A 221,083-nucleotide genomic window follows, 5' to 3' on the forward strand; every position below is an offset into this window, starting at 1 on the left:
AAATAAATAAAAAATAAAAATACCAAAACTAGCCAGGCATAGTGGCACACACCTGTAGTCCCAGTTACAAGGGAGGCTGAGGCAGAACTGCTTGAGCCTGGGAGGCAAAGAGGTCGCAGTGAGCTGAGATGGTATGATGACACTGCACTCCAGCCTCGGCGACAGTGCTAGACTCCGTCTCAAATAAATAAATAAGAAAATGTTATGAACCAAATTTGACAACAGAGGTATCTGTCTATCCTTTGAAAAGAACGAAGAGGCCTCCGGTTACTAGAGCATGAAATAAGAGAGCCGCCTAGTGGTCAAAGTGGTGCACAAATTTGCCCCGAGCACCAGAGAAACGTGATTTTACCGTTTTATTAACGTAAGTGAAAAAGTAAAAAATAGAAACACTGTAGTAAAAAACAAAAAGGTAAATACATTGAAGAAAGACCTATTTTCCAAATTTATCTTTACTCTTTCTAAAACCATGATGTTGACTGTAGGTAATACTGGTACTCATTTATTTAAAGTTCTCCGTATATATCGCACATCCATACATTCCCTCAATGCTTATTATTTTGTCCTTTTAAACCAGAAAGATGTGCCACAAATCTCACAGAATAACTAAATAAATTTCCTGCAGTTAAATTGCTTTCCAGCACATAGAGTGACTCAAATGTACTAAGAAGCCTGGTTAATAGAGGTTAAATGAGAATGCACTTTAAGATAAAAATAAGACTATTTTGGTATCATAATAGCATTAAATTAAATATTGGTATTTCAGAAACAGAAAAAACTGATAAGACTCTCTTCCTGATGCAAAAGGCTGACAGTTTAGTAAGGAAATTAAGTAGCTTAATAAAGTGTAAAGTAGAAATAGAGTAAGATACGGTTGGGAAGGTACATGGCTACTATATGGTAGACAATTTGGAATTTCAGGTTGAGGAGCTTGAACCCGGTAACCTGGTAAGAGCATCAAGAAAGATGACTGGCAGCAAAGTATAACATTGCTTGGAGAAGGGTGAAACTATATACATATAAAAAAGGAAGACCAAGGTCACAGTGGGATTTTGAAACTCAGCTAAGAAAGGGCAGTGGGAGTTAAGAGAAAGAGATAGATGTAATCATTTTTACTTACTTTTTTTAAAGTTTACTTTTCTAAAAGTGAGATGTGACTTCTAGATGGCATCACCAAATATTATGGATAAGCCAGTTAAATTAACTTACCTATTTAAAAAAAAAAAAAAAATTTTTTTTCTTTTTTTTTTTTTGAGACAGAGTCTTGCTCTGTCACCCAGGCTGGAGTGCAATGGCACTATCTTGGCTCACTGCTACCTCTGCCTCCCGGGTTTAAGTGACTCTCCTGCTTCAGCCTCTGGAGCTGGGATTACAGGTGCATGCCACCTTGCCTGACTAATTTTTGTATTTTTAGTAGAGACGTGGTTTCACTGTGTTGGCCAGGCTGGTCTTGAACTCCTGACCTCAGGTGATCCACCCACCTCAGCCTTCCAAAGTGCTGGGATTACAGGCATGAGCCACTGTGCCTGGCTAGTAAAATGTTTCTTTTTTAAAAAAAAAAACAGTAGTTCTGAAGTTCTGCATGACATCCAAAGAGAATAATGCATTTCCTTAATTACTTTTTTCCTTAGGAATTTAAGCATATTTTCCATGACATTTTATATAAAAGATTGATTAGTTCAATCATCATTGGAAAAGTTAGTAAACAAAGGAAAACTTCCCTTTTATCTGTCCCATTTATCACAATTTCAAAAATAATTAAACATACAAATAAGGGACACTTGTTTCCTTGAATAGAAAATAGTTTCAAAGTTTTGTCACCTTCTTTTCTAGTTAAGTAGACAGGAATTGAAGAGCTCCAGGGTTGGGAAGTTAAGCTAGTTGAGGACAGCACTGGGCAAGAGAAGGGAGCTATCTTGGAAGATGACATATCTACAATTGATACAATTCCCTCACCATCTTTCCACTGCCCATTTCGGGACAGGTTGTTCCTTTCAAGGCTGCTCTTCATACTCATTTTTAAAGTGCAGGCACAGGGCCACTTCATTAAAATTTCCTAGTACAAATACTGTGCGCAATAAGTTGGTCTCATAACGCATTCATTCAAAAAGATAAAACTGAATTTCTGTGTGACTTACCCAGGAAGGCTTGGTTCTTGAGACGTTTCTGCAGAGACCATAGGTGAAAGTTGTCTACCTATATTTTTGGAATCAAAAATTTGAATCTATGATGTAATAACAAGACAGAATATATCAAAATTTTTACATTTTTAAAACTTATAAAGGGAAGACCCTTTGTCAGCTGCACATTTCCTGAAATTTTTCATTTCTCTCCCTTTCCAAATTAGAACCCTGAAGTTAACAGTCTTTTTCTCTCCAATCCTCATCTTAATGGTTCACTGGGTCCTACTGATTCTCTTTAACACAGACCCAATCTGCTCCTTCTTCTCTGCCGTCACTGACTCAACCTTGGTTTAAGGCTTTCATTATCTCTCACCGAGTCCAAACTCTTCTGTGTATTTATTTCTTTTTTGTTTATTTTTTTAATGGAGACAGGGTCATGCCATGTTGGCCAGGTTGGTGTTGAACTCTTGGCCTCAAGCAATCATCCTGCCTTGGCCTCCCAAAGTGTTAGGATTATAGGCGTGAGTCACCGTGCCTGGCCAGGTATATGTATTTCTATGTTTCTCCCTTCCTCTCAGTTCATTCTATATATTACCAACTGAGTTATCTATTTTGGAAACCCATTGTTTAAATTCTTCTGTGACTTCTAGGATAAGTTCAGACACTAAGAATAGCATGCTAACACTTCTGCAATAGCTGTGTGTGTAGCCATCTCTCTCCATCCTTCCATGTAACATCTCAAATCCTACTCTCACTGAATGTCCTCATCCCCTTGAAAAAACTTTACCCTCTCAGGCAGAGAGTCATTGCTCATCTCTTAATTCCTACTCACATTTTGACAGTCATCAAAGTTACCAAAAAGTTACCTGATTCAGCAAGACTGGATTAAGTATCGTTGCCATGTACTCTCATGACATCCTGGGCTTTCACTTCCATAACACTTGAATTTGTACTATCATTTTTTTTCCAAATCTACTGTGAGCAACTTGAGAGCAGGGCTGTTCATCTTCTAGAAGAGCACTTGCCACACACTGGTTGCTCAAAAAAGTGTTTTTGATGCCCCTTGAAAATGGGACTTACTAGTCACAATGGAAATTGCATTTTATTTGTAGTTTCTCTCATGTCCCCAGTGCAATCCCTCCCGTTCTAATCTATCCTGCATACTTGTCAGTCCAAACTTCATCATATTGCTTCTATCAAGGTCTTTCCTTCCTCATTAACTTTGTTCTCCATATTGTCTATGACAGCAGCCCAAACACTTGGTTCTGGCTTTCAAAAGTTGTATCAGTTTGGATCTACTTTGTCTGCTTTATTTCCAGTCCATGTCCTCCCTTACTTCTGGCCACTTCAAATATTGTCTTCATTTTTTCTATTGAAGTCTCATCCATCCTTTCGATTCCCTGTTCAACAATAATTTCCTCAACTGAAGTCTTCTTTGACTCTTCAAACACATATTGAGCATATAATACCACTTATTTGGGCACTTACATGTTATCTTAATTGGATGCAATAATTTCCTAGGTAGGCATGGAGGAGATAAGGCCAATCCAGGAAACTGTTGAGTAAGGGAAGGCAGGGATCATATTATACTTTTTGGTATTTCACAGTGCAGCAATGACTCAATTTTGAAAAAGTAATAATAAATCATATCAATAAAATAAAAGCTACTAGAATATAAAGTTGGCCTTTGATCTGAAAGACACTGTAGAATAAAGAGGAAGATTAATCACTAGTTTATTAGCTCTTTTGCAGAGAAGGATGTTAACCAGGTAGATAGGTGTAAGTGAAAATATTTTACTTGTGGCAAGTCATTATTAAAAGGTTCAGCAGGTTATTATTACACATTTTTCCCAGGTCATTACATTTTCTCTAAGGACATTTAGGTATAATTTTGGATATTACATAGTGGGTTCTGTAGAAAACTGCAGTGATACCCTGTAACATACCAGATTGTAAGGTTATGCATATGCATATGAGTTCAAAGGTTTGGATACCCCAAATCTCTTCTATCCCTAAAATAAAGTATTATTTAAGGTGACAACAGAACTAACGGGAGTAGGTCATGTTTTCCACAAGCAAAAGTTCCCTTGGCATATAGGTAAAAGCAGCCCAGTACCCTTTTAAAGATGGTTGTCCCATGGATTGATACAAGATCCTGCTCCAGGACGCTTAGCTAACACAATGAATTAATCTGGAGACAAACAATGTGTGCCCTGACAAACTCAGATTCTGCTTTAACAAGGCCTTCTAAAGATACAAAGATCCAACCAGAAAGATCATTTGATGATGTGAAGCACAAACACAATATTAGGCCAATAGAAATAGCTGTTTTGGTACCTGCTAGCTTTTCTGCACCCTTCAATTACTCCAGGGATATTCTTCGTTACTCTTAACTACTGAACTATTTTTATTTTTATTTTTGAGTTTCTCTTGCCACAAGGAGAGCTTGAAACCTGCAGTTCAAAGCAAAACGTAAAATGCGTTAGAATCTCATCACTTGACAGTTCAGTGACTGGGCAAAGTACTTAATTTCTCTTTCAATTTCTTCATTCATAAAAGGGGATAGTAACACATATTTTGCAGGATTGTTGTGGGAATTATCAACAATGCATGTAAAATAACTAACACAGTGCCTGGCATATAATAGGTGGTCAGAAAATAAGCAACTTTTTTTTTTTTTTTTTTTTTTTTGAGACGGAGTCTTACTCTGTTGCCCAGGCTGGAGTGCAGTGGTGCGATCTCAGCTCACTGCAACCTCCGCCTCCCCGGTTCAAGTGATTCTCCTGCCTCAGCCTCCAGAGTAGCTGGGACTACAGGTGTGTGCCAGCATGCCCGGCTAATTCTGTGCATTTTTAGTAGAGATGGGGTTTCACCGTGTTAGCCAGGATGGAATAGCAACTATTATACTAAATTTAGTTGATTTTTAAAAATCACGCTGAGTTATGAAAGTCATATTAGATAGAACATTTACTATTCTAATGCAAACTACCTAATTATCATACTAACAATAATTTCTGGTGACTTCATAAAATAAAAAAACACAATTACTATTGTCATTAATATGATCTTTAATAAACGGAATAATGCACCATTTTACAGCAAGCCTTTTTAAACCTAAAGAACTGCCTTAAAATCTCCTTCTCCAATGTCTCTGTATCAATACAATCTTTTTATTTAGGTTTATATATATCAAAGCATTTACTTACACTTATTCATAGAAAACTCTTTAGTGGCTTAATGTCAGCTTTCATAGTGGCATCCATAGATAATACAAAAGAAGAGTGATTTGCTTTATTTTATACTCACACTGATCCATCAAACACAACTTATACAGCATAGCAAGGTTTCAGACAGCTTATACAAAAGCAAAATAACTGAAATTATTCATAAATTCATATATGACAGTCTATCTGTAATGTAAGAGCAAAACACACCAACAAAAGATACCCGTTAACAAGAAAGAGGGTTCTGAGGAAGTGTGAATATTTTCTAGCCTTTCTTTTTCCAGAAAAGCATCCTCAGAAATGAATACTCTGTAGCTTATGTTTCTCCTGTCCATTCAGAAAAAGCATGGCAGCTACACATCTCCTTGTTTCAGCTATTACAACACCCTAAGAGTTAGTGTATTTTACAATTATCCATGTATCTTTATTTGAAAAATTATCAACAGAAAACTGAGGATGATTCCAGCTTACATAAACACTGATACAATATAATCTCTATGGAACAAAATGACAAGGCATACAAAAATTGCTTAAATAAATAAATGTGGCCAGAAAATGAAAATCCACAGAAGTCAAGCAATTCAATGTTAAACTGGGACCTATCCATCTTTGAATTGCATCTTTTAGTATTTTTTTCTTACTTTTAAGCTTCTTTAAAAATATGTTTCCTTTACATACTTGAGAGGATTGGTAATAAGGTGAAGAGCCTGAGACAAGAGACTGCTTATGGATGACTTTCTAGGATTTTAAGTATATAGCACATCAATTTAGAGCTTGAACTTGTCTGATTCAAAGAAAAATTGTTTGACTCTGACAATGTGATAAATATTATAGGTTATTTTCTCAAAACCATTCAAGTTATTACTAAAGTTATAAAATACTTAGTTCACTTTTAGAAGAACGCTTCATAACCCTAAATTGTCTCTGGAGAAAATCCTATCTGAGAGGAACTACTTTACTAAGTTATCTTATTAAAAACAAACAAAATGAAACAATTTGTCCCATATCATGTATGGTCATTTGACCAAAGAACAGAAATGTAAATCGTTTTAAGTCAGTGCTTCAGCGCTATAGGCCTAAGTTTGTTGCAACATGTAGACAATTAGTTGAGTCATTCCCTCTGTTCAGTACTTACAGAACTGGGTAACTTTTTATGATTAATAAAATCTGATATTTTATGTGAAAAAGTCAAATAAAGTGAAACATTAAATGAGCTGTGCAACAAACAGTTTAAATATTCAACTGGATCTAATTGCTTATTTGCTACCAATTGAACTTTTTCAGTGTATAAAGGGATGAAAGGGGCCCTGAGTTTTTAAGTAATATGACGTCTATAGAATCAATCTTAAAACATGAAGATTGTTACCAATAACTGCAAAGATATGAAAAAAAAACTCACGAAGATGTTTCTGAAATCTAAAGGTATAAATAAAATGTATAAAACCAACATGTTGCCTTTTAAAACTGAAAAACAAATCAAGTTGTAGTTTCAAATACACCAATTTGCTTAAAAATTCAATCATAAACTGGACACCCTAGGGATGTGATTTGGTTCTGAAGATTCCTTCTCTCTTACCCAGATTTTAAAATGGGTTTCAAGTTGTTTTAAAAATGAAAGTGTATGTTCACAATGTTTAATAGTAACACTACAAATATCACAATAATAAGAGAATTGAAATTTTTAAGATATGATTTATTTTGAGCATAGTTTTAATATACAGCATAAATTCTTCTGAAGTACTTTCAAATGTATCTGCCATGAGATAAATTTCTAAGTTTTTCTTTATATGCACACTCAAATCAGTCACCTAAAAGTTAAATGAAAGTTGTTATAGTCCAGTCTATGTTGCAAAATAATAAGTATTTCAAAAGTGGTCTACAAAAATGTCCATAGATATACCTGATTAATGTAAGGTTTGATTTTGAAAGTTAATCTTGCATTTAGCGTTTAATATTTGATACAAAGAAATATGTAAAATGTTGTGGCTCAATCATAAAATTAAGCTTGCTGCAATATAAGTTAAAAAATTTTAATGGCAAAATGATATACAATTCTGTATGCATGGCTTTTTAGTTATAACTAGTGAGAATATAAAATCATAAAATTCCACAATAGAAAATGTTAGATAATTCAAAAATTAAGAGCTGATTTGCTGGTAGTCTGATGGTTGAATTCATTTTCAAATAGAAACATCTTAACTCTCAATTCAATCAAACTATCAAACTGTTACTTAACTGGAGTCATGAATTTGAATATAAAAGAAAATATAATTTTATGTTCTTAAAAATAAAGTCATTACAATAGGACTGAGGAGAAAGATCTAAAGCCATTTTGTCTGAAGAATTGAGGCTTCAGCGTTCATTGAGAGGCCTGAAGCATACTGAAGACTAAGAATACTGGGGATGATGACCAACTGGTCTCTTTTGGGTCCTACTGGGTAAAAGAAAAGAATTTAAGAGCGAAGAGGAGAGAGACAGAATAGATATGAAGAAAATTTTCCTGATACAGACAACCAATCAGATAACTGAGGTGTAGAGTTAAGTCAGACATAAACTATGAGGTGATTTAAGGAAAGTAATGGGAAGGCGCACTTAAATGCTCTGTGATTTCCTCTTCTCTTGTATGTTAATCTGGAAATTTGTAGAGAAGCCTTCTCTTGATAACAAATTTGATGTAACTAGCTCAAACAGTGATTTGCCAGATTTACTTAATCAAGGAATATATTTAGGAGGTAATCATGCAAGGTAGCTTTGGGTAAAGTTTGCACAGTTCATAATGTAAAAGTTAAAATGCAACCTTATGTGCTGAAAAGTAAATTGCCAGTAAACAGTGTATTTGAAACACCGCATTCTGAACATCTCTTGGGGTTTATGTGAGAGGTTACACAATTTCTAGAATGACTGGTCTAGATAACCAATATGTATGTACAGATTCTAACTTTAAGAAGTTAGCTGGGAAGACAAAGCAATATATGAAGCAATCTGTGAATAGTTACATAATAAATAACCTGCACATAACAGGTAGTAAGTTCAACATAACTTTGTAAAATGCTGTATAGAAATATATTCTCAAATTCTAGGAGTTAATGATCTCCAATAAAATATTCATGTCCATAAATATGAAAAAGGGAATAAAAAGTTCATTGAAATATTTTTCCATTTTAAATGATTTTCAGGAGAGACTTAAAGAGACTGGGAAATTTCAGTCTAACAGCTACAGCCTATTAATTCCATTTGGCTGTAGAAGTCAAATTTGAAAATAATTTAAATAAAAATACTTGCCAATTTTTGTGATAATTCCCACTGAAGCCCACACTTACTTGAGTGTTCCTTTCTCTCTTTAAATAGTTTACATTCAGAACCGATGCACATTTTCTGGAAAAACTGGATACATGTAAAGAAGTTATACTAAACTGTTTTATAAAAAGGACATTATCCTTGTATCCTTCCTATATCCTACTCAATTAGTTCTATGGATTGGTAAATTCTCTAAATTTATTAAAAGCAGAAGTCTTGAAGATGGATTCAAAGGATTGATGAGATTGAAATTTTGTGTTAAATTAATTCCCCCAAGTCTACTATGGAATCAATTTAGACAAAAGTCGCTGTTCCCAAAAGCTATCTTAACTTTTTCCTTGAAATTTACTTTACCTTTCGTTCTGCAATATAAGAATGTTATGAGTGAAGTGAAATGATTTTAGATTCATTATGGGAGATAGAGGATTGAGTTTTGTCTTGAATTAGCAATTATTTCTCAAGCAACAATCAGCATAGATTATGTCTACATACCTTATATTTACCTAACTTCTCAAATCATTAAAGTATGTGGTTTGGCTTATATACAAATAACAATTATGCCAGAGTACAGTGACTAAATTTTTAAAATAAACCTTAGCCCATTACACATCCTGCCATATGGCATGTAGGCAGTGTGGTATGGATGAAAGAATGTGGAGAGAGGTAGACCCAGACTGAAATCCCACCTTTGTCTGTTACTAGATGTGGATCTTGGGCATATTACTTAGTTTCTCTTAGCTGCAGTTTCCTCATCTGTAAAATGGGAATGTTAATTATAATGCTCATATGGTTGCTCTGAGGTTTACAATAACTAGTATATGTATACTTCAGCATTCAGTATGCGCCTTTTTGTAACTTCCGACACTGGTAACAGTTGTTGTTTTTTTTTTCTTTTTTGCCAATTATGCATTTAGAAAGATTTAACAATTTATAATTAAATCTTTTTTGTCCAAACGTAATTCAAATCAAGTTCTTTCAATGACCTAATTCTGGAATACAGTTAGGATTTTGTTAAGGGAACTAATATCAGACTTTACCTATTATGATGCTTTTAAGGTTACATTATCATCTAGTGAAATAAATTTTAATATTTTTAGTTGAATAATCTTTTATTAAAAAGGACCCACTTTTGTACATGTAAAATTTTGTGATGGCAGTTAAATGTCAACTTTAAGAAACATTTATTATCAGATGAATATTAGCAAGTAATTAAGTCATTTAAAATAATTTTGCTTGCTTGTATCTCACAGATTTTAAGTCTGATGTATAATTTAAAATTTATTAAAATAATATATACTTTCCACTTTTCCTACTTTTCAAGAGTCTACTAAGAAAAACTGGTGAAAGGAAATTATTTGTTTTAAACATGCTTAAATGAAATAGTAAACTATTCAGTTATTTTAATCTGGCATATTAATTTTTTAAGGCATTTTGTTATCATTTTCCAAATAGTAGAAAATGTTGGAAAACCTACAATCAACTGGCCTAAATACAAATACAGCAGAACGTAAGATAATTATTTTGGAAGGAAAAGATCAGTTAGGCCTCAAATGGTCATTTATCCTCAATGCTTCAAGAAGGAATATAATTTATTTTGATTCAAAGTTGTCCTACAAATATTTGAAAAGAATATCCTAAAATGCACATGAAAGATATTTAAGGTCAAGAGAACTAAGTGAAAATGTACTGAGAAAGATATAAATAATTTGTTAATAGAAGAATAATAACTGTGAAAAAAAGTATATGCCAGAAGACTGAAAATCGGTTACGGATCTGAATCAAGATAAGGGCCAATAAAACACAAAATGTGGAAATGGGCACTAATAAAATAATCTTAATTCTAAGAATCCAGAACTGTGCTCAGCAATCCAGCTGAATAAATGGTAGGTGTAGTAACAACTAACTTATAAGATGACGGCACATGGCAAATGAGAAGGCTTATATACAAGTAAATCACAAGTATTTTGGACAGAAAATTGGGAAATTTAGGCTGTTTTTAGCTAAGTGATGAGATAGAGGAATATAGTGAAAAATATAGTTCAGGAGATAAAAACCTAAATCAGAAATTTGGTGATTTGTGTTTTCCTCTTAACCTTTTAATCCCTGGAAATATCTTAGAACTTAACTATATGACATTTACTAACTACTCTAATAATTTAAAAAAAAATTTTTTTAAGTGAAATCATTGTTTGCAAATTGATGGAAAATAATTTGTGTTTAGAAAAAAGTCCCTTGACAGAAAGTGCTTTATTAAAAAAAACATGTAGAGGTTGTTTTAGAGAAGATTATAAGTAATGAAAGAAACAAGAGAAGCTTTAAAAAACAATGATTTCAAGTCAAAATAATAAATGTTGCTCACATATCAAAGATAATGTGAAAAACTGGCAAAAGGAAAAATTATGAAAACAGAATTAAAAAAGATAACACATAATTCTGAAAAGAGAAGTTTAGTCTCAGTCTGCTCAAAAAAGGTAGGTTTGACAGAAGCCCTTCCTTCCATAGGGATTTGGCATGCCACTTGAATGATTTTTCCACACAGTGTTTTAGGTCATGGGAAGAGGAATGATTTTCAGATAAAGTCACCAGTCTTTGCTTAGGAACAGAGTAAATGATACTATAGATTCAGAACTATAAATTACTTCTGAAGTTATAATAAACAGTAAGTGTAATTTTATGAGTCAAGGATGACCTATTCAGAGAATGAAGGCTATAACACTATTTTGTCTTAACCACTTATTTACCTACTTAAAAATTTCATAAGTATAGCTCTATAAGCTTACCAATAAAAATGTATTTCTTAAATAAATGAACATGGAACATGAGCATACACAGAAAAATAAAATAAAATGGGAAATGGCTAATATTTGATGTCCTGTATTTTGTTCTATTCTCTCTTATGAACTCCCAAAACCAGAAGCAAATATGTTTATTAAAATGCCTGGAAGAAAATATTTAGGATTTGGAAGGTTAAAAGCAATGGCATTTAAAATCAGGTTTTGGTAGTTCCTTCTTTAGAGCCCTTTGAGACAATATTTCTGCATTCTCCTCGACAAGGAGGGAGAAAGTGAGAAATCAGGTAGCTGCTTCTCCTGTGCAAAATTCACTGTCATAGAACTGACTTACAAAAGTACGGGAGATGGGGCAGAAAAAATGCTTATATTATGGAAGAATATGTGCCCTATTAGGAAGAGAGCTTACAAGAAAGCTTACTTGTGGCCTATAAACTATTGCACATTCAAACAAAACGCAAGAGAAAAGATGTCCAACAGATAATGTTCAGGAACACATCAACATAAAAAACTAGCTTGTGCCCAGAAAAAAAACATGGATACCAGACACCACTGTAGTCAAACCTGTCTTAATTTGCTTCTGTTTTAATGACCTTAAGAAACTGGTCCAAACTGATTATCAGCAATACGTTGTTTTTGCTTTTTTTCTTAAAAAAATATTTTGAGACCACTTTTGATACACACACATATAACTCTGTGGTCGTAACAGACAAATATAACTTTAGCGAGACTAAACAAAAGTGCAAAACTTAAAAAACAAAATTTAAAAATATGGAAGCATAAGCTAAATTTTTCTGCATAGCTGAAATCTATTTAAAGCAAGTCCTTGTTGCAGGGGTGGGAGGGGGTGGTGACAGGAGGATAAAGCAGTTTTTTTTTTTTTTAAAACGTCTTCTGCATGTTTAAATGATGCAAAAAATAATTTCACTCCATAGGCTTGAAAACATTTCACAGACAGTTCATTCCTATATCTTTAGACACCATGGTTGTGGCAGTGCCTCCTTCTGCAAGGTAAACAGCAGTGCTGGATTTGGAATGAACTGCCCTGTTACTGCCATTGTTGTTGACTTCACAGTCCAGTGATTCAGTGGAGATGACCCAGGTGGAGGGGCGCCACCGCTTAAGAGAATAGGGAGTTTTCACACGTTTCTTGATCTTTTCACCTGATCCTGATTTGCCATCTTGTGTTGACTCACCTACTGAAAATAAAAGTGCAGAAAAATGAACTATATTACAAACTTAAGAAATAAAGGATGAGGGATGTAACTCAAGAAAAGGTCAAACCAATGTCTGAGGAGGGTGCTAATGAACATTTCTTGAAATTCATAATGCTAGGCAATGTTTTTCTAGGCAAAGCTTAACCAACTTACTTTTGAGGCTCTTTAAGCTAAATGTTTTAATAACTGATTGACTTATTCTATAGGACAAGGAAAAACATAAAAAACAAAAATGGAAGAAAATTTAAAGCTCTCAGCTGTATTCTTAAATCTTCTGGTTATAGTAAAGTGTACAATCATTGTATTTAATGCTGAAGGTGGATCAATGTTGTTTTTTTGTTTTGTTTTGTTTTGTTTTTGGGTAGCTCAGGCTGGAGTGCAGTGGTATGATCTTGACTCACTGCAACCTCCACCTCCTGGGCTCAAGCGACTCTTGTGCCTCAGCCTCTCAAGTAGCTGCGACTATGGGTACATACCACCATGCCTGGTTAATTTTTTGTATTTTAGTAGATACAGGGGGATTTCGCCATATTGCCGAGGGTGGTCTTGAACTCCCAAGCCCAGGCAATCCACCTGCCTCAGCTTCCCTAAGTGCTGGGATTACAGGTGTGAGCCATCATGCCTGGCCTGGATCAAATTTTAAAGGCACCTGGCATACAATATTTTTCAGAAGAATGACAGAAATATTAGAGTACAAATATTCTAGTTATTTCCTCTTCCTATGTCTGATGTCTGATTCACTCAGAGCCCTGCAATAAGGGTCTGTCAACTGGTTATAATATAAGCCACTTAAGCAAGTGGCTAAATTTTACTGATTGTTTTTTGAGATCTGTATCCTTCTTTCAGCCCATTTTGTAGCCCTTGACAATCATAAAGCATAACTTTTTTTCATAAATGCCTTAGTCTAAAAGAGAAAACGGCTAGGTATGGTGGCTCATGCCTGTAATCCCAGCACTGTGGGAGGCTGAGATGGGTGGATCACCTGAGGCCAGGCATTCAAGACCAGCCTGGACAACATGGCAAAACCCCGCCTTTACTAAAATACAAAAATTAGCAGGGCATGGGGGTGCATGCCTGTAATCCCAGCTACTTGGGAGGCTGAGGCAGGAGACTCGCTTGAACCTAGGAGGTGGAGGCTGCAGTGAGCTGAGATCATGCTGGGAGGCTGAGGCAGGAGAACTGCTTGAACCCAGGAGGTGGAGGTTGCAGTAAGCTGAGATCATGCCATTGCACTTCAGCCTGGAAGACAGAGCAAGACTCTGTCTCAAAAAAATAATAATAATAAAATAAAATAAAAATCATTTTGTATAACAATAACTGTTACAGATTTTGGTGAGTTCTCCTGTTTTGTGTTGCAATCCCTTTAGGGCAAGAAACCAAGTATCAGTTTAAGTTATTTGTTTAAGATGCTATGGGGCTCATAGTATCATAGTAAAGTATGGAGTTCCAGTTACTTGGGAGGCTGAGGTGGGAGGATGACCTGAGCCCAGGAGGTTGAGGCTGCAGTGAGCCATGATCTTGCCACTGCACTCCAGCCTGGGCAACAGTGAGACCCTGTCCTGTCTCAAAAAAAAAAAAAAAAAAGTATAGGTATGTGAGAGATTCAACACATACCTCTTGAAAAAGATAATACTAAGAAACTAGGAAGAATCTTACAGTTTTTTTTTTTGTTTTTCAGAGTCTCACTCTCTCATCCAGGCTGAAGTATAGTGGTGTAATTATGTCTCACTATACCCTTGAACACCTAGGCTCAAGTGATCTTCCTGTCTCAGCCTCCCAAGTAGCTAGGACTACAGGCATGCATCACCACACCCAACTAATTTTTAAATTTTTTTGTAGAGATGCGGTTTTGCTATGTTGCCCAGGCTAGTCTTGAACTCCTGGCCTCAAGTGATCCACCCACCTCAGTCTTCCAAATCACTGGGATTATAGGTGTGAGCCACTGTGCCCAGCTACAGTTTCTTTATAGTAATTTTTCCGAAATTTCTATGGACCTTTAAGATTTATTAAGGTTAGTTTGATAAAATCTAAATGCAGACATAATTGATATTAATATGTGCAATAAACTGTTTCAAGGGTTATACTGGCATAAAATTACTTGGAGCTCTTGAACTAGTATTTACTTCATTTCAACTTTTCTGTTTTTTTTTTTTTGAGATGGAGTTTCGCTCTTGTTACCCAGGCTGGAGTGCAATGGCGCAATCTCAGCTCACCGCAACCTCCGCCTCCTGGGTTCAGGCAATTCTCCTGCCTCAGCCTCCTGAGTAGCTGGGATTACGGGCACGCGCCACTATGCCCAGCTAATTTTTTGTATTTTTAGTAGAGATGGGGTTTCACCATGTTGACCAGGATGGTCTCAATCTCTTGACCTCGTGATCCCCTGCCTCGGCCTCCCAAAGTGCTGGGATTACAGGCTTGAGCCACCGCGCCCGGCCAATTTCAACTTTTCATAGCAAGTATGTGAGTTGCATTATAAAGCAGCAGCCACATAAAGCACATATTAAATTGGTAATTATTCTGACTATTGTGATACTGACTTTTCAATTATCAATGACAAAAAATATTACTTTTTTCTTTACAATAGTTTAATTACCTTTGAGGCCCAACTAAATGGCTTCTTTTATTTTATTTCACTTTTGAGATGGAGTTTCGCTCTCTTACCCAGGCTACAGTGAAGTGTCATGATCGCAGCTGGGATTACAGGCACACGCCACCATGCTAGGCTAATTTTTGCATTTTTGTAGAGATGGGGTTTCACCATGTTGGCCAGGCTGGTCTTGAACTCCTGACCTCAAGTAATCTGCCCGCCTTGGTCTCCCAAAGTGCTGGCATTACAGGCATGAGCTATTGTACCTGGATTAATTTTTGTATTTTTTAGTAGAGATGGGGTTTTGCCATGTTGGCCATGCTGGTCTTGAACTCCTGACCTCAGGTAATCCACCTGCTTCAGCCTCCCAAAGTGCTAGGATTACAGATATGAGCCACTTCGCCCAGCCTCAAATGGCTTATTTACAAAAGTGGTAAAGGTAAATAATCACTAGTTGAAATATATCTATTGAGTTGATTCTAAGTAGTTATTTAAATGGCCCCAAGAGACACACAGGAGAGATTATATGATCCCTCCACTTACTCTGTATACTGCCGCCATCCAGGACATTTGTGGCTGAAAGATCCAGAGAATTAGGCCTCTGTGCTCTTCTAGGCTTTGATGGCCCAGAATCTGCTACTGTGCTTGGAACACCCTGTGTAAGAACATCTTGTTCTGAACATGGATTGCTGTTGTTGTTATTGGAATTAGTTCGGCCACCTTCTAGTGGCCGTTCCCTCCTGTCCACAAGACGATCCAGAACACCTTCATCATGGCCAGCTTGTTGCTCTCGTCTCAGTAAAGGCTCATGCTCATCAGGACTGGAATTAATATTCAGCCGAGTATCCTCACTGATAAACTGATTCTGCAGCATTTCTTGGGCCCTATGTGTCACTATGTTGGTTGTTTGGCCAGATGGTACTGTCCCATTGGCATATTGGGTTGTAGCAGCATGGGAGTTAACACTGTGGTTTCTACCTGCCACACCATTCATAGTGACTGTCACCACATGAGGTTCTGCTGCATTGATTGTATTCATCTTTGCAACTCCAGTTTCTACTTGTTTCAAGTTTGATTTGTGCTTGCTGCCAAATTTTAACCGGGGTTCCTTTGTTGAATTTTTGGTGTTTAAAGGCAAACTAGTAGGTCTCTTGGGAAGGTTCTGTTGCTTGGGGAGAGGATAGATCTGAGTAGGCAGAACATCAGGAATTAAACATGCTTGGCCATTTGCAGCCTGTGTGAAGTCCTGCTGTCCAGTTGCTTCTACTGCAAGTTTTATGAGTGGGTAAAGCAAGCTAGAACTAGTACTGCTCAGTGGGTCTGGCCCACTGAACTGTTTAAGAGAGTGCTCCATCAGATTCTCATCAGAGCTTTCCTTGAGGTTCTTATCAACTTCTTTTGGGTCTAGTTTGTTGGTCTCCAAGTCTTCTTCTGTCAGCTGTAAGCAGACAGGGGTTGGCCCAATAGATTGTGCAACATTTGTGGCATGTAGATTTGTTTCATCTGGGTATGGCATCTCAGATATAGTGGTCATGCCAGTACTTGGAGTGAGGCCTGTGGTGTTTGTGGTTGTTGTGTTGGTGGAGAGGCTGGTGACGCTTGTTTCAGGGCTGGGGATTCGAGCTTGTGCTTGCTGTCGTTCATAGTTAATTGAATTTCGGTTCTTTTCCCCTATAGTCAAAGGTGTGCTGGACATAGAATGCTCAGAGGAAATATTCTTCACAATGCTGTCAGTGTGATGGATAGAGTCTTCAATGTATGAGGAGGAAGAATAATCTGGATAAGGACCAATTTTTGGCACACGCCTATTATGTGACAGGTTGCTTAAAGAAAGAAAAAAAAGTATCACATTGAGAACAGACATTTATGACAAACTGTCTCTCCAAGTTTAACACCTCTGATTTTAAAGTCTGAGCTGTTTTTCATTTTCTCCCAAACATATATTTTTCTAAAGGTTAGTTAAAAAGTCTAATCAAATAATCAAGTATCAATTAATAACTTGATAAGTGTCAGTTTTAGATGAATTAAGCCTACTGAAAAATTTATGTGAATCAGATATGATTTTTATAAATGTCCATTATTTTGGTTTATAAGAGTTAATTTAAAAATCTTTACGAACTGTATATTCGTACAACCAGACATTATGTTTTATGAGAGGAAGAACCATGGCATATGTTTCTTTTTTACTTCCATAATTCTAGATACATAGTACCTACTCAAAAGGTATGTTGTCAATTACGTTCCAATGGCCAAATGGTAAAAAGAATATAAGCTTTTAGGTTGTTCCAAAGGCCTCCATTAAGAGGCATGCCCTAGCAATGGCACATGTCTTTCTGGGGTAGTCTGAGCCATTTCAGCAAAAGTCCTTGAGCCTAAGGTATAAGGAAGAATGTGATGTTCAAATAAAGGATCAAAGAGTCAGAACTGCTCTCTAATTATCATGGGTTTTTCACTGTCATTGTCATTCCTTGGGAGTGACAGTTATTTATAAAGGAGATTACAGGAGGAAAAGAAGAAAAAGTTATTAAACAGTACAAGAAAAGGAAGCTAAGGAGACATGGAGGGTAAGATTCAGTAAAATAAAATGTAGAGTTAGAGAAACTATGGGAAATTGTTAGTAAAGACTGGAGATGAGAAGTTGCATGGAGAAGGTCGAGCTGAATGACACGGTAGGCAAAAAAATGGCCAAATCAAGGTGGGGCATCAAGGGTTTCTTTTCTTACCATTAAAGAAAAGTTTGAAAGCATTCAAAGTAAAAGCTTTAGCTGCCTTTTGAGAAAGGTATAAACAGCATACTAGAGGACATGGGAAATACAGAGATGAGGGGAGATGAAAGCAGAAGACTGTCCTCAGGTATGTCTAAAGTGAGAAAACTTATGATTAGAATTGCCAGTGTCTACCTTCCCTGACTTGCTAATATATAAGGTATAAGAGTTTATATCTGAAACTAATTTAACCTATACAAAAGTAGTACAAACCACATTTTTGACCTATGGCTAATATAAATAGCTTTCACAAATTAGAACAACAGAAAATAGGCCAGGCACAGTGGCTCACGCCAGCACTTTAAGAGGCCAAGGCGGGCGGATCACCAGAGGTCAGAAGCTCGCGATCAGCCTGGCTAACATGGTGAAATCCCATCTCTACTAAATATACAAAATTAGTTGGGCCTGTAATTAGGTGGCTCATGCCTGTAATCCTAGCTACTGGGGAGGTTGAGGCAGGAGAATCTCTTAAACCCGGGAGGGGGAGGTTGCAGTGAGCCAGGATTGCGCCACTGCACTCCAGCCTGAGTGACAAGAGTGAGACTCAGTTTCCACCCCCACAAAAAAGTTTCAAGAATCAAGTGTATTTTTATTGCAATTTTCACCAGTATCGCTTTCCTGGATGCCTTTCTGAAAGTTTTAAGCATGTATTAGACAAAATGACAAAGTCATAGAAAGGCTTTTTTCCCCCCAAACATGGAACAAAGAAATACAGACGTAGAAAGTTCCAAATTGTAGGGATTTTTTAAAAGTCTCTTTATTTACAAGCAAAATTCATAGTTCTAATAAAGGAAATGTCTTGTAAAATAATATTTATGATAGAATAGAAAGACCTTTGAATTGCTTTCATGTAGTAGTAGTGTATTCTATAAGAAAGAGCATTAGATAGGAAGTCTAGAAACTGTAGCATCAGTGACAGTGGTTAGATAGGCAAGTTCACAGTTCTATTGACTTAAGAAAAAAAACAGAGGAGTAAGGAATAATAACAACAAAGGATAAATGAGACAATTTATATAGAAGTGCTTATGAACTTTTGGTTATTAAAACATTTTACCTTTATTATTGCAGGAAAGTTGGACCATAGAGAAATACTAACTTCTTTCACTGTACTTTTACATATAAAAAATGCAGATTTCATTTTGTACTTATACCAAACAAAAATGTTCAGTAAAGAATAGGAATATTGAAAGACAAATGATAACTTTAGATTGTATGAGGTAATCATTGAACCATTAGGCTGGTTTAACAGTATTTGTTTTCTATTCTTTGTTGGGTCTCAGTTTCTAATACTGACTGATAGATGGCACATGCCTTAGGGTCTTACCGTTCATTCTGCATAGCAGTAGACATTGGATTGACTGTTGGGCTCACAGATTTGTTTCTTTCCCAAATCATCATAAGTTCAGCCATCCTTTCCTCAGCACACTGTGCAGTAAGCCGAGCCTCTGCATCCTGGTCCCAACAGTCTTCGATTGTCTCCTTGAGTGACCTCACTGCCTGTAAGACAAAGTACATGTCAAATGGTGTGTCTTTAAAAAAAAGTATGAGCTTTTCAGTTCACAACATGAGGTAAAAGAAAATCAATTTCCCTAACCAGTATGTTACATATAATAACATATTTTAGGCTTCAAGGATTTGTAAAAGAACACATTCTCAAAAGCCGAGGAACAAGTAAGCAAGCAAGATTTAATTTAACTCCCTGAAGAATTATTCACAAGAGTAAGCAACAATAAGTCGCAGATGTTTTTTCAAGGCCACAGGTTTATGTCATTGTTGTTAATTCACAGTTCTGTTATTTCAATCAATAGCCACTAATTCCGCCTCGAAAATAAGTTTTGAGTTTGATGGAATTTGGGGCATTTGGCTATCTTCTATCTCTAGGTGAGCTTTTCTCCTTTTCTCTCAGTTAAGAGTGCTTGGCTAGGGGCAGTGGCTCACACCTATAATCCTAGCACTTTGGGAGGCTGAGGCAAGCCGATCACCTGAGGTCAGGAGTTTGAGACCAGTTTGGCCAACATGGTGAAACCCCATCTCTAATAAAAACATAAAAAAATTAGCCAGCATGGTGGTGTGCACCTGTAGTCCCAGCTACTTGGGAGGCTGAGGTTGGAGAATTGCTTAAACCCAGAAGGCAGAGGTTGCAGTGAGCCAAGATTGTGCCACTGCACTCCAGCCTGGGTGACAGAGTGAGACTTCTGCCTTAAAAGAGAGAAAAAAAAAAAGAGTGTCTCATTCCAACCTTAAAATTTACAGACATGTCTTCTTTAAACTAGTTCTACAACAGTAGTATCAAAAGCAGTCCCATTCTGTAGTATTCCTATACATTAGCAATGAACAATAGTCTCCCTTTTGGGGAAAGCTAGCTTTAACTCCCTTTTTAAAAACAGACTTTGGATACTTTGGTAGACTGTCATCTATACTGTCATCTATAATCCCTTCAGACTTGTTTTAATTAAGCTTTAAGCTTTGTGCCTGCTCTGATACTTACATTTCCTGTACCTTTACTTTCAAAAAGACGGTTTTGGGCTAGGGTTGCCAGATGTAGCAAATAAAATATAAGATACTCACTTCAACTTGAATTTCAGATAAACAACAAATAATATTTCAGTATAAGTATAACCCATATAATTTTTAATCTAGGCATTTTATCTGAGAAGCATATTTTATGCTAAAATTCTTCTTAGCAATCTTGGCAACATTTTTAAAGTTTCCTAATAACCTGTATTCTGCAACAAACAAATCTGGACCCTAAACCACAGGAAATTTAATAATGTTCTTTCCAGGTGTATGCTCATACCTACACAACGGCTTTTGGGAATAAAGGTTTTTTAAAGCTCCCACATATACTAGAGAACCTAGAAAGCCAAGCATATGTACAAAGCAGGAGACATGATCAGAAAAGACCTGAGAACACCATAGCTTTTTTAACTGGTGGTCTTTAGGCTCAGCACTACCCAGGAGATGAAGGATGAGGAAGAGTTGTTAAAAGGCCTAGGTAAGTGGAAAAGGAGGACTCCAAAACAGAGTAAATCTACAAAGACCTGATGAGTATTTTCTTTATTCTATTTATTTTCTTTTCTGACTATCATAATATTCAAAATGTCTAGTTTTAAACAATAAATTACAAGGCACACAAAGAAACAAAAAATATGGCCCATTCATAGGAAAAAAAGAAATTAACAGAAAAGATCTCCGAGAAAGTACAGACATTAAAATTATGAGACAAAGACTTTAAATGAACTACCTTAAATTAAATATTTAATTAAGGGAACCATGGACAAAGAACTAAAGGACATTAGGTAAACAGTATCTCAGTAAGTGGAGACTAGCAATAAAGAGATAGAAATTATTAAAAGGGACCAAAAAGACACTTTGGAGCTGAAAAATCAAAAAGTAAAATTAAAATATTCACTAGATTGGTTCAACAGCAGATATAAGCAGAGAGAAGAAAGAAACAGTAAACTTGAAGATAGGGAGAATAAAATTACCCAGACTGAGGAGCAGAAACCAAAAGAATAAAGAAAAATGAACAAAGTCTAAAAGACTTTTGAGACACCATGAGTCATACCAAATATACATAATATGAGTCACAAAATCAGAGGAGAAAGAAAGAGAAAGGAAGAATATTGAAAGTCATAATGGCTCAAAACTTCCCAAACTTATTTTATTTCAATTAATTAATTTATTTATTTTTTGAGACAGGGTCTTCTCCTGTCTTCCAGGCTGGAGTGCAGTGGCACAATCTCAGCTCACTGCAACCTCTGCCTTCTGGGTTCAAGTGATTTTCCTGCCTCAGCCTACCAAGCAGCTGGGATTACAGGTACCTGCCACCATGCCTGGCTAATTTTTGTATTTTTAGTAGAGATGGGTTTCGCCATGTTGACCAGACTGGTCTTGAACTACTGACCTTGGGTGATCCACCTGCCTCAGCCTCCCAAAGTACTGGGATTATAGGCATGAGCCACCACACCTGGCCAAAACTCCCCAAATTTAGTAAAATAAATAAATCTAGGCTAGGCATGATGGCTAACACCTGTAATCCCAGCAGTTTGAGAGGCTTAGGCAGATCACTTGAGATCAGGAGTTTGAGGGCAATCTGGCCAATATGGTAAAACCCTGTCTCTGCTAAAAACAAAAAAATTAGCTAGGCATGGGGTCAGGCATCGGTAATTCCAGCTACTTGGGAGGCTGAGGCAGGAGAATTGCTTGAACCTGGGAAGTGGAGATTGCAGTGAGCCAAGAGCCGAGATCATGCCACTGCACTCCAGCCTGGGTGACAGAGTGAGACTTAGACTCAAAAAAATGAAAAACAAGAAATGAATCTACATATCCAATATCCAAAAAACTTGATGAATTCTAAGTAGGATAAACTCAGAGTTTCATATTGAGACACATTACTATTAAACTGTCAAAAGCCAAAGATGAAGAGAGAATCTCGACAGCTAGAGAAGAGATCTGAAACATACATGAGATCTTCAATAAGATTAACAGCCAATTTCTTATCAGAAAACATGGAAGCCAGAGGCAGAGGTATAACATACTTAAAATGCTGAAAAAAAAAAACAAAACAAAAAACTGTTAACCAAGAATTCTATAGCAAGGAAAATTATCCTAAACTAATGAGGTAGAAATTAAGGTATTTCCAGATAAACAAAAACTGAGATTGGGTATGGTGGCTCACGCCTGTAATCCCAGTACTTTGGGAGGCTGAGGCAGGTGGATCACCCAAGGTCAGTAGTTCAAGACCAGCCTGGTCAACATGGCGAAACCCCATCTCTACTAAAAATACAAAAATTAGCCAGGCATGGTGACAGGTATCTGTAATCCCAGCTGCTTGGCAGGCTGAAGCAGGAAAATCACCTGAACCCAGGAGGCAGAGGTTGCAGTGAGCCAAGATCATGCCACTGCACTCCAGCCAGGGCAACAGAGCAAGGCTCTGTCTCAAAAAAAAAAAAAAGCTGATATTCCCTACAAGAAATGTTAAAGGGAGTCCATCAAAGGACATCAGACAATAAGTAGAAGCCAAAAGCCTACTTAGGTAGATATAAAAGCCACTATTATTATATTTTTGGTTTGCAACTCCTTTTTAAAAACAAAAAAACAGGGTCTCATTCTGTTGCCGAGGCTGTAGTGCAGTTGCATGATCACAGGTCACAGCCTTACTCCTGGACCTAAGCAGTCCTCCTACATCAGCCTCCTGAGTAGCTGGGACTGCAGACAAAAGCACCACTGTGCCTGGCTAAGGCACCACTGTGCCAAAATGATCCTTCTGCCTCGGTCTCCCCAAGTGCTGGGATTACAGGTAAAAGCCATCACATCTAGCCTCCTCCTTTTTTCTTATTTAAGAGAGAAAAGCATAAAATAATAATTATAAATCTAGGCTGGGCATGGTGGCTCATGCCTGTAATCCCAGCACTTTAGGAGGCTAAGGTGGGAAGACTGATCGAGGCCAGGAGGTCAAGACAAGCCTGGGCAACATAGCAAGATTTCATTTCTACAAAAAATTTTAAAAATCAGTTGAATGGCTTCTTCTCCGATAAAACACCAAATGGCGGATGATGCTGGTGCAAAAAGAAGAAAAAATTAAAAAAAAAAATCAGCTGGATGGGCTGGGTGTAGTGACTCACGCCTGTAATCCCAGCACTTTGGGAGGCTGAGGCAGGTGGATCACCTGAGGTCACGAGTTCAAGACCAGCCTGACCGATATGGTGAAACCCCACCTCTACTAAAAATACAAAAATTTGCCAGGTGTGGTGATGGGCACCTGTAGTCCCAGCTACTCAGGAGGGAGACAGGAGAATTGCTTGAACCCAGGAGTGGAGGTTGCAGTGATCTGAGATCACGACACTAGACTCCAGCCTGGGTGACAGAGTGAGACTCTGTCTCAAAAAAAAAAAAATTAGCTGGATGTGGTTGTGCACACCTGTGATCCCAGTTACTCAGGAGGCTAAGGTGGGAGGATCACTATTTAGCCTGGGAGGTCAAGGCTATAGTAAGCTATGATGGCAGGACTATACTCTAGTCTGGGTGATACAGTGAGACCCTGTACTCCCATCACCACCCCCTAAAAAGAATATCTAAAATTAAAAAGACTGGCAATACCAAGTGTTTGTAAAAATGTAGAGAAACTGGAACTCTCAGGCACTGCTGGCCAGAATGTAAAATGGCACAACTACTTTAGAAAACCAGCAGGGTTTCTTTTTTCTTTTTTTTTTTTGAGACAGAGTCTCACTCTGTTGTCCAGGCTGGAGTGGCACGATCTCAGCTCACTGCAGCCTCTGCCTCCTGAGTTCAAATGATTCTCAAGCCTCAGCCTCCCAAGTAGCTGAGATTACAGGCATGCACCACCACACCCGGCTAATTTTTGTATTTCTAGTAGAGACAGGGTTTCACCATGTTGGTCAGGCTGGTCTTGAACTCCTGACCTCAGGTGATCCACTGGTCTCAGCCTCCCAAAGTGCTGGGATTACAGGCGTGAGCCACTGCATCTGGCCATGAAAATTGGCAGTTTCTTAAAAAGTTAAACATATACCTACCACATGATCCAACCATTCTACTCTTAAGTATTTACCTAAGTAAATGAAACCATATGTTTATATAAAGACTTGTATATGAATATTCATAGCGACTTTATTTATAACAATTGAAACTGGAAATAAGCCAAATATGTATCACCAGTGGATGGACAAACATATTATATGCATACAATGAAATACTACTCAGCAATTAAATGAAATAAACTATGGATACACATAAGAACATGAATAAATCTCAAAATAATTAAGCTAAAAGAAGACAGAAAAATAGTACGTTTATATGATTCCATTTACATAAAATTCTAGAAAATGTAAACTCATCTCTAGTGACAGAAAGCAAATCACTGGTTGCCTGGGGACTCATGGGGGACAGAGAAAGGTGAGAAGAGATTACAAAGGGCACGAGAAATCTTCTGGGGGTAATTGACATGTTCACAATCATGACTGTGATAATGGTTTTATAGGTGTATACATATGTCAAAACATACTAAATGTATGCTTTAATATGTGCAGTTTGTAAATTATAGCTCTTTAAATGTAAAAAATTTGAGAATAAATCAGAATGGAAAACATAAATATTTATGCAAAATCTGATGTCCGCTTTGAAAGGGGACTCTAACTCTAGAAACAGATAAATAATGATACCTTCATGCTTTTGTAAATGAGTTAAAGGGAGTGGTAGTATTAACACTGATAAGGAAAGACAAGTAGGGGGAAAAAAAAAGAATAGAAAAGATAAACAAGGAACTTTTGCAATCTTTCTTACCCAAAGGAAGGAAAATCCAAGTTGGGTCTCGTGGGTGGGTCATAAAATCAGCTCAGTGGTTTAAAACAAACAACTCTACCAATATCTCAAAACTGAAATGCTCTAGACTAGAACAGAAAACACTAAGATGATATAGGGCAGGTAGTAAGGTAGTAAGGTTAAGTATTATGCTATGTAATGATGTAAACTTTACTTTTTTTTTGAGACGGGGTCTCACTATCTTGCCCAGGCTGGAGTGCAGTGGTTATTCACAGGTAAGATCATAGTACTACAGTCTTACATTCCTAGGCTGAAGCAATCCTCTTCCATCAGCCTCCTATGTAGCTTGGACTACAAGTCACTACTACACCTGACTGAAGTTGTATTTCTTAATGTAGGTTGTGTCAGACAAAAAAGTTTTATTTTATTTAAAATGCTGAATCACAGAAGAAGTTTGTAGATTTTGTGCAAAAGAGAAAATGGAAAAACTAAAAATATGTGAAAAACACTGGTAATTTCTTCTAAAATGTACTATATATTCCTTAAAAAGAAAAGACTAGAGGGCAAACATGAACTGAGGAAGAGTTGCCACTTTTTTTTTTTAAGATGGAGTCTCATTCTGTTGCTCAGGCTGTAGTGCAGTGGGACAATCTCGGCTCACTGCAACCTCCACCTCCCAGGTTCAAGCGATTCTCCTGCCTCAGTCTCCTGAGTAGCTGAGATTACAGACATCCGCTACCATATCCAGCTAAGTTTTTGTATTTTTACTAGAGATGGGGTTTCACCATGTCCAGGCTGGTCTCAAACTCCTGACCTCAAGCAATTCACTCACCTTGGCCTCCCAAAGAGCTGGAATTACAGGCATGAGCCATGTACTGGCCTTTTTTTTTTTTTTTGAGATGAAGTCTCCCTCTGTTACCCAGGCTGGAATGCAGTGGCACCATCTCCACTCACTGTAACCTTCACCTCCTGGGTTCAAGCGATTCTCCTGCCTCAGTCTCCTGAATAGCTGGGATTATAGGTGTGTGCTGCCACACTCGGCTAATTTTTGTGTTTTTAGTAGAGACAGGGTTTCACCATGTTGGTCAGGCTGGTCTCAAACTCCTGACCTCAAGTGAGCCACCTGCCTCAGCCTCCCAAAATGCTGGGATTACAGGTGTGAGCCACCGTGCCTTGCTAAGTTGCCACCTTTTATGTAAAAATATATTAAGATAAAACTATTGATTAAAAGAGGTTATACAAAACTAACACTAAGGAATAAAGAAAAGCCAGACAAGTGATTTTAACAGGGGAAAGAAAGAATTCAAGACAGACTAAGAAATGGAGTATAAATGTTTGGAAAAGAAGCTAGGGGCTCATAACTATAATCCCAGCACTTTAGGAGTTTGAGGCTACAGTGAGCTACTACTATCCCCCTGCACTATAGTATGGGTGACAAAAACAAAAAAAACTGTGAAAGAATGGAAAACACGGAGAATGGTAGTACAGTTAAACAAATTATAGCTGAACATATTATGTAGGAAGAAAAAAGCTACTTTAAAATAAACGTGGCCTATAATTTTTTGTTTTACCAGTTTAAAATATTTTAATATAAAACAAAAGGCTTAAACTGTGGCGGGGGTGGCCAGGCATGTTGGCTCATGACTACAATCCCGGCACTCTGGGAGGCCAAGCTAGGAGGATTGCTTGTAGCCAGGAGTTTAAGACCAGTCTTGGCAACATAGTGAGACTCTTGTCTCTACAAAACACAAATAAACAAAAAACCAAAACTGGCCAGGTGCAGTGGCTCATGCCTGTAATTGCAGCACTTTGGGAGGCCAAGGCAGCAGGATCACGAGTTCAGGAGTTCGAGATCAGTCTGGACAACATAGTGAAACTCCATCTCTACTAAAAATATAAAAATTAGCCGAGTGTGGTTACTCGCACCTGTAGTTCCAGCTACTCGGGTGGGTGAGGCAGAAGAACTGCTTGAACCTGGCAGGCAAAGGTTGCAGTGAGCTGAGATTGCGCCACTGTACTCTAGCCTGGGTGAGAGAGTGAGACTCTGTCTCAAAAGAACAAACAAACAAACAAACAAACAACTGTGTGTATGTGATTGTTAAAGCACTTCATTTTTACTGTAAATTCTGAAACATATAAGAAGAAAAAGTCATTTATGAAATGAAGAAAAAAGGGAAAAAAACAAAGAAAAAAAAGAAAAAGTCATTTATGAACCCAATATTCAGAGATAACTAGGGTTTAACATTTTCATGTATTCCTTTAGACTATTTTCTATGCTTTCATTTTTATTAGGAAACTGTTCTTCCCCCCTTTATTGACTAATCTATGTTTGAGTCCCTGGCAGTTTATAAAATAAAACTAGTTTTTATATTCATTAATATTTGAAAGATTTTGAGTTTTACTACTAAAAGAATGTTTTTTAATCTCAATGCAACCATGAAAGCAATAATGCCTTCTTTAAACATTGCTGCATTTCTGTCTTTTTATAAACTATGTACTTGCTACCTAACTCTAGTATTGGACTGTCACTGCAGAGAAGCAGTTTATTGACTATAGCACATTAGAATTAAATGAATTCACTGGAAGTGAACCAAATATTATGAATCCTTTACTTGGCAACCTACTCCATACTGGAAATAAAAAGTTTTCAGGTAAATATGCATATGATGCATATCCCATAACAATAGGGTTGCCAAGAGGTATTTCAAAATAATAGTTCCCATTTTCACTGGTGAAATAAAACAATTTAAGGAAGATGAGGTTGTATTTTACTAGAATAAAATTTTGCGAACAGATTTTCTTTTAGGAATACTCTATTGTGAGGCTGGCACCTCTGATGAATTCTAGTATTCAGCCTCTCACCTGCTGTCAGGGACCTCTTAAAGATCTGTCTCAGTTCCCATAGCAGGGACTGTAGTTTGGAAGCAATTTTGGACATATGTGCTTGACAACATGCTCTTCAATTGCCACATACTCAAAGAAGATTTCAATCTGACTCAAACAGAAGCCAAACTTGAAAGTAACCTACTGACAAAGATAAACAATGAAGACAGTGCTCATTCTAAATCTGTATGGAAACATATAATGTCTCTCTAGCCTTTCTTTGACATGACATCACTCCACTTAAGTCAGGATCCAAAATGGAAATACTATTCTAGTCCTAACAAGACAATCTAAAATTGAAATGTGAAAATATATAGTAAAATCATTTAAGTTGCTTATTTTTTCACTTTTTGTTCTTTATAGCCAAGAAAATTAATTTGTTAAAAATAACACCTTCAGAATGAATCACTCTTATTACATATTGAAAATAAGAACCGATTGCTATGGAAAAGGCAAATAAGAGTTTCTGGAAATATAAATATGATTGTGGAAGCTAAAACTTTAATTAATAGATAACTGGTATAAGAATAGTAAAAACTAAACGAGTCATTTGAAGGTAAAGCTGGGTAAATCTTGAAAAATGTAGTAGGGGAGGCCAGGAGTGCTGGCTCAAGCCTGTAATCCCAGTACTTTGGGAGGCTGGGTTGGGTGGATCACTTGAGATCAGGAGTTTAAGACCAGCCCGGCCAACATGGTGAAACCTCATCTCTACTAAAAATACAAATTACTTGTGAGGCTAAGGCATGAGACTTGCTTGAACCTGGGAGGCAGGGGTTGCAGTGAGCTGAGATCCTGCCACTGCACTCCAGCCTAGGCAACAGAGCAAGACAATGTCTCCAAAAAAAAAAAAAAAGGAAAGAAAAGGGGAAAAAAGTGGAAAACACTGATTCCTAGAATGTCAGGTAGTACGATATTTGTCTAGTGGGAATTCCAGAAGGAGGAATTGAAAGTTTAAGAAATAATTTAAAAAATAATACCAGGCCAGGCATGATGGCTCATGCCTGTAATCTTAGCACTTTGAGAAGGTGAGGTAGGAGGACTGCTTGAATTCAGGAGTTTGAGACCAGCGTGGAAACACAGCAAGACCCTGTCTCTACAAAAACTAAAAAAAGCCAGGCACAGTGGTATGCATATGAAGTCTCGGCTACTCAGGAGGCTAAAGAAGGAGAATAGCTTAAGCCAAGGAGTTCAAGGCTGCAGTGAGCCATGATCACACCACTATACTCCAGCCAGAGCAATAGAGCGAGACCCTGTCTCAAAAAAAGAAAAGAGAGAGAGAGAAAAAAAAAGAAAATTCCTCTGAATTTTCAAACTGAAAACCTATCCAGTGCCAAGCCAAAATGTGTGAAAAGATCCATGCCTACATACATCAAGGTGAAATTTCACAATTCTAGTGATAAAGTCTTAAAAGCTTATAGAGAAAAAAAATTAAGAGGATAAAACAAAAATATAACAAAAAAATGCAATGGATTGATTCAGGATGGCACTGAAATTCTCAATAGACTGGAGACTAGAGCCTAGAGCACATGGAGATTGTAGGCTAGAGAATGATGGAGTAGTAGTTTCAAAGTTGTGAGCAAAACAATTTTGATACTGAAACTATTATCCAGACAAATTATTACTTGAGTGTGAGGGCAAGATAAAAACATTTTTAAACATGCAAGGATGCATAATGTTTACCACCATATACATACTAATACATATTACTTAAGGAGGAACTTCATCAAAGAAACAATCATTTAAAGAAAGAGAATGACATAAGATTTTTAATGCTGCTTCTGTGTAGAACCTAAGAAAAAGAAAGATGACAGGAAATCAAAAAGAAATCATTTGATGATGACTTTTTCTTTTTTGAGACAGAGTCTCCTCCTGTCGTCAGGCACCAGGCTGGAGTGCAGTGGCACGATCTTGGCTCACTGCAACCTCTGCCTCCTGGGTTCAAGCAATTCTCCTGCTTCAGTCTCCGAAGTAGCTGGAACTACAGGTGCATGCCACCATGACCAGCTAATTTTTGTATTTTTTTAGTAGAGACAGGGTTTCACCATGTTGGCCAGGATGGTCTCAATCTCTTGACCTCGTGATCCGCCCGCCTCGGCCTCCCAAAGTGCTGGAATTACAGGCGTGAGGCACCGCGCCCAGCCAATTTTTTTTTTTTTTGAGACATAATCTCGCTCTGTTGCCCAGGCTGGAGTGCAGTGGTGCAATCTCAGCTCACTGCAACCTCCACATTCCGGTTCAAACGATTCTCCTGCCTCAGTCTCCTGAGTAGCTGGGATTACAGGCGCCTACCACCATGTCTTGCTAATTTTTATATTTTTAGTAGAGATGGGGTTTCATCATGTTGGTCAGGCTAGTCTTGAACTCCTGACCTAGTGATCCGCCCACCTCAGCCTCCCAAAGTGTTGGGATTACAGGTGCGAGCCAACGCGCCCAGACTTTTTTTCTTTTTTTTTAGATGAGGTCTCGTTCTGCCACCCAGGCTGGAGTGCAGTGGGGTGATCTCAGCTCACTGCAACCTCCATCTCCTGGATTCAAGCAATTCTGCCTCAGCCTCCTGAGCAGCTAGGACTTGATTACATTTTTTTAAAGAGACAGGGTCTTGCTCAGGCTGGAGGGCAGTGGTGTGATCATAAGATCCCTGAAGCCTCAAACTCCTGGGCTCAAGTGATGGATGATAACTTGAAATATTCTCCCCAAAGCAGTAGGGGAGATTTTAGTAACTAATGTAGAATTTTTATTCCTTATAAATCCAAGCACAATACTTTGTTGTGCAGTGAATGCTTTTATAATCATAATTCTACAAATTTCTCATTATTTTATTTAAATATTAGATAAATTTACAGACAAAACATATATCATTTAATAATTGAATATTACAAACTGGGAGACAGTAAATGAGAGATAACTTAAGAATAGATAAGAGTATTTGAAGTTGTAATGGTAATCTTTGGAAGAGAAAAAAAAGATTACTAAAGGGAGTTACTTATGGAGAGTGATAGTAGAAAGAGGTAGTTTTTTCCCTTTTAATACAATAATTATGATATATCATCCAATAGAATGATTATATGATTTTATCAATAGAATACTGACCAAATGGAGAGAAACATAAACATCTAGAGGTACTGACATTAAAAAAAGTCTTTAAGAAATAAACTTCAGAAATGATAGTGGATAATTAGATGTCCTATTTATGTTAAAATATTATATGAGTGTATATACGTGAATTTGTAAGATGTTTTCAGTGATGTAACAACAACTTACTCAAATGGCAGGGGCCTCTGAAGGTATTTCATTGCTGTGAATTATATTTTTAACAAGCAGAATTCATAGGCTGCACCTTGGTTTTCTTCAGGTCTAGCCTAAATTTTCAATAGCCACTGATAATGTATGCCTGTACTACTTAAAATTTTTGGTATTATTCTCAAGAGAATAAGAAGAAATTTCAATGATGACTAAAATATTAATATGTTAATTAATCCAGCTGTTACTCAATCTGGCAAACTTAAGAAACATTAGTTATTCTCTATAAATAGTATTTTATGCTTGGAGAAAAACAAAACGGAACCAAAAACTGTGACTTTTTTCATATTGAAAAATTTGAAAATGTATAGCATCATAAAAATCAAGTTGGATTTCTGGCATTAGGCAACTCCAAAAACAATTAACATTATCTATTTTTGCCTCAAACAACATTAAAACATATTCAGTCAGAAGTCTTCTCTTTAATAATTTAGTTTTTTCTTACCAGGCTATTTTCTTTCCAGGCTTCTGGGAACTTGGGTCTCTGTTTTTCTCTAGACACAAGAACCTGCATATCCTCGAAAGTGGGATGGTTTCCAACCTCTGTCTGAAAAGCCATCTGGTACTCTGGGATGGATTCCCCTGTGTATTTGTAGAAAAGAATGACAGAATAAAATTTCCAGTTACCATAAATGATAGAATAACAGGGGTATTTCTGATACTAAGTAAGCAAAAAAACTGTGTCACAATCTTTTTATTTTTTTGACCCCTTCAGGCAAATTTGGAAATCCTAAAGAGACCTCGTTGTAGTTTTAATAATTATTATTATTTTTTTTTTTGAGACAGTCTCACTCTTGTCTCCCAGACTGGAGTGCAGTGGCTTGATCTCGGCTCACCACAACCTCCAACTCCCGGGTTCAAGCGATTCTCCTGCCTCAGCCTCCAGAGTAGCTGGGATTACAGGCATGCACCACCATGCCCAGCTAATTTTTTATTTTTTCTTAGTCGAAATGGGTTCCTCCATGTTGGTCAGGTTGGTCTCCAGTTCCCAACCTCAGGTGATCTGCCTGCCTCAGCCTCCCAAAGTGCTGAGATTGATTACAGGCATGAGCCACTGCGCCCAGCCAATTTTTTTTTTTTTTTTTTCCAAAGACAGAGTCTCACTCTGTTCCCCAAGCTGGAGTGCAGTAGCACAATCTTGGCTCACTGCAACTTCCACCTACTGGGTTCAAGTGATTCTCCTGCCTCAACCTACTGAGCAGCTGGGATTACAAACACACACTACCACACTGGCTAATTTTTGTATTTTAGTAGAGATGCGGTTTCACCATGTTGGCCAGCCTGGTCTCGAACTGACCTCAGGTGATCCACCAGCCTTGGCTTCCCAAAGTGCTGGGATTACAGGCGTGAGCCACCATGCCCAGCCTAATGCATTATTAATAAATGCTTTGCTTAGAATAGTCTCAAATATTTGTTGATAAATCAAATGGTAGTTTCAATGATGGATAGGTATTTTTAAATGGTTTCTGGTATTACTAAATTCAGGGAAAAAAGACTATTACGTTTATAAGGCATACATAATACTTGAAAACAGGCCTGAACACTGATCCCATAGAGGGTGGTGAAGATGAGGAAAAAGTCCAGGACCTAGTACAACAAATATGCCTATAGAACCAAATATAAATGGGTGGGTTGAATACATCATTGGTTCTATTACAGTCCAGCCAGACTGTATCAAATGTCACAAAAATATTTATAATAATGGTCATTTGAAATAAAAAAATCAATATACTTTAAACAATTTTTTTTTTAAGAGGCTGGGCGTGGTGGCTCACACCTGTAATCCCAGCATTTTGGGAGGCCGAGGCAGGTAGATCACAAGGTTAGGAGTTGGAAACCAGCCTGACCAACAGGGTGAAACCCCGTCTCTACTAAAAATACAAAAATTAGCTGGGTGTGGTGGCAAATACCTATAATCCCAGCTACTCAGGAGGCTGAGGCAGGAGAATTGCTTGAACCCGGGAGGTGAAGGTTGCAGTGAGCCGAAATTGCGCTACTGCACTCTAGCCTAGGCAACAGAGCAAGACTTCATCCAAAAAAACGAAGGAAGGAAAGAAGGAAAGAAGGAAGGAAGGAAGGAAGCAAGGGAGGGAGGGAGGGAGGGAGGGAGGAAGGAAGGAAGGAAGGAAGGAAGGAAGGAAGGAAGGAAGGAAGGAAGGAAGGAAACAGGGTCTTACTTTGTAGCCCAGGATGGAGTGCAGTGGCATGATCATAGCTCACTGTAACTTGAACTCCTTCAATCAAGTAGCCTCTCTAGTAGCTAGGACTATAGGAGTGTGCGACCATGCCCAGCTAATTAAAAAAAAATATTTCTGTAGCGATATAAGGTCTTGCCATGTGGCCCAGGCTGGTCTCATACTTCTGCCTGCTGGTGGTGTGAGCCACTATGCCCAGCCCTAAAAATTCCTTTTAACTAACAGGTACTATTTAGGATCATGGACTTTATTAACTATTTTGTTCACTGTTTAATAACCCTATTCGTTGCCAATAAGCACAATCTACTGTAATATCAGTCTTTCGATCTTTACAAAATACGATAATAAAATGAAGTTTATGTATATAACATATTGAACCACATAGAAAACCTCTGGAACCAACGATGAGAAAACCCATGGTCTAGTAGAAATCATGGCAAAGAACACAGAACGAGAGACTCTTCCTGTCTCTTTATCCCTCCTCCCACCCTATTAAAATGACAGGATAAATTACAAGGAAAAACACCAACAGAGGAGGATAAGGCATTTAGGTTCTAATCTTGGCTTCATCTCGACCTTGGAAAAGTCATTTAACAATTCGTGTTTTACACTTCCTGTAGGCAAAATGGCAATATCTGCCACCTTCCTTATATCACTCACATGGAGATAATACAAAGTCATAATGACCCAGATGGAAATCGCATTATAAATAAGTTTATGTTTCATTTAAGTTTCTATTTGAATACTCAAAACAATCCATAAATACTTGCCCTCCACCAATATTAAAATAAGATTTACAAAGATTAATTCTATTATCTACATAGCATTGCCCAAGTTTATTGTAATATGCTACCTTATGTATAAATACAAGTGATTTTCACATACTGTAAACATTTAAGCAGATACTTAGTGTTGATCAATAACATCAACATTGAACTTGAGAGAGAAAGGATTTAATCATGCCAGTTAGTATATCACTTTCTTCCTTGAAACCCGATATGATAAAACCTTATCCTATACCATCTGTGAACTGTAAGATGTTTATTAATATATCTGATCTGTCTCTGAGACACACACACAACACATACACATACCTTCCAAGTGTTATTTATTGTTTTTTCAAATGCTGGTTTAGTAGAATAACTAAAAATTCACTACTCTTTTAAAAAATTAGACCCAAAGTATAATTTTAAAACTTGCTAAAGGAAATTGAAGTACAATCTTTTATGAATGCAATGGTTAAGAATTACCAAATAAATTTCCACTAAATCTTCACAGTTGAAAATCTAATTGTTCAACAGAAACTTATTTACCACTAATTTAGTTTTAGGTATTGGAGACACAAAAGTGAATGTTAATGACAAACATCTTCATCATGGAAGATGTTAACCTTATTGGATTTCCTTAAAACCTTACTGAATTTCCTTACTATCACTGGATTTCTCAAGGGAAATTTTATAATCTCACTTTCTTCAGAACTACCCAAAATATCTTATAGTAATATCTGGCGCTATCAGATACCATTCCTTGCTTCTCACTTTATTTGCCACTTGCTAACTAAGTCTCTACCAGTTAGACTTTTTCTTTTAGCTCCCTTCTCAAATTACACTTATTCTTTCTTCCTTTTTCTTTCTGGAGTACATGAGCTATGACGGCACCACTGCACTCCAGCCTGGGCAAGAGTGAGACCCTGTCTCTTAAAAAAAAAAAAAAAAAAAAGTACTTGTGATACTAATGCAATTACTGCTATTTTCAGAAAAATGCCTCAATTGAATCTCTGTACTTTTAATTAACTAGAAAATGCACTTTTTTTTTTTGAGACAGAGTTTTGCTTTGTCGCCAGGCACCAGGCTGGAGTGCAGTGGCGCAATCTCGGCTCACTGCAATCTCCTCCTCCTGGGTTCAAGCAATTCTCCTGCCTCAGGCTCCCGAGTAGCTGGGACTACAAGTACCCGCCACCACGTCCAGCTAATTTTTGTATTTTTTAGTAGAGATGGGGTTTCACCATGTTGGCCAGGATGGTCTCGATCTCTTGACCTTGTGATCCGCCTGCCTTGGCCTCCCAAAGTGCTGGGATTACAGCCGTGAGCCACTGCGCCCGGCTGAAAATACACTTCTAAATAATAACTGATTGACCTGTTAATCTAAATAATCACTGATTTATTTCATTATATTTTTGAATTACAAACTAATGTTTGGCCTGGTGCAGTGGCTCACTCCTGTAATCCCAGCACTTTTGGAGGCTGAACTGGACGGATCACTTGAGCCCAGGAGTTTGAGACCAACCTAAGCAACATTGTGAAACCTTGTCTCTACAAAAAATACAAAAATTAACCAGGCTTGGTGGCACATGCCCGTAGTCCCAGCTACTTGGGAGGCTGGGGAAGGAGTATCACCTAAGCCTGGGGAGGTCAAGGCTGCAGTGAGCTGTGATCACACCACTGCACTCCAGCCTAGGTGACAGAGTGAGGCTCTGTCTCTTAAAAAAAAAATTAAAAGTATACACACATACACACACACACACACACACACAGATATATGTATCTGTATATTTAATTTAAAAACATCAATAATGGAGTTGAATTGTTTTGCTTTAAAGACATTAAGCATTAAACATTACTTTATAGTACTATTAATCTTTTTAAATAGCTCCATTTCATAAATTTGTCCAATGCTGGTTCCTTTTTCTATGCTTTTAGTGGTGTTATTCCTAAAAGAAAGAGACCACACAGATCAAATCATCTGTACGGCCTCTAGAAGAATGCAACACCAGATTTATAGTTAAAGTTTTTAGATGACAATATAATGATACAATCCCTAAGAAGGGGAGAAAAACTATAAATTCATTTGGCTATTTCAAGTAAGCCTCAAACAAACATTCAATTAAATGGGTATTCTTTTTTTTTTCTTTGAGACAGAGTCTTGCTCTGTTGCCCAGGCTGGAGTGCAGTGGGGCAATGTCGGCTCACTGCAACCCCCGCCTCCCGGGTTCAAGTGATTCTTTTGCCTCAGACTCCCAAGTAGCTGGGACCACCACACCCAGCTAATTTTTGTATTATTAGTAGAGACAGGGTTTCACCATATTGGCCAGGTTGGTCTCAAACTCCTGACTTCATGATCTGCCTGCCATGGCCTTCCAAAGTATGGGAATTACAGGCGTGAGCCACCACCACACCCAGCGTTTTTTTTTTTTGGAGACAGAGTTTCACTCTTGTTGTCAAGGCTGGAGTACAAAGGCACCATCTTGGCTCACTGCAACCTCCGCCTTCTGGGTTTCAGTGATTCTCCTGTCTCAGACTCCCAAGTATCTGGGATTACAGATGCATGCCACCATGCCTGGCTAATTTTTTTTTTTTTTTATCTTTGTAAAGACAGGGTTTCATCATATTGGTCAGCCTGGTCCCAAACTCCTGAACTCAAGTGATTTGCCAGCCTCAGCCTCCCAAAGTGCCGGGATTACACGCATGAGCCACCATGCCCAGCCAATGAGTATTCTTTCATTGAAAGGAAGGGGAGGGGAGAGGAGGGGAGGGGAGGAGAAAGGGAGCATAAAGAAAGGAAAAAGAAAAAGTATTTACAAATAATTCATTGCTTCTAATTCCTTACAGGGTCAACTCAGTAAACATGGTAAATATAGCTTGTCTCCAACACTCAGATGGTACATAAGAAAAATGTTGAATGCTAAAGCAATCAGAGACCAAACGAAATAAGAGTTCAATAAGCTATTACTGGCAATCAATTAAACTGCACTCAGATGAAAACATGGAACACTCTAAAAAAAATTTCCTGATTTGCATCCTTCTGCTAATAATGTTTCTAAACACTAGATGTCAATGAACTAGAGGTTTAAATGAAAGTAAAAAGATTCTTACATAAAAGTTGAATTATGTACTACAGGTAGAGAAAGAAGATATAACTGTTTCACTTCAAAACATATGAACTTTTGACAGTAGTTTTTACCTGGGAAGAGGTCTGTACATCTCATAAATATCTCCCAATAGATTAGTCCAAGAGCATACATGTCTACTTGTTTCAAAGCTGATTCACAGTCCCTCAAGTTCACAGCTCCTTCTAGCACTTCTGGTGCCATATATCTGATAGTGCCAACCTGATAAATTAGAGTGATATTTTTTAGAGAGAGAATGTAGCACATTCTGAAGAACAGACATTAGACCAGGAGTTACATGTAAATCTTAGTCATGTCAATGTTATTGGACCCTAACCACATCACCAAACCTTTCTATAACTTATTTTTTACCTATAAAATGCCCTTCCTGAATAATTAAACTGTGGTAAATCAATTTTAGTGAATATTATTCATTATTCAAAAAGAATGAGCTAGACTTTCCTACGTATATCAACATAAATAATCTGTAAGATACACTGAGAGAATTACAAAACAATATGTATGCCACCTAATATTTTTTAAAATTCACAAAAATACAGCTGGGCGCAGTGACTCACACCTGTAATCCCAACAGTTTGGGAGGCTGGGTAGGGTGGATCACCTGAGGCCAGGAGTTCAACACCAGCCTGACTAACGTGGTGAAACCTCGTCTCTACTAAAAATACAAAAATTAGCTGGGCGTGGTGGCACATGCCTGTAATCCTAGCTACTCGGGAGACTGAGGCAGGAGAATTGCTTAACCAGGGAGGCAGAGGTTGTGGTGAGCCAAAATTGTGCCACTGCACTCCAGCCTGGGCAAGAAGAGCTCAACTCCATCTCAAAAAAAAAAAAAAAAAAATCACAAAAATACATATATGTTGTACATAGACATGTATATATGAATAGAGAGAACAAAATTGAAAAGGATATATTCCACATTGTAATGGTGATTATCAAAAGATGGACGATCTTATCTTAAACTTGGTAACTTTACTACTGTTCAAAAATCACTTCCTACAAATTTGTTCCTAATGCTTGTAAAAATGACTTGGAATGGCAGTGAGTTCCAAAATAAACTGATGAACTTTACAAAGGCCTTTAGGTGATGTATTTTATATTTCCTAATTTTGTAATTCCTAGTATTCTATAATTGGCAGTATATGAGAATAATTGTCCTGGGTCTCGCTCTGTCACTCAGGCTGGAGTACAGTGGCATGATCTCGGCTCACTGCAACCTCCACCTCCCAGGTTCAAGCAATTCTCCTGCCTCAGTCTCCCGAGTAGCTGGGATTACAGGTGCATGCCACTGCACCCAGCTAATTTTTGTATTTTTAGTAGAGATGGGGTTTTACCATGTTGGTCAGGCTAGTCTTGAATTCCTGATCTCAGATGATCCACCCGCCTGGGCCTCCCAAAGTGCTGGGATTACAGGCATGAGCTACCATGCCTAGCCGGTAGATGTTTTAATTAAATTCATTATTATTTCAAGATACATCAGTGTGATACCTGTTGTATACACTCACCTCACTTATGGCTGCATTATCTTCTTCCCCTGGGCGCACCAGTCTATTTCCAGTTAGCCTCATGGACAATCCAAAGTCACTAATAACACAGGTTCCATCATTTTTCACTAGAACATTTCTGCTGTTTAAATCTCGATGGGAAATTGCAGGTTTATAATGATCTGTTTGGATAATTTCAAATATTTATTAATGACTAAAAAGCATTATTGAACATGAAATGAACATGCAGGTAATAGGAACTACATAAATATAAAAGTAGTGTTATTTTTCTGCCCATTAATTTTCTAATAAAAAAGACAAATCAAAATTTAAACTCACACTCATCACTATTTTCTAACGTATTTTATAATATAAGTCCTATCACATGTATAGTTAATTAAACATTAAACTAAAACTAACAAACATGCTGCCACTTCAAATTCTAACACACACCTGTTTTTTTTCTCTTCATTTATAGCATAGGGCTGCAAAAAGAGGCAATACAGAAAGGAATATTTGGTATAAACACCAAAAAAACAAGAAGGTCAGATTGTCTAAAATAAGTATCAGTGAAAAACTAATGGAGCTCCAAAATTTTAATGTAAACCTTAAACTGCTCTCTTACAGCTTAACAGATCAAACCTGGGACAGCACATTCCAATTCTATTCTGAGGTTTAGCCATATCTCTAAGCCCACTTCAGCTTTTCAAATCTAACCAGAAATAGTTTTATAATGGTTTGGAAGAACAAGCAGAGGAATTAGTATCTCTCACCAAGATATGAAAACTTGTTTTTCTAATTTTACAGAAGCAAAGTAGTGTTATGCTCCTTCTATTACTTTTTTAATCCTTCTCATAGGACTACAGGCTCCATGAAGGCAGAAAGAGAACATATTTTACCAGAATTTAAAAGGCTTGGCACAGGATAGACACACAGTAAATGCTTGCTGACTGAAAGAATGAATCTAACCTAAGCCTCTCACCAAATATAATTACATTATATTTTTCCTTTCTATAAGGAAATCTTATATAAACCTTATATTAAATAAAACCATAGCTCTGAAACTGAAAAAAAAATTTATAGCACAATTTCTGAAATTTGAAATATCTGCCTAGGTATACAGAAAAACAGAGCAATCAGAACAAAGTCAATACATTAACGAGCATTCAAATGCAATTTCACCAATAATGAAACTATAGATAATAATAATGATCCTTGATATAAAAAAATTAAGCAACAGTACAATTTGAAGAAAAAATAGGAATTACCAAGTTTCTTCACCTAAGAATTTCTTTTTCATTTTCTCCCTTACCCACTTCCTATTCTCCAGTCTTCTACAGCTTGTATTAACTTGGCTCCTACTCAATTCCTCCAAGAACTGCATTTCTTACTCTGGATAAAGCTACAACATAAGTATATGTGGTACAATCTTGAGCTAATATTTATCTAGGAAAACTTATGGAAACATTGGAATATTATTTACATACTAATACCAAATCAATGAGGACTATAGACTGCCCTTTTGAGACAAGTTTTCCCTTTGAAACTCTCCTCTGTACTCATTTAAATCTTTATTTGGGTGTGGAGGGAGGTGGAACATACAATAATTCTGCCCTGGGCAAAGCACTGAAGTAGGCAAATATCTTAAAGGAAAGCACAACAAGATATTAGTTATATATATATATTTTAAACTTGAACAAAAATAGTCAATCTATGAATTTTTTTTTTCTTTTTTGAGAGAGAGTCTCTCTGTCACCCAGGCTGGAATGCAGTGGTGTGATCTCATCTCACTGCAACCTCCACCTCCTGGGTTCAAGTGATTCTGCTGCCTTAGCCTCTGGAGTGGCTGGGACTACAGGCACATGCTACCACCCCTGGCTAATTTTTTGTATTTTTAGTAGAGACAGGGTTTCACTATGTTAGCCAGGATGGTCTTGATCCACCTGCCGCAGCCTCCCAAAGTGCTGGGATTATAGGTGTGAGCCAATCTTTGGATATTTATACATACATATTACCAGTGCTATGCCCCTGCCCTCCCAAAGACCTTAAAAACTATACACAAACTACTTAACAGTAATTTTCTGGTGAAGTCTGAGTTGTCTATACCTATTTTTTTTGGTCAGATACTTCTTTGGTAATAAGCATGCATTGCTATTATAATATGGAAAAAATTCATAGGGAGATCTTATTACAAATAAATAAATGGGTTTAATTTTTCCTTATTCTGAAGCAAAAGATAGCTGAATAAGTAGTAACAGTGTAATTTCTTACTACCAAATTTCTACAACAAAGTTATATCTGACGATGCTGGGAAGAACAGAATTCAGTGAAAGAACACTTCAAGTAAAAATAGTATAGCACAGGCATATAGATGATCTCCTACTTACAGATGGTTTGATTTATGATTTCTCAACTTTACAGTGGTCTGAAAGCAGTACACAATCAGTAGAAACCATACTTCATTCCTTTTTTTCACTTTCAGAACAGTATTCAATAAATCACATGAGATATTCAATCCTTTATTATAAAGTAGACTTTGTGTTGGATGATTTGGCCAACTATAGGCTAATATAAGTGTTCTGAGCATATTTAAGATAGTTAAGGCTAAGCTATAATGTTCAGTAGGATAAATGCATTTTCAACTTACAATATTTCTAACTTATTATCTTTTTTTTCTTTCTTTTTTTTGAGACAGAGTCTTGCTCTTGTCACCCAGGCTGGAGTGCAGTGGCATGATCTCGGCTCACTGCAACCTCCTCCTCCAGGGTTCAAGTGATTCTTCTGCCTCAGCCTCCCGAGTAGATGGGATTACAGGCACCTGCCACCACTCCTAGCTAATTTTTGTATATTTAGTAGAGATGGGGTTTCGCCATGTTGGCCAGGCTGGTCTCGAACTCCTGACTTCGTGATCTGCCCACCTCAGCCTCCCAAAGTGCTGGGACTACAGGCGTGAGCCATTGCGCATGGCCTTTTTCTCTTTTCTTTCTTCCATTTTTTTTTAAAAACAGGGTCTCGTTCTGTTGCTCAGGCTGGAGTGCAGGGGCATTATCTTGGCTCACTGCAGCCTTGACCTCCTGGGCTCAGGCAATTCTCCCACCTCAGCCTCTTAAATAGCTGGGACTAAAGGTACACACCACGACATTGGGCTAATTTTTTATTTCTGTAGAGGTGAGGTCTCACTATGTTGCCGAGGCTGGTCTCAAACTCCTGGGCTCAGGACTTTGATCCTCCTGTCTTGGCCTTCTAAAGTGCTGGGATTAGAGGCATGAACCACTGTGCCCAGCCACCTTATAATTAGTTCACTGGGATATAATCCCATTGTAAGTCAAGGAACATCTATACTTGGGAATATTTTTTAAATAATCAGGTAAAAACCATAAATTCTGGGCAGGCGCAGTGGCTCACACCTGTAACCTCAGCACTTTGAGAAGCCAAGACAGATGGATCACCTGAGGTCAGGAGTTTGAGATTAGCCTGACCAACATGGTGAATCCCCATCTCTTCTAAAAATACAATTAGCCCGGCATGGTAGTGGGCATCTGTAATCACAGCTAGTTGGGAGGCTGAGGCAGGAGCATCGCTTGAACCCAGGAGGTGGAGGTTGCAGTGACCTGAGATTGTGCCATTGCACTCCAGCCTGGGTGACACAGCAAGACTCTGTCTCAAAAAAAAAAAAAAAAAAAAACATAAATTCAAATAGCTACTATATTTATATGCAATAACAGCAACTATGTACTTAGTTTTTAAAAAGGTAACTATTACCCTTATTTAGTGGTAACATTAGCTAATGTTTCAGAGTAACAGCGCTGTTTAAATAAAACTTAATATCTGATGGCAATCATTCTTTTCAGCCTACATTTGACTTGAAACCTTGCTAAATTATGCAAGCCTTAAAAAGGAAGATTAGGATGGTATTTTAAGTTCTGTGCTAAGCCAGCTTTTTAAAGGCATTATAATATTTAAGAGCTAAGTGGACACAGTCCAATGGTTAATGTGCTAAAGCACTAAAGAAAGTGCATCAAGTTGCTGACACAGGCAATACTTTGGACAATTCTGTATTCAGGAAAAGCAAGATGTCAAGATAAATGAACGGATAAATTATTCAGGAGAAATTATTTATACATGAAGCATCAGCTACAAAAGATGATCCATGCTAATATACAATGGAACAAAGATCTAAGAAACTGATATATTAAAGTTCCCTTCACGAAAGAGGTCAGAGAGACTAAAAAAAAAAAATGTCAGGGCTACAGTATGACAAGAAAATGTAGCAAGGGATGAGGGGAGAAGAAAGCACAAAGACAGAATTATCATAGCAAAAGTAACTTAGGGGTGTCTATGAGGTGAGGTATATATTGAAACTAAGTGAGAAAGCAAATGTATTAAAGAAATGCGGCCGGGCGCGGTGGCTCACGCCTATAATCCCAGCACTTTGAGAGGCCAAGGCGGTTGGATCACGAGGTCAAGAGATCAAGACCATCCTGGTCAACATGGTGAAACCCTGTCTCTACTAAAAATACAAAAATTAGCTGGGCATGGTGGCGCGCGCCTGTAGTCCCAGCTACTCAGGAGGCTGAGGCAGGAGAATGCTTGAACCCAGGAGGCGGAGGTTGCGGTGAGCCAAGATCACACCATTGCACTCCAGCCTGGGTAACAAGAGTGAAACTCCGTCTCAAAAAAAAAAAAAGAAATGCTCTGAACAACTAGCAAAAATATGCATGAAAGCTGAGGAAGACCACAGTTATGACAAGGAATATAACCACATAGCTCTGAAACATGAGCAAAGACTGATACCCACAGTGTATTCTTCTCTTCCTGCCTAGTAACAGAACCCAATGTTATTTGAGGCAGCAATGCAAGCAGGAAACAACAACAACATCAACAGCTATATTCTCAGTCTCTTGGAGCTAAGTGTGGACTAGGTTCTGGGAAACAAACAAGCATAGAAGTGGGACTTCTGGAGACAGATAGGGGTAATTCCTTTTACCTTCTCTTACTTTTCCCTGCTGATTGGCATGATGGACGTTGAAGTGACTTTGAAAATGAAAGCTGAGGCCAGGCGTGGTGGTTCATGCCTGTAATCCCAACACTTTGGGAGGCTGAGGCGGGCAGATCATGAGGTCAGGAGTTCGAGACCAGCCTGATCAACATGGTAAAACCCAGTTTCTACTAAAAAAAAACAAAGAAAAACAAAAAAATTAGCTGGGAGTGGTGGCACACGCCTGTAATCCCAGCTACTCAGGAGGCTGAGGCAGGAGGATTGCTTGAATACAGGAGGTGGAGACTGCAGTGAGTCGAGATTGTGCCACTGCATTCCAGCCTGGGCGTCAGAGTGAGACTCTGTCTTGCAGTGGGGGGAAGGGAATGAAAGCCGGCCAGGTGCGGTGGCTCACACCTGTAATCCCAGCACTTTGGGAGGCTGAGTTGGGCAGACTACCTGAGGTCAGGAGTTCGAGACCAGCCTGGCCAACATGGTGAAACCACGTCTCTACTAAAAATACAAATAATTAGCCAGGCGTGGTGGCAGGTGCCTGTAATCCTAGCTACTTAGGAGGCTGAGGCAGGAGAATAGCTGGAACCTGGGATATGAAGGTTGCAGTGAGCTGAGATGGCACCACTGCACTGCAGCCTGGGCAACAGAGGGAGACTCCACCTTAAAAAAAAAAAAAAGAAGAAGAAAGAAAATGAAAGCCTAAAGGATGGTGGAGAAGAAACATGGGAGCCTCAGGCCCTGATAATACTTTAATGATGACAAGCCAATCCTAGGCTGTCCTTTTCTATATTCTTATAAGAGGAAAAAAAGTTCTTTCTTATTGAAGCCACTGTTATTACCCCCCACCCCTGATCCATTTAGCCAAACCTAATTTTAGCTAACAGAAGCACTGATATTAAAAGATACAATTGGGTTTTATACTAAAGACCAACCCATGGAATAAAGATCTATGTTATGTTAAAATTAAAGAAGTAATAATGGTGCTTACTTTGGCAGCACATATACTAAAATTGGAACAACACAGAAATTAACAGGGATGGCCCTGACACAAAGATAATGTGCAAATTCATGAAGTGTTCCATATTTTTAAGATAGTTGGAAAGAATAAACAATACCTAGTATTTGATAGCACAACAGGGTTACAATAGTCAAAATAATTTAATTGTACATTTATAAATAACTTAAAGAATATTATTGGATTATTTTAACAAAAAGGAGAAATGACTCAGAGGATGGATACCCTGTTTTCCATGATGTGATTTTTAACACATTACATGTTTGTATCAAAATCTCATGGGGCCCGGCACAGTGGCTAACACCTGTAATCCCAGCATTTTGGGAGGCTGAGATGGGAGGACTACTTGAACCCAGAGGTTCGAGACCAGCCTGGGCAACATAGGGAGACCATATCTCTATAAAAAAAATAAAAATAAAATTAGCCAGGCATGGTGGTTCATGCCTGCAGTCCAGCTACCCAGGAGGCTGAGGTGGGAGGATCACTAGAGCCTACGAGGTAAAGGCTGCAGTGAGCCAAGATCACCCCACTACAGTCCAGCCTGGGCTGGACTCAAAACAAACTCCCTCAAAAACAAACCAGAAAAACCTCGGCGGGGCACAGTGGCTCATGCCTGTAATCCCAGCACGTTGAGAGGCCAAGACAGGTGGATCACTTGAGGTAAGGAGTTCAAGATCAGCCTGGCCAACATGGTGGAAACCCCATCTCTACTAAAAATACAAAAACTAGCGCGGCATGATGGTGTATGCCTATAATCCCAGCTACTTGGGAGGCTGAGGCAGGGGAATTGCTTAAATCTGGGAGGTGGAGGTTGTAGTGAGCCGAGATCGCATCACTGCACTCCAGCCTGGGCAACAGAGGGAGACTCCGTCTCAAAAAAAAGACAACTCATATACCTCATAAATATATACACTACTATGTACCCACAAAAATTAAAAACATTAATGACACATTATAGTTCACATAAGCAAAATAAATACAAGGAAAATATAATATAGCCTAGCTAAGAGGTTCTTATCCTAAGGTCCATAAATGGGCTTCAAAATGTCTGAAAATGCCCTGGAATCAAAAGAACATTTTAAAAATTTTTCTCTTATTTATGTATTTACATTTTTGTGAGACAGAGTTTCACTCTTGTGAGTTCTCCTGCCTCAGCCTCCTGAGCAGCTGGGATTACAGGTGCTGCCACCATGCCCGGCTAATTTTTTTGGTATTTTTAGTAGAGACGGAGGTTTCACCATGTTGGTCAGGCTGGTCTTGACCTCCTGACCTCAGGTGATCCACCCTCCTTGGCCTTCCAAACTGCTGGGATTACAGGTGTGAGCCACCGTGCCTGGCCTTATTTATTTTTCAGATACAGTCTTGCTCTGTTGCCCAGGCTGGAGTGCAGTGGTGAGATCTTGGCTCACTGCAACCGCCCTGTCCCAGGCTCAAACAATCTTTTCACCTTAACCTACTGAGGTGCGTGCTACTATGCCTGGCTAATTTTTTATATTTTTTTGTAGAGACAGGGTTTCACCATGTTAGTCTCAAACTCTTGGGCTCAAGCAATCTGCCAGTCTCAGCCTCCCAAAGTGTTGGGATTTCAGGTGTGAGCCATGGTACCTGGTCTCTTTTATTTTAAACTCGGGGGTACATGTGCAAGTTTGTTATCTGCAATTATAGTGTGATGCTGAGGTTGGGGTACAAGTGATCCTGTTACCCAGGTAATGAGCACAATACCCAAGAGTCAGTTTTTCAGCCCTTACCATTCTCCCTCTCGCCCCATTCTAGTAGTCCCTAGTTTCTATTGCTGTCATCTTCATGTCCATAAGAACTTGAGGTCTACTTCCCACTTACAAAGTGAGAACATGTGGTATTTGGTTTTCTGTTACTGCTTAGCATAATCTACTCCAGCTCCATCCATGTTGCTGCAAAGGACATGATTTCATTCTTTTTTTGGCTGCGTAGTATTTGATGGTGTATGTGAACACATTTTGTTTATCCACTCCACTGTTGATGGGCACCTAGGTTGATTCCATATCTTTGCTATTGTGAATAGTGCTGTGAAAAACAGAGAAGTACCTGTGTCTTTCTGGTAGAATTATTTGTATTCTTTTCGATATATACTCAGTAATAGGATTGCTGGGTCAAATGGTAGTTCTGTTTTAAGTTCTTTGAGAAATCTCCAAACTGCTTTCCAAAGTGGCTGAACTAATTTATACTCCCACCAACAATGTGTAAGTGTTCCCCTTTCTCCACAGCCTCAACAGCATCTGTTGTTTTTTGTTAGCATTCTGACTGGTGTAAGATAGCATATAATTGTGGTTTTGATTTGCATTTCTCTGATGATTAGTGATACGGAGCATTTTTTCATATCATACAAGTTGGCTGCTTGTATGCCTTCTTCTGGGAAGTGTCTATTCATGTCATTTGCCCACTTTTCAATGTGGCTATTTGCTTTTTGCTTGATCAATTGTTTACATTCCTTATACATTCTGGATATTAGACCTTGGTTGGATGTGCAGTTTGCAAATATATTCTCTCATTTGTAGGTTGTTTACTCCATAGGTTGTATGCTCGCATGTATATCTTGGAGGAAGAATGTTCAGAGCATGAAGAGGAATTCATTTTTTTTTTTTTTTTTGAGACAGTGTCTCACTCTGTTGCCCAGGCTGAAGTGCACTGGCATGATCATAGCTCACTGCAATCTAGAATTCCTGGGCTCAAGCGATTCTCCCACCTCAGCCTCCTGAGTATCTGGGACCACAGGTGTGTGCCAGTACCCCCAGCTAATTAAAAATTTTTTTTGTAAAACAAATAAAGGGTATTCAATTAGGAAAGGAGGAAGTCAAATTGTCTCTATTTGCAGATGACATGATTGTATATTTAGAAGACCCCATGGTTCAGCCCCAATCTCCTGAAACTGATAAACAACTTCAGCAAAGTCTCAGGATACAAAATCAATGTGCAGAAATCACAAGCATTCCTATACACCAATAACAGACTTAAAGAGAGCGAAATCAAGAACGAACTGCCATTCACAATTGCTACGAAGAGAATAAAATACCTAGAAACACAACTAACAAAGGATGTAAAGGACCTCTTCAAGGAGAACTACAAACCACTGCTCAAGGAAATGAGAGAGGACACAAACAGATGGAAAAACATTCCATGCTCATGGTTAGGAAGAATCAATATTGTGAAAATGGCCATACCGCTCAAAGTAATTTATAGATTCAACACTATCCCCATCAAGCTACCTATGACCCTCTTCACAGAACTGGAAAAAAACACCTTAAACTTCATATGGAACCAAAAGAGAGCCTGCATAGCCAAGTCAATTCTAAGCAAAAAGAACAAAGCTGGAGGCATCACGCTACCTGACTTCAAACTATACTACAAGGCTACAGTAATCAAAATTGCATGGTACTGGTACCAAAACAGAGATACAGACCAATGGAACAGAACAGAGGCCTCAGAGGCAATGCCACTCATCTACAACCATTTGATCTTTGACAAAACTCACAGAAACAAGCAATAGGGAAAGGATTCCCTGTTTAATAAATGGTGTTGGGAAAACTGGCTAGCAATGTGCAGAAAGCAGAAACTGGACCCCTTCCTGACACCTACACTAAAATTAACTACAGGTGGATTAAAGACTTAAACATAAGACCTAACAGCATAAAAACCCTAGAAGAAAACCTAGGCAAAACCATTCAGGACACAGGCATAGGTAAGGACTTCATGACTAAAACACCAAAAGCATTGTCAACAAAAGCCAAAATAGACAAATGGTATCTAATTAAACTCCAGAGCTTCTGCACAGCAAAAGAAACAATCATTAGAGTGAATCAGCAACCAACAGAATGGGAAAAAAATTTTGCAAACTACCCATCTGACAAGGGCTAATATCAGAATCTACAAAAAACTTAAATAAGTTTAACAAACAAACCCATTCAAAAGTGGGTGAAGGATATGAACAGACACTTTCCAAAAGAAGACATACATTAGGCCAACAAACATATGAAAAAATGCTCATCATCACAGGCCATTAGAGAAATGCAAATCAAAACCACATTGAAATACCATCTCATGCCAGTTTGAATGGCAATCATTAAAAAACCTGGAGACAACAGATGCTAGAAGAGGATGTGGAGAAATAAGAACACTTTTACACTGTTGGTGGGAGTGTAAATTAGTTCAACCATTGTGGAAGACAGTGTGGCGATTCCTCAAGGACCTTGAAATAGAAATTCCATTTGACCCAGCAATCCCATTACTGGGTATATATCCAAAGGATTATAAATCATTCTATTATAAAGACACATGCACACATATGTTCACTGCAGCACTGTTTACAATAGCAAAGACCTGGAACCAACCCAAATGCCCATCGATGACAGACTGGACAGGGAAAATGTGGCACATATACACCATGGAATACTATGCAGCCATAAAAAACGATGAGTTCGTGTCCTTTGCAGGGACATGGATGAAGCTGGAAACCATCATTCTCAACAAACTGACACAAGAACCTTCACCTCCCAGGCTCAAGTAATCCTCCCACCTCAGCCTCCCAAGTATCTGGGACTATAGGTGCATGCCACCACGTCCAGCTAATGTTTGTATTTTGTAGATACAGAGTTTCACCATGTTACCTAGGCTGGTCTCAAACTCCTGAGCTCAAGTGATCCACCTGCCTTGGTCTCCCAAAGTGCTAAGGTTACAGGCACGGGCCATTGCACCCAGGCTGCTAATACTGCAACTGAAGTAGCTGCTTGTTCTTAAAAATGATTTTATGAAACTTTCCTGCAAACAAGTACGTCATAGACAAATTATGTCTGCACAACTCTTAGAGTTGTTTAAAGTAACCTAATAGAAAGATAATGACTAAGGCCCATTCCTTATTTCCAGCTTTGTAAGTCCCGGGCTGCCTATGACACCTGGACTGATGCCCCTGGGTCCCCTAGATCCCATGGCAACAATGAAAAAAGGGCAGGCCAGGACAAGCATGAGGAATAAACAGTCTTTACTGGGCTCAGACTAGGAGTCTTTGGGCCAAGAGGACCTTGGTATATTTGTCAGTTTTATTCTCCATGTTCTTTTTCGCCTTTTCCCATAGCCTCATGAACTGTTTTTCTTCTGGTAATAGATCTTCTGGTAATAGACTTTCCTCTTCTCCTCCAGGGTGGCCATCATTGTCTGGTATTTCCCGTCAGCCTTGTAAGCCCAGTGCTCCAAGTAGGCAATCTTTCTTCAAGGCTTCAGACATACAACCTTGAGGGTGGCAGAAACCACCATCTGCTTTTCCTTGTCATACAGCAGTGAGATTCCATCAAACACCCTGAGGTAGTCCAGGGCAGCCTGGCCTTCCTTGGTCTTGTTGGGGAGCATACCGCATGTGGTCGGCCAAAAGATGTGGGTAGGGGCTCATACATGGTAGGGTACTTGAGAAGGGTTGCTATTTGTCTGCTTGCAGAGGAAGGCTAGGTACTTTAATTTGTTTCTGTAGAAACTGCCAGAAATGTTGATGTCCTCACAGCACATGATCACTACTTTCTCTGCTGGATCCTGATAGCCTCCAGGTAGCCCAGGAGTTGGACTCAGCTACCAAGCACTAGGACTGCCCCTCTGCCATCTTGGCAGCTGCGTGGGAAAACTCTGTTACATTTCAAATGTATTTCATGTTGAATCTTTCAAACAACTGGCTAACAATAAATATCCAATAATATAAATGATACTTTTACTTTGAAGATATAATTAAAATTTCCTGTTGTAAATTTTGAACCCACATGAGTGTGAATTTCGTCTATTGACTCTCTTACCTCCTCGTGGTAATTCTGTGTGAAGATAGGCCAGTCCTCTAGTCACAGAATGAGCAAGACGGCAAGAGCTTACCCAGTCACTTGTATGGAGACTCAAATACTTGCATAAAGATCCCTATGTAGAGGGAAAAACAGAAAAAAAGGTAGAATTCAAAACAGAAAAAAAGGTAGAATTAACTTACTTTAACATGAAGAGGTAAGTTAGCATCCTTATAAAGAACTTGCAAATAGGCTAGGATTCCATGAAGATCTAACGAACTATGACATTTCAGAATCTTGAAAGAGTTAATATGACATTTCTGGGTGTTGAGAGAAGAGGAGAGGATGAGAAGAAGGGGAATTTAAACATTATAAATTTTTTTTTTCTTGAGACAGAGTCTCACTCTGTCACCAAGGCTGGAGTGCAGTGGCACAATCTTGGCTCACTATAACTTCCACCCCCCCCGGTTCAAGTAATTCTCCTGCCTTAGCCTCCCAAGTAGCTGGGACTACAGGCATGCACCACCAGGCCCGGCTAATTTTTGTATTTTTAGTAGAGACGAGGTTTCACTCTTGGCTAGGCTGGTCTCTTAACTCCTGACCTTGTGATCCGCCCGCCACAGCCTCCCAAAGTGCTGGGATTACAGGTGTGAGCCAACACAACCAGCCTAAACATTATCAATTTTTATGTCTCTAATATGAAAAATTATGAATGATTATTTCCTTTTAAAAACTCTTTGATAAAATTAAGACAGAAAACGTGTATCATTCACCAGTACAAATATAAATCATATGGTTCCTAAGCAGAAAACAAAAGGCTTTTGTAAATATATCTATGTATGTATTGGTGCTGCTCAAAGTGCTTATCTACAAACTATTACCAGTTGCTGATGAGAAAAGGAGTTTGCATCAAAATGAATGTCAATCAAAGTACTGCTTCCTTCATCAAAAAACTTATCAAAAAAATTAAATATAAAAGAGAGTAACAAAGAAAGAGGAGAAAGCTGAATAAACAGTATAATTAGTAATATAATTCATTCACATTGTGGTGTGAGATCCTTATTCCATTGCAGACTATTAATAATCCAGCTTGTGAGTCAGTAATGCTCTCTCCATCAATACAGTACTCCTCTCTGAAGTCTGATTAACAACTAATATAAAAATCAATTTTTTATTTTGAGACAACGTCTTGCTCTGTTGCCCAGGCTGGAGTGCAGTGGTACAATCTTGGCTCACTGCAATCTCCACCTTCCAAGTTCAAGCACGTCTTGTGCCTCAGACACCTTAAGTAGCTGGGATTACAGATGTGTGCCATCACATCTGGCTAATTTTTGTATTTTTAGTAAAGACAGTATTTTGCCATGTTGGCCAGGCTGGTCTTGAACTCCTGGCCTCAAGTGATCCACCTGCCTTAGCCTCCCAAAGTGCTGGGATTACAAGCATGAGCCACCACACCTGGCCTCAGTTTAATTTTTATGAGGTACTTACATTGGGATAATACTCCATTACAAGCAAATATTCCATGCGTCCATCTGCAGTGACTCTCTCATCTCCAACTATAAAGCGGGCAATGTTGTCATGTTCCATCAAAGGCACTCTGTAAATATTCTTTTCATTGATAAAATTCTGACGGTTTGCAAAGGAAAACACTTTTACAGCAACCAGACGCTCATCCAAGGAGCCTTTATATACTGCTCCATATCGACCTCGGCCAATCAGCTATAAGTGTTTTAAAGAAAGCAAGGTATTCCCATGTGCATGTTCAAAGAGTAAGCAAAAAAAAAAAAAAAAAAAAAAGAAGAAGAAAAAAAAGAAAGGTATTAATTACTATTATAATCGAACAATCAAATTTACTAAACAATAAAGCACAAATTTATATGGAATGCCACAGCTCTCTGCTGCTTACAGTTTATTCCATTATCAAGAAATCAATAAATTTTGTTCTAGAATGGCTGATGAAGCTTCTACCAGACCCAGCCTCCCCCTAGATAACATTTATAAATGCCGGACAAAATTAAAAAAAAAAAAAAGTTCTAAAGGCAGACAGATCTTGAGAGTCATTAAGGCTTTGAGAAAAAAGTGGCATGGGGTGAGCTACACTTTTTTTTTTTTTTTTTGAGACTAACTCTCACTCTGTCACCCAGGCTGGAGTGCAATGGTGCAATCTCGGCTCACTGCAACCTCTGCCTCCCAGGTTCAGGCGATTCTCCTGCCTCAGCCTCCCAAGTAGTTGGGATTACAGGTACATGCCACAGTGCCCAGCTAATTTTTGTATTTTTAGTAGAGATGGGGTTTCACCATCTTGGCCAGGCTGCTCTGGGACTCCTGACCTCGTGATCCACCCATCTCGGCCTCCCAAAGTGTTGGGATTATAGGCATGAGCCTCCGCCCAGCCTGAGCTACCCATTTTTATGGCTTTTAGCCTGAGAGCAGGCTGAAATTAGCACTGTGCAGTGGAATTAAACTTGCTAAAGAAAACTGTTTCTAGGCTGGGTGTGGTAGCTCACACCTGTAATCTCAGCACTTTGGGAAGCTGAGATGAGAGAGGTCAGGAGTTCATGACCAGCCTGGCCAACATGGCAAAACCCTGTCTCTACTAAAAATACAAAAATTAGCCAGGTGTGTGGCACGCACCTGTAATTCCAGTTACTCAGGAGGCTGAGGCAGGAAAATCACTTGAACCCAGGAAGCGGAGGTTGCAGTGAGCTGAGACCGCACCACTGCACTCTAGCCTGGGTAAAAGAGCAAGACTCTGCCTCGATTAAAAAAAAGAAAAGAAAAGAAAACTGTTCTGGCATTGGGAAACTCAGGACATATTGGTAAAGCCACAGTTGCTGGCAAGTGAGGGGAGAACCCTAGAAAGGAGAAAGTCAGAGAGAGGGAAACTCAATAAAAGTACAAGACAGTCTCCAGCTAAAGATAAAATAACTGAACTGAGATTTGAGCTTCTGCCGCAGACAAGTTTGTGATATGTGTCCAACCAAGTTAAATGCTTACTAAAACAAAAAAAACTCGACACACTTTAGAAGAGTCCAGTGTCTCCACAAAACAACATTCACAATATCCAGAAAACAAAAAAATTACTGAACACACAAAGAACCAGAAAATGTAACCCATTCTCATCATTTTTGACTTCTAGGGATTGCTTTAGCTTTTTATTGAAACAGGTTAGGGATTTACCATCATTTATTTAAGGATGTATGTTGTATCTCATACACTATTTCCAAGTTAAAATTATACAAAGTGTCCTTTAAAAAGGTTGTATCGATATATAGTTAATTCAGCAATTTTTGGGAGTGTTTCTATGACTTAATCATGGTTAAACTTCCATGGGTTAATTAGTATTTCTTTCAACCTTGTAAACTGGCCATTTTACTGTACATTTCTTAGCCACACTTACTTCTTTTGTGAATTGGCAGTTAATATCTTTTGTCTATTTTTTTGGAGACGGGGGTCTCTGTCGCCCAAGCTCACTACAACCTCCACATCCTAGGTTCAAGTGATCCTTCAACCTCTCAGTCTCCTGAGTAGCTGGGATTACAGGCATGTGCCACCACACCCAGCTAATTTTTTAATTTTTTACCAAATACACGGAGTTTCGCCATGTTGCCCATGGCTTGTCTTGAACTCCTGGGCTCAAGCAATCCACCCACTTTGGCCTCCCAAAAATTCTGGGATTAAAGGCATGAGTCACCACACCCAGCCTTTTAGTCCATTTGCTATAGAATGTTTCTTTCCTCTTGATTTATATCAGTTCTTTATCAAGTTTTCCCTTGCATGTTGAATTTTTTTTTTCAAATTTGGCTTTTATCTTTGTTTATGGTATGTCTCTCCCAAAACAGAAAGTTCTTACAATTTTTTTATATAGTCAAATCTATCATATCTATTATTTAATAGTCTCTGGTTTGGGGATCATAGTTTTCAAGTCACTCTTAATAAAGATCATAAAAACACTTATCATAGCAACACTTTTAATGTAGCTTCTGCGATATCACCAAATGAAACATAAATTCTATATATAAGAAGAGCCTTATGTATCTACAAAAACATGTAATATATGCATACAAGGAGTATTTATTTGTTGTCTACTATGGATTCCTTGGTGTCACACTGTTTTCAAAATTTCATGACTTTATTCTCATACCCTGTACAAATCTGGACTCAAGGTCAACCCCTTTCTAGATATATTTTCTTTTTCTCTTTTAAGATGGAGTCTTGCTCTGTCACCTAGGCTGGGACTACAGGCATGTGCCACCACTCCCAGCTAATTTTTGTATTTTAGTAGAGATGGGGTTTTGCTACATTGGCCAGGCTGGTCTTGAACTCCTGACCTCAAGTGATCCACCTATCTAGGCCTCCCAAAGTGATGGGATTATAGGAGTGAGCCACTACGCCTGGCCATATTTTCTTTAACCCCCTTTTCATCATTTTCTTGTCCACTGTACTTTTCTTCATAGCATTTACTACTACTTGCAATTATATTATACATTCCTTTACCTGTTTGTAGACCCCCCAACTCAAATATAAGCCCTAGGAGGCATACCTGTATTGTTCACCTATATTCCCAGTGCCTAGAATAGACCTTGACAAAAAACTGTTATTTAATAAGTAAGGGTTAAATAAATGAATGAATGTCTTAATGAGTGAATGAAATCACTGTTCCAGGTCTAGTATAAGAGCAGAAACAAGAGTCCATAATCTAACAGCAAACTTACCTCCAACAGTTTCAGATTATCTAGGTCAAGAGAGGGTTCAGATGCTGTTGCCTCCATCATGTTCATACTGTGAAGACCTTGTTTACGGTCTCCTATAGGAACAGGAAAAAGGTTATTAATATATGGTTTCCTTTTTATTTTGAGACAGAGTCTCATTCTGTTGCCAGGTGCCAGGCTGGAGTGCAGTGGTGCAATCTCGGCTCACTGCAAGCTCCGCCTCCCGGGTTCAAGCAATTCTCCTGCCTCGGCCTCCCAAGTAGCTGGGACTACAGGCGCACACCACCACATCCAGCTAATTTTTGTATTTTTTAGTAGAGATGGGGTTTCACCATGTTGGCCAGGATGGTCTCGAACCTGACCTCGTGATCCACCCGCCTCAGCCTCCCAAAGTGCTGGGATTACAGGCATGAGCCACCGTGCCCAGCCTAATATATGGTTTTTTAAAAATGATTATCTTTTTATGCTTTTTACAATATTATAGTTAAAAAGAAGAGCTGCAGAAAGATTGGCAGCAAGATTTACGCCTAATCTCAATAGGAATAAAGCTATTTACTAAACTTGCTAACATCTATAAATGCAGATGAATGCAGAATAGCACGAAGGCCAAATTCTGGGAGACACTTCCATGATGACTTAATTTAAAAGTTTAAAACCTTAAGTAATATTACAAAAACTTTAAAGAAGACTATATAGAAGTTATTCAAATGAATGAATGAATGAATGAATGCTGATTTCCTAAACAGTCCATCAAACCTAAAGCTTATTAAAACCAACTGAACATTTGATGATACTGAGGAATTACTGCTATTTTTTCAGATGTGAAAATGGTACTATGAATATATATTCTTAAAGCCATTATATTATAGAGATAATATTTATAGATATATGATATCTAATTAACTACTTATAGATATATGATATCTGTGATTTGCTTCAAAATAATCCAGTGGCATGGAAAGGGGTAGTGACTGATAATTTAGATGAAAACGATACTGTCCATATGTGATAATTATTTAGGCTGGGTGTATTCTGCATAACTTTGAGACTATTTTTTTTTAACATAGGGAATTTAAAAGGAGAAAATAAACTCTGATTAAATTGCATGTTTAATAAACGATAGGACAGAAAGTGGTGATTTTTACCTGTCAACATTCGGTATCCAAAGCATAAGGCAACTATCAAAACAGCTAACACAGAGACTGATGCCAAAGCAATGATTATTGTCTCATCTCGGTTAAATGAATGAGGTGGACCTAAAAGAAAACAAATTTTGAAATGTTATCATTTTTTTTTTAAAGTATTTTGTTAACTACTGACAGATTGCCCTTTAGAAAGGCTGTATCAATATATAATCAAATCAGTAATGTTTTTGGATCAAAGAAAATGAAAGAAAAAATTAGTAATAAATTTGTGATAATTGCAAATTATATAATCATACAGACTATTCCATATAGATCTGGAACACTGAAACACCAAGTAGGTGTGCTCCTAATTATTGAAATATCAGCTATGCCATGGAATAGCATAGACAGGATGGTATAATATTAAGAGTCTTAGAATCTAATGGTTTTACAATCACAATTGGTTTTAAATCCTCAATTTCCTCATTTATAAAAATAGTACTCTGTATTTCCCAAGTTAGCTGTGAGGTTTAGATGGCAGTCTAAGTACTTAGCACAATGTCAAGAATATGTTTTCTGACTGGGCACGGTGGCTCATGCCTATAATCCCAACACTTTGGGAGGCTGCTGCAGGAAGATCACTTGAGACCAGGAGGTCAAGACCAGGCTGGACAACATAGCAAAACCCCAGGCATTAAAACAAACAAACAAACCAAATTAGTCAGACATGGTGGCATGCACTTGTAGTCCCAGCTACTCAGGGGGCTATGGCAGGAGGATTGCTTGTGCCCAGGAGTTTGAGGCTGCAGTGAGCCATGATGGTACCACTGCACTCCAGCTTGAGTGATGTAGTAAGACCATGTCTCTTAGAAAAACTTTAAAGTTTTTTTAAAAGAATATGTTATCTATGCAATAAATGGTAGTTATGTTTATCAATATTGTTTTTATTATTAATAAAAATATCATGTGTTTACAGGCAGTTAAATCTGAATTGGACTTCAAGCTCAGTTCTTCCACTTAATATATGACCTTAGGAAAGTTTCTTCAATTATCTGGGCCCAAGTTTACTTATTTGCAGAATGGAATGGGAACACACATAAGTAAATCACAGGGCTATGATGAACACTTAAACATTTTATGTGTTAAGTTCCATTCTGTGGGTCATATCATATCTAGAGCAAATATCCTTTAGGATGGATGGCCACAAACTACAGCATATCCAAAAGAGAGCAAGTACAACTGTGAAGGTATGAGACCTCTGAACTGTGATGGGTAGAAATAACTAAAAGCATTTGATGAAGAAAAAAAAAAGAAAACTTGGGATGATATGATAGCTGTCTTCATACCAAAAAATGGACTTGATTTGGACCAAGAAAAAATAACCAGTTCCAATTAGTGTATCTTTAAGGATAACAATCTTTAGTTCAGCATACAGAAAAACATGGCTTATAAATAGACCTGTCTAAAACAGAATGAATTACCGTATGAAAGAGCTGTTCATTCTTTTACTAGATGTAGTCATGCAAGGTTTGGTAATACTGATCAGAGGCTGTGCTTGATGACTGCCAGTATCTTCGTTCATTCTTTATATTCAATCAAAATCAAGCATGTTGTACTCAAATTAGAAGCTTCTGTGGCAAAGTAAGATGCCTCTATGGCAAAGAGTTCCTCTGATGGACATTCCCGTTCTAATGAATTTATTTATCTCAATCAAATTAAGTACAAGTTGCTTATTAAAATGTCGAAACTATATTTCTGTAGAAAGATCTGTTGAAACAATACTGAAATACTCTTAATTTGCAGGCCATTTATTAGATTTTCTTTTTTCCTTCCCTCCTTTCCTCCTTCCTACCCTCCCTCCCTTCCTCCCTCCCTCCCTTCCTTTTTTTCCCTTCCTTCCGTCCTTTCTTCTTTCCTTTTTCTTTAACAGAGTCTTGCTCTGTCACCCAGGCTGGAGTGCAGTGGCACAATCTTGGCTCACTGCAAATTCCACCTCCCAGGCTCAAGCAATTCTCATGCCTCAGACTTCTGAGTAGCTGGGATTACAGGCATGCACCACCACACCTGGCTAATTTTTTGTATTTTTAGTAGAGATGGGGTTTCACCATGTTAGCCAGGCTGGTCTTCAACTCCTGGCCTCAAGTTGATCTGCCCACCATGGTGTCCCAAAGTGCTGGGATTACAGGCATGAGCCATGTTGCCTGGCCCATTTATAAGATATTAATAGATTATAACATATTGATCATTTTCTACCTCCTTTTAACATACAAAGTAAGTTACAGGCAGAAAAGCTACATATAAAACTCATTTTACCACAGTGAGATATTATTTCACACACATTAGCACAGCTACAATGTTAAAAAAGAAGAAAATCAAAAGCACTGGCAAGGATGTGGATAAATTAGAACTCTTGTACATTGCTGGTGGAAAATAAAGTGGTAAAAATACAGTAGAAAAAAGTTTACAAGTTCCTTAAAAAGTTAAACACGGAATCACCAGAAGACCCAGCAATTTCACTCCTAGGCATATATCCAAAAGAACTGAAAATAAGTGTTCAAACGAAAACTTCACACGCAGGTTCACAGCATCACTATTCACAATAGCCAAAAGTGGAAATAACACAAATGTTCATAAACTGATGAATGGATAAACAAAATGTGGTATATTCAATAAAAAGGAGTTACAAAAGGTTGAATACTCTATGATTTCACTGAAATAAAATACCCAGAATAGGCCAAATTCATAAAGACAGAAAGCAGGTTAGTATCTGTCAAGGACTGGGAGAGCAGGAAATAGGGAGTGACTGCTTATTAGATACTGGATTTCACTTATGGGGTGATGAAAACGTTTTTAAATTAGATAGAGGTAATAGTTGCACAACACTGTGAATGTGTTGAGTGGTACATTTTAATATGACTAATTCTAAGTTATATAAATTTTACTTCAATTAAGAAAAAAAACTAAGGTTGGATGTGGTGGCTCACACTTGTAATCGCAGCACTCTGGGAGGCCAAGGCAGGCGGATCACAAGGTCAGGAGTTCGAGACCAGCCTGGCCAACATGCTGAAACCCTGTAGCTACTAAAAATACAAAACTTAACTGGGCGTGGTGGCATTTGCCGGTAATCCCAGCTACCCAGGGGGTTGAGGCAGGAGAATCACTTGAACCCAGGAGGCGGAGGTTGCAGTGAGCTGAGATTGTGTCACTGCACTACAGCCTGGGCGACAGAGCAAGACTCTCATCTCCAAACACACACACACACACACACACACACACAACAAACACTAACTCATTTTAGAATTTGCTAAACCTAAAAGAGAAACTATTTTCAACACATAAACATATGCAAACATACACACATATATAAAACTAAATAATTTATAGATTCATGACTATATACAGATATTTTATGTCCTTACAGTTTTTGTTTTCCAGAAAGTCATATAGTTGGAATGATACAGTATATAATCTTTTCAGACTGGCTTCTTTCACTTAGCAATATGTACTTTATATTCCTCCATGTTTTTTTGTGGCTTAGCAGTTCATTTCCTTTTATCACTGAGTATTATCCATGTTATAGATGTACTGTAGGTTACCTATTCACCTACTGAAGGAAATCTTGGTTGCTTCCAAGTTTGGGCAATTATGAATAATTATTCGTAATTATAAATATCTGTGTAAACTTTTGTGGGACGTAAGTTTTCAATTCATTCAGGAACATAATTGCTGGATCAAACGATAAGCCTATGTTTAGTTTGTAAATAACTATCAAACTGTCTTCCAATGTGGCTGTACCATTTTGCATCCCCAGCAGCAATGAATGAGAATTCCTGTGTTCTGCATTCTCACCATCATTTTACGTTGTGTTTTGGATTTTAGTCTTTCAAATAGGTTTGTACTGGTATCTCATTATAGTTTTAAGTTGTAATTTATAATGACCTATGATGACAAGTATCTTTTCATATAATTATTTGTCATCTATCTATCTTCTTTGGTGAGGTATCCATTTTGCATCCCCAGCAGCAATGAATGAGAATTCCTGTGTTCTGCATTCTCATCAGCATTTTACATTGTATTTTGGACTTTAGTCTTTCAAATAGGTTTGTACTGGTATCTCATTATAGTTTTAAGTTGTAATTTATAATGACCTATGATGACAAGTATCTTTTCATATAATTATTTGTTATCTGTCGATCTTCTTTGGTAAGGTATCTGTTCAGATCTTTTACCCACTTTTGAACTGGACTGTTTGTTTTCTTATTAGTAAGTTTTAACAGTACTTTGTATATTTTGGATACAAATCATTTATCAGCTTTGTGTTTTGCAAATATTTTCTTCTAGTGTGGCCTTTCACTCTCTTGGTAATAAGATAATGCTGGCATCATAAAATGAATTAGGAAGTGTTCTCTGTGCTTCCATTTTCTGAAAGAGATTATAGAAAAATGATGTTTGTTTATTTATTTATTTAAGATAGAGTCTCACTCTATACCCAGGATGGAGTGCAGTGGCGTAATTTCGGCTGACTGCAACCTCTGCCTCCTGAGTTCAAGGGATTCTCCTGCCTCAGCCTCTGGAGTAGCTGGGATTACAGGTGTTTGCCATCACACCTGGCTAATTTTTGTGTTTTAGTAAAGACAGGTTTTCACCATGTCAGCCAGGCTGGTCTCCAACTCCTGACCTCAGTGATCCACCCACCTCAGCCTCCCAAAGTGCTGGGATTACAGGTGTGAGCCACCACACCTGGTCATGATGTTTCTTTAAATGTTTGCTAGAATTCAACAGTGAAACAATCTGAGCCTGGTGCTTTCTATTTTGGAAAATTATTAATTTTATTATATAATTACTATATATTATTATATATATATACATATATATACCTATTCAGATTACATATACGCTTATTGAGATTATGTATTTCTCCTTGTGTGAATTTTAGTAGATGTGTTTTTCAAGGAATCGATCCATTACACTTCAATTCTCAAATCTATGGACACAGAATAATTCGTATTATTACTTTACTATCATTTTAATGTCCATGGGATTGTAGTCATGACCCCTTTTCCCTTTGTGATTATTAATGACTTGCTTCTCTTTTCTTTTTGGTAGCCAAGGCTAGAGATTTATTAACTTTATTGATCTTTTTGGAGAACCAGCTTTGGGGTATGTTGCTTTTTCTCTATAATTTCCTGTTCTTAATTTCATTGACTTTGTCTCTAATTTGCTCCTCTTTTACTAAGGTTAAGCTTAGTAAAGCCCAATTTGTTTTGTTAAATAAAAGGATATATACAATTAAATCTAATTTCACCTAGTTAGCACTGAAAAAAACCTTTACCACAAAATTTTACCACTAGTATGGCAGACAACAAATGCTTAGATTTTTCATATAACAAGGTTGTTCCTTGTTCCTTTTCATTGTCTTGTTATTAAGATAATGCTGACATCATAAAATGAGTTAGGAAGTGTTTCCTCTGCTTCCATTTTCTGAAAGAGATTATAGAAAACTGTTATTTCTTTTTTCTTTTCTTTTCTTTTTTTTTTTTTTTTGAGACAGTCTTACTCTGTTGCCCAGGCTGGAGTGCAGTGGCGTTATCTCGGCTCACTGCCAACCTCCACCTCCCGGGTTCAAGTGATTCTCCTGCCTCAGCTGCCTGAGTAACTGGGATTACAGGTATGCACCACTACACACAGCTAATTTTTGTATTTTTAGTAGAAATGGGTTTTCACCACATTGGTCAGGCTGGTCTCAAACTGCTGACCTCATGACCCTCCCACCTCAGCCTCCCAAAGTGCTGGGATTACAGGTGTGAGCTACCGCACCTGGACTGACTATGTTTTACTATAAAATGCTTACGCACAGAAAAACTAAAAGATTAACAAAGATTTTGGGTGATTTTTAAAATATTTTGTAAACTTTCTATAATAAATATGCATTATATCTAAGTAGAAAAAAAAATGCCATCATTTTAAAAGAACTCACTTATGTTGGACTTAGTGGCTCATGCCTGGAATCCCAGCACTTTGGGAGGCCGAGGCAGGTGGATCACAAGGGTAGGAGTTCAAGATCAGCCTGAGCAATATGGTGAAACCCCAACTCTACTAAAATACAAAAATTAGCTGGGCATGGTGGCAAGGGCCTGTAGTCTCAGGTACTCAAAAGGCTGAGGCAGAAGAATTGCTTGAACCTGGGAGGCAGAGGTTGCAATGAGCCAAGATCAAGCTACTACATTCCAGCCTGGGTGACAAAGCAAGACCCTGTCTCAAAAAAAAAAAAAAAACCAGAAGAATTCATTTCTTGCTCTTTAGGAGTTCATGATGGAGTACCAGTTTTTATGTATGAAGTATTAATATTTCCTTTGTTAACTGGGTACAGAATATTCCTGCTTTGATATCAATGAGGAAATATCCTCCGATATCTTTTTTGGATCCCAGCTGTTATGAAGGTCTAAGAGTTAAAAAATTCTGGCATATTATACATAAGATTTACCACAGAAACAAAAATTCTACTTAAACTTAATATTAAACAAAATGCATAATAAAATGATGACAATTTTCAACCATTTTCCTTTGTCTACAAAAATCTAAACATATCACAGGCATCTTAATGATTTCATATATATTTCATATTATAACCACTGAAAACTAGTTTGTATTAAATGGCGAAGAGGTTTACCCAAAAGATAAGCTATTATCCTTTTATCTCTCCTTATTCTCGAATATTAAAAGATAAGAATAATAAAGCAGGTGCATAATAATTCAAATATACTGACTATATACATCTTGGAAGAATTATCAACATAAGGATAGTCCAATGATTTCTTTAGAATTAACTAAAGAAGCAAACAAGGAAAGGGAACAAACCATTTAAACGACGTTCTTAAGTACAGTTAAACTGTTCTGCATAGTGTGGGTTGTTGAAAAACAGACAGCTGGTCCAATCGTAGTGGTTTATCAAAACTTACTAACATTGGTGTCACTAAAGTTGGTACGCAACTCCCAACTACTAAATTTGACTGGCTAAAAAAAAAAAGAGAGAGAGAGAGAGAGAAAGAAAGAAATAAAAAGCCACAGAGGCAGACAGATCAGCCTGGTAAGAACCCAAAAGGTCTGGGATGTTCTTTATAAGCAGCAGCTTGAAGCTAACCTTCAGAGCCAACAATAAAATTGCGAACAGATTCTATAAGGTATAAATGCAGTTGTCAATCAAAGAATGCATCTCACATGTGTATGTCTGTTCAGCAATACCTACATAGTGGATGATTTTGTTAATGACACCTCCAGATTACAAAGTATTGGCTAGTCTAAAAAATATATGATCAACTCAGCAATCCTATTACTGGATACATATCCAAAAAATAAAAATTAACTGTTCTACCAAAAAGACACACACACTTATATGTTCATCACAGCACTATTCACAATAGTTAATTCCAACAAATGGAATGAACCCAGGTGCCCATCAACTGCAGACTGGATAAAGAAAATGTGTTACATATACTCCATGGAATACTACACAGCCATAAATAAGCACAAAATCATGTCCTTTGCAGCAATGTGGATGCAGCTGGAGGACATTATCTTAAATGAACTAATGCAGGAATAGAAAATCAAATACTATCAAATAAGTGGTAGCTAATCACTGGGTACACTTGAACAAAAATATGGAAACAACAGATGCTGGGGGCTACTAGATGGGGGAAAAATAAAAGGGATGAGGGCTGAAAAAAACTACCTATTGGGTAATGTGCTCACTGCCTGGGTGATGGAATTATTCATACCCTACACCTCAGCATCAACACAATACATCCATTTAATAAACCTGCACATATACCCACTGCATCCAAAATAAAAGTTGAAATTAAAAATACATATACACACAACCAGGTAGTTTTTTTTTTTTTTTTCTGAAAAAGATCCATATTTTATTCCACAAAATTAACAAATATGGCACTATCTCTAAAATAAGTAATAGGGCCAAATTCTTTGTGGGTGATACCCATAAAAAAACAGAGGCCAACATTCTAAATGAAAAAGTTCCCTTACTTTGCAGTAGAATTCAACAGTTCTGCACTCATTTCATTTCTTCTACTGACAATAAGAAAACCTCATATAGTTACGATGAGAATACTAGTCTTAAAAACAGTAGTTGAACCATAAGAGATAAAGGTTGTAAGGGGTGTGATTTAAACATGCCTTATAGCATACATTAGGTTGGTGCAAAAGTAATTGCGGTTTTTGCCATTACTTTTAGTTATGTTTAATGGCAAAACAGCAATTACTTCTGCACCAACCTAATAGGTGCTGGTTTTATCTGGCATAAGAAACAAGACAGGCCGGGCACGGTGTCTCACACCTGTAATCCCAGCACTTTGGGAGGCCGAGGCAGGTGGATCATGCGGTCAAGAGATCGAGACCAACCTGGCCAACATGGTGAAACCCTGTCTCTACTAAAAATACAAAAATTAGCTGGGCATGGTGGTGCATGCCTGTAGTCCCAGCTACTTGGGAGGCTGAGGCAGGAGAATTGCTTGAAACCGGGACGCAGAGGTTGCAGTGAGCTGAGGTCATGCCACTACACTCCAGCCTGGCGACAGAGCAAGACTGTCTCAAAAAAAAACAAAAAAAAAAAAAAAAAAAATAGAAACAAGACAGCCTTCAGTGATATCTTCTATACATGCCAGGTGTAGACAAACCATGTAAAATACTACTAGGATAGAAATGTGAGATACTATATACATTCTACATATGAACTAATTGAAGACATTCTTTAGGAAACTAGTGAAACAGTCAAGTACTGATTATCTAAAGCAGGGGACTCTAGTCTTTTGGTTTCCTTGGGCCACACTGGAAGAAGAAGAATTGCCTTGGGCCACACATAAAATACACTAACACTACAATAGCTGATGAGCTAAAAAAAAAAAAAAAAAAAAAAAAACACCAAAAAAATCTTGCAATGTCTTAAGAAAGTTTATGAATTTGTGTTGGGTTGCATTCAAAGCTGTCCTGGGCTGCATGCGGCCCACAGGTCAAAGGCTGGACAAGCTTGAAACAATGGTGAAGAGCTAGTACTTAAAAGCTTTGAATAATCTTTGAAATTGATCACAGGGAGTAAGGCAAATGAGTACCTTGCAATTAAATATATTTTTTTTAATGTGAATCATTTTTCATGAAATGCTCTTAGGAATACAAAGCATTGGCAGGGTGCGGTGGCTCACGTCTCTAATCCCAGCACTTTGGGAGGCCAAGGCGGCCAGATCACAAGGTCAGTAGTTCAAGACCAGCCTGACCAGAATGGTGAAACCTTGTCTCTACTAAAAACACAAAAATTAGCTGGGCATGGTGGCATGTGCCTGTAATCCCAGCTACTTAGGAGGCTGAGGCAGGAGAATTGCTTGAAGCCGGGAGGTGGACGTTGAAGTAGGCCAAGATCACGCCACTGCATTCTAGCCTGGTGACAGAGCAAGATTCTGTCTCAAAAAAAAAAAAAATACAAAGCATCTTTCCTGCTCCCCTAAACATACTAAACACCTACAAGACTAGAGTTACCATTTTGAATATCAATTAGTCTAGGGTGATATTCTCAGGGCCTGTTAGAAATTCTCAGATCACTAGGGTTCTTTAAAGTTATTTTGTCTGATTTCCAAGTTTTCCAGCTCATTCTTTGTCTATTGTTTTTAATGTTCTCAATGCGTTTGTCTTAGTGTTTTTTAGAATCTAGCATGGGGTTTAAAAACGAAAGGCCTAATGCTGTAAATGAATGTAAAGTTACAGAAAACAGACTTAAAACCCTAAGGGACTTCCCTAAAAAACATATGAGCTTTCATACAAAGATTTTATAGCATCCACCTTACCTGCTTGTAGGATTTTTAGTCTTCTTTTCTGGTTCTTGACTATGTACCAGACATATAGAAATCTAGATAAGTAAGATATTACACCTCACTCCTCTAAATCTCCGTAAACTGTTTTAGAAACCTCAGGCCAGGCACAGTGGCTCACACCTGTAGTCCCAACACTTTCAGAGGCCTAGGCAAGCGGGTTGCTTGAGCCCAGGAGTTTGAGACCAGTCTGTGCAACATGGGAAAACCCTGTCTCTACAAAAAGAAGTAAAATACAAAAATTAGCTGGGTGTGGTGATGTGTGCATGTAGTCCCAACTACTCAGGAGGGCTGAGGTGGGAGAATCACTTGAGCTCAGGATGTTGACGCTGCAGTGAGCCAAGATTGTGCCACTGCACTCCAGCCTAGGCAACAGAGTAAAACTCCATCTCAAAAAAAAAAAAGAAAGAAAGAAAAAAAGAGAAATCTCAGTGCCATCCTTGATTTCTTTGTTCATAGGTTTGGGGGAGAAATGTGTATTTCAAAAGAATTTTGTGGTACTGGGACACCACAAAATTGAAGAATGAAGAATAAACACACAAGATTAAGAATGGCACAAAAAATAAGAGATTTGTTTTAACCGTCTACATAGTGCTATGGACTGAATATTTATGTCCCCTACGAATTCATATGTTGAAGCCTAAATCCCCAATGTGACAGTATATGGAGGTGGAACCTTTGGAAGGGAATTATATAATGAGGGTAGAGCCCTCATGAATGGGTTTAGGGTCCTTATTTAAAAAAAAAAAAAAAAAGGCCTGGTGTGGTGGCTCATGTCTGTAATCCCAGCTGGAGGCCAAGAAAGGTGGATCATTTCAGGACTTGATGTCAGGAGTTTGAGACCAGCCTGACCAACATGGCGAAACTGTGTCGATACTAAAAATACAAAAAATTAGCTGGGCATGGTAGCTTGTGTCTGTAATCCCAGCTACTCAGGAGGCTGAGACAGGAGAATCACTTGAATCCAAGAGGCGGAGGTTTTAGTAAGCTGAGATCATACCACTGCCCTCCAGCTAGGGCAGTAAGACTCTTGTCTCAAAAAAAAAAATTCTTTTTAATTAAAAAATTTAAAAAAGGAAACACAGGATCTATCTTTCTGTTCTCTGCCATGTGAGGCTACGATGAAAAGACAACCATCTGCAACCATCTGCAGGCACTACCAAGGACACGGACTTCCCAGACTCTAGAACTAAGCACCCAGTCTATGCTACTTTGTTACAACCACCCAAACTGACTGAGACACCTAGGTAGGAAAATTTGTCCTAAGGCATTACATCAAATACAGCAACCATGATGGACAGTGATTTAAGTTCAAAATTTAACTAACTATAATTTACCATTATCATAAACAACCAGTTGTTAGGAAATAAGTAGTCTATTATTGATAATATTACACTCCCCAAATATTTCAGGTAACAGTGGTAAAGTAGTTTAGTGAAAATAGCTCATAAGTTTTAGTCCCACTTTAGCCACTGTGGACAAATTATGTAATTTTTCTGGGTTCTTATTTCTTTCCATAAAATAAAGTGGTTATAGAATGCCAGCACCACCTGTAGCTTGCCAAGCTCTAGCCAAAGGAGAATAAGTAAGGAGGTCTCTATACCGTGGCTCATAAAAGGCACAATGTCCACAAATCAACTGGAAGTAAAGCATCCAGTAAGCAAATGGCTACAAAAGCTGCTCATATGAGCCCAAGCACAGTGCTCACACCTATAATCCCAGCTACAAAGGAGGCTGAGTTGAGACACTGCAGTGAGCTATGATTTCGCCGCTACACTCCAGCCTAGAAGAGAGTAAAACCCTGTTTCAAAAAAAAAAAAAAAAAAAAAAAAGGGGCTGCTCATAAGAGAGTGCCCTCTACAGGATAGGTGAAGAAACTTTGTAATTACAAACCTATTATAATGTGTGGCACTCTGTATTAAGTCCTAATCAGAAGTCCCCTGAACTTCTGATTGGCAAACTTTTCTTTCAGCATCTGAGATGAGAAATTGTTCAGGACTTCAAAATAGATTGGCATATCTAGAGTACCGCTATTGGTGCTTTGACAAATAGCTATCTCTTTTGTTGAGCAGGCCTATCTGGCTGGCCTTTTTGAAGACACTAACCTGTATGTTACCCATGCCAAATGTGCAACAATCATGCCAAAAGATATCCAACTAGCACACTGCATTTGTAAGAAAGCATCCTTAAGAATGCCGGGTACAGTGGCTCACACCTGTAATCCCAGCACTTTGGGAGGCTGAGGCAGGCAGATCACGAGGTCAAGAGACCGAGACCATCCTGGCCAACATGGTGAAACCCCATCTCTACTAAAAATACAAAAATTAGCTGAGTGTGGTGGCACGTGCCTGTAAGCTCAGTTACTCGGGAGGCTGAGGCAGGACAACTGCTTAAACCCAGAAGGCGGAGGCTGCAGTGAGCCGAGATCACGCCATTGCACTCCATCCTGGATGACAGAGCAAAAAAGAAAAAAAAAAAAGCATCCTTAAGAATCTATGACAGAAAACTTTCATTGGAAAAAATTATCTTCTTCCTGTTATTGATGGTTCTGAACATTATTTTTTCCCCATAAGGTCAAAAGCCACCTAAGTATAAGATTGTGAGTGAAAAAATAGGGAACAGAAATTAGGTATTGGTAGTTTTTTCATTTTTATTTGCATGTGGATTTTCAATATAAATGCAGGATATATAGCATTAATGCAGGTCAAAACATTTCAGTGAATAAGTTTTAGCAGTTCAACTTCATAATTATTTAATTTGTTCTTTGATTGTTTTTGTTTTTTAGACAGGGTCTCAACTTTGTTTCTCAGGCTGAAGGGCAGTGGTATGACTATGGCTCACTGCAGCCTCAACCTCCCAGGCTCAAGTGATCCTCTCACCTCAGTCTTCCAAGCATCTGAGACTACAGTCATGAGCCAACATGGCTAATTTTTATTTTTGGTAGAGACAGTGTTTTGCGCCATGTTGCTCAGGTTGGTCTCAAACTCCTAGGCTCAAGCAATCTGTTTGCCCTCGCCTCCCAAAGTGCTGGAATTACAGGCATAAACCACACACCTAGCCATAACAATTATAAATAAACCTGTTAAATTTTTCTGGACAATGCCTGCATTTTTTTGGGAAAATAAGTAAATTTCTTATTGACAGCAACTATATTATGTTTGCAGCATTTTAATCATACAATAGGTTTCATCTGTTCACTACACTTTTTTGAGTTGTCCTACATTCAAGTACATGGTTTTTTTTGTTTGTTTTGTTTTTTGAGACGGAGTCTCACTCTGTCGCCAGGCTGGAGTGCAGTGGTGTGATCTCAGCTCACTGCAATCTCTGCCTCCCGGGTTCCACTGATTCCCTTGCCTCAGCCTCCGGAGTAGCTGGGACTATAGGCATGCACCACCACTCTTGGCTAATTTTTTGTATTTTAGTAGAGACGGGGTTTCACCATGTTGGCCAGGATGGTCTCCGTCTCCTGACCTCGTGTTCTACCCGTCTCAGCCTCCCAAAGTGCTGGGATTACAGGCGAGAGCTACGGCACCTGGCAAGGACATGTTTTCAATGCGGTCTTTTTGCTGTTCCTGTTATTAAAATACATTAAATGATAAAACAAAAATAAGTGACCTCATAAGTGACTTTTAAGGTCCTTCTACTTCCAAAACTTTGTATTATGAGTCTTCTCATACAGTTTTTTGAAGGCTCAGCATTCTTTGCTTTTATTCTCAAATTTATAAAAGAAAATACAACAAAAGTTTTACATTAAATAATCATTAATTCAAAATCTGAAACATGGATTATTAATTCACATATTGGAGAGGATTAAAAAAACAGATTTTAAACATGTTATAGTGCTGGGAAGGGAAGAGGGTGACCTCTTTAAATGATACAGAAGGAGGGAGGGAAGCGCTGGGTTGAGAAACGTGGGTCCCTGGCTAGGCCTCCACCCCCACAGACGTAAAGACAGGCACTCCCGCTTTCCCTCCCAAATGTTGCATTTCCAAGACCACCCTGGCCCACCACGCCACCATCCTGGGCCTGTAAAAACCCAAGACCCTAGCAGGCAGACACACAGGCAGGCCAGATGTCAAGAGGAGCACATTGGCAGAAGACGCAAGCTGCTGGTTGTCGAGAGGGACACTCCAGCAGAAGAGCACACCAACAGGCACCAGAAGAGCACAGCGCAGGCACCGGCAGGCCATCGACCAAACGATGCAGAGTTTGGCTGGGGCAGACGGAGGAGACTCTGGCCACCAAGCGGCCCAACTCCAGGGGAAGACTATATTCCTTCTGGCTGCCCCATCTGCTGAGAGCTACTTCTACTAATAAACCTTGCATTCATTGTCCAAGCCCACATGTGATCTGATTCTTCCAGTATACCAAGACAGGAAACGCTGGGATACAGAAATCCCTCTGTCCTCGTGATAAGGAAGAGGGTCTAATTGAGCTAACACAAGCCACCTATAGATGGCAAACCAAAAGAGCACCCTGTAATACATGCCCACTGGGACTTCAGGAGCTGTAAACATTCACCCCTAGACACTGCTGTGGTGTCAGAGCCCCACAGCCTGCCTGTCTGTATGCTCCCCTAGAGGTTTAAGTAGTGGGGCACTGAAGAAATGAGCCACATCCCACATCACATGCTCTGCGAGGAGGACAAGGGAACTTTTCCCGTTTCATTATAAACCGTATGACTGGTTATATTTCAAATAAAAACTTTGCAAGTCTATGTCACATAGTCTAAAAATATGAGATCCCTGAAAAACTGCCAGGAAAAATATTTCAATATGGGTATTCACATGTATGTGCAACAAAAGAGGTCTTTAACCAGAAAACTCCTATTTTTTATTGTCTGTTTCTCAAAAAAAAAAAAAAAACTCCCGTTTTATAGTGGGTCACACACTTTGAGATAGACTGCAAAAACAGCAGTAATCAAGATAAATTCCTCTGCCTCATCAGAGTGAATCTCTCTCTCATGTTATTATACGAGTTCCACTTAATCATCATATAACATATACTACATATATGTTATACCTGAATTGCCTTGTTCTCCTACCTCTAATAAACGCTCTTTTTCTCCCTATTAGTTTTCTCAGTAAAATACTTAGCCAAATGTAAACACTGCTATATATGCCTGTGTGCAATAGCTGGGCTTATACAAGCAAGGACTTCCTGAATGCAGAACAGACAGGGAACCTCTGTCTGTCTCACTGGAGCCTGGGATGTTTCTGTTTACAAATCCTGGAGCCAGGCCGGTGCCACTAATGGAGGCGTTCTGTCTGTTTCCTTGCTACACTCAGCCTTTGTCTGGGTCTGTGTCAAAGAAAGAACAACATTGTTACATGTGCAGCAAGCAGCAAAGAGAAGCTTAAATATAACACACCAGTGGTTATGTCAGCTCCTTAATCTTTTACCACTCTGTAGAAAGGCAAATTGGGGATTAGTTTTTGTAGTTTTCAAGCAATGTATTTTTCATACAAGTAGAGAAAAACATTTAAATCCAAAACAATGTGATCAGAGTTAAATGAATTCCTTAGCAAAATAATCCAAATTGTTAAAATATTGTTTCTGTACTATAATTCATTATGGAGCTCAATATTTTGAACACATGTTTTTATAGGAAATAAACAATGTTGATTTATTTTAATTAATATGTCTGGAATGGCAGTAATCATAATCAGACTAATGTTTATATTTAATGCCCTAAAAACAAATTGAGAGGGGGCAGATTTCTTGTTTTAATTTTTCAAACAAGTAGTTAATACTGAATATGAAAGATTGGTTTATACGTAACTTGTTAATTATTTTGAATAGATCTAGCTTGGAAGAAAAAGTAAAAAATAACAACAAAAAAGAAAAATAGCCCATACTTTGCTAATTGAGTTAAGGCATTTGATGACTCAAACGATGAGTGAATTATGAAAGAAACAGTGAAAAACTGAAGGAGAGAGATAAATATTAGAAAAGACAGGAAAAAATGGTTAAGACATTCAGTGCCTCTCCTCCTTAACTTTTAGCTTTGTAAGTATTTACAATTTTAATTTCTTTAGAATGTATTTTAAATAGCTGTTTTATAATTAGGAGAGATAATTTCAGCAATTTGTTTATTTTATTAAAGAATGAATTAAAACGGTTAATTATATTTGATTGGAATAAAATCCTTAAATAAAAAATGGAAAGATCAAATTTAATAAACTAGGAATTTTTAAAATATGAGAACAATAGAAGAATTAATTTGCAGACCGTTGTATATTAAAACATTTATTAAAGTATAAAGAAAATACCATTAAATATGCTCTTGAAGTATTTTTGGTATAATTCTAGTTTAATTACCTCTATTGTACTAAGATTGTACTTTTTAGTTATGATAGAACAATGTCTGTTACTCTATACGACTTTAAAAAGAAATTATTTGATAATACTTAAAAAACACCAATAACCTAATTGAGTAAGAAACATCCATGTAAGCCTAAGTTACCAACAGAAAACCTAGTCACTATAATATTCATTATTTAAAACAAATTAAAAATAAAATTTACAATACAGAAAATTCACAAGACTCACAATATAGAACCAAACCAAAGAATGTCACTCAAAGATCGCTAGTCAATTTTCCTAACAGCTCCACAAAATGACAATTCTAAATTCAGAATCCATATTCAAGACCTCTGTTTTCAGAAAATGACCATGAACTAATAATTTGACTATCAAAGTGAAAGCTATGCCTTCCAGTTATTTACTGACTGAACAAAACATGAATCGCATCATGCAGGCAACTCCCTCAATCCATTTCATGGTCTTTTCATTATCATAGCAACCTTTGCTCTCTTATAAGGAAAACAAGATAGATACTCGGAGAAAAATGAATAGCTTTTTTTCCTATTAAATTTTTTGCTGGTCTGTTTCCTAGTTTTTTTCCCTTGCTCTAGCTTTCCCATTTCCCACAATGATTTCCCTTTTTTTTTGAGACAAAGTTTTGCTCTTGTCGCCCAGGCTGGAGTGCAATGGTATAATCTCTACTCACTACAATCTCCACCTCCAGGGTTCAAGTGATTTCTCCTGCCTCAGACTCCTGAGTAGCTGGGATTATAGGTGCCCACTACCAGGCCCAGCTAATTTTTGTATTTTTAGTAGAGACACGTTTTCGCTATGTTGGCCAGGCTGGTCTCAAACTCCTAGCCTCAAGTGAACCTGTCTCAGCATCCCAAAGTGCTGGGATTACAAGCATGAGCCACTGTGCCTGGCCTGATTTCTATTTTTTAAAGCTTTTTTAAAGTTATAATATATAGGCCAGGCACGGTGGCTGACTCCCGTAATCCCAACACTTTGGGAAGCCGAGGTGGGGGGATCACGAGGTCAAGAGATCGAGACCATCCTGGCCTACATGGTGAAACCCTGTGACTACTAAAAATACAACAATCAGCCGGGCGTGGTGGCAGGTGCCTGCAGTCCCAGCTACTCAGGAGGCAGAGACAGGAGAATTGCTTGAATCAGGGAGACAGAGGTTGTAGTGAGCTGAGATCGTGCCACTGCACTCCAGCCTGGGCGACAGAGCAAGACTCTGTCTTAGAAAAAAAAAAAAAAGAGATGCACCTAGTGTAGGAACAAAATAGACAGAAAAGCTTGGGAATAAAGAAGTAGGATGGGCTCAGAGCGGTGGCTCACGACTGTAATCTCAGTACTTTGGGAGCCAAAAGTGGGAGGATCACTTAAGCCCATTAGTTCAAGACCAGACTAGGCAACCTACCACGACCCCATCTCTACAAAAAATTAAAAGATTAGCCGGACATAGCAGCACACACATGTAGTTCCAGCTACTCAGCAGGCTGAGGTGGGAAGATTGCTTGAGCCTGGGAGGCTGAGGCTACAGTGAGTCATAATCATTCTATTGCACTCCAGCCTGGGTGACAGTGTTTCCAAAAGCAAAAAAAAAAAAAAAAAAAAAGAGTGGAGGGAAATATATCTTAAGCATAAACTGGACAAGGCTTTATGAAACTAATGCTATTCAGAAAATGATCTTTAATCCATTTCCAAAACCACCAAAATCTTTGATTCATCTTTTCGAGTTCCCACAATTGTTCTCTTGTCCCCAAAATACCTATTGTAATTTTTTTTAACAATCTGACAAAAGACTCCTGCTAAACATGCACATCTGGTCTTCTGTGAAAAGATATTAAAAAGAATTTTAGGGCTGGGTGTGGTGGCTCATGCCTGTAATCCCAGCACTTTGGGAGGCTGAGGTGGGCAGATCACGAGGTCAGGACTCCAAGACCAGCCTGGCCAATATGGCGAAACCCCATTTCTACTAAAAATATAAAAATTATCAGCCATGGTAGTGCTCGCCTGTAGTCCCAGCTACTTGAGAGGCTAGGGCAGAAGAATTGCTTGAACCCAGGAGACGAAGGTTGCAGTGAGCCGAGATCATGTGCACCCCAGCCTGGGCAACAGAGAAAGACTCCATCTCAAAAAAGAAAAAGAATTTGTTTCCCTCAGATTGTTATTGATTATTCTCAAGCCTCTCCATAATCATTTGCACAGTCCCAGCATGGTGCCTCATGCCTGTAATCCCAGAACTTTGGGAGGCCATGGTAGGCGGATCGTTTGAGCCCAGGAGTTCCAGGCCAGTCTGGCCAACATGGTGAGACCCCATCTCTACCCAAAATACAAAAATTAGCCAGGCATGGTTGTGCGTGCCTGTAGACCCAGCTACTCAGGTAGGAGAATCAATTGAACCTGGGAAGTTGAGGTTGCATTGAGTGAAAATTGTGCCACTGCACTCCAGCCTGGACAACAGAGTAAGACTCTTGTCTCAAAAAAAAAAAAAAAAGAAAAGAAAAAACAACATTGCTCAGTTTCTATAAACGATACTCTTTATATAATGACAGTAAGGAAGTAACAGAGTATCAAGGGCACTGATGACCCTAAGGGGAGTTTAGATAATTGTTGTTGCTACTTTATCTCTAAAACAGGCACTTCTTTTCCCTAATCCTACTTTCTCCTTACCCTTCTTTTTCTTTTACGTTCTTTCTCCCTGTACATATTTTTGTCTGCAAATGAGTTTCAGAAGCACTGACATGCCCTGCTTAGAAGCACTGGAGAAATTCTGGCATATGCAGGAAGTTCTATTTTTAATCCAATTCTATCTTGTTTTTAAAACAAAAACAGACAAACAAAAATTACATAACCCATCTCTACATAGTAAAAGCTACTAGAGTGAGAAAAGTATTTTTGATTTATTCCATTGTGGGTATATTTTGGATGTCCTTTTTGCACACAAAAAACTTTTCATTTTCAAAGATGTGATGAATGCATACCATACACAAAAAAGTGGTACTAAATGTATAGGTACCAATATGTACGTGTGTATGTGTGTGTGTGTGTATATATACCTGTGTGTATGTGTGTGTGGATATATATGTTTATATACATATATGTATATATATACACACACATACACACACGTATATATGTATATGTATACACACACACATACACGTACATATTGGCACCTATATATTTATATATATACTATATATATATACTATACACCTATATATACACACACACACCCCTCTATATCTTTGAGTAGCTATATATTTAGTACTATTGCTTGTGTGTGTGTGTACACATCTTTTGACTTTAGAAGGTAACTCTCTTTGTTTCCTAAAATTGTCCCTTCCCTATAATGAAAATGTATCCACCTTCTTGCCATAGCCTCATGATAGATAGAGTGTACCGCCTTGCTCCTCGACTTTGAATCTGGCCACTTAACTTGATCGACCAATGAGAAGCTGACAAATATAAAGTGAGCAGAAATCTAAAAAAGGCTTGGATACTTGGGTTTGCACTCCTTGTAAGCAGGTAATCCAATACTGATAGGAACTTGTCCTGAGTAAATGTTGCCCATTGATCCTGGGTCCCAGACAAAAAGATATGAATTGATCCTGAAGTCTACAACTGAATCCTGCCTAGATCAACCAAATCCAGCTGATCTACAGACATATGATTATGAAAATAAATGTTTGTTGTTAAAACCACTGAGCTTAGGGATGGCTTGCTGATGAAGTATCATCAGTAACAGCTGACCAATACATTAGTATGCCTACTACTGCCCATGTAATATCTTACATGGGTATGTGTGAATATATACAACTTTCAGTTTTCTAAAAATTGTGTCCATGTTTTTAATCACAATTGTAGACATAATTTCATCTAAACAAAGGAGTCTATAAATAATGAGCAGAATCCCGCTACTAACTACAGAATGAACTTTTTACACTGGAAAAAGTAATCATGTTTGTTTATTTAAAACATAGCACTTCAGTTGTTTTGTGTAGTAAGATATGTAATATTCCTAAAGATCAACATTTATTTATCATTTGTGAGATGTATAAACTTTAAAATACAACTTTAAATCTACTTCTATCTTTAGTACCTTGTCTTAGTCTAATTATATTCTAACTTTCTCTCCAGGTTAAATCATAGGAATTCCATCTATTGTGACTTAAATCCTGAGGTGTTCTTAATTACCACTGCCTTTACTTTTGCAATTATCCTGAGGTATTCTTAATTACCACTGGTTTTACTTTTGTAATTATCTTATTCCTTTCTTTTTGTTCCCTTAGCTACGTGGTCTTCTGCTTTTTCATATCTCCATTTATGAAAAACAGTACATAAAATGGTATTAAAAAGTAACAAGGACTGGGCGCGGTGGCTCACGCCTGTAATCCCAGCACTTTGGGGGGCCAAGGAGGGTGGATGGCCCGTGATCAGGTGTTCGAGACCAACCTGGCCAACATGGTGAAACCCCATCTCTACTGAAAATACAAAAAACTGGCCGGGCGCGGTGGCTCACGCCTGTAATCCTAGCACTTTGGGAGGCCAAGGCGGGTGGATCATGAGGTCAAGAGATTGAGATCATTCTGGCCAACATGGTGAAACCCTGTCTCTACCAAATATACAAAAATTAGCTGTGTGGTGGCGCACACTTGTAGTCCCAGCTACTCAGGAGGGGCTGCAGAGGCTGCGGTGAGGCGAGATCGTTCCACTACATTCCAGCCTGGTGACAGAGCAAGACTCCATCTCAAAAAAAAAAAAAAAAAAAAAAAAGAAAAGAAAAGAAAGAAAAGAAAATACAAAAACTTAGCTGGGCGTGATGGTGGCCGCCTGTAATCCCAGCTACTCAGGAGCCAAGATTGTGCCATTGCATTCCAGCCTGGACAACAAGAGCGAAACTCCATCTCACAAAAAAAAAAAAGTAACAAAAAGATACCTTATGATTCCACTTATATGAGGTACCTAAAGTAATCAGATTCATCAGATAGAAAGTCGAATGGTAATTGCCAAGGGTTAGGAGTAGGGGAGATTGGTGAGTTGTTTAATGGCTATAGAGTTTCAGTTTTGCAAGACAAAGAGGTCTGGAGGTTGGTTACACAACAATGTGAATGTACATAATGCTATTAAACCATGCACTTAAAGATTACTATGACAGTAAATTTTGTATTTTTTAAAATGGTTAATCTCTGGGCATGCTGGCTCATACCTGTAATCCCAGCACTTGGGGAGGTAGAGGCAGAAGGATTTCTTGAAGCGCGGAGTTTGAGACCATCCTGGGGAACACAGCAAGACCCTGTCTCTACAAAACTTCAGAAAAATTCTAGCTACTAGGGAGGCTGAAGTGGGAGGATCACTTGAGCCCAGAAGTTTGAGGCTGCTGTGAGCTATGATCATGCCACTGCACTCCAGCCTGAGAGACAGAGTGAGACCCTGACTCTCTTTTTTTTTTTTTAAAGGTTAAGATAGTAAATTTTACATTTTTAAAAAAAGGTTTAAGGATAGTTCTCACCTTTTTCAAAAGATGATGCTTTATTTTTAAAATATTGAGAACAAACATAAAAATACCTGAACTTAGTCACACAATTTTGAGTATTTATAAAATGCTTTATAATACTGTCAGCACTTATGTCTTAATATTGTAATTATTGGCATAAGTACAATATTCCAATCTACTTATATCCCTTCCCCACATATCCACCCTTACACCCTCAACAGGAGTTCATGGGTGGGGGTAAAAAGAAGATAAGAAACAAAATCCTATTCACCTCTTTATTGTCAACATTTGCACACCGGCTTGCATGCATAGTGTGTATTCAATACCTGTTTAATGAATGAATGCATGAATAAATACATGATGAGGAACACTAAGGACAAGATTATACTGGAAATAGGTTGAGCGTAGTGGCATGCAGAGGCTTATGCAGGTAATGCCAGTGCTTTGGAAGGGTGAGGCGGGCCAATCACCCGAGGAAAAAAGTTCAAGAATAGCCTCACCAACATAGTGAAACCCTATCTCTACTAAAATTACAAAAATTAGCCAGGTGTTGGTGGTGCATGCCTATAGTCCTAGCTACTCGGGAGGCTGAGGCAGGAGAATTGCCTGAATCTGGGAGGTGGAGGTTACAGTGAGCGAAGATCATGCCACTGAACTCCAGCCTAGGCAACAGAGCAAGACTCCATCTCAAAAAAATAAATAAACAATAAGATTATACTGAAAATTAAAAAGACTAGAATAGTGAGGGGCGGAATCATATCAGTTACTCCTGGTCGGGAAGACTGACCAGTGGTTATATAACCAGTTGGGAATACTATTTTAAGATTAAAAAAGATGTCCTATATTTATTTATTTACAGGACCATACTTTTCTTTCAAGCACAATAAAACATCTTTCAACCTCTTTATTACATGCAACTGAATTTTCCTGGTGTAAATGCTACTTTCTGGTGTAGAACCAGAAAGTTCTACCCAGAAAGTCAGATCTTGATATGTTCTGCCCTCAAGATATTTCTGAAGTTTAAACATTTTTCATTTTTTAATTTTTTAAATAGGTAATACATTGACACGAATATTTCAAGATAAAAAGTAAAGAGTCTTCACACCCCCATATCCCAACAACCCAACTTCCCCCATACACACAGACTCATACATACGCAATTACTGTCTAGATTCTGTGGCTTATTCTTTCAGAATTTCTTTATGGATATAGAAGCAAGTATGAAAATACACAATACTTAACAATATACCATGGGGGTCCTTCTATAATTAGTCCAGAGACAGCCTTTAAAATCTTTTTAAAGCTTCATAATGTTCCATTATACCATAATCTTCTAACCTGTACTCTATTGATGTACATTAGTTCTTTCCACTTTTGCTGTAAATACAATGAATATTTTTGTTTATAATCATTTCAAAAATATGTGTATTTATATGTGTAGGATAAATTCTCAGAAATGAAAATACCGGGTTTGGAATTTAGATAGCCTAACTCCAAAAGAGCAGAATGATTAAAAATTCTAAAAATGGATACAGTTCTAATATCTTCTGGATGTATTCTCTTGGTTTTTCTTCCCATTAAATGGACTAAGGAAAGGAAAGTATAATATGCAATGCGTTCCAACAAACACATAAATGAACTAAAACCATCATAGCACTTGTGGTATCAAACATACTTCTGGGAGGTCTCTGTGATTATCCACAATATTTGTTTCACCTAGTCTGAAATCACATGGTCCTGTGACATTAACAAACAATTTTAACACCCTGAGAAACCACATCATTACCACAAACTGTGTTATAGCTAATCACTTCTTATTTATTACTCTGGCATAATTTTTAGAAATGGATAATTTAAAAATCATTCTAATAAAACCATTAAATGCCCTATGTGCTTGGACTCTCAAATACCTGGGCAGCTGAGTTAACTCAGGCTATTTGTTCTATTATAAGCCACGTAGAACAGCAAAAAGATTGATTCATTTGTTGATTGATTTAGAGGAAATTACATAAAAGTTCTTGAGAAATGTTGCTCAGATATGTTGAAGCTGCCAAAGAATTTTCTAAAGACCTCATGCTGCTGCCCCTAGGAGAGAGTACATGCCCGATTTTAATACCCTGCAAACCATGTCATCACCATACACTGTGTTACAGCTAATCATTTCTTATTTATTACTATGGCATAATTTTTTAAAATGGATAATGTTTAAGTCATTTTAGAAAAATACAACTGTTTTAATGCCTTGAGTGCTTAGACTCTCAAATATTTGGGCAGCTGAGTTAACTCAGAATTGGGGTGGTGGGGAAAAGGGAAGTCCATGACAATATCCTAAGGATCTTTTTTTTTTTTTTTTTTTGTTTTTGAGACAGAGTCTTGCTCTGTCACCCAGGCTAGAATGCAGTTGTGTGATCTTGGCTCACTACAACTTCCGCCTCCCCGGGTCAAGCAATTCTCCTGTCTCAGCCTCCTGAGGAGCTGGGATTACAGGCACCCATAACCACGCATGGCTCATTTTTGTATTTTTAGTAGAGACAAGGTTTCATCATGTTGGCCAGGTGATCCGCCCACCTTGGCCTCCCAAAGTGCTGGGATTACAGGCATGAGCCACTGCACCTGATCTCCTAAAGATGTTTGTATGTGTGCTTAGAAAGACATCACCACAGTCCATGGACTAGAAACACTAAAATGTGCCTAAAGGAAGGCACGAAGGAGCAGGCGGCAAAGAAAGATCAGCGAGCTAAAGGGCAGGCACAGATAAACTGTGAGTGTTTCTTGAAAAAACAAATAATGACAGAGACACAGGAAATTTTGGACTAGAGTAGAAATATCCTCTATATTCATCTTTTTTAAAAAAAACTCCACTCCACTTACTGCCTTCTCTGTAAACCTCATTCTCCCAGAGAGTTAGCTGAGAAAAAAATACTTTAATAAGATATGGCAGACTGCCCCTTAACATCCATTCAGCCTTCATTCTATTATAGTGTCCCTTCCTGAAGTGCAAAGGTTAAAAAGCAAAAACCCTGCATTTTCTAGACTCTCTTGCAGTTAGGATTCCAGATTTAATGTAGCATCAGCCAACTCAATGTACTTATAAAAATTTGGAAGGCAGAAGTGAGATGGATTTGCTCTGTGTTTCTTTTTTGTTTTTTTTGAGTCTCACTCTGTCGCCCAGGCTGGAATGCAGTGGTACGATGTTGGCTCACTGCAACCTCTGCCTCCCAGGTTCAAGTGATTCTCCTGCCTCAGCCTCCCGAGTAGCTGGGACTACAGGTTTGTTTAACCACGCCCGGCTAATTTTTTGTAGTTTTAGTAGATACGGGGTTTCACCGTGTTAGCCAGGATGGTCTAGATCTCCTGATCTCATGAGTTGCCCACCTAGGCCTCCTAAAGGGATTATAGGTGTAAGCCACTTCGCCCACACTGTTCTGCATTTCTAAAAGCAAACATGGCTTGTTACCTTTTCTCTGGGGGTGCATTAGTTTCCAGTAGCTGGTATAACAAATTTGTCATAAACTTGCTGACTTAAAAAAACAAAAATTTATCCTTTCATAGTTCTAGAAAACAGAAATATAAAGTAAAGTTTCCTGGGTCAAATCAAGATGGTGGTAGGACTACAGCTGCCTCTGAGGCTCTAGGGGAAAGTCTATTATTTTCCTCTGCCAGCTTTCCTTGGACTTCCTAGCTCTCCTTAGATTGTCGTGGCATTACTCCAATCTCTGTCTCCATGGTCACACTGTCTTCTCCTCTTCTGTGTCAAATATCTCTCTGCCTATGTCACCCAGGGAGGATTACTTCAGGCCAAATGTTCACAACCAGCCTAGCAACAGCAAGATCCTATCTCTAAAATAAAATTTTAAAATTAGCCAGGCATGGGGTCATGTGCCTATAATCCTAGCTACCCAGGAGGCCGAGGTGGGAGGATCACTTGAGCCCAGGAGTTCAAGATTACAGTGAGCTATGATCATACCATTGCATTCCAGTCTGAAAAACAAAGGAAGACCCTGTCTCTTAAAAAAAAAAAAATTAAAAATAGCATTATTATCATATGATTCAGCAATTCTATTCCTTGGTATACATCCCAAAGAACTGAAACCAGGGTCTCAAAGAAGTATTTGTATACCCACATTCATTGGAGCTTTACTCATAATAGCCAAGAGGTAGAAGTAACCCAAGTGTCCATGATGGATGAATAAATGTAGTATCTACATAAAATGGAATATTATCCAGACTTAAAAAAAAAAGAAAGAAGGAAAATGCTAACATATGCTTTGTAGCATGTGTAGCATCTTGTGATGGATGAACCTTGATGACATTATGCTAAATGAAAGGAGCTAGCTGCAAAAAGACAAATATGATATGATTCTACTTATATGATGTACTTAGAGTAGCCAAATTCATACAGACAGAAAGTAGAGGGTGCTTGGAGGTCCTGAGGAGAAGGGATAATAGTGAGTTGTTATGTAATGGGTAAGAGTTCTGGAGATAAGATTGTATGACAATATGAACTATACAGATTGTATGACAATATGAACTATACTGAACTGTACACTTAAAAATGGTAAGATGGTAAATTTTACACTTTATTTTAGCTGTGGGGTATTTTACCACAGCTAAAATTTTTGCAAAATAATTTCTTATAACTGGTATATACACTACATGCAGCTGTCTTGGCCAAAGACAGAAAACTACTCTGAAAAATAATTAGGAATAAATTTAACAAAGAAGTGTAAGACTTGAACACTGAGTAAACTATAAAACATTGTTGCAAGAAATGAACAAAGGTCTACATAAATAGAAAAATATCTCATGTTTATTAATTAAGAGACTATTGTTAATATAGCAATACTCCCCAAACTGCCTATCAAAATCCCAGTTGTCTTTTTGCAGATATGGGAAACTGATCACGATTCATAAGGAAATGCAAGGAACCCAGAACACCCATAATAATCTTGAAAAAGAACAAGCTGGGTGCTATGGCTCATGCCTATAACCCCAGCACTTTGGGAGACCAAGGAGGGCGGATCATCCAAGGTCAGATCAGCCATGGCCAACATGGTGAAACCCTGTATATATTAAAAATACAAAATTTAGCCGGGCATGGTAGTGCAAGCCTGTAATCCCAGCTACTTGGAAGGCTGAGACAGGAGAATCAATCGCTTGAATCCGGGAGGTGGAGGTTGCAGTAAGCTGAGATCACACCACTGCACTCTAATCTGGGTGACAAGAGTGAAATTGTCTCTCAAAAAAAAAAGAAAGAAAGACAGAAAGAAAGAAAGCAAAAGAAGAACAAAGTTGGAGAGCTCAGCTTTCTCTGTTTTAAAACTAATTACAAAGCAATAGTTTTCAAGACAGTGTGGTCCTGGGTTAAGGATCAATTAATCCTTGACATACTGATCAATGGAAGAGAATTAAGAGTTCAGAAATAAACCCTTACACGTAGGATCAACTGATTTTTGACAAGGGTGCCAAGACAATTCAATTGGAAAAAACAGTATTTTTAACAAATGATACTGGAAAACTGGATATCAAACAAAAGAATAAAGTTGTACTCCCTACCTCATGCCATATACAAAACTTAACTCAAAATGATCACAGACCTCAATATAAGAGCTATAAAACCCAAGAAGAAAATACAGCAGTAAACCTTTGTGACTGTATTAGAAAACGGTTTCAGGTCAGGCGCAGTGGCTCACACCTGTAATCCTAGCACTTTGGGAGGACAAGGCAGGCAGATTACCTGAGGTCAGGAGTTCGAGACAGCTTGGCCAACATGGTAAAACCCCATCTCTGCAATGGTGTGATCTGGGCTCACCGCAACTTCTGCCTTGCAGGTTCAAGCAACTCTCCTGTCTCAGCCTCCCAAGTAACTGGGATTACAGGTACACACCGCCACACTCAGCTAATTTTTTTGTATTTTAGTAGATATAGGATTTCACCATGTTGCCCAGGCTGGTCTCAAACTCCTGACCTTGTGATCTGCCTGCCTTGGACTTCCAAAGTGCTAGCATTACAGGTGTGAGCTACCACGCCCAGCCTATTTAACATTATTTTAAAGATGCTTGTCACTCAAATCATGGCTAGTTTCATGTCGGTTTTGAATGTATTTGAAATGTTTTCATGTATCTATGACTCTATTATACTACGTTTGTATCTGAAACCACTGAATGATCATTAGATGGATAATTGGTTTTTTGCATATAAAACATGCAGAAAATGCTCAGTAATCAAAGAGCACATTATCAGAAAATGAGACACAGTTAAGGCAGGAAGAGAGGGATACACATGGAATTGGAAATCCTAAAAAGAAAAGAAAAATTACAGTTGTTGAAATAAAGACATGGAAATAATTTCATGATCTACATCCAATTCTGTCCAGTATTTCAGAAGATATTTATTTTTTAAACACTGGTCAATTCCACCATATATGCTTGGGACTTACATTTCACAGATAAAAAGTTCTTCAGTGAAAGCCAGGTAAGTCACAAGGTTTTGCCTTGTTCATCAGGAAACTAAGTAATGTAAAATTTTAAGAAGCCCAACATAAAAAAGGACTACTTTTTGAGAGGAGAGGAGCAAGGTAGGTAGGTAGATACAGGATAGTGGTTGACATTCAGAAGTGCAGAGCTAGCAAAACTTCAGAATGAAACTATCTGATGAACAAAAAATAAGGTATAAATAGAATCTTGTTACTATTGCATTAGATAATTACTATTTTCCTAAATGATGCAAACTTTTATTTTTCTTGTCCTGTGCCTTCTACACTATTTTTTTAATTATTTATTTTTGTAGGTACATAGTAGGTATACATATTTATAGGGTACATGAGATGTTACACTAGTAATTTTTAAAAGTATAAAAATGTGGCTGGGCACAATGGATAACGCCTGTAATCCTAGCACTTTGGAAGGTTGAGGCAGGTAGATCACCTGAGGTCAAGAGTTCGAGACTGGCTTAGCCAACATAGTGAAACCCCATCTCTACTAAAAATACAAAAAGAAAAAAAATTAGCCAGGTATGGTGGCAGGAGCCTGTAATCCCAGCTACTTGAGAGGCTGAGGCAGAAGAATTGCTTGAGCCTGGGAGGCAGAGGTTGCAGTGAGCCAAGTTCGCACCACTGCTCTCCAGCCTGGGTGACAGAGTGAGACTTTGTCTCAAAAAAAAGTATAAAAATGTAATATACATTGTTTTGCTTCCTGAAGTAATAAAGACATTCAGACATTCTCATTTCCTATTTTCTGTATATTTAATCACTTTAATGCTATCACAGAAACAGTAAAAAGTGAAAAATTTTTCACAATAGCTAATAACCCACCTATGGCCCTATGCCAACATCTGCTTCTTTGAATACAGGCTTTGTTTTCTAGCTTGGTGTGAGATAAAGACATATGCTGCCAGACTCTGGAAATTTAAATTTCTAATCTTAAGAACACAGAATGAATTAGAATGTGATTTCTTTTTCTTTTTACTGTTTTTGAGACAGTCTCGCTCTGTTGCCCAGGCTGGAGTACAGTGGCACAATCTTGGCTCACTGCAACGTCTGCCTCCCAGGTTCAAGGGATTCTTCTGCCTCAGCTTTCCTGAGTAGTTGGGACTACAGTTGTACGCCACCATGCCTGGCTAATTTTTGTATTTTTAGTAGAGACATAGTTTCACCATATTGGTCAGGCTGGTCTCCAACTCCTGACCTTGTGATCCACCCGCCTCAGCCTCCCAAAGTGCTGGGATTACAGGCATAAGCCACTGCGCCCAGCCAAAAATGTGATTTTTTAAACCCAGCTTCAGATGCAATTCAATCTTTGTTTCTCATCAAGTTGATCCAACTATCAATTTAACAAATAATATAAACAAAAGGATCCTACATCTATATACTGACTTTCACCATCAACACTGAATAGAATGAATTAGATTGACTTAATTTAAAAAAGCACACACAAAATTGTGCCTGCTTTTCTATCGACTTAACTATCCTGTTTACTTTAGAGTTAGGGAGGTTAATTATACCAATTCCAGAAATCTTATCAAGAAATTGTTCTAAAATAAGTTTCTAAACTTTGTAATAATTATACAATTCTTTCAAACTCTGGGAATTTGTAAACAAAAGAAGATGAATTAAGGGTGTAAGAAAGTAAAAGAATACTATAGATATAAACTTACTTACTTAAAGACTGGTTTTCTTTTTAAACAGAGTAGATACTTGAAAGACTCAGGCCGGGTGTGGTTTGTTATTTAATATTTTTTTCAAATAATCTCATTTTAAAAATATGTATTTTTTAATTAATTAATTTATTTATTACTTATTTTTGAGACAGAGGCTCAATCTGTCGCCCAGGCTGGAATGCAGTGGCTTAGTGTTGGCTCATTGCAAACCTCCACCTCGTGGGTTCAAGTGTTTCTCCTACCTCAGCCTCCTGAGTAGTTGGGATTACAGGTACCGGCCATCACACCTGGCTAATTTTTGTATTTTTGTAGAGGCAAGGTTTCACCATGTTGGTCAGACTGGTTTCAAACCCCTTACCTCAGGTGATCTGCCTGCCTTGGCCTTCCAAAGTGCTGGGATTGCAGGCATGAGCCACCATGCCCAGCCAAAAATATGCATTTTAACGAGAAACATCTCATCATTACTATAAATGAAAAGCCTTGTAATTATAGTCACTGTGGAGACAAAGGGGCATTAAAAAAGTCCCTCTCAAAAAGAACTTCAGAGTCTATTAGAAGAGACAGACAAAAAGACAACTACTACATATATGTTAATTCAGGTGTGATGCTTGCAACTGATCTGCAAAAAGTTCAGAAAACATAATGAAGTATATATTATCTATTTGGGGAAGAATGATAGAGCAAATACAGCAAAATGTCAACAATTGGTGAATGTGGGTAAAGTGTATATGGGAGTTCTCTGTACTATTTTTGTAACTTCTTAAATAACTTTGAAATAATGTCAAATTTAAAAGTTTTAACACATTCTCTGTTCGGGGCCCAAAATATGAACACTTGACACTTACTGTCTACCAATATAATGATAAGTAAAAACTTAAAGGAAGATAAACTGTAAGTCATCTCTGTCAGAGAAACACAGCTACTTCAATTACCATTCTTCTCAAGTAGCAGGGCTACTCATTAGGATAGAAGGGGTTATTTTTTACTAAACTACCTAAATATTAAGATAATATCTTTAAAAAGTTTATGGAAGTGATAGCACTATTAAAATATAGAATACTATGCAGGCCGGATAAGGTGGCTCATGCCTGTGATCCCAGCACTTTGGAAGGCCAAGGAGGGTGGATCACCTGAGGTCAGGAGTTCAAGACCAGCCTGGCCAACATGGCAAAACTCCATCTCTACTAAATATGCAAAAATTAGCTGTGCGTGGTGGCATCTGCCTATAATCCCAGCTAGTTGAGAGGCTGAGACACAAGATTCACTCGAACCCAGGAGGCAGAGGTTGCAGTGAGCCAAGTTTGCACCACTGCACTCCAGCCTGGGCAACAAGTTAAGATTATGTCTCAAACAAATGAACAAACAAACAAACAAAAAACTATGCAAAAGCAAGGTTTTATCAGCCATCACAAAAATGTGATATGTGAAGTATAGAGATAATTTTTCAATGAACACTCTTCTCACAAGATTTAATAATGAATATTTTATTTTAACATTTTAATTAAGGTATAATTTACATACCATAAAATGAACACGTAACTTTACTGAATGATATTAAAAGTATTTCATTAGGAAGTGCCAAGGGTCACAGATTTTGTAATCAACAAAAAAATCTTATAATACATATTAAATTACCATTTAAAATATAACTTCTATTATCTCTACGATATCAGCAGAAACTGACAAAGGGAGGAAAAGACTGATTATAGATTATTTTAAATCATTTTTCTCAAAACCAGGATTATAGGTGTGAGCCACCACGCCTAGCCATCCACTTCTTTCTTTGCTAGGTTTGCACAGTTAGTTATTTTATTTTATTTATTTTGAGACTTATTTATTTATTTAGACATGGTGTCTCACTCTGTTGCCTAGGCTGAAGTGCAATGGTGTGATCTCTGCTCACTACAACCTCCACCTCCCAGGTTCAAGTGTTCTCATGCCTCAGCCTCCGGAGTAGCTGGGATTACAGGCACCCACCATCAAGCCCAGTTAATTTTTTGTGTTTTTAGCAGAGATGGGGTTTCTCCATGTTGGTCAGGCTGTCTCAAACTCCTAACCTCAAGTGATCTACCTGACTTGGCCTCCCAAAGTGCTGGATTACAGGCGTGAGCCACCACGCCTGGCCAGTTTTTTAATAATTTAAAAATGTGTTTTTGATAAAATTTTTATGTTAAATATTCAGTAACTGGAATTTTTAATAATTTTTTTTTTTTTGGAGACAGGTTCTCGCTCTGTACCCTAAACTGGAGTGCAGTGGCACAATCTTGGCCATTAGCAACTTCTACCTCCCAGGCTCAAGCGATCCTCCCCATCTCAGCCTCCCAAGTAGCTGGGATCACAGGTGCGTGCCACTGTGCCTGGCTAATTTTTGTATTTTTAGTAGAGATAGGGTTTCACCATGTTGCCCAGACTGGTTTCAAACTGCTAGGCTCAAGTAATCCACCTGTCTTTGCCTCCCACATGAGCCACCATGCTCTGCATTAAGGAAAAAGTATAAAGAAGAAAAAAATCTCACTATCACCAAGTAATAAATTCTATTTATTATTATATGGCCATGAGCAAAAGTTCTGTTTCTGAATTTTATAATATTTTTTTGAGAAGGAGTTTTGCTCTTGTTGCCCAGGCTGGAGTGCAACGGCACAATCTTGGCTCACCAGAACCTCCGCCTCCTGGATTCAAGAGATTCTCCTGCCTCAGCCTCCCAAGTAGCTGGGATTACAGGCCTGCACTACCACGCCTGGCTAATTTTGTATTTTTAGTAGAGATGGGGTTTCTCCACGTTGGTCAGGCTGGTCACAAACTCCTGACCTCAGGTGATCCGCCCACCTCAGTGTCCCAAAGTGCTGGGATTAAGGGAGTAAGCCACTGCGCCTGTCTTATATTTTAATTTCTTTCTTTAAATTTCAACAAATAAAACTATTTTTATTTTTGTTAAACACCTAGCATTTGTGGACTAAATCTCTGACAGTCCATATAACAGTAGTTATTTTTCTTGAGGTTAATGTAAAAGCCAAAATCGATCTTGTTTGCCAACTTTAACTTCACTCAATTTTTTTGTTTGAAGAACAAAAAATATAAATTGAGTTAATGCTTCCCAATTAGAGCACTTTACTTAAACACTTTCCTTTTTTATTGCAATAGCATTACTGATTCTTGGTTGGCAATAATCCTACTTTGGGGTCATAGTAAACTAAACTAAGACCTAGGTAACAATCTGAAAAGCAATGCAGCTGTAAAGATCTTTGAGGATAATGTATGAACAAATTCACTTACCCTCTTTTTTTTTGAGACGTGAGACGGAGTCTCTGTCACCCAGGCTGGAGTGCAGTAAGGATTCTCAGCTCACTGCAATCTCCACCTACTGGGTTCAGGCGATTCTTCTGCCACAGCTTCCCAGGTGGCTGGGATTACAGGTGTGCACCACCACGCCCGACTAATTTTTGTATTTTTAGTAGAGACGGGGTTTCACCATGTTGGCCAGGCTAGTGTTGAACTCCTGACCTCAGGTGATCCACCCACATTGGCCTCCTGAAGTACTGGGATTATAGGCATGAGCACCTGGCCACTTTCCCTCTTTTATTTAGCTAGAGGTACAAGTGAAAATTAGAGACCTTGTTTTGTTTGTGAAATATAAATGTATCCAATTCAATACAATCTCCTAATAGAAGCTAATGGCCTTCAGTAGGTAGAAACTATAGTTATAAAGAAAATTTCATATTGCTTTCAGTTTAGTGCTTCATCAACACATCAAAGGAAATAATCCAAAACTGATGATCCCAGAGTATGGTCTGATAAAATCTGTTGACTAAGAAAATTCTTGAGATGTGCTATATTTTACGTTTTTAAACTTTAAGAATTGTTTAAATTTTTTTTTTTTTTTTTTTTTGAGATGGAGTCTCGCTCTTGTTACCCAGGCTGGAGTGCAATGGCACGATCTTGGCTCACTGTAACCTCCGTCTCCTGGGTTCAGGCAATTCTCCTGCCTCAGCCTCCCAAGTAGCTGGGACTACAGGCGCACGCCACCATGCTCAGCTAATTTCTGTATTTTTAGTAGAGACGGGGTTTCACTTTGTTGACCAGGATGGTCTCGATCTCTTGACCTCGTGATCCACCCGCCTCGGCCTCCCAAAGTGCTGGGATTATAGGCATGAGCCACTGTGCCCGGCCTTGTTTAAATTTTTATTTGGAAATAATTTATGACTTCCACATCAGTTGCAAGAATGGTACAAAGAATACACTATACGCTTTCACCCAGATTCACCTACTGATACCATTTTATTCTGCTTGTTTTTGTTATCTCTCTTTACACACACACACAGACACACACACACACGTTTTTTGAACCATTACACAGTATAATCATGGTCCTTTATTCTTAAACACTTTTTAGATTATTTCCTAAGAATATGGTTATTCTCTTATAAAACCACAGTATTGTTAATAGCTTCAGCACATTTAACATTGAAACATTGTTGTCTAGTCATCCTTTTTGTCAATTGACTCAACAATGTCTTTTATCTCATTGTTCTCATTCAGTATAAGACAGGCACTGCCTAGTTGTCCAGTCTTTTTAGCTTCCTTTGACCTAGACCTTTTCCACATCCTGTCTTACATGACATTCACATTTTTGAAGAATATGATCCCCCTCTTTGTAACAGAACATTCCTAATTTGGGGTTTGTGTGATGTTACCTCATGACTGAATTCAGGTTATGCATTCTTGACTGGAATACAGTTCTAAATTAGTTATGTGGCCTTCTCCAGGTATCATGGATTTCCAAGTGCCCTTCATTAATGATGTTAATTTTTATTACCTGGTCAAGGTGTCCATTTTTCCCATTTTATAATTACTAATTTTTCCCTTGAGATATGTGGGAGGCATGCAAATATCCTGGCTCCTCATTGAAACTGCCCCTAGATTTAGGATCCTTTGATGAGTTTGCCTGATCCAATCCTTAACACAATGGTTGAAGAATAATAAGCTGCCAATTCCAGCATTCCTACATTTACCAGTTGGCACTTGACATTCTATGCATGATTCATTTTCCTTACAGTAGTTCACAATTCATTAATGTACTTAATTGTTTTAGCACTCAAAATGACCCAGATTTAGTCAGTGGAGTTCCTTCCAGCTGGCTCCTGTGTCCTATGACAAGTCTCCATCAGATTTTTAGGAACTTCTTTCCTTCCTTTCTTTGCTTTTTGTTTTTGAGACAGGGTCTCACTCTTTTGCCCAGGCTGGAGTACAGTGGCCTGATCACAGCTCATTGCAGCCTTGACTTCCCAAGTTCAAGTGATCCTCCCACCTCAACCTCCCAAGTAGGTGGAACTACAGGCATGTGCCACATCTGGCTACTTTTTAATTTTTTTTGAGATGGGGTCTATGTTGCCCAGGCTGGTCTCAAACTCCTAGGCTCAAGCAATCCTCTTGCCTTGGTCTCCCACAAAGTGCTGGGATTACAGGCTCTTTCCTTACTTTCCTACAAAAATGATAAAACATTATAAGATGTCCCAGGCTTATCTTACACCTATCCTGCTCCAGTCTTGGAATAAATCATTTTTCCAAGAAGTCTTGGTTCCTTTTTAGTGGAGAATGGTATTAGAGACTAAGATGTGGGCATCATGCATGGTCACCGCTACTGGGGTACTACTGTTTCGTATCCTTTTCAATATGAAATACATGCATTTGCCATGTGTATATAAATACATTTATACATTTATCTGTATACACACATGTACACAGCCACATATACATGCATGTAACACATACATACACATATTTTTTTAAGTATAAGTCCATACTGATACCTTGAATTGCAATCTATTTGCATGGATTTTTCTTCTGTCTCCCCATTCGATAATTGTGTATCCCTATTTCTTCTGTAAGAACCCTGACTTCCAAGTACATCAACTCATTTTCTTTTTCTTTTTTTTGAGATGAAGTCTTGCTCTGTCACCAGACTGGAGTGCAGTGGCACAATCTCGGCTCACTGCAACCTCCACTTCACGGGTTCAAGAGATTCTCCTGCCTCAGCCTCCTGACTAGCTAGGATTATAGGCGCAACTAATTTTTGTATTTTTTATAGAGACAAGGTTTCACCATGTTGGCCAGGATGATAAGTCACAATCTCTTGACCTTTTGATCTGCCCACCTCAGCCTCCCAAAGTGCTGAGATTACAGTTCAGGCCGCGCTCGGCTTGAACTCATTTTCTCAATCCTATAATGCATCTACAATGGTTTCAGAATTTGCCCACACTACTAGTTCAGTATTTGTTTGTAATTCTCCCTCATCCTTTATATTGCATCTTGCATAAAAGAGTACATATAGTCAAATACTGTGTTTATAAACTAATCACTTGGATTAGTTATTTTTTCTTTAGTTTTTTTTCCTTATCTTTCAAGAATTTTGTTATCAGTGTAGTTATTGTAGTAATATGAAAAATAATTGGGTTCATTTATTTCAATTTGGTTACAGCTTGAGGTATTTTTCTCCTTTCCATTCTTAGGTACTTAATGTTTTTGCTTATGTAGAATATTTACACAATACCAATAGTAAAAATTACATACAAAAAGCTACACTCAGAGAACTGTCACTCCTTTTTTTTTTTTTTTTTTTGATGGAGTCTCTCTCTCTTACCAGGTTAGAGTGTAGTGGCATGATCTCGGCTCACTGCAATCTCCACCTCCCAGTTTCAAGCAATTTTCCTGCCTCAGCCTCCCAAGTAGCTGGGGCTACAGGTGCGTACCACCACACCCTGCTAATTTTTGTATTTTTAGTAGAGACAGGGTTTCACCATGCTGGCCAGGATGGTATTGATCTCTTGACCTCGTCATTCACCTGCCTTGGCCTCCCAAAATACTGGGATTACAGGTGTGAGCCACTACACCCCACCATCACTCTTTTCCATATCCTTTCTGTCCCATTCCTTGGATCCCTTATAAGTAACCAAGTTCATTATTTTATTTATTCATTCTTTGTTTCTTTTTGTTTGTTTGTTTGTTTTTTTGAGACAGAGTTTCACTCTTGTTACCCAGGCTGGAGTGCAATGGCACGATCTCGGCTCACGGCAACCTCCGCCTCCTGGGTTCAGGCAATTCTCCTGCCTCAGCCTCCTGAGTAGCTGGGATTACAGGCGTGCGCCACCATGCCCAGCTAATTTTTGTATTTTTAGTAGAGACGGGGTTTCACCATGTTGACCAGGACGGTCTCGATCTCTTGACCTCGTGATCCACCCGCCTCGGCCTCCCAAAGTGCTGGGATTACAGGCGTGCGCCACCGCGCCCGGCCCCCTTTGTTTCTTCTTGTAAAGATAAGGTCAAGAGTAGATACGCTTTTTTATTTTCCTTCCAGTTTTATAAAACAGAGCCTATTATACATACTTTTTGTATCTAATATTACCTGTGAAAATCACTCTAGGTTAGTTCCTAGAGATCTTATTTTTTTATTATAGCTGTATAGTTGGTACTCCATTCATGTATGTACCACAGTATATTTCAACTAATATCCTATTCTTGGACATTTACTTCCTAATATTGTGAAGTTAAAAATAATACTGCAGGCCAGGCATGCTGGCTCATGCCTGTAATCCCAACACTTTGGGAGGCTGAGGTGGGTGGATCATGAGGTCAAGAGATCAAGACCATCCTGGCCAACATGGTGAAACCCTGTCTCTACTAAAAATACAAAAATTAGCTGGGCATGGTGGCGCATGCTTGTAATCCCAGCTACTTGGGAGGCTGAGGCAGGAGAATTGCTTGAGCCAGGGAGTCAGAGGTTGCAGTGAACCGAGATCGTGCCACTGCACTTCAGCTTGGGCAACAAAAGCAAAGCTCCGTCTCAAAAAAAAAAAAAAAATACTGCAATAAACAACTCGATGTCTATGTATATTCATAACATTGAAGATGTATTTCCAGATAAAGTCCTAGAAATGTGAAAAGAGTAAGCACACATGTAATTGTCTTAACCAAATTTCCCTCCATGTAGGTTGGAAACTACCATATTTTATACTATTTTGAGACAGAGTGTCGCTCTGTCACCTAGGATAGAGGGCAGTGGAACAATCACTGCAGCCTCAACTTCCCAGGCTCAAGCAATCCTCCAACCTCAGCCTTCCAAAGGGCTGGAACTACACATGAGCGCCACTATGCCTGGCTAATTTATTTATTGTGTTGGTAGAGATGGGGTCTCACTATCTTGCCCAAGCTGGTCTTGAATTCCTGGGCTCAAGTGATCCTCCTGCTCTGGCCTCCTAAAATGCTGAGATTACAGGCATGAGCCACCATGCGTGGCCAGTACTATATTTTACCAAAGTTATGTAGTAATATATTGATGCCTTGGAAGTCCTGGTGCATCTCTTTTGGATTTCAGGTGTTTGCTAGATGTAATCTTATGATGCTGAAACTCTCCCTCTCACTCCTACCAACCTTATTATTATTATTATTATTTTGAGTTTCGCTCTTATTGCCCAGGCTGGAGTGCAATGGTGCAATCTCAGCTGACTGTAACCTCTGCCTCCTGGGCTCAAGCAATTCTCCTGTCTCAGCTTCCCAAGTAGCTGGGATTACAAGCACCTGCCACCATGCCTAGCTAACTTTTTTCTACTTTTAGTAGAGATGTGGTTTCACCATGTTGGCCAGGCTGGTCTCAAACTCCTGACCTCAGGTGATCCACCTGCCTTGGCCTCTCAAAATGCTGGGATTACAGGCATGAGCCACCACATCCAGACTCAAACTTGTATGTTTTTTATGTTTGTTTTATATCTTGCAAATTTTTGGAGAAAGGAAATACAAAGAAAAGTTAGTTACTTTACTTACTAAGTGGTGTTGTGTCAGGAGGTGGAAAATTCTCAGTAAAGTTGACATTACATAAATCTGTGCTACAACAGCAGAAACGGTATGTTCCATTTTGAATTGAGGGAGGAGTGGTAGTTACTACACATTCTTCATAGTGACACTCTTGGGGATCTCCAATGTGAGACCAACATCCTATAAATCAATATTAATATTAAAAAGTTAGTAGGCAATATGAGAAAGAAAACTAAAAGAAAAACAGCAAACTAAGAAGTAATTTCAATGAATGTGAGAGTACATAGAAGCTAGGAAACAGTTTTGCAAATCAACAGGAAACATTCTTAAGAAACAGAAAAACGGTAAAGGATACAAAAGACATTTCATGGGAAGAAAAAGGCCACCAACAAAATGTTTAACTGCATGATTAATCTAAGAATTATTAAAGCAAGAGTAAGGTTTCATTTTTGTCTATAGCAAGTAAATTGTTCTAGGCTTAAAAAATAATATGGCCAGGCACAGTGGCTCACACCTAGAATTCCAGCACTTTGGGAAGCCAAAGCAGGAGGATCACTTAAGCCCAGGAATTTGAGACCAGCCTGGGCAACATAGGAATACCACATCTCTAGAAACATTTAAAAATTAGCTGGGCATGGTGGTGCTTGCCTGTGGTCCTACCAACTTGGGAGGATTGCCTAAGCCCAAGAGGTCAAGGTTTCAGTAAGCCATGAATGTGCCACTGCACTCTATCCTGAGCAACAGAGTGCTACTGTCTGAAAAATAAAATAACAAATACATAAATAATATATATAAGAAAAAGGATTCAGTAACACAGACACCTTAATACAGTGTTGGAGGGAATATAAATGAATAGTACTTTTAGAAAGCCACATGGAAATTTTTATACAATTTTTAAAATATTCATATATTTTATAACCTAATAAATATCAAGGGATCTCTTTCAAGGAAACAATCATATACAATCAAAGAATTATATTCAAAGTTGTTCACTGAACAACTGTGTTTCACTATGCATTACAGTGAAAACATGAAAATAACATAATGTCTACCAATAGAATAATCTGTAAGTAAACTGTGATACATGTGTACAATTATATGTTGTGCAAAAGTTAAAAAGGTTTTCAGAGATTCTTTAAAGACATGGAACAAAGGTTTATAATTAAGTTAGAAAAAAATGGATATGAAATTGTTTATACAATACATTCCTAATTTTTTTAAAAAGTACACACACATAATAACATAAAGGCACATAAAAAATACACCTGAAGAAGACAAACTAATACAGTAAAAATATATATATTTTTTGAGATGGAGTCTTGCTCACTTGCCAGGTTGGAGTACAGTGGTGCAATCTCGGGTCACTGCAACCTCCGCCTCCGGGTTCAAGCAATTCTTCCACCTCAGCCTCCTGAGTAGCTGGGTTTACAGGTGCATGCCACCACATCCAGCTAATTTTTGTATTTTTAGTAGAGACGGGGTTTCACTATGTTGGCCAGGATGGTCTCTATCTCTTGACCTCGTGATCCGTTCACCTTAGCCTCCCAAAGTGCTGGGATTACAGGTGTGAGCCACCGCGCCCGGCCAGTAAAAATATTTTTAAAAGAGTATATCATTGTAGACTTTTGTTTTCTTTATAGTTTTCTATATATTCCACAATTCATAGAATGGGCATGTACAACATTTTAAGAAGAAAGGTGTTTTTAAAATAATCTAAAAATAAATAGCCTTTCATAAATTTGGGCCTTGTGGATATATATATATAAATACACACATTTTTTTGTTTGTTTTGAGATGGAGTCTCGCTCTGCTGCCCAAGCCGGAGTGCAGTAGTGCCATCTCAGATCACTGCAACCTCTGCCTTCCAAGTTTGGTGATTCTCCTGCCTCAGCCTCCCGAGTAGCTGGGACCACAGGTGCACTAATTTTTGTATTTAGTAGAGACAAGGTTTCACCATGTTAGCCAGTGCCTGCCTCTGCCTCCCAAGGTGCTGGGATTACAGGCATGAGCCACTGTGACTGGCCTTATATATAAACTTTTAAATTCACTGTTTTTCTGAACAGGGTTTTAACATACTCCCATGTCCATTTTAGATAAACATCAATTGTATAAAACACAAAGTCATTTTAGGTAAGGAAAGTATCACTTGCCTTGTTTTACAAGATTGATGTCCCCTTTTGATTTCTCCCAAAGGCCATAGCAGGTGCTACCTTTTGAGCATAATATTGTTCCATTTTCATGAGAGATTCGACTCTCACCTATCCCAAGGTCTTGCTGATATGGATCTTTAAATGCACATAGCCGTTCTTGATTCTGCGAAGCTAAAATAAAGGAAATTAAGGAATTACAAATTATTTAATCTTTCCAAAATATTATTATATAAAATCTTAGCCTTATTTGAATGACTTTATAAATTTCCCTATTATTTGACCTGAAATCTTTAAATAAATTTGTAATTTTATATTCAATGACTTTCTTCTGTTCATGAATTCATTTGAAATTTTAAAACGCGTTCCCAAAAGCACCCCCTCCTACTCAAATTATTCTCACCACTCTTTCTTCTGTTAAATAATTTTGGTGTCCAAATAAGGAAATATTATCAAAGAAAATATCTATGTTCAAAATTATCAAGCCTTCAAAACAAACAAACCTAGAAGGCTGAATAATTTTGGAAATTGCATAGTACTGACTTTTATCATATTTTATAGTCAGTTATACAAAGTTACATACATTATTAGGTATGGTAAACTAATTATACAAAGAGTAACTGAATGGGTACATGATTTTTTTTTTTTTTTTTTTTTTTTGAGACTGAGTCTCGCTCTGTCACTAAGGCTGGAGTGCAGTGGCACAATCTCGGCTCACTGCAACCTCCATCTCCCAGGTTCAAGTGATTATCCTGCCTCAGCCTTCTGAATAGACTACAGGCGCCCACCATGCCTGGCTAATTTTTGTATTTTTTGTAGAGATGGGGTTTCATCATGTTGGCCAGAATCAGTCTCGATCTGCTGACCTCATGATCCCCCAACTGCCCCTGCCTCGGCCTCCGAAAGTGCTGGAATTATAGAGGTGAGCCACTGCACCCAGTCTCTTTTTAGGGTTATATATATGTTCTAAAACTAGATTGTGGTAATCATTGCACAAGTCTGTACACATTTGCAAAAAAAAAACTGTTCACTTAAAATGAGTGAACTTTAGGTATAAATTATACTTCAATAAAGTTTAAAAACTAGGCTATGTGGTGTCAATTTTTTTTTTTTTTTGAGACGAAGTTTTGCTCTTGTTGCCCAGGCTGGAGTGCAATGGCAAAAATCCCTGCTCACCACAACCTCTGCCTTCCGGACCCAAGCAATTCTCCTGCCTCAGCCTCACGAGTAGCTAGGACTGTAGGGGCATGCCATCATGCCCGACTAATTTTTTGTATTTTTAGTAGATATGGGGTTTCACTGTGTTAGACATGATGGTCTCAATCTCCTGGCCTTGTGATCTGCCCACCTAGGCCTCCCAAAGGGCTGGGATTACAGATGTGAGCCACTGCACCCAGGTGATTTGCATTTCTCTAATGATCAGTGATATCGAGCTGTTTTTTTCATATGATGTGGCCATATGTATGTCTTCTATTGAAAAGTATCTATTCATGTCCTTTGCCCACTTTTTTTTTCCTTTTTTTTGGAGATAGAGTCTCACTCCGTCACCAGGCGCCAGGCTGGAGTGCAGTGGGCGACCTCCGTTCACTGCAACCTCCGCCTCTTGGGTTCAAGCAATTATCCTGCCTTAGCCTCCCGAGTAGCTGGGACTACAGGCGTGCACCACCACGCCCAGTTAATTTTTTTGTATTTTTAGTAGAGACAGGGTTTCACCATGTTGGCCAGGATGGTCTCGATCTCTTGACCTCATGATCCGCCCACCTCGGCCTCCCAAAGTGCTGGGATTACGGGCGTGAGCCACCACGCCCGGCCTTTGCACACTTTTTAATGGGGTTGTTTTCTTCTTGAAAATTTGTTTAAGCTCCTTCTAGAGGCTGGATATTACACCTTGGTCAGATGCATAGTTTGCAAAAATTTACTCCCATTCTGTAGGTTGTCTGTTTACCCTGTTAATAGTTCGTTTTGCCATGCAGAAGCTCTTAAGTTTAATTCGATCCCATTTGTCAATTTTTGCTTTTGTTGCAATTGCTTTTGGTGTCATCATAAAACCTTTCCCTGTTCCTATGTCCAGTATGGTATTGTCTAGGTTGTTTTCCAGAGTTTGCATTGTTTTGGGGCCATTATCCTTAGCAAACTAATAGGAACAGAAAACCAAATACCACATGTTCTCACTTATAAAAGGGAGCTAAAAGATGATAACACATGGACACATAGAGGGGAACCCCATACACTGGGGCCACCAAAGGGTGGGAGGAGGGAGAGGATCAGGAAAAATAACTAATGCATACTAGGCTTAATATCTGGGTGACAAAACAATCTGTACAACGAACACCCACGACAAGTTTACCTATATAACAAACCTGCACATTTACCCCTGAACTTAAAAGTTAAATTTAAAGAAAATTCTTAATAAGGTTCCATTTTTCATGATGTATAATTTCTATTATTTTTATTTAACAGGTATACAGCTACATTGATAAATCATTTTTGCCAAAGTTGTACAAAATTACAGATGTTTGCCAAACAACTAAAATTAGGTAAAAAGAGGAGTGTGAGGGTTGTGGAAGTGAGTTGCCAAATAGCTGACAAAAAGTTTGCTAAACAAGTATCCAAAAAACTATAACCTTAGAAAAGAAGAGAGTCCACTCAATCAAAAAGGAAGGCTTAAAGGAGAAAAATAAAAAGGGTTTTGAGCAAAGAGACAGTATAAAAACAACTTTATATTTGGCAGCAAGACATCTTACTTTCTCACTCCAACATTTTGAGAACAGCCTACACTTTTTCTATCTTCAAGATATTGCATGCAAGGTAAGTCCATAAATGTAAAACTCTAGAAACTGTACACAATTATGAAGAACAGTTTTTCAAATTAACTCTATAAAAACTTTTTAGAACCTAGTGATAACCAGTTTGTACACAGGGAAGATTTGGCAGGCATACAAATTGTAATTATAAATAAGTCTGCTTATAGGCAGAAACAAGTTGAAACCCCAAATGTATAAGAAAATTGGTTTAGAGAATGCAAAAAATACACATGTCAAATAAAAAGAAAGCCAGCTTTTTGAATAAAGATAAATGTGCACATGAAAGAAACAATCACCACTGGTTATCGTCTACTCTAAACATCTGTTAAACTCAGAGATACATACAGGATAAAGAGGAAAATCTGACAGAATAGATCAGAGGCCAAATTCTAACTGTGCACACTAACAAAGAATAAAGAGCATTAAGCATTCAATTAAAAAAAAAATTTTTTTTTCTTTTTTTTTTTGAGACAGGGTCTTACTCTATCGCCCAGCTTGAGTGCAATGGCACAAACTTGGCTCACTGCAACCTCCACCTCCTGGGCTCAAGTGATCCTTCCACCTCAGTCTCTTGAGTAGCTGAGACCACAGGTACATGCCATCAAGCCTGGCTAATTTTTATAATTTTGTAGACACAGGGTCTCGCTATATTGCCCAGGCTGGTCACAGACTCCTGGACTCAAGCGATCCTCTTGCGTTGGCCTCCCAAAGTGCTGGGATTGCAGGCAACTCTGTCCAGCTCAATATTTTTAAAAATTAGTATTACAGATACGGCAAATAAATGCTTTAAACAAAAAGTATTATTATGGCCGGGTGCGGTGGCTCATGCCTGTAATCCCAGCACTTTGAGAGGCTGAGATAGGCAGATCACCTGAGGTCAGGAGTTCGAGACCAGCCTGACCAACTTGAAGAAACCCTGTTTCTACTAAAAACACAAAATTAGCCAGGAGTGGTGGCACATGCCTGTAATCCTAGCTACTAGGGAGGCTGAGGCAGGAGAATTGCTTGAATCCAGGAGGCAGAGGTTGCGGTGAGCCGAGATCGCGCCATTGCACTCCAGCCTGGGCAACAACAGCAAAATTCCGTCTCAAAAAAATAATAAGAAGGTATCCTCATACAGAATTATCCATGTGTTACCATATCATCTAAACTGAAGGTGTCAATCATTTACTTCAAAAACAAGTCAAGGCCAGGAGCGGTGGCTCACGCCTATAATCCCACCACTTTGGGAGGCTGAGGCAGGTAGATCACCTGAGGTCAAGAGTTCAAGACCAGCCTGGCCAACATGGAGAAACCCCATCTCTACTAAAAACTATAAAAATTAGCTGGGTGTGGTGGCAGGTGCTTGTAATGTCAGCTACTTGGGAGGCTGAGGCAGGAGAATTGCTTGAACCTGGCAGGTGGAGGCTGCATGCAGTGAGCCGAGATCATGCCACTGCACTCCAGCCTGGGTGACAAAGCAAAACTCCATCTCAAAAAACAAAAACAAAAACAAAAAAGTCAGATTTGCAACCTATGTCTTTCTTGTCCTTTGAGTAGAAGTGTCTCATTCTATTATTTGATGTTAGGGGAAAAAATGAAAGTATGACACAGGAAAATTAGCATAGGTTTCCAAAAACTTTAATGGCTTATCTATAGTACTTTATCTCTCTATCTCTTTCTCTGTATATAACCCTTGCTACAAATAATATAACATATCTTTATATTATTGCTTGCTAAAAATAATGTATCTTTATGTCATTTTTCTGTTTCTTCTATTCTAAAAAAAGTTATTATAAGTATATATTGATGAAGAAATCACTGAAAATAGATAATAGTCATGAAAAACTATTATGTCATGTTCATGATAAATGAGCTATACTCATTTATCATGAACATAAGGCTGGGAGCGGTGGCTCATGCCTATACTTTGGGAGGCCAAGGCAGGTGGATCATGAGGTCAGGAGTTCGAGACTAGCCTGGCCAACATAGTGAAACCTTGTCTCTGCTAAAAATAAAAAAATTAGCTGGGCATGGTGGCGCGTGCCTGTAGTCTCAGCTACTCAGGAGGCTGAGGCAGGAGAATTGCTTGAACCCGGGAGGCAGAGGTTGCAGTGAGCTGAGATCGCATCATTGCACTCCAGCCTGGGGACAGAGCGAGACTCTGTCGAAAGAAAGGAAGGAAGGAAGGAAGGGAGGGAGGGAGGGAAGGGAAAGAAAGAAAGGGAGGGAAGGAAGAGAAGGAAAGAGAAAAAAAGAAAGAAAGAAAGAAAGAAAAAAGAAAAGTGCCGTATAGGCTGGGCATAGTGGCTCACACCTGTAATCCCAGCACTTTGGGAGGCCGAGGTAGGTAGATCACCTGAGGTCAGGAGCTTGAAACCAGCCTGATCAATATGGTGAAATCCCATCTCTACTAAAAACACAAAAATTAGCTGAGTGTGGTGGCAGGTGCCTGTAGTCCCAGCTAGTCCAGAGGCTGAGGCAGGAGAATTGCTTGTACCCAGGAGAGGGAGGTTGCAGTGAGCGGAGATCATGCCACTGCCCTCCAGCCTAGGTGACAGAGTGAGACTCCCTCTTAAAAAAAAAAAAAAAAAGAAAAAGAAAAAAAAAGGAAAGTGCTATATAAATAGAACCAATAATAGTGTCCTTTGTGATGAGATCTCAAACAAGTAATTAGCAATACTACTCTTAATTTTAAAATAAAAAGTACACAAAAGAACATACCATGAAAATAATACAGCAAATAGTTGGGCCCAAAAACACTTAAAAATAAAATGAATCATTTTGGGCCAAAAATCACTTTAAAATAAAACTAATCATTCCCCACAAACAAAACACTCTCCACTTCTAAATGGAGTTCATTATAATAGATTTTTACTGAGGAAGGCAGATTTCAAGTAAGACAAAATCACAGCATTGTTTCTCACTCAAAATAGCACTAACCTCTTTCATGTGATCAATAACTATCACGACAAGCTTCCATATATGACATCAGCACTATCCAATATAATTTTCTGTGAAAATGGAAATATTCTATAATCTACATTGTCCAATACAGTAGCCAGTAGTTGTATTTTTTATTTTTTTGGATGGAGATGGGGTCTGGCTATGTTGCCCAGGCTGGTCTCAATCTCTTGGGCTCAATCAATCCTCCTGCCTTGGCCTCCCAAAGTGCTAGGATTAAGGTGTGAACCATCACTCTCAGTCACCTTATTTGGATATTACGCACTTGAAATATGACTAGTGACTAAGGAACTGAATTTTTAATATTGTTTTAATTTAAATTAATTGAAATTGAAATTTAAATTGCCAGTGACTGAATTGTGTTTCCCTCAAATTCACGTATTGAAACCTAACCCACAATGTGATGTTATTTGGAGATGGAGCCTCTGGAAGTAATTAGGTTTCAAGAACGTCATGAGATAGGATTAGTACCCTGTAAGAATAAACACCGCAGAGCTTGCTTCCTCTCTCTATGCTATGTGAGGACACAGAGAGAAGGTGGCCATCTGCAAGCCAGGAATAGAGCCCTCACCAGGGATCCAAATCATCTAGCACCTTGATCTTGGACTTCTCAGCTTCCAGAGGTGTGAAAAAATAAATTGCTGTTGTCTCAAGACATCGAGTCTATTGTATTTTGTTGTGGCAGTCCAGACCAACTAATATAACCACATCTGTCTCTAGTGCTATTTTAGATAGCGCAGCTCTATATAGTTTATATAAATATACTAGGCACTGTATATAAACAAAATAGTCAAATTGTAATCGTGTTTTGGTTTTGTCCACTAAAGCACAACTGTAAATTGGTCTGATAATCCCTACTTCTCCAAAAAGACTTTCTTTTCATAGCCTCAGAGCAAGTACTATAAATGAATGCTCAAAAACCTAACAAGTTATTAGATAACAAGTAACTAGATAAGAAGTTACTAGGTAAGTTACTTGGTTATGAACTATAACCAAAAATCATACACCAGGCCTCTTGCCTTCTCCCCCAATTTACTTCCAGCAAGTAGCCTTTTCTTACATAAATGGGAATTTAAAACTTTAGTATTCCAGTAGTATCTGGATATCTAAATTCTACATATTCAGGGACAGACGCAGTGGCTCACCCCAGTAATCCCAGAACTTTGAGAGGCCAAGGTCGGCAATTTGCTTGAGCTCAAGAGTTTGAGACCAGCCTAGGCAGCATGGCAAGACCCTCTCTCTACCAAAAATACAAAAAATCAGCCAGGTGTGGTGGTGTGTGCTTGCAATCCCAGCTACTTGGGAGGCTGAGATAGGAGGATCACTTGAGCCCGGGAGGTGGTAACTGCAGTGAGCTGAGTTCATGCCACTGTATTCCAGCTGACGGAGACCCTATCTCAAAAACAAAAATTTTTTTTAATTTTTTTACTTATTCAGAAATAAGAAAATAACAAAGTAAGTAGTGGTCCCAGTCTTACAGTAACATTTTACTCATCTTCTTGATAACATCTATTCCTAAAAATTTTTTTATTTTTAATTTTTGTGGGTACATAGTAGGTATATATGAGATACATGAAATTTCTGATACAGCCATGCAATGCTTTAACAATCACATCAGGGTAAATGGCATATGCATCCCCTTAAGCATTTATCTTTTATGTTATGAACAATCCAATTATACTCCTAGATTTTTTAATGTACAATAAGTTATTGTTGACTGTAGTCACCTTGTTGTGCTATCAAATATTAGATCTTATTCATTCCATCTAATTATATTTTTGTACTCGTTAACCATCCCCACTTCTGCCCTGTCTTCATTCCCTCTGCCACTACTCTTCTCAGCCTCTGGTAACCATCTTTCTATTCTATTTCCATTAGTTTGTTTTAATTTTGAGCTCCCACAAACAAGTAAGAATATGCAAAGTCTGTCTTTATGTGCCTGGCTCACTTAACATAATGTCCTCCAATCCATGTTGTTGCAAATGACAGAATTTCATTCTTTGTTATGGCTGAATAGTATCCACTGTGTATATGTACCACATTTTCTTTATTCATTCACCTGTTGACGGACACTTAGGTTGCTTCCAAATCTTGACTATTGTGAACATTGCTGAAGCAAACAGGGCAGTGCAAATATCTCTTTGATATACTGAATTCCTTTCTTTTGGGTATATACCTAGCATTACTAAAAATTATTATTAGAAGTAACAGAATTTTAAATAATGGGCAGAATTTCTGGAAATAAACAGATTATAAAAACTAAAAAAACAATGACACTACATGTTAAGCTGCAACAATAAGATCCACAATTTGACCACGTCACTTCCTTGCTTGAAACCTTTTAGTGATTTCCTACCACTTCAGGAAAATTTTCAAAATCCTTTAGATGTTGTACAAGGACCCACATAATCTAGAAACTGCAAATCCCTCCAGTCTTATCCAAATAGCACACATAAAGTGCCATTCTCTTTTTCATCTTAAGGCCTTCATGCATCTGTTCTCTTTACCTGGAATGCCTCATTTATTTACCTCCTGTTCCTTTTTTTCTTCTTTTTTGAGAAGGCGTTTCACTCTTGTTGCCCAGGCTGGAGTGCAATGGCACAATCTCAGCTCACCGCAACCTCCATCTCGAGGGTTCAAGTGATTCTCCTGCCTCAGTCTCCCACGTAGCTGGCACTAGAGGCATGTGCCACCACGCCCAGCTAATTTTTTGAATTTTTAGTAGAGACAAGGTTTAACCGTGTTAGCCAGGATGGTCTCAATCTCCTGATCTCATGATTCCACCCACTTCAACCTCCCAAAGTGCTGAGATTACAGGTGTGAACCACCGTGCCCGGATTCTTCCTGTTCCTCTTAAACATTTCTCTGAGAATCCTACTCTAATCACCCCTGACCACTGAGGCGGGATTCTCTATCATAAACTTCCATAACATTCTATACTTATTCACACAATCCCCATATTTCTTACTACTTGTAATGTGCTTAGCTTATTTATTAAAGTATAAGCTAAATAAGAGCAGGGGCTGAGTCCTTGTTCACCAATGTGTCTTTAGCACATGGCATTATACTTGGCATTCAATAAGTATTTACTGAATAAGTAAATGATTGCTGTGCTTCGTTCCCCCTTTGGCACTAACAAGAAGAACTATTAGAACCAATTATTTAAGAGACAGAGTCTTGCTATGTTGCCCAGGCTGGACTTGAACTCCTGGGCTCAAGTGATCCTCCTGCCTTGGTCTCTGGAACAGTTGGGATGACAGGCACAAGACACAATGCCTGGCTACTAGAACCAATCTCTGCTTTAAAAAAAAAAAAAAAAAAAAAAAAAACAAAAATACAGAGCATGCCATCAAATGAAATCATGTATCACACAAAAACTCATACAATAGTGGTTTGTTTATAATATATAAACAACTGTTCATATATTGGTGAACAGATCAACAAAATGTGATATCCACCTAAGTAACTATTCAGCAATAAAAGGAATAGATTACTGATATACATAACAATATGGATAATATCAAAAACATTGTGCAAAGCAAAAGACATCACACACAACTGCATATAGATTCCATTCATATGAAATCCTAGAAAATACAAAGTAATCTCTAGCAGATCAGTCCTTGCCTGGTGCTAAGGGCAAGGGGAAAACAGAATACAAAGAGGCATAAGGAACCTTTGGGGGATGATAAAAATGTACTATATGCTGAGTATGATGGGGAGTTTCATGACTACATACAATTATAAAAACTCATCAAAACTGTACATTTTAAATATATGCAGTTTATACCTCAATGAAGTCCTTTTTTTTTTTTTTTTTTTTTGAGACGGAGTTTCGCTCTTGTTACCCAGGCTGGAGTGCAATGGCGCGATCTCGGCTCACCGCAACCTCCGCCTCCTAGGTTCAGGCAATTCTCCTGCCTCACCCTCCTGAGTAGCTGGGATTACAGGCACGCGCCACCATGCCCAGCTAATTTTTTGTATTTTTAGTAGAGACGGGGTTTCACCATGTTGACCAGGATGGTCTCGATCTCTTGACCTCGTGATCCACCCGCCTCGGCCTCCCTTTTTTTTTTTTTTTGAGATGGAATCTGGCTCTGTCTCCCAGGCTGGAGTGCAGTGGCAGTGGCGCCATCTCGGCTCACTGCAATCTCTGCCTCCTGGGTTCAAGCAGTTCTCTTACCTCAGCCTCCCAAGTAGCTGGGACTACAGGCGCACACTGCCACGCCTGGCTACTTTTTTTGTATTAATTTAGTAGAGATAGGGTTTCACTGTGTTGCCTAGGCTGGTCGCGAACTCCTGAGTTCAGGCAATCCACCCCACTCGGCCTCCCAAAGTGCTAGGATTGCAGGCATTAGCCACCGCGCCTGGCCATAAAGTCCATTTTTTAAAAGGCAAGACACAATTAGAGCTGAACAAGGTAACATATAGTTCAGGGAATTTAAATATTTTTCATTCATATTATTAAAAGGCATTACTGAGTCACAGAATCCTGGGCTTAATCTATAATTGAAAAGTAGGATCTATGGATGAATATAAATTTTCCCTTCAGTTTTGTTGATAGAAATATTTTAAGACCTTCACTGTCATTTTATATCTAAAAATACAAAAGTCACATAACACCCATTTTTCAGTAGTTGTAATATATTTATCTGTACTGGAGAAGTCTAAATGCCTTATCTTTACCCTGGAATGAAGTTCAGGGACTAATTCTGGGCATGCTTGTGTGTTTGGCTTCTGTTTATCTAAGTGTCAAAATGAACTATCTAAAATAAAAAACACAGGAACCTTACAGTAATGGGGCAAATAACTAAATAACTGAAGCAACAGTATTCCTTTCCCAAAAGACAAACTTCTCAGGACAAATACAACTGAAATTTCAGAGTATCATAAATTCTGTTGTGAAATATATGAAAAACAGAGTATCTTAATCTAACATAACTGTCCCTATAAAATTTGGTGTAAACTCAAATTTCTAAATTCAATTATAATAAATCGAGAGTCTCGTATTTTTCCAATGTTACGGTGAAATCTTTTGTAAAGCAAATAATCCTTTCAAAAATGAAATATTTATCCCTTAATTTATATATTCCTATATCCAGAAAACAACAGATTAAACTGTCATTCTGCTGAGCATTCTCATGATATCAGAAAAAGATCATAGTAGAAAAAAAGATATAAAATCTTCATAATGTACCTGTCAGGATGTCCTGAAATTTGATGTTGTATTGGAGATCACTGAGACCAAATTCAGCACATAGTCGTACTCAAGGCTATAATGTACTTTTCTTTTCTTTTTCTTTCTTTTTTGAGACGGAGTCTCGCTCTGTCACCCAGGCTGGAGTGCAGTGGCACAATCTCGGCTCACTGCAACCTTTACCTTCCTGGTTCAAGCAATTCCTTTGCCTCAGCCTCCTGCGTAGCTGGGATTACAGGCACATGCCACCATGCCTGGCTAATTTTTTTGTATTTAGTAGAGATGGGTATTCACCATGTTGGCCAGATTGGTCTCGAACTCCTGATCTCAGGCAATCTGCCCACCTCAGCCTCCCAAAGTGCTGGTATTACATGCGTGAGCCACTGCGCCCGGCCTCAAGGCTATAATGTATTACAGTAAAATAATACAAACCAAAATCAGCAACAGGAAAAGACATACGAATTAAAGTCAGGAGAAAACCAGGTTTAAACTTTCAACAGTCTTTTCCCCACGGAGTTACATCGGGTGCATTTAATTCCTCCAGAAGTGAAATGATGTTTAACCAAGGAAGCTCATTAGAGACTCAGTGTCCCAAGTTTTTATTCGGGGGTTGGTCACATAGGCATACTTAGCCTAGCAGGTATCAAAATTCCCAGAAGAAAGGGAGGCATTCAATAGAAACCATATTGTTTCCATATTGTTTGCACAAACACTTTAGGCATAGTAAACAACTCTTAGCAGTTTGGGAATGGTGGGAACACTCCCCAAATCTAAATTCCTAGATGCCAGCTAAGGGCCAAGTTGCAAGCAGGCCGTTCTAAGGATAGCAGTCTCAAGCCTGTTTTTGTTTGTTTGTTTGTTTCATTTTTGTTTTTGAGATGGAGTTTCGCTCTTGTTGCCCAGGCTGGAGTGCAATAGCACAATCTCAGCTCACTGTAACCTCTACGTCCCGGGTTCAAGCGACTCTCCTGCCTCAGCCTCCTAAGAAGCTGGGATTAGAGGCATACATCACCATGCCTGGCTAATGTTGTATTTTTAGCAGAGACGGGGTTTCTCCATGTTGGTCAGGCTGGTCTCCAACTTCTGACCTCAGGCAATCCGCCCGCCTTAGCTTCCCAAAGTGCTGGGATTACAGGCATGAGCCACCACACCTGGCCCAGGCCTGTTAACTCTTTTTTGTACAGACACCTAAAGAGAAAGGTAGCCAAAACTGATTAAAACAAACACACACACACCCACACACCCACACACACAGATACCTCCCCCAATTCTAAGCTGACAAAATATATCTGGTAATCCAAGCTCTCTAAAAACAGCAATAAGATATATTGTTCTCCCCTAATTTAGAGCAACAGTTAAACCGCAGAAAAGCAGATAAGCCAGGTTCAAGCCTCTAAGAGGCTTATATATACCCTGGAGTCTACATAAAAATCAGTCATTAAACAGTCAAATACTTATTAAGTGCCTGTTATGTGCCAGGCAGTATTCCAAACCAGGAAACATGTTAAGAGTAAGACAGTGCCCACCTACCCTCAAGGTGTTTATATTCTAATGATGTAAATACACAAGTCATAAACCTATAAACAAATAAATAAGAATTCCATGAGATGGCTTTGGATGACTCTATTTTTCAACCCATGTTGCAATGGGTGGCCATCCTCATTAGCTACTCTTAAAAGAGATCTAAATTTTGAATATCCTAGAAATATTCTTAACCTACATAATTTTCTATAACCTTCCTGGAGAGTATCATAAAATAACAATTTTAAATAAAGCTGTTCCTAAGACCCCAAATTCTCTTTCAAATTTTTATATTAAAAAAAGAACAAATATATAAATATATATAAGTGTACTTTCTGGAGCATATTTATAATAGTAAACACTGGTAATCAGTTCTCTCTTTTTGTGTGTGTGAGACAGGGTCTTGCTCTGTCACCCAAGTTGGAGTGCAATGGTGCAGTAGCGGCTCACTGCAGCCTCGAACTCATGGGCTCAAGGGATCCTCTCAGCTCAGCCTCTGGAGTAACTGGTACTACAGGCACATGCCACCATGACTGTCGTTTTATAAACACATTTTGTAGATAATGGGGTCTCGCCATGTTACACAAACTGGTTCAAGCAATCCTCCCACCTCGGCCTCTCCAAGTGTTGGGATTACAGGCGTGAGCCACTGCACCCAGCCAGTAATCAGCTCTCTACCAATGTATTTAGGTTATCAAAATCATAATATACCCCAAAATAAAATACTACACAGCCATGAAAAATTGTTTAGATTTGATTTGTTGACATGGTGGCAAAATCTACTATATGTAAATTTTTTTTAATTATTTATTTTTTTATTTATCTTGAGACAGTCTTGCTCTGTCACCAGGCTGGAGTACAGAGGCACGATCTCAGCTCACTGAAACTTCCATCTCCCAGATTCAAGCGATTCCCCTGCCTCAGCCTCCTGAGTAGCTGGGAGTACAGGCACACGTCACCACGCCCAGCTAATTTTTTCGTATTTTTAGTAGAGACGGGGTTTCACTATGTTGGCCAGGCTGATTTCGAACTCCTGACCTCGTGATCCGACTGCCTTGGCCTCTCCCAGAGTGCTGGGATTAGAGCCGTGAGCCACCGTGCCTGGCCAATCTACGATATATTTTTAAAGGGAAAAGACACCAGCATAATGTAACTCCATTTTTAAAAACGTATGGCTAGGTGCAGCGGCTCATGCCTGTAATCCCAGCACTTCAGGAGGCCAAGGTGGGTGAATCCTGAGATCAAAGTTCGAGATCACCCTGGCCAACATGGTGAAACCCCATCTCTACTAAAAATACAAAAATTAGCAAGGCATAGTGGTGCATGCCTGTGGTCCCAGCTACTCGGGAGGCTGAGGCAGAAGAACTGCTTGAACCTGGGAGGTAGAGGCTGAAGTGAGCTGTGATCGCCCGACTGCACTCCAGACTAGGTGACAGGGTGAGACTCTGTCTTAAACAAATAAATAAATAAATACAAATAAAAATAAATAAATAAATATATGTTGATGCAACAGAGCTAGTATGTACATACTCACTACTCTTTAAAACATGTCTAGGCCAAGTGCAGTGGCTCTCACCTGTAATCCTAGCACTTTGGGAAGCCGAGGTGGTGGATCATCTGAGGTCAGGAGTTCGAGACCAGCCTGACAAACATGGTGAAACCCCACCTCTACCAAAAATACAAAATTAGCTGGGCGTGGTGGCACACGCCTGTAATCCCAGCTACTCAGGAGACTGAGGCAGGAAAATTGCTTGGGTTTGGGAGGTGGAGGTTGCAGTGAGCCGAGATTGGCACTCCAGCCTGGGCAACAAGAGCAAAACTCTGTCTCAATAAATAAATAAAGTCTAATTCACTAAGAAGATTATTTGATTTTGTTATTGAATATTAAAAAAATAAGACATACTACTTCCAAATGTAGAGTTAGTTCTAGAGGAAAAGAAGTAAATTAAACCATATCATCCAAAATTACACAGAACAGTTAAGAACATCTATAGTGTTCTACAAATCACTGGTGATCTCCACAAAACATTTCAACACAAAAGTGTTTCACATATAGAACACACCTAACTAAAGTCTTAAAAAATCTTGATGTAACTACATACACCAACACTAACACAAAAAACAACCCAGGCAAGTATATGGAGCAATTGGAACTCTCATATTTTGGTGGTGGAAATGCAAAACAGTATAGGCACTCTGGAAAAAAGTTGGGCAGTTTCTTAACAAAGGCAAACATATACTTACCTTGCACCCCAGTAATTTTCACTTAAATACTACAAGAAACAAATACATACCTTCACACCAATACCAGTATATAAGATATTCATTCATAGCAGCATTGCTCACAAAAGCATAAACACTATTCAGCAATAAAAAGAAATAAACTTGACACAAAAGACTACACAATATATGACTACATACATATATGAAATATTAGAGACAAATACAAAAATGTCTAATTTAGTATGATCGTCATTTGCTTTTGTTTTTAAAGACGGAAAAGTGCTGGATGCAGTAGCTCACGCCTGTAATCTCAACACTTTGAGAGGCCAAGGTAGGAAGATTGCTCAAGGCCAGGAGTTCAAGATCAGTCAGGACAACACAATGAGAACCCATCTCTACAAAAAATTTTAAAATTAGCCAGGTGTGGGGGTGCATGCCTGTAGTCACAGCTAAAATGGATGGAGCAAGAATATGGCTTAAGCTCAGAGATTCAAGGCTGCAGTGAGTTAGGATCATAACTGAACTCCAGCCTGGATGACGGAGCAAGACTGTCTCTTTAAAAAAAAAAAAAAAAGATGAAAAAGTGTAACATATGCTCCTAAACAAATAGCTAATTCTATATTAGTTAACTTGTATTAATTAATAAATTAATTTCATATATATCAAATACTAAAGATGAAACCAAAGGGACAGAAAATACATCAACCGTTGCTTGGAGTGAGGGGTGGGAGCAGGAGCAATGGCAAACAGACAAGAGGGAAGACTGGGGGGATAATAAGAATGTTTTTATTGATTGTGGTGGTGGTTACATAACTGTGTACATTTGCCAAAAGTTAACCAGCTGGAAACATAAAAGAATAAATTTTATTTTGTATTAATCAAACTTTAACAGGAAATTACAATAGTACCTGCACTAGGATGGCTAAATGAAAACAACAAATAGCAAGTGTTGCTGTGGGCATAGAAAAATTAGAATCTTCAATATTGCTGGTGGCATTATAAACCGGTACAACCACCTTGAAAAAAGGTATTAAAGTTTCTCAAAAGGTTAAACAGAGTTGTCATATGACCCAGCAACTACTTTCCTAGATATATGTATAATCAATAGAATTGAAAACAAGTCTACATAAAAACTTTATACAGGGCTGGGCGTGTTGGCTTATGCCTGTAATCCCAGCATTTTGAAAGGCCAAGGCGGACAGATCACTTGAGGTCAGGAGTTGGAAACCAGCCTGGTCCACATGGCAAAACCCTGTCTCTACAAAAAAATACAAAAATTAGCCAGGTGTGGTTGTATGTGCCTACAGTCCCAGCTACTCAGGAGGCTGACATGGGAGGATCACTTGAGCCTGGGAGGCGAAGGTTGCAGTGAGCTGAGATTGTGCCACTGCATGCCAGCCTAGGGGACAGAGAGAGATCCTGTCTCAAATAAATAAATGAATAAAATTATGTACTTATATGGAATCTCAAAACAATCCCAAGAAAGAAGAACAAAGCTGGAAGCCTCATTCTTTCTGATTTGAAAACATATTACAAACATACAGTAATCAAAACAGCATGGTAGTGGCATAAAGACAGACATATAGAACAGAATAGGGTCCAGAAATAAACTCTTGCATATATGGTCAAATGATCTTCAATAAGCATGCCAAGACTACACAATGAAGAAAGGATAGTCTCTTCAATAAATGGTGCTGGGAAAACTGGATATCCACATTCCAAAAAAAAAAAAAAAAAAAAAAAAGCTGGACCCTTACACTATAAACAAAAATTAACTAAAAATGCAAAATACATTAAAGAAGTAAGCATAAGACTTGAAACTATAAAACTGCTAGAAGAGGCTGGACATGGTGGCTCATGCCTGTAATCTCAGCATTTTAGGAGGCTGAGGTGGGCAGATTGCTCAGGAATTTGAGACCAGCCTGGGCAACACGGCAAAACCCTGTCTATTATCAAAAATTACAAAAATCAGCCAGGCATGGTGGTACGTGCCTATAGTCCCAGCTACTCAGGAGGCTGAGATGGGAAGATTGCTTAAACAATCACTGTCGAGGTGGCAGTGAGCCATGACTGCACCATGCACTCCAGCCTGGGTGACAGAGTGAGACCCTGTCTCAAAGCAAAACAAAAACAAACAAACAAAAAAAACCTGCTATAAGAAAACACAGCAGGAAAACTTAATGACACTAGGATTTTGTCAATTATTTCACACATAGGACACCAAAAGCACAGGCAACAAAACCAAAATAGACAAAGAGACTACATCGAACTTCTATACAGAAAAGAAAACAATCAACAGAGTGAAAACCTAAGGAATGGAAAAAATTATTTATAACTCAAGTATCTGATAAGGAGTTAATATTCAAAATATATAAAGAATTCCTCCACTTTGGTAACCAAAACCCTGAAATAACCTGATTTAAAAATGGGCAAAGGACTTCAACAGACATTTCTCCAAAGATATACACAGTGGCCAACAAGCATATGAAAAGATGCTCAACATCATTAATTATCAGGGAACTGCAAATACAAACAAAAGATAATACCTCACTCCCGACTGGATGGTCACTGTCTGAAAAACAGGACTGGGCACAGTGGCTCATGCCTATAATCCCATCACTGTGGGAGGCCAGAGTGAGAGGATCACTTGAACCTAGTTGTTTGAGACCAGCCTAGGCAACACAGTGAGACTCCAATCACTAGAAAAAAACCAATTGGGTGCAGTGGCACACATCTATAATCTCAGCTACTTGGAGGCTGAGGCAGAAGGACTGCTTGAGCCCAGGAATTTGAGGCTGCAGTGAGCTATGACTGTACTATGGCACTCCAGCCTGGATGGCAGAGTGAGACAAAAAGGCACAGGGGCTCATGCCTGTAATCCCAACACTTTGGGAGGCTGAGGTTGGGTGGATCACTTGAGGACAGGAGTTCTACACCAGCCTGGCCAACATGGCGAAACCCCATCTCTACCTCCCCCCCAAAAAAAATAGCCATGCATGGTGTTGCATGCCTGTAATCCCAGCTACTTGGGAGGCTAATGCAGAGAATCGCTTGAACCTGGGAGGTGGAGGTTGCAGTGAGCCGAGATCGCACCACTGCACTCTAGCCTGGGTGACAAAGCAAGACTCCATCTTGAGAAAAAGAGAGGCCGGGCACGGTGCACTTTGGGAGGCCGAAGTGGGTGGATCACAAGGTCAAGAGATCAAGACCATCCTGGCCAACATGGTGAAACCCCGTTTCTACTGATACAAAAATTAGCTGGGCATGGTGGCACGTGCCTGTAGTCCCAGCTACTCAGGAGGCTGAAGCAGAATTGCTTGAACCCAGGAGGCAGAGGTTGCAGTGAGCCAAGATCGTGCCACTGCACTCCAGCCTGGTGCCTGGCGACAAAGTGGGACTCTGTCTCAAAAAAAAAAAAAGAAAAGAAAAGAAAAGAAAGAGAGAGAGAGAAAAAGAAATGCAGAAAATAAGTGTTGGTGAATTGGTGAAGTATATATGTAAAAGAATTGGAAACAGAATCTTGAAAAGCTATTTGCACACCCATTGTGTTAGTAAGCTTGGACTACTGAATACCACAGACTAGTGGGTATAAACCTATCTGGGAAGTCCAAGATTGGGGTGCTATTCCTCATTTCCCAGTGAGGGCTTTCTTCGTGGCTCACAGATGGCCATGTTGTTGCTGTGTCTTCTCATAGTACAGAAGAGATCTGGTGTCTTCCTCTTCTTATAAAGGAACCAGCTCTACTGGATTAGGCCCCAGCCTTATGATCTCATTTAACCTTTATCATCACCTCCTTACAGGTCTTATCTACAAACCCAGTGACATTGGGAGTTACGGTTTCAATATATGAATTTGAGAAGAAGACATTTCAGTCCACAGTGTACATGTTCACTGCAGTATTATTCACAATAGGCAAGTGGTAGAAGCAACTTATAATGTGCATCAACAGATAATGAATAAACAAAATGTATTCTATATATACAACAGAATACTATTCAGTCTTTTAAAAAGAAGTAAATCCTGTCACATGCTGCAACAGGAATGAACCTTGAGGACGTTATGCTAAGATAAATAAGCCAGTCACAAAAGACCAAATAATGCATATTTATATAAAGCATCGAAAGCAGTCAAACTCACAGAAACAGAAAGAAAAATGGTGGTTAGCTGCCAGGAGCTGGAGGGAGGGTGAATTAGGAAGTTGTGTTTGGTGGATGTAGACTTTCAGCCATCCAGGATAGAGGGATTCTGGACATCTGACACTAACTGTGCATGCTGTTGACAATACTGTACTATATACTTGAAAATTGTTGGGAAAGTGAATTTTGTTATATGATTTGCCATAGTTTAAAAAAAAAGAAAGGAAGTACTGATATATGCTAAAACATGGATGAACCATGAAGTTAATCACAAAACACTACAATTTATAGATTTCAATTTATATAAGACACCCAAAATAGGTGAAGATATTTAAACCGAAAGTAAACTAGTACTTACCTACAGCTGGGATAGGGGAGGTATATGTGGAGAAGAATTGGGAATAACTGCTAATGAGTACAAGATTTCTTGCTGGGGGACCATATGACACATATGAGCTACAAAGTCACAGATCATTGAAATTTGAGGATGATAATTCCTTTAGATTCATTTACCCTTTGTAACTAACAGGTTAACCCAGGTAAATTATATGATTCCCTCAAGAAAACATTTCCATTATCCCACTTTCAGTGTATTTTATAATTTTTAAATGAAGTAAATTAGTGACAACTCAACCTTAATGTTTTGAATTTCAAAAAGATATTTATTGCACTCTTATGTTGATCCCTGCTTTCCCTTCAAAGTAGAAGAGGGAAAATAAGGAAAGAAAAGTTTGAAAGACTAGTATTAAGAATATTTTCTTACTCCTGGCACTTTGGGAGGCTGAGGTGGGTGTGGATTACCTGAGCTCAGGAGTTCAAGACCAGCCTGGGCAACATGGCGAAACCCCGTCTCTACTAAAATACAAAATAGTTAGTTGAGTGTGGCGGCGTGCGCCTGTAGTCCCAGCTATTTGGGAGCCTGAGGCAGGAGAACTGCTTAAACTCAGGAGGCAGAGGATGCAAGAGAGCTGAGATCACACCACTGCACTTCAGCCTGGGTGACAGAGTGAGACCCTGTCTCTAAAAAAAAAAGAATATTTTCTATGTGGGAAAGCAAATAAATACTAATCAATGTGTATTTAATATCTTAATAAAATACACCACCATTTCATGATTAAAACACTTAACAAACTAGGAGTAGAATTGACCGTTCTCAATGTGATAAAATCATCTATGAAAAACTTACAAGTAACATCATACTTAATGGTGAAAAACTGAAAACTTTTCCTTCAAATTTCAGGAACAAGACAAAAATGTTGGCTTCCCCACATGTATCCAAACATGTACTGGAGATTCTTCTAGCCAGGGAAAGTAGGCAAAAAGTAAAAATAAAGAGGAAAGAAAAAGAACAATAAAATAAAAGACATACAGATTAGAAAGGAAGAAGTAAAGTCATCTCTGTTTGAAGATGGCATCATCTTGCATTCTGCAATGTTGTTGAAATTAAATTAGTTCTAGTAATTTTTTGTAGGTTCCTTAGGATTTGTTTATATACAAATGTATTTGTACATATGTGTACATACATAAATATATATAAAAACATAAATATAAACATATACAAATATATATTTGTATATATTTAAATATATATCGTATATAGGAACCTACAAAATCCAAATTTGCTTGTATATAAGCAAATCCTAAGGAACCTACAAAAAAATTACTAGTTAATAAAAATTCAACAACATTGCAGAATACATCAATATATAAAAATCAATTGTATTTTTGTATACTAGCAATGAGCAATCCAAATGTGAAATTAAGAAAATTATCCCATTTATAATAGCATCAAAAGAACAAAACTATTAGGAAAAAATTTAACAAAAGAAGTGCAAGATTTACACAATGAAAACTGCAAAACATCAATGGAAAAATGTAAAATTATCTAAACAAATGAAGAGATATCCCATGCTCATTAATTATAAGACTTAATATTTACAGTTAATATGGCAATACTCCCCAAATTTATCTACATATTCAATACAATCTCTTTCAAACACCAGCTGCCTTTCTAGTAGAAATTGACAAGCTGCTACTTTATATGGAAATACAAGGGACCCAGAATAGCCAAAACCATCTTGAAACAAAAGAACAAAGTCAGAGGATTCACAATTCCTGATTTCAAAACGTAGTACAAAGCAACAAATCAAGACTGTAGCACAGTATAGTACTGATATAAAGACAGACATGCACATCAATGGAATGAAATTCAGAGTTGAGATAAACCCTTATATATACGGTGAACTGATTTTTGACAAGGGTGCCAAGGCAATTCAATGGGGAAAAAATACCTTTTTCAATAAATAATGCTGTGATAACTGGATATCCATGTATAAAAGAATAAAGTTGGATCCCCTACCTTGTATCATAAACAAAAATTAACTGCAAATGGATCAGAAACACTAAACATAATAGGTAAAACTACAAAACTGTCAGAAGAAAACATAGGTGTAGATCCTTTATGATCTTAGATTAGGCAATAACTTCTTAGCCATGACACCAAAAAGGACAACAAAAGGAAAAATAGAATGTCAACAAAATTTAAAACTTCTGTTCTTCAAAACACACCATAAAGAAAGTGAAGACATCCTTTCACAGACAGACCCACCAAAGCTCTGACTCTGAAGGAAAAAGAAAAAAAAGAAAAGAAAGTGAAGACAAGTCACAGAATGGGGGAAAAATTTACAAGTCACACACCTAGCAAGGCACTAGTATCCAGAATACAAAAATAAGTCTTTTTTTTTTTTTTTTTTTTTAAGACAGTTTCCCTCTTGTGCAATGACATGATCTCAGCTCACCACAACCTCTGCCCCCTGGGTTCAAGCCATTCTCCTGTCTCAGCCTCCCGAGTAGCTGGGATTACAGGCATGTGCCACCATACCCAGCTAATTTTGTATTTTTAGTAGAGATGGGGTTTCTCCATGTTGGTCAAGTGCAAACTCCTGACCTCATGTGATCTGCCCGCCTTGGCCTCCCAAAGTGCTGAGATTACAGGCATGAGCCACCGTGCCTGGCAATAAAAAGAACTCTTACACCTTAATCACTTGACCAAGCAATTTCACTCTTAGATATATGCAAGAGATATAAAAACATATATCCATGAAAAAAACTACTCATAATGGCATTATTCACAATAGCTAAAAGGTGGAAACAACCACATGTTCATCAACTGATGAAAGGATAAACAAAGTGTACTATATCCATAACAGAATATTATTGGGCAATAAAAGGAAATGAAGTGTGGGATATATGTTACAATATGGATGAACCCTGAAAACATTATGCTGAGTGGCAAGGCACGGTGGCTCATGCCTGTAATTACAGCACTTTGGGAAGCCGAGGCAGGTAGATCACCTGAGGTCAGAAGTTCAAGACCAGCCTGGCCAACATTGTGAAATCCTGTCTCTACTAAAAATACAAAATAATCAGCCGGGCGTGGTGGCACATGCCTTTAAATCCAGCTACTCAGGAGGCTGAGGCAGGAGAATTGCTTGAACCCAGGAGGCAGAGGTTGCAATAGGCCAAGATTGCGCCACTGCACTCCAGCCTGAGTGACAGAGGGAGACTCAGTCTCAAAAAAAAAAAAATTATGCTGAGTGAAAGAAGCCAGACACCAAAGACTATATATTATACGATATGATTCAACTTATAGGATATGTCTAGAATAGGCAAATTTGAGACAGAAAGCAGACTACTGTTTGTCAGAGGCTTGGGGAAGGAAGAATTACTGCTAATGGATATGGGACTTCTTAGTGGTGTAAGAAAAATATTCTAAAATTGATTGTGGTGACATTTGTACAACTCTGTGAATATGCTAAAAAGCAGTGAATTCCGCATTTAATGGCTGAATTATATGCTATGTAGATTATATCCCAATAAAGCTGTTATAAAAAAGAATATGTATATATGAATGAAAACCATTTTATAAAATAACATAAAACAGGTTAAAATTTATTGCAACAACTGAAAATATAAGAAGAGATACAAATGATCAGGTTGGAAATTCTAAAGAGGTAAATTTAGAGTATTTAAGGAAGCCCCAAAATAAATGCTAATTGACTAAAGAGAAAAATTTTCCATTTGAATAAAATGGGAAAGCATGGAAATAAGGAAAAAAAGACATATGAGTGGAAAACAATTCCTACTGCAAGGCGAAATATTTTGCAAAGGCCTAGTAAAGAATTCTAAAGTCATGTTTCTTGGAAAACTTCCAAGTTTAATAAAGTCAATTTGGGCTGAGGTTATTTTCAGTACCACTGGAAAAACTGTACAAAAAGAATACACCATTTTCTAGGAATAGGACCACATATATAAGTTAGAATTACAAAATATTACTTAGAACTAGAAGTCAAATTTTCCATAATAAAGCAGGAATTCATCCTACATGTAACATCTGACAGATGATCTACTTAGAGGTTTTCAGGGGTGGCAAGCTCACTAATTCAAAAGATAGGCCATCCATTGTTTCCATTTTAAAAGCTTAAAAGCAAATTAGATGTCTTTGTCAAGATAAAACAGAGTTTTTTTTCGGTTTTTGGGTTTTTGTTCTTTTGAGACAGAGTCTCACTCTATTGCTCAGGCTGCGCAGTGGCACAATCAGTGCTCACTGCAGCCTCAACCACCTGGGCTCAGGTGATCCTCCCACCTCAGGACCCCAAGTAGCTGAGACCACAGGCGCACACTATCATGCCTGACTAATTTTTCTGTATTTTGTTCATACAGATGGGGTTTCACCATGTTGCCCAGGCTGGTCTCTCACTCTTGGGCTCAAGGGATTCACCTGCTTCAGCCTCCCAAAGTGCTGGGATTACAGGCGTGAGCCACTGTGCCTGGCCAAGATAAAACTAAGTTTTCATGAAAATGGCCAATTTAATTATCAGTATTACCAGTGATGTACCATTTTTATAGTTAACTTAGTGTAGAAAGAAATGTAGTGTAAGAAACGCTTTTTTTGAGTCATGACCAAGTGCAAACATATAAACATAAAACTAAAACAAAAATTTCATGGAACAAAACTTAAGACAGTCATGTGGGGCTTAATGACAGAAATATGTTCTGAGAAATTTGTTCTTAGGTGACTTCATTGTATGAATATCACAGAGTGTACTTACACAAACCTAGATGATATAGCCTACTACATACCTAGGCTATATGGTGTAACATTACTCCTAGGCTATAAGTTAGTTGAATAGCTACTATACTGAATACTGTAGCCTGTTATAACACAATAGTATCAAGTGTATCTAAACATAGAAAAAGTACAGCAAAAATACAGTATGAAAAGATAAAATATGATATGTCTGTATAAGCAACTTACCATGAATGGAGCTTATAGGACTAGAAGTTGCTCTAGGTCCGTGTGTGAGCAGTAAGTGAATGTGAAGGCCTAGGACAGTAATGTATCCTATTGTAAACTTTATAAACACTATACTTAGACAACATTAGTTTTATTTTTTAAATTTTTCTAAAAATAAACAAATAAATAAATAAATCAAAGGCTGGGTGCAGTGGCTTATGCCTGTAATCCCAGCACTTTGGGGGGCCAAGGCGGGTGCATCACCTGAGGTCAGGAGTTCAAGACCAGCCTGACCAACATGGAGAAACCCTGTCTCTACTAAAAATACAAAATTAGCCGGGCACAGTGGCGCATGGCTGTAGTCCCAGCTACCTAGGAGACTGAGGCAGGAGAATCGCTTGACCCCAGGAGGCAGAAGTTGCAGTGAGCCAAAATTGTGCCATTGCACTCCAGCTTGGGTAACAAAAATGAAACTCTATCTCAAAAAAAAAAATTTTTTTTTTTCTTTTCTCAGTAATAAATTAGCCTTAGATTACTCTAACTTTTTTTACTTGTGATTTTTAACTTTTTTAACATTTTTACTCTTGTAATAAAACACTTAGCTTAAAACACAAACATACTGTACAACTATACAAAAATATTTCCTTTCTTTCTTTTTTTTTTTCTTGCTCTATCCCCCAGGCTGGAGTGCAGTGGCATGATCTCAGCTCACTGCAACCTCCACCTCAAAGGTTCAAGCGATTCTCTTGCCTCAGCCTCCCCCAAATAGCTGGGATTACAGCTGACTGCCACCACGTCTGGTTAATTTTTGTATTTAGAGATGTGGTTCACCATGTTGGCCAGGGTGGTCTCAAACTCCTAACCACAGGTGATCCACCCGCCTCAGTCACCTGAAGTGTTGAGATTATAGGCATGAGCCACAGTGCCTAGCCTCTTTTTTGAGACAGGATCTGGCTCTGTTGCCCAGAGTGGAGTGCAGCGACATGATCTCGGCTCACTGCAACCTCTGTCTCCTGGGTTTAAGCGATTCTCCTGCCTTACCCACCCAAGTAGCTGGGACTACAGGTGCGCACAACTACACCTAGCTAATTTTTTGTTTTTTGTTTTCAATAGAGACAGTTTCACTATGTTGGCCAGGCTGATCTCGAACTCCTGACCTCAGGTGATCTGCCTGCCTTGGCCTCCCAAAGTGCTGGAAATACAGGTGTGAGCCACCGCACCCAGCCTACCCAACTTATTTTTGAATTTTTTTGTAGAGAAGGGGGCTCACCATGTTGCCCAGGCTGATCTGGAACTCCCAAGCTCAAACAAGCTGCCTACCTCAGCCTCCCAAATTGCTGGGATTACAGGTGTAAAAAATATTTTCTTTCCTTATATCTCTATTCTGTAAGCTTTTTTCTATTTAAAAATTTTTAAGCTTTTTTTGTGAAAAACTAAGACAAACATACACATTAACCTGGGTCTCACAGGGTCAGACTCATCAATATCACTAACATCTACTTCCACATTTTGTCCACTGGAAGGTTTTCAGGGACAGTAACATTCATGGAACTGTCATCTCTATGATAACAATGCCTTCTTTTACGACATCTTCTTCTTTAAAACCTGTCTGAGGCTGTTTTGTAGTAACTTTTTTATTTATAAGTAGAAGGAGTATAACAATCTAAAATAATGATTAAGAAGTCTTAATGTAGTAAACACACAAACCAGTAACATATTCATTTATCATCATTATCAAATATTATGTACTGGAAAAAATTTCATGTGCTATACTTTTACATGACTCGCTATACAGCCACTAGGTTCCACTTTTATACCATCTAACTGCCAATTTCCAAAGAAAAAGTATATTACTAATAGCGCTGTGTAGATTAATTTTATGTGTCAACTTAACTGGATGCTCAGATGCCTGGTAAAATACTATTTCTGGGTGTGTCTAAGAGGTATTTCTGGAAGAGTATTTCAATCAATAGACTAAGTTAAAAAGTTTCCCCCCACATCATGTGGATGGGCATCATCCAATCTGTTGAGGGCTTGAATAGAACAAAAAAGTAGAGGAAGGGTATATTTGCTATTACTTCTTGAGCTAAATCATCAATCTTCTGCCCTTAAACATCAGAGCTAAGGACTTCAGGGCCTAGACCAGTGCCCACCTGGTTCTCAGGACTCCACCCTTGGATTGGGAGTTACAACACTGGTTTCCTGGGTTCTGAGGCCTTTGGACTCAGACCAAATTACATCAGCAGCTTTCTTAGTTCTCTGGCAGCTTGCAGATGGCATATCATGGGACCTCTTGGCCTCCAAAATCATGTGAACTAATTCCCATAATAAATCTCTTCTTACATAAGAGGACTTCAAAAAATTTGTGGAAAAATGAAATTAAAAGATAAAAATAGGCCAGGTGTGGTGGCTCACACCTGTAATCTTAGCACTTTGAGAGGCTGAGGCAGGCAGATTGCTTGAGCTCCAAGAGTTTGAGATCTGCCTGGGCAACAGGCAAAACCCCATCTCTACAAAAAATACAAAAATTAGCCAGGTGTAATGATGTGCAGCATCTGTAGTCCCAGCTATTGTGGCAGGTGGGGTGAGGGGGATGTCTGAGTGAGAGGACTGCTGGGCCCAGGAGGTCAAGGCTGCAATGAGTCATGACCATGCCACTGCACTGCAACCTGAGACAGGACAGAGCAAGGTCCTGTCTCAAAAAAATAAAATATATAAATTTTATTTCTCAACATAAGCTGCATCAAGATCAAGACACTTTTATAAGTGATGATACAAGCCATCCCTAAAGAATTGAAGGTCCTGGGAATTTAACCATGTCAATGTAATATTTTTTATATTATTAACTGAAGAAAAATGGACGCTCTTTAAAGATTTTTTTAAGATTAGGAAACAGCTGGCTGCAGTGTCTCATACCTGTAATCCCAATACTTTGGGAGGCTGAGATGGGAGGATTACTTGAGTCCAGGAGTTTGAGCCTAGCCTGGGCAACATAGTGAGACCTCATCTCTACAAAAAGTAAACAAAATTAGCTGGGCATGGTGGTGCACCTGTAGTCCTAGCTACTTGGGAGGCTGAGGTAGGAGGCTTGCTTGAGCCCTAGAGGTCAAGGCTATAGTGAGCCAAGAATGTGCCAGCCACTGCACTCCAGCCTGTGTGACAGAGTGAGATGCCTTCTCAAAAAAATAAAAGGAGAAAAGATTTCGAAACAAAAAGAAGTCAGAAGGAGCCAAATCAGGACTATAGGGTAAATGCCTAATGATTTTCCACTGAAACTCTTGAAAAATTGCCCTTGTTTGATGACAGGAATGAGCAGGAGTATTGCCATGGTGGAGAAGGACTTTCTAGCAAAGCTCTCCCTAGTGTTTTTCTGCTAAAGCTTTGACTAACTTTCTCAAAATATTCTCATAATAAGAAGATGTTATCATTCTTTGGTCCTACAGAAAATCAACAAGGAAAATGTCTGAGACCCCAAAAAACTGTTGCCATGACCTTTGCTCTTGACTGGTCCACTTTCGGTTTGACTGGACCACTTCCACCTCTTGGTAGCCACTGCTTTTATTATGCTCTGTCTTCAAGATATACTGGTAAAGCCATGTTTCCATCTGTCACAATTTTTTCAAGAAATACTTCAGGATCTTGATCCCATTTGTTTAAAATTTCCATTGAAGGCCAGGCACAGTGGCTCATGCCTGTAATTTCAACACTTTGGGAGGCCAAGGTGGGCAAATCACGAAGTCAGGAGTTTGAGACCAGCATGACCAACATGGTGAAACCCTGTCTCTACTAAAAATATAAAAAATTAGCCAGGCATGGTTGCATGTGCCTGTAATCCCAGCTACTCAGGAGGCTGAGGCAGAAGAATCACTTGAACCCAGGAGGCAGAGGGTGCAGTGAGTCGAGATCACGCCATTGCACTCCAGCCTGGGCAACAGAGCAAGACTCCGTCTCAAAAAAAAAAAAATTTCCATTGAAAGCACTGCTTGTCTATAGCTGATCTAGGTGCAATAATTTTGGCTCCCATTGAGCTGAAAGTTTGCCCAAGTTTAATTTCAGCCAGAATTGTGTAAGCTGAATCACTTGAGATGTCTGTGATGTTGACTATTGTTTTTGCTGTTAATCATTGGTCCTCTTTAAATAAGGCATAAACAAGGTTAATTTTTTCCTTGCAAATTGATGTGGATAGTCTGCCATTGCAAGCTTCATCTTTAACATTGTCCTGTCTTTTTTTTTTTTTTGAGATGGAGTCTCGCTCTGTCGCCAGGCTGGAGTGCAGTGGCACGATCTCAGCTCACTGCAACCTCTGCCTCCCAGATTGAAGCAATTCTCCTGCCTCGACCTCCCGAGTTGCTGGGACTACAGGCACGCACCACCATGCCCAGCTAATTTTTATATTTTTAGTAGAGACGAGGTTTCACCATGTTGGTCAGTCTGGTCCTCATGATCTGCCCGCCTCAGCCTCCCTGAATGCTGGGATTACAGGCATGAGTCACCGTGCCTGTCCTGTCCTGTCCTTTCTTAAAACGAGTTATCCACTTGTAAACTGCTGATTTCTCTGAGGCATTGTCCCCATAAACTTTTTGTAAATCATCAGTGATTTCACCATTCTTTCACCCAAGTTTCACCATAAATTTTATGTTTGTTCTTGCTTCAATTTTAGCAGAATTCATGTTGCTTGAATAGGAGATTTTTTCAAACTGATGTCTTATCCTTCCTTAGTGTCTCAAACTAGATCCTGTGAAAGTTTATTTCGGCACAAAAAAATTTTTGAAAAACATGCATAGTTTTTTCATAATACACATTTCCCATGACCTTTCAGAGGTCCCCTTGTGTATCTATCTATCTATCTATCCACTCACCCACCTACCTATACCTACCTATCTACTTACTCCTATTGGTTCTGTTTATCTGGAGAATCCTGACTAACACAAGTTCTAAAGATCCTGGAGGTCCAGTAAAGATAAAATTTAGCAGAGAGCACGCTTGCTGTTAGATCTGGCAAAGTAACATTCTTGAACATCCTAGACAGATGCTATCTTACCAGTTGGCAGATGGCTATATGATTTTCAGCCCCAAAGGTTAATTTAGATATAGGACTTGCCTGCCACTAGATCTGGCAAGGCAACATTCTTAAACATCCTTACTAAATACCACCTTACCAGCTGGCAGATGGCTATATGATTTTAAGTCTCAAAGGATTATGGAATAGGGCCAGGTCAAACCTCAAAACAGCAAAGTAGATTGAACAGCTGAGGATCACCTTATCATTTTAGTAAACAACAACAACGACAACAAAACACACAGATTTCAGCTGCCTTTGGTATATTTTTTAAATAAGGTGAAAACTTCCAAAACAAATGCCAACACTATGTGATAAAACGACTTTAAATACTTTAAGATCAGAATCTGAGAAACAGAACAGATATACATATTTGTTGTGTATTAGGTAACATCTAATCTGGGATCATTTTTAAAAATCACAAAACAAAGAGTCAACACAAACTGTAATTAAAAAAAGAGTGAGTGAGGCTGTGACTTATACTTAATTCGTTATTATTTATGCTAATTTAGGGTTTTTTAACCTCAGTACTACTTACATTTTGTGCCAGATGATTCTTTGTTGTGGGGGCTGTCCCACATATGGTAGACATGTTGCAGCATGACTAGATTCCATCCAGTAAATGTTAATAGCATCTCCTAGATGTTACAACCAAAAATGTCTCCACATATTCCCAAATGTCCTTGATTGCAAAATCACCTCTAAATACCACTGTGCTAATGGAATGAAACAGCACAGTACAGAAAAATCTCAAATAACCAGGATGAAATACATCATTACCTGGTGTTAGATACTAATTACTTTTCTGCTTATATGTGAACACAGGCAACCTCTGTGATATGAAAATTAACAACATTTCAAACTACAAAATAAAAATAAATCTTAAAGGAATTTTCTGATGGCATAAGCCCTTAAGAAGCCTTCATGAAAAGGGAAAGAGAACTAACATTTATCATTTAAAAACTACTGTATTGTTTTGCTTCATGATAGTTATTCTACATAATTTATTGTTTGTTTGTTTCAGGCGGCGTTTCCCTCGTTGCCTAGAGTGGAGTGCAATGGCGCAATCTCAGCTCACCACAACCTCTGCCTCCGGGGTTCAAGAGATTCTCCTGCCTCAACCTCTGAGTAGTTGGGATTACAGGCATGCGCCACCATGCCCAACTAATTTTGTATTTTTAGTAGACATGGGGTTTCACAGTGTTAGGCTGGTCTCAAACTCCCAACCTCAGGTGATCCACCCGCCTCAGCCTCCCAAAGTACTGGGATTACAGGAATGAACCACCACACCTGGCCAATTTATTGTTTTTTTTTTTTTTTTTTTGAGATGGAGTTTCGCTCCTGTTACCCAGGCTGGAGTGCAATGGCGCGATCTCGGCTCACCGCAACCTCCGCCTCCTGGGTTCAGGCAATTCTCCTGCCTCAGCCTCCTGAGCAGCTGGGACTACAGGCACGCACCACCATGCCCAGCTAATTTTTTGTATTTTTAGTAGAGATGGGGTTTCACCATGTTGACCGGGATGATCTCAATCTCTTGACCTCGTGATCCACCCGCCTCGGCCTCCCAAAGTGCTGGGATTACAGGTGTGAGCCACCGTGCCCGGCCAATTTATTGGTTTTAATGACAACCCCAAATGCACATTTGTACACCTGCATGCACATACCTATACTTATAAGTACCTATATTATATATAAATAGAATATTTCTGAGAAAACATAAGAAACTGTTAGCACTGGTCACCTTAAAATATGAAGAAAAAGAATTAGAGATCTAGAGTAGAAAAACAAAAAATTTTTGATTGACTATTCTTTCATATGGTTAGAATTTTTTTTTTCTTTTTTTAAGACAGAGTCTTGCTCTTGTTACCCAGGCTGGAGTGCAATGGCATGATCTCGGCTCACCACAACTTCCGCCTCCCGGGTTCAAGTGATTCTCCTGCCTCGGCCTCCCAAGTAGCTGGGATTACAGGTGCCCGCCACCATGCCTGGCTAATTTTTTGTATTTTTAGTGGAGACAGGGTTGCTCAAGCTAGTCTTGAATTCCTGACCTCAGGTGATCCATCTGCCACGACCTCCCAAAGTGCTGGGATTACAGGCATGAGCCACCACGCGCGCGGCCCTGTACTGTTAGAATCTTAAACCACAGCCATTGTGGTTTAACAATGGGAATAAGTTCTGAGAAATGCCTTATTAGGAGATTTTGTTATTGTATGAACATCATGGAGTGTTCTTACACAAACCTACAGGGTATAGCCTACTACACACCTAGGTTAAATAATTTATTGCTCCTAGGCTACAAACCTGTACTCCGTATTACCATACTACTGGATATTGTAAGTAACCCTAACAACACAATGGTAAGTATTTGTGTATATAAACACAGAAAAAGTACAGTAAACATACAGTATTACAATGTTATGAACCACCATCATATATCTGGTCTGTTGTTGACCAAAACATCACCAAGTGGTGCATGACTATAAATGGATGTTTTATACTTTCAATTTTAAAATGCATTTAAATACACCAAATTATAACATAAATGTATCATTTTTACAGATTAGAAAACTGAGACTCAAAGAGGTTTAAGTTAACTGACCATGCTCACTGAAAAGCAATATTAACAAAATTCATACCTTTATTTGTATCACTCTCAAAATTCATCTACAGCATCAGAATACCCGGAAAAACCTGTGTCTTATTTTACCATGCTTTGTACACAAAAGACAGTAACATCAATGCAAAATCTGTTACAGCTCCAGCAAAGGAGATATGATAGACACCAATGAACTGTTACTTAAAATTTCTTTCCCAAAATCTTAATGAAGCAACGTATTTTAGCATATTAAAGTTTGTTTAACAGCTGAGGAAATGTACCTTAGTCTCCTCTGATTGTGAAGATCCCAATTCTTTCTAAAGTTTTTAATCATTTAGACTTCTTAAAATATAGATTAAGCTCATCAAGTTGTTAATTTTTATTTACTTATTATTATTATTTTGAGATGGAGTCTCTCACTCTGTCGCCCAGGCTGGAGTGCAGTGGCGCAATCTCAGCTCACTGAAACCTCAGACTCCCTGGTTCAAGCGATTCTCCTGCCTCAGTCCTCCAAGTAGCTGGGATTACAGGCACATGCCACCACGCCCAGCTCATTTTTGTATTTTCAGTAGGGATGGGGTTTCACCATGTTAGCCAGGATGGTCTCAATCTCCTGACCTTGTGATCCACCCGCCTCGGCCTCCCAAAGTACTGGGATTATAGGTGTGAGTCACTGCATCTGGCCAATTTTTTTTTTTTTTTTTTTGAGACAGAGTTTCACTCTTGTTGCCCAGGCTGGAGTGCAATGGCGTCATCTCAGCTCACTTAACCTCCGCCTCCTGGGTTCAAGCAACTCTCCTGCCTCAGCCTCCTGAGTAGCTGGGATTACAGGCATGCCCCACCACGCCTGGCTAATTTTGTATTTTTAGTAAAGATAGGGTTTCTCCATGTTGATCAGGCTGGTCTTGAACTCCCAACTTCAGGTGATCTGCCCGCCTCGACCTCCCAAAGTGCTGGGATTACAGGCAAGAGCCACTGCACCAGACCAAATTGTTAATTTTATAAAATGCTTTGAAAGTATATATTACCAAAGGACCCTTCAATTTGGCAAATTGGGCAAGAAGAATGGGTCGAATGGATTCATCAGTAATGTCAAAGTTAACAGTCCAGAAGACCTACTTTAGGCATCTATCTTACTTAAATATACACAATTACTTCCATTATATAATGCAATTAACTTAGCCCATTCAACAACTCCACAGATTCAACAATTCCACATATTCAGTCTTAAGAATATTTTAAAAAGTAAACAATCCCAACTCTCAAGAAATGTATAATCTAATGGGAAACACAATCATGTAAATAGTGAATCATAAAACAAAAAGAATGTAACATCTCTTTCAACAAATACTGCATACTGCTATAACTGAACTGTGTTCCTCCAAAATTCATATAATGAAGCCCTATCCCCACTCTATGTCACTACATTTGGAGATAGGGCTTTTAGGTACCAAGTGAGGTTAAATGAGGTATTAAGAATGGGGTCCTAATCCACTTGCATTTATGGCCTTATAAGAAGAGAGAGAGAGATTTCCCTCTCCCGACATTCACAGTGGAAGGCAACCCAGAGCTCTCACCAGAACCTGACTGCTGGCACCCTATCTTGGACTTCTAGCCTCCACAATGGGAGAAACTAAGTTTCTGTTGTTAAAGCCATATATTTTACAGTAGTTTCTTATTGCAACTTGATATGGATTGGCTCTGTGTCGTCCCTCAAATCTCATCTAGAATCGTAATCCCCATAATCACCATGTGTCAAGGAAGGGAAGTGATTGGATCATGGGGGCAGTTTCCCCCCATGCTGTTCTCATGATAATGAGTGAGTTCACACGAGATCTGATGGTTTTATGTGCTTCAAAGTTCCCATTCACGATTCTCTCCCTGCTGCCTTGTGAAGAAGGTGCCTGCTTCCCCTTCTGCCATGACTGTTAAGTTTCTTGAGGCCTCCCCAGCCATGTGGAACTGAGTCAATTAAACCTCTTTCCTTTATAAATTACTCAGTCTCAGGGAAGTTCTTTACAGCAGTATGAAAATGGACTAGTACATAGCCCATGCAGACTAATATACTGCCCAATCTCTCTAGGGAATATCAAGGAATATTTTAAAATATCAGCATCACAGAAATACAGCTTGAGCTAAATTGTCATAGAAAAGTAAAGATTCAAAAGGCAGACCAGGAGAGAAGGAAATTCCAAGCAAGGGGAGTATCATAAGCAAAAGCTTAGAGAGAACGTGTTAAGTTCCAGTAACCATAAATAGTTCAGTGTTACTGGAATGCAGAGTAGGGAAGGGGGAGTATTAGGAAATGATGCTGAAAATGTAAGCAGAAACAAGATGATGGATGTGCTATGATAAGGAGTTTGGACTTCATTTTGTAGGCCACAGGGAACTACTGAAGAATTTTAAGCAGGGGAATAAAATGAATAGATTTGTATTTTAGAAAAGTACTCTGGCAGAGTATGAAAAGGAGATTGCAGGAAGGAGAAAAGAGGGGCATTTACCAGCTAGAAAGCTACTGCGTTAATATAGGGAGAGAACTGATAAATGCAGGAACAGAGGAAAATACCAAAGGAATACATTATAGAGATATTTATGAGGCCAAATGGAACTAGTAGAAGCCTTAAAGTCACACAAAATACTTTACTTTCTTAATAATTGGTTTTACTTTACTCTGTGGACCCGCCCCAAAATCTTTCTTATACAAGGTGTGAACCCTCTTTTGGGATCTGGATCAAGGCCCCTTTCCAGTAACACTATGGGCACATACAAAGGTTATAGTTAGATGTATGTGGAAAGATGAAGAATTTGTGATGAACCTGGAAATATCAAGAGGTATAAAGGCATTTGAGAATAGTAAGAACAGAACCACAGGAATAGGAATGATAAATCTTTCCTATTCTTTCTATTTATCATTTCCTAACAGAAATGATAAATCTTTCTGTTCTGATGGACAATAAGCGATTATGTGTGTGTATATATGTATAAGCAAGAGGCTGGGGACAGTGGCTCACACCTGGAATCCCATCACTTTAGAAGGCTGAGCAGACATGATAGCTTGAGCCTAGGAGTTCAGGACCAGTCTGGCAACACAGCAAGGCCCCACCTCTACAAAAAGAAAAAAAAAACTATTAAAAAACTTAGCCAGGGTATGGTTGTACACACCTGTAGTCTTAGCTACTCAGGAGGCTAAAGTGGAAAGATTGATTAAGCCTAGGAGTTGGAGGATGCAGTGAGCTACAACTGTACCACTGCACTCCAGTCTGGCAGATGGAGTAAGCACCTGTCTCTTAAAAACAACAACAAAACAGAGAGAGAGAGAAATGAGAGGGAGAGGGAGAGGGAGAGGGAGAGGAGGGAGAGGAGGGAGAGGGGGAGAGGGGGAGGGGGGAGATGGGGAGAGGGGGAGAGGGGGAGAGGGGGAGGGAGAGGGAGAGACTCTGGAGACAGGGGAGAGAGACTGGAAATGTAGAGAGAGACAGAGAGAGAGAAGAAATAGAGAAAGAGATTCTGGCAGCGTGTTCATGCATGTGTGTGCATGTGCATGTGCTAATGAAAGGTAAAAGGTAGAGTTAGCACAGTAGAATGTTGTTGTATCCTATCCTATAAACACTGATCTGCAGACAGGAGGGAGCTACAGCTCCTTGTTGAGGATATAAAAAAAAATGAAATTACAATTACACCTAGGGGAAATTACACTGAACTGTAATAGGAATAGATAGGGGGTAGATGAAATAATAAAAGGTATGTATGTATGTATGTATGTATTGGAGACAGGATCTCACTCTGTCACCCAGGGTGGAGCACACTAGCATGATCTCAGATCACTGCAACCACCACCTCCCAGGCTCAAGCGATCCTCCTACCCCTCAGCCTCCCAAGTAGCTGGGACTATAGGCGCATGCCACCATGCTCAGCTAATTTTTATATTTTTTGTAAAGACGGGGTTTGCCCATGCTGCCCAAGCTGGTCTCAAACTCCTGAGCTCAAGTGATTCACCCACCTCGGCCTCCCAAAGGGCTGGGATTACAGGTATGAGCCCCCATGTCCAGCCATAAAAAGTATTTCTTACAATGGTACAGTAGAGGCACAATATAATTCTTAACTAGAGAAATACTGTGAGAATGGGAAAAAATGTAAATGAAATGAAGAAATCAAACTATCACGGAGAAATGATATTATAGCAATAAAAAAGTCTTAAGGTTCAGAGGAAAATAAAGCCTTGTTATGAGCTTGCTTCTTGTTTTTTGTTTTTATTTTTTGGTCCACAAAAGCGCTGTTTGCTTACTGTAAAAATTTTGTTGCAGAAATATATAACACATCCAATTAATCGCTAAATCCAATATACTTTCAATTTTTTTATTTTTATTTTTATTTTTATTTTTGAGACAGGCTTTGGCTACAATGCTCAGGCTGAAGTGCAGTGGTGCCATCTCAGCTCACTGCAGCCTCAATCTCCTGGGCCTAATCAATTCTCCCACCTCAGCTTCCTGAGTAGCTGGGAAGTACCAGCCACATGCCACCATGCCTGGCTAATTTTTGTATTTTTTTGTAGAGATGGGGTTTCACTATGTTGCCAGGCTGGTCTTAAACTCTGGGCTCAAGTGATCCTCTTGCCTCGGCCTCCCAAAGTGCTGACATTATAGGCGTGAGACACCTTGCCGAGCCCACCTTCAATATTTTCTCGATTCCATCTAAATACACCACTTTCTATCCAACGCACCATCCTAGTCTTGACTATCATCATCTCTTACCTAAGTAACTTTAATGACCTCCTTACTGGTTTCTTCACATCCTTTCATAATCCAATTTCTATATGGTAACCAGAGCAATTTACTTTATTTTATTTTACTTTTAAAGAGACAGGGTCTTAACTTGTTACCAGGCTAGTGTGCAGTGGCATTATCATAGCTCACTGAAGCCTCAAACTCCCATGCTCAGTCAATCCTTCTGCCTTACCTTCCTTAAGCTAGGACTGCAAGTGCATGCCACCATGCCCAGCTAATTTTTAAATTTTTGTAGAGACAGGATCTCACTATGTTGCCCACATGGGTCTTGAACTCATGACCTCAAGTGATCCTCCTACCTCAGACTCCCAAAGTGCTGGAATTACAGTCATGAGCTACTACACCCGGCCACAGTTTACTTTTTTTTTTTTTTAATTTGAGACAGAGTCTCGCTCTGTCACCCAGGCTGGAGTGTAGTGGCGCGATCCCGGCTCACTGCAACCTCCGCCTCCCAGGTTCAAGCCATCCTCCTGCCTCAGCCTCCAGAGTAGCTAGGATTACAGGTGCCTGCCACCACACCTGGCTAATTTTATTATTTTTTTAGTAGAGACTGGGTTTCACCATTTTGGTCCTAACCTCAGGTGATCCACGTGCCTCAGCCTCCCAAAGTGCTGGGATTACAGGCATGAGCTACCACACCCAGCCCACAATTTACTTTTTAAAATAAGTAATACATGCTCACATTAAGCAAATTTGATGTTACACCAAAACATATATTTCAGCCAGGTGTGGTGGCTCACGCCTGTCATCCCAACACTTTGGGAGGCCCACCTCAGCCTCCCAAAGTGCTGGGATTACAGCGTAAGCCACCATGCCCAGCCTGTTTTTTTGTTTGTTTGTTTTGAGATGAAATCCTGCTCTGTTGCCCAGGCTGGGGTGCAGTGTCGTGACCCTGGCTCACCACAACCTCCACCTCCAGGTTCAAGCAATTCTCTTGCCTCAGCCTCCCAAGTAGCAGGGATTATAGGCACAGGCCACTACACTCGGCTAATTTTTCTATTTCCATTAGAGAGGGGGTTTCAACATATTGGCCATGCAAATTTCGAACTCCTGACTTCAAGTGATCCACCCTCCTTGGCCTCTCAAAGAAGTGCTGAGATTACAGCAGGCCTGAGCCACTGTGCCCGGGTTTTTTTTTTTTTTAGACAGAGTCTCACTCTGTTGCTCAGGCTGGAGTGCAGTGGCACAATCTTGGCTAACTGCAACCTCTGTCTCTGGGGTTCAAGCAAATCTCATGCCTCAACCTCCTGAGTAGCTGGGACAACAGGCGTGAGCCACCACACCAAGCTAACTTTTGTATCTTTAGTAGAGATGGGGCTTCGCCATGTTGGCCAGGCTGGTCTCAAACTCCTGGCCTCAAGCAATCCACCCACCTTAGCCTCTGAAAAGTATTGGGATTACAGCCATGAGCCACCGCATCCAGCCTTTTATCTTTTTTCTTTTTTAGAGAGAGGGTATCTTACCCTGTTGCCCAGGCCAGAGTACAGTGGCACCATCCTCACTGCAGCCTCAAACTCCCAGGCTGAAGCAATACCTCTTGCCTCAGCCTCCTGAGTAGCTGGGACTGCAGGCACGCCAACATGCCCAGGAAATTTTTTAATTTTTGTAGAGACAGATAAGGATCATGCCACTGTGCCCGGGCTGATCTTGAACTCCTGGGCTCAAGCAATCCTCCCGCTCCAGCCTCCTAAAGTGCTGGGATTACAGATGTGAGCCACAGTGCCCAGCCACTGAAAAAAACTTTTAACACCAAGAAACAAGACGCTGTTTTCTTTTTGGCATTCTTTCAAGAAGACAGAGCCCCCCCTGGCTTAAGTAGGAGCCAATTTCTGATCTCCTTCTCACATGGTCACTTTTGGACCCTGTTGGCCTGGCAGGAACTCATGGGAAACGCTGCCAACTTCTGGCCCCAGAGTTTAGTTAGGTAGAACACTTTGCCTTTCTATTCCAAGAAGATGTTAAGCTTGATTTTTGAGCCTAGCCATGTTATTTTTTAATATTTCACCTGTCTGCTGAGCACAGTTGCTCACGCCTATAATCCCAGCACTTTGGGTGGCCAAGGAGGGTGGATCACTTGAGGTCTGGAGTTCAAGACCAGCCTGGTCAATATGGTAAAACCCTCCACTAACAGTCCTAGGGTCATAATCTGGTCCTTATATCTTTGTTGCTACTTTTTACTAATATCTGGCTCCCTATCTTTATTTAATTTTAAAACAATATACAGGCCAGGTGTGGTGGCTCACATCTATAATCCCAGCACTTTGGGAGGCCAAGGCAGACAGATCACCTGAGGTCAAGAGTTCGAGACCAGCCTGGCCAACATGGTGAAACCCAGTCTCTACTAAAAATACAAAAATTAGCTGGGTATGGTAGTGCCTGCCTGTAATCCCAGCTACTCAGGAGGCTGAGGCAGGAGAATGGCTGGAATCCAGGAGGCGGAGGTTGCAGTGAGCTGAGATTGTGCCACTGCACTCCAGCCTGGGTGACAGAGGTAGACTCTGTCTCAAAAAAAAAAAAAAAAAAAAAAAAATATATATATATATATATATATATACACACACACACACACACACACAAGTGTCATTGAAGATCAGACACTGGAAATGGCTAACTTAAAGAACTTTATGATGAGTAATTTGAATCAGCAACAAGATAAATAGGCTATCATTCACATGTTTCTTTGAAAGTGTTTCCTGCTTACTAAAGCAAGCTTAAGAAAAACACAACCTTTAAAATGACACTTCATGTTATTTACTGTACAGTCACCTACCAATTTGTTGACTACTCCTCCTCAACCCACCCCACATCTAAAAAAGAAAATCAAAAGTTCCCCCCAATTCATAGATGTTTTTCCCATCATCTATGAATCTTTTAGTGGAGCTGTCTTTATTTTTTTAAATGGGCAAAGACTGGGAAGGGGAAGTTTCCTATCTATAAAATCTAGTTCCACTTACCTCCTTACTTCCAAATTCTTAAAATTCCTCTCTGCCAAGCACCATTCAGTCTTGTATAATGCAAACTTGTTAAAAAAAAAAAAAAAAGTGGGGGTAGCTTTGCTATCAAATACCATAGAAAATGCTAAGTCTACTAGTTACAGACTTAATTTTCTTGGGGAGAAAGATTTCTGCGATGATAACCGTACCTCTGCATGGTTTTAAACTTTCTTCCACCCACTTTGGAGACGTGGTCATATTGTCCAGGCTGACCTCAATACAGTTTCTCTTTTCTTTTTTTTCCTTTTGAGATGAAGTCTCACTCTGTAGCCCAGGCTGGAGTACAATGGCACGACCTTGGCTCACTGCAACTTCTGCCTTCTGGGTTCAAGCGATTCTCCTGTCTCAGCCTCCCAAGTAGCTGGGATTACAGATTCATGCCACCACGCCCAGCCAATTTTTTTGTATTTTTGTAGAGATGGGGTTTCACCATGTTGGCCAGGCTGGTCTCAAACTCCTGACCCTCAAGTGATCCACCCTTCTCGGCCTCCCAAAGTGCTGGGATTACAGGCATGAGCCACAGCCCAGCCTCAATTTCTCTTTTTTAAATGAAGCCTGGAAACTTTTTGTTTCTTTTAAGTTGGATCTCATCATTAAAGAAGTCAATTACTAAATATTGCCTTAAAAACTCCTCATCCTGGCCAGACGTGGTGGCTCACGCCTGTAATTCCAGCACTTTGGGAGGCTCAGGTGGACAGATCACCTGAGGTCAGGAATTCAAGACCAGCCTGGCCACCATGGCAAAACCCTGTCTCTACTAAAAATACAAAAACTAGCCAGGCATGGTGGTGTACGCCTGTAATCCCAGCTACTCACGAGACTGAAGCAGCAGAATTGCTTGAACCCAGGAGGCGGAGGTTGCAGTGAAGCAAGATCAGCGCCACTGCACTCCAGCATGTACGACAGAGCAAGACTCTGTCTCCAAAAAAAAAAAAAAACCTCATCTTTCTACAGATGTTTGCATTCTCCAGACAGGATGTATAGGGTTATAAATTCATATTTAGGAATGTTAGCAGGCCTCATCCTTCAACTTAAACCCAAAAGCCTTAACTGGAAGCAATGTTAAAAAAGAATCTAAAAGTTTCAAGACAAAGCATATAATTCACAGTTTCTCTGTATAAATTACTTTAATTAATTGTACTATCTTATTTAGTAAAGATATTCCCTTCCAGTTTAATTCTGTAATTGCTGATTATTTCTTTGAATAAATGTATTTTGAATAGATGTCTGTAAAGCTACCTCTTGATGGTCAAGAGTATTTTGTACTTTTTTCTCAGTCTATTTTTTTATTTTTCTACTCTATTTTATTTTTTGTTAGATACATCCTAATTTCTGTAATTATTATAAGCAGTAAACAACATTAGGCAATTAATTATTCAATTATAACTCTAGAAGAAAAATGGAAGGGATAAAAGCATTACTATGAAAACCTTCTGATTCCTTTAGAGCAAATAACTATCCATTCTTTTGTGGGTTTAATTTTTTAATATAATTTTAAAAATATGTAAAATGGAGATGAAGTCTCACTATGCTGGCCAGACTATCTCAAACTCCTGGCCTAAAGTAATCCTCCTGCCTCAGCCACCCAAAGTGTGGGTATTACAGGCATGAACCACTGTGTCTGGCCCCCTTGTGTTTATAATAACCTTTTTTCTAATTTCTCATATTGCTTTTCGGGAAAAACACTGTAAAAGTAGTGAAAAGCTAAAGAATCAACAAGATATTGTTTTCTTCTAGAGACAGATGATACTCTAAACATTTAAGATCTTACTTAAAAAAACTGAAATACTTCACTGTTTTACATTTTCCAGTTAAGACTTTATTTTTTTAAAAAATATGAGGTGCGGGGAGTGGTGGCTCACGCCTGTAATCCCAGCACTTTGGGAAGCCGAGACTGGCGGATTACAAGGTTTTGAACCGCTGAGTTCAAAACCAGCCTGGCCAAGATGCTGAAACCCCATCTCTACTAAAAATGTAAAATTTAGCTGGGTGTGGTGGCACGCACTAGTAATCCCAGCTACACAGGAGGTTAAGGCAGGAGAATCGCTTGAACCTGGGTGGCAGAGTTCACAGGGAGCTGAGATCCCACCAACTGTACTCCAGCCTGGGCAACAGAGCAAGACTCTGTCTTCAAAAAACATAAATAAATAAAAATGTATAAAAATTTTAAAACAAACATAAATCCCAAAAGAAATTTTTTTTTTGGAGACAGAGTCTTGCTCTGTTGCCCAGGCTGGAGTACAGTGGTGGAATCTCAGCTCACTGCAATCTCCGCCTTCCGGGTTCAAGCGATTCTCCTGCCTCAGTCTCCCGAGCAGCTGGGACCATAGGCGCACACTACCACGTCCAGCTAACTTTTATATTTTTAGTAGAGACAGGGTTTCACCATATTGGCCAGGCTGGTTTTGAACTCCTGACCTCATGATCCACCCGCCTCGGCCTCCCAAAGTGCTGGGATTACAGGTATGAGCCACCGCACCCGGCCCCAAAAGAAAATTTTTTAAACTACCTAGAAAATGTTATCTTAATTAGTACATGGCATTTTAAGTAAGTGAATCGATGAATAAAAAAGTAAATTGTTAAAACAAAAAAGTACAGAACGTTAAATTTGACTTTAAAATAAAGGCAATTTAATTTTCAAATAGAAAGATGTGAGGGAAATCTTACTATTCTTGCCATCTGAGGACTACACTCTGCCCTTTTTCTTCTGCTCAAATTTGTACCTAAGGGACCTGGGGAGTCACACCTTACAAACCATAAAGTCTCATCAGAGAGGTTTTATTTAACCCTATATAATGTGGCTTACTTTCCTACCTGACTCTGGCATAACATCACATGACAGATAAAGAAAGAAATAAAAATATTTTAACCCCAAATATGTTTATTTGCCATATCTTGAAATAGCCTACAAAGCTGTCTCTTGTGGGGAAAATCTACATTCTGCAGAGAATCCACTTCCCTTCCAGGTCTTTTCCCTGATCCAGAAGAGAATCAACTAAGAGTCTGGCACCTTTTTAAGACTGATAAGATACATTTACAATAATTCTTTCTGAAGCCTGCTACCTGGAGGCTTCATTTGCATAAGAACCTTGGTCTTATGCAAGACCATGGACCCCTTATCTTAACCCATTCCCTTCTATTGATTCCACGTCTTTAGACAAAAACTCTTTGAACCAACTGCCAATTACAAAATCTTTAAATCTACCTATGACCTGGAAGTCCCACTTTTCTGAACTGAAACAATGTATATCTTACACATGTTGATTGATGTCTATAACTTCTGTCCCCCTAAAATGTGTAAAATCAAGCTATGACCCAAGCACCTTGGACACATGTTCTCAGGATCTCCTAAGGGCTGTGTCAGGGGCTCTAAGTCACTCATACTTGGTTTAGAATAATCTCCAAATATTTTACAGAGTTTAAGTCTTTCAGTCAACACATCTAATTAAAGGTCAAGATGCATTTACAGGTCACTTTGTCGTATTTCTTAGGCAAAGCAGACAATGTCGTCTAAAAAGAGATTTTTAATCTGTAGACTCTGGAACCAGACCCTAGTTCTGGCTATTATATTGGGCAAATCACTTAATTTTGTCTATTCTCATTCCTCATGTGGAAGGGCCTGGACACTTTAGAAGGATTAGATAGGAAATACAAGCATACCTCAGAGATATTGCAGGCTTAGTTCCAGACCACTGCAGTAAAGTGAATGAATATCACAGTAAGGCAAATCACATGAATTATTTGGTTTCTCAGTGCATATAAAAGTTACGTTTATATTGTAGTCTATTAACTGTGCAATAGCATTAGGTCTAAAAAAAAAGAATGTACATTCCTTAATTTAAAAATATTGATAAAAATGCCAGTGAATATCCAAGCCATCAGCAAGTTGTAATCTTTTTGCTGGTTGAAGGTTTTAATTTCTTGTTTGTTTATTGAGACAGAGTCTCACTCTGTCACCCAGGCTGGAGTGCAGTGGCACGATCTCCACTCACTGCAACCTCCGCCTCCTGGGTTCAAGCAATTCTCATGCCTAAGCCATCCAAGTAAATGGGATTACAGGCATGAGCCACCGCGCCCAGCCTTGATGTAGGGTTTTGCCTGGATGTTGATAGCTGCTGATCAGGATGGTGGTTGCTGAAGAGTGGGGCGGCTGTGGCAATTTTTTTTCTTTTTTTGAGATGGAGTTTCGCTCGTTAGCCAGGCTGGAGTGCAATGGTGCGATCTCGGCTCACCGCAACCTCTGCCTCCTGGGTTCAAGCAATTCTCCTGCCTCAGCCTCCCGAGTAGCTGGGACTACAGGCGTGCGCCACCATGCCCAGCTAATTTTTTGTATTTTTAGTAGAGACGGGGTTTCACCATGTTGACCAGGACAGTCTTGATCTCTTGACCTCGTGATCCACCCGCCTCAGCCTCCCAAAGTGCTGGGATTATAGGCGAGAGCCACCACGCCTGGCCCAAAAATATTGATAAAAATGCCAGTGAATATCCAAGCCATTAGCAAGTAGTAATCTTTTTGCTGGTTGAAGGTTTTTAATTTCTTGTTTGTCTCTTGAGACAGGGTCTCACTCTGTCACCCAGGCTGGAGTGCAGTGGCACCATCTCCACTCACTGCAACCTCTGCCTCCTGGGTTCAAGCAATTCTCATGCCTAAGCCATCCGAGTAAATGGGATTACAGGCATGAGCCACCGCACCCAGCCTTGGTGTAGGGTTTTGCCTGGATGTTGATAGCTGCTGATCAGGATGGTGGTTGCTGAAGAGTGGGGTGGCTGTGGCAATTTTTTAATATAAGACAACCATGAAGTTTGTTTTGGGTGTTAGGGTTTTTTGGGGAAAGGGTCTCGCTCTGTTGCCCAAGTTGTAGTGCAGTAGCATAATCATAGCGTATGCAGCCTCTAATTCCGGCGCTAAAGTGATCTTCCTGCCTTGGCTTCCCAAAGTGTTGACATTACAGGTGTTAGCTACCGTGCCCTGCCTCAAACATGAACTTTGCTGCATCAATGGACTCTTCTTTTCAGAAAAGATTTTTTTGTAATATGCAATGCTGTTTCATAGCATTTTACCCACAGTAGAACTTCTCTCAAAATTCGAATAAACCCTCTTAAAACTTGCTGCTGCTTTATTAAATGTATGTAATATTGTAAACCCTGTGTTGTCATTTAAACAATGTTTACAGCATCTTCACCAGTAGACTTCATCTCAAGAAAAGACTTTCTTTGCTCGTCTGTAAGAAGCAACTTTTAAACAGCATGGTGGCTTGTGCCTGTAATCCCAGCACTTTAGGGGGCTAAAGCAGGAGGATCACCTGAGGTCAGAAGTTCAAGACCAGCCTGACCAACATGGTAAAACACCATCTCTACTAAAAATACAAAAATTAACCAGGCATGGTGGCACATATAATCCCAGCTACTCAGGAGGCTGAGGCAGGAGAATCGCTTGAAGCTGGGAGGCAGAGGTTGCAGTGGGCTGAAATCATGCCATTGTACTCCAGCATGGGAAACAAGAGCAAAATTTTATAATGAGACTGCACCAATTCAGTCGCATCTTCAACTTCTAATTCTAGTTCTCTTGAACTACTACATCTGTGATAACTTCCTCCACTGAAGTCTTGAACCTATCGAAGTCATCTGATCCGTAAAGGTTGGAAGCAACTTATTCCAAACTCTTGTTACAATTGCTATTTTAACCTCCTCCCATGAATCACTGATTTTCTTAAAGGCATCTCAAATTGTGAATTCTTTACAGAAGATTTTCTATTTACTTTGCCCAGAATCAGAGGAATCACTATCTATGGTAGCTATAGCCTTATGAAATATTATTTCTTAAATAAGATTTGAAAGTTAAAATTACTACTGAATCCAATGGGCTGCAGAATGGATGTGTGTTACCAGGCATGAAACCAACATTCATCTCCTTATACATCTACATCAGAGCTCTTGGGTGATCAGATGCATTGTCAATGATCAGTAATATTTTGAAAGCAATCTTTTTTTCTGGGCAGTAGGTCTCAATGGTGAGTTTAAAATATTCAGTAAATCATGCTATAAGCAGATGTGCTGCTATCCAGGCTTTGTTGTTTCATTTATAGAGCACAAGCAGAGTATATTTAGTATAATTCTTAAGGGCCCTAGGATTTTCAAAATGGTAAACAAGCATTGGCTTCAACTTAAAGTCACCAGCTGTATTAGCCCCTAACAAGAGAGCTGACTTATCCTTTGAAGCTTTGAAGCAAGGCATTGATTTCTCTCCGGTTATGAAAGTCCTAGATGGCATAGTCTTCCAACATAAAGATGTTTCACCTACATTGAAAATCTGTTTATTAGTGTAGCTACCTTCATCAATTATCTTGGTTAAATCTTCTGGGTAATCTATAGCTTCCACATCAGCACTTGCGGCTTCATCTTGCATTTTTATGTTACATAGACAGCTTCTTTTCCTAAACTCATGATCCAGCCTCTACTAACTTCAAACTTTTCTTCTGTAGCTTCCTTACCTCTCTCAGTCTTATAGAAGACTGAGGGGGCTGGGCGCGGTGGCTCATGCCTGTAATCCCAACACTTTGGGAGGCCAAGGCGAGCGGATCACCTGAGTTCAAGACCATCCTGGCCAACATGGTGAAACCCCATCTCTACCAAAAATAAAAAAAAAAATAAAAAAAAATGCACGCCTGTAGTCCCAGCTACTCAGGAGGCTAAGGCAGGAGAATTGCTTGAACCCAGGAGGCGGAGACTGCAGTGAGCCGAGATCACGCCATTGCACTTCAGCCCAGGCAACAGAGGGAGACTCCATCTCCAAAAGAAAAAAAACAAGACTGAGGGTTACGATCTGGCTCTGGGATTAGGCTTTGACCTAAGGGAATGTTGTAGTTAATTTAATCTATCCAGACCACTTAAACTTTCTCCAAATCAGCAATAAAGCTGTTTCATTTTCTTATCATTCTTATGTTCAATGGAGTAACACACTTTTAATTTTCTTCAAGAACTTTTCCTTTGCACTGACAACTTGCTAACTGGAGCAAAAGGCCTATCAGCCTATCTTGGTTTTCAGCATGCCTTCTTCCCTAAACCTAATCATTTTTAGCTTTTGATTTAAAGTGAGAGACGTGCAACTCTGCCATTCACTTGAACACTTAGAGGCCACTGTAGGGTTATTAATTGGCCTAAATTCAATATTTGTGCCTCTGGAAATGGGGAGGCCTGAAAACAGGAAGAACAATGGTTGATGGAACAATCAGAACACAAACATTTATTAATTAAGTCTGCCATTTTATATAGGTGTGGTTCCTGCTGCCCCAAAACAATTACACTAGTAACATCAAAGATCACTGATCACAAATCACTATAACAAATATAATAATAAAAATGTTCACAACATTGCAAAAATTACCAAAATACGACACAAATATGAAAAGAGCACATCCTATTGGAAAAATGGTGCTGAGTGACTGGTTTGACGCAGAGTTGCCCCAAACACTCAATCTGTTCAAAACACAGTTATCTGCAAAGTGCAATAAAGTGAAACACAATAAACAAGGTATGCCTGTTATGTATATATATATATATTAATAATATGAGGCTGGACGTGGTGGCTCATGCCTGTAATCCCAGCACTTTGAGAGACTAAGGCAGGCAGATCACTTGAGCTTAGGAGTTCCACACCAGCCTGGGCAACATGGTGAAACCCCATCTCTACTGAAAATACAAACAATTAGGCAGGCATGACAGTGCACACCTGTAGTCCCAGCTATTCGGGAGGCTGAGGTGGGAGGATCGTTTGAGCATGGGAAGGGGAGGCTGCAGTGAGTCAAGATAACACTACTGTACTCCAGCCTGGGCAACAGAGTAAGACCCTGCCTCAAAAAAAAAAAGTAATATAATAACATGTTTAATATATAATGAACAATATGTAATATATATCAGAGAGATGGATATCATACACATACAGTTGATTCTCGTATGTTCTATATAGTCATTGCAAACACTGAATTAGTGAATACTGAACCATTGCTTCTGGAGAAAACACAGGGTTAGATTCCTATGAGCCTGTGCTTACCACATTTGCATTAACAGATCAATATATAATGTTGTTTTGTGTGTGTGTGTTTGTTTAAAGGCACTTTAATATATTTTGTTGATGCATTGATACTCAGCTCCTGGCCACCAGCACTATAATCCATGCCTGTATAACTCATGACTGACTGAAGATTATCTAACATAGGTATTTTCTCCATAAGAAGAGTTTTCTTGCACTTAGGAACACCAGGTAACACTTTAGGATGACATTTGTGAGCCATTTTGAACAGTGAAATCACCAGCAAAAAGCACAAAAATCAGTAAAACATGGCACTAAATAGGCCATGAACAGGACACTTGTTTATTTATAGTATGAGACCTGAAACAAGAAGTCAGAATGTGGCCTCATTTGACCTCAGCTGAGAAAGTGTGCATCACATGACTTACATTTTTCACAGCACTATAATGTCCTTATCTGACTACAAAAATACTATGCATTTTAATTTTGGGATTACAAATAAATTTCAGTGAGTAGAAAAATTTGCAAATATGGAATCCATGAACAATGAAAATCAACAGCATGTAAGTGTATAGACACACACACAGCATATAGTACACATTAAACTAATACTTCTCTTCCTGCCTTAATTTCATATTCTTACAACTATCAGTGAAATAGTAATTACTGAAGACCATAGGTATAACATAAGAAAATAAGTTTGCACAAAAAATGTCTAAACTAATGTGGTTAACAATTATATAAACTCTAGATTCCCTTTAAGATTAGACCCAGATCATAAAATTTACAAAACTAAAAATTCCTGCTTATATTTTTATTGAGAACTATAGTTGCCAAACATAAATTATATTTTTTAAAGTATAACAAAAACAGGATGCAGTCACATGCGCCTCTAATCTCAGCTCCTCAGGAGGCTGAGGTGGGAGGACCACTTGAGCCTGGGAATTCAAGTTCAGCCTGGGCAACATAGGAAGACCCTGTCTCCAAAAAATAAAAGTAAATAAAAAGCACAACAGAGTGTAGATGATGGGCTAATATTTCTACCATGGGTAAAGTACTGATGTAACCTCTAGTAAATGAGAAAATAAATGTGTGAGAACACTTTAAATACTGTAAAATACTACTAAAATTCAAGGTGATGGTAATCTTTGATCCTGGAATTTTCTTTTCTTTCTTTTTTTTTTTTTTGAGACAGTCTTGCTCTGTCACCAAACTATAGTGCAATGGCACAATCTCTGCTCACTGCAATCTCCGTTTCCCTGGGCTCAAGTGATCCTCCTACCTCAGCCTCTCAAGTAGCTGGGACCATAGGCACACACCACCATATCTGGCTTCTTTTTTTTTTTTCTTGGTAGAGATGGGATTTCACCATGTTGCCCAGGCTGGTCTTGAACTCCTAAGCTCAAGCAATTGCAATCCACCTTCCAAAGTGCTGGGATTACAGTGAGCCACTGTACCTGGCCCTGGCGAAGTTTCTTAAGATATAACAGATATTTTTTATGACTTCAAATAAAATAGTAACAAACTCAAGACATATATTCTAGGCCAAAGGGAAGAAAACTCATCCCATTTGGCACAAAGCCAGTAGGACAGTAGCATTGTTCCAAATTCGCCATTTCAAAATGGCACCTTTTTGGCACAAGGGAACGCTTTCTTGAAAGATAATTTTTCCATGGATGGGGGAGCAGGGTAGGGAGTGGGAGACAGGTGAGTGATTGGGGGTTTTGGGATAAAACTATTCTACCTCAGATCAAGGCATTAGTTAGATTCTCATAAGGAGCCCACAACCTAGATCCCTTGCATGCGTAGTTCACAATATGGATCATACTCCTTTGAGAATTTAATGCTGCAGCTGATGTGACATCAAGCAGAGCTCAGGCAATAATGCTCACTAGCCTGCCACTCACCTCCTGCTGTGCAGCCCAGTTTCTAACAGGCCATAGACTGGTTAGAAACCCCAGGGGGTTGGGGACCCCTGTTGTAGTCTATTTCCACAGATACTTAAATAACATTTTAACAAGTAGAATATATAGGCTCACTATAGAGAATATTCAGAAAACTATTTACATACCTATGCAGCCACCAACAAAACTCTACTCATCAGAGATGGAGTCAAAGGTAATGGACAAAATGGTACCAACAAAAGGCAATTTTAGTGTAATAGAACATTGAATAACACATAAATTATGGAATTACACCTATACTTTAATTAATCTTTGGACCCATACCTTAAGGTGAAAGGTAGAATTCTAAGTTACTGACCATAAATATTATTTGTCAACTGTGTAACAATCTGGACCTCAATCCAAGGTTTCAAGTTGAACTGAAAATAAGCTCACATAAATAAGGATAGCACAGAATTCAATATATATAATGATTCTTGCGTTGTTGGAAATAAATTTGTAACATTTGGTGACACCAAAATTTATGATAATTAGCATTTCAAAGAAATTTTTAAAAATCTTAACTAATACTGAGAAGACTACTCCTACTGTACATAGATATCACACTGGAGCACAAATATTTTGGAAGCTTTCACTTTAGCCACTCTAAAGTGACATAAGCCTGGGCAACATGGCAGGACCCCATCTCTACAAAAAAAATACAAAAATTAGCCAGCTGTGGTGTGGTGTGGTGTGGTGTGGTGTGGTGTGGTGTGGTGTGGTGTGGTGTGGTGTGGTGTGGTGTGCCTCTGTAGTCCCAGCTACTAGGGAGGCTGAAGTGGAAGGATTGCTGATCCTAGGAGGCAGAGGTTGCAGTGAGCTGAGATTGTGCCACTGCACTCCATCCTGGGTGACAGAGTGAGATTCTGTCTCAAAAATAAAATAAAAAGACATAGAGGCAGCACAAAAACACCTGTAAGTAAATTCAAATATAAGTACAAGTGAATCCCTGTCAAGTAAAAGGGAAGCCATGTATAAAGTATATAACATGTTCACCCAGGTAGAGTTTTACTATGTCTAATTTACTGATAAAATATTTTTTATGTTTTCAGATAAAACTTGAAGGCTGCAAAAGGATTTCAGGATTCACAGACTCTATTCCACTGCATTTAGATAACTGGACAGGCCCCTATCCCAAATAATCCCAAAGAATATCTATTCTGTCTTTAAATACCCCACACAGATTTTCTCAACCAAGGCTCTTCATTTGAGCTACAAACACACACAAAAAATATTTTTTTTCCAAGTTAAGTGACTATTTTCCAATTTTTACAAGGATTCATCATTCTAGATGCATTGGAGGAAAATTAATAATATATTGTAGAAACCTAGTTGAGAAAAGCTGTTAGACCAGAGTTTCTCTAAATCACAATGCTGACATTTTGGTCTGTGTAATTTTGTTGTAGAGGCTGTTCAGTACACTACAAAATGTTTAGCAGCATACCTGGGCTCCACCCACTTGATGTTTGCCACAACACCCACCCAGTTTTGACAACCAAAATCTCTCCAGACATTGCCAAATATTCTTTGGAGAGCAAAATTGTCCCCAGTTGAGCTCTTGAGGTGTGGTCACAAGACCAGTAGAATCAGCATCATCTAGAAACTTGTTAAAAATACAAATTCTCAGGCCCCATCCTAGATCTACTGAATTAGAAATTCTGGAGGTTGAACCAGCAATATGTGGTTCAACCAGCCCCCCGGGTGTTTTTGAAGCACACTGAAGTTTGAGAACGACTGTTCAAGCTGATAAATTGGATGAATCTTAGTAGTGTTCTGTAAACCTGGGGCAAAAATGGTTCTCCCATTCATAAATAAATCCCTTTAATGACTGTAGCTTTTGACTAAAAATTGTAAATACACTAAACAAAATTTCTTCCTATGTCAGCATCAAGAGACTCTACCAAGAAATATGAATAGCAAACACCCTAAATAAAGAATTTCTATTAACTTGTAGGTATTCTTTGGAGGTTAGAAACTTTAGAATGGCTCCATGTCTTTCTTTTTTTTTTTAGATGGAGTCTCGCACTGTCGCCCAGGCTGGAGTGCAATGGGGCGATCTTGGCTCACTGCAACCTCCACCTCCTAGGTTCAAGTCATTCTGCTGCCTCAGCCTCCTGAGTAGCTGGGATTACAGGCGCATGCCACCACACTCAGCTGATTTTTGTATTTTTAGTAGAGATAGGGTTTCACCATATTGGCCAGGCTGGTCTCGAACTCCTGGTCTCAGGTGATCCACCTGCTTCGGCCTCCCAAACTGCTGGGACTACAAGTGTGAGCCACCGCGCCCGGCAGGATCCATGTCTTAAAGTATTTCAAAAGCAGTCAGATGTTCTCTCTATCTCTTGGACATTGGTATGCTGTTATCTGGTGCTGGTATCTTCTTTTATACCTACCATTAAAAACTGTTCAAAATCCCTTTCCCACCTTCCTTGTCTCCCAGGTAGAGTATTCCAATCTGTCAACTACTTATCACATTATCTATTTCCCAATTTTGGTCCAAGTGTTAATGCACATTAATGAGTTCTTCTGCAACTCCCTGTTGTTTTCTATTTAAATTCAGAACTACTAAAGGGAACCATCAGCAATCCTCTTCTACAAAATGGACAGATTTAAAGTATTAAAACAAACTTTTATTTCTATCCTCCAGTCACTGATCTTTTATCTATTTATTGCATATTATTTGAATCACTGTCCAAAGTTAAGCTCAAAGGTCAAAGCTTCATTCTCACAAACTTCTGACACAGACAATTCCCTTAGAAAGTTCCTAACTGTCCACCCAGATTTCAAAGCATTAAAAAAAAAAAAAGAAAAAGAAATTTCCTAACTGTCCTCTATTATATTTGGAGAATACAGAAATGTATAGGTTCATTTTTAGCTTTTCTAAGTTGAACCTTTCTATCTTAATCAACACATCCCACAGAAGTTCCCCCCAGTTGCTCTTTCCTCTCTCTGTCTTAATTTAAAACTTTTCTAACAGCTTAACTGACTCTTCATCTTATCATCTTGCAATCTCTGAGACACTAGCAAGTTAACGGCTCCCGATTTATCCCCACAACCTCAAACCATTCTACCTATAGACCCTAGTTATTAATCTCATCTTTTTCATTTTCAGGGTTGAAACATACAGATATTCTTTCTTCAAATATTTGCTTTCTGTACTCAAAAATAGTACCCCTCCTCTCTAGTTTGAAAATTCCCTCAATCTACAATGATTTGAAGCAGAAGATTTTGTTTTGATTTTTGACTAAAAATGTAAAGGCATGCTCTAAAGTGGATTTGCCTTTTTTACCTTATGTCTATAATTTTTGTCAGGTCAAGGAGTTCCTTGTTTTAGATTCGAATACTTTACTACCTAATTTCTATGGGGCAAGAATTATTTTTAAATCATTATTGTATGAGTAAAATTATTAGGGGAAAGAACATCTTTCATGACAGTTATAAAGTAAAATTTGTCAAGAATGAATGAATCTAGGCAGGACACCGTGGCTCACGCCTATAATCCTAGCACTTTGGAAGGATCCCTTGAGGCCAGGAGGTTGAGACCAACCTGGGCAACATGGCAAAACGCCATCTCTACTAAAAATACAAAAATTAGCTGGGCATGGTGGCACACACCTGTACTCTCAGCTACTCGGTAGGCTGAGGTAGAAGGATAACCCAAGCCTGGGAGATTGAGGCTTCAGTGAGCCGTCATCACACTACTGTACTGCAATCCAACCTGGGTAAGACAGTAAGACCCTGACTCCAAAAAAAAAATGAATCTGCCAAAAGTACTACCTGAAATTTATTGAAAGATTTTTGGTGACTTCATTTTGTTTGTTTATTTATTTATTTATTTATTTATTTTGGTGACTTCATGTTATTATCTCAAGAATCTCAAGAATTCCTTCTATCATCTTAAATAGCTTTAGGATTATTAGAGACACATACACATGTATTTCTAATACATGTGTTTTCAACTTTTTAGTTGGAAAATATTTTAATACTTACAGAAAAAAATGCAAAAATAGTATAGCATTTTTATATAATCTTTACCCAATTGCTTCTAATATTAATAAATCTTACATAATCACTTATAATTGTGAAAACAAGGAAATACACACTGACACAATTAACTTAAATATAAGATTGAATTTCATCAATTTTCCCACTAATGTCCTTTTTCTGGTCCAGGATTTAATCAAGAATCCCACAAACTGTAATGTTTCTTTAGATCGCCCCAATATGCAATAGTCCCTCAGTTCTTTTTTGTTCATGACTTTGAGACTTTTTTAAAGTACTGGGAACTTATCTTGTAGAATGTTCCTTAATTTGGGTTTATCTCTGTTTTCTCATGATTAGACAAAAATTACCTTTTCTGGCAAAAAAAAACCACAGAGGTGATCCTATGTCCTTCTCAGTGCACTGCATCAGGAAGCATCTGAGATGTGTTAAACAAATGTATAGAAAGCCATTGTTCTGGGCTGAGTTTCTACACTAGGCCCCAACAGAGCACACAAAACCTGAATGGAGTCATTCCTGCTAGGTACCACATAATCAAACTGAACAATGAAATGGACTAGTTTTCCAAAAAACAGGAGATTCACAGCAGCCAATCAGAGGGTCCCAGTTTACTTGTGCTGATAAGATAAGGAAGTTCCCAGTTGTAACCCTGTAAGGAAAGTAACTTTGTAATGACCAATCACTTTTTTTCCTTGTTTCTATCTTCTCAGCTTTTTTCTACCAATAAAGCCTGCCTCCTCTGCTCAGCTCATTGGAGTGTCTTTGTATATCTTTAGATGGGATGCTGCCTGATTCATGAATTGCTAATAAAAGCCAATTAATCTTTAAACTCAATTTGTCAAAATTTTTGTCTTCTGACAGATGTCAATGTGCCACCAGGTTAGAGTGGTGTCTCCAGATTTCTCCAATGTAACTAAGGTTCCCCTTTGTAATTAATACGTATTTTGTAGGGAAGATACTTTTAGCCCACTTAAATACGATGTTTCTTATTATTATGCTTTCGCCTACCAATTTTAGCATCTATTGGTTAATTCCTGCCTGGAACAAGAACCTGCCATGGTGATTACCTAATGATGATTTTCTATTTCCATCATTCATTCTATATTTATTGACTGAAATTCTACTATTAAAAAAAAAAAATGAATGGCCGGGCGCGGTGGCTCACGCCTATAATCCCAGCACTTTGGGAGGCCGAGGCGGGTGGATCACGAGGTCAAGAGATCGAGACCATCCTGGTCAACATGGTGAAACCCCGTCTCTACTAAAAATACAAAAAAAAAATTAGCTGGGCATGGTGGCGTGCACCTGTAGTCCCGGCTACTCGGGAGGCTGAGGCAGGAGAATTGTTTGAACCCAGGAGGCAGAGGTTGCGGTGAGCCGAGATCGCGCCATTGCACTCCAGCCTGGGTAACAAGAGTGAAACTCCGACTCAGGAAAAAAAAAAAAAAAAAAATGAACTGCCTCTCAATTTCACTGTGAACATAAAATTGCTCTAAAAGTAAAGTTTACTATTATTTTTATCATTTTATTATTATTTAAAATAAAAAAAAGAGTTGTCTTTTCTTCCTTGTGTGTTTATGTTAGTATGGACTCACTGATATTTATTATATTCTACGGATTTTAATCCAATACTATGGTTATTTAGTCTCAGATTTGACCAATAGAACTATCTCTTCAAGTTGGTTAGATCCTTTCATATGCCCCTATCATTTTTTGAGTTACTTTCTGATACCATTAAATGATTCAGGCTCATTTTGATTTTCCCTGTCTCAGTCCCGGAATCAATCATTTCTCTAGGGTTCCTATTAGTGGAGAATGTTATTTAGAAATCAAGATCTGGGGCCAGGCATCCCAGCACTTTGGAAGGCCGAGGTTACCAGATTACTTGAAGTCAGGAGTTTGAGACCAACCTGGGCAACATGGCCAAACCCCATCTCTACAGAAAATACAAAAATCAGCTGGGCGTGGTGGCAGGTGCCTGTAATTCCAGCTACTAGAGAGGCTGAGGCAGAAGAATCACTTGAACCAGGAGGTGGAGGTTGCAGTAAGCCAAGATCATGCCACTGCATTCCAGCCTGGGGTGACAGGATGAGACTCCATCAAAAAAAAAAAAAAAAAGAAAAGAAATCAAGATCTGGAGCACTACTGTGATCACTGCTACTGTGACGTACCTAATTCTAGGTCCTCTCAGTGGAGAGAGTTAGGAACCTAGGTCTCATTATCCACATTATCTTCTTATTTGTTCACTACAAGTATATATTTAAAGTAGAATTGCCAACCCATACCTCTATGAGAAAGAAACTTACTAATGAGACCACAATATTTGTATATAATTCTTTTTGTCTTTAGCCTTATAATTTTCCGAAGTATCTTAGACTAGTTATTTTCTTCCCTAACTCCTTCAGTGTATTATCCATTTATAATACATACAATTAGGTTCATGTGTTATTGTTTATATACCTTTTTGAGTTATCCCCACATCCTGGTTTACCTGCATATGATTTATTTATTTTAGAGATAATACACCTGGGTTTTTTTGTTTGTTTGTTTTTGAATTAACAGAGGCAGAGTCTTACTATTTTGCCCAGGCACCTCTCAAATCCCTGGGTTCAAGTGATCCTCCTTGCCTCAGCCTACCAAAGTGCTAGGATTACAGTCATAAGCCAATATGTCCATCTTATTTTAGAGATCATATACCTGTGGGGTTTTTGGTTTTGGAAAATAAATTTTTTTTTAAATGTATGTATAATCTTATTTTACACATATTTTTTGAGACAGAGGTCTTGCTCTATCACACAGGCCAGAGTGCAGTGGCACGATCTCAGCTCACTGCAACCTCCCCGCCTTCTGGGTTCAAGTGATTCTCGTGCCATAGTCACCCAAATAGCTCCGATTATAGGTGTGCACAACCACGTCTGGTTAATTTTTGTATTTTTTGCCCAGGCTGGTCTCAAACTCTTGGCCTCAAGTGATCCAATTGCCTCGGCCTCTCAAAGTGCTGGGATTACAGGTGTGAACCACTACACTCAGCCTCATATACCTGTTTTGATGGACATTTAAGAAGAGTGCTTTGTTCCTTTGGCTGATAATGGGAATAGGAAGAAAATGCAGTATCTCCTTGACAAGGAAACCCTCACACTACCCCTGATATTAATGAATCAATTCAGAACCTTCCAGACATGTCCAGACATAGAATACAATAATATAACACAAAGCAGATAAAGCAACAGATAAAAACAAATTTTAAAAAATACTTACACAACCATTGTTTGATGTTATACCCTGTGTTTCCAAGATAGTTCAAGTGGAATGCGAAATAAAAACATGGATAATCTTCCTGTTCCCTTGTAGGTCCTACGCCCTATTTCCTGCTCCTTTCAAATCTCAAAGATAGAAGACTGATTACAGTGCCAGGAAGTCCCTCATGTAATTAATACTAATGCTTACAAGAACTGAATTTTAATATATTCTAAAAACATTTGTTGCATGCCTCCCCTCTGTACCAGGCATAGTGTGAAGTGCTTTATGTACATTTATTTAACCAAATAAGCACTTTGGAGAAGACCTATTAACTATGCTATGGTTCATACTGATTTGTTTCCTCTCTATATTTTATAGACCATTGTGCCAGTACAGTCAATATCTGGTGATAATGAAAAGCTAATACCAAAATTTGTCAAGACTAACCTTTTAAGAGAAAGAAGTTAACCTACAGGTATACTTAGATGGATATTTGATAGAGCTAAGAAGCAACCACAGACATATGGTTTCTGTAAGGAAATGAGAATATGAAATTATTTTGCCACCTTAAACTGCAAAGGTAAAAAGCACTTCATAGAAGATATGGTCTTTTAGCATTTTACCCAACATCACAGATATGACTATTCAGAGCTATACATTATTTTATACAACAAATAAATTGGGCATTTCTCAATCTTGTTTTCTTTATGAAATCCTGAGTTAAAAGAAGTTATGCAGAATGAAGTATAAATACAGAATTATTAAGGAGCAGTACCTGATCACACCAACATTTATGATAACCAACAAGGTACCCCAAATGAATAAAACAAATAGAAGCATGAAGAATAACACCTGAGGCAGGGCACAATGGCTGACACCTATAATCCCAGCACTTTGGGAAGCTGAGGCAGACGATCACTTGAGGTGAAGAGTTTGAGACCAGCCTGAGCAACAGGGCGAAATCCCATCTCTATTAAAAATAGAAAAATTAGGCCAGGTGCTCACACCTGTAATCTCAGTACTTTGGGAGGCCAAGGCAGGCGGATCATTTGAGGTCAGGAGTTCAACATCAGCCTGGCCAACATGGTGAAACCCTGTCACTACCGAAAAACAAAAAATACAAAAATTGGTGTGTATTTGTAGTTCCAACTACTCAGAAGGCTAAGGCAGGACAATCACTTGAAGCCAGGAGGCAGAGGTTGCAGTGAGCCAAGATCACACCACTGCACTCCAGCCTGGAGAACAGAGTAAGTAAGAAAAAAGAATAGCACCTGAACAGAACTACTCAGGTACACTAATCCAGGCCTCAACCACTACTATCAGACAATTACAGCATTACTACAGCTTTAAGTTTATTAGGCCATTCTCGACATCCTTGCACAGCAGCCACGGCACGGTGGCTTGAATTACCAAGTCACAGCCTCTAGCGTGTGCCTAACCCTAACTTGGAATGACACCATGACCCAAAAAGCCTGCCAATCTCTGGCACAGAGGTTTATTTATTCATTGATGCTCAATTTGTATGGTTTCCCCTTAAAGCAGGGTAAAACCATAAGGGATAAGTTAACTACACCTAGAGAGCAATTTTAATATGCTACAAATATTCCACACTCATGACACTATGTTCACTTTCTGGAAAATAGAACAGTAGGACTCCTGTTACAGCTTGGATCTTAAATTCCTATTAAACAATTTATTACTGTATAAATGGTTAACAGCATATAACCAATTTCCTTAAACCCAGGTTACAATCTGGCATCCTCCTGACAGGGACTAGCAAGGATTCTCAAAACAAAACAAAATAACAGCCTCTTCCCCAGCCACAGAGTACAAAGAAAACTATATTAATTCTCATTGGAGGGAGGGGGGTTGCTCACAGCCCCAAGGGTCTACAACTTACTTGGAACACAGAAAGAAGGCAATGGTGTTTTATGAAACTAACAACCAAGGAACTCTATCATATCCTTTCTTACTCCTATTACTTGCCTGTATTAGTCAACCACTTATGCTGGATATGATGACATAAAAGAAAAGGTAGAGATAGGGCCACCCATAATTCCTTCTCCTGTCAGTCCTTCCCTACTCATCAAGTAAGCAGAAGGTGGAATGTTGGTAGACTATGTATTTATCAAGAAGTAAAAGAAAACCACTCAGTTTGTATAGAGTTTCTACTGTTCTAGTAAAAACAAACTACATATGCAAGTGCAAGCCACAAAACGACTGTATAATTTCAGTGATTCCACAAATGAGGTAAATATTCTTATATTTGGATTTTAAATGGGAACTTCACATTTAAAATTCATCCTAATGATATAAAATTCTAATTTTTCTTTGTTTAGAATGACATTAGATGATAAATTTTTAAAATATGACAAGTTGAAGGGACATCACAAGGAAAGAAAAAAGGTATATATTTTAGTACCTTTAACAGCACATTTTTCCTGCTTTTTGAATAAGGGAGCCCTCATTTTTATTCTGCCCTGGGACCCGCAAATTATGTAGTCACCCTATCAACAATCAACCTTTTCTTGTCTGGACTTCTACAGAATGAATAAAAATAAGGTAGAGGCTGGGCATGGTGGCTCAGACCTGTAATCCCAGCACTTTCTGAGGCAGGCGGATCATGAGGTCAGGAGTTTGAGACCAGCCCAACCAACATGGTGAAACCCCATCTCTACTAAAAATACAAAAATTAGTCAGGCGTAGGCGTGGTGGCATGCTCGTGTAATCCCAGCTATTCAGGAGGCTAAGGCAGGAGAATCACTTGAACTCGAGAGGCGGAGGTTGCAGTGAGTCGAGATCACACCACTGCACTCCAACCTAGGAGACAGACAAGACTCTGTCTCAAAAAAAAAAAAAAAAAATAGAGGAAATGATGGAAAAATTAAACTGTTCTAACTACTGTATCTGATTTTCTTTTCAGGCTTCAGGACCACAAAACTTCATTAGTGTCCAATTTATAGCACAATAAGAAAAAGCTGACCACTGTTGTAAATGGAGTTTTAAAAGTGTCCAGGGCTAGGTAAGGTGGCTCGTGCCTGTAATCCCAGCACTTTGGGAGGCTGGGTTGGGAGGATCACTTGAGTCCAGAAGTTCGACACCACCCTGGGCAACATAGCAAGACCCTGTCTCTACAAAAAATAAAAAAAGTAGTTGGACATGATGCATACACCTGTACTCCCAGCAACTTGGGAGGCTGAGGTGGGGGACACCTTGAGCCTGGGAGGTTGAGACTCCAGTGAATCTCCAACCCAACCTGGCACTCCAGCCTGGCAGAGCAAGAACCCTGTCTTAAAAAAAAAAAAAAAATGTCTCCACACACATAAAGATTGGAACGACAGACTCCACTGGGGACTCAAAAGCAGGGAGGGAAAAGGGAAGGGGTTGAAAAAGAACCTATTGGGTACTATGTTCACATTTAAGTGATGGGATTAGTAGAAGCCCAAACTTCAGCATCACATAATATACAAAACCCATGTAACAAACCTGAATTATGAACTCCAAAAGGAAATATATTTATCTAGTTTACTAGATATTGTATCACCAATATCTGATGTTTCTTAACTATTAACTTATAAAATAAATGATGGTCATTGCTACTGGACACTCATCTCTAAATCCATGTATCTAGCAAAAGACAAATTTTAGCTCTAAAATGACAGCAAGTCATTTTATTAGGGCTTAAAATTATACTTCTAATCACAATAATTACAAGACTTATAAATTTGGTAAAATGATATTCAAGTACCACAGAAACATAAAATATAGAAAGTAAAAGCCCTTAATGTCTCACTCTTAAGTGAGTGTACATCTACATAAATATAAGTAAAGTGTTCAGTAGGCTTAAAACTTTTTAAAATATAAAAATATGAAATCTAAAGAATCTGAACAAATAAGATGACCCTATTATGTAATCTTTCTTTCTTAAAATGAGTCCAACATTAACTTTCTAGACGTATCATTTTTAACTAGATTTCTGAATAAAAAACTAAGTATTATTTTGTTCAAACATATACAAGAAAAAAAGGCTTATGCCTGTAATCCCAGTACTTTCGGAGGCCAAGGCGGGTGGATCACAAGGTCAGGAGATCAAGACCATCCTGGCCAACATGGTGAGACCCCCTTTCTATTAAAAATACAAGGCCCGGTGCAGTGGCTCATCCCTGTAATCCTACCACTTTGGGAGGCCGAGGTGGGCAGACTGCCTGAGCTCAGGAGTCGAGACCAGCCTAGGCAACACAATGAAACCCAATCTCTACTAAAATAAAATAAAATCAGCTGGGTGTGGCAGCTTGCACCTGTAGTCCCAGCTACTCAGGAGGCTGAGGCAGGAGAATTATTTGAACCCAGGAGTCAGAGGTTGCAGTGAGCCGAGATCACATCACTGCATTCCAGCCTGGGCAACAGAGTGAGACACTGTCTCAGAAAACAAAGAAAAAAAAGAAAAAGAAACTTCAACTCTACTAAAACTACAGAAATTAACAGGGTGTGGTGGCATGCAACCTGTAGTCCCAGCTAGGGAGACTAAGGCATAAGAACTGCTTGAACCCGGGAGGTGGAGGTTGCAGTGAGTCAAGATCAACCACTGCACTCCAGCATGGTGACAGAGCAAGATTCTGTCTCAAAAAAAAAAAAAATATATATATATATATATATATATATATGTGCAAGTCTTGCTATCGGTATTATTTCTTATTAACTGAAAAAAATGGGAAGGCTAATAGGAGAAAAAGGTAAAGGGCATTCAGGGCTTAAATTAATTCTATTCTATTTTTTTTTTTGAGACAGAGTGTCACTCTGTCGCCCAGGATGGAGCACAGTGGCGCAATCTTAGCTCATGGCAACCTCCGCCTCCCAGGTTCAAGAGATTCTCCTGCCTCAGCCTCCTGAGTAGCTGGGATTACAGGGACATATCACTATACTCAGTCAACTTTTGTATTTTTATTAGAGATAGGGTTTCACTATGTTGGTCAGGCTGGTCTCAAACTCCTGACCTCGTGATACACCCCGCCTCAGCCTCCCAAAGTTCTGGGATTACAGGCGTGAGCCACAGTGCCCGGCCAAATTAATTCTATTAATCCAAGTATGCTAAACTCATTTGACACAATAAATACATAAAGTTACTGTGTGAAAAAAGCCTATTCCACCTGCCATCTCCCCCTCATTCCCATCCCCAACTCCAACCTCTACATTGGATCTTAGGGAAGTTTGGGGTCTTGATGGACTGAATGTCTGGCTATAATCCAGCATTAGCTTAACAAAGCACTGCCAACTTTTAGACATTACAGCTTTCCCCTAAAAGACAGAGGACCCACAAGCAAAATTGTACTAACAATAGAGCCCTTTACAAAAAGCACTTTTGAGTCCTTTCTGCAGCATGTTCATGTTAAGCAACCACTGTTTCTTTCCAACACTTTACTGCATCATACAGAACAATCCCAAAAGGAAAATGTAGTCTTGAAATCATTCTACAACAAAATCTAAGCAATATCTTTGTTAGGAAGCTGGGTTAATTATTATGTTGAGGCTTCCTGGTTGATGCTGCATGATTCCTTAATCTGGAACTTTCTCAACAAATTTTTCTCCACTATATTTGTTAAAAATTAACATTTTGGCTCACCTTTTGCTTTAAAAATAAAACCCCCAAAATACTGTTCATTTATATCAACTTAAAATGTTATATAATAAAGATTTATCATCTTATTGACTTATACCAAGTAAAAGGCTAAGTATTATATATGTATTAAGAATTAACAGGAGGCTGAGGCAGGAGAATTGCCTGAACCCAGGAGGCGGAGGTTGCGGTGAGCCGAGATCGCGCCACTGCACGCCAGCCTGGGTAACAAGAGCAATACTCCGTCTCAAAAATAAAAAAATTTAAAAAATTAAAAAAAGAAAAAAGAATTAACAACCTATACAGAAGATAAAGCTATTTCAACTGGCATGCAAAACTTGGTAAATGTGGTCCTACTGAACATTATCGCCAAAATTCATTAGCAAAACAAACCACTTGTATCTATTTTCATTTAATACCTTGGCCTTGAAATGCTTCAGCAAAGTTCTTAGTAAACTGTAATTGTCTGTATCCACTACCAGAAAAATGTGCACCTACTGAGTAAAAAATATCTATTAATACAAATGATAAACTATTTAAATTCACTCTTAGAACTATGTTCCTTTCAGGTATTGCCACCACATGCCATCCAATTTTACTCTTACATAAAAGGGAAGATGAGATGTGAGGTACTGTTGGCAATCTTCATCAGTTCCCCTTCACTCACTACTGCTGAGTTGGGTGGCATGCAAACAAAAGACATTTGCATACTCAATAGGTTGAGTGACATCTAACTGAAAGAAAGCTGCCAACCTCTGCCTGGGTTAGATAATAAGAATGTTATAAAATATTCTTTTCATTGTACGCCTTTTCACAATTTGAATTTTTTCTGTCATGTATGTGTATTATTTTGAACTAATTGTATTTTTTAAAGTTACCAGTTTAAAACCATTTTATCTAAATCAAGCATAATTTAGGAGACTTCGAAATTCAGTAATAAAATAGATTACAGAAAAACTAGAATTAATTAATTTAAATGAGAAAAGGCTTAAATTGATTTACATGAATAAAAGAATAAAACACTAATCAAAAATATTTCACAATTAGCAGCTAAATTAAAAATTAAGTAAATTTTTAGTGACAAAGTTAAAGATTTAAAACTATGCACTATTCAGATAATGAAGATCTGACCCTAAGTATAATTTGTTATGAAAATCTCCAAATAGAAATAAAAACATACATTTTAAAACTCTCATTAAGTAAAACTATTATTCTCATTAACTATGAAAAAACAATGTGTGCTATTATCATTATCTTCCATTAAAATCTAATACTACTTCCTCTATCAGTATTTTTTAAAGAATTTGCTTTTCACTCAAGGTATAGTTAAAAATCAGCCTATGTATTTGTATAATACTTTGTAACAGTTAAAAATCAATTCAAATCTAATTCTGTGGTGAAAGAATACTACATTAAGGGTGGTATTCTTCATCCTGTAATCCCAGAACTTTTGGAGGCCAAGGCAGGAGGATCATCTTGAAGTCAGGAGTTCAAGACAAGCCTGGGCAACATAGCAAGACTCTGTCTCTACCAAAAAAAAAAAAAGGAAAAGAAAATTAGTTGGGCATGGTAGTGTACACCTGTCATCCTAGCTACTCAGGAGGATGAAGCAGGATGCCTTTAGCCCAGGATTTCAAGTGAGCTATAACTGCAGTACTGCACTCCCCCCAAGAGTAACAGAGCAAGATCTCAACTCTAAAATTAATAATAATAATTAACTTATTCAACTATATATTCTTTTTTTTTTTCAGAGAGTCTCACTCTGTCACCCCAGGCTGGAGTGCAGGGGCATGATCTGTGCTCACTGCAGATTTGAACTCCTCCAGGTCTCAAGTGATTCTCCCACCTCAGTCTCCTGAGTAGCTGGGAATACAGGTGAGTGCCACAATGCCCCGGTAATTTTCTTTTTCTTTTTTTATTTTTTTAAGACGAAGTTTCACTCTTGTTGCCCAAGTTGGAGTGCAGTGGTGTAACCTTGGCTCACTGCAACCTCCGCCTACCAGGCTCAAGCGATTCTCCTGCCTCAACCTCCTGAGTAGCTGGGATTACAGGCATGCACCACCATGCCCATCTAATTTTTTGTATTTTTAGTAGAGAGGGTTTCACCATGTTGGCCAGGCTGGTATCGAACTCCTGACCTCAGCTGATCCGCCCACCTTGGCCTCCCAAAGTGCTGGAATTACAGGCATGAGCCACCACACCCAGCCTAATTTTTTATTTTTTGTACAGACGGGATCTCACTATGTTTCCCGGGTTGGTCTCAACCTCCTGGGCTCAAGTAATCCTCCTACCTTGGCCTCCCAAAGTGCTGGGATTATAGGAATTGGCCACCAAGCCCAGTACTCAACTCTACATTCTAAATCCAATAAAGAGTCTCTGCTATTTAAAAATAACATATTACAGAAGTAGGTATGCAATGATACCAAAATTCTAGTTGACAGTACTAGAGGAAAAAATCCAACATGCCACTACCCTTGGCCATCCTGACTAGTATATCTGCCTAACCAGTCTTCCTGTTTGTCCTTGGCTCCTCTCTAATTCTTCTCTACTGATAAACCAGAGTGATCTTTGAAAAATAAATATTAGATTATGAAATTACTCTGCTTAAACTCTTTCTAAAGCATTTCTCACTTTCTCAGAATAAAATTGAAACTTTTCATCTTTACTATGTCCTACAAATCCCCACATGATTTGGCTGCTGCTTGTAACCCCTTGTCATGCACCTCTCTTCCTAGTTCACAACATTTGAGCCACAACAAGCTCCTTTCTGATCCTGTGAAATATCAAGCACTTTCTTATCTCCCAGCCTTTATACTTTCTGTTCTTCTACTTGGACTGTTTTTCCTGCAATTATTCACATATCTGGTTGATTTTAATTCCTCAGGTCTCATCTCATAAGGCAGGCTTCACTGACCCCCTTTACCTAATGTGAGTGGCCTTCCCCAATTACCCTCTAATATAACCCTGATGTGTAGACATTTATCACAATCTCTAATGATCTTGTTCCTTTATGTATTTAATTATTTATAATCTGTCTTCCTTTTTTTTTGAAACAGAGTTTTGCTCTTGTTGCCCAGGTTGGAGTGCAATGGCATGATCTCGACTCACCACCTCCCGGGTTCAAGTGATTCTCCTGCCTCAGCCTCCCAAGTAGCTGGCATTACAAGCATGCACCACCACACCCAGCTAATTTTGTATTTTTAGTAGAGACAGGGTTTCTCCATGTTGGTCAGGCTGGTCTCGAACTCCCGACCTCAGGTAATCTGCCAGCCTCAGCCTTCCAAAAATCTGCTCCCTCAGTCTCACAGACATGAGCCACCATGCCCAGCTATGATCTGTCTTCTTAACAAGTATATTAGTGCCATTTAAGTCAGGGATCCAGATGTCTTGTTTATCGCTATAAAATACTGTGGTATTCTCTCTTAACCTAACCTAGACTACATAAATACAACATGTAAAAGCTAGATTACAGAAGGCAGGGCTCCAACTTATTTTGCTCAATATCTCCTTATGGTATTACGAAACAATGTTCAAATGTCACATGGGAAAACCACAACAACATTCAAAATCAGTAGTTAAGTATTTTGTCTTAGTGTGTCACAAACTTGCCTTCTCCTTAAATTTATAATTTCTTCAAACTTATTTTAACTGCTTCCCTGCAAAAAACCAAGTTATCTCCCTTGATGGTTAAATGGCCCCCTGCCTCCTTTATTAAGTGTACTTGGCAAAATTAGGTGCATAACAGCATAAAACTTGCTTCACATATAGCCTTTTTTTTTTTAACAGCCAGTTTTGTTCATCTGCAATTAGAAAAGAGTTGAATGAGAAATTCCCCTAAAAACAAAAGGAAATCTTTATATTATTTTACTTTATTTTTTTGAGACAGTATATATTATACAGAAGTTAACTATCAATTGATATCTCATTGAACCTTTAGAATTTGATCTATAGTCTCATTTAAGTAGATCACAGTAATAAGAGAAAATGAGTCTCTGGTTTCAATATTTTATGACTAGATATCTATAGAGAAAAGTAAGTGTAAGTAAGTGTAGATTTTTTTTTTGAGACAGGGTCTCACTCTGTAGCCCAGGCTGGAGTGCAGTGGCACAATTTTGGCAGACTGCAATCTTTGCCTCCTGGGTTCAAGCAATTCTCATGCCTCATCGCCCAAGTAGCTGAGACCACAGGCGCGTGCCACCACACCCGGCTATTTTTTTATATTTTTAGTAGAGACGAGTCTTATCATGTTGGCCAGGCTGGTCTCAAACTCCTGATCTCAGGTGATCCACCCACCTTGGCCTCCCAAAGTGCTGGGATTACAGGCATGAGCCACAGCACCCGGCCAGAAAATCTTTAAAGATGACAATATAAGTAAGTATTTTTGGCCAGACATGGTGGCTAATGTCTACAATCCCAGCACGTTGGGAAGCTGAGGTGGGAGGGTTGCTTGAGTTTAGAAGTTCGAGGCTAGCCTGGGCAACATGGTGAGACTGTGTCTCTACAAAAATTTTAAAAATTAGTTGGGTGTGGTGGCATGCCTGTAGTTCCAGCTACTCAGGAGAGGCTAAGGCAGGAGAATTGTTTGAGCCCAGAAGGTTGAGGCCCCAGGGAGCCATATTTGTGCCACTGCACTATAGCCTGGGTGACAGAGAGAAACTCTGACTCAAAAATAAATAAATAAATAAATTACACTTCCCTACATTTACTTTTCTCTATAGATATCCAGTCACAAAATATTGAAACCAGAGACTCATTTTCTCTTATTACTGTGATCTACTTAAATGAGATTATAGAAATATCAATTGATAGTTAACTTCTGTATAATGTATGCTGTACCTCACACTGCAACATTTCTGAAATTGGGGTTAGTTTTACAATCATTATATTTTCATAATTTAATTGGCAGTGTTTTCTTTCCTAGTGGTGTCTCCTACAATTGATGATGTCTTAGGTTTAGTAAAATATGATATTTTTGAGAAAAAAGTTACTTATTGACCCTGTTCCCAACTTTATTATACTGAAGATTCAAGATATCAATACAGTTTCTTGCTTGACCGGGCGCAGTGGCTCACGCCTGTAATCCCAGCACTTTGGGAGGCCAAGGCAGGCGGATCACCTGAAGCCAGGAGTTCGAGACCAGCCTGATCAATGTGGAGAAACCCCATCTCTACTAAAAGTACAAAATTAGCCAGGCGTGGTAGTGGGTGCCTGTAACCCCAGCTACTCCGTAGGCTGAGGCAGGAGAATCACTTGAACCCAGGAGGCGGAGGTTGTGGTGAGCTGAGATCATGCCATTGCACTCCAGCATAGGCAACAAGAGTGAAACTCCGTGTCAAAAAAAAAAAAGTTTCTTTCTCAAGATGACTCTAAGGCACTCACATCAATGAAATACACTGTTTCTGCACCTGTAAAATCCAAGAAATTCAAGTATGCGGTATCTCTGTCATACCATGTATATCACATATTACTAAATAATTAAAATGGGGCTTCTTTTCATACATCTCTTTATGATGTTCTCTGCCTTCTTTTATTTTTTGCTTTTCAAGTGTTTCCTCTTATCTGACTTTTTGGCAGCCAAACAAAATGGATACGCCTAGATGTCCCAAAAACCCCATCTATCAAGAATAAAAATAGTGAGAAGAATCTGACTGGTAAGTGCAACGCTAAACAGTATCAGTGAGCTCTTACATGCACATCTCTGTTCTTCTGTACTGCTACTTTTACTGCCACCTCCTTAACCATCTACACTCCCAATATAATAATTTCTTCACATAGGATGATAACCCATTAGCCAGATTTCAAGTCTTCAGAGCTGAGTACAGCAACTGAGCCAATATTAAATAAGATAGACTACATATATACCAAATAACCTCAGCCTTCATCACTATCCCCAGCTCATCCAGCAGCTCAGTGGAATAACTGCTGATCAGACCTAAAATTGAGTGGCTGTAGGGATGATAAAAGATTGCTCAAGCTACTGATTTTCTCTTTCCCTTTTCTTATGCAGTCTAGACCACTTGACTAAGCCTCTCAGCCTGTCTCTGTTTAGGATTGGCTCACACCTATTAATCACATATTTGATCACTGTGCCTTTGCTACCTGGCTGCTCTTCCAAAGAACATCTCCATAATCAGGCCAATTTCCTTAGCCCAGCCTCAAAGGAACTGTAAACTTTTTGTTTGTTTGTTTTTTGCTCGTTTGTTTTTCTGACATGGAGTTTCACTCTTGTTGCCCAGGCTGGAGTGCAATGGCGCGATCTCAGTTCAACCACCGCCTCCCAGGTTCAAGCAATTCTCCTGCCTCAGCCTCCCAAGTAGCTGGGATTACAGGCTCCTGCCACCATGCCCAGCTAATTTTTGTATTTTTAGTAGAAACAGGGTTTCATCATGTTGGCCAGGCTGGTCTCGAACTCCTCATCTCAAGTGATCCACCAGCCTCAGCCTCCAAGTACTGGGATTACAGGTGAGAGCATGCGCAGCTAGGAATTGTAAGCTTTTATCCCTACCTGTCCAGCCACAGTGACTTATCCATTGCCCAAATTATTACTACCTATATGCATTCTATATATCTTACTCTAAATTAGGATATTTTTAAACTCACAATTTAGTAGTTGAGCATAAAACATCATGTTTATGTTCTTACCCTATAATAGCTTAAGTTCCAGGACCATGATTCACAGTTCTGTACTCTAACACAGTTAACTATAGTAGATATTCAGTGAATACATTCTAATTTGGAAACAAAATTGATCAAGCATAGTAATCTTTCTGCTAATGAATCAAACTTTCCTTATACACAATTGATGTAAAGATACTAATCAATTTGTCCTAACTTGCTTAATTTACAGACAGAAAAATTTACAGAATTTCAAAGTTGAAAGGCAAGTCACTGTGATCAATTATATCTTACAACATGAAGAAGTCATGAGAGGAAATATGGTTGAGTAAAGACTTTCAGACTTCAAGAATATACTGGCTTGAAATACAGTTCTGCCACTTTCTAGACTTTGGTTGATTTATTTAACCTCTCTGTGCCTCAGTAACCTTATTTATGAAAAAAAAACCTGTATTTTTCATAAACATATGAAAAAGAAAACTGATATAAGAATCAGATGACATAAACATGTACTATAATACCTGTCACAAGGGGGTACTCAATAAATAATTCAATAATTATTTTTACATACCATTAGACAAAGTACTTATTCTCTGTTAGTCTGTTTCCTTAACTCTAAAACAGAAGACAATATCTACCTTTCAGCTATTCTGAGGATTAAAGGAAAATGTATATAAAAACACTGCATTTCTCTCATGAGACTCATTCAAAAAATAAAAATAAAAACACTGCATTTCACTTGACACATAGCAGGCACTCATAAAGTGGGAAGTTACTTTTGTTAAACAGTAGCTATTTCACTTCATTGGTTACTCTTACTAAGCATATAATATGGTTCTCTTTATATTTTATGAATGTCAGCTATGTTGGGGAAAACAAATTTTTTTTTTTGAGACGGTTTCACTTTTGTTGCCCAGGCTAGAGTGCAATGGCAGGATCTCAGCTCACTGCAACCTCTGCCTCCGGGTTCAAGTGATTCTCCTGCCTCAGCCTCTGAGTAGCTGGGATTACAGGAACATCCCACCACAACCAGCTAATTCTTTTGTATTTTTAGTAGAGATGGGGTTTCACCATGTTGGCCAGGCTGGTCTCGAATTCCTGACCTCAGGTGATCCACCCGCCTCAGCCTCCCAAAGTGCTGGGATTACAGGTGTGAGCCACCGTTCCAGGCCAGGAGAAATCTTTTATACAACAGGTTCCTTTAAACAATAATGAAATATTCATTAGCAACAGAAATTCACTGCTCCTCCAAGACAATTCTCAAGACAATTACTGAGGATATGACTCAGTTGAATCTCACAGGAATCTCTCTCTCATTACCTTAACCAGATGCCATCTTCTAAACAACAAATTCTATAATTAGTGACCTAACTAAGTAACATGGGCTTGAAAAGATTTCAAGAATCAGCTCACCTAAGTTACAGAATGATAAATGCAACCCACAGAGTATATTCTCTTAGTAATTTTAATATTCTGTTAACTTCCTTCTGGTACTGTCATTTATTTCATTGTTTAGAATTCTGTTTTCAAGGCCGGGCAGGGTGCCTCATGTGTGTAATCCTAGCACTTTTAGGAGGCCGAGGCAGGTGGATCAGGAGGTCAGGAGTTCAAGACCAGCCTGGCCAAGATGGTGATGGCCCATCTCTTCTAAAAAACACAAAAATTAGCCAGGTGTGGTAGCAGGCACCTGTAATCCCAGCTACTCAGGAGGCTGAGGCAGAGAACTGCTTGAAGCCGGGAGGCGGAGGTTGCAGTGAGACACTGGATCCTAGCCTGGGTGACGCGAGAGGGGCGAGAGGGGCAAGAGGGGCGAGAGGGGCGAGAGGGGCGAGAGGGGCGAGAGGGGCGAGAGGGGCGAGAGGGGCGAGAGGGGCGAGAGGGGCGAGGGGCGAGGGGCGAGGGGAGAGGGGAGAGGAGGGAGAAGGAGAGAGAGAGAGAAAGAATCCTGTTTTCAAATTCTCTGCTCCAGGTAGCAGCCCCAAGACTATCTAACATCAAAACTACTGTCTCGGCTGGGCAGAGACTCACACCTGTAGCCCCAACACTTTGGGAGGCTGAGGTCAGGAGGATCATTTGCACCTAGGAGTTTGACACCAGCCTCGGCAATACAGCGAGACCCATCTCTACAAAAAAATTAATGTTTTTAATTATTTCCAGAGGTTACAGTCAAAGAATCCCACCCTGCTTTGGAGCCTACTCCAATATAGATCAAAGGCAAGGGCAACAATGCTAGACCAAGCTGGGCAGTTTGGATGTAGACAGACAGTATGAGAGAAACTTGGTAAAATATTTTGTTTCCTTCCTCTCCCAGACACCCCAAACTCTGTCCCTTTATCTCTGGCTACCATATTCTTACCTTAAGTGTATCAAACACTGTGAAATAGGACTACTAGGATGGACTACTAGGATGACAAAGAATTCCAGTTTATGCTATGTATTTCCATACACCAACTGCAGAGACTCGGTTCTAACTCAAAGTTGTCCTGAATGCATTAAATGTAGGTACATGTTCAGCCATTTTAAGTCATTGAGAGTAGTCATTTACCTATTTGATACTCCTTCAACTTTTTACAGCTAGAAACTCAAACAACTACAGTTCTTAGACATTTTTAAATGAAAATAAGTAGGGCTCTAAATGAGAGCCAGAAATGTCTGGGTTCCAATGATCAGGCATTTTACCCAATTGATGTTAGTCACCTAACTTGCCATTGCACACATAAGATATATTGTAACATATCAGCAGAAATGTATTTTACACATATCAAATAACCGGCCTCTAAATGATACCTTCAACTAAAATGAGACACTTTCTTTATTTGGAATTCCATGATGAGAGGACAACTTGGCTATATAAGAGACAGTACAGTCCAGCAGTTAAGAGTGTAGACTGTAGCTGGGCATGGTGGCATGCACCTATAATCCCAGCTACTAGAGAGGCTGAGGTGAGAGGATGGCCTGAGTTGGGAGGCAGAGGCTGCAGTGAGCTGAGATTGCACTACTACACTCCAGCCTAGGTGAAAGCCTATCTCAATTTTAAAAAAAAAGTATAGACCAGTCAGCTGTGATGGCTCACACCTGTGATCCTGGCACCTTGGAAAGACAAGGTAGGCGAATCACCTGAGGTTGGGAGTTCAAGACCAGCCTGACCAACATGGAAAAATCCTGTCTCTACTAAAAATCCATAATTAGCGGATGTGGTGGTGCATGCCTGTAATCCCAGCTACTTGGGAGGCTGAGGCAAGAGAATTACTTGAACTCGAGAGGTGGAGGTTGCAGTGAGCCGATATCACACCACTGCACTCCAGCCTGGGCAACAAGAGTGAAACTCCATCTCCAAAAAAAGAAAGAAAAAACAAAGACTACTTACTTAAAGACAGCATTTTTGGTAGTTGTACATAAGGCAGAGGCTTTTCTAAGATAACACAAAATCAGATGTCATAAAGTAAAAAAAAGGAAGTTCTATTTGCATAAAGTCATTTATATCATATAAGTAACACCTTTAAATTAGTAAGAAAAGGAAACAAATCATTAGAAAAATTGACATGATATATGAACAGGCAATTCAGAGAAATACAACTGGCCAAGAAGCATATGAAAAGCTTGGATCTACTAATAATTAAAGCACTACAAACAAACAAAATATAATTATTTTGCTCTGGCAAAAATTGAAAAGAATTATATTGCCGGGCGCAGTGGTTCACGCCTGTAATCCCAGCACTCTGGGAGGCGGAGGCAGGAGGATCACTTGAACCTGGGAGGCAGGAAGTTGCAGTGAGCCATGATGGTGGCACTGCACTCCAGCCTGGGCAACAGAGCGAGACTCCATCTCAAAAAAAATAAATAAATAAATGGAGATTCTCATATATTACTGGTAGAAATGAAAACCAGTACAACCTGTTTTGAAGAAAATCTGGCAGTTCATTTTAAGATTTTAAACGTAAAAATTTCTGACCACATGATCTTACTTCTAGTACTATCCTACAGGAATAATCACAAAACTTTATGCACAATATACACAATATTATTCCACCTTGTTTAGAAGCAAATTCTAATTATACAGATATTTATACAAAAAAGCATTAAAGATTATACACCAAACTATTAACACTGGTTATATCTAGGAAATGGGATTAAAGAAACAGGAGATGACGGGTTTTTTTTCCTGTACTTCATTATCATTTCTACACTTTGCCATCATTAATTATTTAAAAACCCTTTTTACAATGACTTTGTATAATTTTAGAAATTTAAATAACAAAAAGGGGTTGTTTTTTGTTTTTTTTGAAACAAAGTCTTGCTCTGTCACCCAGGCTAGAGAGCAGTGGCACAATTTTGGCTCACTGCAACGTCTGCCTCCCTGGTTCAAGCAATTCTCCTGTCTCGGTCTCCTGAGTAGCTGGGATTATAGGCACACGCCACCATGCCCGGCTAATTTTTGTATTTTTAGTAGAGACAGTTTCACCATGCTAGTCAGGCTGGTCTCAAACTCCCGACCTCGCGATCTGCCCGTCACAGTCTCCCAAAGTGCTGGGATTACAGGTGTGAGCCACAGCACTGGGCCAACAAAAAGTTTCTTAAAAGAAATTATAAAATCAAAGCCTAAAAGCAAAAACAAGTTTCTATTTTTTTTTTTTTAATTTAAAAGACAAGGTCTCACCCTCTCACCCTAGCTGAAGTGCAGTGGCATGATCACAGCTCATTGCAGCCTCCAACTCCTGGGCTTCCAGTGATCCTCCCACCTTAGCCTCCCAAGTAGCTGGGACTACAGACACACTTGGCTAATTTTTAAAAACTGTTTGTAGAGACAGGGTTCTCGTTATATTGCCCAGGCTGGTCTCAAACTCTACCCTGAAGCAATCCTCCTGCCTTGGCCTCCCAAAGAGTATAGGTGTGAGCCACTGTACCCAGCCCAAACGTTTAACTGCAAATAACTAGAATTTAATATTATCAAAGATTGTCAGCTACTGAATTTAATCTTTCATTAATAGGGTAATGTGAAATATAAAAGCTATTTAGACACTTAGAGTAGAATACAGTAAAAATCTAAGACTAATATCTTGCTTTTAAAAGAAGGACTTAGCAAGGAATCAGTATAACTCAGTTTCTTATAAATCTAAGTAAATGGACAAACCATGATTCTTAAAGAACAGCTGTACACAAAATGTCAATGGTATGAGGTTGAGAAAAAAAAAAAAGAACAGCTGTACAAATGGAACAAGTTGGTGTGAAAGGCTAAACTGAATTTACAGATTAGCATTCTTTTTTTTTTTTTTGAGACTGAGTTTCACTCTTGTTACCCAGGCTGGAGTGCAACAAGCACAATCTCGGCTCACCGCAAACTCTGCCTCCTGGGTTCAGGCAATTCTCCTGCCTCAGCCTCCTGAGTAGCTGGGATTACAGGCACGTGCCGCCATGCCTAGCTAATTTTTTGTATTTTTAGTAGAGACGGGGTTTCACTATGTTGACCAGGATGGTCTCGATCTCTTGACCTCATGATCCAACCGCTTCAGCCTCTCAAAGTGCTAGGATTACAGGCGTGAGCCACCGCACCCGGCCTCAGATTAGCATTCTTGATAATGTTTTATCAAGCTAACACGTTGGTATAGCCAAATGAAAAAATGATTAAATAGCTCAGAAAAGTTATGTCTCATATACAACTTTGTTTCCATAAATAACATGAATATGTCGGGCGTGGTGGCTCACGCCTGTAATCCAAGCACTTTGGAGGCCAAGGTGGGTGGATCACCTGAGGTCAGGAGTTCAAGACCAGCCTGGTTAACATGGTGAAAACCCATTTTAAAAAAAATAAAAAAATAAAAATACAAATAAAAAAATAAGATGAATAAATTCATCTCTTCATATCATTTGAATGTTTTTAATCTTGCCTTTTTTTTTCACCACAATACAGTCATTTCTGAAGTAACTAAATACAAAAAATTTTTCTTCATACTAGATTGGCCCCATGGGGTTTTAATCACTAACAACACATGGAAACATTAAAAACTTATCCTCAACTAAATATGTCATCATCACTCTTCTAACTGGTGTTCTTTTCCAAAACTAAAGCTTTGAATTTTGAATTTTTTTACTATCTTCTGACATTTGAATGTTACACATAAAGCCTAAGACATTTTCTGTCATTTATAGCAATAGAAGAGACTATACCTAAGACATAGTTCAATCTGGACAATTATTCTAGGATGATCAAAATGCCAGTAAGATTTTCAGATGTGTAAAAGATTCTAAATACATACTTTTTATTTTTTTAGATGGAGTCTTGCTCTGTCATCACGCTGGAGTGCAGTGGCGTGATCTCGGCTTACTGCAATCTCCACCTCCCGGGTTCAAGTGATTCCCCTGCCTCAGCTTCTGTAGTAGCTGGAACTACAGGCGCGTACCACCACACTCGGCTAATTTTTTGTATTTTAGTAGAGACAGGGTTTCACCATGTTGGCCAGGATGGGCTCGATATCATGACCTTGTGATAGGCCACGTCAGCCTCCCAAAGTGCTGGGATTACAGGCATGACCCATTGAGCTGGGCAAAGACTCCAAATATTTTATACCTTTAGGCTAATACTGTATTTATTATATCAATGTTCTCCTTTGGAGCCATAGGGGCCTGACCTTGATTCCCAAGTGTCGCATTTACTCAGTTTACTCATCTGCAGAATAAAGAAAAATGATAGTACTGATCAGTCTGTTTAGAGGATAATGAGATAATGTAGTAGATATCTAAGGCACTTAGTGACTATACCAAAGACTTGAGAAATGTTCATGTCTCTCTTCACTTCCCCAATATAAATTTACTAATTGTAGCCACTGTCAAATTATATAAATAAGGTATCTTAAATCTAACCTCTTGTAAAATATTTAACTTTCTGAATTTTTCCTAGTTTGTAAAGTTAAAAGCCCAATAAAAGTTGAGCAAGAGAGAGATTGGCACATGAGGTCATAAATTGCAGAAGCCCAATCATATACAGTATTTTAAATGACTATTATTTTGAATGAGATGGGAAGACAACAGTTTTAAGCAAAGAAATATCTTATCTAAGTTATGTACGTAAAGGGTCTGGCCGGGCAAGGTGGCTCTCTAATCCCAGCGAGGCGGGCGAGTCACAAGGTCAGGGATCAAAACCATCCTGCCTTACACCGGTGAAATTCTGTTTCTATTAAAAATACAAAAAAAAAAAAAAAAAAAGGGCCAGGCATACTGGCTCACGCCTGTAATCCCAGCACTTTGGAGGCTGAGGCGGGAGGATCACATGAGGTCAGGAGTTTGAGACCAGCCTAACCAACATGGAGAAACCCCATCTCGACTAAAAATACAAAACTTAGCCAGGTGTGATGGTGCATGCCTGTAATCCCATCTACTCCGGAGGCTGAGAGTAGATCAAGATCACTTCCACTTGATCTCAGGAAGTGGAGTTTGCAAGATCGCACCATTACACTTTAGCCTGGGCAACAAGAGCTAAACTCCGTCTCAAAAAAAAAAAAAAAGGCGGGGGGTCACTCAGGATACTATATTGGAAAGAGACTGTAATAAAGCAAAGATGTTAACAGAGAAAACAGAGTCTAACAAAAAAGTACACGTAAGAGAGGATGGTGGCTTTTAAATTAAGGTAGAAGCACAGTAGATGTGACAAGTAGTAGTATTCTAGATATATTTTGAAGGTAGAGCCAAGAGTTTTTGCTATCAGATTGGATATGAATGTGAAAAAAAGAAAGAGAGGAGACAAAGATATTTCCAATTTGGGACCTGAACAACTGGAAGGACAGAACTGATACTTGCTGAATAGGTTAAGACATAGGAGAAACAGGACTGGTGAAGAAGCTTCAGAAGTTCAGTTTTGGACAAATTAAGTTTGTGATGAATATGAGACATCCAAGTAGATATGACAGATACACAGTTGGGTAAATGCAACAGAATTTCAAGGTAAGAAGTCTGAGATAGAAATAAATTTGAGGCCAGGCACAGTGGCTCACGCCTGTAATTCCAGCACTTTGGGAGACCAAGGCGGGTGGATCACAAGGTCAAGAGATCGAGACCATCCTGGTCATGGTGAAACTCCATCTCTATTAAAAATAAAAAAAAAATTAGCTGGGCATGGTGGTGCACACCTGTAGTCCCAGCTACTCGGGAGGCAGAGGCAGGAGAATCACTTGAACCCAGGAGGCAGAGGTTGCAGTGAGCTGGGATCGCGCCACTGCATTCCAGTTTGGCAACAGAGTGAGACTCCGTCTCAAAAAAAAAAAAAAAAGAAAGAAAGAAATTTGAAACTTGTCCGCCTTTAGATGTCATTTAAAGCCATAAAACTGGATGAGATCACCAAGAAGGTAAGTGCAGACAGAAAAAAAAAAGGGTTAAAGACTGAACCCTGAAACAATACAACATTAGGTTAGGGACATAAGGAGAAACTGTCAAAGGAGATAGTGAGGTAGGAGAAAAATCAAGAGAGAATAGTATCTTAGAAGCCAAATGAAGAAAGTACTTGAACGATGAAAAAAAAAAGGATTAAACTGGTTCATGCTGCTGACAGGTCAAAACAAGAACTTGGAAATAAACCAAAAAACAAGCAGGACATATGCACAAAAGTATTCAATATGGCATTGTTTATTAGAAAAGAAATACTCAGTAGAATACACTCAATGGAATATCACACAATTATGAAAAAGTAATAGTCATTAAGATCATATATATATGATTATGACATATTCTATGTAAAAAATCAGATATAATAGATATTATAAATCACAACCATATAAAAATACATTCATCTTTAATTAGAAGAAAATATACCAAAACAAAAAATGTTACGGTTGTATGAATATTAACATTTTTTCTCTTAATTTTTCAAATGAAAACAAAAATAAAGCTTGCCCTAAAAAGGTTAGCCTGGTGCATCTATTACAATTATACAGCTTTGCTCATATACTTTTTTTTTTGAAACCGAGTCTCTGTCACCCAGGCTGGAGTGCAGTAGTGCTATCTCAGCTGACTGCAACCTCTGCCACCTGGGTTCAAGTGATACTCCTGCCTCAGCCTCCTGAATAGTTAGAACTACAGATGCCTGCCACCGCGCCTGGCTAATTTTTGTATTTTTAGTAGAGATGGGGTTTCACCATCTTGGTCAGGCTGGTCTTGAACTCCTGACCTCGGGATCCACCCACCTCAGTGCTGGGATAACAGGCATAAGCCACCTCGCCCAGTTGCTCATAGACTATTCTTAACTATAAAAGCAAAGATTGAAAACAGATTAACTATAATAGAAAGGCTTAACTATTTCCTCATCTAAATGAAACAAAAAACTGGAGAGTTTGGATTACCAGCCAAATATTTATATATCCCTTTACACTTATAATTAACACATTTTGTTCTAAATTATCCTATTTTACACTTAATTTACTGGGGCAGAATGAAAGTACATGATCATGTATATTTCTGACACCGATTAGAAGGGCAAACTACTGTCTTGAAGGAGAAAGGGGAAATGAGATCTGGCTTTAAAAAACTGAAATTTCTCAACCTCCATTTACATCTAACCTTCCAGAAACAGATGTGGATCAAATATCTAACTCTCTCAAATACCTAACTTCATCTATAATTCTTATGGCCAAGGCCTCTGGCACAATACTTTATCACATCTCATAATTCTTCCACCAAGTCCACTATTGACACATTTAAGATGTGAACGATTGCACACATTTTGCACTATATCTTGATAATTTGGGTAACATATTTTAAATGTTACTCATACACAAGGCAGGATTAAGGTACAGTGTTGGGCACTGTGATTCTAGGCATGCATATAATCTTTCATTTTAGTGCTTTTTTTGAGACAGAGTCTTGATCTGTCACCAGGCTGGGGTGCAGTGGCACAATCTTGGCTCACTGCAACCTCTGCCTCCCAGGTTCAAGCGATTCCCCTGCCTTGGCCTCTGGAGTAGCTGGGATTATAGGAACGTACCACCACGCCCAGCTAATTTTTTGTATTCTAGTAGAGACAGGGTTTCACTATGTTGGCGAGGATGGTCTTGATCTCCTGACCTCGTAGTCAGCTCGACTTGGCCTCCCAAAGTGCTGGGATTACAGGCATGAGCCACAGTGCCTGGCCAGTACTTTTTTTTTTTTTTTTTTGAGACAGTTTTGATCTTTTACCAAGGCTGGAGTGAAGTGGTGAAATCATGGCTCAATGCAACCTTTGCCTCCTGGGTTCAAGCAATTCTCCTGCCTCAGCCTCCCAAGTAGCTGGGATTATAGGCACCCTCCACCATGCCCAGCTTATTTTTGTATTCTTAGTAGAGACGGGGTTTCGCCATTCTGGCCAAGCTGGTCTCAAACTCCTGACCTCAGGTGATATACCAGCTTCAGCCTCCCAAAGTGCTAGGATTACAGGTGTGAGCAACTAATTTGTTTTTTGAGACGGAGTCTTGCTCTGTTGCAGAGGCTGGAGTGCAGTGGCCCGATCTCGGCTAACTGCAATCTCTGCCTCCCGGGTTCAAGCGATTCTCCTGCCACAGTCTTCTGAGTGATTACAGGCATGCACCACCATGCCTGGCTAATTTTGTATTTTTAGTAGAGATGGGGTTTCACCACATTAGCCAGGCTGGCCTTGAACTCCTGACATCAGGTGATCAGCCCACCTCAGCCTCTCAAAGTGCTGGGATTGCTGGTGTGAGCCACTGCACCCGGTCAAATTTTTGTATTTTTTGTAGAGACAGAGTGTCGACATGTTGGCCAGGCTGGTCTTGAAACCCTGATCTCAAGTGATCCACCCACCTCGGCCTCCCCACATGCCAGGATTACAGGCGTGAGCCATTGCGCCCAGTCTACACTGCAAATATTTAAAAAAGAAAAAGGTTTTGGGTAATTGCTTAATGTACAAATTAAGAAATGTTTGTTCCTAATGTTTACCAGATTAGGTAACAAAAGATCTAGAGTACCACAAAAAGTAGAAATCATAAAGTTACAGAACTTGAGAGTTAGAATCTTAGATCCAGCAGTCCTCAAAGGTACTTAAAATTTACTGGTTGAGGGGGACATTAAAGGCAGAATCACAAAGGGCATTAAAGGCAGATTCCCAGGCTCAAGTGTCCAGATATTTAGATTCAGTAGGTCTAGTGGGGTACCCATGAATCTATATTTCAAAATGACCAAGTCCAACCCCACATTATTACAACTGAGATAACTATGTTAAGTAATCTATTTGCCCAGAATCACATAGAATCTAGGTCTCATTAACTCACAACAGGGGTCTTCTCACTATACCTCTTAAACTACATACTTTATAGTTGAAGGAACTAGGACAAAGAAAAAGTTACTAGTATGTTATTTGAGTCAGTAAACAATCCTAGAATAAATACTCTTGGTTGAAATTCGTTTTTATTATTCATTCACTAAGTATTTCTTAAGCATCTTCTATGTGCATAGCAATATGGTAAATTATAAAACTAGTAAGACATGAACACTATCCTCTGGAAGCAATTATCAGTTTGGAGGACAAGGCAAATACATAACTGAAATACAGACAGGCATGGTGACTCACACCTGTAATACCAGCACTTTGGGAGGCTGAGGAGGGCAGATTAGCTGAGGTCAGGAGTTCCAGACCAGCCTGGCCAACATGGTGAAACCCCATCTTTACCAAACATAAAAAAATTGGCCGGGCACGGTGGCTCATGCCTGTAATCCCAGCACTTTCAGAGGCCAAGGCAGGTGGATCACCTGAGGTCAGGAGTTCAAGACCAGCCTGGCCAACATGGTGAAACCATCTCTACAAAAATACAAAAATTAGCCGTGCATGATGGCGTGGGCCTGTAATCCCAGCTACTCGGGAGGCTGAGGTAGGAGAATCACTTGGACCTGGGAGGCAGAGGCTATAGTGAGCAGAGATCATGCCACTGTACTCCAGCCTGGGCAACAGAGCAAGACTCCGTCTTAAAACTAAAACAAAAAAAACAAAACCTGATATCCAACAGCACCGCAATATATGAGTAGGTGCCAAAATAAGTGCTGTGGCCAATTACAAAATTAACTAATTCACACAGACTCCACTCAGTATTTTTTGTGGTCAGAATTTACCCTTCAGAGATCAATATTCAATTTCTTCTCTTTCATTGTTAAAAAAAAAAAAAGCTGGCATTTAATAAAGGAAAGGTTTTGTCTTTGTGTGGAATAGTTCTCTCTCCCAACATTTCATACACCCATCCACGTCAATACCACTACTATCACATCATCCCACGTGCCAGAATAGCTTTTGGTAGAGACCAAAGTTTATATAATTTTAATGCAAAAATCTAATTAAGAGCTTGGCCCTCTTCAAACAGTAAGAAAAGCCTCCCTTCTGGAGAATCTTACTGATTATGTGCGTATGATTATATCTTACTGATTATGAAATACTTACTGACTAAGTATTTCAATTTTTCATTCTTCTGCAATATACTATACATCCATATATTACATTAACCTCATTATAGGCAAAGTGTACTTTGATACCTCTTATCTCTCTCCTGGCCATATGACTTAGCCAATGGGACGTTAGGAGAGCAGAGTCTGGAAATACGCTGGTAGGATTGGGCTTGGCCTCTTGCACTTCTGCCAATGCCATGACACAAGCTTTCCCCAGATAGATGTTGTTACCTCTTCTTTCTAGCCTGGACCCCAGCAGGAGACACATGGACAGAATAAATGCCTATTACTGCATGCCACTAAGATTTTGTGGTTGCCAATAATTATGCAGCAAAATGTCACTGGATCACCATATCTAAGAAATCCAAGCCAAGCATGGTGGCTCACGCCTGTAATCCCAGCACTTCAGGAGGCCAAGGCAGGTGTATCATGAGTTCAAGACCAGCCTGGACAATATGATAAAACCCCGTCTCTACTAAAAATACAAAAATTAGCCAGGTGTGGTGCTGCGCACCTGTAGTCCCAGCTACTCAGGAAGCTGAGACAGGAGAATTGCTTGAACCTGGGAGGTGGAGGTTAGAGTGAACCAAGATTGCGCCACTGCATTCCAGCCTGGGTGACAGAGTGAGACTCTGAGAAAAAAAAGAAAGAAAGAAAGAGACAGAGAGAAGAGAGAAAGAGAGAGAGGAGGGAGGAAGGAGGGAGAGAGAGGTAGAGAGGGAAAGAGGGAGAGAGGGAGAGAGGGAGGGAGGAAGGGAGGAAGGGAGGAAGGGACAGAGGGAGGAAAGGAGAGAGAGAGAGAGAAAGAAAGAGAGAGAGAGAGAGAGAGAGAAATAAATAAATAAATAAATAAATCCAGACTGGGCACAGTGGCTCACGCCTGTAATCCCAGCACTTTGGGAGCCTGAGGCAAGTGGATCACCTGAGGTTGGGAGTTCGAGACCAGCCTGACCAACATGAAGAAACCCCCCCTCTCTACTTAAAATACAAAATTAGCCGGGCATGGTGATGCAGGCCTGTAATCCCAGCTACTCGGGAGGCTGAGGCAGAAGAATCGCTTCAATCAGGGAAGCAAGGGTTGCAGTGAGCCCAGATTGTGCCATCACACTCCAGCCTGGGCAACAATAGCAAAATTCCATCTCAAAAAAAAAAAAAAAAAATCCAAACAATCAGGACTGATGTTAAGCAGTGCTTCTCAAGCACGTGCCTGAGACTTTTGGGGTTCTCCCAGAGAGATCCATTCAGTACATCTGGACTATAGGGCCAAAAATATGCATTTTTATAAAAAACTCCAGGTAATTCTGTTGCAGTGCCCACACTGAGAAAAACTAAAATGAAGATTACTAAACTTCAGTTACTCAGTAATATTCACTAACTGCTCAAGAATACTAACTAGATAGATGAATCTTACTTTAGATAATCTGTGTGTTCCTCGAGATGTATGTAAAATTGCAATCTAATCAAGTGAATTATTTCAGATGTATTACAGAAGTTGATCTTTAAATAATAGTTGTGTTGTATACTTTTATTAAGAATTCATTTATAAACCAAGCAGCCACATCTTATTTTTCATAAACTTTTTTTTTTTTTTGCATAGAAAATGTTCTAAGAATTAGGCCAGGTGCAGTGGCTCATCCTGTAATCCCAGAATTTTGGGAGGCTGAGATGGGTGGATCATTTGAGGTCAGGAGTTCGAGACCAGCCTAGCCAACATGGTGAAACTCCACCTCTACTAAAAGTACAAAAAAAAAAAAAAATTAGCCCGGTATGGTGGTGCATGCCTGTAATCCCAGCTACTTGGGACAGGAGAATCACTTGAGCCTGTGAGGTGAAGGTTGCTGTGAGCCGAGATCGCACCACTGTACTCCAGCCTGGGCAACAGAGTGAGACCCTGTCTCCAAAAAAAAAAAGAAAGAAAAGAAAAAAGAACATGTTCTAAGAATTAAGGAGTCCAAGAACTAGGTAAGTGAAAAAGAGGGATTCAAAGAAATTATTTATCCATGACCCCAAAAAAGGATGTGCTATCAGTCTTCTAGGGTTTTTTTCCCTGTTCAGCTGCACTATTTGTGCCTGTCCAGTTAACATCACTGCAGCTATGTAACCCAAATCCACACAGGCCCTCTCTAATCACCTTGCACTTAATGAAGCTGCACTAGCCACTTCAATATTAGGCAAAGTTTTACATGTTCAGAACTACGACATTTGCATAACCACTGCTGCACTAACACCTTGTAAGTGTCTCTGCTTCTTTTCAAAGGTTGATCTGGTGAAGGCATTACTCCATCTCATATACCCAATAAGAGTGAGAAGTTGTTGCTGCTACTGATGTTTTGCCATTAATGTGGTATGTAAGGGCGCACACTATAATCCTGGCTCCATAATTTACCCACTGTGAGGTGAGTTATTCAAATTCTCTTTACTCTCCCTCTATGGAAAAGGGGAATGACAATAACCTACAGTATAAAATTGTCACGAGGATGAAATAAAAAAAAAAATGCAAAGTTATTTGAATAGCTGATGGTGTATGGCAGGCACCTAAATACTGACTGTTATCATTATTGTTACAGGTCTGAAATCTAGCTTCACAAATTTTGTCATTTGGTACCATGCAATACTAAAAAAGGGACTAAAATCACTTTTAAGCAGTGATTCTTTTACTCTCCCTTTTAAGAGACACTATTCTAAGATGCTTGTATTAACAAAAAAAAATTATTTTTAAATCAACGTTTTTTCTCTTAGTTTTATCAGTTCTGATCACAATATTATGAGCACATCACCATAAATGAGAGGTTAAGAATAACAAAGAACATTGAAAAGTGTACGTTCTGAGATTTCTGCTCAAAGAACGTTTGAGGCCTCATGTGGTTTACAGGAACCACATGGCTTATGGCTAAAGAATTTAAATAGCTAACACAATATAAAGAAATTTAAAGAAAAATCATTCATTTTTACTCTGAAAGGAACTACAATTATTAAAAATATTAAAATATTAGTTTTAAAGTAAATTCAAAATTCAAATTATTTTAACAGAACTATATGGATTTATCACCAATTTAACAGACATTAATCAACAGTAGACATTTTTCAACAATATCAAAAGCATAAAAGGAAACTTCAAATTTTCTTTCGTCATTTTCCTAGTTTAGACTTTTAAAATGAAATAAGTAACCTTTGTATCTAACATAGCAATGAGAAATTTGTTTAATGTGAAACACACTTATCATAAGAAAAAAGTAATTGGAAAGGGTCATTTGGTCCTTTATTCATTTTAAAAGCACAATCCATTTGCTCATCATAAACCAAGTGTACCAGTTGTATGTAGAATTCACTCCTGAAAATTTCTAAAAGCGAATCCCCAAAAGACTGCTTGAAAAAAAGAGTTGCAAATAGAAGATAAGGTCTTTTTCCTAAGGTGTCTGAGAACTGAAATGAAAATATCCAAAGGAAAGGATGACTACCATTTCCCTTTAGACTTTAGAGAAATGTCATAAACAACTTTCGGGAGTCAAATCTCCTAGAAGTCTGATATCAGGTCAAAGTTGTCTCGACAGAAAAGCCAATAAATAGATGCCAGGTGACTAATAGTAAAGTTATCAAAATACAGCCCAACAGTACTGTAATTCTCCAAATGCATCTAATATGTGAGTGCCCAGGTTGAAAAGATGGAGATATAATTATTAAAATACTTGGGAACAAAATAACACCACTGATAAGAATAGGAAACCGTATTAACACAATGTATCAAGAATCTCACAGTTCTGGCTTCCTCAACATTTATTCTATTCATTTGGTAACATTTCTAAATAATGGAAGTAACATGGATTCCCAGCATGATCTAAATATAAAAATAAGGTTCAAGTGTGTGTTCTCTAGTTGATGTTCTTTTTACTATAAGCCAAACCGCTTCTTTATAGTAATAATAATAATATAGATATACAGGTCTGTTTCCTGAGATCTCATAACAGATATTGTTCACTGGTGATTAAAATATTATTTTTAATCCTTGCATTACCTCACAGCTAAAAATGTCAAGATACCACACCCAATATGTCTTTTTTACCCCGTGAAGGGGGGGTGGGGTGGGAATATGGAAGCGAGGATAGGAAAGTACACAGGAATATTAAAGGTGATTTCCCTGGAAGACACGGGGCAGGCGCGCAGGCACCAGGTCGCGGCTCTGCTCCACCGCGATCCGGGGGACATGTCGAGAAGGGTGAGCACAGGCCTCGGCCTCTGCGGGCTCCCTCCCTCGCCACCCGCAGGGGAAGTGGCCGGGACGCGCCGGCTGGAGCTACTCACCGGCCGCAGCGCTGACCAGCAGGATGGTCCATGGTAGCCAGGGCACCCGCGAGGGCCGCTGCAGCGAGGAAGTCATCCCTGGGCCAGCCAAGAAGCAGGAGAGCAAAGAAAAGAAATACGGGAAGTGGATACCGGCGGAGAAACAGGCGGGAGGTTCGTCTCCTCTCCCGTAGACTGATCCTGCCCGTATCACAATGCAGTTTGAAAGGACAAATGGCAGATGAGAGGACCTAGCTGCAGAGCTTTCATGCCGCTGCAGAAATTCCCTTCATTTCTCTCCCTCGCGGCTGGGGGGGGTTCCTTCGCCTCGGACGGGGTGTTGCAGCCATCCAAACTGAAGGCATGTCCGTGGGGAAAGCAGGGATCCAAGAAGAAATCACCCAAGTTATTTCCCTCGTAGTTTCACGATATCAAAAAAATATCCAGGTCTGGGAGAAAACATATCCAGGGTGCGGAGGGCGGGGATCGATCCGGGGCCGGGGGAAGAGCTCAGAACTAGTTCCCGACTGCCGGGAAGGGCGAAGCCGAGCGGGCGGCGGCGGCGCCCGGCGGCCCGAGTCGCATCGCCAGCGGCTCCAGGAAGGCAGGATTCCTTAAGTTTCGCTTCGGTGCTTCCCTCACTGTGATTTCGAGAACAAATCCTCTTCCTTGACTGGATCGAAAAAAGTGCCTGCCTCCATGGACAAGCCCACAGTCCCCACGCCTTTGCGGAACAATCGTGCGAGGGTCGGGGAGGCCCTGGCAAGGGCTGAAGGGAGGTGGGAGCGGGGGAGGGGAGGGGTCGCGGCTCGGGCCCGAGCTCCCCGAGACGGTGAGCGGAGGGGGTGCGAGAGGCTGCCCCTTCTAGCCCTCCGGCGGTGCTCCCTTCCCTTCCTCGCTTTTTATTCCGGCGGCTCGATCTTGCCTGAGGTAAATTCCACCATGAAAGGCTTGTCTCCTCCAGTCAATGGCTCCTGTGAGAGAATCACAATCCCCCGAGGAAGCCGCCGCCGCCGCCGCCGCCGCCGCCTCGTTCTCCCGCAGCTCTGGGCTCCGGGCGGAGCTCGGGCGTCGCGGGCCGAGGGCGGGGGGCGGCGGGAGGGCGGAGGAAGGTAGCCGGGGAAGGGGGTGAGCAGCAAGGAGGCGAGACACCCTGCGCCTCCGGGAAGCACTTCCAGTGGCTCCGAGCAGACCAGACACAAAAGGGTGAGTCGCCGCAGCTGCCAGTCTGCAGCGCTCCCGGTCACCGGAGTCGCCCCGCCTCCGCCGCCGCCTCCGCCTCCTCCTCAGTCTCCAGCTCTTCCCGGCCCAGTCTGTCTCTGGCCTGTGCTGCAGCGCGGGCGGCGACGGCGGCGCCGGCGGCGCGATGAAGCCCGCACTGAGTCTGCGCACTCACGGCCCCGCCCGGCTCCGCCCCTCGTCCGGGGCTGGCTGTGGGCTCAGAGGCCTCAGCTCCGCGGGTCTCTGCCCTGAATGGCCGAGGGCTGGGTGGGGCAGCAATGGGCAGCGGTGGCCTCTCTCCCTCACACGCACACGCGCGCGCGCGCACACACACACACACACACACACACACACGCCTTCCAAACGTGCATGGCTTGGGATTCGCGTGTGTGTTTAAGAGAGGGCGCCCACATGTTTTTGTCCAGCGTTCGGCAGACTTCCGAGCTCCGGGAATTCTCCCTACAGAGGCGTCTTGGTCTCTCCAGGACTCTCGGAGGAAAGCCTCGAGGGGCAGAACTGCCCTCTGTTGTTTCACGGGGCTGGTGCCTCCCTCTCCGCAGCCCAAAGAATCCGGATGGACCCGCCTTTCCCAGAACCGGAGACCTTGGCCTCCTCAGGCTCCCCTCTGACTCAAACAAAAGCCGGAATTGGAAAGACCACCCCTAAATTGATGTGTTTGCTGTAATCGACGTCCTGCTTTCCTCAACCGCCCATTCCCTTAGCCTTCTTAGCTGACAGGAATATTGAATATTTGCAAGGATGCGAAGCCAGAAAACAACAACAAAAAAAGACTTTTAATTCTATAAATCGTCCCGCTGCGTGCGCGAGCCTGTCGGTACAGCGCGGTGCCCACCCGAGAGAGGGCCTGGATTCGCCAAGGCTGGGGGCCCTGAGGGCTTTTTAGGGCACGTGAAAGGAAAATTGAGCTAGAGTTTTGTCAGGATAGAGTGGGATCATTTTGCACTCAAGGAATTGAGAAGGTCCCAGTGGTACCGCAATTTCCAAGGATTTGTGTAGTGCGTTTTTTCGATCTGGTTTGTACTAGCGACCAGGATAGGGGAGGGAATTCATCCCGCCCTTACACCCTGCTGCGGGGTCAGCCGACGTGGGTGGGATTTTGCCGGCGGAGAGGGGAGAAGGTGACGTGCATGGCGCCATGATCGGAAGTCTGGGTTGAATTCTTAGCTGCGAGGTGGAAAATGCGCGTAGGAGGGCGATCTTGAGGGGTAAAGTCTGGCCTTCCCATCTCCCACCAGGCAGTTCGGTTATTCTGAAGGCTGGTTTTGCTGGTCTTTCATTGTGGCCAAGGGCACAGATACAGTCATAGATAGACTCCTTAAGTCATGTTCTGCTTGCTTCTTCAAGTCTGCTTTTATCTCTTAATCTGAATTTGATGTAAATAAATCTCCGCATTCCTTAAACTGGTTTCTGTTATCATACTAAACATCTTCCATAATTAGGGGTTGTAGCAATACCAGCCCCGGATTCTAAGACTCTTTTTAATTGAAATATGTTTGTACTGTTTACCCTTTAGGCAAAGAAAAAAAGTTCTACATAGCAAAATCCCTTAAAAAAGACAAGGAGCATATGCTTTGATTCATTAACTTTATTTATGTATTATTTATTTATTTATTTTTGGCGACGGAGTCTTGCTCTGTCGCCCAGGCTAGAGTGCAGTGGTGGGATCTCGGCTCACTACAACCTCTGCCTCCCAGGTTCAAGTGATTCTTCGGCCTCAGCCTCCCGAGTAGCTGGGATCACAGGCGCCCACCACCACACCGGGCTAATTTTTGTTTTGTTTTGTTTTTTAATATAAAGATGGGGTTTCACCATGTTGGTCAGGCTGGTCTTGAACTCCCGACCTCAGGTGATCCGCCCACCTTGGCCTCCAAAGTGCTTGGATTACAGGCGTGAGCCACCGCGCCCAGCCTAATTTTTGTATTTTTAGTAGAGATGGGGTTTCACCATTTTGGCCAGGCTGGTCTCAAACTCCTGACCTCAGGTGATCCGGCCGCCTTGACCTCCCAAGTGCTGGGGTTACAGGCGTAAGCCACCGCGCCCGGCTGATTCGTTAGCTTTATTACTGTATTTTGTTTCGCCTAAAAGACCAAAATCAGAAACCAGTATTGTTTTACGATTTGTCTTTGAAGAACTGAGAGAGAGTTTCTAGTACTCAGAGAAACTGGATTTTTGTATGTTAGAGATGCAGAAAGTTTATTAATTCATAGTATACTTTTATGTTCCTCAAATTGAGATCAAGTACTTCATCATTAAATTTTTATTTGCTTAAGATTTTTTCCAAGAAACATTAAGTGCCCTTTGTGGTAGTTTCCCCCTATCTACAGTTTCAGTTACCTTCGGTCAACCATGGTCTGAAAATATTAAATGGAAAGTTTCAGAAATAAACAATTCATAAGTTTTGTTTTGTTTTGTTTTGGGGGGGTTTTTTGTTGTTCTTTTGTTTTGTTGTTTTTTTGAGATGGAGTTTCGCTCTTGTTGCCCAGGCTGAAGTGCAATGGCTCAATATCCGCTCACCGCAACCTCTGCCTGCCAGACCCAAGCGATTGTCCTGCCTCAGCCTCCCAAGTAGCTAGGATTATGGGCATGCGCCACTACACCCAGCTAATTTTGTATTTTTAGTAGAACCAGGGTTTCACCAGGTTGGTCAGGCTGGTCTCCAACTCCCGACCTCTAGTGATCCACCCACCTCAGCCTTCCAAAGTACTGGGATTACAGGTGTTAGCCACCTCACCCGGCCTCAGAAGTTTTAAATTGAGTACTGTTCTAACTAGCTGTGATAAAATCTCTGCTATCCCACACTGTCCTGCTGAGATGTGAATCATCCGTTTGTACAGTGTATCCGCTATAACCTCCTTAATGACTTAGTAGCAGTCTTGTCAGATTGACTGTGGCATATGCAATATCCAAGTGCTTGTGTTCAACTAACCCTTATTTTCCTTAATAAAGGCCTCAAAGCACAAGAGTAGTGATGCTGGCAATTCAGGCACAGAGAAGCTGTAAAGTGCTTCCTATAAGTTAAAACATCAGAGTTTTTGACTCAATAAGGAAGGAAAAAAAAATATGCTGAGGTTGCTAAGATCTCTGGTAAGAATCAATCTTTGGTAGGGCGCTGTGGCTCATGCCTGTAATCCCAGCACTTTGGGGGGCTGAGGCGGGAGGATCACTTGAGGTCAGGAGTTCGAGACCAGCCTGCCCAACATGGTGAAGCCCCATCTCTACTAAAAATACAAAAGATTAGCTGGGTATGGTGGCGCCTGCCTGTAATCCCAGCAGCTACTCTGGAGGCTGAAGCAAGAGAAACACTTGAACCCTAGAGTCGGAGGTTGCAGTGAGCCAAGATTGTGCCACTGCACTCCAGCCTGGGTGACAGAGACTCTGGCTAAAAAAAAAAAAATAAGAATTCTATTTGTGAAACTGAACTGTGAAGAAGAAAAAATAAATTCATGCTAGTTTTGCTGCCACACCTCAAACTGCAAAAGTGATGGCCACAATGCATAATAAGTGCTTAGTTAAAATGGAAAAGATATTAAATTTGTGAGTGGATGACATAACAGAAATGTATTCCAGTTTACAGCAATTGGGTTCAGTACTCTCTGCAGTTTCAGGTGTCCATTAGAGGTCTTGTAACATACCCCTTGTGGATAAGGAGGAGGGAAGACTAGTGTACATGTTATAAATGTATGATAAATTATATAGAACACAGAAAAGGTCCTAGGAAATTCACATGAAAAAATACATGCCACTTACTTGGTAGGTAGACAGCTAGGTATGTACCCTCTTTCCTTTTCTGTTCCTTCTTGTAATATCTCGGTTGCGACATGGCTGTTCACTCACAGTGAGAAAGAACATCAAAGAACAGAATTAGGACTTGGCAAGAAACCTGTCCACGACAAAAGGCAGACAATGTAAGTCAAGCTCAGGTGAGAACAAAGTACTGGTGGTACAGGTAAGGTTTGGCATCTGTACTAATCAGGATGGGCTAAATTACAGTACCATCTCCCAATCTCAGCATCTTATTGCAACGAAGGTTTATTTCTCACACATTACATGTTTGATATAAATCAGGGGGCCCATCGCAACTTCAGTTGACCAGGAAATAGACCCCAAAACTCTGAAATTTGTATGCAGGGGTTATTACCTAATGATGGCAAGAACAACCTCTGTGGGGATTGAGGGATGCAAGACTGGGCAGAGGGAGAAGTTGAATTGCAACATATTTGCAACTGAGGCATCAGCCAATCCTGCAGGAATTCTGGAGCTGGGTTGGCCTATCAGCATTGTCCTAAATTGAGAGAGAGAACCAGGTTCTTATACCTTCACACCAGCCAGTCACTGGATGTGGGCTGTGCATATAAAGGAGATGTGACCTTTGATAAAAGGGCTCTCTTTACCCAACAGCTACCCCCAGTGAGGGACCCAGCTGAGCACTGTCAGCCACCAGCATTTTTAGTAGTTGGGAGAAGGCCTCAGACCTAAGGGGTGGATCTGGGGAGCTCTGCACAGCACCCACTGCATAGACTCTGTTCATTGTAATCACTGAGGTCCCCAGATTGGTAAAGGCTTCACTGAGACACATGTTTTCAAAATTGCCACAGTAGGGATCATAAAATTTAATTGCTAGTGTTGCAGTGTCTTGCTGTAGCCATTAAAAAGCTTCTACCTAGAAGCAGTGTGCTTCACTTACACTCGTATTTTAGTGGCCAGCAAAGTCAGATGGCCAAACCTAACTTTAAAAGGGCAGAAAATGTAATTCTACCATGTCATGAGAAAGAGAAACTGAATATTTGTGAATAGCCCTAATGACTAACATAGCATCCAAAGGTAAAATAATCCCCAATACTCTAATCACCAAAACCCCAACAAGTAGGACTTTTTTCTTGGTAGGGGTAAAGAAGCAGGAAATGAAGGAGAGCAACACAGAAATCCAAGAGGACAGACTAACAGCATCTGCACGACTTATCTTCACTATGAATTATAGCCCCTCATGGGTGATAGCTCTGCTTTGAGTTGGAGGACTGTCCTAGTTTTAACAAGGGACAGAGGGGTACTAAGCAGATTATTAGAACAAGAATTCAAATAAGAACCAAGGCCAATTTCTTATGAAGTAAATGAGGACATATAGGAATTACCTGGGCTCAGAAATACCGATTACTTCTAAGAACAAACATCATGGTCATAAAGAGGTGATATCGTCCGGGCGTGGTGGCTCACACCTGTAATCCTAGCACTTTGGGAGGCTGAGGAGGGCGGATCACAAGGTCAGGAGTTTGAGACCATCCTGACCTACACGGTGAAACCCCATCTCCACATAAAAATACAAAAAATTAGCCGGGCGCAGTGGCTCAAGCCTGTAATCCCAGCACTTTGGGAGGCCGAGGCGGGTGGATCACGAGGTCAAGAGATCGAGATCATCCTGGTCAACATGGTGAAACCCCGTCTCTACTAAAAATACAAAAAATTAACTAGGCACGGTGGCACGTGCCTGTAATCCCAGCTACTCAGGAGGCTGAGGCAGGAGAATTGCCTGAAGCCAGGAGGCGGAGGCTGCGGTGAGCCGAGATCGCGCCATTGCACTCCAGCCTGGGTAACAAGAGTGAAACTCCGTCTCAAAAAAAAAAAAAAAAGAAAAAAAATTAGCCAGGCCTGGTGGCACGCGCCTATAGTCCCACCTACTTGGAGGCTGAGGCCAGAGAATCGGGCGGAGGTTGCAGTGAGCTGAGATCACGTCACGACACTATGCTACAGCCTGGGCGACAGAGCAAAACTCTGTCTCAAAAAAAACTAAAAATCAATAAAAACAAAAAATAAAAATAAAGGGGTGGTATCAAAGTAAAATAGAAGAAAAACTCATAGCTCTAGCAGAAAAACAATATAGAAGTTAACACTGTCAGAAAAACAGACAACTAAAAGCTTAGAAACTTCAGAATTTTATCTTTAGGCTTAAACTGAGAAACAGGACAGGGCATTGCCTCTTTTTGGAAGATCAAAGTATAGTAGTAGGGAGAGAAGAAAATCCAGTTGGGAAGTACAGAAAAAACAAAATTAGAGATTGACCTTCCTGACATCCTTTGGGCCTGAAAGCAACCTTAATTCTCTGTCTTCCTAAAACAATCAAAGCTTTAAAAAAAAAAATTAAAAAGAGATTTCCTTTTGAAACCTAAATTTATTGTCTCGTTTCTTTCCTTCCCTTTAGTCTAACTTTGGAAATTTTAGTTAACCTGGCTTCTGGGGTCACCCTTCTCTTCACGAGCAAAATAAAACCATCAGAACTTCCCATTCTGAGTGACTGACAGCAAGAAAACCCAGCTTCTCCCCAAGCATTTGGAAGATCACAGAGAAGAGCTTCTATTTTTCACAAATTTTCTTATTTGTTCTTGACGTCTCTCTGGTGTCTTGTAAAAGCTTTTCCTTGCTGATTTCAAACACTGAGCTCTACTTTCCTTCAAAAAGTAGATATAGAACCCTTCATTTATTCTTCAAGTTATACCATATGTAGTTAAGATTTTTACTAAGGCTTGGAATTAAAAAAGAAAAAAAAGTAGGCTGGAACCAGTGGCTCACATCTACAATCCCAGCACTTTGGGAGGCTGAGGCAGGTGGATCACTTGAACCCAGGAAGCAGAAGTTTTGGTTTGAGACCAGCCTGGCCAACAGAGTGAAACCCCATCTCTACTAAAAATACCAAAAATTAGCGGGGCATGGTGGTGCGCTGGAGGCTGAGGCATGAGAATCACTTGAGCCCAGGAGGCAGAAGTTGTAGTAAGCAGAGATCAGGCCACTGAACTCCAGCCTGAGTGACAGAGTGAGACTCTGTCTCAGAAAGAAAGAAAGAAAAAAGTAAAGCATAAACATAATATAACACAGTGAAGGATATCTTAAAATAAGAATCAGATATGACTGAAGTCAGGTATTATCGCTCTCTGAAGTCTTTGATGAGTGGAACCCATTCGAAAGTACTGTTTCTTAGCCAATAGTCACTAGCTATGTTGTTAGGATCCAGTCCCGTCCTTTTCTCCAACCATACATTTATTCATTCATTTATATAACCAACATATGTTTACTGAACTATATGCTAGTCATTGTTCCAGGTACTAGAGATACAGCAAGGAACAGGGAGACAAGTTCCTTCCTCTCATCCTTTGATGGTACTTACTTCAATTCATTTTCTATTGCTGTGTAACAAATTACCATAAACTTAGCAGCTCTAAACGACATGTATTGATTATCTCTCAGTTTCCATGTCAGGGGTCTGGGCAGTTTAGCTGGTCTGTCTGCTTGGAGTCTCACAAGACTGCAAAGTGTCAAGCAGACTGTGTTACCAGTTGGAGGCTTAACAGGGGAAGAATCTCCTTTCAAGCTCATTCATGTTGTTGGCTGAATTCTGAAGTTGATCACAGCTCCTAGATGCCCGCATAGTTCCATGATATGTGGCCCCTCCATAGGCATTCTCATAATATAGTGGCTTATTTCTTCAAAGTCAGCAAGGAAAAAAAGTCTGTCTTGCTCCAGACTGCTAAGACACAGTCTTTTATAACAACATAATCATGAGAGTGGCATCCCATCACCCTTGGCATATTCTACTGGTTGGAAATAAATGACAGTTTCTACCTACATTCAAGGGGAAGAAATTATACAAGGATGTGGAAGATTGAGGGTCACCTTAGGGTGTGTGTACCATGTTACCTTTTAACAAGAAGAGACAAAATGAGAGGGACAGCTGTTCTACCTTAGAAGGACTCAGCAAGGAAGGCCTGTCCGAGGAAGTGTCACTTGAGCTGAAACTTGAATGATGAGAAGGAACCAATGGCTGGTCAGAGATCTGATGGAAAAGACTTTTTGGCTTAGGAAACAAACTTGGTGTATCTGACATACATAGGTGCCCAGCCTAGGATCACTATTGTTGAATCTAATTAAGACTTATATTATTGTTGAATCTATTTATATTATTGTTGAATCTAATTAAGACTTATATTATTATATTATATTATTGGTTAGACACTATGAGTTTCCTGGACATACGCGCGCCCACACACACACACACACACAACACACACACATTTTTTTTTAATTCTTTTTTTTTTGAGATAGGATCTTGCTCTGTCCCCAGGCCGGAGTGCAGTGCCATGATCATAGCTCACCGCAGCCTCAACCTGCTGAGCTCAGGTGATCCTCTTGTCTCTACCTCTCAAGTAGCTGGGACTACAGGTGTGCCACCACCATGCCCGGCTAAGTTCTTTTATGATTTGTCAAGATTGGGTTTCACCAAGCTGCCCAGGCTGGTCTTGAATTCCTGGGTTCAAGTGATCCACCTGCCTCGGCCTCCCAAAGTGCTGGGATTACAAGCATGAGCCACCGCACCCAACCTAGATTTATATTTTTTAAAAGTGGGAGGTAATACAGCAACACTCACTAATACTGATTAAGTCAGAGGAAAGGGCACATGCACCTGAGTCAATGAGTAAATAAGGCCTAACCTGTATGATATAAACACTGTGTATCAAAATAACAAGTTAAAGAAAATAATAGGTCTATAAAAGCGAGTAAAAGTTGATCCACTTGAAAAATGCTTCATGAAATGTTATTCATGCTTTTGAATTGACTTACTAAAGAAAAATTTTCATAGATAACTTCTGCTCAGACCCTGGATGTATTTGTTCATATTTTATATTTATAATTTATGTGATTAGAGTCTGAAAGAATTTGTCTGAGATTTATGCATTTATAGAATAAATGAAATCAAATTCTTGAAAACTGTTTCACTAGGCTGGGTGTGGTGGCTCATGCCTATAATGCCAGCACTTTGGGAGGCTGAGGCAGGAGGACCAGGAGTTGGAGACCAGCCTGGGCAACATAGTGGGACTTTGTCTCTACAAAAAAATGAAAAAAAAAGCCGGCCATGGTGTATGACTGTGATCCCAGCTACTCAAGAGGCTAAAGGGGGAGAATCACTTGAGCCCAGGAGGTAGAGGCTGCAATGAGCCATGATCATGCTACTGCACTCCAGCCTGACCAACATGAAGAAACCCTGTCTCTACTAAAAATACAAAATTAGCCAGGCGTGGTGACTCATGCCTGTAATCCCAGCTACTCCGGAGGCTGAGGCAGGAGAATCACTTGAACCCAGGAGGCAGAGGCTGTGGTGAGCCAAGGTTGTACCATTGCACTCCAGCCTGGGCAACAAGAGCAAAACTTCATCTCAAAAAAAAAAAAAAAAGATATTTACAGAAAACAATGAATGGGGACATGCCCATGATATAGTATTAAATTGGAAACCCAGAATATTAAATATAAATAATGTATTATCCCAGCGGTATGTATATACAATTATCTGTAAATATATACTTCGAAAAATTCTGGAAAAATATAAATCAGGCAGGAGAATCACTTGAACCTGGGAGGTGGAGGTTGTAGTGAGCCAAGATCACACAATTGCACTCCAGACTGGGCAACAGAGGGAGACTCTGTCTCAAAAAAGAAAGAGAAATTAAAGTTGTTGTCACTATATACATGGTGGAAGTAGGAATAATTTTTATTTTCTTTTTTTACTTTAAAAAATGTTTTCCATAATGGCCAGGCAGGTCAGACAGAGTGACCAAGTGAGACAGGGGGAGACTCTATCTCAAAAAATAAAAAAATAAATAAAAATATTTTCCATAATAAATATATAAGAGCTTTATAATCAGAAGATAAATGGCAGCTTTTAGTTGATGGTTGCATGGTGCCTAAATTCCAAAATCAGAGAGGTTTTTTTGTCTTGCTGTAGCCAGTAGAAAGCTTCCACCTAGAAGCATTGTACTTCACTTACACTCATATTTTAGTGGCCTGCAAAGTCAGATGGCCAATCCTAACTTTAAGAGGGCAGAAAATGTAATCCTACCATGTCATGAGAAAGAGAATCTGAATATTTGTGAATAGCCCTAATGACAAACATACTACCCAAGGGTAAAATAATCCCCAATACTCTAATCACCAAAACCCCAACAAGTAGAGTTTTTTTCCACGGCGTGGTGGCTCACACTTGTAATCCCAGCACTTTGGGAGTGGCTTGATCACAGCGAACTGCAGCCTCTACCTCTCAAGCGATCCTTTTGCTTCAGCTTCCCAAGTAGATGGGATCACAGGCATGTGCCACCACGTTCAGCTCATTAAAAATTTTTTTGCCAAGGCACAGTGGCTCACACCCATAATCCCAGCACTTTGGGAAGACAAGGCAGGCAGATCACATGAGGTCAGGAGTTCAAGACCAGCCTGGCCAACATGCTGAAACCCCATCTCCACCAAAACCACAAAAATTAGCCAGGCATGGTGTCACACCTGTAGTCTCAGCTACTGTGGAGGCCGAGGCATGAGAACTGCTTGAACCTGGGAGACGGAAGTTGCAGTGAGCCAAGATCATGCAACTGCACTCCAGCCTGGGTGGAAGAGAACAAGACTCTGTCTAAAAAAAAAAAAGTATACAAACACACACACACACACACACACACACACACACACACACAGAGCTTTTTTGGTAGAGACAGGGTCTTACTATGTTGCCCAAGCTGATCTCAAACTCCTGGGTTCAACTTCTTGCCTCAGCCTCTCAAAGTGTTGGGATTACAGGCGTGAGGCACTGTGCCCAGCTTATTTTTAAAAATTGCCAGCTCTGTGGAATAAATTGAACTACCTGATATACCATTAAATAGTATAAAGATTTTATAAAGTTTAATATGCTAGTCTGGAGCACCTGACCTCAGTCAGCAGTACCAAAGCTATACCAGATACAAGGCAAATTGCAAAGACCGACCACTAGAAGAAAATTATCTGAAACTATAGTAGTTTAAAAAAAGTCAAAGTGATTGACTGGCCTAAAACTAAATAAACAAAAATTTTAAAAATAAAAAGGTCAGGGCCAGGTGCAGTGACTCACTCCTGTAATCCCAGCACTTTGGGAGGCCGAGGTGGGCTGATCACAAGGTCAAGAGTTTGAGACTGGCCTGGCCACCATAGTGAAACCCCATCTCTACTAAGAATAAAAAAATTAGCCGGGTGTGGTGGCGGGCACCTGTAATCCCAGTTACTCGGGAGGCTGAGGCAGGAGAATCACTTGAACCTGGAAGGCGGAGGTTGCAGCAGCCTGGGCGACAGTTCGTGACTTCGACTCAAAAAAAAAAAGTCAGGACCAGGCGCGGTGGCTCATGCCTGTAATCCCAACACTTTGGGAGGCCAAGGCAGGTGAATCAGGAGTTCGAAAGGTTAGGAGTTTGAAACCAGCCTGGGCTACATGGTGAAAACCTATCTCTACTAAAAATACAAAAAAAATTAGCCAGGCATGGTGGCAGGCGCCTGTAATCCCAGGTACTCGGGAGGCTGAGACAGGAGAATCACTTGAACCTGGGAGACAGAGGTTGCAGTGAGCCAAGATCACACCATTGCACTGCAGCCTAGGTGACAAGAGCAAAACTCATCTCAAAAAAATAAAAATAAATAAATAAAAGTGGGGTTCACCCTGTAATCCCAGCACGTTGGGAGGCCAAGGTGGGTGGATCACCTGAGGTCAAGAGTTCAAGACCAGCCTGGTCAACATGGTGAAACCCTGTCTCTATTAACAATACATAAATTAGCCAGGCATCATGGCAGCCACCTATAATCCCAGCAATTTGAGAGCTGAGGCAGGAGAATCACTTGAACCCAGAAGGCCGACATTGCAGTGAGCTGAGATCACGCCATTGCCATCCAGCCTGGATAACAAGAGTGAAACTTTGATTCTACATAAATAAATAAATAAATAAATAAATAAATAATAAAAAGGTCAAAGTGGGAAATAGGATAATTGAATATGAAATTTTTGAGTACTTTATCAGCATCAAGACTTGTTTATTTTTTATAATTTTTTTTTCTTTTTTTTTTTTTGTGACGGAGTCTCAGTATGTTGCCTAGGCTGGAGTGCAATGGCATGGTCTTGGTTCACTGCAACCTCCACTTCCCGGATTCAAGCAATTCTCCTGCCTCAGCCTCCCAAGTAGCTGGGATTACAGGAGCCACCCACTATGCTTGGCTAATTTTTTGTTAGAGATGGGGTTCGCCATGTTGCCCAGGCTGGTGTCAAACTCCTGACCTCAGGCGATCCACCCACTTTGGCTTTCCAAAGTGCTACGTTTACGTGAGCCACTATGCCGGCTGATTTTTTTTTTTTAATTTTAATTTTTATTTGTTTTTTGAGATGAAGTCTGGGTCTTGTCCCCCAGGCTGGAGTGAAATGGTATGATCTCAGCTCACTGCATCCTCTGCCTCCCAGGTTCAAGCGATTCTCCTGCTCAGTCTCCTGAGTAACTGGAATTACAGGGGTGCAACACCATGCCCGGCTAATTTTTGTATTTTTAGTAGAGACGGGGTTTCACCATGTTGGCCAGGCTGGTCTCGAACTCCTGACCTCAGGTGATCCACCTGCCTTGGCCCCCCAAAGTGCTGGGATTACAGGTGTGAGCCACTGTGCCCAACCAGTTATATTTATATTAAGAGAACTATACCAAGTTACTGGATCAATTCAATTCAGAGATTGTTTTTTGTATTTTGTTTTTGTTTTTAACCAAAGCAGAATGTCAAAATCCAGCATCCACAGAGTATCTCTTTGTCAACAAATCATCTAAATCTCTCCCACTTGTGATTAAAGGAAGTGTGTAGGGAAAAATATTAAATCAGGAAAACTGTGACTATGAGGATATCATCTCACTTCTCTAGGTCTCAATTCCTCTTTTTTTCACTCTATTGCCCAGGCTGGAGTGCAGTGGTGCAATATCAGCTCACTGCAACCTCTGCCTCCTGGGTTCAAGTGATTTCTCCTGCCTGAGCCTCCCAAGTAGCTGGGGTTACAAGCACCTGCCATCATGCCTGGCTAATTTTTGTATTTTTAGTAGAGACAGGGTTTTGCTATGTTGGCCAGGGTGGTCTCGAACTCCTGACTGCATGTGATCCACCCGCCTCAACCTCCTAAAGTGCTGGGATTACAGGCATGAGCCACTGCACCCAGCCACATTTTTTTTTTAGTATGTCATGATTCCTACTGGTCATAGCCAGAATGTAGAAGCTTAGAGATTCTTCCATTTAAACATGAATCCTAATATGATTGGAGAATATGATTTTTCCTTTATGACTCCCCAACTTACTTAGAAGTACTATATAACTTACATAAAAGTACTATGACTTAAGAAAAGTTGTTAATCAACAAACATGCATTTATCAGATCCCTTCTGGGTATATAACTTTGTACAAATGCTACATCAATATTAATATTTAAAGGTTCTATATTTCAGTATGATGAATATAACATAGTCATCTAAAGAGAAGTGATAAAATCATAAAGCATTTTTCTGTAATTATTCCATGTACAATTATTTAATGTGTGAGAATCTTATTTTCACAGAAAGATTTATTATATCAGACAGTGATTACTAAATCATTTACTGCTAAATACCCAGAAAATGTTCACAGTCACTGAAGTGAAAAGCCAGCCACTTGAGGACACAAAACAAGGCAAATATTTGATCCTGTGTAGGCTTATACTTCTATCCTTAGGACTAGAAAAAAAATCATAATAAATATGAATAACATGATGTACTGCACAGAAACAAACCTTTGATACTTGTTCAATATTTTGCCGGTTCTTAAGCATGTCTACATTTTTCTTACTTAGAGGGTAAGGCTGTTGCATAAGCATTTGAAATAACTGAAGTCAGAAAGAAACCTTCTTAAGGCCTTGCATTCTAGTTTATCTGGCTTTTGATAAATATTTATCTGGCTCTTCATAGTGACCTCCAAATAACTGCACTGGACTATCTGCTTGCAAAAATTATACAAATAATTTCAAGAGCAGGATTTGTGTAATAATGAAGCTACTGTAATACCCGTAGCCTTCACCCCATGTAAGATAAGTACATACTCATCCTTTTAGAGGCCCCTGAAGCACAGAAATACCCATGTCAAAACTTACCTTCTTCTTTCTTAATCTAGAATTTCCCTAGTTAAAACTGACGAGATATTTAGAGCTGAAATGTGATGGTTTTATTTTCCAAATACAAAACTAATCATGATTTAAAATTTAAATCTGTTTTACTTGACTGTATTCCTTTTCCCTGAAAATAAAAGACTGATTTTAAAACCCACGTTGGAGTAGGAAATCAAATCGTACAGCAAATTTAGTATAAAACCTTTGTCTAGGTTTGGTCTCAACATTTTTCAAAAAAGCAAGATAACTTTCCACATTTTTTTATAGAGAAAAACACAAGTTTCAACTATAAAGATAATGATTAGGCTGGGCGTGGCACTCACACCTGTAATCCCAGCACTTTGGGAGTCCAGGCAGGTAGACCTCTTGAGCTTAGGAGTTCAAGACCAACCTAGGCAACATGGCAAAACTCCGTCTCTACAAAAAAAAAAAAAATTAGCCAGGTGTGCTGCCATGTGCCTGTAGTCCCAGCTACTTTGGAGGCTGAGGTGGGAGGACTGCTTGAGCCTGGGAGGCAGAGGTTGTAGTGAGTCCACATTGCATTCCAGCCTAGGCAACAAAGTGAAACCTTGTCTCAAAAAATAATAATAATTTTATTTTTTGAATAATGATTTTAAAAAAGGCTAATCATGGCCGGGCACAGTGGTTCACACCTGTAATCCCAGCACTTTGGGAGGCCGAGGCAGGTGGGTCACCTGAGGTCAGGAGATTGAGACCATCCCGGCCAACATGGTGAAACCTCGTCACTAAAAAAAAAAAAAAAAAAAGGCTAATCATTAGTCTCCTTTTAGGCATTTTAGGGCATGTCTCTATTTCGTCCAGCATGAGACTTACAGTATGTCTGGCATTTTTGGCATTCTTTTCCTTCAGAACCATGATTACCTTTTACTTACTGACTCATCCTCCTCGGGGGATTTTTTTTCCCATTATATAGTTACCACACTAATCAATTTTTTCAGTGTATATCTGTCAGAGGCGTTGGAACCAGAGAAACTCCATTTTAAATAGGGGCTGGGTGAAATGACGCTGAGACCTGCTGGGCTGCATTCCCAGACGGTTAAGGCATCCTAAGTCACAGGATGAGATAGGAGGTCAGCACCAGATATAGGTCACAAAGACCTTGCTGATAAAGCAGATTGCAGTAAAGAAGCCGGCTAAAATCCAACAAAACCAAGATGGTTACAAGAGTGACCTCTGGTTGTCCTCACTGCTATATACTCACCAGTGCCATGAGAGTTTACAAATGTCATGGCAATGTCAGGAAGTTACCCTAGATGGTCTAAAAAGGTGAGGCATGAATATTCCACCCCTTGTTTAGCATATAATCAAGAAATAGGGCCAGCTCAGTGGCTCACACCTGTAATCTCAGCACTTTGGGAGGTCAAGTCAGGCGGATCACCCGAGATTGGGAGTTGGAGACCAGCCTGGCCAACATGAGATGGGCCAATCCCATCTCTACTAAAAATACAAAAATTAGCCAGTCATGGTCGCGGGCTCCTGTAGTCCCAGCTACTCGAGAGGCTGAGGCAGGAGAATCGCTTGAACCCAGGATGGGGAGGTTGCAGTGAGTCAAGATTATGCTACTGCACTCCAGCCTGGGCAACACAGCAAGACTCCATCTAAAAATAAAACCATAAAAATGGGCAACCAGCAATCCTTGGGGCTGCTCTGTCTCTGGAGTAGCCATTCTTTTATTCCTCTACTTTCTTAATAAACGTGCTTTCACTTTTATTCGCCCTGAATTCTTTCTTTCGGGAGATCCAAGAACCCTCTCTCAGGGTCTGGATTGGATCCCCTTTCCTGTAACATGTCTGCTACTATCCAGAAACAGACTCCATACATTTATTCTTCATAAAGCACAGAATAAAAAATAAAACTATCAGACCTGTGAGGTTTTCTTTCCTCTTTCAAATATTACAGAATAATCTTTCCATATGCCAAAAAAAATGTCTTTAAGAAAATTCACCAAACACAAACTATTACTAGAATGGTTTCACAGCTAAAGATTACTCATATCCATTCTGTTTGCCAAATCTTTATGTAGAACATCTGTAAGAAATGGCTCAGCCTAGGTTCACTGCAACCTCCGTTTCCCAGGTTCAAGCAATTCTCCTGCCTCAGCTTCCCAAGCAGCTGGGATTACAAGTGTTTGCCACCATGCCCAGCTAATTTTTGTATTTTAAGTAGAGATGGGGTTTCACCATGTTGGCCAGGCTGGTCTCAAACTCCTGACCTCAGGTGATCCACCTGCGTTGGCCTCCCAAATTGCTGGGATTACAGGTATTAGCCATCATGCCAGGTTTATTTTATTTTATTTTATTTTTTGAGTTGGAGTCTCACTCTGTCACCCAGCCTGGAGTGCAGTGGCGCCATCTCAGCTCACAGCAAGTGATTCTCGTGCCTCAGCCTCCTGAGTAGCTGGGATTACAGGTGTCCACCACCACCACACCCAGCTAATTTTTTTTTTTAGTATAGATGGGGTTTCATCATGTTGACCAGGCTGGTCTCGAATTCCTGACCTCAGGTGATCCACCTGCCTTGGCCTCCCAAAGTGCTGGAATTAGAGGCATGAGCCACCATAGCTAGCCTATTTTTTATCAGAAAAATAAATATTATTTAAAAACAGTAGTTCAGAATCAAAAAATTTTTAAAAAATAGTCTTTGGTGGCCGGGCGCGGTGGCTCACGCCTGTAATCCCAGCACTTTGGGAGGCCGAGGCGGGTGGATCACGAGGTCAAGAGATCGAGACCATCCTGGTCAACATGGTGAAACCCTGTCTCTACTAAAAATACAAAAAATTAGCTGGGCATGGTGGCGCGTGCCTGTAATCCCAGCTACTCAGGAGGCTGAGGCAGGAGAATTGCCTGAACCCAGGAGGCGGAGGTTGCGGTGAGCCGAGATCGCGCCATTGCACTCCAGCCTGGGTAATAAGAGCGAAACTCCGACTCAAAAAAAAAAAAAAAAAAAAAAATAGTCTTTGGTATCAGAACAAAAAAAATTTTTTTTTTGAGACGGAGTTTCAAAAACAACAATAACAACAAACAGCTAGGATTACAGGTGCTGCCACCATGCCCGGCTAATTTTTTGTATTTTTAGTAGAGATGGGGGTTTCACCATGTTGGCCAAACTGGTCTCCAACTCTTGACCTCAGGTGATCCACCAGCCTCGGCCTCCCAAAGTGCTGGGATTACAGGCGTGAGTGACCATGCCTGGCCTCAGAACAAAAATTATACTCAAGGTAAGGAAATGCAAAAAGAAAAAGAAAAAAATTATGTCAATTCTCTGTTCATTATAAAAATCCAAATTACTTCACAGATGACACTTAATTATCAGCACTAAATCCTAATATTTATTGAAGCCTCCAGGATATGTTAACATTCTATTTAGTACTCTGGTTTATCATAGGTTAAATTTGCAATGTCTTTTTTCAAAAAAATCATATTGGGCCAGGTGCAATGGCTCACACCTATAATCCTAGCACTTTGGGAGGCCGAGGAGGGCAGATAACCTGAGATCAGGAGTTCGAGACCAGCCTGGCCAACATGGCGAAACCCTGTCTCTACTAAAAATACAAACATTAGCCAGGCGAGGTGGCAGGTGCCTGTAATCCCAGCTACTCAGGAGGCTGAGCCAGGAGAATCACCTGAACCCAGGAGGCAGAGGTTTCAGTGAGCTGAGATTGTGCTATTGCACTCCAACCTGGGCTACAGAGCAAGTTGCCATCTCAAAAAAAAAAAGAAGTTCTCGTTTGCAGTCAACACAAACATGTCCATATGCAACAAACCATAAACAATATGCAGAAGGTTATGATATTTATTTTCATTTATCTCTTCATTGCAGAATGGTGAGCTGGATGTGGTGGTGCATGCCTGTAATCCCAGCTACTCAGGAGGCTGAGGCAGGAGAATTGCCTGAACCCAGGAGGCGGAGGTTGCGGTGAGCCGAGATCGCGCCATTGCACTCCAGCCTGGGTAATAAGAGCGAAACTCCGACTCAAAAAAAAAAAAAAAAAAAAAAAAAAAAAAAAAAAAAAAAAAAAAAAAAAATAGTCTTTGGTATCAGAACAAAAAAAATTTAGAGAGATCCAAGATGGCTGATGATTAGCAGCTCGGGCACGTACCTCCCAGTGAAAGCGCAAAGAACGAGAGGACGCCACACTTTCAGACGAATATTAGTTGCTCACGGACCACGAGATTCCCAGTGGAGGAGCTCCACGGGTCGCCAGGGCGACTCTTGTGGCCGGCGTGGCGGTTTTGCTGGTGCCTTAGCACGCCAGTTCTTGGTGCAGAGTCCGGATATTCCCGGGCAGAAAAGCACCATCAATCTTAACACCGCTGTTTTGGCCGGCTCAGTGGATTGCTCAGATTTCGGCGCAGGGAATCAACAAGTTGGACGTCAGAGACCCAGTTAGAAAGTTGGTAATTATAAAGACGACAGACGGACAAATATATAATGAAGGGAAGAAACCAGCGTAAAAAGGTAGAGAATACTCAAAATCAGAATGCCTCTCCCTCTACAGGGGATTGCAATTCCTCATCAGTAACGGAACAAGGCTTAATAGATTACACGGGTGTTCCAATAACAGAAGCAGGTTTCCAAACGTGGGTGATAAGAAACTTCTGTGAATTAAAAGAACTTATTCTAACCCAATGCAAAGAAACTAAGAACCTTGAAAAAAGGTTTGACGAAATGTTAATGAGAATGGACAATTTAGAGAAGAATATAAGTGAATTGATGGAGCTGAAAAACACAACACGAGAACTTCGCGAAGCATGCACAAGTTTAAACAGTCGAATTGATCAAGCAGAAGGAAGGATATCAGAAGTCGAGGACCAGCTCAGTGAAATGAAACGAGAAGACAAGAATGCAGAAAAAAGGATGAAAAGGAATGAGCAAAGTCTCCAGGAAATATGGGACTATGTGAAAAGACCTAATTTACGTTTGATAGGTGTACCTGAATGTGATGAAGAGAATGAATCCAAGTTGGAAAATACTCTTCAGGATATCATTCAGGAAAATTTTCCCAACCTGGCAAGGCAGGGTAATATTCAACTCCAGGTAATACAGAGAACACCACAAAGATATTCTTCAAGAAGACCAACCCCAAGGCACATAATTGCCAGATTTATTAGGGTTGAATTGAAGGAGAAAATACTAAGGGCAGCTAGAGAGAAAGTTCAGGTTACCCATAAAGGGAAACCTATCAGACTTACAGCAGATCTCTCAGCAGAAACCCTACAAGCCAGAAAAGAGTGGGGACCAATATTTAACATCCTTAAAGAAAAGAACTTTCAACCCAGAATTTCCTATCCAGCCAAACTAAGCTTTATGTGCGAAGGAAAAATTAAATCTTTTGCCAACAAACAAGTACTTAGAGAGTTCACCACCACCAGGCCTGCTTTACAAGAGCTTCTGAAAGAAGCACTATACATATAAAGGAACAACCAATATCAGCCTTTCCAAAAATATATCAAAAAGCAAAGAACTTTAACACAATAAAAAATTCACATCAACTAATGGGCAAAACAGCCAGCTAGCATCAAATGCTGGTATTAAACTTATATATATTTTAATTGGATAAAAAGCCAAAACCCATCAGTATGCTGCATCCGGGCCCATCTTACATGAAACAATACACAAAGACTCAGAGAGAAGGAGGAAGATTTACCAATTGAACAGAGAGTAAAAATAAACTAATAAACAAAAAGCAGGAGATGCAATTCTCACCTCTGATAAAGTAGACTTTAAAGCAACAAAGATCAAAAGAGGCGAGGAATGACATTACATAATGGCAAAAGGATCAATGCAACAAGAAGAGCTAACGATTCTATAGATCAACGAGATAGAAAATTAACAAGGATATTCAGAACTTGAACTCAGACCCGGAACAAGTAAACTTAATAAATATTTATAGTACTCTCCACTTCAAATACACAAAACATACATTACCAACTCACACCTATTCCAAAGGTGACTATATAATTGGAAGTAAATCACTCCTCAGTAATCGCATAGCATTTCATAGGTTTAAATTAAATATTGGTTGGCTGTTTGTTTGTTATCTTCTTCCCTTATTCCTTCCTGACTACATCATTAAGTATAATTATCAGTATGAAAGCGGTTTTCAATACCCATTACTAAATTGCATTCTAGCCTGGGCAAGAAAGCAATACTCCCATTCTCTCTCCCTCTTTCTTTTCCTTCTCCCTCCTCCCCATTCTCTCTCTCTCTTTCTCTTCCTTTTTTCTCCTTCCTATTCTCTCTCTCTCTTTCAAAAAAAAAAAAAAAGGAGTTAATATAAATTTATTATGCAATGAATGAGGATTTGGAGCGGTGTGTGTGTGTATGTATGTGTGTGTGTGTTCCTAATTATAATTTGTGAACCAAAGCAAATAAAAAATGCTGGTGTTAAAAAAAAAAAAAAAAAAAAAAAAAAAAGAAAAGAAAAAAAAAAAATTTTTTTTTTGAGACGGAGTTTCAAAAACAACAATAACAACAAACAGCTAGGATTACAGGTGCTGCCACCATGCCCGGCTAATTTTTTGTATTTTTAGTAGAGATGGGGGTTTCACCATGTTGGCCAAACTGGTCTCCAACTCTTGACCTCAGGTGATCCACCAGCCTCGGCCTCCCAAAGTGCTGGGATTACAGGCGTGAGTGACCATGCCTGGCCTCAGAACAAAAATTATACTCAAGGTAAGGAAATGCAAAAAGAAAAAGAAAAAAATTATGTCAATTCTCTGTTCATTATAAAAATCCAAATTACTTCACAGATGACACTTAATTATCAGCACTAAATCCTAATATTTATTGAAGCCTCCAGGATATGTTAACATTCTATTTAGTACTCTGGTTTATCATAGGTTAAATTTGCAATGTCTTTTTTCAAAAAAATCATATTGGGCCAGGTGCAATGGCTCACACCTATAATCCTAGCACTTTGGGAGGCCGAGGAGGGCAGATAACCTGAGATCAGGAGTTCGAGACCAGCCTGGCCAACATGGCGAAACCCTGTCTCTACTAAAAATACAAACATTAGCCAGGCGAGGTGGCAGGTGCCTGTAATCCCAGCTACTCAGGAGGCTGAGCCAGGAGAATCACCTGAACCCAGGAGGCAGAGGTTTCAGTGAGCTGAGATTGTGCTATTGCACTCCAACCTGGGCTACAGAGCAAGTTGCCATCTCAAAAAAAAAAAGAAGTTCTCGTTTGCAGTCAACACAAACATGTCCATATGCAACAAACCATAAACAATATGCAGAAGGTTATGATATTTATTTTCATTTATCTCTTCATTGCAGAATGGTGAGCTGGATGTGGTGGTGCATGCCTGTAAGTCCCAGCTACACAGGAGGCTGAGGCGGGAGGATGACTTGAGCCCAGGAGTTCTCAGCTTTAGTGTGTGCTTTGTGTGCTATCAGGTGTCAGCATAAGTTCCACATCAATATGGTGACCGCCTAGGAGCGGAGGCGACCAGGTTACCTAAGGAGGGGTGAATCAGCCCAGGTCAGAAACGGAGCAGGTCAAAAACTCCCTGCTGATCAGTAGTGGTATCACATCTGTGAACAGCCACTGCACTCCAGCCTGGGCAAAATAGTGAGACCCTGTCTCTAAAAATAAAAATTGAAAAAAAAAAGGAAAAAGAAAAAGAACTATGAAAGCTTTATCCATACATGGTTAAGTTGTTTAATTTCTCTTCTTGTATAGTCCAATGATGATTTTCTTTCATGTGTCCTGTTCTCTTGCACCATGCAGGTCTGGCTAGGATGCAAGGTGACTTCTGAGGTCAGTGCCTTTATTACTATTGGCAAAAACAGTGATACTTTGCAAACCTGTAATTTCTGAATAATCACTTCAAATAAAGATTTTATAAATTGTATTGTTGAAGAGGCTTGGGCAGTGCTCTGCAAAAAGTCCCAGTTTTACTCAGTACTGGGAAATTGCCTTTGTTCTGTTTGTTCTACTCTGCAAGCTGTGCTCTAAGGCCAGCACCTCTTACTTAGCTGTCTTCATGTTTGATGTGATCAGTGTTTTCTGTACTGTGGTGACTGATGAGAGATATAATTTGTATACTTTGACTTTTTCCACGCACAAAAACTCCGTTGTATTTTCTCCGTAATGTTAGTTAAAACCTTCTTATCCCTATCCCCACAGGGGTTTTACTGTTAAGCCATTTTAATCTACTGTGAGGTCTACAACAGTATTTACGGCATCGTGTCACGAAACATCTCCTTAGGAAGAGAGATGATGAATTCCTTAAGGTCTCCAACTTTAGCCCAAAGATTTAGTCTAAGTCTGACATATATTAGCTCCTCAATAAATACAGTACATATTTGAATAAACAATGATTTAATATAAAACATGCTTTCTAAAGAGCAGAGAAGCATCAGGAGAAATTCTCAAATGAGTTGAAGACATAAACAGAATATCCTGAACTAAAAGTGAAAATCGAAATTAAAAATGAACAAATGGGGCCAGGCACAGTGGCTCATCCTTGTAATCCCAGCACTTTGGAAGGCTCAGGTGGGAAGATGGCTTGAGCCCAGTAGTTCCAGGCTGCAGTGAGGTATGATCACACCACACCGCTGCACTCCAACCTCGGCAACAAGGTAAGACCTGGTTTCTTCTAAAAAATAAAACATAAGCCGGACCCAGTGGCTCATGCCTGTAATCCCAGCACTTTGGGAGGCTAAGGCAGGCAAGCTAGTGTGGGAGGATTGCTTGAGCCCAGGAGCTTGAGGGGGCAGTGAGCATCACTGCACCTGCCATAATGCCTGAGAACCACTGCACTCCAGACTGAACAACATAGCTAGACCTCCATGATGTTAATATATATATTTTTTTTTGAAACGGAGTTTCGCTCTTGTTACCCAGGCTGGAGTGCAATGGCGCGATCTCGGCTCACTGCAACCTCTGCCTCCTGGGTTCAGGCAATTCTCCTGCCTCAGCCTCCTGAGTAGCTGGGATTACAGGCACGCGCCGCCATGCCCAGCTAATTTTTTTGTATTTTTAGTAGAGACAGGGTTTCACCATGTTGACCAGGATGGTCTCGATCTCTTGACCTCGTGATTCACCCGCCTCTGCCTCCCAAAGTGCTGGGATTACAGGCTTAAGCCACCGCGCCCGGACTCATGATGTTAATATAAAGTATCGACTTGATTGGATTGAAGGATACAAAGAATTGTTCCTGGGCATGTCCGTGAGGGTGTTGCCAAAGGAGATGAACATTTGAGTCAGTGGACTAGGGTAGGCAGACCCACCCTCAATCTGGGTAGGCACCATCTAATCAACTGCCAGCAGGACTGGAAGAAGGTGGGAGGTGGAAGAAGGTGGGAGAAACAGGACAGGCTGTCTTCCCACCTTCATCTTTCTCCTGTGCTGGATGTTTCTGGCCCTCAAACATCAGCACCCAAGTTCTTCAGCTTTTGGACTCGGCTTTATACCACTGTTTTGCCAGGGGCTCTCGGGCCTTTGGCCACAGGCTGAAGGCTGCACTGCCGGCTTCCCTACTTTTGAGGTTTGGAACTTGGACTGGCTTCCTTGCTTCTCAGCTAGGAAGATGGCCTATTGTGGGATTTCACCTTGTGATCATATGAGTCAACTCTCCCTAATAAACTCCTCTTCACATATACATCTGTCCTATTCTGTCCCTCTAGAGAATCATAATACAACCCCATCTTTAAAAACATTTTCTTAATTAAAAAAAGCATAGAGTTACCATATAACCCAGCAATTCAAATACTAGGTATATAGCCAAAAGAAATGAAAACATATGTCCACACAAAAACTTGTACACAAATGTGCATAGCAGCACTATCCATAATAATCATAAAGTAGAAACAACCTAAATGATCATCAGATTATAAATGGATAAATAAAAAATGGCATATCCATGGAATGGAATATTATTTAGCCATAAAAAGGAACAAAGTATATGCTAGGACATGCTACATGCTGCAACATGGGTAAACCTTAAAAACATTATGCTAGGCAGGGCGCAGTGGCTTATGCCTGTAGTCCAAGTACTTTGGGAGGCCAAGGTAAGTGGATCATCTGAGGTCAGGAGTTTCAGACCAGCCTGGACAACATGGTGAAAGCCCATCTATATCAAATATACAAAAATAGCCAGGCATGGTGGCAGGCGCCTGTAATCCCACCTACTCGGGAGACTGAGGTAGGAGAATCACTTGAATCCAGAAGGTGGAGGTTGCAGTGAGCTGAGATCACGCCATTGCACTCCAGCCTGGTGGACAAGAGCGAGACAATCTTAAAAAAAAAATTATGCTAAATGAAAGAAGCCATTCACAAAAGACCATAAATTATATAATTTCATTTATATGAAATGTCCAGAATAGGCAAATTTAGAGACAGTAAGATTAGTGCTTGCCTAGGGTGAAAGGGGGTCAGGGGAAATTGACAGTTAAATGGGAGTGACTGCTACTGGGTAAGGAGTTTCTTTTTGAGGTGGTGAATATGTTCTGTATTGATTGTGGTGATGGTTGCACAACTAGATGAATTTACTGAAAACTATTGAATTGTCTGCTTTAAAGGGGTGAATTGTATTCTATGTGAATTACATCTCAATAAACCTGTTTTAAAAAGTAACTGAGGCCAGGCGCAATGGTTTATACCTGTAATCCCAGCACTTTGGGAGGCTGAGGCGGGTGGATCACAAGGTAAGCAGTTCTAGACCAGTCTGGCCAACATGATGAAACCCCATCTCTACTAAAAATACAAAAATTAACTGGGTGTGGTGGCGGGTAATCCCAGCTACTCGGGAGGGTGAGACAGGAGAATGGCTTGAACCTGGGAGCCGGAGATTGCAGTGAGCCAAGATCACACCACTGCACTTCAGCCTGGGTGACGGAGTGAGACTCCATCTCAACAAAACAAAACAAAAAACAAATTAATGGCCAAGATCATGCCATTGTACTCCAGGCTCAGTGACAAGACAGAAACTCTCTCTCAAAAAAAAGAACCATACTTGAGAAAGACAGCAGATAGAATTGGATCACTCCTTTCCCATAAGCTGTTACCTGATATTTCTAAACAATTTGCGTGTACATTTGTGGTTTTTTGTTTTTTTTTTTTGAGATAGCAGAATCCCTCTGTGGCCCGGGCTGGAGGGCAGTGGCATGATCATAGCTCACTACATCCTCCACCTACTGGGCTCAATCAATCCTCCCCCATCAGCCTCCCAAATAGCTGGCACTACAAGTGTGCCTATTTTTTTCTTTTTTCTTTTCTCTCTCTCTCTTTTTTTTTTTTTTTTTTTTGAGACAGAGTTTTGCTCTGTCTCCCAGGCTGGAGTGCAGTGGTGCCATCTCAGCTCACTGCAACCTCTGTCTCCTGGGTTCAAGCAATTCTCCAGCCTCAGCCTCCCAAGTAGTTGGGATTACAGGCATGAGCCACCACGCCCGGCTAATTTTTGTATTTTTGGTAGAGATGGGGTTTCACCATATTGGTCAGGTTGGTCTCGAACTCCTGACGTCGTGATCCACCCACCTCGGCCTCACAAAGTGCTGGGATTACAGGCATGAGCCACCGAGCCCAGCCCATTTTATATATTTTTTCTAGACACAGGGTTTTGCCATGTTGTCCAGGCTGGTCTTAAACTCCTGGACTCAAACTGTCTGCCTGCCGTGATCTCCCAAAGTGCTGAGATTATAGGCATGAGTCACTGCACCTGGCCTTGTAAACAATTTGGTTTGTTGAAAACCAAACCAGATTGAAATCTTAAGCTGTTTTAGGGTATAAAAAGGTGAGGGGAGGGGAACCCTTAACACTAAGCTTTATGTCTCAAAGTAGAAGGTCTCAAAGTAGATACTAGAATTTGAAAACTTTGCTTAGATTACCCATGGCCTTTCTACTTCCTTTTTTTTTAATGTCTATTTTATATACAAAGAACTATCATGGTTTTTCAATGGGTAGATGCCTTGGATAATCCTCTGAAGAAAGATTATTTAGTCCAACTTAATGAAACCGATATCCTTTGAGTACTAACGCAGAAACACTGGCAGCACATATTGAGACCATATTTCTGGATCAGACCATGATGGTTGGAGTAGACACGACAAGAGCGAGAACCCTGGCCAAATTTTTGTGGGTGGCTTCAGTAAAGATGCTAGTGACCCATCTTGCTCTCAGGAGTGCCTTTTTTTCTTTTTGTTTGAGACGGAGTGTCGCTCTTGTTCCCCAGGTCTGGAGTGCAATGGCTAGATCTCAGTTCACTACAACCTCCGCCTCCAAAATTCAAGGGATTCTCCTGCCTCAGCCTCCTGAGTAGCTAGGATTACAGAAGTGAGGTACCATGCCCAGCTTATCTTGTATTTTTAGTAGAGACAGGGTTTCACCATGTTGGCCAGGCTGGTCTTGAACTCCTGACCTCAGGTGATCTGCCCACCTCGGCCTCCCAAAGTGCTGGGGTCACAGGCCTGAGCCATTGCACCTGGCCGCTACTTCCTTTAAAACTCTTTCAAGGGTACATTAGGCAAGAGACAGAGCTATGATAAGAGGAGATTTTCATATAGTAATAGTGTACCTGCACTCTTGCTGAGACAAAATCTATTTGGCAATGGACTTGTTTCAATTTTTCTTAAGAGCTGACAGCCAGTAATGCTGTATCACTCAATCCTATGCAACAGTTACAGCAACCAAGATGATGAAACTGATAACCAATGGTAAAGAACCCATCAGAGTGCCAAAGCTTGTCTCTATATCACAAAGGGTTTCAGTACTAGGGCAAGAGAAAGAAAAATTAATGAGGCTGAACTGGAAAACAAATGACAAGACAACAGTGAGTAAATTCTTCCCAGGATATACTTAGAAAATCAGTTGACATCTGCAATCATATTTTTTTAAGTCCATACAAGAGTGAATTTATTTCTAATTAAAAATTTTTTTTTTTTGGAGACAGGGTCTTGCAACTAAGTTGCTTGGGCTGACCTCAAACTCCTGGGCTCCAGAGGGATCCTCCTGCACCAGCCTGTGGAGTAGCTGGGACTACAAGTGCCTGCCAATCCTGGCTGCAAGCATTTTTGCAAATAGCATTACAGCAGGAACAGGAAGGTGTTTGCCTTCCAGAAGAATTTCAGAGGATGGATTTTTACAACTTATTTTACCAATCAGTAAAGAGGCATTTATTTAACTTTCATAGATTACAAAGCACTGCCACATCTTTCTACTCTGGAGCCTCCTGAGAGGGGGCTAAAGCAGGTATTAGTTGTTTCATCATCACTATCATAAAAAGAAAAAGACCTTTGTTGAATTCTTTTTTCTTTCTTTTTTTTTTTTTTTGTAGAGATGGGGTCTTGATATATTGCCCTTGCCCTGGCTGGTCTTGAATGCCTGGATTCAAGAGATCCTCCTGCACTGGCCTCCCAAAGTGCTGAGATTACAGGCGTGAGTTATTGTGCCCAGCCTGAATTCTTGTATCTCAGGCAAAAAAGAATGTTTTGACCTTAACATGTTAATCCAATGAATGTTTTGACTGAGTCAGAGGAAATACTCAAATTTCATAGAAATAACAGCTACAAAAGAAGGTTCACAACAGCAGTAGTTAAAATGGGCAGCGTTTGATGAAGACACAAACCTAATGACTAAAGTAGCCCAGTATAAAAGTTCATGCCTATAGTCCCACCTACCTTTGGAGGCTGAGGCAGGATGCTCCCTTGAAGCCAGGAGTTTGAGGCTATCCTGCACTATGATGGTGCCTGTGAGTGACACCCGTCTCTAAATTACAAAAAAAAAAAAAAGACTTAATGACTGAAATGAATCTTATTTTTAAATGTGCATGGAAAAATTTTATCCTGAGCAAAATTTTGGTAAAATAAAAATGAGACTAGAGGCTGGGCATGGTGGCTCTTGCCTGTAGTTTCAGCACTTTGGGAGGCTGAGGCAGGTGGATCATGAGGTAAGGAGTTTGAGACCAGCCTGGCCAACATGGTAAAACCCAATCTCTACTAAAATACATGGGTGTGGTGCATGCCTATAATCCCAGCTAGTTGGGAGGCTGAGGCAGGGGAACTGCTTGAACCTGGGAGGCAGAGGTTGGAGTGAGCTGAGATCAGGCCACTGCACTCCAGCCTGAGCAACAGAGCAAGACTCTGTCTTGAAAAAAAAAAATGAGAATAGAAAAAAATTGGAAATTGTTTCACTGTACTGCAAAGAAATTTGATAAAGAATTAAACTGGTTATAACAATAGTTTACATGGGTATATTCATAAATACAGGGTTCAAAATGGCAGGTCAAAATCACATATCTGATTCAAGTGCAGTGTGCAAAAATAAGGTGAAAATAGCAAGATCAAAATGGCATTATTGACTTGATGTTTAGACTGGTGCCTAACTTCTTACCTCCTATGTAATGTTATAAATAAGTCTCATTATTGGGCTCCCTCTTTATCTGTAAAATGAGAAATACAGTATCTGGACCTACCTCATCATCTTGTGGATTAAATGAGATAATGTATATAAAGTGGTTAGCATAGTGTGTGGCACCAGTGAAAGACATTTCAATCCTGCCTGTTTCAAATATATATGATACTCTTATAGTGTGCCAGGACAGGATCTTTAAAAACAGGTCTCCTAGTCACTAAACCACATTACTTAACTGTAAGTACATTTCTTATGATTAAAGAAATATTCAAAGCAAATCTCAGATGAAGCTACTGCAGAGCTACTCTGATTCTTCATATATTTTAAAATATATTTTAATTCAGAAAACATTGTCCTGGCCGGATGTGGCGGCTCACACATGTAATCTCAACATTTTGGGAGGCCGAGGCAGGAGGATCATTTGAACTCAGGAGTTCTAGACCTGCATGGGCGACAAGGTGAAACCCCATCTCTACAGAAAAATACAAAAATTAGCTGGGTGTGGCAGCCTGTGCCTATAGTCCCAGCTACTCAGGAGACTAAGGCAGGAGGATCACTTGAGTGTGGGCAGTCGAGGCTGCAGTGAGCCCTGTTCATGCAGCTGCGCTCCAGCTTGGGTGACAGAGTGAGACCCTGTCTCAAAAAAAGGAAAAAGGAAAGAAAATGTTGTCCCAATCAACTATTTGGGTATAGAGTACATTAAAAATACTAAAGATTGTTTAGAAAGTCCAAAAAATAAAAATACTGTCCTGGTGGAGTCTCTTTTTTTTTTTTTTTTTTTTTGAGATGGAGTCTCGAACTGTTGCCAGGCTGGAGTGCAGTGGCGCGATCTTGGCTCACTGCAACCTCTGCCTCCTGGGTTCAAGCAATTCTCCTGCCTCAGCTCCTGAGTGGCTGGGACTACAAGCATGCACCACCATGCCCAGCTAATTTTTTGTATTTTTAGTAGAGACGGGGTTTCACCATGTTGGCCAGGATGGTCTCGATCTCTTGACCTTGTGATACACTTGCCTTGGCCTCCAAAGTGCTGGGATTACAAGCGTGAGCCACCACGCCCAGCTTGTCCTTGTGTTTTAAAAATATTTAACATGTGGCTGGGCACAGTGGCTCACACCTGTAATTCCATCACTGTGGTAGGCCAAGGCAAATGGATCACTTGAGGTCAGGCATTTGAGACCAGCCTGGCCAACATGGTGAAACCCCTCCTCTACTAAAAATACAAAAAGTAGCAGGGCATGGTGGCACATCCCAGCTACTTGGGAGGAGGCTGCAGTGAGCCAGGATCACGCCGTTACACTCAAGCCTGAGTGACAGAACAAGACTCCATCTCGAAAAAAAAAAAATTGACATGTAAATAGATATTTTTGTTTGGTTGATTGACCCAACAATTGCTTTATCACTTCTCAAGGGAAAAAAAAGTGGCCAATGAAGCAATAGCATTCTTGGTTTCAACAATAATGGAGTACAGAATACCAGGAAACCATTCAGCCTGTCTGTCCTCTCATGTGAAAATAGATGTGATAAAATATACACACTTCACAAAGTTATTATGAAAACTAATTAACACCCTTAAACTGCTTTGAAATTCCCATGTGAAAGACACTTAACCTGATCTTTATCTAGGAGCAGGCAGGTAAGGCATATATATATATATATATGAAGACAACATTCATCCAAAAGTTAAAATAGGCTCTTGCTTGTGTAACTTGAATTTCTACTTGGCAAGAATATAATTTAGCAGAAGGAATGCTATTATATAATTTTTTAAATACATGTTTCAAAACCATATAATATTCATTCGTCTTTTTCATGATTTCATCCTCACATAGTATCTATATAGCAACAATAGTTACACAAAGTGCTCCATTCAGTATTCACACATATATAGCACATCAAATACTTTTGTATAGTCATGCTATTATTTTTAAAAGCTTTCTTGTTTTTTGTGTAATCAAAAACATGTAATTGTTAATTGCTTTTTGACACAATATTTCTGAAGTATCGATATGGTTCGGCTCTGTGTGCCCACATAAATATCATCTCAAATTGTAATCCGCATGTCAAAGAAGGGACCTGGTGGAAGGTGATTGAATCATGACGGTGATTTCACCTATGTTGTTCTTTTTTGTTGTTTTTTTTTTGAGATGGAGTCTTGCTCTGTCACCCAGGCTGGAGTGCAGTGGTGCAATCTCAGCTCACTGCAACCTCTGCCTCCCAGGTTCAATCGAGTATCCTGCCTCAGCCTCCTGAGTAGCTGGGATTACAGGCATGCACCACCATGCCCGGCTTTGCTATGTTGGTACAGCTCCTTAGGAAAACAGGAAGTTCCTTAAAATGTCAAACAGAATTACCAGATGAGTCAACAATGCTGTGTCTAGGTATACACCCTAAAGAACTAAAAATAGGTGCTCAAATGAAAACTTGTATGCAAATGTTTATAGCAACATTATTTATAATAGCTAAAAAGTGGCTCATGCCTGTAATCCCAGCATTTTGGAAGGCCAAGGCAGGCCGATCACGAGGTCAGGAGATTGAGACCATCCTGGCCAACATGGTGAAACCTCATCTCTACTAAAATACAAAAAATTAGCTGAGCGTGGTGGTACGCACCTGTAGTCCCAACTACTCGGGAGGCTGAGGCAGGGGAATTGCTTGAACCCAGGAAGTAGAGATTGCAGTGAGCCGAAATCGCGCCACTGCACTCTAGCCTGGTGACTGAGCGAGATTCTCAAAACAAAAACGAAAACTAGCCAAGCATGGTGGCACACTCAAGAAGCCGAAGTAGGGGGATCGTTTTGAATCCAGGAGGTAGAGGCTGCAGTGAGCCATGATCATGCCACTGTACTCCAGCCTGGGTGACAGAGTGAGAACTTACCTCAAAAAAAAAAAAAAGAAGGCCGGGCTCGGTGGCTCAAGCCTGTAATCCCAGCACTTTGGGAGGCCGAGGCGGGTGGATCACAAGGTCAAGAGATCGAGACCATCCTGGCCAACACGGTGAAACCCCTTCTCTACTAATACAAAAAAAAATTAGCTGAGCATGGTGGTGCGTGCCTGTAATCCTAGCTACTCAGGAGGCTGAGGCAGGAGAATTGCTTGAACCCAGGAGGCGGAGGTTGCGGTGAGCCGAGATCGCGCCATTGCACTCCAGCCTGGGTAACAAGAGCGAAACTCCGTCTCAAAAAAAAAAGAAAAGAAAAAAAAAAGAAAAACAATCATCAAGTAATGCAGAGTTTAACCCAAATAAGCTACAATTAAAAAATTCAACTAAGTTTCCCTACTTATACTCAAAATTTCTTGAGAAAAGAAACAAGATAAGAAAGAAAGAAATAAGGACTCTGCTGTCTGCTAGAGATTTTTCAGTGAAGCTCCTTCTCGGCAAATAACACCCACTCAATCACTTAAGAAATGTTCATCTTAAAGCAGAGGTGGGAAGAAATCAGCCCTCGGGTGTTTGGGCTGCACTATAGCTGCTGATCAACTGCCTTTAGTGACTCAAGCCAAGTTATAAACAAAGGGTGAACCTCAATGTCTGTGCAGGACTCAACTTGATAGGAAATCAAGGGAATTCAAAAACAATCATCCAACATTACATGGTTTGGTCCTTTGTTTTTCAGAAAGCTGAAATTTTTCACAGTCGCCTGGAACTTTTTGTTATTGGCTATATCCCTCCCGGTGGATTCTTTTAAAAGTCTCTTATCATGTCACCCTGAGGGTCAATTTGTTCCAGAAGAACAATAGAAAGAATGCTAGACCTCATCAGGATGCCTGGATTCTAGTCAGGCTCCACTAATTAGGAACGTGATCTTTGGGTTAGTGATGAAACACTTTTCTGAGTCTTAGTGTCTTTATCTCTCACTGCTTCAGTCAAGGTCAAATAAATTAATGAATGCAAAACTGGCCACTGAACATTCTAAAACGCTCTATGATATTCCTTGGCTCGGTGTCCCCAGCCAAATCTCACGTTGAATTATGCTCTTCAGTGTTGGAGTCTAGTGGGAGGTGATTGGATTACAAATTTTTTTTCTTTTCTTTTTTTTTTTTTTCCTGTTTAGATGGAGTCTCACTCTGTCATCCAGGCTGCAGTGGCACAATCTCGGCTCACTGCAACCTCCATCTCCCGGGTTCAAATGATTCTCCTGCCTCAGTCTCCTGAGTAGCTGGGATTATAGGCACAAGCCACCATGCTTGGCTAATTTTTATATTTTTAGTAGAGATGGGGTTTCACCATGTTGGTCAGGCTGGTCTCGAACTCCTGACCTCATGATCTGCCCGCCTCAGCCTCCCAAAATGCTGGGATTACAGGCATGAGCCACTGCAGCCGGCTTCTTCTTCTTTTTTTTTTTTTTTTGAGATTGAGTCTTGCTCTGTCGCCCAGGCTAGAGTTCAGTGGCACAATTTTGGCTCACTGCAACCTCTGCCTTCTGTGTTCAAGCGATTCTCCCTGCCTCAGCCTCCTGAGTAGCTGGGATAACAGGCGCCCATCACCACACCCAGCTAATTTTTGTATTTTTTAGTAGAGATGTGGTTTCACCATGTTGGCCAGGCTGGTCTTGAGCACCAGACCTCAGGTGATCTGCCTGCCTCAGCCTCCCAAAGTGCTGGGATTATAGGCATGAGCCCCCGCAGCCTGGCCTGGATCAGCTCTCCCAGCTGCTGTTCTTGTGATAATGAGTGAGTCCTCATGAGTTCTGGTTGTTTAAAAGTGTATAGCACTTCCCCCTTCACATTATCTCTTGCTCCACCATGTGAAGATTGTGCCTGCTTCCCCTTTGCCCTTCTGCCATGATTGTGAATTTCCTGAGGCCTCCTCAGCCATCCCTCCTGTATAGTGGGTCAATTGTGAGTCAACTAGGCTGTGCTTGGTGGCTCATGACTGTAATGCCAGCACTTTGGGAGGCCGAGGTGGGCAGATCACAAGGTCAGGAGTTCAAGACCAGCCTGGCCAACATGGTGAAACCCTGTCTCTACTAAAAATATAAAAATTATCCAGGTGTAGTGGCTGGCACCTGTAATCCCAGTTACTCAGGAGGCTGAACCAGGAGAACTGCTTGAACCCAGGAAGCGGAGGTTGCAGTGAGCAGAAATGGTGCACCACTGCACTCCAGCCTGGGTGACAAGAAGACTCTGTCTCAAAAAACAAAAAACAAGAATAACAAAAAACTGTGATTCAACTAAACCTATTTTCTTTATAAATTACCTAGTCTCAGGTAGTTCTTTATAAGCAGTGTGAGAACAGACTAATACAGTATATAAATGTAAAACACTATTGTTACTCTTTTACTTTGGAATCGTCATTACTAAAACAGTCTTGATAGCTTGGCACCCTTTGTTTACCCTTAAGATTAGTATTCATGTCAGTTTCACTATCATCATGTGTTGAACAAGTGCCGGGTATTTTCTGAGCTTTAAGCCAAATCTTCCCTGAGATAAACAGAGTTATCTTTCCCTCTTCCACTCCTACTCTTCTTTCCCAAAACCAGCAACCCAAGAGTCTTATGCTATCTTGCAACCTTCAATCAATCAGTAAAGTGATCCAATACAATAATTTATATGAAGATTTATTGTTATCCCTAATGTGTTATCCTTAATTGGAATACTTCTTTTTTTCTTTTTCTTTTCTTTCTTTCTTGTTTTTGTTTTGTTTTGTTTTGAGATGGAGTCTTGCTCTGTGGCCAGGCTGGAGTACAGTGGTGCAATCTCGGCTCATTGCAATCTCTACCTTCCAGGTTCAAGTGATTCTCCTGCCTCAGCCTCCAGAGTAGCTGGGACTACAGGCGTGCGTCATCACGCCCAGCTATTTTTTGTATTTTTAGTAGAGACAGGCTTTCACCATGTTGGCCAGGATGGTCTCAATCTCTTGACCTCATGATCTGCCCGCCTCAGCTTCCCAAAGTGCTGGGATTACAGGCATGAGCCACTGTGCCCAGCCATCCTTAACTGGAATATTTCTATTTCAAAAAAAAATTTTATAATTAAAGAAAGTTCATGCTATTCCCTCAACCTGGAAACACCTTTTTGTTTTTACCTGGAAAAATTCCACCACCTTTCAAATCCCAGTTATCCTGCAACCTTCCCAGTGAAACCTTTCTAGACTTGTTTAAGAGTTGCCATTCCCTCCTATGGATCTCGATCCCCCTTTGCACATATCTCTTATACCTACCACTTTAAGGGTTAACATGTATGTTATGATGGGAAAATACTATATATGGAACAGCTGCCCCAGTATTCCTGGGGGTGAGGGGAGTAGGGGGATTTGAAGCAGAGACCTTGAGAGGTCTGAGTACAGGCAGAACTGTTACCACCAAACAAAGACGAGTTTATAGTAAAGTTTACTCCAAGGCCGGGCGTGATGGCTCACACCTGTAATCCCAGAACTTTGGGAGGCCAAGGTGGGTGGATTACTTGAGGTCAGGAGTTTAAGACCAGCCTGGCCAACATAGTGAAACCCCATCTCTACAATAACAAAAGAGTAAATAAATAAAAAATAAAAAAAGTTTACTCCAGAGAAATGAGGCAATTGTAAAGGAGATACTTTTAAATAAGAAAGCATATCTGATGCTTTTCAAATCACATTGCTGAGCACTGTTTCTATATAATCCTTGCCTGGAATCTTCTGGCTCTTCTATAGAAATAAATTAGGATGTTCAGGAGCCAAAACTTTATTATTATTACTTTTTTGGTGTCTTTTTTTGAGACAGAGTTTTGCTCTTGTTAGCCAGGCTGGAGTGCAATGGCGCGATCTCGGCTCACTGCAACCTCCGCCTCCTGGGTTCAAACAATTCTCCTGCCTCAGCCTCCTGAGTAGCTGGGATTACAGGCACGCGCCACCATGCCCAGCTAATTTTTTGTATTTTTAGTAGAGACGGGGTTCTCGATCTCTTGACCTCGTGATCCACCCGCCTCCCAAAGTGTTGGGATTACAGGCATGAGCCACCGCGCCTGGCCTTGTGTTTGTTTTTGAGATAGAGTTTCACTCTTGTTGCCCAGGCTGGAGTACAATGGCCCAATCTCGGCTAACCACAACCTCCGCCTCCCAGGATCAAGCGATTCTCCTGCCTCAGCCTACCGAGTAGCTGGCTGCAGGCATGCACCACCTGCCCAGCTAATTTTGTATTTTCTCTTTTTTTTTTTTTTTGAGAGGGAGTCTTGCTCTGTCACCCAGGCTAGAGTGCAGTGGCACAATCTTGGCTCACTGCAACCTCCGCCCCCTGCCTCAAGCTATTCTCCTGCCTCAGCCTCCCGAGTAGCTGGGACTACAGGCGTGCGCCACCATGCCCAGCTAATTTTTGTATTTTTTGTAGAGACAGGGTTTCACCATGTTGACCAGGATGGTCTCGATCTCTTGACCTCGTGATCCACCCGTCTTGACCTCCCAAAGTGCTGGGATTATAGGCATGAGCCACCATGCCTGGCCATTAATTTTGTATTTTTTTAGTAGAGATGAGGTTTCTCCATGTTGGTCAGGCTGGTCTTGAACTCCCGACCTCAGGTGATCTGCCTGCCTTATCCTCCCAAAGTGCTGGGATTATAGGTGTGAGCCACTGTGTCCGGCCTATTATTATTTATTTATTTATTTAAGACGGAGTCTGGTTCTGTTGCCCAGGCTGGAGTGCAGTGGTGTGATCTCAGCTCATTGCAACCTCCATCTCCTGGGTTCAAGCAACTCTTCTTGCCTCAGCCTCCCGAGTAGCCGGGACTATAGGCATACACCACCATGCCCAGCTAATTTTTTTTTTGAGATGGAGTTTCATTCTTATTGCCCAGGCTGAAGTGCAATGGTGTGATCTCAGCTCACTGCAACCTCTGCCTCCTGGGTTCAAGTGATTCTCCTGCCTCAGCCTCTTGAGTAGCTGGGACTACAGGTGCGCAGTACCACGCCCAGCTAATTTTTAGTAGAGATGGGGTTCCTTGAAATTAAATATAACATTATTGATTTTTACCTTTTCTTTTTCTCTAATATATACATATATTTTAAAGCTAAAAAGTTTCACTCCAAGCACAACTTTAGCTTTTGTTGTTGTTGTTGTTGTTGTTGTTGTTGATTTGTTTTGAGAAAGAGCCTTGCTCCGTCACCCAGGCTGGAGTGCAGTGGTGCGATCTCGGCTCACTGCAACCTCTGTCTCCCGGATTCAAGCGATTCTCTTGCTTCAGCCTCCCAAGTAGCTGGGATCACAAGTGCACTCCACCACTCCTGGCTAATTTTTGTATTTTTAGTAGAGATGGGGTTTCACCATGTTGGCCAGGCTGGTCTCAAACTCCTGAGCTCAGGTGATCCACCTGCCTCGGCCTCCTAAATTGCTGGGATTACAGGTGTGAGCCACCAC

At 39.7% G+C, this 221,083-nt stretch overlaps 1 protein-coding gene, 1 non-coding gene and 1 pseudogene across 2 annotated transcripts; 1 reads left to right on the top strand and 2 right to left on the bottom strand.

Annotated features, from left to right (window-relative positions):
* Nucleotides 1-5,171: 5,171 nt before the first annotated feature.
* On the bottom strand, nucleotides 5,172-183,696 carry BMPR2 (bone morphogenetic protein receptor type 2). The gene is made up of 13 exons (XM_012446149.3): nucleotides 183,182-183,696; nucleotides 97,482-97,652; nucleotides 95,341-95,511; nucleotides 56,701-56,811; nucleotides 55,559-55,650; nucleotides 52,332-52,562; nucleotides 50,865-50,979; nucleotides 39,071-39,231; nucleotides 37,622-37,769; nucleotides 31,912-32,048; nucleotides 19,327-19,499; nucleotides 15,781-17,060; nucleotides 5,172-12,632 (listed from the first exon to the last, which is right to left on the bottom strand). Exons 1-13 carry the CDS (start codon nucleotides 183,255-183,257, stop codon nucleotides 12,382-12,384), a joined length of 3,117 nt encoding a protein of 1,038 aa, XP_012301572.2. The 5' UTR covers nucleotides 183,258-183,696; the 3' UTR covers nucleotides 5,172-12,381.
* On the top strand, nucleotides 45,023-45,130 carry LOC135273716 (U6 spliceosomal RNA). The gene has a single exon (XR_010341529.1). It is a non-coding gene; the product is annotated as a U6 spliceosomal RNA (small nuclear RNA).
* Nucleotides 183,697-210,346: 26,650 nt separating the features above from the next.
* Nucleotides 210,347-210,519, bottom strand: LOC110567667 (small ribosomal subunit protein uS14-like; annotated as a pseudogene).
* Between the last annotated feature and the right edge of the window lie 10,564 nt (nucleotides 210,520-221,083).

The sequence above is a fragment of the Aotus nancymaae genome, unplaced genomic scaffold (assembly GCF_030222135.1).
Source record: "Aotus nancymaae isolate 86718 unplaced genomic scaffold, 86718_ANA_hifiasm-v0.15.2.pri h1tg000008l, whole genome shotgun sequence".
Classification (NCBI taxonomy): Eukaryota; Metazoa; Chordata; class Mammalia; order Primates; family Aotidae; genus Aotus; species Aotus nancymaae.

Bases quoted from the DNA above. Each gene is read 5' to 3' on its own strand.
- BMPR2 (XM_012446149.3), bottom strand. From the start codon at position 183,257: ATGACTTCCTCGCTGCAGCGGCCCTCGCGGGTGCCCTGGCTACCATGG. The intron at 97,653-183,181 runs GTGAGTAGCTCC...CCTTTATTTTAG, and splicing joins GCTGGTCAGCGCTGCGGCCG to CTTCGCAGAATCAAGAACGG. The intron at 32,049-37,621 runs GTAAAAACTACT...ACAAATACACAG, and splicing joins ATGTACAGACCTCTTCCCAG to GGGAATCCATCCCAGAGTAC.